Genomic DNA, 259,156 nt, shown 5'->3' with positions numbered 1-259,156 from the left:
TCTGTGGACCTAATGTGCTTCCAGGACAAATTTCCCTGCCGCAAACTGGCATATGCTTCAGGCAATACAGAGACATTGTGGAATTAAACAAATGCTTGTCCCGATTAAACAAGTGATCGGGACAGTGAAACGACACAAAAGCAACGCAGGATATTCCAAGCCAGAAAGAGCTGAGTTGTGGACGATCCACTGTTGGGTAAGTAGCGTGATCATTCCATTGCTATAGAACTCATTCGAGACCCCCCGTCCCCGCCACTTCTTGCCTCCAGGGTGCCCATCATGGGAGAAACAGACACATCTCACTTCTAACCAGGACACACCCTCCGGGTCCCAAGGAGGGCGGTCCTGCCTGCCCCTCTGCCAAGAATGTTACTGAAGACAGCTGGGAGCAGGGTTATTAAGCAAAGAGATGGGAGGAGAACAAACATAAATTCTCTCCCCTTGGGCTTTCAGATTAAGAATGATGCATAGCCTCCCATTGGTAGAAAAAACTAAGCCTCAATAAGTCCTTGGAAATTACTTGTGAAAGTTCATAGGCTTGGCCTCAGGTGGAGCTGGAGGATGTTGCTGGAAGAATTTTAAACTTCCAAGGAGAAGGCTCTTTAGAATGCCGAGGCTCACGTCACTGACTTCCCCAAGTCCAACCAGCACACACGTGACCTGACAGTGACTCGAATCCCACCCACTCCCAGTTTTGGGAGCAACTTGAAGTAGTCATTTCTTCCACCCTTTCGCCATCTGGTCTCCTCCTGCACAAAGGGACTCAGTGAGGAGCGCGGCCCCCCCCCAACCCGCCCCCAGATTCCATTAATTCTGACCCCTCCCAGCTTCTTTCTACCACCCCCAGAATTACACGCCTAGCGCTTTTCATGCTTAATTCTAAGCAGTCGTGAAACATCAGACTTCCCAGCCCCCAAAGTACAAAGCCAGGACAACACGAAAATCAGAGAAGCTAGAAGACAAATTTGACATTTGTTTTCTTTCTTTGAAGGGACAACCCAGCACTCAGACAAGATGTCACATTTTTCAATAGGTCATGGGGCTGCGGTTTTCTTCCATGTCGTGTGTAGCCCACGGAGACCAACTTTGGAGTGAGCTAATAAATGTATAATCTAACCAAGGACCAATTGTTGCCTGCCCGCTCTGTGTTCCTCAGTGTAAGAGGTGCCACAGTGCGCGTATGCAGTTGAGAGGTACGTGCACACACGGGGTATCAGCTCATCACAGCACAGAAGCAAGTCTGTGCAGGGGTCTGTCGGTGATTGAGAGGGTACACAAGCTTTCAGAAAGGCAGGGGAGGTGGCGTGGCATTTTCCCAAGTCTTTATAACTTTCTAGAAGGCCACTTTCACAGCCAGTTGAACCAGTGTGACAAAGACTGAGTGGGTATCCATTGAGCTCAGGGAGACGACCACAAATCAGCCAAGCTCTGGTCAGGGATAAAGCTGGAAATGCTGTCTAAAAAGTGCTCCCTTCATAGGGAGTAAAATTAAAAATAGATTCGTCTCTCTTAGTGCAAATCTTATCACAAAGAAGGACCAGACTGACGTAGGGGGAGAGCAGGGTGCAACGCACGCCTCGTGCTGTGGTGGACAGAGCTGAACTCGTGGGCTCCCCGCCGAGATGGCAGGGGGCTTTCTGATGATGACGACCCTGCAGTGCCTCGGTGGTCATTTCTGCACTGTGGCTTTGGGAGAAGTTCCTGGAGTTTCTTCAGTGTCAGCTCAGCCTAGAACTTCTTCAATTTCTTCAGTCCCACTGAGGATGCTGGGAGTCATGTAACCTAGGTGATAAATCCTCTGCTTAAACTCACCAGAGCAGACTTTGCTCTTTGCCAGGGAACCCCGTCCGATGTGGAAACTCTCCAAACCCCTGTTGTTAATGGGACGCTGGAGTCTCAGGGATCCCACAGAGAACTTTCTGTGAAGACCCACAGTAAGAGGGAAAAGAAGCTCTGAGCAAAGAGCAAGCTGACCCCAGTGTCTCTTTCTCTGTTGCAGGGACTAAACCCTCCTTGAGCTGGATTTCTTCTGTTTCTTATTGTGTTCTCCAAACGTCAGTAGGAATAATCCTGACATCCCACTAGCCAGAGCACTAATTTCACTCTAGCCCCTATGAGTTGCATTCCCACAGTGGCCCCTAAGACAAAATTTACTGGGTAATTAAGCAAAGAGGAAAGGAAAGGAAACAGGAGAAGCTAAAGCCCACTCTGTGGGTGCTGACCATCATGAAAGGCCCATATGTGGGAAACACAGCTTTGCTTTCACTGGCCTAAAAAAAAAATCCAAGGTTTTATATCCACGGCCAGTTCTGCTATGGCAATCCCATTTTATTGAAATGATCCTGTTTTTTCCCACAGTTCTTTGGCTAAAAAACTCAAACACCACCCTTTCCAGGCGACAGAAGCTTGGTCTCTGCCCTTGTGGACGATTCTTTGCTGGACATTTTTCTTCCCTGATGAGGTGTGAGCTCCACCAACAGGAATCAGGGCGGGCATTGCAGCTTGTTCTATGGCAACCCACTCCAGTACTCTTGCCTAGAGAATCCGTGGACAGAGGAGCCTGGTGCAGGCTACTGTCCATGGGGTCGCAAAGAGTCGGACACGACTGAGCGACTTCACTTTCTTTCTTTCTTTTCTTTTCCCAGGACCCGGCGCAGTGCCTGCACGTGGTAGAGACTAGGCAGAGATGTGTCGAAATAACAAGCGAATGAATGAATGCACTTAAAAAGAGAGAGGGCCAAGCCAGTGATACGCTTAGGGACAAACAGAAAAGGAGGGGAGCCTGCGTCCAACACGGCAGGAGATCCAGCTGTCTGTGTTTCTCAGAAATCCGTCAGCCAAGGGCAGAGACTAAAGAACATCTGTTCGGCTCCGGCCCCAGCACAGGGTCTTGTGGGCAGTGATAGACACCAGGCAGTGATCAGTCCAATCAAGGGCTGCTGTGCTACCCTGTCTCATTTCTGACAACCACCGTCTCTCCAACAGTTTTCAAAGAAACTGACCAACCCACTGTCATAGATCAGAGGCAAAATGCGATGCAGCCTATCCAGTAAAAATGAACTAAACTGTTTTCCCAAAGACGTGCTCATTGAATATGAAATGCGATCAGTAGAAGAAACAAGGATGGAAGAAAAGGAGATGCTCATCACCATGACATCAGGTTTTCCTGCTGAAAAAGTGCCCTGATTGGCTCAGAAAGACTGAATGTCCATCCTAGAGTCACTCAGCATGGCTCATTGCCAACCAGAGCCCATTTTCAGGTGTGCAGCAATTTGTGATGATTACATGTGTTATGCATATTTATTTGTAGACAAAATTCAGTTAATTATGGTTGCAAAGACAATGGCACATTTTAGAGCACCCTGTATGGGCACAGAGATTAGGGTCTTGTTCTACAAGATGTCACAGGGAGATGTTGGTAAGGTACACGAAAAAGGCTCCTATTATTTGTTTTCATGTTTCACAGAACAGAGGCACAGGTTTCTTTGTGTGTTACCATTTATTGTATGATTATAGTCTACTCTGTACTGTTTCTCTGTACTTTGCAAATGTATTTGCTTCTACACTATTCACGTGGGTGAATTTTAGAAATGAATGAGATGGACATGAAATACAAATATTTACAGTTCTTTATACATTATAATGTTTGCCCCAATTACTTCAATGAAAGAATTAAGTGACAGCATTAATATTTTATTTATGTTTACAATAACTCTGACCATAAGTCATCCACTTGATTTTTGCATAAGGAGGAAATTATGGAGACTTTAAGAAACATCCTCAGACTAATCAATTGGATAAACAAGAAATCCAGAAAACATCCGTATACCCAAACCCATGGCGTTTTCGAAATAAGCTGAAGTTAAAGAAAGTCAAATGTATTTCTGAAGTAATTTTATGCTTTTTGGGTAAATGTTTAGGTTTATCTCATTTGACTCTCATGTGTGGTAGGTAAAAGGAATAACAACATTTTGTGCAGGAGGCTATTATATAAACTGAGAAAAAATACCCCCAAATGGGTCCTGTTTGGAATATCCAGGAGAAAAAAGCAGCATGATGACAAGTTAACACTAGGGAAAACTCTCTGGGCACTGGGAGCTTCCATGTTCTTTAGATCGACATTAAAAGTGGTCAGATCAGACCAGAATCTCCAAGTGTCTTTCATCCTTTGGTTCCTTAAAGTGTTCCACTAGAAGTGAAGGCAGAAGAAAAATCAGAATTCCACCACAATATTTTCAGATTCACTGAGATGGGAAAAGTTGTAAACAAGGATATAAAAAAGAGAGACCTGAGCCTACCCTATAACTGTGTGAAGTCTTTTTTCTTATTGCTATCAATCACGAGACCTAAACCTTTGAAGCCATCTCCACATCTCCCCCGAGGGGCATTTGCATAAACCTCCCCAGGCACTGAGGGTCCCCCTGGGGCCTGATCAGTTTCAGCAAAAATATTTGAAGCATGTGGCATTGTAATCAAGCGAGCCCATTGTATGTACAGCGGTCCATAAAACAACAAAGCTGTTGTTTGGCGGAATCTTTTTTAAAAGCAGAAGCACTAGATGGACCTGGTCTTAATTAATCATTCTCATTTTTAAAGTGGCTTCTTCAGGGCACTTAGGCAGACTTGAGGCTTGCATAAATCACTGACTATATATCTAAGACCTCTAGAGAAGACAAGGGCATTTTCTACTGTGACCTCAAGTTGAATATTTTAATTTCTGGATGGAATGGCCAAAACAGTATCAGTTATGCCCTCCCATCAAAGTTGCCTGTCTTCCTCCAAGAGTTCACCCTGCAGAGCATGCTTGGGTCAGAGAACAGTACTCACAGGACCACACCAGCTCCGCACCCTGAGGAAGTGCCCTTACAGTGGGGACACGCACTGCACCCCAAGGAAGTGCCCCAAGACCTCGGCCATTTCCAGGCAGGATAAGCGCTGTGTTTATTCTTGTGCTTCTGAATTCTTACTCGGCTTTGTTGCTGCAGAGAAAGGCCCTCCTGCTCCCCCAAAGCTGCCTACCTTCTCTGTGGACAGAGCTCACAGCTGTCCCAACTCTGACGTGTTCTTGTAGTATCCAGCCAGGGCATGCCAAACCAGAGGAGGATCCAAACATCTCACTTCACCAAAAATATGCAAATAGGATTTCTCTATGATGTCAATTAAAAAATTACTTGTGCCTTTCCTTTGGATTACCTTTGTAATAAGGTAAAGTAAACTGAAGTATAAAATCTGTCTAACCGTCTTCCCGGAGAAGGCAATGGTACTCCACTCTAGTACTCTTGCTTGGAAAATCCCATGGACGGAGGAGCCTGGTAGGCTGCAGTCCATGGGGTCGCTATGACTCGGACACGACTGAGCGACTTCCTTTTCACTTTTCACTTTCATGCATTGGAGAAGGAAATGGCAACCCGCTCCAGTGTTCTTGCCTGGAGAATCCCAGGGATGGGGGAGCCTGGTGGGCTGCCATCGATGGGGTCGCAGAGTCGGACATGACTGAGGCAACTTAGCAGCTTAGCAGCAGCAACCATCTTCCGCTTATCTATCCACCCACCAGTCGTATCTATCATCTCTCTACTGATCTCTGTGTCCCTAGCCCGTCCGTCCATCCATCCATCTAATCTGCTGTGTGTGTGTGCTCACTTCTTTCCTACTCTTTTACAACCCTGTGGATTGTAGCCCCTCAGGCTCTCCTGTCCGTGGGATTGTCCAGGCAAGAATACTGCAGTGGGGTGCCATGCCCTCCTCCAGGGAGCCTCCCTGATCTATTAATATCAATCATCCCTCTCTCTCCCTGTCTCTTTTTCACCTCTTTGGTTAAATAAAATGGACACTGTCAACTCTTCCACTGATGCCACAGAGGGTAGAAATCTCATCCCCACCTCCCCACACCCTTCCTCCTCCTTCAACTTCAAAAATAAAATCAGTTTTGGAAAGCACCCTGGATGAGTGCGTTTAGACAGCTTGGACCAAGTCTGCCCAAAAATAACAAATAACAAATACGGTAAAGGCACCTCGGATGGAGGAAGGCGGGGAGCAGAGAAGGGAGCCCCAGGCAGCGGACTAACACTGTGAGTCTGAACGGGACGAGGGCAGCAGCCTGTTTGTCCGAATTCTTCCCCAAACGTGTCCCAGGCGCCTTTCTGAGAAGCTAAGAGGTGACGGGTCGCAATGTTGATGTTAATGCAAGTGGACGCACACGGGGTGGTCTGGGCAGGGCTGTCGCCCCGCATCTCATCAGCCCGGTGGTCCAGTAGCAGGGAGCCCCCCTCCCCACCTCGGGGACCCCCGCCCCCACCTCCAGGTGGAGAGGTGGTCCTGAGCTCGGAGGCAATCACAGCCTGCCAAGGACAAGTCTGGTTCTTTGTGAATCTGGAATAATCAGATCATTATTTTAATAATAAACTTTTAGGCAGAAATCAAACCAACATAGTAAAGCAATTATCCTTCAATTAAAAATAAATTTAAAAAAAACTGTGAGATGAAACTTTGAAAAGAAAAAAAAGAGAAATTAAGTAGCAGACTGTTCTGGTCGGCGGTCACAGAAAAACCAGAGCCTAATTAGAGAAGGGGACAGAAGGAAGCAGAAGAGACTCGAGGCAAGAGCCGGCCAGCCAAGGTCGAGGCGGGGACCGGACAGAAGGCCCAGCTCAGCCTGCTGTTGGAGCTGCCAAGACACCGCCGCGTGGAAATGTCTGTTCCACATGCCAACGTGCCCTTGGAGCTCAAACCCAGCGAAAGACCTGGAAACGTGAGCGCCGTTCACAGGCGAGACATAAAATGTGTCTCAACGTGGTGTGATGACCTCCAGATGAGGACAGGCTCGCAGGAGGAGTCACTGCCCTCACCCAGCGTGGGAGCCCAAGCCTCCAGGCCCCGTCGGCAGTCAGGGGAAGTCAACACTAGGCCGCGCTTTCCAGGCAACTGCAATATGTATTGAAAATGAGAGAGAGTGTCCCATGTCCCATGCACTTTCCCCTCCTTGGTGCCTTCTGTCCATTTGCATTGTCTGGGCTTTGTTACAAAATCCCCTCACATCAGTTACTTAGCACATTGAGCCTTGCAGCTAGGAGATTGGGACCTTCATAGGCACTTTATAGTCAAAGTGATCTTCATTTAATTTACTTTTTAATGAATACGGTGTTTCTAAGGAAATCTTGCCCTCTAGCTTTCTAGTCTCAAAACTGGATTCAACCCCTGGAAGGGCTGCAGGCTGTTGGATAAACAGACGGATGGGGCCATCTAGTGGATGATTGTCATGAGGCTCCCTGACTCCAAGGAAAAATGTAGTATAAGAGGAGGAAGTAGCGACAGACTATTTTCTTCAGCTCCAAGATCACTGCTGATGGTGACCGCAGCCATGAAATTAAAAGATGCTTGCTCCTTAGAAGAAAGTTTATGACAAACCTAGACAGCGTATTAAAAAGCAGAGACATCACTTTGCCAACAAAGGTCCATATAGTCAAAGCTACGGTTTTTCCAGCAGTCGTGTACGGATATGTGAGTTGGATCATAAAGAAGGTTGAGCACCGAAGAACTGATACTTTTGAACTGTGGTGTTGGAGAAGATTCTTGAGAGTTCCTTGGACTGCAAGGAGATCAAACCAGTCAATCCAAAAATAAATCAACCCTGAATATTTATTGGAAGGAATGATGCTGAAGTTGAAGCTGTACTCCTTTAGCCACCTGATGCAAAGAGCCAACTCATTGGAAAGGACCCTGATGCTGGGAAAGATTGAAGGCAGGAGAAGAGGGGGATGACAGAGGACAAGATGGTTGGATGGCATCACTGACTCAATGGATATGAATTTGAGCAGGCTCTGGGAGATGGTGAAGGACAGGGAAGCCTGGAGTGCTGCAGTCCATGGGTTTGCAACAAGTCGGACATGGCTTATCGACTGAACTACAACAACAAAGACAAAGAAAGGATGATGTATTTTCTCTCGTGGCAGAAGATGATGCTCATGGCTGTATTTTTTTCACTGTGAATACATTTCCCATTTCATTTCTCTGAGGTACAGTTATATTCTTCAGATCATTTATAGGTACAACTTCTCTCCATAAAAGACGAGGACTCACAGTACAGCCCGTTGTCTCAGTAAGGTGACGTGAATAGCTCCAGTAGACTTTAATCCACTTGTTGCAAAACTAGGAAGCAGCCAATTCTTACCTTCTCCATTATTACCACAGGGGACGTGGGAGGCTGGAGAGCAGAGAAAGGGTCCACACTCCTGACACAGGCCCTGTGGTCTCTCCTTGGGGCTAAGAAAGGATTTTTGAGGGTAACAGTGCATTGGTCTTTCCAGACTTGGAAGCACAGAAGCAGAGTTCATCATGTTTTTATTGACATTATAAACTGGTCAAATTCCTAAGACCATAACTTGGAAAATACCTGTGACCAATGACTTGATTTTGTGTCTTCCCGAAAATAAGAGAAATCCATGTGCCCGGATGAAAATCGACCTTCTATTCAAGGTGTGTGCCTGAGATTCATTTCCAAATCACGTAAATAACCCTGACAAGATGGAAAGTCTTGCCTGAGATGTTGCCTCTGAAGTTCATTTATAGAAGCAGACTCAGAATGAGCTCCAAAGAGAATAAATAAACAGAACCCCAAGGCCCACTCTTTCACCCCCAGATGATTTGACAGTGATAACAGTGGAAGCTTGATCTGGGACTGAAAGGCAACCTAAAGAAGTAGATTTCGATAGCACCTCGACTCTATGAATTTATGCCCTGACTCATTTCAAAAGTAGACTGAAGGGAGCTATCTTACTTTTTTCTTCCAGGCTGATGTGGCTTGGCAACATATGTACCAATGAACTCATGTAGTTTTGGAGACAACCCACAGCAGTTTGTTGTTTGGGATAAGGAATTAGAGAGGTTAAAGGGTTTGCCTGAAGCCACCCGGCACCAGCTCAGCAAGACTTCTCCCTGTTACTTTCAGGGGCTCTTCTTTTTTTTTGGCCACGCCTCAGAGCTAGTGGGATCTTAGTTCCTAGTCCAGGCACTGAGCTCCCCACCCTCAGCAGTGAGAGCACAGAATCCTAACCACTTGACTGCCAGGGAATACCCTTCGGAGGCTTTTGAGATAAAATATTATACTTCCTGGGAGCACAGCATGATAAAGTTTAACGTGTTAGTCACTCAGTCATGTCCGACTCTTTTCGATCCAATGGACTATAGCCCGCCAGGCTCCTCTGTCCATGAAACTTTCCAGGCAAGAACACTGGAGTGGGTTTCCATTTCCTTCTCCAATGCATGAAAGTGAAAAGTGAAAGGGAAGTCTCGCAGTCGTGTCCGACTCTTCGCAACCCTATAGACTGCAGCCTACCAGGCTCCTCCGTCCATGGGATTTTCCAGGCAAGAATACTGGAGTGGGTAGCCAATCCCTTCTCCAGGGGATCTTCCCAACCTAGGGATTGAACCTGGGTCTCCTGCACTGCAGGCAGATTCTTTACTGTCTGAGCCACCAGGGAAGCCCAGGACCTCCCCTAAAGATCTTATTGTCTGGTTAGTGGAAAAAGGATTTGTCTGAGAGGTTCCCTCAACCTGGTTTGTGGGTGGGATAAAATACAGGATTGTAAGTGGTCCTGGAAGGCGATTAAGCACCAGTGCTGAGTGATCTGCCAATGGCAAGTGGCCGGTTAGCACCTGACTGGTGATGCAGTGAAGGAGGGCACAGCATGACACAGAAGGTAATGACGCATTGCCTTGTGAAGCAGAGCTGGCCACACCTCATTAGATTAAAAAGAGTTATCAAGACACAGTAATTATCAGAGACCGTAAAACTGCTGTATTAAGATGAAAAAGCCAGTATCAAAGGGAAATAATTAACTGCTTCCCAGGGCATCTGATAAGCTACTTGGTCCAGGAATCAGACCCCGAGAGACTGCATGGGGGCGGGGGGGCCCTTCTGCTCGGTGGGGCTTCAGGCAACATTAGTCATTTTTGGCCAGACCTTTTTTTTTCTTTCAGTTGTGTTTTATGGTGGTAAAATGCACATAACGGGAAATTTGCCATCTTAACCGTTTTTGAGCGTACACTTCAGCGGCAATAAGGACATTCATCATGTTACACAGTCATCACTGCCATCCTTCTCAAGAAGGCTATCACCTTGCAAAACTGAAACTGTTCCCCGTTGAAACACAACTCATCCTCCTCCCCAGCCCCTGGCCACCACCATGGTACTTTCGGTCTCTGAAGCTGACTCTGCTGTTGTTGTTTTCAATCACCAAGTCATGTCTGACTCTTTGTGACCCCATGGACTGCAGCAGATCAGGCTTCCCTGTCCTTCACTATCTCCCAGAGTTTGCCAAGTTCATGGCCATCGAATTGGTGATGCACTAGGAACTGCATGTGAATGGAAGCATGCAGCATTTGTTTTTGTCTTTTTGTCACTGTTTTATTTCACTTATTTCAAGATTCACCTGTGTTGTAAGAGGTATCAGATCTTCTTTCCTTTCTAAGACTGAATCATATTCCATGGTATGGATGGACCACGTTTTGTCCACCCATTTATCTGTTGATGGACATCTGGGTTGCTTCCATCTATTGCCTGGATAATGTGTACAAACATCTGTTCAAGACTGTGTGTTCATACTCAATATCCTGTGATAAGCCTTATCAAAAAGAATATTAAAAAGAATATATATTCATAAATGAATATATAAATTCATAAATGAAAATATATTCATAAATGAATTACTTTGCTGTACAGCAGAAATGAACACAACATTGTACATCAGCTCTACTTCAATCAAAAAAAATTAGCAAGAGAATCAGGAAAAAGAAGACATTGCTTTCAATTCTTTTGGCTTTATATCTGGATATAGGTTTGCAGGGTCACATAGTAGTTCTATTTTTGATATTTTGAGGAACCACCAAACTGTAGGATTGGCCAAAATGTTCCCCCAGTATTGGTCATTCAGGAGGTGACCAGTAAATACATTAATTAAACAGGATTGAAGTTTCTACCACTACAAGAAGACCTTGATTTTTTTTATGTGGATTTGCTACTTTAGATTGCCGTGTGCCGCTGGAGTCCATTTAATTGGGTAAGATTCAGTGCCTATAGTAATGTGATTCATTTTGCAGATGGGGGAGACAAAAGCAAACTTTTCAGCATATACTATAATTTGCCTTATTTTCTACAGGTCAGATGTACTCAATCTCTGTATTTATTCAATTTCTGCCAGTATTTTTCCTGGAGACATTTTATACACTTAATCTCAGTCAAGATTCAAAACTGGTGAACAGAAAGGGAAAAAGGAGGAAAAGGGGAGGAAAAGGCAGTATAAAGTGGCACCAGGGCCACCTGATTTGGTAGCTTAACTGTAGAGCAAAAAAGAGGGTTTATAACATCTTTTGTTTGCTCGGTAAAGAGAGAAAAAAAGAGACCTATAATCACCTTCCCCAAAGAGAAGCAATTTTTAAAAGATTGCAGGCCCCAGGATATTCATGATTATGTGTAAATTCATTTCACAAAAGGATTTTCTTAGGACCAATAAATGTAGCATGTTAACTCTGTACCGAAGGAGTCACAAAGAGATGTTCAGGAGGAGAGCAGGTAGGTAGATGTCTCCATCTCCCCAGACTGGTAGAAAATTTTTTTTAAACTTTTTATTTTATACTGGGGTATAGCCAAATAACAAAAAATGTGATAGTTTCAGGTGGACAGCAAAGGGACTCAGCTGTTCATATACACGTATCCATTCTCCCCCAAACTCCCCTCCCATCCAGCCTGCCACATAACATTGAGCAGAGTCCCCTGTGCTATACAGTAGGTGATTGTCCATTTAAAATATAGCAGTGTGTACATCAGACTGGTAGAGGTTTTGATCTACAAAGATGACAGTTCAGAAATTTGAGTATTTTAAAAACCTAGGTGCTCACTATTTCAAATGAAGGCCTTAGTTTAATTCAAGTCATCTAGCTACTATCAGCTAAGAAAGTGGAAAAACAAACAAACTCTTATATTGTCAACAAGTCAAATCTTTTAAATTAATATTTAGCACAGTGACTCTTATCCTTTTGGAATTCTGGCTTCCTTTTAATAATGAGATGAAAACTCTGATATTTTCCCACAGGTTAACAAAAGTTACAAGTATAGACAGACATGGCTCAGACAGTAAAGAATCTGCCTGCAATGCAGGAGACCTGGATTCGATTCCTGGGTTGGGAAGATCCCCTGGAGAAGGGAAAGACTGCCCACTCCGGTATTCTCGCCTGGAGAATTCCATAGATAGAAGAGCCTGGGGGATACAGTCCATGAGGTCACAAAGAGTGATTAACACTTTCACTTTTTCAGTTTCATAGACAGACACACGGAGTCTTTTTAACACTATTCAGAGGATTTAGAACCATTTTATACTATTCTGAAGGGAAAGCTCCTTAAGTGGAGTCCATTCTCTCCAGGTTACAAAATGCTCATCTAGAAATATCCAGAAAGAAGACAGCAAAGGAATTCATATTTCATTCTGTTGTTTAAAATATATCAGGAGTTGATTACAAATAAAGAGAGGTAAGGTTTCATGCAAAGCAAAATGCATTTAATGCAATATATTTATTCTAGGACTTGTGTGCAAAATTTTCATCTTTGGGTGGATAAAATAATTTGATGTTTGTAGCAGAACAAATGAATGGAGTATATATCTCATAAACATTGACGAGAAAACCAAGCAGCTTTGAATTTAACACTTTATGCTCAATGTTTTAGAAAAATCAGCTTGAAAATTTGGAACCACTATTGCTTAAAAAAAAAAATGGAACTTCAGAAAATGACCCTCTTCATCCCTTATATGAGACAAATCAAGGGGTAACACTCCCCACGTAGGAAAGGCATGAAATATAAAGTTTGAAGAGCTACAGTTTACTCCCACGCAGTTTTCCTTACAAATCTCCTCAGCCTATATATTTTCCCCTGTTACAAATTACAATGTAGCTTCAGCCATCTCCGACTCTTTGTGAGCCTACGGATGGTACAGAGGAATACTGCTCAGCTATAAAAAAAGAATGAAATAATGCCATTTGCAGCAACATGGATCCACCCAGAGATGGTCAGATTAAGTAAGTCAGAAACAGAAAGGCGAACAACATATGATATAACATATATGTGGAATCGAAAATATGATGCAAATAACTTACTAAACAGAAATAGACTCACAGACATAGAAAACAAACTTACAGTTACCAAAGGGGAAAAGATGGGGGGAGGGACAAATTAGGAGTTTGGGATTAATAGATACAGACTACTATATTTAAAATAGATAACCAAAATGGTCCTACTGTGTAGCACAGGGAACTATACTCAATAGCTTGTAATAACGTGTTATATAATGGAAAAGAAACTATACTTCAATAAAAGTTGAAAAAACCCTTGATTGCTTTGTGCCTCAGCTCAGTTCAGTAGCTCAGTTGTGTCCAACTCTTTGTGACTGCATGGACTGTAGGCTTCCCTGCCCATCACCAACTTCCAGGGCTTACTCAAACTCATGTCTATAGAGTCGGTGATGCCATCCAACCATCTTATTCTCTGTCGTCCCCTTCTCCTCCTGCCTTCAATCTTTACCAGCATTAGGGTCTTTTCCAATGAGTCAGTTCTTCCCATCAGGTGGCCAAAGTATTGGAATTTCAACTTCAGCATCAGTCCTTCCAATGAATATTCAGGACTGATTTCCTCTAGGATTGACAGGTTGGATCTCCTTGCAGTCTAAGGGACTCTCAAGAGTCTTCTCCAACACCACAGCTCAAAAGCATCATTTCTTTGGCGCTCAGCTTTCTTTATGGTCCAACTCTCATATCCATACCTGACTACTGGAAAAACCATAGCTTTGACTTAAACGGACCTTTGTTGGCAAAGTAATGTCTCTGCTTTTAAATATGCTTTCTACGTTGGTCATAGCTTTTCTTCCTAGGACCAAGCGTCTTTTAATTTCATGGCTACTGTCACCATCTACAGGAATTTTGGAGCCCCTCAAAATTAAGCCTCTCACTGTTTCCATTGTTTCCCCATTTATTTGCCATGAAGTGATGGGACCAGATGCCATGATCTTAGTTTTCTGAATGTTGAGTTTTAAGCCAACTTTTTCACTCTCCTCCTTCACTTTCATCAAGAGGCTCTTTAGTTCTTCTTCGCTTTCTGCCATAAGGGTGGTGTCATCTGTATATCTGAGGTTATTGATATTTCTCCTGGCAATCTTGATTCCAGCTTGTGCTTTACCCAGCCCAGTGTTTCTCATGATGTACTCTGGATATAAATTAAATAAGCACAGTGACAATATACAGCCTTGATGTACTCCTTTCCCATTTTGGAACTAGTCGAGTTCTAACTGTTGCTTCTTGACCTGCATACAGGTCTCTCAAGAGGCAGGTCAGGTGGTCTGGTATTCCCATCTCTTGAAGAATGTTGTGTCTGTTGTGATCCACACAGTCAAAGGCTTTGACGTAGTCAATAAAGCAGAAGTAGATGTTTTCCTGGAACTCTCTTGCTTTTTCAATGATCCAGTGGATGTTGGCAATTTGATCTCTGGTTCCTCTCCCTTTTCCAAATCCAGCTTGAACATACTTTACCCATAGACAAAATGAGAGCCCAGACAAGTACCACAGTTACAGCATGAGGTGAAGGCATACAAAATACTCTGATGCTTCTTGGCGAGCAATTTTTCACGTTTTAGATGAGGAATTATTGACCAGTTCTCTTGGGTACCATGGTCACAGTTGATGTGAAAGTTCAGTTTGGAAGGAGAAATGGCCCCACAAATGTGGCTCCTTTGAGGCAGAATTAAGCTTAAAAGCCCGAGGCTCTGAAGATAATTATTCTGTGTAGAATCTCATTTTCTTAATCATAACAGGCACCTCCAAATCTTGTCTTTGAGGGTGTTAACCATTTGAAAGGAACCATAAAAGCACTCAGGAGGGAGGAGAAGAATGTATAGAACAGTGTTTTGGACTCTGTGGGAGAGGGAGAGGGAGATGGTGGGATGATTTGGGAGAATGGCATTGAAATATGTATAATATCATATATGAAATGAGTCGCCAGTCCAGGTTCGATGCACGATACTGGATGCTTGGGGCTGGTGCACTGGGATAACCCAGAGGGATGGTATGGGGAGGGAGGAGGGAGGAGGGTTCAGGATGGGGAACACATGTATACCTGTGGCAGATTCATTTTGATATATGGCAAAACCAATACAATATTGTAAAGTTAAATAAAATAAAATTACAAAAAAATAGAAACTAAAAAAAAAAAAAGAAACAAAGAGGGAAGGACTTTCCTGGTGGCCCAGAGGCTAAGATTCCTCGCTCCCAATGCAGACGGCCTGGGTTCAATCCCTGATCAGGGAACTAGATCTCACATGCCTCAACTAAGGTTCAGCACAGCCAAATAAATAAACACTTTGAGAAAAGAAAGGAGAGGAGAGGTGCCCCCACAGTGTTCTAAACTCCCTACAGCCTGAGAAAACAGGACTGTGGGCAGGAGGTGACTTTCTTCCCTCCTGTTGGGTAAGGCAGCACAGTCGTGCCCGAGCTCTGAAATGAGCCGCTTAGAGGTCAGTGATGTGCACAGCGCCTCCGCTGAGCCGTGTGGCCGCGCTGCCCTATTGCGAAACAGAGTCCGGAATCTTGATCTTTAGAGGGACTCAAGGTGAAAGGCGTGGCCACCATAGCTAAGACTCCACAGTCTTAGCAAAGGAAACGAAAAGGATAGAAATTAGGCTGCGCTCTCATTTGCTTGAGAATCACTTTAAAAATTACCAGCACAGTTCAGTATCCATCGTCCTGTCTGGCTTTTTATTAGGATGATGGAAAAATGGGTGGAGTGAACAGATAGCATCTCTGCCTCCCAGGAGACAACAATATTGACTAAGACTAAGAAAGCAAATAGTATCAGATAACCTACTAAAATAAAGCAGGGAAAGTCATTATGCTTTTACTTTATTGATCTGGGCCCTGGCTAGTGGGGGAAAAAAACAAGTTACATTGTTGACGCTGGAGATCTCTAAGGTTCTAACAACATGATATTTAAAAAGAGGTGTATTTATCAGCAGTAAGAAACAAGACATTGTATTGAACAGTCTGGGGACATGCTGAACACCCAGCCAACAATGGAGAGGAGGGAAAACCATTTGCTTTTAATTGTTGGACATAGTGTCTGAAGAGATAACCATTTCAAATACGTTTTTATATTAGTAGCATCCTTTAAGCAGGTTTTGAGAATGGAGTCCAGGTCAGTCTTGTTCACTATTCTCTACCAAACTTATTAAAAATTCATAAATAAATGAATGGCATCTAATAAGAGAAAACTTAAATGTTAACATACTATGATAATTGTGCTAATTTATGTCATTACTGCAGAATAGAAAAACATGAAGAATTGCAAGAGTTAATTTCCTGGTATATACACACATACACATATATATACATATGTAAATATACACACAAGGCTTCCCTGATGGCTCAGCAGGTAAAGAATCTGCCTGTAATGCAGGAGACGCAGGAGATACGGCTTGATTCCTGGGTCGGGAAGATTCTCTGGAGGAGGAAATGACCACCCACTCCAGTATTCTTGCCTTGAGAATCCCCATGGACAGAGGAGCCTGGTGGGCTACAGCCCAGTGGGTCATAAAATGTCGGACACAACTAAGTGACTTAGCACAAAATTGCTTTAAATTCACTCAGTATGGTAAATTTCAGTGTATGTTTTTATTTTTGTTTCAAGCTATTTTTGTACTTATATTTTCTGTTTTGCAGCTCAGACAAACTTCTCTCATTGCCAGATTTTACTGGTTGATCTTCTCTGAGATCCTTACACCACCACGAAATCCAAGGCTATAACAAACAAACACGAAAGGAAGACACAGATCTTCAGCACCCAAAGGCTACCAACAGGAGGCCTGGGGTGTTGCTAGTGGGGCTTCAGATGCCCACTTTATATAGGAAGCAACACTCCAATTGTTCAGTTGCTAAGTTGCGTCTGACTGCAACCCCATGGACTGCAGTACGCCAGGCTTCCCTGTCCTTCATTATCTCCCAGAGTTTGCTCAGATTCATGTCCACTGAGTTGGTGATGCTATCCAACCGTCTCATCCTCTGTTGCTCTCTTATCCTGCGGCCGGTCCAAAGCTCAGCTCTTCTAGGTAGGACCGAACCTCCAGGGTGGGGGCAAGTGGCCTGGAGAAGGAAGATGGGGATCTCATCACTCCTCGGGGTCCCTCTACTGCCTCACTCCTGTCTTTGGCACCCTGCGGACTCCAAGGACCCTGACCTGCCCCACAGGCCCCGAGACTCTGCTCAGGAGATGTGGACTTCTTATTTCCACACAGCCTCGGGCTCATGAGTACAGGTGTTAGGGTTCCTCCACCTGCGCCTTACAGAGAGATGGACACGGGCTTCACAGTCTGACCCTCTGCACCCTGGGCCTGGGATACTGGGCAGGTACAGGTGGATCCAGCACTGCCCATCTTCCATCCTCTCTTCCCTGGTGGAGAGCAGGGAATGCCTCGTGCCCCACAGAAGATCCGATTCCACATTTAGTGGGATGTGAGCACAGCGAGCCTTGCCAGCTGCCCTGGAGCCTTACAACAGGAGAAGACGTGACTTGTGCCCTCAGAGAATGTATCATCTAGTGAGACTTTTACAAACAATGTGATTGGACGATGAAGGAGCATCTTCTGCCCTGAGCCAGAAGCCTGATGCTCAGTGCAGGGAAGAGGAGGTCTAGCCCTCAGAGACTTGACAATATAATGAACCAAGGATAAATTATAGGGGACTTCCCTGGTAGTCCAGGGGTTAAAACATTGCCTTACAAAGCAGGTGAGGTGGGTTTGATCCCTGGTCAGAGAGCTAAGTAAGATCCCACATGCTTTATGGCCAGAACACCAAAACATAAAACAGAAGAAACATTGTAACAAATTCAGTAAGACTTTAAAAATGGTCCACATCAAAAAAACTCTTAAAAAAGAATAAGTCATAGCACAACATTGTTATGGAAACTAACACAATATTGTTCATCAGCTATGCTTCAATGTAAAATAAAAACAAACAAAAAAGGTCAATGGGTAACGTCTCAGTCAAAGGAAATACTGACTTGAGACAAACAGAAACCCAAGTCTTGGTCTAACATGAGCAAAACTGGTATCACACTTTGGAACTGAATTACTTCACTGAATAAAGGGCTCAGAACTAAAGGGCCATTCTCACCCACAGGGCAGAGCTGCTTAACGATACCCCGGGGACGGTCCCAAGGCAACAGGCAACAGGAAATTCCTATGGGCGCAAACCAGCTGTGCACCGGCCCCCAGGCAGGTCTACAGCCCAACTGCTCTCTCGATTTTCTGCTTTGCAATCTAGTGCCACTGGGATGATGACCCGGGGAGGGGGAGGGGAAATTGAGGGGTGGTGCTTTGACATCTTTCAAGATGGATAAAACAATTCCTTATAATACAAATCAATCACTTAGGGGAGAGAGAATCTCATGCCTCGGGGAACCTTTCTTTTCTCCCCCCTTTTCTTTTCCAACTTTCCTTCGCTGTCACAACTTTCCATCTATATTTCAAGACTTTAATAACGTCTTTAGAGTAACAAGCAGGTCAAAGACTTGAGGAAACATATGCCAATCCTACTTAGCACATTTCCCTCCCCACCATCCCCGTCCAACCCAACCATCTGCTGCTCTGTCAGCCCAAGTATTTATAGCCTCTTGCTTTTGCCTCATTACTGGGGCCCCGGAGTCTAGCTTTCTCTCCCCCACCCTGAAGAAATAACAGGAGAGAGTTAACTTCTAATCATTGGACCATTTCCTTCCATTTCAGGCCTTAAGACCAAGTTAATCTTGCAAAGTCGTGTCTGAGATCTGGTCAATAATTTGCCATGTATTCAGCCTGCAAAGAACAAAAATCACTTCCGACTTTTCTCATTCTCTCAGATGGAACTCAATAGCCATAATTCAGTAGAATAGGGTATATTAAGCCATAGGCATTCAATCCCATTTTTTAAAAGCTGGCTTTTATTCACAGTTTGGGATGTCATATTATTGACCTAGAAAATCACAGGACTAAGAACAAGAGACGTGAACACTTGCAACAACAAGTGTAATCAGATCTATTCATCCTGGTTGAACTGGAAAGCTCTCCTCTCTCAAGAGGAAATGATGAACTGACCCAGAGATTTTGAGTCTGCGGTTTTTTGTAGTAAACTTTCCAAGCATCCGTTTCTTCATTCACATCACAAAGCAACTGATGGATTCAGAATGCTTGATGAGGGGAGGCTTTTGGTTTAACCCCTTCTTTTGATGGAATCCTGCAAGTCCAAGCATTTTCTCACCATCCACAGGTTCTTTATCCTTTGAACCAAGGGAAACTTGCGAAATAGCACCCCAACACTGCCCATCCTGATGTCATGCAACTGTCTCCCTAATCCTAAAGCAAATCTGACCAAGAGCTCCTACAACTTGGGAACATGGTTGCCAACAGCCAAGTCTGAGTTGGGACTCAGAATAAACTCACAGACCGATTTTCTGAATTTGGGTTTAAAGTACCAGGCCTCCCAAGGAAGATAAACCAGAACCCTGCATTTACATGTCAAGGTTGCTGGAGGTGCCTACAGACAGGAGGACCTGTAAGGGGACCCCAGATGGTCCCAAAGCACCTCACTGTTGCAGCTGCAGGGTGGGGTCAGAGCGAAGGCTACGAGGAGAGGGGAGTAGCCGGGAGGAGGGTCCTCAGGGCTGGCTGTTTTGCAAAACGCCCCTTCTACCATCCACCTGCGTGGAGAGGGAGTCACTCAGACCCCAGGGCACAGGCATACCTTCTGGATGGGAGAGTGAGCGTTAGGGATCTAAGACTCCGGAAAGGAGTGTGTAGTAACACTAACGCTGCAAGGAAGTGTTTTCTTGTGCCCACAGATCAAGGTCCTTACAGCCAAAATGCTACTTCAGAAGGGCCTTTCTTGGACTTCTCTGGCGGTCCACTGGTTAAGATTTTGCCTTCCAATGCAGGGGGTGCTGTTTCAATGGTTGGGGAGCTTAGATCCCACATGCCTTGTGGCCCAAAAAACCAAAACATAAAACAGAAGCACTACTGTAACAAATAAAGACTTGTTTTTATAGCCTTTTCTATTTACCACCTTGTGCAAGATTGCGTGGAAGGCCATGGTCTTCAGAAAACGTTTCTGTGTTGGATGTCTCTCTCAGACTTGTCACCACCCCATCCCTACCTCACCCACCTGATAAAACCCGGGATGCGTGGAGGGCTTGTCCTGAGCAGATGCAGAGTCAGTTGTCCAGTCCTGTGGATTCACAGGGGATCCCTCTGTTACAAAGCCCCCCACAAAGAAAGAGAGAACTTGGCAAAGTGGATGGAACTCAGAACTAGAATTTCGGAATTTGAGTTCTAACACCAGAAAGTCACCTGCATCTTTATGCCCAGGTCTCAATAAATGAGGAAATGGGGGCCAATCATCTTTTGGGTCCTTTCCGGCTCCAAGATCCTGGACATCTTGGCCTTCTGTTTCCCTCCTTTGTCTCCAGGTTAAAAGCACATGGCAGTAAGAGGGTGGCCTCATAATGTATTTTTCAGTAGCTTACATTTCACTGTGACTTATTTTTAGAATTGTGATGAAATAAAGCTGTGAAATCTTCATTCCTGGCTTATCACTGATAATGCAGATAACTTGGCAAAGGACAGCTGATTTTTTTTCATCTTCTGCAAAGTGAGGGCTCTCCTTCAAAGGCCTGCTCACATGGTTGGCAGAAGACTGCAGCCTTTGCTGTAGAAACACAGAAGGATAATGACCAGGTCTTCTGTAGGCTCTCTGATCTTGGTCTCCATTCATGTGAGGCTGATTTCAAAGCAAACCTGTGAAGACAAGTCTCTTCCACTGAGCCTCAGTTAGGAAATGGCCAAAGAAATAGCTGTTTTGCTGAGTTTTTTTAGTGTCATAAGTTGCTACACACTACACTTTTTAAATGGGAAATCCCCGCATTTGGGCGTTTGTGTTTTCTGTGGTATCTGGAAACTTCGCTTGAGAAAGAACCCTCTGACTCTTTCTGTAGTCCTCTCAAGTTCCAAAATAGTGATATGTAGAAGGTATTCTGCAGGGCTTCCATCAGTCAAGGGCGCAGAGTTCTGCAAATCTAGCGCCAGGAGGGCAGATAGAACCATTGGCTGCTTGCCAATAGATTTGTGCTATTTTCCTCTGTAACTCACAGGCCTGGAAATTCTGACAGTGTCAGCAGCTCAGTGGTTTTCTAAGTAGCTGCCCCCTCGCCTGTTTGAAATGCTTCTCGCTGGCTGCTGAAGCTTTAGAACCTGGCAATTTCTTGCTTCCCTGGTTTGTAATAATTAAGACATTCCTGCTGAGTTTAAATCAGCTCGAGGAACAAAAACATATACTCCCAGGAAGAGGAGGGCCGAACAGCGTGCCTTACGTCTCTTGCAGCATGATATAAGGAAATAAGTACTTGACTTGGGAAGTAAATTTAAATGTCTTTGGGAGAATCACCTCACCTCTTTGAGCCTCAGTTTTGTCATTTCTAAGATGATGCAAATATCAATCTTGCTGTTTTGTTGGGAAGTTTAAGATCTAAAGTGCAAAAATATAACATCTTGTAAGTTGTCCCTCCAACATTGGATATTTTATTGTTGGGGTGATTTCATTTTTGTAAGTAATATTTAGACCAAACTATCTCATAGCTGATAGAGTCTTCAGCCCAAAGATGGCAGGGTCCACCTTGCATTACCTCAAGGGGGAAAATGCAATTAAGTGCTTAACATTTTTCCACTTCAAATATAAAATGAAAGAGGTCTTTATTAATCCAATTTTCATTTATTAATCTTTGCATCAGTAAATACTTGTTGTGTAGTTTTTTATGAGTTCTGTGTGGATCAGACTCTTTTTTCCTTCTTTCTGTCTTTAAAAATTTTTTCCTAAGCACTGTTTATCCATATTTTATTTTTGAATGTGAAAATAAAATAGAGGAAATAAAACCCAAAGATAGCAGGGTCACCTTGGATCTTGTGGGCCTTTTGGACCTAGAACTTCACGTTCTTGGTAACCAGCAGGGTCTCTTCCCTTTGGTTATGGGTGCAAGCATGTGGGAGCAAGAATGGTTACCTTATTAGGGGTCAAAGCCAATCGCATGGAAGGCTTAAGTCCACAGTCATTATGTGTAACAAGGAATCATCCTACTGTGGTCTCTGTTTGATGGCTAGAGTCGATTATATAAAGACCTTTATCCTGATGTCCTCCGTCATGGAACTGGGACATTACATGACCAGCAATAATATTCTACCACTTGCTATCTCATATTTGTAAATGTGGCTTTCTTTTTTTCTTTTTTGGCCATGCCTCACAGCGTGTGGGATTTCAGTTCCCTGACCAGGGATCAAACCCATACCTCCTGCATTGGAAGCACGGAATCTTAACCACTGGACAAGGGAAGTCCCTTGTCTCTGTCTTTTCATTGATCTCCCTGTCCTGCTTTGTTGTATGCCTTGCTTGGTCAACCTTTTCTCCTTCTATCTGTGTGTTTTTCCATATCTAGCTTGTCTCCACACGTACTTGTTTCTAACTCCTTTTGTTCTATTACTGATCCAAAATATACAATTAAAATCCTTTTTTAAAATTATTTTTTCTAGTTAAAGATAGCAGGTGAATCTCATGGACGTATCTCTGCTGCTGCTGCTGCTGCTGCTAAATCGCTTCAGTCGTGTCCAACTCTGTGTGACCCCAGAGGCGGCAGCCCACCAGGCTCCCCTGTCCCTGGGATTCTCCAGGCAAGAACACTGGAGTGGGTTGCCATTTCCTTCTCCAATGCATGAAAGTGAAAAGTGAAAGTGAAGTCATTCAGTCGTGTCCGACTCCTAGCGACCCCATGGACTGTAGCCCACCAGGCTCCTCCGGCCATGGGATTTTCCAGGCAAGAGTAGTGGAGTGGGGTGCCATTGCCTTCTCCGGCACACATCTCTAGTCTCTCCTAAAACTTCAAGCAACTCAAAGAAGGTTATGAAAAAGCAAAAGATCATCATAAAATATAAATCCACACGGATAAGGAGAACAGAAGGAGACAATGGAGGGGGAATTTGCAAGCTGGAAGTAGAAGGTATCTCTTCGGTAGAAAGAAGTACAGATCTAAAAAAGATTCTAAGCCAGCATTTAGAGAAGCCAAGAAGCAAAATGCTCACACTGCTGCTTCATGATTTTTCTGGAAATGCGAAATTAATTCTAAGAGAACAGTTGAAAGTCATTGTTTCTGTGGAGCAGGAGACTCTTCAAATTATTTACATGCATAACTTTAATAAAAATAAAAATGAAAGGGGAAAAGCACCAGGGGAGAAATATTAATCGTAATACTTCTCAAGCAAAGATTGTTTTTAAAAAATGAAAACTCTTTCTTAAATTAAGTTACACTTTCCTTATGTGACATGAATATCCTTCCCCTGTAGAAGAGTCTCAATAGAAAAAGATATTCCTAGTGCAAAAATAACATAACTAAATCTAAGCTTAATAACTATGCTAATAGATATGGTGTCTTTGTTGAGGTAATACATACATGCAATAAAAAACACCCACTTAAACTTCATTTGATTTGTATCTGTGCAACTTCTAGTGCGATCAAGATAACAGGGCATTTCCATCACACCTAATGGGCTCCGTCTCAGACAACTCCTACCTGAAGCTCCAGGTAACCACTGCCCACTTTCTGTCACGTTGAGTTTGTCTCCTCCAGAGTTTCATAGACACAAAGTGACATACACACAGTATATACTGTTGTGTCTGGCCTCCTTCTGATGCATTTAATGAGTGTTGCTGCTTCATGCATCAATAGCCCGTTCCTTTTATTACTGAAGAGTGTCCCACAGTAGGAGGGCTTCCCAGGTGGCACTAATGGTAAAGAACCCGCCTGCCAAAGCAGGAGATGTAAGAGACATGGGTTTGATCTCTGGGTTGGGAGGATCTCCTGGAGGAGGGCATGGCTACCCACTGCAGTATTCTTGCCTGGAGAATCCCATGGACAGAGGCGCCTGGGGCGCTAAGGTCCATGGGGTCACAAAGAGTTAGACACGACTGACGCAACTTAGCATGTACATGCACACGCATCCCACGGCATGAATACACTGTAATTTATCTAAGATTGAAGCTCTTTTTTGTAAAACTTGAGACAGTTAATTTTTTCAGTTTCTCAAGCCTCTAGATGACAAGCTCTTTCTTTCCACCAGCACACTCTCTCCTTGGTCAATTGTCAAAAACGGAAAACAGGTCTGACAGCGCCGAGTGAGGTTCTTCTAGGTAACCCAGCTCTGTTGCTTAGCAACAGCAGAATAACTGTATTAGTTTAGTGGATTCTGAACAAAAAGATAATTATCTTTTATCCCAAGATAGATAAAAGATGATGTGATTTTAAGTAACGTGGGGGGAAAAAAATAAAAAACATGCAAATGGAAAAGAAAACACATCTAGAAAATAACGGCATCCTGCTGACGCCTAAACTCACACCACTGAGCCCCAACATCTGTGCTATAGGAAACCAAGGGATCCTCCCTTATATTAAATATCATGGTATAGGCACTGATGTGGGCAAAATCTTCTACAAGGCAGAAACAAATGATGCCAGAAATAATTATAATTGATAACCAAAACAAAGAGAAACACATTAACCTTAATTAGCATTAATCCAAAAAATCCACATGAAGTAAATGAGGAATTTTGTCCTGTATATCTGCCTCTTCCGAGAAGGAAACAATTCCATCACAGGCTATTCTGCACCCCTTCGTGAGGAACTGCATTCCATAGGAAAGGTGCTGACTGGTATTTGTTCACCTGGTTCCTTAACATCAAAAAGAATGGCATTCATTTTGTGGGTGATGTTACTGACAGAAGTTTTTTTCAAACTTCCCCTGGAGTTTTGCCAGCTCTACACCACTACTTCCTCCTCATTATCTGTCGCTCCCTCCCCGCACACCACCACCCCCAAAATGATAAAATCTGGCAGAAATAGCTCTGCTGAAAATCATGGATTTAATGAGCAGAATATCCCCCAGCTATTTAATGCAAAGTGTTTAATAATCAATCAGAGATCAGTTTCACTTAGTTCTACAGGGTTGAGAGGGAGACAGAAATGCTTCGCCACCATTTCTGAGCTGTCCCTGGAGCAGGTCCCCACTTGCCTCCCAACAACAGATTTCTTGGTTTAAATCACGCCCCAAGGGGATGGCCATGAAACTCTGGTCGTGCAGTTCTCTGTCAGTGCCTGGACATCTGGTGAAGGACAGCTTTGCGGTTTCATTTATTTGAGGGGTGGAGTTGACCACCAAATAGTTGGGTTCACATCCCCCCTTTTCTTGGGTGGTGAGGCTGAGTTTTCCTGTCAGCGTGCTACATCGAAGCCTTCAGAGGAAAGGGGCTAGGGAAATACACCTTCCAGAGCTGCTATGCTCTTTATTTTCAGCCTAATTAAAATATTCTGGTCATGTCTGGTTTTGTGTTTGTTATTTTAGTTTTTAATCAGATGATAATTGCGTCCATCCCTGCTGTACAATGAAGTGAATCAGCTACAAGTATAGACACATCCCCCGCGCCTTCCAGAGCCTTCATCCCTGCCCCAGCCAGCCCACCGTTCTAGGCCGTCACAGCGCCGAGCTGAGCTCCCTGTGCTGCACGGCAGCGCCCCACTGGCCATCTACTCTGCACAGGGCAGTGTAAGTATGTCAATGCCACTCTCTCAATTCGTTATCCTCTCTTCTTCCCCCACTGTAATGGACGAGACGTCCACTTGTGGTTGGAATCATGTGTTCTAGGAGAGCCCACCGAGGCAGATAAACAGGAAGGCAGGCCCTGCCAAAGAGCTTGTAAAACACATCCTGGGGCCCCATACGATTCATGAAAATCTTACCGACACGCAAAGCGAGCAGAGGCGCTGCTGCCGTGGGGCTGAGACACCGTCACTTCTGAGTCACAAGGAGCCTACAGTGTTTCACTCCCCGTTGTGATGCTTTGTGGCTCTGGTGTCTGCTCAGGGGAGATTTATCAGTTCAAACAGACTGGATGGAAAAGTCCAGCTTTGCCCATTAACAGATTCTGGTCCACAACTGCCCCTGTTTACAGACACTTACTGAAATGGATTCTCCTTGCAGATAAAAGACTCTGAAAGAATGTGTCCGTATCTCTATATTTCAAAATATATAAAACAAGAGCCAGATTTCAGATTGTTCCTCTCTTAAAGCGAAGTATAGTTGGTTTACAGTGTTGTGTTAGTTTCTAATGTACAGCAAATTGACTCCATTATGTATACACACACACACTTTTTTAATGTTCCTTCCCATTACGGCTTACCCCAGGACATTGAATATAGTTCCCTGGCCTATACAGTAAGATAGCTTCATTTTTAACTTAGTGCTCTCAAGGGATATATAATGGTGAGAGGAAAATATCAGAACAGTGTCCTCTGAAATTCAGATTTGGGGTCAGCAGTGGCTGAGTTCCATCTCATCTACTCATCTTCATCTTTCTGAGTTTTGTTTTCTTTTTAAAAAAAAAAATTGTACAGACAAATAGTTGATTTACAATGTTGTGTTAGTTTTAGGTGTACAGCAAAGTGAATCAGTTATGCATACGCATACATCCACTCTTTTTTAGATTCTTTTCCCATATAGGTCATTACAGAATATTGAATAGAGTTCCCTGTGCTATACAACAGGTCTTTATTAGTTATCTATTTTATATATGAGAAAGTGTTAGTCGCTCAGTCGTGTCCAACTCTTTGTGACCCCATGGACTGTAGCCCGCCAGGCTCCTCTGTCCATGGAATTCTCCAGGCAAGAATACTGGAGTGGGTTGCCATGCCCTCCTCCAGGGGATCTTCCCAAGCCAGAGATTGAACCCAGGTCTCCTGCCTTGCAGGCAGATTCCTTACTATCTGAGCCACCAGGGAAGCCCTATGTTATATAGAGTAGTATGTATATGTCAATCCGTTTTCCAGTTTATCCCTCCTCCCATTTTCCCCTTGGTAACCATCTGCAAAACTAAGGACCTCGTTTCCCCTTTTCCAAGAAGACGACAGCTAATGCCGCTTTGATCCAGCAAGTGGCTCCAGTGGCCCCAGTGGCCGGAACTAACTGTGTTTGCAGAAGCGATTAGCTGTGAATTAAGGGCGCATCTGATCTTCCGGAAGGTGTAGCTCATGGGTTCCTATCTGTGAACCTTGATCTGTTTTGCACACTTGCGGGTAATTTATAAACCAACCCTACCAGTCCTGCCAAGAGAAAGTCTATAACAAAAGAGATGTGCTCAGTCCACCTGGAAATGCTTTTATTTGGGAGAAAAGCAAAGCATACACTTCAAATAGAAATAAGCTGAGGCTGCAGAGAGCATCTTCCTGCAGCTCTATGACATCAGGAAGGATGCACAGCCTTTCTGAAAAGCACATATTATTGAGAAGCCACATCTCTCAGTTTTCAATAGGGGCCTGGGTCTCATGCAATAACCAGGGCATGGAATTGCAACACATCTGTAGGAATTCTTACATAAAATCAGTTAGCCAGCACTTCTGACTCTGATGCAAAAGGCCTGGTTACCCATCTAGTGAAAGCACCTTTGTAAGGAGAATATGAACATACTAACTGAAGGCACTCTTACTAAGATGTGTATTTTTATGCTTGAATTGAAAGCATTCAGTGCTCAGTTTTAAACTTGGCTGGGCTGGATGCTGCCCATGATGACTGATGTGAGATCCACAGGCCATCTGTCAATTTAAAAGTTGTACCGCATACCCACCTGAGGCTAGATTTGACCCTTCTTGATGTTTTCACTTGTTCCTGTTATTCCAACATCCTAGCTTCTTCACTTATTGGCTGTGTGACCACATCAAGTAGCTAGGCCTCTCTGAGCTTCTGTTTCCTCATCTATAAATTGAGGTTATAATCTCTATTTCCAACACAGAACACCTCGCAAGAGCTAGTTTGAAACACACCGTTGACAGTGGGTTTCAGCCTCCTCTCTTCCCCTCCTGCCCCTCACCGCACTCTCTCCTATATCTTGTTACTGAACAGCTCCTCTGACTTCTGATGCATTTTACTTCTCTCTCTAGCACAAAACCAAAAAAAAAAAAAAGAGAGAGATAAGAATAATCATGTGAATTACGGGCTGCAGACTTCTGTGGCTGACAATTTGACTCTCCAGGGACATTTCTGAACAGAAGCCAGGTCGATGATGAAGTCTGGAGTCCACTAGATGACAACATTTCACATTCAAATGAGAATTATTCTTACTACGTGAAGGATGGGTGATAGAGTGATTTTTCTCATCATTGCCTCTGCTAAGTTTTATCTACAGGTATTAGTGGAATAGATAAAAGTCTTTGCCACCTGAGTTACTCAATATTTTCTTGTCTTACTTTAGCCCTAGTAATTTTTAAGGGCTTAAAATAATATGGGTGAATGTAACCAGGAGGGAAATTTTTAAAAATAAATTTAATCTGAGATAAAACTCCTGCTTTGTTTTCCTATGGAAAGAATTTTTTGATTGGTAACTTTTGGTCTGCCTAAACAGTTGGAAAAGAGTTTAGTAATGGATTTTGTCTTTCATATGTGTATATATATATATATATATATTTATATTGCTTTGTGTCTCCGTTTTATGTCATCTAGGTATTTGATTTCTAAATGCTAGGTGTTTCATAATTTTTTTTCCAATGTGCCCACTTAAAAATGAAAGTATGTAAATATACGAATCCTAAGTAGGTGAACTACTTTCTAGTTCTGACATTGAAAGAATAAACCATAAGGGGAAAATATTACCACACAAATATTGTATAGACCATATAAATTTGTACAGATCACATTAATATATATTAATGTGTGTCAACATATCTTCTATATAAGATTAGAAGGCAAATAATGAATGAGGAGAAGGTAATCTTAAAGTATGTAAGAATCATAAATTTAATATTCTTAATTTTAAATAGAGAGAACACTCACAAATCAAGAAGGTAAATAAATAGAATAAAGTGAGTAAAAGACAAGGAAGAGTATTTCACAATGGAAGAAGAGTGATTGAGCAATAAATATAGGGAAGTATGTGCAACTACAACAACCAAAGAAATATAAATTAATATTGGGAGACAGCATTTTTAACTAATTTAAGTGGCAGAATGGTTTCTTTTTTTCAGTTGTCAACTTTATATTGGTAAAGTTGAAAAAAAAAAAACAGCAATTTTCATACATATTGCTACTAGGGATAATATTCATATCCTTTAACCCATCCGTCCTCATCTAATAATGTACCTAATGAATTATTTGCAAAGATCTGGCTGCAATGATATTTACTTTAGTGTTCTTTAGAATAGTTAAGGAAAGGAAACTAAAAAATTATAACCAATAAGGAACTAATTGAATTATGATTTTTTTATACAAGAGAAAATTATTCAGCTATTAGAAGGACACTATAGATAGCCAATGCTTTTCAGTTGAAATTCCCTTAAATAAGTAAAGTAAAAAGGTAAAATATTGAAAGGTCAAAATAAACCACTGAACATCTAAGGGAGAAATATCAATAACCTCAAATATGCAGATGACATCACCTTTGTGGCAGAAAGTGAAGAGGAACTGAAGAGACTCTTGGTGAAAATGAAAGAGGAGAGTGAAAAAGCTGGCTTAAAACTCGATATTCAAAAAACCAAGATCATAGCATCTGGTCCCATCACTTCACAGCAAATAGATGGGGAAACAATGAGAGACTTAATTTTCTTGGGTCCCAAAATCACTGCAGGTGGTGACTGCAGCCATGAAAATAAAAGATGCTTACTCCTTGGAAGAAAAGCTATGACCAACCTAGACAGGATATTCAAAAGCAGAGACATTACTTTGCCAACAAAGGTCCATCTAGTCAAAGCTATGGTTTTTCCAGTGGTTGTGTATGGATGTGAGAGTTGGACCATAAAGAAAGCTGAGTGCCAAAGAATTGATGCTTTTGAACTGTGGTATTGGAGAAGACTCTTGAGAGTCCCTTGGACTGCAAGGAGATCCATCCTGTCAATCCCAAAGGAAATCAGTCCTGAATATTCATAGGAAGGACTGATGCTGAAGCTGAAACTCCAATACTTTGGCCACCTGATGCAAAGAACTGAGTCATTGGAAAAGACCCTGATGCTGGGAAAGATTGAAGGCAGGAGGAGAAGGGGGTGACAGAGGATGAGATGATTGGATGGCATTACCGAGTTGACAGACATGAGTTTGAGCAAGCTCCAGGAGTTGGTGATGGACAGGGAAGTCTGACATGCTGCAGTCCATGGGGTTGCAAAGAGTTGGACACGACTGAGTGATTGAACTGAACTGAAGTGAAGGAAACAAACTCAACCAGGACAAATAGAAGCAGAAGTGGAAATCAGGTGTCAAGACTACAGTACCCACCTCTTCACCCACAGACACCTGTGGTCTCCCATTCCTGCCTCTCCACAAGTCACTCTGCTCCCTTGCTTCTACTTGTAGACCAGCTCACTTGCGCTACTCAAGATCTCTCTGCATAACTTCTGTTTGCAGGTAGCTTTTCTCTTGACTTCACTAGTTTCAGCCAACGCATAGGACTGTTTAAAGAGCTTCATTGTCATCTTAATGACCAGACTTTGACAGCCCAATTCCAAATTACTAGAAAAGAGAATCCAATTGGCCCCATCAGGGGAGTGTATGTGTGAATGTGTTTAAGGTGGGGTAGGGGGACACTGGCTATAGGATGAGTGAAGAGGTGTTATGAACTCTGATCACATGATCCCTAAGGTCACCTTTTCCAGTCCTAAAATGGGGGGAGAGTTAGGGTCTCTACAGATGAACTTGGCGTATCTATTACACAGAAGAGTATTTAGTGATGTAAAAAGACATTCAAGCTCCACCAAGTGTAAAAAAGATTGTATTAAGTATAGTATAATCCTGATTTTTAAAAATAAATACGCATAGAAAAAAATAGTAGAAGAGCCCCTGGTATTGGAATAATGGAAGACTTTTATTTTTTATTTTCTTTTTTAATATTTCTGTTTTCTGTATTTTCTGTAATAAAGTAGTATAAGTTAAGAAAAAAATACATTTTTAATAAAGAAAATAAAATAGCAAGTGCTACAAATTTTAAATGTACAAAGAGATTAGGATCCTAAAGTAACTTTTAAGAAAAGATAATTACCCTCATTAATGGGTGATTACTTATAACCCAGCAGATAACAATATTATAGGGGGGAATATCTGAGTATCTCAAGGTAAGGAGCCCTTTTACCCTAAAATTCACTATGTTTCTACTTGGTGGATGTGGGCAGTGAACAGTTAAGAATATGCTTAATCTATAGGATTTATAAATATCAATAGTAGGATTACAATATAATATGATTATATTATTATATTATTGGATTATATCAACAAAAGGATTATATTATTAATTTAATAGTAGATATTCATTGATTGGAATCAATACTGGGAAGTTGTTTTAAGACCTTGCTTCACTTTTTAAACTTTTTATTATAGAAATTTTCAAACAGAGGCAACAGTAGAAGGAATAGTACTGTGAACGCTCACGTTTCCGCCACTGTTTTCCGTGATTACTCAGTTCATTTACCTCTTCACTCCTACTCCTCCCCTGCTCCTTACCCCATCCTCAGATTACCCTGAAGGACATCTGGCTGAGAATTGATTCCCCGGCTTCCTGAAGGACAGCCACACCCAAGCAGCCTCAGATGGTCTCCAGCTTCGCTGGAATCTGGCAGGCAGCTGCAGAGCGGGGCAGCCAGAGGCCCTTGGGCACCTCATTTGCTGACTGTCGAGCGACTGTTAAGTAACACTTACTACACACACTGCAATGTGTGCAAAAGCCCAAACACTGCTCTACTGTGTCCAGAGCTTTCCAAGTCTCATCACCCACCCTTGGTCCTGGCATCTCTCGTGGGTTTCAAAAGATTCATGCCTGCTAAAGAATCACTCTTAAAAACATAAGCTCAAGAATATAGGCTTAAATACTCCTCATTAAAATCAACGCAGGGTGGGACAGAATAAGGTAAGAAATAAGGTATCAGTGTTAGTTATAGGTAGCAGAACCATTTCAGAATAATTAAAACAGGCAAACCACTTAACCAGTCTTTGAAGAATAACAGAAACTTAACCCTCACCTTTGGTTTATCATGCTAGAGTGACTGAGATAGTCCCTGTTACCTGGGTTGAGAGGTATTTTTATGGTTGTAAATCTGAGAAGTTCAGGTCCTCCCCCAGGGTACCAGGGGGCATCTAGGGGAGTTCTAGATTCACAGCAAAACTGAAAGGAAGATACAGAGATTTTCCATCTCCCTCTGCATCCCCCCACACACTCTAGCCTCCTCATTATCAGCATCCCCACCAGACGGGACATTTGCTACAACTGATGAACCTACGTTGACATGTCCTCATCACCCAACGTCCATAATTTGCATTGACTCCAAGGGTCCCCTTCCTGTTGTATCACATTGGGTAGTTTTACTGCCCTAAAATTCTCTGTGGCCCACTTACTTCTCCCTCCACCATCACCTCACCTGCAACCACTGATGTTTTTACTGTCTCCACCATTTCCCCTTTTCTAGGACATCAACATATGTTTGGAATCATATGGTGCATACGCAGCCTCTTCACATTGGCTTCCTCCATCCAATATGCATTTAAGTTTCCTCCATGTGTTTTCATGGCTTGATAATTCACTTTTATTTTTTGGCTCAGAATATTATCTCATTGTCTGATGCACCAGTTTATTTATCCATTCACCTACTAAATGACATCTTCCAAGTTTTGGCAATTATGAATAAAACTGTTACAGACATCCCTGTGCAGAGTTTCGTGGACATCGTTTGGCTAAATACCAGGGAGTGTAATTGCTGGATGGTGGCTCAGTGGTAAAGAATCTGACTGTCAATGCAGGAGAAGCAAGAGTCGCTGGTTCGATCCCTGGGTCGGGATGAACCCCTGGAGTAGGAAACGGCATCCTGGAGAATCCCATGGGCAGAGGAGCCTGGTGGGGTCACAAAAAGTCAGACTCAACTGAGCAGGCACGTATGATAGGAATATGTTTAGCTTTATAAGAAGCTGCAGCATCCAACAGTGTGTGTGCCATTTTGCATTTCCATCATGGTAAGTTTTCTAAACATTTATATGTATCTGTTGCAGTTAGTGATCTAAAAAGCAGCAAGGAATGTATTACTTTAGAGAAGCACCTATTAAATGCTCTAGCAGTTAGGACAAGACCCTTTCTCTTACAAACTATATTATTGTTTAAAAACGCACTTTTCTCTCCAACTCCCTCACTTGTCTGTTGGCTCCCAAGCCTATAATTGCTCATATACCCTGAAGATCAGCTTGATAACAGCCTCTATATTTCTCCCATCATACACCTCACAGTTTGCCAGCAAGAGAGACCTGACTTTATAGGAATGTTTACCTCAAAGTGAATTCTTAAGAGATGCCAAAGTTCCCCACGTCCACTCCATTCTTCCTGGAAAATAAATATCCATTAAAGATTCACTTCTTTGGGTGAAAGTAGAGACAAGAAGCCAGGATTTAAGATGCAAAAGGCCCTTGGAAGGGAATGCATTTAACCGTGAACACTTTAGCGTGGATACTTTTATCAAGATATGCTGTCCTGTCCCCTTCCACGGCCCTGAGAAAAAGAGGGAGACTGATAGCCTTTTAAAGAAAAGAATCGAAGATTTGAGTGGTTGCCAGGCGGCCTCTAGGAAGAAACAGCTGGGATCAGCAGGCAGGCACTAGACACTTGGCAGGCATCTACCCTGGGCAGGAGACTGGGGAGTCGAGGTTCAAAGGCAAAATTGCAAAGTGTTGATTTAACTCTGGGTTTTTCCCAAGAGGTGCCCCTTGTCGTTACAGTTAATCTCTGGAGTTTTTGATCATTCCCTTTACACAAATCCAGATCCTTGGGTGACCCCGGAGCTTTGTCCTCACAGTAGGGTAGGTTGGGGTGCAGGGTCACCAAGGGGTCCAGTGGCTGTCACTACGGTGTCCCCGGGCATAGGGCCAGTTGTTCCTGCCAAGAGTCATAAATCACCAGTCTTAACCTGTTGCTATGAAGGTATCGTCCACAGTTATTTTTCTTGTAGTGTTTTAGCACCCAGCTGAGCTCATGGCTAATTAGACTCAGAGGAGCCAGGGGACGACTTGCTCATGATTGTGTTGGCTGGAATGCATCCCTAGGACGCACTGCTCTGAATTGGCTGCAACAGAGTTTTGGAGTTTTAGAATTTTGCTGCCTAGTTGAAGTCTACAGTATTTAAAAGGTATTCCAGCTCACTTAACCTGTATTTGCAATGAGTACATTGCAGAGCACGTTAGGGGTACAGAGCACGCCAAGATGCTTGCTTTCAAGCATCTCTCTATCCATTGTTGTTGTTGTTTAGTCGCTAAGTTGTGTCTGACTCTTTGCGACCCCAGGGACTGTAGCCCACCAGGCTCCTCTGTCCATGGGATTCTTCAGGCAAGAATACTGGAATGAGTTGCCATTTCTTTCTTCAGGGGATCTTCCCGACCCAGGGCTCAAACCCACATCTCCTGCATTGGCAGGCAGATTCTTTACCTCTGAGAAACCAGGGAGTGCTTAAACACATGCAGAATTAATTCATGAGTGTGAGATAGTTTATAAAAATAGTAAGAGGGTTACCGATTTCCATGGAAGTGGCAGAGAGTGGGTGCAGGGTGTTTAGGAAGACAAAGGATTATCTAGTGGACCCGATGCAATTCCCTTGATCCTTGTAAGGGGAAGGCGGGATGCACAAGGTGAAGGGAGATGTGACAACAAGAGCAAAAACTGAAACGAGTGATGCAGTTTAAAGTTGCAGGAAGGGGCCACAAGCCTGAGAATGCAGGCAGCCTTCAGAAGCTGTAAAATGTTAGGAAAGAAACTCTCTCCTGGAGCCCCCAGAAGGGGTGCAGCTGTGACATCAATGTAATCTGACCCCGAAGACCTATGTCTGACTTCTGACCTCCCAAACTGTAAGGCAATAAACTGGTGGTGTTTTAAACCACAAAATACACGATCATTTGTGATAGCAGCCTCAGAAAACAAATACACCTGGGAATGGACAGTTTTATTTTTGCAGTTTCATTTGGGCTGTTTGGCAAAAGAGAAGGATGGTTAAACACCCAGACTTTGGGAGTCAGATGGCCAGAGCCCAAACCCTAGAAAGCAGCTCTGTGAATTGGGTACATTGCGTAACTTCTATGGGTCTCAGTTTACATTTTTAGTAAAATAGATCCATCTCATAAGGTGGCTGTAAGGATTACGTGAGTTAATACACGTAACTCTTGTATTAACTTGGAATTAACTCTTTTGTTCCAAGACGATATTCTTGGAGGAGCATCATCTAATACACAGCAAGCACTCAACACATTTTAGTTGGTTCATATAATATTGTGTCGCATATTTCAGCAAATACTGGAGCTAGGATTGTGTGGAGAGCTGTCTATTGCTGCTTTCGGACAGCTCCTGCTGCAACCACACTTGCTGTTTAAAAATCTAGAAGATGGGCTTTCTCAGCACTCACCCCAACAGATGCTGGCTGCGCTGCTGTGATGTGTTTGCCTTTCAGGAAATCCTCCCCCCTCCCCCTCCCCCTCCTCCCTCCCCCCTCCCCTTTCCCCTCACCCCACCAGCACACGCACTCCCTTGGGAAGGATTCTCTCTTTTTAATTCCGTTTTCAGAGTCTCTGAACTTTCATACCATCTGGTCTTGGTGGTTCTGTGGTTCTTGAAACACAGTTTCATTTCTGTTTGTGAAGGTAGAAAATCCTCCAGGCTATATTTAAACCAGTTTCAAGACCCTCCTGACTATACCCATCTGGGCTCACCCTGGGAAATGGCTCTTCCTGGTGACAAGCTGCTTCCCCTCCCAAACTGAACCGTGTACAGGATTTTGTTTTCTTCTAGGAGCCCAAACTTGGAATAGACTGATCCGGGTTTTGTGAGTGGCAATGAACACTATTTACGTGTGTGCACCATCCAAGCAGGCGTGCAAACATTCAGCTACCCCAATAGCTGCATTTGCAAGCTGGCATCTGGAGCTCTAAACTAACAAGAGTAAGGATGCGCTGACTACCAAACAGATCTTCAGAGCCTATGAAGCAGGAGCTTTTAAGGTCAACCACAGTGTTTCGGGAATGGGGTGTTGGGGGGGGGGGGGTGGAAAGAAACCATTGCCTCATCCCAGGCAAACATCAGGAAGATGTTTACTTATGTATCCTTCTAAGACCTTTATAGTGTTAGCCGTTACACTTAGGTACTTGATCGCTTTTGAATTAATGTTTACCTGTGGTGGGAGGCTGAGGCACAAATTCATCCTTTTGCAGATGGATGGCCCGTTGTTATAGGACCATTTGCTGAAAAGGCTACTCTTTTCCCATTGAATTGTCTTGGCACACTTACTGAAAATCAATTGCCCCTTAATGCAAGGGTTTATTTTTGGACTCACTGACATGGATGGCAGATCAGACCCTCTTAATCACAGTAGCTTTGTAGCAAGTTGTGAAATTGTGGCATGTGAGGCTCCTCCCACTTCCTTCTTCTCTCAGGATTGTTTTGGTTATTTGGAGCCCTTTGTATTAGGATCAGTTTGTCGATTTCTGCAAAAGAAAGTTGGCTTAGATTTGGTAGGGATTAAGCTGAATCTGAAGATCGACTTGGAGAATGTGTGCGCTCTCACGCTCAGTTGCTTTGGTCATGTCTGACTCTTCGTGACCCTATGGACTGTAACCCACCAAGCTCTCTGTCCATGGGGTTCTGCAGGCAAGAATACTGGAGTGGGTTGCCATGCCCTCCTCCAGGGGATCCTCCCAACCGCAGGGTCAAACCTGAGTCTCCTGCACTTCAGGCAGATTCTTTACCCATTGAGCCACCTGGGAAGCCCTACTGCCATCTAAACAGTCTTCTAGTTCACAGACACATCCTTGAATCCTTTGACAGCCTTGAATTCTGAAGACATGTCTCCAACGTGAACCTGTCTACCTAGCAATGGTCAGGCAGGGTGACTCTGATATGTCTAGGCAGAGTACTGGGCAGTGAATTAGTTGGGTGTGGGGCCATTAATGTACACACACTTTTCTGGGCTGCTTACATCTGTAGGATGGAGCATGACCCCCAAAAGTCCAGATAACTTCTCCAGTTCAATGACCACAGACTTTTTCTCCAGTCTCAGTCAAGTATCATTCAGATTCTTGAAGCTGGTATGAAGAAGTACTAGGAGATTATTTATCATCTTTGGGGTAATGTGTCTCCCACATGGGAATGAAGTCATGTGCCATTCTTTTGGGATGTAATCTACTCCACATGAGCTTAAGATGCTCGGGTGGCCTCCTGCATCCTGTCTACTCATCTACCTAAGAGTTTACTCCAGTCATTCTGAAAGAGATGGGAATACCAGACCACCTGATCTGCCTCTTGAGAAATTTGTACGCAGGTCAGGAAACAACAGGTAGAACTGGACATGGAACAACAGACTGGTTCCAAATAGGAAAAGGAGTATGTCAAGGCTGTATATTGTCACCCTGCTTATTTAACTTCTATGCAGAGTACATCATGAGAAACGCTGGGCTGGAAGAAGCACAAGCTGGAATCAAGACTGCTAGGAGAAATATCAATAACCTCAGATATGCAGATGACACCACCCTTAAGGGAGAAAATGAAGAGGAACTAAAAAGCCTCTTGATGAAAGTGAAAGAGGAGAGTGAAAAAGTTGGCTTAAAGCTCAACATTCAGAAAACTAAGATCATGGCATCTGGTCCCATCACTTCATGGGAAATAGATGGGGAAACAGTGTCAGACTTTATTTTTCTGGGCTCCAAAATCACTGCAGATTGTGATTTCAGCCATGAAATTAAAAGATGCTTACTCCTTGGAAGGAAAGTTATGACCAACCTAGATAGCATATTCAAAAGCAGAGACATTACTTTGTCAACAAAGCTCTGTCTAGTCAAGGCTATGGTTTTTCCAGTGGTCATGTATGGATGTGAAAGTTGGACTGTGAAGAAAGCTGAGCACCGAAGAATTGATGCTTTTGAACTGTGGTGTTGGAGAAGACTCTTGAGAGTCCCTTGGACTGCAAGGAGATCCAACCAGTCCATTCTGAAGGAGATCAGTCCTGGGTGTTCTTAGGAAGGACTGATGCTGAGGATGAAACTCCAATACTTTGGCCACCTCATGCAAAGAGTTGACTCATTGGAAAAGACTCTGATGCTGGGAGGGGTTGGGGGCAGGAAGAGAAGGGGAGGACAGAGGATAAGATGGCTGGATGGCATCACCGACTCGATGGACATGAGTTTGGGTGAACTCTGGGAGTTGGTGATGGACAGGGAGGCCTGGCGTGCTGCCATTCATGGGGTCGCAAAGAGTCGGACACGACTGAGCGACTGAACTGAACTGAGAGCTTGAGAGGGGTCTCCTTGAAGGAAGAGCCGTGTGGTTCAGAGGAAGTTTCAGTACTGCATGTACCCTGAGCATCAAGGAATTAGGAGGACTTGGCAGCTTTTGGGGTCATTTTAATGGAGTCAGGAGCTGATAGACCCACAATTTCAAGCTGTGGGATTTGAACCATCCATGGGGCTCTGAAATCAGTGCAGTGGTTCACAAGCAGAATTCTGGAAAAATGAAATAACAAATAGAACAAGTTCATCGGGAATGGTAACAGTAAGGTTTGCTTCTGGGAACTGTCAATGCAACATAAAAAATTTTTGAGGTTTCGGTGCTTTTGTAGCTGCTCTGTGTTTGTTATTTCAGCTGGCTTTGTCTCTTTCTCTACAGCGATGAACAGAAGAGGCTTGAAACAATAAGGCTGGAGAGTTTAGCTCCAAGCTCTTTAAAAGGAACGAAGCACAAGGGGATTTAAGCTGGACAGTGACTCCATCAGCGCTGGGTATTCTGGGAAGAAAAGGGCTGATCCTTTGGAAATAAATAAATCTCGTTCATGGGAAACATGTCTAGGACTGAGAAATGGCCACGGGATTTAACCAGCAAGAAGCCCAAAATATTCTTATTCCTTTGGCCACAAGAAAACAGACCCAGACAGAACAGATTTAACTATTTCTGTTTAATTAACTAATTAATTAACTAAACTGAATTTAACTATGACTGAATTTAACTATCACATTTCATGAAATGTGAAATTGATAACATAGGCACTTATACTAGACAGACATTTTTTTTTGCCACGTGGAATCATGATAAGGACGATTCATATGTATGAAGTTCCTTTGCAGGAGATCAAGGATAAGAACTTGATTCTCAGGAAATAATGTGCTTTAAATCCCTACCATTTGCCTCTTCCTTAGGTACCAAGTCAAGAGCTTCAGGCAAGGAAAGTCCTTCAGAATAAAAATCGGGAAATCATACAGGGCATCTGAGTGTGTACATTCAGGAGTTTAAAGTGTTTTTTTTTTAACTCACTTACTGAGACTTAACACCTTGCCGGAACATGTTTCCAGCAGGTCAAGGGTAAGTTAGGACAAGAAGCGTTTAACTTCCATTGAGAAGGAGGCGGGCTCTGATAAAACCTTCAGAATGTGGTCTGAGGAAGCAGGGGTAATCGCCCCCTCCCACTGGCCTCCTGAGACCTCAGGGGAAATAGAAACACACATCTATATACATGGGAACAAGTGAAGGATGATGTGCCTTCCCATGGGGGAAGCCAAGAGAAACCATAAGATTTTCAGTTGATAAATCCTAATGATCAACATGTACACATCCTATAAAAGCCCCCCAAGTCCAAGCATAAAAATGCCATCTGGTGCAACTCAGCACTCTGGAAATACAGATTTCGCCAGCCCAGGGGTGAGAGTCCAGGAGACGTGTGTCCGCCACGTTCTTATCTGGACTCCCTCTGTGGCACTCCTAGCCACATCACGGCTCTATTTCTTTCCTTTAAAAAAAAAAAATAATTCCCCACACGTACCTTTCATCCTCTTGACTCGTTTATTTTGTAACTGGAATTTTTTGCCTCTTCATCTCCCTCACCTGTTTCTCTCCTCCCCGAACCCGCTTCCTTCCAGTAACTACCTGTTTGTTCTCTGTATCTGTAGCTCTGTTTCTGTTAGGTTGTATGTGTTCATTTCATTTTTAGATTCCACATATAAGTGAAATCATATGGCATTTGTCTTTGTCTGTCTGACGTTTCTCTCAGCATAATACCCTTTGGTGTCATCCCATATGGCAAGATCTCATCGTTTTTAATGGCTGAGTAGTATTCCATTCTCTACGTACACCACATCTTCTTTATTCATTCTTCTGTGGATGACCACGAACCCCATCCCAGGCACTCATATCCACACCTCTGTTCTATTTTTAGGCCAAAAAAACCCCTGTTCTATTTTTAGGCCAAAAAAACCCCTTATTTAAAAACCACGAAGCCCACAGTATTTTAGCCAAAATTTTCAGTATTAATATTTTGGTCTTCCAGCCACAGTCCTAATCTCCTTTCCCAAATTGCCCTTTTGACTCAATTCTCCTTTACACACTTCCAGTTTTGCCATCGGTCCTCTCTATTCCTGATTTCTATGTGTCCGACTCTTTTTCTTGGGCTGCCCCTACTTCTGAAACCTGTGAAAAGTCTTGCGATGGGGAAGGGAGAAGAGAAATGTAAAAATGAAATGAGACGCTGAGGAATAATTCCAAGAAATGGCACAAATCCACTTCCCTCCCCCAACCTCAAGCCCCACAATAGTTTCAGCTTTGGTTGGTTTTCGTCCTTTCTGCTGTCTCTTCGATACATTTCCCAGATTTTTTTTTCAAGTCAAGGTTGTGTCTTCCAAAAATTGACATATTCAGCAAACCACCCAAGATAACCCACCAGATAACATTTTCTAATTTGTATCAGAATGTCCTGGAATTTGTATAAGGCTTTTTCCCCCCAGAGTCACTTTACCAGCTTTTTTTTTGGCTGATTATTTGGCAAGATGCCCCCATCTATAAAGCTAAACAACGTTTTAAAAATGTAATTTCCTTATATAAACAACACGTCCTACACTCTGATAAATAACTTCAGATTTGTTTGTTGTTTTAGGTAGGTCCTAAATCCCCAGTCCCTCCCATGACGTCTTCCCTTAAAGCAATTCTAATTTTAATTTTTAAAGTAAACACTGCAAACGATCATATGTTGAGTGAGAGAGAGCAAAACCATTCCCATGAATTATTCAAAGAAAGGGCCTGAGGAATATCTGCTAGAATTTTCTATAAATTTGCACCTAAAACTGATCATTTGGGATCATTTCCTTGGCGGTCTGCTGGTTAAGGCTGCCTTCCCACTGCAGGGGCCTGGGTTTGATCCCTGGTCAGGGAGGTAAGAACCCACATGCTGCATGGCCAAAAAAAAAAAAAAAAAAAAAACAACAAATAAAAGTGATCCAAATAAATGAAAGTGATCCAAATAAATAAAAGTTGGATTTGTCGAACTCATTTTACAGACGAGAAAACTGAGGCCTGGAGGTGTGGTAAAACTGTCCCAGAGCTCGCCGGGGGTGGGGAGCGGGGCGGCGGCGGTGGTCCTGCCTGTCTTCCGGCTTCTGCGTTTATAGTCCTCTCCACCTGGAAACTAACACGAACATTTGGCCCCACCCTCACCCCCACCCTCCTTTGTCCCTCTCAGCATGATGGTCACTTCCCATGGGATAACGTCTGTGACAATCCCCCGAACTCATAAGCTCGCAGAGCAGCCTGCACTTACTCTCTCCCACTTCACACCGCGCGGTGCCCCTTGGTGCTACTTGCGGTCTCAGCCTCTGAACTGTGGACTCTTTTCTCTAGTTCTCTGAAACGTGCAGCTTCCTATAGTCCCTGGTGTGTAGTAGATGCTGAATAAATATTTGTTGGGGGATTTTTCCAGGTCTCTTGCTCGCCCAGTGCGTGCTCTTGCTTTTATACCAGGATCTGAAAACCTTATCGAGTATCCTTTTCTTTGGCCACACCCTGCGGCCTGTGGGATCTGTGACAGCTACGTGGAAACACGGTGTGGGTGTGATGGGGATGATGTTGCTGACAAGGCCACGGATGTATTTTCCTTCTAAATGACCCCCCCTGCCATTCTCTAGGGATTACACCATTTTATGCCAGGAAGCTATCTTTTTTTTTTTTTTCCTACCGAAGGAAATGGCACATACCACCTAAAATGAGATAGCACCTTGCAGTAATAAGAAGGCTTACCTGGGACCTGAGCCAGTCTGTGTCTCCTTCAGCCTGGAGGGGCACTGAGGGTTTGAAAGGCACACAGAGGGCCAAATCCAATCGCTAAGGGGTGTCAGATGCTTGGTTTACTCATTTCTTTATTCAGCAGGTATTTTATACCTGTGTGGAATACAGCATCTGAGGGCCAGTGTGTAAATACGATGAAAGTATCATTCGGAGTAGGATTGTTCAGCCAGGTGGTGGCTCAGCCAGGTGACACCTGAAATCCCTAATAGCTGGAATGGTGTCAGTTGCATGAAACTGGTCCTGGAGATGGTCTCCAAGGCTATGCCATACTTCTCAAAAGTCTATAAGCTGAATGTTAAAAGGAATGTTAGTGTAAATCGTGCAGATCTTATCTGGCTCAAGGGAGAAAACTAAGAGCCTGCCCAAGGTTCTGTTTTCAGGCTTCTGATGATTTCAGGATATTAAATGTCAGCGACACTACACGCATAGGCCACATCACTGATTGGCAACCGAGATAAAATCTAGGTTATGGATCGTAAAATGCTCTCAAGCTTCTTCTCGACAAATGCAGCCTGGTGTGAATGATTTGCTAGGGTGTGATACTGTAGAAAAGGGGTAACTTCTCGAAGTAGGAACGATGAGCCCCTCTCGCCCACCAGTGGGAAACCTCACTCCTACTCTGGGGTTTTAGGTTGTTCTAGAAAAGCAGGTGTTGATATGAGGGGAGTCTGACACAGGAATAAAGGGATAAAGCAGATCAAATGCAATATACAGTTATCCCAGAAACCAGCGGCTCAAGACACTGGTTATTAACACAGAGTTTTGCTTCCTAACTGACTACACAGAGGGCCGAATCCAATCGCTAAGGGGGTGTCAGATGCTTGGTTTACTCATTTCTTTATTCAGCAGGTATTTTATTGAAACTGTATTGTGCCAAGCCTTGTTCTAGACCCCAGAGATAGCAACACGGAAACAATAAAATCTCTAACCTCATGGAGTGTGCTAAGCAAATTTGAATTCTTCCTGATCTTCGGACATTTTCACTTGAGAATATCAAGTGGGCCTGGGAGAGACTACAATACAACACTGGCACAGTTTGAATCTACAGACTGATGGAGTTAATCCACTTCCTAAAATATACCTGCAGTTCCGTGGAAGGTTGCATATCTGGTTTTCAGTACATGAGAAAATCACGTTATGATGCTGTTTCTACAAGGGGATCCCATTTTGTTCCAATATATCTGCATAGAGAAAAAGTACCAAAAGGCTATGCACTGAAATTTCATTTTATTTTGTTTGTTTTTAATTAATCTTTATTGGAGTACAGTTGATTGACAATGTTGTGTCAGTTTCTGATGTACAGCAAAGTGAATTGGTTCTACTTAAGTATATCCACTTGTTTTTAGATTCTTTTCCCATAGGGCTATTAAAGTACTGAGTAGGGTTCCCGTGGTATACAGTAGGTCCTTATTAGTTATCTGTTTTGTATATAATGGTGTGTATACGACAGTCCCAATCCCCCAATTTATCCCTCCCATCCTTACCCCCTAGTAACCATAATTTTGTTTTCGACATCTGTGACTCCATTTCTGTTTTGTATATAAGTTCATTTGTGCTATTTTTTTTTAGATTCTACATATAAGCGGTATCATATGATATTTATCTTTGTACACCTAAATTTTAAAAGCAACCATGGAATGATGGAGGCATTTCATTTTTCTCGCAAGGCTTAAACGACTTGAAAATCTCAGTGCTTCAACACCATATGCCTTTCCTTTTTGCTCACCAGCATCCCTTCCCTGGTGCAGTTCCCCCCTCCTCAGAGTCCCCTGCTCCCCGGAAGGGGCAAGGTCGTGCATGGCAAGGCTGTCTGGAGGCCCCACCTGGCAGGGAGGGAGCCGCTTTTGTGTGTGATCCATTTTACCAAACTCAGCTGCTTGGCCCCCTCCGAACTGCACAGGAGGCTCAGAAGCATCTGCTTCCCGCAGCCAGTGAGCATCCAGCAAGGCTTGGATGCGAGTCTCAGATCCTTGCTGAACCCGTGAGAGTTCTCTGAGTATCTGGTACTTACTGGATGCTCTACGCTTTCTGAAAACGAGCCTGGGAACTTTATATATGTTATTTCAGATGCAAGCAATTCAATTTCATAGTTAGAACTGAGAGGCACAGAAGAGAAACTATGGGTCTAGTGTGGCCAGTGCCTTAGACCAGAAGACAGAACAGGAGCTCATTGTGGACCTGCTTTGGACAAGGCATGTGATTTTGGACATATGAGCAGCCTCTTGATCGGAAAAAGAATAACATCACTTATATTTGTAATATTCTATGATTGCTTAAGCTAAGTAGCTGTTTATATGTATATATTTAAAGAATCTACAGTTTTACATTCACACACACACATATATATACACACATTTTATATATATATATCAGTTCAGTTCAGTCACTCAGTCGTGTCCGACTCTTTGCAACCCCATGAATCGCAGCACGCCAGGCCTCCCTGTCCATCACAAACTCCCGGAGTTCACTCAGACTCACATCAATTGAGTCAGTGATGCCATCCAGCCATCTCATCCTCTGTCATCCCCTTCTCCTCCTGCCCTCAATCCCTCCCAGCATCAGAGTCTTTTCTAATGAGTCAGCTCTTTGCATGAGGTGGCCAAAGTACTGGACTTTCAGCTTCAGCATCATTCCTTCCAAAGAAATCCCAGGGCTGATCTCCTTCAGAATGGACTGGTTGGATCTCCTTGCAGTCCAAGGGATTCTCAAGAGTCTTCTCCAACACCACAGTTCAAAAGCATCAATTCTTTGGTGCTCAGCCTTCTTCAGAGTCCAACTCTCACATCCATACATGACCACTAGAAAAACCACAGCCTTGACTAGACGGACCTTTGTTGGTAAAGTAATGACTCTGCTTTTGAATATGCTATCTAAGTCGGTCATAACTTTCCTTCCAAGGAGTAAGCGTCTTTTAATTTCATGGCTGCAGTCACCATCTACAGTGATTTTGGAGCCCCCCAAAATAAAGTCTGACACTGTTTCCACTGTTTTCCCATCTATTTGCCATGAAGTGATGGGACCAAATGCCATGATCTTCGTTTTCTGAATGTTGAGCTTTAAGCCAACTTTTTCACTCTCTTCTTTCACTTTCATCAAGAGGCTTTTTAGTTCCTCTTCACTTTCTGCCATAAGGGTGGTGTCATCTGCATATCTGAGGTTATTGATATTTCTCCTGGCAATCTTGATTCCAGCTTGCGTTTCTTCCAGTCCAGCGCTTCTCATGATGTACTCTGCATATAAGTTAAATAAGCAGGGTGACAATATACAGCCTTCACGTACTCCTTTTCCTATTTGGAACCAGTCTGTGGTTTCATGTCCAGTTCTAACTGTTGCTTCCTGACCTGCATATAGGTTTCTCAAGACACTTTCTCATGACACTTTCGGTCTATGCCATCTCTTTATTGTCTTCCTCTTCCCTCAGAGAGGAACTTCCCAGTGGCTCAGGGGTAAAGAATCCACCTGCCAAGCAGAAGATTGGGGTTTGATCCCTGGGTCAGGAAGATCCCCTGGAAAAAGAAATGGCAATCCACTCTGTTATTCTTGCCTGGGGAATCCTACGGACATGTGAGCCTGGTGGGCTACAGTCCATGGGGTCACAAAAGAGTTGGATATGACTTAGCAGCTAAACAACAACAACAACTCCCCCCAGAGAAGAGGCGTGTTCATCCCGTGGGGCCCTGGCCAGCCAGGCAGGTGTGTGTCGTCAGAGGGGAGGGTATACTGATGGCAGCTGGGGGTTCCGTCCCCAGTCCGAGCGCTCTGCTGGTAGAAACAACACAGGAGCTATTGAGAAACCCAAGGAGAGCGCAGCCCTGCAGTCAGTCTGGCAAAGCCATGTGCCTTTCTCAGTGCTAAGGGGGAGGGGGCTCGGGCTATTTATTACACACCAGAGACCAGTAAACCACATATTGATGAAAAGGCGACATTTTCTAGCTAACAAAACAGTTTGCGGTGCCAAGGGACAGGGAAGTCTTTTTTTTCAGCGAGGTTTACACAGTCCAAGCAGTCGGGGGAAGGACTGTAATTCCAGGAAACTCAGCTACAAGAATTTGACATTTTAACAGGAACCAGCTAGCATTGCAACCTTGAGAGGCGACAGCCTGCTACAGAGAAGAGGAAGAAGAACCAAGACAGATGCAAAGAAAGGATGCTGCTACCACGCTGACTTCTGATTAGGTGGGAAAACACACGTCCTTATCATTTAAACAGTTTGAGTCAGATCACTATGTATATGCATTTTTAAGTAATTCAGAGATAAGGTTTTTTGGTTTTGTTTTTGGTTGCGGCAGGTCTTCCCAGGCTTTCTCTGGTTGCAGCGAGCGGAGCTCCTTTTGGTTGCAACATGCGGGTTTCTCACTGTGGTGGCTTCTTTTGCTGTGGAGCAGGGTTCTAGAGCGCACGGGTTTCCATAGCTGTGGCTCCCAGGCTCCAGAGCTCAGGCTCGGTAGTAGCACAGGCTTAGTTGCTCCGCAGCATGTGGGATCTTCCCAGATCAAACCCTAATCCCTGCATTGGCAGCCAGATTCCTATCCACTGTACCACCAGGGAAATCCCCAGATTACTATATTGGTCATAAAAAACCTTCCTGGTACAAGGACGCACCTAGAGGGACCACATACTGATAACCAAACCCCGCTCAGGGAGCTGTGCTTTAACAAGCCCCCAGGGAGCAGCCAGGGTTTTTAGAATTCTGAACGATAATCTTTGATTAACTCTAGAAATTGCTGATGGGAGTTTGTGAATGTCAAATGTCATTAATCCTCTTGCCTTCCTTAAGGAGACCTTTCAAGTATATGTAAAATGGAGGTTTTAGAATCAAAGGAAGGATGTCCATTTTTGGATCAGCTCTTGGCAGAGGATACATGGAATCCAAACAATTTAAAAAACAACACTGCCCTAAAAATAACTGGTGACGTCCCACCGGAGTGGAGGAACTAGTGGCTAATGTTTCCTGGAGGAAGTATTCCCAGTAGTACTAAGCTGCTATTTGTTGCATAGAAACTGTAGATAAAACACACTGCTAAGTGGTAACTACCGGGGGACCATTTATTATAATTATGGTAATTTAGAAAAGACTCCCATAAACTCATTTTGACTTAGAATGCACAAATCAGTGAAAATATTCTTTACTGTTCCTCTCCTGATAGTTCTATGCGGACTTTTCCCCAGATACTTGTTTACAATCTTCATTAAAAATTTGGACAGATTCATCAAAGCCAGCAATCTGTTCTCTTTGATTTTTTTTTTAAACCAATGGGTGGTATTTCATTCTCTTTGCATTCTCTCTGAAGAGAGTTTTGTGAAAATTTGCATAATTTTAATTGAAAGATATTTAGTCCTTGTGTGTGACAAGGAAACACTGGACTAGAGAGAGTCTGGGACCCGAGGAGGCAGTCTTGTGCATTTTCCTCTGGCTGGCTGGCTTCTTCCCTGTGAATTCATATAAAATGTTTGTGAAATGTATTGAAAATATAGATGAGAAACCATTTTGTCTCAAGGAATTGTATTAATTTTCCTCTTTCAGTTTGCAAGGAGTAGAAACTGTCTCTTACTTCACAGGACAGACTTGTTAAATAGGAATGAAACAGAGGAATCAGGAAAATACATCTATGACTGGATAGCCACTATGCAAAGAGATCAAAGGCTTTTTATCCATTAGGACCCAGCAACAGCAACAGTGGGCAAGAACTCTGGGGACCAGAGAGCTTTTGTGTCCTCAGAACTGAACAGCTGTTGCCCCCAACTTAGGATTGCTATTGGGACTTCGTATCTTCCGAATCTTGTTTGCCCATCTTTTGTCTTTAAAAGATAGTTTCACTCTATAGAATTCCAGACTTGCATAGTGTTGTTGCTGTTTGGTTTGTTTTTTTTTTTTTGGTTCGTTTTTCTTTTTTTTTTTTAGCACTTTAATGTTATCATTTCATTGCATTCTGACTTGCATTGTTTCTAATGAGAAGTTAGTCATCATTCTTATTATCGACACTGCATTAAAAAAAATCTTTTCAATTTCTGACTTAACTGGATAATTTCTATCTAGTGTTCAAGTTCACTAATGTTTTCTCTTGAAGATTCAAACTGCTGTTAATGTCATCTAGTGAGTATCTATCTAATTTCAGGCATGCGTTTTAGAGTCTTTGAATTTCCATTTTGGTCGTTTTTCAGAACTCCCTTTGCTCTCATGAAATACTCCTTTCTCTTAACCATTATATTCATCTTTTTCTGTCAATTCTCTTTTTTTTAATTGTTTTGATTTAGAACACTTTAAAAGTCTTTATTGAATTTGCTACAATATTGCTTCTGTTTTATGTTTTGGTCTTTTGGGAGATCTTAGCTCACTGACCAGGAACTGAGTCTGCACCCCCTGCATTGGACGGCAATGTCTTAACAGCTGGACTGCCAGGGAAGTCTCTCTATAAATTCTTAAAAATGCTTAAAATAATATTTAAAAATTTTTAATGCTAATTCCAATAACTGGGTTAACTGTAGGTCTGCATTAAAGATGTAGGTCTTTACAGACCTACTGTAAGATGTAAGTGAAGTGAAGTGGCTCAGTCGTGTCCGACTCTTTGCGACCCCGTGGACTGTAGCCTACCATGCTTCTCTGTCCATTGGAATCTCCAGGCAAGAGTACTGGAGTGGGTTGCCATTTCCTTCTCCAGGGGATCCTCCCAACCCAGGGATCGAACCCAGGTCTCCCGCATTGTAGGCAGATGCTTTAACCTCTGAGCCACCAGGGAAGTCTACTGTAAGATGTAGGTCTACATCTATTAACCATGTTTTCTCTCAGTTACTGGTCAGTGTCTCCTACTTATTTGCATGCCTCATAATTTTTTACTGGATCTAAGATATGTACATTCAAAGACAATGAAAACTGAAGTATCATAATATTTTGATTTTATTTCTCAGAGCATGCAGGCTCTTTTCTTCTGTTGACAGGGCAAAACACTGAGTATTTATTTTCCTTCTGGAGTCTAATTGGCGTGGGTCTGTGCTGAAGTTTTACTTAGGTTGAGATGACCTATGCTTAGACCAGCCCTCAGCTCCCACACAGCTTCTATCTTTCTGAAATCTTCAAATCTTTTTGAAATCTTTGAAATCTTGTATTTGAGCTGCTGGGCTTCCCTTTAAAATAGTTATCGTTTACTTTGGATTCAATTCAGAATCCCTGGAATCCAAGCACGGGGTGAATGCAGGGGTCTTTGTGATTTTGCTCTGCATTTTAGCCCTTTCTTCACTGATTAGTTTTGTCAAAGTGTGAGGGTGAGGGTGGGGATGTGAGAGTCATTGGGCCAATTTGGTTTTGCACTTGGGACACCTCCGTATTCCGGTTCCCGTCTCTGGGCACCACAACCGTCTGAATCTCAGCTCATTTCTTCTCCCTGCAAAACCTCTCTAGGCCAGCCCTGCCATATCTACACTAGAAGTTCCTGCCTATGAGTGTATGCTGTTCAAACTTCCCCTTTGCCAGTGAAGGGTTCATTTCTCTGAAATTCAGGTTATTAAGCTTTCCCCTGTCCCCAGTCTTTGTCAGCCCCTTGGGAAAGTATGGTTTTTATATGTCTGGGCCTTTTTTGGTGTTGCCATGAGAACAAAGGTCTTTCATGTCCTTCTAACCTGAAGTGAAAGTCAGGGTCAAATGTTTGAATTTTTTAAAGTGAAACCCTAAAATCACTAAAAGAAAATTTAGACTAATGTATTTTAAATTTTGGAGTGAGAAAGTCCTTCCCAAGCAAGACCCAACCCTCAGGATCTCACAAGTCATAAGGAAAATGATTTACTTTCTCTCTCACACATATGAGATACATATATATCAAGAGCTACGTATAAACATGTTTCTATAACTCTCTTCAACTTCAGTGTAGTATTAGTGAAATATACCAAAGGTTGAAATGACAAACTCAGAAAGAAATATTTGCATCACATAAGACAAAAATGACTTCAAAAACTATTAAGGGATTTTTAAAGAAGTAAATATTTTCAAAAAGAAAATGAAAAAGGCAGGTATTTAACATAAAATCATCATAAATAGAGTATCCGATGAAAAGATGCTCACACTCACTGAAAATTAATAACTAAAAATTGAACTGAGACATTATATTTGCCCATCACCTTGACAAGATTAGGTGCTACCAAGGGTCTGCGGAAACCAGCAATCACAGTGTGAATGGGGTGGAAATTAACACAACATTCTTAGGTTTGCTTCTTGTTATCCTCAAGTGCTTTTTGGTGACATCTAACAAAATTAGAAAATTAATCCACCATTTGACCCAGCAACTTCAATTCTGGGAATTAATTCTGTGCTAAGTGTGTGCTCAGTCGCTCAGTTGTGTCTGATTCTTTCTGACTCCATGGACTGTAAGCCACCAGGCTCCTCTGCCCATGGAATTTTCCAGGCAAGAGTACTGAAGTGGGTAACCATTTCCTCCTCCAGGGCATCTTCACAACCCAGAGATCTAACCCAGGTCTCCTGCATTGCAGGCAGATTCTTTACCACTAGCACCACCTGGGATGCCCAATTTATTCTGCAGATACACTGAAAATACACATAAGAATTATGCAAAAGTGGGACCATTGCTGTATTGTTTACAAGAGGGAAAACCAAAAATAGCTTTACTATTCATACCAGAGGCCTGATTCATAATATATAGTACATTATCTTAATGGAATATTTCATAACTAGAAGGAAATTAATAGAGCTGTGTGTGCTAATATAGAAAGATGGCCAAGGTATATTGTCAAGGGTAAAAATCAAGTTATAGGATAATATGATTCCTATGTCCTCATTAGTATATATAAATAAGAAGGTCTGTGGATATGTGTGTACAGGACAATATATCCAGAAGGTACACAAGGAATCGTTGATGAGTGGGTCTAAGAGTCTGAAGGATTTATTTTTAATTTTAAACAATATTATTACTTGGATTTTTTTCAAACTCAAGGATCATGGTTATTTTTATAAAATAAAGGAAGGAAGCTATCACTATGCTATGAAATAGTATATTTAGCAACTGACCTATATGGTTTATTGTGTTACAGACCACATCATACTCACGAATATTCTGAGTCCATTGCAGAGTCTTGCACACAAGAAAAGCAACGTGAATGAATGAAAAACGAAGCTATGACTTTTTGGACGGTATGTGGGAAACAGGCCAAGTTCGCAGAGTCTGCTGATAACATTAAAATGCTGATAGATTTAGCAAATCTCCTTCAGTTCACCAGGTAGTGGCTTATTTTGCTGACCTGAATTCAGAGTTGTTTGTCATAAAGGCTTTGGAAAAAGAAAAAATAAACTTCTGCTTTTGGGTGGGACTGAGCTGTCGTTCCAGAAGAAACAAGGACCTGTTGTCTTGCTTGAATTGTAGCAGCATTTTGGAAATCAAGGGCCACTGGTCCCAGAATCAGGAGTCTGGCGTCTGTTGTCTTTACTTTGCCGCTAACTGGCCTGTAACTGAAGGCAGTTTCTAAGGAGATGCTGCCAGTGCTCACATGCAGCCCCATCCCGCCCTTCTCAGATTTGTCTCTGCCTAATTGAACTCCCTTTGGCTCTGATCCAGGACAGCCCTGTTTCACCTGCTGATAAATAGTCTCTCGCTTTCCAGCTTCAGAGCTAAACGAAGCCCTGGAAGGAACCACCGTTCCTCTTAACTATGTACCCAGTGCAGAGACCAGCAGATTGGGCGATCAATGTGGTTTTGCAGCAAATTGGCAGAGTCAGCAGTTATTTGCTGGAACATCAAAAACCCAGGTACTGAAGGGCTTTTCCCCAGAGTTACCGGGGACCCTCGTTTGAAGGTATGAAAAAAAGAACTTATGCTTTGTTTCAGCTTCTTGCTAAAGTTTGGAAGTTCTAAATAATGGCCTGAGTGAACTCATCAGGGAAATACTGAATTCTCCCTTGGGTTAGGCAGGGGAAATGAAGGATGAACTATGAAGTCGTGAGATGTGCCTACCATGTGGATGGCACCCCCAGCAGGCATGGCTGTCTACACGGCATGAGTTTAGCTGATTGGCAGAGCACAGAAGCCCCAAGGACTTTTGCTTGTGCGTCAAGGCACCAACTCCTCTCTACTCTGATGCACTCCGTTTTGACTTGCTGCATTTCCTGCAACAAGTGGTGACTCTCAGACTCCCCATCACTCAGTTCTCGCATCTGTTACCTCCTCACTCCCTACAGCCCTTCTGTGGTCACCTCCTCGGTCCAGGCGCAGCCCAGGTCTCCAAGAGGATTAAGTCATTCAAGGAAAGCCCATTGGGAAGGATGTCTAACAAGGAGGCCGAACACACGTGTACAAAACCAAAGCTAGGTTTCTTCCAGAGAAGCTGATGAATGGAGCTATTGTCAGCTCTGGGCATGGAGACCATGAGCAGCATTGGATGAGAAGCACAATCACAAAAGTCACCGTGGCCAGGTGCTGGTCAAGCAGCGAGAATGGGGGGCGGCCCCGGACACGTGGCACTGACCACACCCACAAGGTGCAGTGAGATGTCCCTGGGCTCTCTTTCTGACAGGTGGGGGCCAGGTCAGGCGTTTGGGTTTTATGCTGCTGTTTCCTTGTTCCCACTATAATTTTTCTGGATCAAGTCCTTGCAGGCTTACAGTTTGGGTAAAGTGGACTATTTGATTGTCTCTACAGGTGGTCGCATTTCCTGTCTAGTTTATGGCATATTCACATTTAACACATTACAGGGATTCCTAAACCAAGCGCCTTTTTCAGAACACAAGAAAGTCACATTCAGCCCGGAGGAAATAACTGAGTGACTTCTGCATCTTTTGGGTTCTAACACACCCAGGTGCTCAGAGGTCTAGATTTTTTTTCTGTTGAGTAGGATGGCTGACTCATTGGAAAAGACCCTGATGCTGGGAAAGATTGAGGGCAGGAAGAGAAGGGGACAACAGAGGATTAGATGGTTGGATGGCATCACCCACTCAATGGACTTGAGTTTGAGCAAACTCCGGGAGATAGTGAAGGACAGGAGATCCTGGTGTGCTGCAGTCCATGGGGTCAAAGAGAGTTGGATATGACTTAGTAACTGAACAACAGCAACAAGGAACTTTCTAAAAATACAGTTTTAAAGGCTATTTTCCATTTATAGTTATTACAAAACATTGGCCAGTGAGGATTTTTTTGGTCTTATTTTGATTTTTGCTTAGAAGTGAGAATCCATTTTTTTAAAAACTACTCATTTTACCTAAGTATTACTTGCTTCTTCAGTCCCAGAAACCATGCAAACCTGGAACAGAATGGGTTTCCTGGGTAGCTCAGGCAGTAAAGAATCTGCCTGCAATGCAGGAGACCCTGGTTTGGTCCCTGTATCTGGAAGATCCCCTGGAGAAGAGAATGCCAACCCATTCTGTATTCTTGCCTGGAGAATTCCATGGACAGACAATGGAGTCGCAAATAGTTGGACACAACTGAGCGTCTAACAGTTTCACTTTGAATAGATCACCGGAGAGCAATCTTGTGTCTCCTTGCAGTTGCTAAGTGTTCCCAGAAGCCCAAGTGATCCTAGGAGATGGTTTATGTAATCGTAAGGCGAGAGCAACACAGGACTGGTAAGAGCGTCATTTTTCTTCCATGCCATCACCTCCATTTCCCTGTGACAAAGACCAATGGAGAGGAGCGGCTTGCCTCCGTGGCCTGAAAGCTTTGTAAATTACACTGGTAAACCCCTGATGGTTCGCTTCACGGCAAGGAGTCGAGGAGGAGGGGGCCCCTACGTTTTCCCTTTCCCAGTCTCTGTTCTAATTTCATCTTTGTCCCATCTCACATATCACTCCCCATCTTCCTCATCACACTTTTTCTATAATTTAGGAGGATACTTTCCAGGGCAAAAGCAAACCAGGGAGCTGGCTTAAGAAAAGAGCGCCAAGGAAGAGATTTGAGAGCTCTGTGTGCGTGTGTGTGTGCACATGCGCTCTGCTGCTGGCATAGCTGCACAACACACGCCTGGAGGTGTTCTCTATGGTCATTGTGGTTTCTCGTTCAGTGGCTGCCCTGCGTTATCCTCCCTTGGGCGGCACCCAGTCTGAGAGGCAGTGCAGTGCAGTAGAAAGAATGTCGGCCTCCGGAGTTCATCCAACTCAGCACTGAATTCCTGGCTCTGTTACTTATTATCAGACACACTCTCTGAGCCATATTTCTAATCCCTAAGAGAAGGATACAAATCCCCGCTCGCTTGGCTGCTGCTGTTAGGTCTGTGTTCGGGGTGTGAGGGGCATACATTCTCTGGAAATGAGTGATTTCGTGTTTCAGACTGTTACACTGTGGTGGGTAAGAAAAAATCAGATTTATTTATATATATTTTTTTAGGGAGAGTACGCTGAGAACTGATCCACTTTTTTTTTGTTGTTGTTTTTTTAATGATTTCAGGGTCTAGATAAGGCTATAGCTTGAGTATTTGAATCACAAATCTCTGTGTTAGCAAGGTCCTTGGTACCTCATGTGGCATGTGTTTTATGAAGGTCATCTTTCCTGATGCTCCTGTGTTTGCTAATGGAGAAACAAAGGTCTACAACCTGACAAATTAACACATAAACTCTTTAGCTACTGCTAAAGTCCTTGCCAATGTTTCAAGCCACAGAAAGGAAAAAAACCCACACATATACCTTGCCAGGCCTTATAAAAACTGCACAGTCGTTGCAGAAAGTTTCCAAGCAAGGAATTTCTCTGTAACCTAAGTTATTTGTGAGGTTTTTTTTTTTAAAATATAGAAAATATGTTCCTTGCTTGAACCAATTCCCATGTTAAACGTCTGCCTTCATCACTCATTTTTATTACCAGTCTAAACACAGACTGTTTCAATGGAGCCCATTTACAGAGGATAATAAAAAGGATTCATTACTCATTTTCTTCTTATTATCTTTCAATTGCTCGAGCTCAAGATGGTACTTAAAGTGGACATTAGGCCTCAGTAGCCAGGACATTACAGGAATGCAATTTACAATACTACTTAACACCCTCCAACACTTAAAGAAGAGAAACGCTCTTTCTCTAATTCCTTAGCTCAGGCTGCCTTTCCTCATGTATATTCCACTTTTACCTCATTAAACTTCACATTTTTATAGGAAGTTTTCCCTCTTTTCTTCATCAGGATGTTTCCCTCTTGGTCTGCAATTGTCTCAGGTCCCATTCCATGAGCTTGAACATTCTCTTCTTCAAAAAATACACATGAAACACCTGCCTTATCACTTTCATCATTAAGCATAATTTCTCTGCAAACAAGCTGTCATCCACCACTAAAAATTTAGCTAGAAATTGAATTCCAGTGCTGCATGCAAATAATAGCTGTTTTTGTATGATGGTCAATGGTTATCTCATAATGTGAATAGATTATAGCCCCAAATTATATCTTCCCATGGACTAGTACCTTCTCTCCATCTCAACCATCCCCTGGATTGATCCCACTATACTCAGCATTATTTTGATACTTAAATAGCATGTACTGAAATTGGAATTAACTTAGCACAGTAAAACAGGTGCTGAAAAATCCCATTGGCTTTTTCCCCTCACTTTTAAATTGGAGTATAGCTGATTTACAATATTGAGCTAGTTTCAGGTATACAGTAAAGTGATTCAATCATACATATATATGTATGTATACACATATATATTTCAATTCTTTTCCATATAGGCTATTAAAATATATTGAATATATTTTATTTAATATATGAATATATTCATATATTGTGCTGTGCTATTCAGTAAATCCTTGTTTTTAATCTGTTTTATATATAGTAGTGTGTATATGGTAATCCTCCCTCTCCCTCTTTTCCCTTTGGTAATTGTAAATTTGTTCCCTATGTCTGTGAGTCTATTTCTGTTTTGTAGATACATTTATACCCACTGACTTTTATAATTCAAGTTAATGTCACTTTGCTTCTTTATTTAAGCAACAATACTCTTTTATTAATAAGAATCATATAGAAACTTTCTCTATGAAGCTCTAAATCATTTACAAATCTCATGGTTGCCTGGGGGGTTAACTCCTGATGTATTTAATTAAAAAGGAGCAGGCTTATACAAACAGGAAGTGGCCTTCTCCACCTGCCACTTGCCGTGTATGGAACCCTGAATAAGTCAGGTAAATGCTCCATACTTTCATCTCCTTGTCAGTAAAATGAGTATAATAACAAATGAATATAATACTTAGTTCTTAGGGCTGTTGAGAGGAACAAAAAGAATAATGCCCATAAAGTACTTACTGCCTTGCCTGGAGTATATTAAATGCTTCATAAATATTAGCTATTATGTCTGCACTCACTACTTATTAGGTGACTATTGTGTGATGAAGGCTTTTATGTGTTGTCTTAATTAATCCCCCTGAAAATGAGAGGCACCATGGTGGCGTTGGTGCTGTCAGTAAATACTAGATAATAGTCTGAATAGAGACTGGAGGGGGTGGCTTGATGGGGGAGCAGAGCTCAACAGACTGATTGACTCCACCCACTGTGGGGCTCAGGGGACATCCAAGCTCCTCTCCTGCTCCTTCTCCCCCAGGGATCTAGAAAGGGAGTGTTGGACACAACACTGCACAAGAAATACCCTCGGCTTTGTCATCAAGGCCACTGCTTTTCATCAGCTGGTGGCCTGGAGTGAACTACTAACCCTCACTCCGTCTTGGTTTCTTCCACTGTAAGTGAGCAGATCATAACCCCCTCACATGGTTTGGGGGAAAATTCAAGAAAAGAATGCTTGTAAAACTCCTAGCTTTCACAAAGAAGAAGAGAACATAGTAGATTGAAAAAAATTTTTAATTGGATTATAATTGCTTTACAGTCTTTACAATGTTGTGTTGGTTTCTGCTGTACAGCAACGTGAATCAGCTATAGGTATACATATGTCTCCTCCCACTTAAGCCTCCTCGCCACCGCCCAGTCCTGCTCACTCCAGTCCCAGCCCTCCACAGAGCACTGAGCTGAGCCCCCTGTGCTATAGGGCAGCTTCTCACTAGCTATCTGTTTTAAACATGGTAGTGTATATATGCCAATTACAACCTCCCAATTCATCCCCCACTCCCACGTCTGCACATCCATTCTCTATGTCTTCGTCTCTGTTCTTGTCCTGGAGGTTCATCTGCACCATTTTTCTAGATTCCATATATATATACACACACACACACATTAATACGTGACATTGATACAGTAGATTTTTAACACTACCTTCTTTCTCTTAACATCCACTATAGCAGAAAAAACAAACACTTCCTAACCCCAAAATGAAAACACATGCACAGAAAATTATAGAGTCACCTTAGATCATACAGCTATAATCATGATACCATGCAGTGGCTAGCCTGTGTTTTCTAAAAATAAATTTGATGCCTAACTCAGCACAGGAGCCTTGGAGACTGGATCAATTTCTCTTTCTGACACCTCTACTCAAAGAGTCCATGGAAAAGAGGTTCACAGATTTAGCCAGAAAGTAGAACACACAACTGGACTGTAATGAAGCAAGATGAAAACTGAAACCAGCGAGGTTCCTGCTGAATTCAGGACTGTACACTTTATCAAGCAAACCACTTTCTTAATTGCACCCATCGTCAGACACTGGCTTATTTTCCCTTTTTAAATACGGTGCCTGTGAGGTGGCAACACTGGACCCCTGTGTGTGCGTTTTCACCCAATCTGTTGGCGACGTCAACAAGGAAAGCATTTGCTCTGTTCTTTTCAAATACAAATATCATGGTCTCTTTTCCTTTGCTTCCCTCCTGGAGTCCTGGGCGCCCCCCTTCCGGGTCTCCCTTTGTTTATGCTAATGTAATAAACCGTCCCCAGGGAGTTCTGGCTAAACATAGTATGAAACAGTCAGCAACATAATCAATTATTTTACTAGCAAGGATGGCTTTGTTTATTTAATCTCTCTTTTAAAAAACAATCATTTCTAAAAGGCATTTCATATTTCACTTATTTTGACAGCATCAGGAAACTCCATTGTTAATCAGAAACATGTTATATTACACAGACATACATACAGGCAACAGCCAAGATCTGTCAGCTGGATTGACTTTTACAGCATAAAGCTGTAAAAACACTTTATAGGAGGAAAACCCTAGAGCAGCAGGGTACGCACAGACTGAGTGACAAAGCTCAACCCAGATGAATCCACGACGGAATCGGGCATTAAATACCCAATTTCATTTTAATACACCATTTTTATAGGACGGGCGTACTTGGATATGAAACGCTAATGATAGGAAAGAGTATTAAGGATTAATGAATATATAGGAAAGATAAAGATCATGGTTTCTGAATCACTAAGTGTATTGGTTGATTTATTTTGACAGGTGCAGTTTAGTTTTAATGATTTCAAATAACACTTCGTAGTAGGGTACTAAAAATCATGCTGGGTGTATGTATGCTCATGGTAATAAAATCTTGGTAATATGAGTTCCACTGTAAGCCTTAGCAGTTAAATCTTCATTAAGAGTAAGCTCCTCTGCAGGTTTGTATGTCAGTGAAGTGAAATTATGCAGATCTCTTCTACTTTATGATGTGATATTTTTGATCATTATTATTTATGTTTAGTTCAGAATATGATTCCTTTTTGAAGTTAAGAGTGAGGATTTATCTCCTGGATAATCATTCAAGTCAAGTCTTTACATGATTTCAATACATCACTTCATTTTCTGCCTCAGTTTCCCAAGGATGCAAAATAGGTAACTTCCTGATGAGAGAATTAATTAATATCTCGTAAAGAATTTTAAAGTTTTTGTATGAAAGAACCCTTCATGAGGAAAAATATGAAGCTGTATGACATAAAAGAGCAAAGACCATAGATTTCAAACACTGTGGAAGTTACTGAAGAATAAAAAAAATACCAGAGGGATATAATTATCTTCAGAAAGACATCTATCATCAGGCAGACTATAATACAGTGATGAAAGATATATTAAGAAGGAGTCTGATGAAGCCTTCGGGGAATTAAGCACCATGTCATTGGCAAGACTGCTAAGACTCACATTATACAAATACTAAATCAAATATCATCCAGAAGGCTGAATAAAATGAGAGTGGTCAAATTATAGCCTAAATGTAAGGCTTCTAGTAATCCCAACAAATCTATCAATGACGCAGTTTTCCCTTGTGTTGACATACCATGATTGATGCCTCATTATTGACTCAGAAAAGCCTTTCCATCCTTGCTTATAGACCTGAAGAGCAGGATAATGGAGGGCTGTAGGTTGAATTTCTCTTACCATCACTCTTTCGTCCCTGGTCTCCCTGCCTTGAGTTTCAAGGGATAAGAGAAGAAGAGATAAGAAAGACTTCCTCAGTGATCAATGCAAAGAAATAGAGGAAAACAACAGAATGGGAAAGACTAGAGATCTCTTCAAGAAAATTAGATATACCAAGGGAACATTTCACGCAAAGATGGGCTCGATAAAGGACAGAAATGGTATGGACCTAACAGAAGCAGAAGATATTAAGAAGAGGTGGCAAGAATACACAGAAGAACTGTACAAAAAAGAGCTTAATGACCAAGATAATCATGATGGTGTGATCACTCAACTAGAGCCAGACATCCTGGAATGTGAAGTCAAGTGGGCCTTAGAAAGCATCACTACGAACAAAGCTAGTGGAGGTGATGAAATTCCAGTTGAGCTATTTCAAATCCTGAAAGATGATGCTGTGAAAGTGCTGCACTCAATATACCAGCAAATTTGGAAAACTTAGCAGTGGCCACAGGACTGGAAAAGGTCGGTTTTCATTCCAATCCCAAAGAAAGGCAATGCCAAAGAATGCTCAAACCACTGCACAATTGCACTCATCTCACACGCTAGTAAAGTAATGCTCAAAATTCTCTAAGCCAGGCTTTAGCAGTACATGAACCGTGAACTTCCAGATTCAAGCTGGTTTTAGAAAAGGCAGAGGAATCAGGGATCAAATTGCCAACATCCGCTGGATCATGGTAAAAGCAAGAGAGTTCCAGAAAAACATCTACTTCTGCTTTATTGACTATGCCAAAGCCTTTGACTGTGTAGACCACAATAAACTATGGAAAATTCTGAAAGAGATGGGAATACCAGACCACCTGATCTGCCTCTTGAGAAACCTATATGCAGGTTAGGAAGCAACAGTTAGAACTGGACATGGAACAACAGACTGGTTCCAAATAGGAAAAGGAATATGTCAACGCTGTATATTGTCACCCTGCTTATTTAACTTATATGCAGAGTACATCATTGGAAACGCTGGGCTGGAAGAAGCACAAGCTGGAATCAAGATTGCCAGGAGAAATATCAATAACCTCAGATATGCAGATGACACCACCCTTATGGCAGAAAGTGAAGAGGAACTAAAAAGCCTCTTGATGAAAGTGAAAGAGGAGAGTGAAAAAGTTGGCTTAAAGCTCAACATTCAGAAAACGAAGATCATAATATTTGGTTCCATCACTTCATGGGAAATAGATGGGGAAACAGTGGAAACAGTGTCAGACTTTATTTTGGGGGGCTCCAAAATCACTGCAGATGGTGACTGCAGCCATGAAATTAAAAGACGCTTACTCCTTGGGAGAAAAGTTATGACCAACCTAGACAGCATATTCAAAAGCAGAGACATTACTTTGCCAACAAAGGTCCATCTAGTCAAGGCTATGGTTTTTCCAGTGGTCATGTATGGATGTGAGAGTTGGACTGTGAAGAAGCCTGAGCACCAAAGAATTGATGCTTTTGAACTGTGGTGTTGGAGAAGACTCTTGAGAGTCCCTTGGACTGCAAGGAGATCCAGCCAGTCCATCCTAAAGGAAATAAGTCCTGGGTGTTCTTTGGAAGGAATGATGCTAAAGCTGAAACTCCAGTACTTTGGCCACCTCATGCGAAGAGTTGACTCATTGGAAAAGACTCTGATGCTGGGAGGGATTGGGGGCAGGAGGAGAAGGGGAGGACAGAGGATGAGATGGCTGGATGGCATCACCGACTCGATGGACGTGAGTCTGAGTGAACTCCAGGAGTTGGTGATGGACAGGGAGGCCTGGCGTGCTGTGATTCATGGAGTCGCAGAGTCGGACACGACTGAGCGACTGAACTGAACTGATTCCATGTACGGTTGTCTCTGTAAGGTGAAGGTGAAAGTGTTCAGTCACTCAGTTCTATCTGACTCTTTGTGACCCCATGGATTGTAGCCCACCAGGTCATATGTCCATGGAATTCTCCAGGCAAGAATACTGGAGTGAGTATCATTCTCTTCTCCAGGGCATCTTCCCAACCCAGGGATCAAACCCGGGTCTCCTGCACTGCAGGTGGATTCTTTACCATCTGAGCCACCAGGGAAGTCCTATGGTTGTTTCCATAACTTCAGTTTAAATAGAACTTCTGTCTCATCACTTTGTACTTGATAACTCTCCCTCAAAAAACTGCTTGACTTTTTTTTCAATATACAGTCCATTTTGTGCAGACAGCATCCAACATTTGCAAAGTATTGGGAAATACAATGCTTTATTTTGTCAGGGACAAATAACAGACGCCCAAAGAGTCTTTCTGAAGAAAAACTTGAGAGTTTGGCTCCAGAATGATTCCAGCTCTGATGGTAATTTCCTACACGACATCCACCATCCTCTGCAAAAAGACATGCATGGTAAACCACTTGGAGATGGCAGACTGATGGGACCATGGGTTCCTGGAAGTGTCTCTGGTCTTGAATTTTTTTCCAGTAGTGCTGATCCTTTTCTAAAATCCAGAGGCCATCAGGAATTTCCAAATAATAAGTTATTTGATGGAGGGAAAAAAGTTTCTTTGGAATAAATCCCAGAAAAGGATCATCATTTTCAGAAGCTTGAAACTCTGACTTCCCTGGTGGTCCAGTGGTTAAGAATCTGCCTTCCAGTGCAGGGAACAAGGGTTCCCTCCCTGGTCCAGAAGATCCCACACGCCTCAGGTCTACTAAGCCCACGTGCCACAACAAAGACTCAGCAGAGCCAAAATAAAAAATGATAATAATAATGAATAAAATAAATAAAAATAACTAACAGTTCTTTGCTTTTTTTTTTTTAAAGAAACTTGAAACTCATGGTTGATTTAAGAATTAAAGATGGATTGAACAGTCAGCACGACCATGTACACAGAGCACTCACTACTGGGTTCACTGCTGCTGCTGGTGTTTAGTCACTAAGATGTGTCCAAGTCTTTGGGACCCCATGGACTGTAGTCTGCCAGGCTCCCCTGTCCATGGGATTCTCCAGACAAGAATACTGGACTGGGTTGCCATTCCTTCTCCAGGGGATCTTCCTTCTCCAGGGATCACAGTAAGAGCCAAAAATATTCCACAGGAATCTTTCCTACAGAATGAAATGTGGTGAGAAAAGAGATGAGTAAAAACATATTATGCGATATAATAATCCAAACAAACTCTCTTACACAGTCTGGATGTGAATTCAGGCGACTAGAGCTGGGTGTTGTTACAAATGGATTGTTTGTGTCTCCCCCAAGTCCACAGGTTGAAAGTCTCCCCAAAGGGGGTGGGGCCTTTGGGAAGTGAGTAGGTTGTGAGGGTGGAGTTTCACTGGGTTTAGCTCAAGCTCACTCTGGGCCGAGTGAGGACTCAGAGACAGTGGCTGTCATTGACAAGACACAAATTTGGCCCTCATCAGACCCTCATCTTGGACTTGGAGGCTCCAGAAATCATTGTCCAGAAATGCATGCTTAAGCTGCCCAATTTGTGGTATTTTTGTTTTAACAGCCTGAACAAAGACAGATGTCGACCATTGTTCTTCTGTTCAGCTTTGTGAAAAACTAACAAGTGCCACATTTTTCAGATGAACTGTTGTACCTAATTACTTATGTCTAAGTGTTCAGGGAGCTACTTCAGTTTTCAGTCTGCTTCTAAATTCTAATTAATAATGAACCCCTCCCAAGAAGTTAGAATTGGGACCAACCATGTTTAAATAACCTATAATTACTTTGTCTCTCCCGTGGATGAAAACACAAATGGTTCTTTCTTCCAAAAGGAAAAAAGAGAATGAAATTCTAATAAATACCTAGCTGATATGATACTGCTTGGGAAATCAATTGGGTAAGGGAAATGATGGATAATCATAGAGTACAGCTAAGACACTGAATTTCACATTTATATTTTTAGAAGGTGGTTACATTTAAAATATGACAGTAATTATCATATCATGGAAAAGACAGTCTAAAATTTTTTATTTTATTTTTACAGTTGTACCTGAAGACTGAGGGGAAAAAAAATTGATGTTAGGAAAACTGCCCTCACGAAGGAAATATATTTAACCCAAGACATTTTATTCCATTTGTACAGATGAGGATGGCCAGCAGTATATTGATTATTGAGTTCAACTGGTTATGGAAGAGTTGAGGTTACTTCCTATTTCAACATCACCTCTAATTCCCACTTATAACCACAGAAAAATTAGTATACAGAGTGGTCAGTTTAGAACTCAATGAGTAAAACATTTTTTTCTAAGTCCCTTTATTTATTTTTTTAAGCATTTATTTATTTATTTAGCTGTGCCAGATCTTTGACCTTAGTTGCAGCATGTGGGATCTAACCCGGGCCCCCTGCACTGGGAGCAAGGAGTCTAAGCCACTGGACCACCAGGGATGTCCTCATAAGTGCCTTTATATTTTTCCATTTGCATTTTAATCTTGTTTATGTTAAGCATGAGCCATGTGAGCTTGGCTCCTTCATTGCATTCAGTGTTTTCATCTGTCAAATAATGGAATTAAACTAAATCAGTGTACCTCAGGCTTTATTGGTGCATTTGAACCACCTTGGAGTCTTGATAAAATGCAGATTTGAATTCAGCACGTTTCTGGGTTGGGATCTTGAGCATCTACAGCTACAAAGTCATGCCAGGGATGCTGGTCCAGGGACGTGTTTTGAGTAAAGATGGTCATTCATGCCTCTCCTTTCATCTTAGTTTTTTATTAGATAACCCAAGGATTCCTGTTCTCATCATCAGGTTGCTTGAGTTGTCTACTGAGTTTAGGATGCTCAGTAACTTGATCACTCTCAGAATCCTGAAATAAAAGGTCCAGCTTAGGTTTTACTGTTGATTATTTACAGTGTCTTTTTTCATTTTCCATCAAATACTGGATGTGATCAAGTTTTAAGAAAAATCACAAGTTTGCATAAGACTAAATTCAGCTCCCCTGAGATTAAGACCACAGAGCCTAGCACTGATACAAGGCCCTCACTCTCCAATCACTTTCCCTTTGATTCCTTTCAATGTTCTTCGAAAACTCAGTGACCACCTCTTTAAATGGCACACATTCATCACCTTTCCTTTCAGTTTCTCCGACTGTGATCTGTTGCCTGTAAAAGAGGCATCTCTTACTCTTATAGGTGAGGGAGCGTGGTCTAGCTAGAGCAAGTGAAAGAGATTCAGGGCTCCCAGCTCCATCATGATGTGAAGATATTTATTTTAGGCATAACAACAAACCACAACCTTAAGTGCCTTATTGAAGCACCAGTTTGTTTCTATTTGTCTGCAATAAAATACTTTATGAGGCTTAGGTGAAGAGTACTGGCTTACGAACAGAAGCGACACCTCCCCAGAGCCTCTGGGACCATCTTGGGTGAGTTATTTATTCTTTCCATCCCTTGTTTTCCTTATCTGTAAAATAGGCTAAAGTTTTCCTGGGATTGTTAAGAAGATGAAGTGAGTTAATACCTGTTAAGTGCTTAGAACGATACTTGGCATATTGTGAGTCCCATGGAAGCATTTGTCAGTGCTGCTGCTCAAATCTTGTTTCAGACCATATGCATTCATTTATTTATTGAAGGTAGCCTGAAGCATGCTGCACACCTAGTGGCTGTGAGACTGCTGTATGTTCGCTAAAACAAAGCTGAGACCTACTAGATAAAATAAGGAAGTACCAGAAGTGGAGACTCAACTTTGGTTGTCAGCACTGTCACCGGCAGTTTACAACTATAAAGATGGGTTTTTAAAAATCCATCTATCTTTCAGTTCAGTTCAATTGCTCAGTTGTGTCCAACTCTTTGCAACCCCATGGACTGCAGCACACCAAGCCTCCCTGTCCATCACCAACTCCCAGAGCCTGCTCAAACTCACGTCCATCGTATCGGTGATGCCATCCAATGATCTCATCCTCTGTCATCCCCTTCCCTTCCCGCCTTCAATTTTTCCCAACATCAGGGTCGTTTCCAATGAGTCAGTTCTTCACATTAGGTGGCCAAAGTATTGGAGTTTCAGCTTCAGCATCAGTCCTTCCAATGAACATCCAGGGCTGATTTCCTTTAGGATTGACAGCCTGGATCTCCTTGCAGTCCAAGGGACTCTCAAGAGTCCTCTCCAACACCACAGTTCAAAAGCATCAATTCTTCAGTGCTCAGCTTTCTTTACTGTCCAGCTCTCACATCCATACATGACTACTGGAAAAACCATAGCTTTGACTAGATGGACCTTTGTTGGCAGAGTAATGACTCTGCTTTTCAATATGCTATCTAGGTTGGTCGTAGCTTTTCTTCCAAGGAGCAAGAGTCTTTTAATTTCATGGCTGCAGTCACCATCTACAGGAATTTTGGAGTCCCCCAAAACAAAGTGTGTCACTGTTTCCATTGTTTCCCCATCTATTTGCCATGAAGTGATGGGACCAGATGCCATGATCTTGGTTTTCTGAATGTTGAGTTTTAAGTCAACTTTTTTACTCTCTCACTTTCAACAAGAAGCTGTTTAGTTCTTCTTCACTTTCTGCCATAAGGGTGGTGTCGTCTTCATATCTGAGGTTATTGATATTTCTCCTGGCAATCTTGATTCCAGCTTGTGCTTCATCAAGCCCAGCATTTCTCATGATGTACTCTACGTATATCTTTAGGGATTAATAATAATGTGCTATGATAAAAGACTGAAAAAACATCAGAGCAGCAAACTGGAATCAGGGGGCTTCCCTGGTGGTCCAGTGGCTGAGATGCCGAGCTCTTAATGCAGGGGGCCCAGGTTTGAGGCTTGGTCAGGGAACTAGAACCCATGTGCTGCAACTTAACACCTGGTGCAGCCAAATAAGCAAATATATTTTTTAAAAAAAGAATGTCTAAGACTCACTATACTTATATATAAAAAGAGAACACTGGAATCAAATGGGCCATACACCATACCCAGGGGTTCCTATCCTACACGGCCCCAAAAGAGTATAAGTCAGTACCTGGCTAAGGATCAGCCAGTTGTGGCAATGTCTCTGGGCCGGTGTCATTGATGCTGAGATGTATCAGGGCCAGTCTAAGGCTGTCCCTTGCAGAATTTCCCCCATTCCTGGTGGGGGGTGGTGGTGGCAGCCTCTGCTCTGTTAAGGCTGCCAACTGATCAGAGGAGGCCTATTCACATGATGAGGATAACATGCATTACTCCAAATCCACCGATTCATATGTTCATCCGATCCAAGAAAACACCTTCACAAAAACATCCAGAATAATGTTTCTTCGAATATCTGGGCACTGTGGCCTAGCCAAGAAGACACACGACGTTAACTGTCATACTGCCGACCCCCAACTGCAATATACTCACACTTTTGCAAGAGGGAACACAGGAGAGGCGAGCAGTGATTGTAATGCCCGTGCTCTCTGTTTACTCCTTGATGGTCCCCTCAAGCCGGTGGTCTCAGGCTCTACCGTTTTTCATAACGGCATCTGCAAATGAATGTGTGTACTTTTCTGGTGATGATCAATAAAGTTCACCAGTCCCCTCCCCTGCCTCATTCGAATCCAAAACTGCATAGTACCTTTTTACCATTAAAATTCGTGGCCTAAGGCCATGACATTGAGTGCCAGGTGAATGTTAAAACAGCCACCATAAAAACATGGACCATGGAAAGTTTACCTCTCATTGCCCTCTCTAGGGAAAACAAAAGCAGACTTCTTGTATTTTTGTGCAGAGCAAGGCTCCTTCTCTCAACTATCCCTCTTGCTAAGATGTCTGTCGAGGTCATTCACTTTTCACTGTGGTGCGGGTTTCTGGCCGTGCTGCACAGCTTGCGGGCCCTTAGTTCCCCGACTAGGGATTGAACCCAGGTCCTTGGCAGTGACAGCACAGAGTCCCCACCACTGGGAATTTCCCTCAGCTTACTTTTCAAAACCATACAATCAGGGTTGTGTCGAGATGAAGTTGCCAGTATGCCAGCAAGTACTCTCAAAAGAGCCCACAGTGACACTCAATAGAATAAGACCAATATTCATAATGGTTCAAATTTGCATTATCCTTTGAAGCTGGCAAACGTGCCACTGCAGCGTCGATGATGAGAAAGATTTTAAGGTCTTTACACCTCTCAGGTTCCCCAGTTTGAGAGTAATGTATCCTTAGCTTTTCACTTTTCACTTCCATGCATTGGAGAAGGAAATGGCAACCCACTCCAGTGTTCTTGTTTGGAGGATCCCAGGGACGGAGGAGCCTGGTGGGCTGCCGTCTATGGGGTCGCACAGAGTCAGACACGACTGAAGCGACTTAGCAGCAGCAGCAGCAGCTTTTTAAGAGTAAACAGACCACACGGCAGGGCTCAGCATCCCACATTCTTTTGTCACTAAAATTCAGTTTATAAAAATAATTTTCTTATTAAAAGCATCAGCGGCCTGTTGCTGGGGCCTCTCCGCAGCAGGATATCTCCTCTTGTTCCAGGACAACAAAACCGAAAGTAAATAGACCCAATGGTGCAAACAATGGGCCTCTCCGAAGCTATGCAAACAATCTTTGCTTGCAAAAAAGCAGAATCTTGATCATCCCTTTTCTTCCAAGAAGCTAAAAAGGTGACAAAACTGTAATGACTTTCATATAATCTTTCCCAAGGCATGTGCATGATAACATCACACTCCTTTTCCAGAAGGGGAAAGGGAGGTGCCTCCCTCCATGGTTTACATTCAGGTCAAGGCCAAAGCCCTGACCAAATCCCACAAACATATGCACTGAGCCTTTTCTGTGGACAAATGACCACGGTAAACGTCAGATTCAGGTCGAGATCTTCAGACAAGTATTTTTTCACTACTAAAATTTTAACTAGAAAACATTGGCTCTTACAATGTGATTTATGCTACTTTGAGTCAAGAGAAGGAAGATGGAGGTATTTCTGTCTCAAAGAACTCCTGGTTTCACAGATTCTCTTTCTTTCTTTTGCTCTTTTTAGCAGCTGAAGGCACACCAACAAAAGACTCTTAAGAAATAAGAGCCATATGTTCCATTCTGTAGAACTGTTCCTTCTAAGAGTCCAAAGTAGTTTGACGCTAGTACAAATATGAAAGCAAATAGCATGTATCACAATACCTGGAATATAACAGACAATAACTTACAATGACTTGGATTATAGCACTGCCTTACAGCACAGCTTTTTCTGATTTCTTTGACTCATGATTTGAGCTGGACTTTAAAGAGTTGGTTTATTATTAAACAGAAAAGGAGGATGAAAGGAAGTGTGTTTTTATTTCTTTGCACCTAAGTCAAAGTTCTATATCACTGAGTATATTCAGTTCAGTTCAGTTCAGTTGCTCAGTATTACATCGCCTTAAATTCTCTCAATCCTGTGAGGTAAGACGCTATTAAGAAGAGGTGGCAAGAATACACAGAAAACTACGCAAAAAAAGATCTTCATGACCCAGATAACCATGATGGTGTGATCACTCACCTAGAGCCAGACATCCTGGAATGCAAAGCCAAGTGGGCCTTAGGAAGCATCACCACGAACAAAGCCAGTGGACAGAAAGAGAAAGATAAATATTGTATTCTGACGCACATAAACAGAACATAGAAAAATGGTTCTGAAGAATTTATTTACAGGGCACCAGTGGAGAAAGAGACATAGAGAATAGACTTACGGACATGGAGAGAGGGGAGGAGAGGGTGAGATGTATGGAAAGAGTAACATGGAAACTTACATTACCATATGTAAAATAGATAGCCAACGGGAATTTGCTGTATGGCTCAGGAAGCTCAAACAGGGGCTCTGTATCAACCTAGAGGGGTGGGATGGGGAAGGAGATGGGAGGGAGGTTCAAAAGGGAAGGGATATATGTATACCTATGGCTGATTCATGTTGAAGTTTGGTGTTCAAGCTCGATTAAGAAAAGACGGAGGAACCAGAGATCAAATTGCCAACATCCTCTGGGTCATTGAAAAGGCAAGAGAATTCCAGAAAAAATCTATTTCTGCTTTATTGACTATGCCAAAGACTTTGACTGTGTGGATCACAACAAACTGTAGAAAATTCTGAAAGAGATGGGAATACCAGACCACCTGATCTGCCTCTTGAGAAATCTGTATGCAGGTCAGGAAGCAACAGTTAGAACTGGACATGGAACAACAGACTGGTTCCAAATAGGAAAAGGAGTACGTCAAGGCTGTATATTGTCACCCTGCTTATTTAACTTATATGCAGAGTGCATCATGAGAAACCCTGGGCTGGATGAAGCACAGACTGGAATCAAGATTGCTGGGAGAAATATTGATAATCTCAGACATGCAGATGACACCACCCTTATGGCAGAAAGTGAAGAAGAACTAAAGGGCCTCTTGATGAAAGTGAAAGAGGAGAGTGAAAAAGTTGGTTTAAAGCTCAACATTCAGAAAACTAAGATCATGGCATCTGGTCCCATCACTTCATGGCAAATAGGTGGGGAAACAGTGGAAACAGTGAGAGATTTTATTTTTGGGGGGCTCCAAAATCACTGCAGATGGTGACTGCAGCCATGAAATTAAAAGATGCTTACTCCTTGGAAGAAAAGTTATGAGCACCTTAGACAGTATATTAAGGAGCAGAGACATTACTTTGCCAACAAAGGTCAGTCTAGTCAAGGCTATGGTTTTTCCAGTGGTCATGTATAGATGGGAGAATTGGACTATAAAGAAAGCTGAGTGCTGAAGAACTGACGCTTTTGAACTGTGGTGTTGTAGAAGACTTTTGAGAGTTCCTTGGACTGCAGGGAGATCCAACCAGTCCATCCTAAAGGAGATCAGTCCTGAGTGTTCATTGGAAGGACTGATGTTGAAGTGGAAACTCCAATACTTTGGCCACCTGATGTGAAGAACTGACTCATTGGAAAAGATCCTGATGCTGGGAAAGATTGAAGGTGGGAGGAGAAGGGGATGACAGAAGATGAGATGGTTGGATGGCATCATCGACTCAATGGACATGAGTTTGGGTAAACTCCGGGAGTTGGTGATGGGTGGGGAGGCCTGGTGTGCTGCAGTCCATGGGGTCGCAAAGAGTTGGACACAACTGAGCGACTGAACTGAACTGAACTGATGGCTGATTCATGTCGCGGTTTGACAGAAAACAACAAAACTCTGTAAAGCAATTATCCTTCAATAGAAAAAAAAAGCTAGTGGAGGTGATGGAATTCCAGTTGAGCTATTTCAAATCCTAAAGGATGATGCTGTGAAAGTACTGCACTCAATATGCCAATAAATCTGGAAAACTCAGCAGTGGCCATAGGACTGGAAAAGGTCAGTTTTCATTCCAATCCCACAGAAAGGCAATGCCAAAGATTGTTCAAACTACCGCACAATTACACTCATTTCACATGCTAGCAAAGTAATGCTCAAAATTCTCCAAGCCAGGCTTCAACAGTACATGTACCGAGAACTTCCAGATGTTCAAGTTGGATTTAGAAAAGGCAGAGGAACCAGAGATCAAAGTGCCAACATCCGCTGGATCATCGAAAAAGCAAAAAAGAGTTCCAGAAAAACATCTACTCTTGCTTTATTGACTATGCCAAAGCTTTTGACTGTGTGGATCACAACAAACTGTGGAAAATTCTTCAAGAGATGGGAATACTAGACCACCTGACCTGCTTTCTAAGAAATCTGTATGCAGGTTAAGAAGCAACAGTTAGAACTGGACATGGAACCACAGACTGGTTCCAAATTGGGAAAGGAGTACATCAAGGCTGAATATTGTCACCCTGCTTATTTAACTTATATGGAGAATACATCATGAGAAATGCTGGACTGGATGAAGCACAAGCTGGAATCAAGATTGCCAGGAGAAATATCAATAACCTCAGATACCCAGAGGACATCACCCTTATGGCAGAAAGCCAAGAAGAATTAAAGAGCCTCTAGATGAAAGTGAAAAAGCTGGCTTAAAACTCAACAATCAGAAAACTAAGGTCACAGCATCTAGTCTCATTACTTCATGGAAAATAGATGGGGAAGCAATGGAAACAGTGACAGACTTTATTCTGGGGGGCTCCAAAATCACTGCAGATGGTAACTGTAGCCATGAAATTAAAAGACGCTTACTCTTTGGAAGAAAAGCTACGACCAACCTAGACTGCATATTAAAAAGCAGAGACATTACTTTGCCGACAAAGGTTCATCTAGTCAAACCTATGGTTTTCCAGTAGTCATGTATGGATGTGAGAGTTTACTATAAAGAAAGCTGAGCACCGAAGAACTGATGCTTATGAACTTCGGTATTGGAGAAGACTCTTGAGAGTCCTTTGAACTGCAAGGAGATCCAACCTATCAATCCTAAAGGAAATCAGCCCTGAATGTTCGTTGGAAGGACTGATGCTGAAGCTGAGACTCCAATACTCTGGCCACCTGATATGAAGAACTGACTCATTGGAAAAGACCCTGATGCTGGGAAAGATTGAAGGTGGGAGGAGAAGGGGATGACAGATGATGAGAGATGGATGGATGGCATCACCAATGTGATGGACATGAGTTTGAGTAGGCTCCAGGAGTTGGTGATGGACAGGGAAGCCTGGCATGATGTAGTCCATGGGGTCGCAAAGAGTTGGACATGACTGAGCCACTGAACTGACTGAAGATGCTATTATGCCCACTTCACAGTTGGTACATCTGAGGCTCAGAGAAATTCATTGACTTATGAAGAACCTACTAGGGAACACCATTGGGAGTTGAATGCAAGTGTCTTCATTCCTTATACTTGTTTCCCCCCACTATTTTGGTCTGAAGTATTATTCTATGTCCCATTGCATGTGAAATTTAAAACAATTTGTCTAGAAGCAGGATATTGGTGTTGTCTGCTTTTCAAACTGGGCATTAAAATTTGTTAAGTCCTTTAGAGATGGGAAAAGTTTCACAGGGTTGTGCAGCCTTGGTATCTATGAAGACTTTGTCTCCAATACGAATCTAACTTACAGCCTCAACCCTGAATATTCATTGGAAGGACTGATGCTGAAGCTGAAGCTCCATTCCTTTGGACACCTGATGTGAAGAGCTGACTCACTGGAAAAGACCTTGATGCTGGGAAAGACTGAGGGCAGGAGGAGAATGGGGCAACAGAGGATGAGACGGTTGGATGGCATCACTGAATCAATGGACATGAGTTTGAGCAAACTCCAGAAGACAGTGAAGGAAAAGGAAAGCCTGTTGTGCTGCAGTCCATGGGGTTGCAAAAGGTCAGACAACTTAACGACTGAACAACAACAATATATGAATCATTTGCTAGCCCCCTTCTTGTGATGGAATGTTTTGTGTTTTCAGGAGAGGAAGCCACTGAAAAGTGGGGTAAAGATAAAGATAATAGAAGATGGTCAATGAAGAAGAGACTGAAATGATGACGTAGGATGCAAGAATGTGGTAAGCAAAAAACAGATTTGGGATATGATTTGACGCAGTCATCCAACCTGCGGTTATTAAACACAAATTTTGAAATATTGCAAGACTGTACTAGAAGTTTATGAACAATGTGTACTTTTGAGCAAGTGGAAGATAGGAGGAGATGGACCTGGAGCAGGTAGTATCTCTTAAGTTTCTCTTATGTACCAGTCCATTCCCCTGAAAGAGAAATTTAATCTATTTTTACATTGATACCGGTAGAGTGAGAGGAAGGAGAGAGAGACAGAGACCGAAAGGGAAACCAATCATGGCAGAGCTGGTATTTAACTACTACTCCTTTTGGCTTCTAGTCCAAGTTCTTTCCAATCTAACATACTGCCTCTCTTTTTTCTTAATCAAGCATATTTTCTTTCTTTCTTTTTGTCCCCACTGCACAGCTTGCAGGATCTTAATTCCACGACCAAGGGTATTGAACTCACGTCCCCGCAGCGAAAGTTCAGAGTCTTAACCACTGGACCGCAGGGGAAGTCCCACCAGGGAGTTTTCTGAAGGCCTCTGCTGAGTTTGGCAACAAGATGCCCTTTAGCTTAGAGTAATATCTAGTGCGACCCCATTTTCGGCAAAAACCATTTTGCCTCTTAACTCAAATATAAGCAACGATCAATAAATATTTGAGGTTAATTTTTGGTTTATAGGAGCTAATTATCTCCTATGTCTAATTTTTAATACATTTACCTCCTTGAGAAACTGGCTTGGAAAGCCCTGAAAAACCCTCATGTTCCTCCCCTATGCTGCTGCTGCTGCTGCTAAGTCGCTTCAGCCGTGTCTGACTCTGTGCGACCCCATAGATGGCAGCTCACCAGGCTCCCCTGTCCCTGGGATTCTCCAGGCAAGAACACGGAGTGGGTTGCCATTTCCTTCTCCAATGCATGAAAGTGAAAAGAGAAAGTGAAGTCGCTCAGTCGTGTCCGACTCTTCGCGACCCCATAGACGGCAGCCTACCAGGCTCCTCTGTCCATGGGATTTTCCAGGCAAGAGTACTGGAGTGGGGTGCTATTGCCTTCTCCATAGGGTATAAAATTAAAAGGAAAACCTCTAAGAAGTCATCAACTTTATTCCAGAGGCACTTACAAGTGTAAAAATTAATCTTTACAGGGATAAGAAAGAAATCATAGCACTCTACTAAGAAGTTAGTTGTAATGACCCTTTTTTAAAAAAAATGGAAGTGGTCTTACTTTCCAAAGAAACATGTTAAGGACTCTTTATGTTATTCAAAAACTGAATGGTTTCATATGAATATATCTCAGTTTACTTAAAAGTAGATTCGTTTGATTATAGATAACAACTTGTCCAACCTGTTATCTCTAATTAAATATGTGTGAGTGTTAGTCGTTCAGTCATATCCCACTCTTTGGGGCCCTATGGACTGTTGCGACCTTGTGGACTATAGCCCGACAGGCTCCTTTGTCCATAGAATTCTCCAGGCAAGAATACTGGAGTGGGTTGCCAATCCCTTCTTCAGGGCATCTTCCTGACCCAGGGATCGAACCCGTGTTTACTGTTTTGGCAGGCAAACTCTTTATCGGCTGAGCCACCAGGAAATCTTTCTTTACCCCAGAAATCACAATTCTCTATTAAAAAGCAACAAAAAACTCTATTAAAAAAAATCTGAAAGCAAGTCAATATTTGTTTCCAGTAGATGGCACTGCAAATCAAGTCTTTATGGGTCTATTGCCTATTATTTCTTTGACCAGGATAATTATTTTCTATAGTGAGGTCCACTAAAGCAACTTATACAGTGAAATTTTCAATTTCACTAGTTGAGCAGATGGGGTTGAGGTTACAATAAAGCTGCATTGTCCAGCGTCCAAACACTGATATTTCTTCTCTGTTTAGCAGAGTTGGGACTTATTAAAGTGGTAAATGCATAGAATAAAATCTGTCTACTTGCTTTTACACGAAACCTACTTTTTGATGTGGGATTTTTGTTGCCCACTTTAATTTGTTTAGTCTATGTTATGTTATGAGTCCAAGGGGACATTTTACACTTCTGCACAGTGTCTGATTCAATCTCACTAAGGCTAGTTAACTTGCAGAGGCGAAACTGAGCAGGACCATAAACCACATCCCTGACTTGTGCTGGTTTGGGGGTGTGTGTGTGTGTGTGTGTGTGTGTGTGTGTACGGGGCAATAAATACCTTCAGTTATAGAGAATGCAGATAATTCCAGACAACTCCAGCTCTGCCAGAAAAAGTGACACATGGAAACGTTCTAGTGACCGTGGATCAGAGTCTAGTTTTGTATGTAAAAGAATATATGTTTAAAACGTATTTAAAAGCCATTTATAAGAGACACTACACATAATAGAGACTAGAACACAGTACATACTATCACATATGTAAAGACTCCAGAAGAGTGACTGGTGTAAAATAGATGCTAAATAAGTCCTCCCCTGGCTTTCTCCTTTAATGGAGCAGAAGAGAGAAAGGTCAGGCCCTGCTCTGCAGCTCTGGGTGAGATCTCTGTCATTTTACCTCCTTGGACTCTGACTTCCCCACCTCTCAAAAGGACTAGGAGCCAGGCTGCAAGATCTAGAATATTCTGTCTCATGCAAAACAAGACTTACAAGTGGAGTACATAATACTAGGCAGCCCATACAAGTAGCCTCAGAAGTTGGATGTGACTTTCATCATGGTGTTTGTCTTCCTCAGTGAGAAAGAAGCCATCAGTCAAAACGAGCACTTTGGCAGTGAAACCAGCTCTGTTCTTTAAATCAATGTCCTAGGGGAGTTTAGACATCGCTAATTTTTTTTTAATACACCCTCTGTGTTCGCTGTTATTTTTTCTCTTGTCAAGGAAGCCTGAAACTTCTTCAAATTATACAGGAAGCAACGGTGGGTTTCTGGAATTTTTAGAAATGGATGAGTAAGTGCTCTGATAGGTGATACCTTTGTGGAGATATCCTCAGATAGGTGCTATCTTTGTGGAATAGCCTATTCATCACTATGCTCACTTCCCCATTTAAACAATGAGCTCCATCACCCAGACTTGACTCTCAGCCCAGACACTTATGGGGGGGTGGGGGGGAACCCATACAGTAATTATAAAGACAAGATAATGATCTAAACAAGGCAGAAATATGACTCAAACAACACTTTACTGCTGGCTGGGAGGGCAAAAAAGGCCATTCCCCTGCAGATCTGTTCATTACTTTTTTCCTCTTTGTGACCTCAATATTTACACCTTGGCTATTTCTAGTCTGTAGAGATGGTGTTAGGATATTACAGAAGGCAAATTGTGGCTTTGGGTGGGGTAGATGGATAAGCACTTTTTAGAGTTTGAAAGGACCTTACAGAACATCTAGTCCAATCCCCTCCCTTTACCCTCGAGAAAAGATGGCTCAGAGAGGTCATTAGAACTTACATAGGTCACAGAGAAAACTAGTGATGAAGCACTGATAAGGTCATTTGATTCTCATCCCAGGAGCTAGGCGCTGGAACAGGGATAGAGGTAAAGGGTGAAAAATAAGGGAGGAAGTGTCTTCAAATTTAACTCTCAGTGACCTTAAGAGAGTGATGGAAGAACACAGTCTCACCCCAGCCAAGAGACGTGTTTAGATCTCAAGCCTCCGGTAAAAAGAAGATTGCATACATTCTTCAAATATTTATTTTATTTTTTAATTGAAGTATAATTGCTTTACAGACTTTTGTTGTTTTCTATCAAACCTCAACATGAATCACAAATATTTATTTTGAGAGGCTTTTGGGGGACACTTTTCCACCCTTCTACTTTTATGTTAAGCTAAGTTGTCTAATATCTCAGAGATTCTCTTTGTTAAGGAAGCAAAATAGTTCATTTTCTTTAGGGCATTTCCTTATACAATGATGTCAACATGGAGTAACTATGAGCCAACTGACCAATATTTTTCTTGGTGTGAAGATTAGTGAGACAAGGTTTAAGTAATCATATGCCTTTAGAATAAATAATTAATATGCATATAATTTTTGACTCATCTGAAATATTTTTTTGTGAAGTCATACTTAGAAATGCCCAACATGAGAAACTTTTCTGTTGTTTTTAATCCTATTTTCCAATTAGCAAATATAATTTTAATCTTTTATATATTATAGACTCATTTGTAGGAAAGAATGTCAAAGTCCCTTAGAAGGCATAACTTAGATGTGTAAGTGCATTTTGAAAGTGATATAATTCATGGTTTAACCATTGTTTAGACATGAAATAAGTTATAATCAGCTGGTGTGAGCAAAAACTTATTTTTGCCAAGATTTTTAGAAAATGTTAACAATTTATAGAGAGACCTCATGGTGTTTATCATGAGATTTACTTGGTTGAATTTCCTGACTTGGAATGTATTAATATTATGTCTTCTTTACTTTGAAACAGTCCTAGGCTTTATCTTTGGCTGACTCTGCTGGTCCCACTCCCACTTCATCTTTAATAGATTTAGGGTGGATTCTACCCCTGGATACTCACATCCCTAAAGTATCTTGCTTCTGAAATAAAAATGAAAGTGGGAAGGTATTGGAATGGGATGAAGGGACCCTTTAATAACGGCAGGGAATCTTGGAACCAATTTCTTTTGTCTCATAGGTGTCCTTGGACAGAGGAGAATGGAGGCAGGATACAGAATAAAAAGCCAAGGAACGTTCAAGAAGTCACGTGGGAAAAGCAATATGAAAGCCAAAGTTGGAGAAATTTTACCTTGTACAACGTTGAGAAGATTCTTGGAGGTAACAATGTGAAGACCATTGTATACACAATGTGGCTTTATGATTTTATGTCTTAATCGCGGTGAGTACAAAAAATCAAACTCCTCCACACTGCTCTCCAGACCCACTGACAAAGTTATGCAAGAGTGTGAGTTCCAAAAATATAAAAGGACTCTATTACTTTGGAGGAACTGTAGAATAATGTAGAGACAGCTCATCTAGTTGGGGATTAGGTGGGGTTTTTTGGTTTTGTTTTTTTTTTTTGCAATTGTTTTTTATTTTGATGAAATAACGTTCCATGCATAATAATGACTTAAAACTGGTAAACAAACCCAGAGCCGGCGCAATGGCTGCTGCAGCTCACGTCGCCTCTGCTCTTGGAGAGGAAAAGTGCATCCTCTTTGTAAACTGGAGTCGCCCGGAAGTGCTGGGGGGGGGGGGGGGCCAGGCGAGAGCAGCAATCCTCTGCCCCCTTCCCAGCCCGGGCCCCACCGCTAGGTTTGAGACCCTCGAGGAAGGGGCGCTGCCGGTCACCGTGGAGGGCGCAGCACTAGGCGGGGGGAGCCGGACGGGCTGGAGGAGGGGAGCCGGCCTCAGATCTCTCTGCGGCGGATGTTCTGCGCTTCCGCGGCGCGGGAGCAGGTGATCCCAGCGAGGGAACGGTGGATCTCCCCTAGCTTAAGTCCACTTGGGACAGGACCTTCCCCCTACCCCGCCCCTTCTGGGCCAAACTGTGTGTTGAAGGCTCAAGCAGTCGAGACCCCGGGGTAAAGCCAAGGAGGCCGTCTGGAGTCCTCCTTCAGGATTCCTCGGAACCTCTGTGCATCCACGGTCTCATTTAGGAGCCATCTCGGGGCACCGAGGGAGGCGGTTTTGGGGTGCAGGCGGCCAGGTGTGGTTGGAGATGCTCCGCTTTCGGTGACCTTCAGGTGAAAGAGGTCGGATGTCCCAAAGAGGTGGGGACAGGGAAGCTGGTCTGGGAAGGAGACTCTGGCTGGACTATGACTTGTGAGTCGCTTGCCCTTCCTTTTTTGAGCCTCAGGGGCACTCAAAAGGCGTGACAAGACGAAGGGCTTCCTCCAAGAGCTCTCGTAGAGCGCTCACCAAGACGTGAGGAGACACCACTTGCCCAGGCTGCAAGCGCGAGGGCTCTCATCGCCGCGGAAGTCCCCCAGGATCTCCGAGTTCCACCCACCATTTCGGTGCAGGGGCACTCGCGACCGCAGGGCTTGGCCGGAGCAGTTTCCGGGCACATCCCTCCAGTGGCTCTTCTACACCAGCTCGGGTCCCGCCGTCGCGGAGAGGACCCAGCGGGCAAGACCCCTGCCTGTCCCGCGCGCGCCTAAACTCTTGACTTCCGCTCTGCATCCCTGGTCCCTGCCCTGTCCCTCGCCCTTGGGAGCATCCACTTATCCTTCGGGGACCTCACGTGCCTGAGCACAGGGGTCCTCGAGGACTAGCCGGGGTGACCGGGCGTGGGAGGGCGGGCGGAGCTGGGAACGCGCAGCAGTGTCCGGGGTGAGAGAGCCTCCCGACCCCTGGGCCAGGGGAGGGACACGGAAAGAAAGTCCGTAGGAAGGAGATGGACACATAATTGGGAGACTCTGGGGGTGGGGATTTACCCCTTGTGGTAAGAGAGCAAAAACCCTGCCAAAAGTGCTGGTTCTCCATTTCCCATGAAAATAAATTCTAGCCTCCAGCAAGATCTCCTCGCTCCTCAGTACAGCAAAGCCCACCTTCGGAAGTTCTCGGTCTGACCCACTCGGGCGTCGCCAGCATTTCCGCATTGGGACATTCCTTTCAGTCTCTGCCCAGCCACCGCTCCGGCCAGAAAGATCCTCTTTGTCGTCCGCCCCCCGCCCCCTCGCCCCAGGCAAAGTGCCCGCGAACCCGCACACGCCGCACGGAAACCCTGCCCCGCGCAGGTCTGCTATGCCTCTTGGTCACTCCCTCGGTCGCCGAGGGCCACGTTTTCCTCGGGCAGGATTCTTTACCCGCCCTCCAAGAGCCAGCCTAGGTCAGGTGCCCTTCGCTGTCCCCCAGACCTGGACATCCGGAGACGCCGTGGCTACCCTCGTTACCTGCGTCTTGCCGATCTCAGCGGCAAAGCTGGTCCAAACAGCCCTGATTGAACTTCCGACTCCTCTGGGCACGTTTCCCAGGAAAAACCTTTCTCCGGCCCCCTCCCTCCACCCCTAAGGCCTCAGAAAATATTTGAATCTCCATAGAAAAGGCACAATTTAAGAGCCGGGTGGGGCGCAGTGGGCGGGTCCCGGGTCTCGGAGCGGATTAAATTTCTTTCCGCTGGCTACCAGCCTTCCGCGGATAAAGCGCAAGTTTTTGCATTTAGTCCACGAGGGGATTGTAAACCGACTGAACCGAAAGTGTCCAGTGAGTTGCGGAGTTTGCCCAGATTTCCCTGCAGATGGATTTGCGAAAGCGCCTGTGATGGGAACTTTCTGCAGATCGTGTATGGAGGGAGCTAAAGGAAAAAAGCGAGGGGAGTGGGACGAGGAGGGGGCAGTGGGAACGTGGAGTGTGTGAGTGTGTGTGTATGGGGGGTGGGGATGTGCCCAGGAGCGGGGGCGTCCCAGCGTGGGTAGGGGAAGGGGTGCAACGTCCCGCCGGCTAATTGGCTTAAGACGTGCCGCAAGCGCCTGGAAAAGGTCGTTGAAGGAGTTCGCTGCGCACACACACAAAATAATAATCTTAAAAAAGAGTGCCGGGCATGCGCACAGAGAGGATGCCATATTGGAATGAGGCTGTAGTGGGAGTCCGAGCCGCGGAGCGGGCGCGCAAGGGAGGCGGCGGGCGGGGAGCGAGCGAGGCGCAGCGAGCGGGTGAGGCCGGCGTCCCCCGCCTCGGCGGCGTCCCGGCCTCTGTTCACGCCACGGGGAGGACGAACTTCACCAGGTAGGACCCCGCGCCGGCCGCTGTCCCCGCGCCCAGCCCGCCCCGCGAGGGGACCTCCGGCCCGCAGGTTGAGTGCGCCGGTCAGCTTCTCTTTTTCCAGCTCCGAGAAAAAGGGAAGCTGGATTGGGCTCGGGGTGGGGGGGCCGAAGGAGGGGGTGCAGTGGGAGAGAAGCGAAAGGGCAGGGCTGGAGGAGAAGGCGACAGCTCTGGAGCAGAGCCCCGAACTCCGCGCTGTGCTCCGGGTTGTCATTTTTGCTCCCCCCCGTCCCCTTTCTCCAGGTCCCTCGGCTTCGCAAAGCCCGGCCTCACGGGAGTCTGTCCGTAGTTGGAAAGCGTACTCCTCCGGGTGCACAGTGTCCCCTCCCGCCGCCCACCTTCCTCATTTGTGCGCTCATTTTGGCGACGCAGCCGCCCTTGCTACCCCGCGTTGGGGTCTCTTTCTTCCTTTTTTTTTTTTTTTTTTTAGATGGTGTGTGTGTGTTCGGGGTGGTGGGGGTGGTGGTGGTTGGGGGAGATGGTGGGGTGAGGACTGGAGACCAGCCATCAAAGGGATTAAATATCGTGAACATATTTGGAATCGCCCCCCCCCCCCCCCGAAACATTTGCTTGTGTAGCTGAAATGAAATTGTCAGTAGTAGTTTCGGAGCGTGCTCCGGCATGGATGATCTTTTTGTTCTTTTTTTCTTTCTTTTTTCTTTAGCGTTAAAGTCACATCCTGTCCCTTGGGGCTTTCCTGTTGTCTACTCTCATATAACCTCCTTTCACAATTACTAATCTGATCTGGCTTTGGAGTTCATTATTTAAAAAAAAAATGTGTGTTAGCAAAATCCGCAAAAACAACAACAACCAAAAAACTGCTGTAGGAACTGCTAGATGTATTTGTGGTTTTTTAATCTGGAGCGGCGGGAGACGATTAGCCAGAGAAGGGGAGCCTTAGCCGAGGGAAGTGGTTGATTTGCGGTGGCCAGACGCGCGCCCAGAGCCCGCTCCGTTCTGGTGTTTTCTTGGAAGCCGCGGCGGAGGAGTATTTAGAAGCCTTGCCAGTTTCAATATGGCGGGCTAAGGTGGCTTTTAAAAACTGAAAATAAAGATTTTGAGGTGGGAAAAAACCCAACCGGAGTTGCCATCTCTTAGTTTCAGCTCTCTTTGGCTACTCTAGTAGCTGCTTTAGCGAATTAAAGGGGAAAAAAGAGAAGGAATGAGCTGCCCTAGTTTTTTCCGTGGTTAGAATCTGCGTGTGTCCAGTCCATTGCTAGAGGGTAAAGGGGTACCGCTGGCCCGGACCGTGGCATCGGAGCAGGACTGCTCTGCGTGCCTTTGCATCACTGGGCATACCTGTGTGTGCAGTTGGGTGGGAGTGCCCAAGAGATGCGCCCCAGATTCGTGTGTGCGTCTCCGAACCAGACCCTGCCCTGATTTGACGTGACAAACTGCTGACACGTGGTGCAAAATGCATGAGGGCAGAGGGAATGATTTATTTCAGCTTTCTAGGAGACCAGTTCTCTTTCTGTCTCTGTACGCAGGATCCTGTGTGGGTAAAGCTGGGTAGGTGCAGCGGTGTGCCGCTTACTTAAAGGACTCAGTATCCAGGGTTTCGGGGGCAATCAGGCTGCAGACGCTGGTGGGGTTGTGTGCGTGTGTGTGTGTGCAGGGGGCGCGCTGTACTTGGTGGAGGGCACCGTGTAGTTTGCGCCGCGGCGGGGTAGAAAGTGGGAGTGGGGGCCGGCGGTGTCCGGGGCGTGGTGGGTGGGGTGGAGTGGTGGGGGGTGTGAAAGTACATTGGCGGAAGGGCGGGGGCGCACGGCCCTAGCTGCAGAGCGTGGGGTGGAGCGGCGGAGTTGCTTTTGGAGTTGAGCTCTAGGGAAGGTGGGGGATGGGGAGAGCGTTCGCGGAAGAAAGTGCTCCTCGCCCTTGTTGGATCGGCGAGCCGTCCAGGCGATCGAGCGGGGATGTCGCCTTGGGGTTGAGGAGGGCTGCGAGGAGGCCGACTTCGGGGTCCTCAGAGGGTCTGAGTTTGAGGGCACAGTCGGAGCTTAAGTGGAGCCCGAGGGTAAGCGAGCAAACGGAGTTTCCTTAGCTGGAAGGGGTCCCCGACAGGGGTCGCCAGTGGCCAGGATGCCGCCGCGGAGCGATGGTCGCGCAGCGCAGCCTGCAGGCTGGACCCGGGGGATGGGGGCCACACGGCAGCCGCTCGCCGTCCCCGGGGTCAGGTTAGGGCAGATTCGGGGGACATTACCTGGGCCCAAGAACCTGATGGCGCGTCTGCCTAGTGCGCCAGGAAGATTTTAAGTCTCAGGATTAAAAAGCGCTGGCCGGTCTGCAGTTACCACACGGACGTGGACTCTGGGCATTCTCAGGGGCTTCAAGGAAGGCTCGAGAGGGTCAACTGTCCTACTTGGACGGTCGCCGAGCCATCGGACAGTCTGCCCCCTGCGGCGTCCCTAAGGTAGGGCCTGGGGGCAAGCATTCCCCAAATTGGGGACCCCGCGGCAGATTTCTCCTCCTACTGGGCAATGAAGCTGACCCTCAGGCCCAGAGGCGTTTTGCACCCGCGACCCCCGAGCTGAGCGCGCAGCGCGGCGCGTCCCCGGCGTTCCGGTCCTAGGCGTCCCCTCGGCGACTGCTTCCTCGTGGGTTTCGTTCAAGGGGAAACCAGCCTAAAATGGCCCAGTGCTTGTAAACTGCAATTTCAGCCGGGAACCCCTCCCCTCGTCCTCCTGACGTCGCTGCTGACAAGCGCACAATCCACTCCAACGCCCCGAAACCTGCGATTTTGCACCGAGCTGTGCGGTGGAAGCCAACATACAACCGATTACAAAGAACGTTCCCCAGGATTCTCGCAGGGCCCAAGTTTCCCTTCTTGTGGGGAGGAGCGGGCGGAGGGCGGAATGGAGACGAGGTAGGAGCACCGCCGACCCCTGTCCTGGAACCTGGACTGGGGACTGTTGCGCGTGAAAAACCCGGGAGGTGCACGGGAGCAGTGGAGGGCGACCTTGCGGAGCGATGACCACTCACTGGGGCGCTCATCTTTGACTGCGTCCGTGGTGTCCGGACGCCAGGAGCCTGGGAGGCCGTTTCCAAACTTCTGGAGACCTGATTGCAGTTTCGCTTTCGGAATTTTCGGGATCTTCGTGTTTACAGAGCTGGGTGGGATTCCGGGAAGGGCTGGGCGCCCGGGGCTGGCCGCACGGGTCTTCGTTCCTTTTGGCGCTAGAGTGAGGTTGCTCACCCACCTTGGTGTCCCCTGTGTTGCCTCCTTGGATCCCGAGCTCCGGCTCCTCCAGGGTCCGGGACTTCGGGCCCTGCGCTCGCCCCTTGGCTCCAGAGAGTCCCGTCCCCGCGCCGCGTTTTGTCCGCTCTAGCGGCGCATTCGCGGCAGATCCGAGCCCACGGGTGGGAAACTGTCTCGGATGCCCGCAGACCGTGTCCGAATCCAGACCCATCGCCGCCGCCTTCTAACTTCCCTCATCCCTCCACCCTCGCGCCCTTGCCAAGGGACCCGGGGGACTGATTGGCGTGTCTGCACCAAGCAAATGGACCCAGGTTTCACCAGATGAGAGAGAAAGTGAAAGCCGGCACGAATTCGGCCCTGTTTCCTGGGGAGGCGGTTGAGGGTGGGAGCGGGTAAAGGAGGGGAGGGGAGAGGCCTCGGTAGGCACAAGGAATTGCTGGCTAGGCGCTCCTTGGAGCTAGGAGGTTTGCTACTTTGTTCCTGCAAAGCGTTACATTTGCACACTCGGCTTCCTCCTTTCGATGAATAAGTACTGTTTCAGATGTTTGTCTTAGCTCATTGCTGGGACCCAGCCGCTGCCTGGAAGGTGGGGGGCAGGGACAATACACTCATAGGCACCAGAAACTCTCCAGTCCCCTACTCAAGCGCAGGAGACACTCCCCTGGCCAGTGGAAACCGCAGCCCACTGGCAGGGCTATTCAGCAACCCTTAGGCTAGACAACTCCACCAGTCCCTCTGTTTTGATGTGTGTTCTAGAAGTGCTGGCAGAGACCTGCAGGGGTGACGAGTATTTCCCCTTTCCCATTGGATTACCCACACCCTAAACCTCAAACAGGCCATACTGATGGTACCCTGAATTTCTCTCATGATGGGAGTGATTGATCAGAGAGGGCTTTTCCTCTTAATGTTTTCCTGCAGAGATTATGGACTGACTATGAAGTTATGTCAGCAAGGCTGACCACTCATCAGATTCCTATTTGTGCACTCTGACTGAGGTGGCAGTTTCCACCTTTCTCCCAGCTGCTGCTGTTAAGTCGCTGCTGCTGCTAAGTCGCTTCAGTCATGTCCGACTCTGTGTGACCCCATAGACGGCAGCCCACCAGGCTCCCCCGTCCCTGGGATTTCTCCCAGAGGACTTGCCAAATCTGAGCAGAAATGCTGGGTGATGGAAACATTGCTCAGAGCAGTAAGTGAATGTCGTGTCCCTGGAATTGATACAGGGTGCTTTGGGGATACAAGAAGCACAGGCAGTGAAAATACAGAGAACTTCAAAGTTAAAAGAGATTTCTTTCTTTCTTTCTTTTTTTTTTTTTTAAAGTGATTTGAACAAAAATAGTCAATGTGGAATTTGAATCATCTCCAGTTCTAGTATTAGATACCATTTCTCTTTTAGTATTTCACTTTCTGGGGAGCTTTTGGAGTTCTTGTAACAGTGTGGAGGCCACAAAGAAGAACTTGTTAGACTCCCCTGGTGGTCCAGTGGTTCAGACTGTGCTTCCAAATGCAGGGGGAATGGATTCAGTCCCTGATTGGTGACCTAAGATCCCACACACCATGGGGCACAGCCAAAAATAAAATTAAAAATAATAAAGAACTTGTAAAAAGTTCTTGCTCCCAAAAGAAATTAGGATCCATAGTTTAAGACATATTTAGTATTTTTTTCTGACTGTTCTTAAATCGACATTTCCCTGGTGGCAGCTTGCCGTTCCCATTCTACAGGGAAGCAAAACTGGTTAGGGAAATTATCTCTGTGATGGCAAACCAATCTGTGCGTTTGCAGTGGTGACTCGTGACCTGACAGCTCTGTTTTGTGAGGAGGATTCCTGACAGAGGAGGCCAGGGCAGAATCCAGAGGAGGCCTGGTTTCAGTGATGCTTTTGTCTCGCCTTGTGACTGTGGACCAGTTACTGGTCGTCATCTTTCTGAGAATCAGCTTCCATATCTAAGATTAAGTACTTTAAACTAGAAACTCACTCAAACATCTCCATGGTTCTATTTGGGAAAAAAAAAATTGGTGGTTCAGCACATCTGTGCAGACCTGCCCATGTGATTCATCTTTAAGACTCTGGTCTGGGAGGTGGAGTGGACAAGTGACTGGCCATCATCACAGAGGATGTCTTGTGAGTGCAGATCCCTGTCCGGAAGTAACATTGTTGTTGCTAAGTGATACAGGTGCACATGGGGTCCTGGTTTCACTTGGGCTCTGGAAAAGGAGAGATGTAGAGAAAAATGGGGCTTCCCTGGTGGCTCAGAGGTTAAAGCGTCTGCCTGCAGTGTGGGAGACCTGGGTTCGATCCCTGAGTTGGGAAGATCCCCTGGAGAAGGAAATGGCAACCCACTCCAGTATGCTTGCCTGGAGAATCCCATGGATGGAGGAGCCGGGTGGGCTACAGTCCACGGGGTCACAAAGAGTCGGACACGACTGAGTGACTTTAAACAAACAGGGAAAAACTGAGGCATACCACTCTAGCTTTCACATATAACCCAGTAATGGCAGGACCTGGGCCAGGTCAGCCTGCCTTTGAATACAGGCCATAGAGGAAAATTTGATTTGAGTTTGCTCTAATAATTCCTAGACTAGAAGGGACCATTCCAAATAGCCCTCTGTACCCTGCCCTCCCACACAAGGTGACTGCTTAGACTTTATCTGATTATATTCATGATATGTGTCTTTGTATTTGGCGAGGGGAAGCGGGGATAACTGCAGCCTCCACATAAGTCAGCCAGTGAAGGAATCAGACCTGACCCTCTGTTTTCCACACCTACCCTTCAGGTTGGGCCACTAGGCCAGTCCTTCTTCTCTTTGTAAGACTGAGAATGTCCTGGGATAGTTCACAGGAAACTTGATCTTGTTGGCTAAGCCAAGTGTTCTCTGTTTGGAGGTCAGTGTAAACAAGATGTTTATAGACAGGACAGTGTATTGTAAGAGGAGATACTCAATTTGGAGCTTGCAGTCCAACAGGGAATGAACAGTGCTGTGCTTAGTCACTCAGTTGTGTCTGACTCTTTGCGACCCCATGGACTGTAGCCCACCAAGCTCCTTTGTCCATAGGGATTCTCCAGGCAAGAATACTGGAGTGGGCTGCCGTGCCTTCCTCCAGGGGGGATCTTCCTGACCCAGGGATTGAGCCTAGGTCTCTCGCATTGCAGGTGGATTCTTTACTGTCTGGACCACTAGGGAAGCATTACCAAATAAAATTCTTAGGGTTTGGTTTTGAATGATCAGCCCAGTGGTGTTCTGATTGAAAGGTACCACCCTTCACTCCCTATCTTGTTAGCCCATAGAGAATTTTAGTTATCATTTTGGCTGTGCCGCATGGCATTCAGGATCTTAGTGCCCCTACCAGGACTTGAACCCCCACCCCCTGAAGTGGAATCTCAGAGTGTGAACCACTGGATTATCAGGGAAGTCCCTTGTAGAGAATTTTAAAACATGCTAATACTTGGCATGCTAATACATCAGCAGTCAGGGTCCTTCCTGTTACCTATGATACTCACTATTCAAAAAGTTTTACTCTCTCGTCCTGTAGGTTTCTATTCTTGTGATAAGATGGATGTCTTAGACGTTGATTTAAAGAAAGAATTGATTGTGCTTTCGGTTTCATTCTTTTTGATTTTCTTAAAAAACCAGAGTGATGCATTTTGGTTGATGCCTTATATTTGGTGAACTCTAGTGTTGGGCAAATAGTGCCAATGGCTGTGATTATAAAGAGGGGTTTAGAGCCACAGAGGTAGGGGACAGTGGGAAAACTTTTATCCTGGTTTTTTTTTTTCCCTTGCAGTTTTATTGGCCCAAGGAAAGATGGTTTTTAAGTGTACTTTCTCCTCAACTGGGCAAGCTGTGTTTTTTTTTTTTCCATTTTAGTAAAAAGTGATAGGAACTTCATTATTTTAAAGTACAGTATGAGCGTTTGGGAGAAGGCAATGGCACCCCACTCCGGTACTCTTGCCTGGAAACTCCCATGAACAGAGCCTAGTGCGCTGTAGTCCATGGGGTTGCGAAGAGTCGGACACGACTGAATGACTTCCCTTTCACTTTTCACTTTCATGCATTGGAGAAGGAAATGGCAACCCACTCCAGTGTTCTTGCCTGGAGAATCCCAGGGACGGGGGAGCCTGGTGGGCTGCCGTCTATGGGGTCGCGCAGAGTTGGACACGACTGAAGCGACTTAGCAGCAGCAGCAGCATGAGCGTTTGAAATGCCAAGTGCAAGTTCCTACAAAGCCTCAGGTGAAAGGTCATTTAAATAGATGCTATTTACTTGGCTGTGCTAAGTCTTAGTTGCGCCTTGCAGGCTCTAGTGCCCTGCTGCTGCTGAGTCAGTCGTGTCCGACTCTGTGTGACCCCATAGACGGCAGCCCACCAGGCTCCTCTGTCCCTGGGATTCTCCAGGTAAAAACACTGGAGTGGGTTGCCATTTCCTTCTCCAGTGCATGAAAGTGGAAAGTGAAAGGGAAGTCGCTCAGTCGTGTCCGACTCCTAGCGACCCCATGGACTGCAGCCCACCAGGCTCCTCCATCCATGGGAGTTTCCAGGCAAGAGTACTGGAGTGGGGTGCCATTGCCTTCTCAAACCTGGACTCCCTGCATTGAGAGCAAGGAGTCTTAGCCACTGGACCACCAGGGAAGTCCCTGCCATCATTTTAATAAAGGCTGATGGTTCTGGAGCATCTCGTTTTTCTCTCTTCCCCTCTCCCTTGTCCCTAATAGTCCATAGTGCTGTTACTAAGAAACAGCCAACTCTGGGATCAAACCTACCAGCTCTGGTTTTCTGGTAGGTTTGATGTTCTGCTTGGAGGCAGGAGAAAGGCTCTAAGTGCAGTAACAGAATGTTTGGAGCCTTGAGTCTTGGTCCTTACCATTTATTGTCTTTACAACTTTAGCTTAAATATGCTTTCTTCTTCCCAGCCAGGTGCAGAATTCAGATGCCTTCTTCCTTTTTCCTCCCTGTGCTGTGAACTAGGGTGGCTCTGGGCAGTATAGCAGATTGTCCACTCTGAGTAGCCAGCTGGGCACTTGGGACCAGCCCCATCTCTTGAAAGCTTTTGAATGAAAGCTTTTGGGATCCAGCGTAGACCATGGTGACTGCTTCCTTTTTTGAGTCTCTGTTCCATTTGAGAGGATTGTATATTATTCTTTCTCACCACATCCACTCTCGACCAGGAAGGTTCAGGAAAATCCATCTGAAATGTTTGAGCGGGCTGAGAGACTTTTGGAGACCTCTAGAACAGTCCCTGTGTTTTACAGATGAAAACTTGCTTGTTGTGGTTAAAAAGGCCCAGAGTACATTGTGCTAAGTGATGGTCACACTGTAGGGTTAAACCAGCTCTTCACAGGATTGGTTACATGTCCCAAGTTCTTTATAACTAAAGTAAATTAGGGTGTTTTTATTGACTTGGCAGTTGGATGGGGCCCAACTTATTATTGTCTTATTATTTATTCTCTTATTCCTCTGGAGCTTCCCTGGTGACTGAAATGGTAAAGAATCTGCCTGCAGTGAAGGAGACCCAGGTTTGATCCCTGAAATGGGAAGACTTGTTTCTAGTAAATTTCCTTTCTGCATTTAGATCATACCTCTCCTGCCATTTGATTGGTGCCTAATTTTATAGATACATATCTGTGGCTTAAAGTCAAAACCTGAAATGCTCTCCAAGTGGATCCCCAGAGCTCAGCAGCCTGGGGTCACATCCTTCAGGGATGGGCTCGCAGAATCCAAATCAGTTGAAGTACTACTGCTGTGCATCTGTCCTCCTTGAAGTCATTCATTCAGAAAACCCCCTCAGAAAATTAGGTACTGATGATTAGACGCTTACAGAGGGCCTCCCAGGTGGTGCTAGTGATTAAGAATTCTCTTGCCAATGCTGGAGACTTAAGAGACGTGGCTGCAATCCCTGGGTCAGGAAGATCCCCTGGAAGAGGGCGTGGCAACCCACTCCAGTGTTCTTGCCTGGAGGATCCCATGGACAGAGGAGCCCGGTGGGCTACGGTCCATGGGGTCACAAAGAGTCAGGCATGACTGAAGTGACTGCACGCATGCGTGCTCACTGAAGGGGACCCTGTCGGGTGTCCTCCTTGAGTTCTAATGACTGTACGTACAATGCACAGGCTCATTTCCCTAACTGACTCCTGTGCACAGGTGTGTGATGTGGGATACACGTCTCCTGTAGAATGTGAGGTTACTTAGCTTTGTTACGGGGGCTTCCCAGGTGGCTCAGTGATAAAGAATCCACCTGCTAATGCAGGAGACTTAAGAGACACGGGTTTGATCTCTGGATTGGTAAGACCCCTGGAGGAGGAAATGGCAGGCCTTTCCTCAGGGATTTCTTGCCTGGGAAAAATCCCTGGACAGAGGAGCCTGGTGGGCTGTGGTCCATGGGGTTGCACAGAGACTGAGCAGGAGCATGGTAACTTTGTTGCAGCCTCGGGATGGTGCTCTAATTCATCGCTCTTAATATTTGCAGATGACAGGGAAATCCTATATTTGCAGTTTGTCCAAGATACTAGCACGGAATGTCTGTTAATTCTGAACGTCATGCTTTGATAAGGCCTTACAGCCAAGCTCTTCTATGTCAAGTATTTCTTGTCCGTTGTATGCTGACATAAGGATGGTGTTCACCTTTGTGGCTTGGAAGTCCGTTTCTGGTGTGACAAGCCCTGGATAGCTACCCTGATGCAAAGACCACTTGTAAAGTCGATTTAATTGCGTCTTTCAAGGCCTCGTCTATCTTGATAGGAAATAAGTAGAGAATTCATTGTACATAAATAATTATAAGGGAAATAGTTAACAAATAAATGAACTTCCAGGATGGTGGCCCAGCTAGTCTGCGATTTGATTGGGTTTTCTTTTCTCTCGAGCAAGTAACGTGGAGGGCTGTTACCTTTCTCATTTTGCCCACGCTCTCGCTCTTGAGTGACTGATTTAGTTCTATCTGGAGTAATACGCTTGCTGTTTGATTGGGATGGGAGATTAAGAGGTGACAGTTAAGACTGAATCAGGAGACACAATTGGCTACGCTCTGTGTGACAGACTCTAGGTTAGAGTGATGTAAGAGGAAAACAAATATTGTGTATTAACACATGTATGAGGAATCTGGAAAAACAGTACTGATGAAGCTATTTGTAAGGCAAGAATAGAGGTGCAGACATAGAGAATGGATCTGGAAGGTGGGGGGAAGAAGAAGGTGGGATGAATTCAGAGAACAGCATTGACGTACATATGTTCCTGTGTGTAGAATAGCCGGCTAGTGGGAAGCCACTATAAAGCACAGGGAGCTCGTTTGGTGCTCCGGGATGACCTAGAGGGGTGGGACGGCGGGAGACGGGACAGACGCTCCAGAAGGAGGGGGGGATAGCTGATTCACTTTCTTGTACAGCAGAAACTAACGCTACTTGTAAAACAGCTATCCCCCAGCTTAAAAACTTCTTTAAAAAAAAAGACGACGCAGTTTGCTGTCGTGGGGATCATTGGCTGCCACTGGCCTTGCTGTGTACTCTTTGACCACCTCTTACCCTCTGCAGATCTAATTTCTTGGGACAGAGGTATGAATTGGGATGTGAGAAGTTAGCATTTCTTATGCTGGGGCAGCCATTTGTGTCAGATTTAGAGTGAACTGGATGCAAACTGGTTGCAAAATGGCCAGGAGATTGACGTCCTAATCAAGGTGTAAACCAAGCTCTGGAGCACATCGCCGATGGCAACGTTTCATGAGATCTTCTGTCCCAAGGAATCCGTTCATCTCCCGGGATGACGGAATCGGAAGGCCTGCCTCTTCTTGGAGAAACAGAGTGTTGGCTGGTGAGCATGGCGGAGATGGGCTTAGTCACGCATGGTTAGTAGAGGGATCTGGGTGACAGGATGGGTGTAAACAGAAGCGAGCCTTCCTTGGTAAGTGCCGGGATACTTAACACCTCTTTTCATCTTCAGAGCCATTTATAAATGTGGTTCTTGCAGATAGTGCCCGTGATCCCAGGCTCGTATTTGCACGTTGCTTCTTAGGAAGGTGGACGCAGTGATTGTTTCAGAGATGAGGTTTGGGTCACAACTTTGTGCCTCCTTCAGAATGCTCTGAGATTTTCCATTTTGATGGAAATGTTTGGAAAGGTCTTGGCTCAGATGAGGTGTCCTGTGCTCATTAGGAAATTCCTGGAGTGTGAAATGAGGCCGTTTTCTCTGATTTAGATATGCTAGACTTCCACGGGCAGCCAGAGCCTGTCTGGAATTTCATAAGCTGTCCGTTTAGGCCTTCGCCTTTAATTTTCAACCTGGAAAAGAGTCTCTCTTTGGAGTCACATAAAAAACAGCTGCCAACCATTTCCCTGTTTCAGAATGATGAGCTTGAAATGGTAAGCATGTTAATAGGTAGTAAAATTGCCCGTTTCTTGAACTACTTTAAGCGGATCCCTTTGAAAGGGCTAGATAATTGGGTAACTTTAAAAGAGATGCAACATTTCTTTTATTGCTGTTATAATAACGCTCACCGGAGTGAGGCCTTCGGAGTGGTATGTTTCTGAACTTTGCCTTTTGATGAATACAGGTAAGAATGATTTTTAATACTAAGTCGCTCAATCATGTCCGACAACTTGGGACTTCATGGACTGTAACCCACCAGGCTCCTCTGTCCATGGGATTTCCCAGGCAAGAATACTGGAGTGGATTGCCATTTCCTTCTCATCGTCTTGACCCAGAGATTGAACCTGTGTCTCCTGCATTGGCAGGTGGATTCTTTATCCACTGAACCATTGGGAAAGCTTCATTTGGGCTTCCTTGATTGCTCAGTGGTAAAGAATCTGCCTGCCAGTGCAGGAGACAAAGGTTTGATCCTTGGGTTGGGAAGATCCTCAGGAGTAGGCAATGGCAACCCACTCTAGTATTTTTGCCTCGGAAATTCCATGGACAGAGGAAGAAGCCTGGAGGGCTATAGTCCAAGGGATTAGAGTCAGATACAACTTAGCGACTGAATAGTAACAACAAACCAAACTGTGATTTTTTTTTTTGGCTGTGGGAGCAGGGGTGAGGGTGGAGAAAGCAGAGACAGCATTTGACTTTTTTTTTTTTTTTTTAAGAAATTTATTTATTTAGTTATTTTTGACTGTGCTGGGTCTTCACAGCTGCGCGCGGGCTTTTTCTCTGTGAGGGGGCTACTCTTTAGCTGTGGTGCTCGGGCTTGTCTCGGTGCAGAGCACAGACTTCAGTATTTTGAGCACACGGGCTCGGTAGCTGCGGCTCCTGGGCTCTGAGCACAGGCTCAGTAGTTCTGGCGCACGGACTTAGTTGCTCCGAAGCATGTGGTATCTTCTCGGATCAGGGATCAAACCTGTGTCTCCTGCATTGGCAGGTAGATGTTTTACCAGAGTCACTAGGGAAGCCCCTGCCTATCCCCCAGTCCCCCATTTTGGGCCTTATTGATAGGCTTTGAGATAAACACAGCGCACACGCTGAATTCTAGAGGACCACCCAGTCATCTTCATTACCAGCGTGTCACTAAGGAGCACTGTCCTTTTCGGGGGTATTTATTGGGATTGGCTGTGTATCAGAACCCTCAGGTGGAGGGGTGGAAACCACGCAGCTGGTTTCCCTCTGAAGTAGTCATCTGTAGCTGACAGCAGAACCAGAAGGTCACAGCCTTGGGTGGAGAAGGCGGGCTGAGCTCATTCACTCGGCAAACTTCTCACTGGCCAGAATGACCACATCCAACTTTTAGGATGGTCCATGAATGTTTATTTTGGGTAACCAGTTCCTCCTCCCTGCAGACAAAGCAGAAAATGAAGATTTGGTGGGGGAGGGGGTCTCTGGTGCACAGTCATTTCTCCCTGTGTGCAGGTTCTGGCACTTGCTGTCCACAGAGTCGCTTGTGATGATCAGGTCACGAGTCTGGGTTCCCAGGCGTGCAGCGCCATTGGCACCCCTATATAAATCTGCCTTAGTGGCCCCAAGTTCAGTGATCGCTGAACTAAGTGGAGGAAGTGTGAGTAGGAGTCATAGTTCCTATTTTGCTGACTCATAATTAAAGGAAAGTTGGTGCACGGAACCATAGCCTTGTATGTGTAAGAATTTAATAGATGGTAAAGACAGGTTGTTATTAACTGCAGGGGGTGGTTAGTTCAGAGCTACACTTCACAAAATATTTGAACATAAACCTATGGGGAAATATGTTAAAAAAGAAACTTGAAACCCAGGAAAGTTAGGCTTCTGGTATCTTACAGCTGGGGAGGACATTTTATGAATATAATTTTTAGAAGACATAAAGTGAATCGGTGGATCAGACTAAGTTGAAAAAGACAGCATGTTCCATACATGTGTCAGAAGGTATCGCTAAGGGGAGAATTAAGGGAAAATGTCTGCAAGGGTTTTGTGGAATAAGATACGCAGGGCTCTTAAAAATCCAGTAAAAATACCAACAAAGTTCAAATGTGGGAAAGAGCTGAGGTGTCATGGGAGAATTGCAAATTACGATGCCCATAATAATGAAAAATAAAAAAATCAAAATAATGGCCAGCAGTAGGAGAAGGATAGCAAATAAATAACCTATTCATATTGTAATACAAATCATACAATCGTTTTAAGTCATGTTTTCAGAGAAGTTTAATGATGTGGGGGAAATGCTTTCTAGGTGATATTAAATGGAAATGAATTAAAATTCTAAATTCTATATGCAAAAAAAAACCCACAGAGAAGTATCAGGAGGAGACACTATAAATACAAAAGAGATTGTCCCTGGGTGTTGTTAGAATTTTAATTTGTCCGTTTTTAATTTTATTTTGCAAGACTTCTGCAGAAAGTGGAAAGGTTACCTTTTATGGAAAGGAAAAAAGTAAACATTGCATTGCGAACAAGCAAATGGTGACATGTCATTTCCAAAATAAATAAATCTTGCAGCTGCCTGAGTAGACAAAGACTTGTTACTTGTCCTTACAGAACAGTATGGCTTTTTGGTATAAATGTTGTTGCTCTTGACTTCTATTTAAAATGATGGGTCTGGTTCATTAAAATTGAACTTATTTTACAGTCGCTGATTACCTTTTTACAGCATGTAGTTAGACACAGACAGAGTTGAATCAATAGGAATCTTAAAAACTTGAGCAGACTTTTTCCTCCTTTGATAAGGGCATAGAAGCTACTGATATTTGAGTAATTTACTAGTAGTTAGGTTCATAGACTTTTCTTTGCAGAAAAACTGTGCCTGATTACAGTTCTGAGGTGGAATGATTTTCTTTTAATTTGTAGATGAATGAAGGAAGCTGTAATCTTAGTGGCATAACTTAGCTGCGAAGATTGCTTCTCTTTTGGAATTGTTTTGGTATAAAAACAGCACATTCACTAAAAACCTACTACTTAAAGAAGATTGCAATGAAAGATTTTGGAATATTATGGAGAAACTGTTCAGTCTGCTTTTGAAGTTCTTTAGGTTTTAGGATTCCTATGTTCTTGTAACTAGCTTGCTGTATATTAAAACTACTAAGAGAGGCAAGAATTGGTGCTGATTTAGGGCATATTCCAAACTCAAATATCGTAAACTTCTGCTTACCTAGGCAGTGGTCTGGGCGTTCAGTATGGCAGCTGCTAATCACATACGGCTTTTAAACAGATACGCGTGCTCAGTTGCTAAGTCACGTCCGACTCTTCGTAACCCCAAGCCTGCCAGGCTCCTCTGTCTGTGAGATTCTCCAGGCAAGGATACTGGAGTGGGTTGCCATTTTCTTCTCCAGATTTAAATAGGTATAAAAGGAATATTACTCAGCCATGAAAAAGAATGAAAAATTTGCCATTTGAGCAACATGGATACACCTGGAAGGTATTATGCTTAGGGAAATATGTCAGACAGAGGAAGACAAATACTGTATGTTATTACATATATGGAATCTAAAAAATATAACAAAGGCATGTAATAAAATAGAAGCAGACTCAGATATAGAGAACAAACTAGTGGTTATCAGTGGGGAGAGGGGGTGGGGGAGGGGCAAGTTAGGGGTAGGCCTTAAGAGGTACAAAATACTAGGAAGTAATTTCTCCGTTTTTTTCTATATCAGATGATGCCCTGTCACTCAGCATGTTCTTGTTTTCTGTCTGTTTCCATTCAGTCTCTCCCTGTCTGTCCATCTATCTGGCATGCAGCTGCCCTAATGATTTTTCTGTAACAAACCTGATCATTTCGCTTCCTAGAAGGAAGCCCTGTAGTACCCCCTCTTGCCTGCAGAGTGAAGTGCAAGGATCGGGTCCCTATTTTGGCAAACCAGCCCTGACTGGCTGACTCTTCGTAATGATAGCATCTGGGTATTTCACTGGCTGTGAAGTACACAAACCAGATTGTAGGATTCTGTGAGAATCGGCTGTAATTTTGCCTGTTTTCCCACCAATTCTATCAGAATGCAAGTGTGGAATCGCCATCTTATTACAGGAAAAGTGCAGTTGGTCAGAAAGCACGTTATTGGCATGCCGTGATGCTTTATCTGGTTTTGGTTAGCAAATCACTTGTGAGACACCAGTTACCTTCCCTGTGTGTGGGGATGCTGAGGCCGGGGCAGGGGATGGGAGGTGGGTGCAGTTCCTCCTGAGAAGGAAGGAGAAGGTGGATCGCGGAGTGTCTTACTAATGCTGCCAAGGTAGATTTGGGGGTTGAAATGGCAATTTTGTTGATTGAATGCAATTCTGTTGATTGATGAAAAATGTGTCCATCTTACTGGTGGTGATGACCTGGAGAAATGGGTGCTTTTGCTGTGCAGTGACCTTGCTGTTTGACCTGGTGTGGGTATGGGCTCTTTAGTCTTCAGTCCTGGTATTTTTTGTTGCTAACATGACGTCACACCCTGCGTGTTGTAATGAAATGGTGGAGCTTTGATGGGGTAGCATTAGTTTTGGCGAGTTCAGAAATTCGTGGTTACGATTACAGTGCTCTGACTTTGCTGTTGCTGGTTTCCCTTAGGTAACTCTTCCTGCAGGATGAATTAAGAGAAGACCTTGATCTCAGCCGTTAAGAATGGAGGGCAGTATGTCAGTTTCCAGTATGCAGGACCCTTCATCCTCACCCTTGGAAAAACATCAGAGCTCCGCAGATCGTAATGGAGATCTTGATTCAGGTGGGAGTTTGTTTCCTAAACGAGTTTGGCCCTTTGAGGTCTTGACCGGTATTTTCCCGAGAATGTTTAGAAAACATTGGGGCAGTATTCTGAGGGTTTACATACTGCTTGTTCTGAGATCTGCAGGGATATTTATAAGCATATGGCAGCTTGAAAGTTAATGCAAAATCGGGTTCAAAATACTAGACAGAGCAGGCTAGGTTATAATAAGGTGACTGCTGCTGCTGCTAAGTCGCGTCGTGTCCGACTCTGTGCGACCCCATAGACGGCAGCCCACCAGGCTCCCCGTCCCTGGGATTCTCCAGGCAAGAACACTGGAGTGGGTTGCCATTTCCTCCTCCAGTGCATGGAAGTGAAAAGTGAAAGTGAAGTCACCCAGTCATGTCCGACTCTTAGTGACCCCACGGACTGCAGCCTACCAGGCTCCTCCGTCCATGGGATTTTCCAGGCAAGAGTACTGGAGTGGGGTGCCATTGCCTTCTCCACTGCAAATCTCAGTGGCTCTGTGATCCAGCAGTCCCCATCCTGGGCATATATCTGGACAAAACTGTAGATAAATGCACCTCACTGTTGGTGCAGCACTGTTGACAGTAGTGAGGATTTGGGAGCAGCCTAAGTGTCCACCGACGGAGGAATAGATGAAGATGTGGTACCTAGATGCAAATGGACTCTTAGCCGCAAAAAGAATAAAATACTGCCATTTGCAGCAACATGTATGAATCTAGAGACTGGTTATTATACTAAGTGAAGGCAGTCAGAGAAAGACGAATATCATATGATATCACTTATATATGGAATTAAAAAATAGTACAAATTGAACTTATTTACAAAACAAAGGCACTCAAAGACATAGAAAACAAGCTTAAGTTTACTAATGAAGAAAGAGGGAGAGGGATAAAATAGGAGGCTGGGATTAACATATACACACTACTATGTATATAATGGATACAACAACATCCTGTTGTATATAGCTCAGGGTACTCTACTCAATATCCTGTAATAAACCATAATGGAAAAGAATCTGATAAAGTATATATATGTGTGTGTGTGGGGGGGTGTGTGTGTGTGTGTGTGTATGTATGTGTAACTGGGTCACTTTGCTGTACACCTGAAATGAACACAACATTGCAAACCAACTGTGCTCCAATAGAAAATAAAACCTCAGTAGCTTAACACAGTAAGTGCTTATAAATTGGCCATATCGTTTGAGCAGGACCAGTGGAGGCTCTGTCCGATGAGTCCTCCCACACCCTCTTTAGGGTTGTCATCTTTCCACAGTGCTCCGAGGTCTGTCCTCACAGGGGTGAGCTGGGGTGGAGGGACTTGAATCAGCGCTTAAATACTTGAGTCCCATGGTGCTCCGAGGTCTATCCTCACAGGGGTGAGCCCGGTTGGAGGGGCTTGAATCAGCGTTTAAATACTCAAGCCCAGAGGAGACCTTTGCTCCCAATCTCTTGACTAGAACTAGTCGAGGGTTTTGGCCCCTGCAAGGGAGGCGACCGAGTAAAATTGTCTCCCATGTGCCCAGAAAGAGAGGGCCAGGGCGATCTGCCCAGTTGTCGGATGCCCCTTCCCAAGACCCTTTCTTTCCTTCTTTTTTTTTTTTTTTGGCTGTACCTCGAGGCTTGAGGGATCCTAGTTCCCCTATTAGGGCCTGAACCTGGAGCACAGCAGTAAAAGCACCAAGTTCCTAAAGAGCATAATGTGAAAGATATTTAGGTTCTGTGAATTTGTGCTAAAATATTTCTCCTTTTAAGAAATCCCAAACAAAGCAATGGATATCTCTGATTGAATTTTCTATTTAACCAGTGAATTTATACATGCATCTTTTTTTAACTACTGACGTAAAAAAGAGTTTATTTAAAAAAGATAATTTTTTAAAAATAAAGGTTTGTGATATTTACATAACAGCAACTTTTATAAGGACAGCTCGGCTCTGAATCATAAACATTGCTCTGGAGATTTCATTAAAAAATGACCATTAACTTCTGGGAGATTTGACCTCCATCTGAAAAGTTACAAGATGTGTCTTTGCATTTAAATGAGACCATGAGTCTTAACATGATTGCTCCTGGGTGTTTGTGTAGTTGGGGGTCCCCCACCCTTGCTCCCAGTTGCTGCAGTTTCCTGCTTAATGATCCACTTTTTGCTATGAAAACTTCAGCTTCACACAGAGGACTCTGTGTCTCATAAACAGCTTTCTTATTTTTCATTTTGCCTTATTTTAAGGAAGGCTCAAGTAGTAGTTGGGGCCCATGACACTCGAGTCCCCTCAATGAAATTATTGTTCAGTCGCTAAGTCGTGTCTGACTCTTTGTGGCCCCGTGGACTGCAGCATGCCAGGCTCCTCTGTCTTCACTATCTCCTGGAGTTTGCTCAAATTCATGTCCATTGAGTTGGTGGAATCAGTGACGTTATCCAACCATCTCATCCTCTGCCATCCCATTCTTCTTTTGCCTTCTGTTTTTTTCCAGCATCAGGGTCTTTTCTAATGAGTCAGCTCTTTGAATCAGGTAGCCGAAGTATTGGAGCTTCAGCTTCAGCAACGGTGCTTCCAAAGAATATTCAGGGTTACCATGTAAAATTCCTCCTCCTCCCAGGGGCCCTGAGGCCACCCCCAGGATAAGCCCCATGGATGCTCCGAGGCCTCCTCAGCAGACAGCCTGGGCAGCTCTGGTACGGGGCTCAGAGGAGGAAGTTGGGTCGGGATCGGATTCCTGGAACTCTCCATTTCTTCAGTTGCAGTGATGAAAGCAGGCAAAACAGTGTGTTGGTGGAGATTCCTTGACGTTCTTTTTTCAGACCAGCTCAATGTAACTTGCTGATGAAGCCTGCAGATAGAGTGGCATTGCAATTCAGACAGGGCAAGCCACTGAGGGAAAGAGTTATGCTGGAAATGTGGGCTTGATAGATATATTTTTTGTATTAGGGGTGTACCAATGTGAATAGTTGGATGCGACTTTGCGACTGAACCAGAGTTCCATGGGTTCTGCTATTTGGGAAGGAAAGGAATCAACATTCTTTGTAGAAAATTCCAGATCTCTTACTCTTCCTGCTGGGGACTAGTTCAGTGTGACTCAATAATATTCTCCCTCCTCCCCTTTTAAAGTCTCTTTGAACAGTTGTTGCCTCCCTAACTAGGAGAATGGGGTGTTTTCTTTTTTTTTTTTTCTGGAAAGTCTCTCTGGCCTTCTTGGGGTCTGGAAAGCTGAGACAGCCTTGAGGGCCCTGTGTTTTGTCCTCCCTGCCACCCAGGTGTGGTCCTGCAGCTGTGAACTCAGACCTAGGATGGACGTTGGCTAGTCCTTGCTGAGTGTCATCCATACCGTGTGTCTGTTCAGGGTACTTACAGTGTGGTGGCTAAGTCGTGTGTGGCTCTCTGTGACCCCAGGGACTGCAGCACGTCAGGCTTCCCTGTCCTTCACCATCTCTTGGAGTTTTGCTCAAACTCATGCCCATTGGGTCGGTGAGGCCATCCAACCATCTCATCCTCTGTCACCCCTTTCTCCTTTTGCCTTCAATCTTTCCCAGCATCAGGGTCTTTTCCAATGAGTCGGCTCATTGCAACAGTAGAACGGTTTTCTAAACCTTCTGATCCTAGGGACTGTCAGCAGTTAGAATGATAAAGATTGAGTGTCTTCTTCCTTTCTCTTTCCACTTAAATATCTAGCACACAAGAAGGCGCCCTGTAAGATTTCATTTACTCTAAACCTGCTGGTTTTCTGTTCCTTGACTGGGTACTGGAAATAGGTTTAATATTTTGCTTGCAAAGGGCTTCATTGGCAGCCTAGTTAAGACTCCATTTAGGGGGCACAGGTTCAGTTCCTGGTTGGGCAACTAATATTCAACATGTTTCATGGCCAAAAAAAAAAATTTTTTTTTCCTTGCAAAGTTAGTCTTATTTCAGATGGTAATAGTCTACAACCCAGGATCTGTTCCCTTAAAAAAAGATGGGTGAGTCCTGTGTTGATTCCATCTTTCACTGTAAAGTCTGCACGTCCACTTTTCAGCAAAGTGTTCAGCATTCTTTTTCCAGTTAATAGGAATGATTCTGGTCACATACCCAGCCTTCTGTATTCTAGAAATGGATCACCACTAATAAACCCTCCTTTCTTTTAAATCGTGACATTTCCGTAGTAGCTCTTCATAGTCTGTTTGCATTACATCACATCATAAGAAATGCCTCCCCCCGGTTCTTGTGCAGAGAAGAGAGATTGTCGAGAGTTTCCTTGATAAAATGTGGATGGGTTTAAGAGGTTTATGAATCAGCTGTAAATATTTGCTGTGGGTTTATGAGACCTCCGTTCATAAACATTGGGTGTTTATCTGTTGCTTTTTGAAATGTCTTTAGAGAATCAGCTACTCAGGGCATAGGTGGCTGAGGAAGCCTCACTGCTACAGTTTCCAAGAGGGTGTCTTGTGGGTAATCTTCAACTTTGTGCATGATTTTATTGTTAAACAGCATTCTTGTTCAGTCACTTAGTTGTGTCCAACTCTTTGTGACCCCATGAAGACCTACAAGATCTTCTAAAACAGCATACTTAAGAGTTAGCAGCACTGAAGTCTGGCCCCAAGGCATGTGGGATCTTAGCTTCTCGACCAGGGACCAAACCCGCACCCTCTGTATTGGAAGGGCGGTTTCTTAACTCCTGGACCTCCAGGGGAGTCCCTCAGAAATTTGTTTAGATGATAGAGAGCACCTGTGCTTTCCCGAGCACTGATCTCACTGATCAGGAGGGCCCTGATAATACCTTGTCCTTTCTTGATTGACGGGTGTGAATGCCTGGGTGAGCGCCAGAGCTGCTGTGGCCTGTTTTAGTGGGAGAGGAGAGTGGAAATGTAGCTTGTAATGAATTCACATTGGGCAGAAGCAGCCTTTTTGGTGACAGTTTAGGTGAGAATCTTGTGGAGGATCAGGAGTTCTGGGGAGTGGGTTCAGAGTTGAACTTGAGATTAAGCCCTGCCTGTGGTCTCCCCGCTGCTTCCCGGGGCCGGAGCCATCAGGTCTCCTCTGGTCCTGACGCGGGCTCATTAGGGTCAGGTCTGGACAGCACCAAAAGTGTCTGCATGGTAATCCCAACCTCCTGATTTGTGCCACCTTCCCCTTCTGTGGCCACATGTCCATTTTTTGTGTCTCTGTCCCTGCCCTGCAAAGAAGTTCATCAGTACCATTTTTCTAGATTCCACATATGTGTTAATAGACGATATTTGTTTCTCTCTTTCTGACTTATTTCACTCTATGACAGATTCTAGGTCTATCTGCATCTCTACAAATAACCCCATTTCTCCCCTTCTGTGGTTGAGTAATATTCGATTGTATCACATCTTCATCCATTGGTCTACTGATGGACATTTGGGTGGCTCAGTGGTAAAGAGCCCGACTGCCGCTGCAGGAGCTGCGGGAGACCGTTTGGTCCCTGGGTAGGGAGGATCCTCTGGAGGAGCAGATGGCAGCCCTCTCCAGGATCTTGCTGGGAGATCCCATGGACAAAGGAGCCTGGCAGGCTGCAGTCCACAGGGTTGCAAAGAGTGGGGCATGACTGAGCATACATAGACACACTCCTAGGTTGCCTCTATGTCTCTTTCCAGTCTTCTGTTTCTAAAACCAGCAAATGAGAACTTTGAAAAAGAATTCAGCAGTACCCATCTACACGTTGAATTTGTTCCTCTCTTGCACCAAAGAGTTTCTGATTTTCGTGGAAGACCAGTGCCTTTCCATTCTTCTTGCTAGTATTGATTTTCTGTTTGTTTGTTTGTTTTTTGGTTTGGTTTTTGTTTTGGGTGTTTCTTTTAAACGTTAAAAATTTTTAATTTTTTTTGGTCTTTCCACAGAAGAAGGCTCTGGTTTGGAGGAGACCGGCTTTAACTGGGGGGAGTACTTGGAAGAGACGGGAACCACTGCAGCCCCACATACATCCTTCAAACATGTAAGTCATGGTGATGTCCCTTCTTCTGGTTTGTGTTTGGGGTGTGGGAGATGCCAAACCTGTTATGCGAAAGGGAATGAAAAGGAAAGATAAATTTGGCCCAGATTTATCCCCTGGAGAAAGGAATGGCTGCCCACTCCAGTATTCTTGCCTGGAGAATTCCATGGACAGAGGAGTCCATGGGTTTGCAGAGAATAGGACACACCTGAGCGACTAACAGTTTCTTAGAAATACGGAGGAGATGAGGAGGTGAGCAGGGGGTGAGCCTTGCTCTGATCCTGCCCAGGGCAAGTGCTCACGGGTTTCAGCCTTGTTTTGTGCCTCAAAAAGCCAGAGCAGAAGGCTGTGTTCCTGTCCATCTGGGGGACAGAGACAGGTAAGGTTGATGTGAGCAAATAAAAGCAAACTAGGCAAGTAGGTGTTATAAGTCATGTCTTTTTAGGAGGCTTAATGACTGTATATTTTAATTTTGCGTTGATATTTTTACTTTGAAAGGACACCTAAAAAGCCATCTAGCCATTTGTGGACAGATGAGCCTAATTATAGGAAACGCCAGAAGTATTCAGGAAACATTTGGAGCAAACCAAAAAATCACCCTCATCAATACTTTTTTTGAACAATGCAAATAGTGTGCCAAGCAGAGGGCCAGTCCCAGGAAAAAAAAAAAAAAGTTTTCATCCAGTGGTTGCTTATATAGGAGATTTTGGTGCTACATCATTAGCAAGAAAAAGAGTAACTTTCTAGGACCCAAGTTCCTGGGTTTTACTCTTTGCTTTACTGGAAATAAAAATTTAATAATGAGAGACATTCCTCCCCCTCCCCCTCCCCATACCAGGCTTCTCAAGGCAGAGATTTAGCCGTCATAAGCAAATTAGGGGACTTTCTCTACCTGGTCTTCCCTCTGGCTCTTTTGCTGAATTAGGAAAACACTTTATTTTAATGCAACATTTTATTCTTTTTGGAGGGGAAGTGTTCTTTTGAAAAAGAATTTAAGACCTTATTAAACTTGCATGACCTCGTTAAAGGTGGATTGCATTCCTGATTGCTTTTTAACACTGACACTTAGATTGTTATAATTACTGGTTTATTATGAATGGGATTGTGGCCATTTAGTGAAACCAGCAGCCAAATATTAAAACATAACAAAACTAAAACTCGTCTGGCATACAAAGTGGTTTCCGTTTTGCCAAAGCCATTGTAACGCGAGCCTTTTCTGGTGCCAGGAGGACTTGGTGGATTTCTCCAGGCACTTTAAGAATGAGGTAGGTCTTCCTAGAAGCTCAGTGGTAAAACAAACTACCTGCCAATGCAGAGATGCGGGTTCTATCCCTGGGTTGAAAAGATCCTCTGGAGAAGGAAATGGCAACCCACTCCAGGATTCTTGCTGAGGAATCCCATGGACAGAGGAGCCTGGCGGGCTCCAGTCCATGGGATCACCAAGAGTTGGACATGACTTAGCAACTAAATAACAATTGACCGAAAACTTTTCCCTTCCTTTCTGTACTGGGAAGTTACCAATATCTCTGTATGAATACCAATATCTCTGTTCCCTTTAATCCAGTCTGTTCCCCTCCCTCCCTTTCAGTCATGGTATAGTGTCCTGTACTGCAGAGGACCCATGGGTGAACAGTTTATAATCCCATCATCTCTTTGCACAGCAGATACTCAGGGACATCTGATGTGCCTGCTCTAGAATATTGTAGCTTGCAAGGCTGGAAAGCTTTCTTCTGTGGGGAGGGCTGGCAAAGTCATAGACATGTATGTGTGCGTGCTAAGTTGCTTCAGTTGTGTCCAACTTGGTGTGACCCAATGGACTGCAGCCTGCCAGGCCCTTCTGTCCATGGAATTCTCCAGGCAAGAATACTGGAGTGGGCTGCCATCTAGAGGATCTTCCCGACCCAGGGATTGAACCCTTGTCTCTTAAGTCTCCTGCATTGGCAGGTGGGTTCCTTACCACTAGCACCATCTGGGAAGCCCCTTCATAGATGATAACCCTTAATTAAAAAAAAAAGAAAATCGATTTTCTGAGGCTGCACCGTTCACATGCTATCTAGCACTTGGAAAGTGTGTTGTCCAAATTGAGAATGAAAGTGAGCAGGACACTACAGGACCTTCCTGGGGACAAATATCCATGTTCCTAATTCCAACGCTTTAGCCTCCTAAGGTCTTCTCTGAGTTTTAAAGAGCAGATTTAATCAGAGAAGTAAGAAAAATGAACAAGGGAAAAGACAAAATAATAATTGTTGTTGTTTAGTTGCCAAGTCATGTCTGACTCTTGGGACCTCATGGACTGTAGCCTGCCAGACTCCTCTGTCCATGGGATTTCCCAGGCAGGAATCCTGGCATGGGTAGCCATTTCCTCCTCCAGAGGAGCTTCCCAACCCAAGGATCCAACCCGTGTCGTCTGCGTTTGCAGGTAGATTCTTTACCAGTGAGCCACCAGGGAAGCCCCAAATAATAATAGTTTAGCCATAAAACAAAGTCAAGGACCCTTAATTCCTCCTCATGGGCTACAGATAATATCCTGAGCATGATCCTTGAGTAGTTTTGCAGATACCAAAACCCCCACCAGCTAGAAGAGGTTAACTGCATGGCAGCCAACAGCATGTGGACCCCAGACACGTCAGAACCAGAAGGTTGATGATTGAGTTTCTGAACACATCACCCTGTTACCTCAGCACCAACCAGTCAAAGAATTGTGCATTAGCTGATTGCATACTTTGTGGCCCACATCCCTAACCTTGCCTTAAAAACCCAGGGAGTTTGGGTCTTTTGAGCATGAGCTGCCCATTCTCCTTGCTTGGCCCTGCAGTAAACGCTGTACGTTCCTGCACCACAGCCCAATCTGTCGATTGACTTTACTGGACATCTGACTAACAGACCCAAGTTCTGTTTCGTAACAGGACGTGCTGTTAAGTGTAGAATGCACACCAGATTTCAGAGGCTTCCTTGGAAAATAAGAATGTAAACTTTCTCATTACTATTTTTGTATGTTGCTTACATCTTGAAATGATGCTACTTGGGATCCTTGGGTTAAATAAAATACATTACTATAATTAATTTCATCTGTTTTATCTGTTTTTGAAGTGGCTACTAGGAAATTTAATGACTCACCAGTGGCTCACATTATATTTCTCTTAGGCGGTGCCGGTCTCAGGAAACAAATATTAAGTGTTAACGTTTTTAATCGTTCTTGTTATTTTCTGGATGTTATGTGTCTAGTGTGTGATGGATTTCTTGTGTTTTTGGTTCTTTAAGGTTGAGATCAGCATTCAGAGCAACTTCCAGCCGGGGATGAAGCTGGAGGTGGCCAACAAGAAGAACCCAGACACGTACTGGGTGGCCACGGTCATCACCACCTGTGGGCAGCTGCTGCTGCTGCGTTACTGTGGTTACGGGGAGGACCGCCGGGCTGACTTCTGGTGCGATGTGGTGATCGCAGACCTGCACCCCGTGGGCTGGTGCACGCAGAACAACAAGACCCTCATGCCCCCGGACGGTGAGCATGGGCTGGCCCAGCTCTCGGGCATCACTTGTGATGCTCAGAGACAAACCTCGTAGTGATTTGATAACTGTGATTTCCTAGGAAGATCCACCATTTTCATGATCTCTTCTTGAGTGGCTTCAGCCTGAGGGTGCTGGAGTAAGGGAGAGCTGGATGGGTTTTCAAGAGTTGGAGCTGAACCTGATGGCTGAACCCACCATGGCCCTTTATAACCTTTGAGCTTAATCAATCCTTGTGTGGGGTTTTGGAGATAGAGAAAGGAAGGCTGAAGTGATGCTGACAGTGGAGGTCTTGTTCTCTATTTCCTGCTGATGGGTTATCTTGCCTTGTTTCTGGGTGAAATCCTGCCTTTTGCCGTTCTTGCTTATCTCAAGCCTTACTCTTAAATTTTGACACTTTTAAAACACTTGGAGAAGATGTAAGTGGGCTTCTTCACTTTATAATACATCCTCTAGTGGGTCGTTTTAGAGAGAAGTTCCAGGGTACAGAATTTTAATATTCTTAAGAGCTGATGGGTTCGTTTAGTTTAAAAAAAAAAAAATACATGTTGTAGCTTTAGAAAAGAGGGCAGAGTTGATGAATCAATTCTCTTTCTCGCTTGGGTGAAAAATGTGGCAGCCGCCCTAGTTTTAGAAACACCATCAAATTTGTATCCTCTTGACTTCGTGCTCTTAGGCAAGACCCAGGCACACTTAAAATGACAAATTGCAAGTGAAAAATGGGGAAACCCCGTGAGAAAGAGACACCATTAATGTGACTGAAAGATCTGAAGTCTGTTCAGACCATCCCAAGTGATGCTAATTGAAGAATGTCTTTATTGCTCGTTTTAGAGAACTTTTAACAAAATTGAGTAGGTGATCGATACACGGCTTGGAAATCTTGCGTACAGAGAACAAAGTCAGGAAGTCGCAGGTTCACGGGGCAAGAGGTTTATTGATTGCTGTAGTGCAGGATAATCATTGCTTTGTAGCCAGAGATAGCAGTTTGTTCCAGAGGGAATCGTGGGATGTGTTTTTGCACAAGGATTCTTGGTGGTGTGGTTTTCTGTCTTGCAGAGCTCATCGCATGGTATATCCCACAGCTGTACCTGCTTGATCTTTGTCATGGTTAAACTTGAAAGGCCTCCCAGACTATTTAACACAAGTGAAAGTGGTCCATGACACCTCATATATTTGTTTGAGATGCTGCATGGTGAAAGATTTTCTTACTGATCCCAGGAATCACAGGGTGGGAAAAGCAGGAACATGGAGGTGGAGCCAGACATGGGGGTTCTTGTCCGCCATTTCCTGTAGTGACCTGGGTAAGACCTCTCCATCTTCTCCTCTTTGAAATGAGAGGTGCTAGTGTATAATCTCTAAAGAGCTTTCCAATGTGACCTGCCTTGGTTTGTGATCCTCGGGAAGGAGAGGAGGAGGAGGGCACGGGTTTTGCTGTTGGGTACACGAAGAGTGGAGTTTGCTTTGGGATTAGATTCGGTGGAATTCCAGCCCGGGAGTCTGTGCAAAGCACAGAAGTCAGGTTTCTTTGTGACTGTTGGGGCCAGTGATGTTTCTGTGGATCAGGGAGCAAACTCGGTGGGGAAATCATGATGAGCATTTGAGTCCTTTGTTGCCTGCCATGGATAGAATTTCACTCGATACAGAATTGTAGACTCTGCTTCCTCTTTGGAACTCTGAGATCTGGGAGCCCTCAGTTTCTGAGAGACTAGTCAGGACGTGGATGTCAGTTTCAGCATACCGCTGGATTGAGCAAGAGGACGGGAGTTTTGGGTGATTTTATTAATGGGGAAGGGAGAGGACTGCCTTCTCTGGTCACATGTAGGGTGCAGAGCCCCAGTCTTTCAGGTCATTTTGGGATTCTTCAAGTAGCTTTCTGTCTTCTAAAGTCACCTCCCTGAAAAAGGGTCATTTTTAAAATTTTAGAGGATCTTTTACCAAGCATGTGGCATCTTTTGCAGTCCTGTATGTTCCTGCCTTGCTCTTTTTGTTTGTTTGCATTTATTTTGGCTGCCTTGGGTCTTAGTTGTGGCATGTGACATCTTTGTTGAGTCATATGGGATGTTGAGTCATACGGGAACTTCATCAAGGTGCACAGACTCTCTAGTTGTGGTGTATGGGCTTAGTAGGTGGAAATCTTGTGTACAGAGAACCAAGTACATCCCACAACTATACCTGGTTGATCACGCAGGCTTAGTTGCTCTGTGGCATATGGGATCTTAGTTCCCTGACCAGGGATTGAGCCAGCGTCCCATGCATTGCAAGGCAGATTCTGAACCACTGGTCTGCCAGGGAAGTCCCTGCCTTGCCCTTGTAAGTGAAATTAATCTTTGAATCAGTGCAGGCCATCATCACACCGTTGATATTAGGAGGAAGGAAGCAGCATGGCAGCAGCCCTGTGGTAGTTTGTTAAGAGAGATCCTTTAATAAAGACAGGTTCAGAGAGACTTGGATTTAGTGACCCACTGGCCATTCCAAGAGCAGTGTTCCTGCTCCAGAGCTAATAGTCACTAATCTTTCTTATTAAAAGTATTAAGGAGCACCGTACATTAAAGCCTCACTAAGTGCAGTGGAGGATGATAGCTCTTAATACCGGAGCAAAATGTAAAGCCATTTCAGCTTGCTGAATCAATACAGCTCGATTCATTCATAAGCACGTTCACGCTTGCAAAGGGCAGCTGCCAAATAATTATTGTTTATGGTGATAATGTAAGGAAATCATTTAACCCAGTGACTGTTTCACTGTTATTTGTTCAGAAGTAACAACATTGCCTCTTAACGTCTGGGCTTGGGGAGCGTTGGCATTCTGGCAGGTACCCACAGAATCCCGGAAAGGAATGCTCCTGTGAGATTGCACGTAAACACATTCGAGGATGCCCGTCCAAGTAATGCCTACCCTCCCAGCCCCTGGCTTATACATTGAGAGGTATCATATTTATGTGCGCTTTCTACTGTTGCAAGGAAATATTGGAATTCTGGTGCCTTAGGATTCATGCCACTAATTTTTATTTTCCCCATTATTAAAATTTCCATAATTTGAATTGCAAACTCTGCAGTCTTGCCAGAATGACTCTATTTGCCATTCGAGGTTGAATCAGAATGACTGGAGTTAGTTAATAGGTAACTTATTTGAATACAGGGATGTTTATTCATGAAGTGTTGGGAGAAAGTGTGACTGTGCCTTCCGTTAGGTTGTGGGACTGGATCCTGCCTGTTTGTGAAGCTGGTGCTGGACTATTTGGGGGAATTGTTGTTTTGGCTATAGTTGATTGTGAAATAAGAGATGTGGCCGTTGGTACACGAGACCCTATAATGTGAGTGGGTGACAGAACTTACCAGTCTGTAAGAGTTGGACACGACTGAGCGACTTCACTTTCACTTTTCACTTTCATGCATTGCAGAAGGAAATGGTAATCCACTCCAGTATTCTTGCCTGGAGAATCCCAGGGACAGGAGAGCCTGGTGGGCTGCTGTCTATGGGGTCGCACAGAGTCGGACACGACTGAAGCGACTTAGCAGCAGCAGCAGCAGCAGCCCTTGTTTAACTGTGGACTCAAACTAGACTTTGTGTTACATGAGACAATCAACATTTAAAATTCCTATTTTTAAAAAAAATTTAATGACATTTTACTAATACTAGCAAAACCTAAACAATCACATTGTTTTCATTGGCTGTCTAATATTGTAACTGGAATTTGGTTTGTACACTAATAAGAAAATTAAATATATATACTATAGAGTCAAAGAGAAAGGGTAAATCTAAGTGGACTCTTGGAGTTGACTAAATGTTAGATGGTTTAATGTGAAGAATCGAGAAAATTATTATTAAGAAAAGTGGTGGGTTTGGCTTTTTGAGATTTTTAAGACGAGGATAGAAAACTTCCGTCCAGACTGTTTTCCATTTTGTCATTTTTTGGAGGCAAATAAATGAAGAGATCTGTTCTGGAGTTTCCTTGCCAAATGGTAATCGTGAGATTATGTAAAGTTATGTAAATTGTATCAGATGCTATTTGGGTTTTTCTGCACCATGGGAAAATCGTAAGCACAGAGCGGGACTATGAGATTTTCCTTTTTGGTGTTAGTCATAAATGTGTTTATTTTCTTTTGCTTCCTAACCCTGCAGCATATGTACTTTAAATCAGGCTAGTGTTTAATTCTGTGTGGAAGTGAGGGTGAGTTAGTCCTGTGGGTTTCCTTGCCCTGTGGTCTGGTCCCTATTCCACATGGTTAATGCTGTCGGAGTCCCAAGCCTACCCGTCAGCTCTCTTCCTTGCTCCCCTACTTCCCACCTAGGGATCTTGGCCTCCGGCTGCTCCCGACTGGGCTTTGGTCCTGGTGGTCCCTTGTGGGGGGCTCTCAGCTCTCATTGGACCCTGTTCCTGCTGTGGGCAGACCCTTTACTACTGTGACCCTAGTGTAGAGCCTGCAAGAGAAGCCTCCACTCACCTTCAGACAGGCTCATCCCCCTTGGAACAGTGAGTCCTTGGGGACTGCCGTTTTCCCCAGTTTAGACGTTGACAGGTGAACCTCCCTGCTCTCTGACCCTGAGCCAGGAGCTGTCAGTGCCGTCTGTCCAGGAGCCTCAGTGTCCTCTGTCCTGGGGCCCCCAGTGTCCTCTGTCCAGGAGCCCTTAGTGTCCTCTGTCCAGGAGCCCTTAGTGTCCTCTCTCCAGGAGCCTCAGTGTCCTCTGTCAAGGGGCCCTCAGTGTCCTCTCTCCAGGGGCCCTCAGTGTCCTCTGTCCAGGGGCCCTCAGTGTCCTCTGTCCAGGGGCCCCCAGTGTCCTCTGTCCAGGAGCCCTTAGTGTCCTCTCTCCAGGAGCCTCAGTGTCCTCTGTCAAGGGGCACTCAGTGTCCTCTCTCCAGGGGCCCTCAGTGTCCTCTGTCCAGGGGCCCCCAGTGTCCTCTGTCCAGGGGCCCCCAGTGTCCTCTGTCCAGGGGCCCCCAGTGTCCTCTGTCCAGGGGCCCCCAGTGTCCTCTCTCTAGGAGCCTCAGTGTCCTCTCTCCAGGGGCCCTCAGTGTCCTCTCTCCAGGAGCCTCAGTGTCCTCTCTCCAGGAGCCCCCAGTGTCCTCTGTCCAGGGGCCCCCAGTGTCCTCTCTCCAGGGGCCCCCAGTGTCCTCTGTCCAGGGGCCCTCAGTGTCCTCTGTCCAGGGGCCCTCAGTGTCCTCTCTCCAGGGGCCCTCAGTGTCCTCTGTCCAGGGGCCCTCAGTGTCCTCTCTCCAGGGGCCCTCAGTGTCCTCTCTCCAGGAGCCTCAGTGTCCTCTCTCCAGAAGCCTCAGTGTCCTCTGTCCAGGGGCCCCCAGTGTCCTCTGTCCAGGAGCCCTCAGTGTCCTCTCTCCAGGGGCCCTCAGTGTCCTCTCTCCAGGAGCCTCAGTGTCCTCTCTCCAGGGGCCCCCAGTGTCCTCTCTCCAGGGCCCCTCAGTGTCCTCTGTCCAGGGTCCTCAGTGTCCTCTGTCCAGGGGCCCTCAATGTCCTCTCTCCAGGGGCCCTCAGTGTCCTCTCTCCAGGGGCCCTCAGTATCATCTGTCCAGGGGCCTCAGTGTCCTCTCTCCAGGAGCCTCAGTGTCCTCTCTCCAGGGCCCCTCAGTGTCCTCTCTCCAGGGCCCCTCAGTGTCCTCTGTCCAGGGGCCTCAGTGTCCTCTGTCCAGGAGCCCTCAGTGTCCTCTGTCCAGGGGCCCTCAGTGTCCTCTCTCCAGGAGCCTCAGTGTCCTCTGTCCAGGGGCCCTCAGTGTCCTCTCTCCAGGGCCCCTCAGTGTCCTCTCTCCAGGGGCCCTCAGTGTCCTCCGTCCAGGGGCCCTCAGTGTCCTCTGTCTAGGAGCCTCAGTGTCCTCTCTCCAGGAGCCCTCAGTATCATCTGTCCAGGGGCCCTCAGTGTCCTCTGTCCAGGGGCCCTCAGTGTCCTCTCTCCAGGGCGTCTGTCCAGTGTCGTCTGTCTAGGAAACCTCAGTGCCATCTTTCTGGTCTCCATCACGCTTCTACCTCCTTCTAGCCTTTTGGAGAGGTGCACTTCAATTTCTCTTCTTCCTCTGAGTTCCTAAACAAGCCTCTTGACCTCACACTGCTTCTTATGAAGGCTCTTATCATGGCTCCACGTTCCTGGGCCTTGCTGCCCTTCCAGGGTTGTGCCCTCCTTCCGTGACCGTGCCTCTGTTCCAGGCTCATTTCTCCAGTTTGCGTCCTTCTGTTTGGTCTCTGGGACAGTCTGCCTTGTTGGACTCCAGTTCTCTGCAAGTGACTGATGTGTGCATGGATTGTGTCCTGAGCCTAGAGCTTTGTGAAAGCTGGGCAAATACAGCTTGTATGCAAAATCCTGGGGGCTTAGACAGTGGGATTTCAGAGTAGAGTTTGGTGTTGTGTTGATCAGGGTTTTCCAGAGAATCAGAACGAATAGAAGCGTGCACATACACACACCCCACCCAACGTACCCAGATTTATTTTAACACACTGGCTCACCCTGCTGTGGAGGTTTGGCAAGTCCGCAGTCTGATGGGGGAGGCCAGCAGGCTGCAGACCCAGGGCAGAGTTACCATTCTAGTCCCGTGACCGTTTCCTGGAAAGACAGAAGACCTGTGGTTGCTGAGGAAGTCCAGAGCTTCCTGCTGGAGATTTCCCTCTTTCTGGGAGAAGTCAACCCTTCACACAGATTCTTCTCTGAAGACACAGCAGTTTAAAATTTTTATTTTTGCACGTTAGTTTTTTTGATGAAAATATTATAATTGTATCAGTTCAGTTCAGTTCAGTCGCTCGGTTGTGTCTGACTCTTTGCAACCCCATGAATCGCAGCATGCCAGGCCTCCCTGTCCATCACCAACTCCCGGAGTTCACTCAGACTCACATCAATTGAGTCAGTGATGCCATCCAGCCATCTCATCCTCTGTTGTCCCCTTCTCCTCCTGCCCCCAATCCCTCCCAGCATCAGAGTCTTTTCCAATGAGTCAACTCTTCGCATGAGGTGGCCAAAGTACTGGAGTTTCAGCTTCAGCATCATTCCCTCCAAAGAAATCCCAGGGCTGATCTCCTTCAGAATGGACTGGTTGGATCTCCTTGCAGTCCAAGGGATTCTCAAGAGTCTTCTCCAACACCACAGTTCAAAAGCATCAATTCTTCGGCGCTCAGCTTTCTTCACAATCCAACTCTCACATCCATACGTGACCACAGGAAAAACCATAGCCTTGACTAGACGGACCTTTGTTAACAAAGTAATGTCTCTGCTTTTGAATATGCTATCTAGGTTGGTCATAACTTTCCTTCCAAGGAGTAAGCGTTTTTTAATTTCATGGCTGCAGTCACCATCTGCAGTGATTTTGGAGCCCAAAAAAATAAAGTTTGACACTGTTTCCCCATCTATTTGCCATGAAGTGATGGGACCAGATGCCATGATCTTTGTTTTCTGAATGTTGAGCTTTAAGCCAACTTTTTCATTCTCCTCTTTCACTTTCATCAAGAGGCTTTTTAGTTCCTCTTCACTTTCTGCCATAAAGGTGGTGTCATCTGCATATCTGAGGTTATTGATATTTCTCCTGGCAATCTTGATTCCAGCTTGTGCTTCTTCCAAGCCAGAGCTTCTCATGATGTACTCTGCATATAAGTTAAATAAGCAGGGTGACAATATACAGCCTTGACGTACTCCTTTTCCTATTTGAAACCAGTCTGTGGTTCCATGTCCAGTTCTAACTGTTGCTTCCTAACCTGCATATAGGTTTCTCAAGAGGCAGATCAGGTGGTCTGGTATTCCCATCTCTTTCAGAATTTTCTACAGTTTATTGTGATCCACACAATCAAAGGCTTTGGCATAGTCAATAAAGCAGAAATAGATGTTTTTCTGGAACTCTCTTGCTTTTTCGATGATCCAGCGGATGTTGGCAATTTGATCTCTGGTTCCTCTGCCTTTTCTAAAACCAGCTTGAACATCTGGAAGTTCATGGTTCACATGTTGCTGAAGCCTGGCTTGGAGAATTTTGAGCATTACTTTACTAGCATGTGAGATGAGTGCAATTGTGTGGTAGTTTGAGCATTCTTTGGCATTGCCTTTCTTTGGGATTGGAATGAAAACTGACCTTTTCCAATCCTGTGGCTACTGCAGAGTTTTCCAAATTTGCTGGCATATTGAGTGCAGCACTTTCACAGCATCATCTTTCAAGATTTGAAATAGCTCAACTGGAATTCCATCACCTCCACTAGCTTTGTTGGTAGTGATGCTTTCTAAGACCCACATGATTGCACATAAATGAAAGAAAGTGTAAGTCACTCAGTTGTGTCTGAGTCTTTGCAACACCATTGACCATACAGTCCATGGAATTCTCCAGGCCAGAATACTGGAGTGGGTAGCCTTTCCCATCTCCAGGGGATCTTCCCAACCCAGGGATCAAACCCAGGTCTTCAGTATTGCAGGCAGATTCTTTACCTGCTGAGCCATAGGGAAGCCCTCACATAAGTATATTTGTATGATTTAATCTCAGATGATTTCTGTGAATAGTAGACAAATTATGTGTCTGGAGTTTTCTCTTTTATTTTTTTAAGTAGACATGATTTTGCTGAACTGAAGGCAGAAACAAATTTTATGGACTCTCTCTCTCCACACACACACATACATGCACACATATATTCACACATATAAAACAGTTTACTGATTTATTTTATTACTCATCCAAACATTGCTAGCCCATCAGCAGAACATCCAGACAAGTGATCATAATTAAATTTAGTAATCTTTGGCATTTTGCCAGCCTGCAGTCATATATAAGCCACAGATTTTTACATCCTTTTTGATTCTGTCCACTGAAGATGTATTTGTCAGTGTCGGCAGATAGAACGTAATTCACAGTCAGTTTGCTTTGATTAATAAGTTAAAAGTATTTCCATGTGGAAATGGTCCATGTCTGTGGACCTGAACGTGCGCTCTTGCCCTGGGCTCCAGACCTGTTACCAGCAGTGGTTTCCAGCGGCATTTCCCAAGTCGTTTGTGCACTGACATCTTTCCCAGGGTTGCTGTGCACGGGTCGACTGGGGGAATCAGCTTCCATCTGCCTGGAGTGTCCCCATCGCTGTTCCTCCCCTGCCTCAGCCATCCTTTATCCACTTTGGAGAAGGATGCGTCCCTAGGGTGTATGCTTTGTGATACTAAACACAGACTCTCTGTTTGCAGCGATTCCTCCTTTTCTCAAGGCCTCACCCTGACTCTCCACCCTTAACAGTAACATATGACAATTACCTTTTTATGCGTAATCATCAGATATTTGTAATGTTATAGATTGTTTTTTGCTCGGGACTAAAAACAGCTGGCAGTGGCCTAAGCTGAAAGGAAATTCTTATTCTGTGATCAGAGAAATCTTGAGAAGTTTAATTATGTTTTACAGTTTTTGTCACGTATGGATTTTTGTGGTTGTTGCAGAGAAGAAAAGTCAGAGGAACCATAAAAGACTTTGGGGAGGGACTTCCTTTGTGGTTCAGTGGCTGAGACTCCCTGCTCCCAATGCAGGGGGCCCGGGTTCGATCCTTGGTCCAGAAACCAGATCTCACATGCCACAACTAAGATTCTGCATGCAGCAACTAAGACCCAGCACAGACTTTGGGGAGGTGGCTCAGATGGTAGACAATTTGCCTGCAATGCCAGAGACCTGGGTTCAATCCCTGGGTTGGGAAGATCCCCTGGAGGAGGGCATGGCAACCCACTCCAGTATTCTTGCCTGGAGAATCCCCATGGACAGAGGAGCCTGGCAGGCTGCAGTCTATGGGGTCGCAAAGAGCTGGACACGACTGAGCGACTAAGCACATGTTAGGCTAAGAGTCTGAGGATCTGTGACTTCAAGGAGAAAAAGGAACGCTACACAAATTAACCGGTAAGGAGCTTATTTATGTCTGTTTGAAAATGTATGATGGGAGCAGTTATTCCGTTGAATATATTTTATGGGAGTGATAGAGCAATTTTATTCAAAATGTCATGTCAGCAGTACGTAGGAAATGACATCCTTTGCAACTGTTTAAAGCAGTGAGAAATTTTAGAATGCCAAATTGAGAACACTTGAAGCGGAACCATCAGATCTTCAAAAGTAGAGCCTCGGAGGTTTCCATTCGTCCTGAGTAGCTGTGCTCGGGGCCTTGTGGGTCTCTGAACGTTTTGTACTCCCCTCACCCTCCCACCCCTGCCCCTTTGTATCCATCCTGGATACAGGGTGAGATCTGACGGCCCTCAAACCACCTCTGACCTCTCTTTCTCCCTGACTCTCCTGTGCTCTCTCTCATCTTGTCCGCTCATTATGACAGTTTTTCTTGTGATTTAGATGATTATAAGTCCTCAGGGCTTCAAAAGTGCTTACCATCATAGGACTTTGGTGGGTTTATATGTATGTCGTTGAATTTCTTTGGTCGTGGTAAAGGACACATCTCGAAGCTCTTCCCTGATGGGGCAAGGACCTGGCAGAGGAAGGTCTTGGGTTGATGGGCAAGGACCCTGTCCGGGGTGCCAGCAGCCACTTCGGTCCACAGAGGATGCCACTGTCCTAGAATGGAGCGATTTTTATATCCATCTATGAAAGGTTATTTATGGAGGCTCTACTATGTGCCTGATTTTTTTTTTTTTGTTTGAATATACAGTATGGTTAATATTAAGCATTTTGTATGAAGCACGTTTGTAATGCAGTCAGCTTTTTGGTGGACGGCATGGACTCATCATGATGAACTTATTTTTGGAAAGGATGTTTCGTGCAGGGCTGATGTCATGATTTATTTGTCAGTCCTTTCTGCTTGGCCTTTCATTCCTGAGGCTCTCACTTGTCTGGCTCAGAGGTATGAGAAGTTGATTTGAAATTCAGGAAACATGGGTATCGTCTCTCTCCTTGTTTGGGTGGGAGATTTTTTGAGCGCTACTTCTTTTCCAGTTTTAAAATTTATCTTTTTTTGTTATAAGTATGTAACGAATTACTTACTATTTATATCTGTTTGGTTGCTCTGATTCTTCCTTGCTCTCTGGTTCTTCCTTGCTATGTGGGCTCCCTCTGGTTTTGGAGAGTAGGGGGCCACTCCCCAGTTGCGGTGCAAGGGGTTCTCACTGAGGTGGCATCTCTTGTTGTGGACCACACTCTCTAGGGCTCTAGAGCACAGGCTCAGTAGTTGTGGTTAGTTGACCCTCAGCCTGTTGAATCTTCCGGATCAGGGATTGGACCTGTGTTCCATGCATTGGCAGGTGGGTTCTTAGCCACCAGACCACCAGGGAAGTTCTGTTCTAGGCATTTTTAAAGGGTGGCTAGCCTGCAGTGGAAATTGATGAGAGTTGGACATTGACTTGCTTGATAATGGGACTCTGACCCTTGACTTCTGGGGTGATCTACTAATAGCTAAATGGAGGGGCTCCTGGACTGGATTCTGCTGGTGTTTCAGTAAAATAAGTTGGTGTTTCTGTGGCTGACTTCTGTGCAGTAAGAGTGCTCCTTAGGTCTGAATGGAGGCGTGCATTGGCCTGGTGAGTGGCTCAGCTGTGCCTCTTGCTGAAAGTAGGACCCTTGGAAAAAAGTCACTTAACCTCTTGGCGTCACACTCCCTGTATCTTTAAAATGGCTAATTAATACCTGACCTTGGTGATGGTGTCAGCAGCAGCTTGCATGGCAGATGCAAAACCTCTCTGTAGCTGTGAAGTCGGAAGGGCACTTAGCCTCACGTTTTTGTTTTTGTTTTTTTCTTCTATCTTAAGTGGGAGAAGCTCTGATGGTCCACCCTAAATAGGTGGGGACAGAGGGAGCTATCAGAGGGAGGATGTGTCTGTATCTAGCATGAAGAATCTGGAAAAACAGCTCCAAAGGCGCAGACACCCCTCACTTAGCTGGAAGCTCCCCCCCCACCCCCGCCCACCTGTGCTCAGGCCCCAGGACACTGAGAAGGAATGGCCTTTCCCTCCCTGTGATCTCGGAGAACTTTGGTCACATTTCTTTTCAAACCGTTATCTTTGCCTGTGTTGTAGTTGTTTATGGATCTGTGATGGCACCCATTTGATGACAAAAGTAAGACTTTGTGAACATTGTGTAACTTAGAAATGCATCTTTTGGATCCTGATATTACTGCCTAACTGTGTGAACTTGCACTGGGTACATCCTTTCTAAACTTTGTGACCTTCAGTGTGCTCATTTGCAACTTGGGGATCATGATAGCTGTCTTATCATGGATTGTGTAGTGTATCAAATGGGCTTTGTGTGACTGCGTCAGAGCCGTGCTGAGAATGTGGGAGGAGGTGGAGATATGCTGGTTTTTCTTTCCTTCATCCTTATAGTTAAGGGTGGTATCTTCTCTGTCTTTTACAAGTTATTTATTTCTTGCTGTAGAGCAGTTTATTGTTTTCGAGCAGTTTTAGGTTCACAGCCAGAGGAAGAGAAGGTACAGAGGTTTCCCATCTCCTGTGTGACCACCTCCACCGCATCCCCACCATCAACATCCCCGCCAGGTGGTACTTCTGGTGCAGTTGATGAACCTGCACTGACACTCGTCGTCACCCAGAGCCCACAGTTGACAGTAGGGGTCACTGTTGCTATTGTGGGACTTCCCTGGTGGCTCAGATGGTAAAGAATCCACCTACAATGCAGGAGAACCAGGTTCAATCCCTGGGTCGGGAAGATACCTTGGAGAAGGGAATGGCAACCTTCTCCAGTACTCTTGCCTGGAGGATTCCATGGACGGAGGAACCTGGTGGGCTGTGGTCCATGGGGTCGCAGAGAGTCGGACATGTCTGAGTGACCAGCACTTCTTCAACACTTCTTGGTGCTGTGTGTTCTGTGGGTTTGGACAAAAGTATAATGATGTGTGTCCTCTATGACGGTGCCGTACAGAGCAGTTCTATGGCCCTAAAAATCTTCTGTGCTTTACCTTTGCATCCCTCCCCACCCCAGCCTTCAGCAGACACTGATCTCCTGTCTCCATAGTTTTGCATTTTCTGTGTTGACGTATAGCTGGAATCACACAGCCTCTTGTTTTTATGCCTCGCACAGACTTAAAGCTCTGTCCTTGCTACGTGGGTAAAGAGCAAAGCCTCTGAGCTACCACCACGACGACAGCAGGGTCTAATTGGTAGGAGTGCATGCATGTTGTTTTTTGAAGAGCCTTTAAATACAGTCATGCTCACACACTCCAGTTACACTGCTTGATCTTGATACTTTGCATGTCAGTTTTTTGGTGGTGAGAGGCGGGGAGGAGAGCTGTGAGTCACTCAACCTCACAGATAAGTGACCGACAGCCCATCTGCAAGGGAGGAGAGAGAGACATGGGGAAACATGGATGCCAGCCCAAGGGCAGTGTCATGCCATGGACTGGTGAGCAAACAGCCCAGTGGTAGGTCTGGAGGATCTGGGGTTATTACACAGTGCCTTGGGTGCGTGTTCAGTCATGGCTGACTCTTTGCGACCCCATGGACTGTAGCGGACCAGGCTCCTCTGTCCCTGGAATTTTGTAGGAAATAATACTGCAATGGGTTCCCATTTCCTATTCCTCGCACAGACTTAAATCAGATGCTGTTGATTTTTGTGTTTCGAGATGTCATGAGCTGTGTTGGTCAACCAGAGGGATAGGCATGGAACCTGGACTGGGGGGACACCTGCTGAGCTGAGACTCAGGCTAACCTGGAGCACGGCTGGCTGGGTCCACAATTAAGGCAAAGGATGTGACCATTCAGCTGTCGATTGAGATTGATTTTCTAAGATGACACAGGCAGATTCTCTCTGGTGGATGGTGCATCCATATGAGAGGTCCAGGTGATACTCCAAGCCTAAGAACAAAGCAAGACCCTGATCCATGGGATGGGCTCCTTGGAAGAAAAATCTAGAACCTACAGCAGTGTTAAGCACTGGACTGGGAAGCTTTTAGGTAGGGTCAGAGCATGACCTGACCTCATAAATGGGTTAGCAGAGGTGGGAAGAAGGAGCTAAAATGGGGCTGTTCACTACTTCCTGGGGCCCTGAACAGATTCCTAGGATAAAGCAGGGTTGGCAGGGCCATGTGTATGCACCCTGGGAGTGAAAAATGGATAGGGAGATTCATAAATACCATAGGTTCCTGAGACCTCAGAGTTGGTGGGAACACTCTGATCTGGAGAATGGGGGAGTGAGCCCCCCAGACAAGGATCTTGAGTGTTTTGTCATTATCTCTTATCAACTGACAGAGCATTAAGCATATTTGGTTAAATAATACAAATTAAAAAAAAACAAACATATTTATACAGCGATGACAACCAGCCTCCAGAAGCCCATCGTGGATTGTACAAACAAGTTATAGCCATTAAAATAATCTGTAATTATTTTTTCGACTAGACAGTATGTCGAATCATTAGCATCTGTTCAGCTTATTTCTCAGAAAATTATGTGTTGGGTATCTTTTGAGTCTGTCATAAAGCAAAATAATCACACCAGCTTCCCTCATCACCTTCAATCATAAGCAAAACAAAACTGTTTGAAAGTCTCCAAAGAAAATCACGGTTATTTAAAACTTACTTTCGGGTTCAAATGTTTTCTTGCCCTGTAAAGGTCATGGGATGAGGCATATGCCTTGTGTGTTATGTCGAGCAATAGGTAATCACAGCTTTGTTTTGTGAAATCTGAAAAGCAACCCTGTCTTAAGATTCTTCATTTGTACATCCAAGGTGTGTAATTTTTTTAGCATCAAAATTAATTTTCAGTCCCTAATGTACATGGAGCTTTAGAGCTGTAAGTTCTGCTAATGGTTCTTTCAGTGTATGTATTTATGTGTCTTTTCTTGGGTGGATTTCTTCGAAGCATTTCTGAAGGCAGAATGTTCACATAAATAACCAAGCAGCAAATAAATGTCAATTAAAAATTCTGTTAACGTAACTGGCAGGAGTCCTTTAACAAATATTTAAGTACAGTATATTTAGATTAAATTTAATTCAGGGGGAGATGCTTGCCTGCTTAGCTTCCCAAAGTAGCTCATCTTTCTTCTATAGCAGAAGAATATTTTATTTTACATTTCAGAAGTAAAGGTCTAAACTGCATATATCTGAATTGTTTTTTGTTGTTGTTTAGTTGCCAAGTCGTGTCTGATTCTTTGCAATCCCATGGACTGTAGCCTGCCAGGCTCCTTTGTCCATGGGATTCTCCAGGCAAGAATACTGGAGTGGGTTGCCATTTCCTTCTCCAGGGGATCTTCCCCACCCAGGGATCAAACTGTGTTGGCAGGCACATTCTTTACCACTGCACCATGGGGGAAACCCCCATACATCTGAATATTGCATGTTAAAGTGTTACAAAGATTTTAAAGTGGTTTTTAGAAGCAAAGAAATTTGGTCATTTTCAAGTTTTCAACTCACTTTCATGGTTACCTTTCTTTTTTCTTCCTGGACACTCTATTTTTCGTTTTAAAAATTTCTCTTTCCTGAGGGTTTTTTTTTTTTTTGTTCGTTGCTTACAGCTCATCTGAGGGCCTTGATCACATGGTTGATGTATTAGGGTGCAACCTCGGTGGCTGTGATGGAAACATTGAAATACCAAGGCTCACATAGACTTACATGGTTACTGCTCTTTACTTCAACAGGCCAGGGTGAGCATTTTGGGATAGTGGTGTCTCTTTTCCACTGGATCTGTCAGGCACTGGGTTCTCTCCAGGTTGTTTTAGAGTAGAGTTCCCTGTGCTACATAGTAGGTCCCTGTTGGTTATTTATCAAGTTCCCACCACAAAGATTCGGAAAACGCCCACTGGTGCAGAGCAAACTGGAGAGAAGAGAATCTGAAAAAGAATGAATGTATGTATATGTATAGCTGATCACTTTGCTGTGCCCCTGAAACTAACCCAGCTATGCTCCAATAAAATGTATTAAAAATTAGCCTCTGCAATCACAAAGAAGGAAGGGAGCATTCAGAGTCTTTGGCTCACTTCCCCATCAGCCAGAACTTAGCACTTGGCTATACGTACGTCATCGTAAGGGATGATGGAAATGTCCCCAAGTAGCCACAGTTTGGTTCAACTTTGTAGCCAAAACTCTCAGGTAGGAGGCTTCCTTTAAGAAAAAATTGTTTATTTGTTTGGCTGCATGCAGGATCTAGCTGCCTGACAAGGGATGGAACCTGAGCCCCCTGCATTGGGAGCTCAGAGTGTTAGCCACTGGACCAGCAGGGAAGTCCCGAGGGTTCTTTACCTAGAAGAATCAAGGGGACAAAGAGGTCCAGGGACACAGCAGTGTCTACCATAATTCATGTAGCTCACAGAATTTTTTTTAGGATGACTATTTTAGCCTTACCGAACATGTCAGGGAAATGTCCAAATGTTAAAAAGATAGAACCAAACAACTTTTTTCTTCCTTTGGGACTCAAAATGTATTTTCTGTAGTTGATACAGTACCTTTCAATTTCTAACTGGCAGTATCTACTGTTCATTTAATAGGACTTGTGCTTTCCCTGGTATTAACTTTTAAGGAGATTAATGGCCCACGATATCATTGCCTTTCTAATAGTTGGGCTCATCAGCCACACTTTTCACTGTGCTTTTAAACTGCAGTCCATTTGGAACAGTCCTTAAAATCATTTACCACTTTGGCTGGGTTCCTGTTTATGTACTAAAACATAATATTTTGGGCCTAGATTAATTTTCTCATTTTTAGATTCTGTTTTTTAAGCTAGAGTTTATATTCATTCAATGAATGAATGAATGTTAGTTGCTCAGTCGTTTCCAACTCTTTGTGACCCCATTGACTGTAGCCCACCAGGCTTCTCTGTCCATGGGGTTTTCCAGGCAAGAATACTGGAGTGGGTTGCCATTCCCTTCTCCAGGGGATCTTCCTGACCCAGGAATCGAACCTGGGTCTCATGCATTGCAGGCAAATTCTTTACTTACTGAGCCACCAGGAGGGAAGCCCTGTCAGTTAATATATCCACAATATTTTAGAGACAAATGGTTCTAAAACTCTTTTGAAAAAAATTAGCAGTGTCTTACATCCTGCAGAATGCTCTTTCTCAAGGTGCTTTCAGCTGTTTAAGATAAGTACTCAGTATAAGACCCTCCACCATGATATAGCATTAACAAGTTATTTATTTTTTAAGGAATTTTTTGTGATGTGAATCATTTTTAAAGTCTTCATTGAATTTACTGCACACTATCTCTGTTTTATGTTTTGGCTTTTTGGCCATGAGACATGTGGTATCTCAGCTCCCTGTCCAGGGATTGAACTGGCAGCTCCTGCATTGGAAGGTATAGTCTAAAGCACTGGACTACTAGGGAGTCCACAGCATCATACAGTTTTAGAATACAGAAGTCAGAAAGATCCTACAAGTGTCTCAGTTCAGTTCAGTTGCTCAGTCGTGTCCGACTCTTGGCGACCCCATGAATCGCAGCACGCCAGGCCTCCCTGTCCATCACCAACTCCTGGAGTTCACCTAGACTCAACGTCCATCGAGTCGGTGATGCCATCCAGCCATCTAGAAAGAAAAAAAAGAAAAACGGATTATATACAGACTGTTGATTGAAATATTGTGAATCAGTTACTTTGCACAAAGATAAAAAGGGGAGGTTGTCAGGTGTGTATGTTCTTTGGTGTGGGCAGTCAAATGTTAGACTCCAAGTTAAGCCAGCAGCTCCTGCCATTTTGGACTTTGGTCTTGAATTAAGTATCAGTGAGGAAATTTGGGAGGTGAAGACCACAGAGTTCAAGTGTTCAGGGCCTTACTTTTGCCTTAAACATGGTAGGAATTTATAGTGCTTTTATTATATTTTATTTATTTATTTTAAATTCTTTTTTATTGAAGGATAATTGCTTTACAGAATTTTGTTGTTTCCTCTCAAACCTCAACATGAATCAGCCATAGGTACACATATATCCCCTCCCCCTTGAACCTCCCTCCCACCTTCCTCCCCATCCCACCCTCTAGGTTGATATAGCACCCCTGTTTGAGTTTCCTGAGCCATACAGAAAATTCCCGTTGGCTATCTATTTTACATATGGTAATGTAACTTTCCATGTTACTCTCAACATACATCTCACCCTCTGCTCCCCTCTCCCCATGTCCATAAGTCTATTCACTATGTCTGATACTCCATTGCTGTCCTGCAGATGAACTCTTCAGTACCATTTTTCTACATTCCTTATATGCACATTAGAACACAATATTTATCTTTCTCTTTCTGACTCACTTCACTCTGTATAATAGGTTCTAGGTTCATCCACCTCATCAGAACTGACTCAAATGCATTCCTTTTTATGGCTGAGTGCTTTTGAACTGTGGTGTTGGAGAAGACTCTTGAGAGACCCTTGGACTGCAAGGAGATCCAACCAGTCCATTCTGAAGGAGATCAGCCCTGGGATTTCTTTGGAAGGAATGATGCTAAAGCTGAAACTCCAGTACTTTGGCCACCTCATGCAAAGAGTTGACTCATTGGAAAAGACTCTGATGCTGGGAGGGATTGGGGGCAGGAGGAGAAGGGGACGACAGAGGATGAGATGGCTGGATGGCATCACTGACTCAATTGATGTGAGTCTGAGTGAACTCCGGGAGTTTGTGATGGACAGGGAGGCCTGGCGTGCTGCGATTCATGGGGTTGCAAAGAGTCGGACATGACTGAGTGACTGAACTGACTGAATATTTCATTGTGTATATGTACCACAACTTCTTGATCCATTCATCTGTCAGTGGACATCTAGGTTGCTTCCATGTTCTAGCTACTGTAAATAGTGCTGCAGTGAACAGTGGGATACATACGTCTTTTTCAGTTTAGCTTTCCTCAGGTTATATGCCTAGGAGTGGGATTGCTGGGTCATATGGTGGTTTTATTCCTAGTTTTTAAAGGAATCTTCATACCATCTTCCATAATGGCTGTATCAATTTACATTCCCACCGACAATGATGGGAAGTTGCATCTTTTCTTCCTTTGGTTGACCCAGAAGAAACACTGGGTTTAAATGAAGTAGGTTTGCATTGAGCTGTCGGGGTGAACGTGGCTTTGTGGCACTGCTCAGCTGTGGAGTTTCCATGTTTTGCTTTTTCAAACTCCTCATCAGATGAACACTAATCCATAGTGGATGTAATAAGAGCACCTTAGCTCTGATCCTGGAGTGAGCTTTGGTGGCGGTGAGCCCTGGGGGTGAACTTCCACATCCCAGAGTAAATGAATGACAGGTGCTTGTAGTGGCATTACTATTTGTAGACTAATTTTATTTTTGTTTTGGCTGTGCTGGGCTTTTGTTGCTGGGAAGGCTTTTCTCTGGTTGCGGCGAGCAGGGGCTGTTCTCAGCTGTGCACGGGCTTTGGACTCTGCTGTAGCTCCAGTCGTGGAGCACGGGCTCTAGGGCTCTCGCCTTCAGTACTTGTGGCCCCTGGGCTCAGCAGTCGCAGCTCCCTGGCTCGAGAGCACAGACTCAGCGGTTGTGGTGCACAGGCTTAGTTGCTTTGAGTCGTGTAGGATATTCTCCCCCCAGGGATTGAACCTGTGTCTCCTGCTTTGGTAGGTGGATTCTTTACCCCTGAGTGATCCAGGAAGCCTTGGCATTACTGTTTCTAATGTATTTTTAAAGAGGAAATGTTGAGAGTGTAAAGCATGGAGCTGCCCTATGGTATTGAGAAGTTATCTCTGCAGAAAAGATGAGCTTATTCTATCATGGAGGTTTTGAAAGTGGCTTGTGGTCATGTGTGGGGCTCTCACTCAGCTGTACCTGTTTCCTCTTCTTATTTTAACCGTTGTTAAAGAATCTCGAGGTTCTGTCCCAGTGACATTGTTAGGAGGATTGTTGTTGCTAGTTGTCACTGATGGTTGGAAGTGGAACTGCCAGGAGCCCGCTGTGCCTTCACCTGTGACTGCTGAGGAAAGGTTGTCACCTGCAGGACCCGACAAGGGTCATTGTCCATGTTCATTTGAGTGACAAGAGCCCTGGCCACCAGCCCATCTGTGACTGGCCTTTCTGAGTCAGTGTTCAGCATCTGCATGACGAGATCCCACTCTGGGAAAAGGGGGCACAAACCCAGATGTTACAAATGGGGGCAGCCTGAGAACACTGAGACTTCTCAAAGGTTTATTCTTGGCTGTCAACAGCCACGGAGCTTGTTCTCTTCATAGGAGGTGGAGATTTATTTAGCGTTTTCCTGCTCATAGATTATGCAGATCCCACGGTACACAATTCCTGAGCCTACTTCCCTTCCTAGAAAATCTGTTGTGTGATGACTTTAAAGGACTTAGGCTAATTTGTGGGACATGGGAGAGTGTTAATAAACTTAACTTGAAATTAAAGTTGCTTTGTAAAAAATTAAAAATTTCAGTTTTTATTGGAGCATAGTTGATTTACAATGTTGTGGTAGTGTTAGGTGTACAGCAGTGTGATTCAGTTACATACATACATATGTGCTTTATTTTTCAGATTCTTTTCCCATGTAGATTATTACAGAATATTGAATAAACTTCCCTACACTGTATAGGAGGTCTTTGTTGATTATCTGTTTTACATAGTAATATATATATGCTTTTGAACTGTGGTGTTGAGAAGACTCTTGAGAGTCCCTTGAACTGCAAGGAGATCCAACCAGTCCATCCTAAAGGGGATCAGTCCTGGGTGTTCATTGGAAAGACTGATGCTGAAGCTCAAACTCCAATACTTTGGCCACCTCATTGTGAAGAGTTGACTCATTGGGAAAGACCCTGACGCTCGGAGGGAATGGGGGCAGGAGGAGAAGGGGACAACAGAGGATGAGATGGCTGGATGGCGTCACCGACTCAATGGACTTGAGTTTGAGTGAACTCTGGGAGTTGGTGATGGACAGGGAGGCCTGGCATGCTGCGATTCATGGGGTCGCCAAGAGTTGGACATGACTGAGCGACTGAACTGAATATATATATATATGAATCCCAAACTCTTAATTTATCTGGTGCTCCCCCCAACCTTTTAGAGCTTTAGAGAGAATCCTATTCTTCCTGCCTATCAAATAAAATTTTGGTTGGAAGAAATTTTATCCCAAACTCCAATTGGAGTTGTCTTCAACTAGGAGAAACGAAGGGTCTTAGAACTGAAGAGCATCTCCATTTCTCAATTTCCCCCAAAGAGAACCAACAAAGGATGACACGCCTTGTCCTGAAGTTAATTTGAGCATGAAGCAAAAAGTCAGTTTGGTCTTTACATAAAATTTAAAATTAGGCAAATGTCCCTAAACCTGAACTGCTGCTGCTGCTGCTAAGTCGCTTCAGTCGTGTCCGACTCTGTGCAACCCCGTAGACAGCAGCCCACCAGGCTCCCCTGTCCCTTGGATTCTCCAGGCAAGAACACTGGAGTGGGTTGCCATTTCCTTCTCCAGTGCATGAAAGTGAAAAGTGAAAGTGAAGTCTCTCAGTTGTGTCTGACTCTTAGAGACCCCATGGACTACAGCCTACCAGGCTCCTCTGTCCATGGGATTTTCCAGGCAAGAGTACTGGAGTAGGGTGCCATTGCCTTCTCCACTAAACCTGAACAGTCTATGTCAAACATGAGAATCCTCTTGAATTATTGTTGAGGGGCAAGATAACAAGTGAAGAATGGGGAGCAGAGTGAAGTTCGGAGAGTGATTGGCTGGAGAATCAGAAACAGAGCAGAAAGTTAGGTGTTAATGTCTGAAAAATAAGCAGTTCTGGTGAAGTGCATGCGAACCTTGATAAAAAATAATTGTGAAGTAATTCTTAGGGGAGAAATGTCATCTTTGTGAGACAAATGCCTTTTCCCACCTGGTAGGGTTCTTTACTGGTTAGCCCTGGGTAGGATAAGCTGTGTTTTTAAAATGTTAATGAATTAATTATTATTATATTGATTGCTATTAGCTCTTGTCATTGCTGGACTGTGGGAGACAGTTGGAGAAAGTAGGTTGATTTAGTACTACGTGTGTGTCCTGGATGTGGAAACCTGAAAGTGTTGAAAAGTATTAGTGGAAAATCTTTGAGCCCAGTACAGTGAAATGGGGTTGACTGTGGTCTCACACCTGTGAGATGAGGAATCTTTTTGTTTGAGAGGTCCGGATTGACAAGGATTTGCATTCTATTTACATTTTTTTCCCTGAGAGGCATGTAGGATCTCAGTTCCCCGGGGATTGGATCCTCCTGCATTGGAAGGGTGAGTCTTAACTGCTGGACTGCCAGGGATGTTCCAAGGATTTGTAGTCTAGAAAGCGTTTCAGGATGGACCCCGAAATGAGCTGGATAACATGAGTGATTGTCACCCTCGTTGTCAAAGACTGAAAGCTGCCGTCTTGGTCCTGGGCGTTCTCAGGATGGGTAGGTGCCAGGGACCCAAGATGCGGCCGTAGCGGGCAGAGGGGCCCTGACGGCCTTGAAGGTCCTTGAAGGACCTTCCAGTCGAAGAAAACAACATCCTGGGGAAGGTGCGTTGTCTCGTGAAGGGCAGCAGCTCACTTTTCATACCTTTGGCCTAACAGCAGCAGTTTTGAACGATACCAGTACAGTATCGTTCAGGAAGTAAGATCGTCAGTAACGATACAGTAAGTAGGATCCTTGATTCACATCCCTTGCATGTTTACAAGCTTTCCTTAAAACTGTCATTTCAAGGAGAAGTGGAGACACTCCATCTCTAAATCAGGGTGCATGCCCAGTCCATGGTCATAAGTTATGGTACATGTGTCAATGAAAAGAACTGTTTTATCTTTCACGGGGTTCAGTCTAATTGGATAGAGAAAGTACCCTGGACATCGACACTGTAAACAGTGGCATTTAAGACCCTGTTGTCTGTGTCGAGTCCTTGTTTTTTTCTCTTCTGACATCCTCTGTCTCCATTTCCTTTTTCTCCATCTGCTTTCTCCTTGATGCTCAATTTTCTGTCCATTGTTATGCTAAAATTACATTTTCAGGGCACCTGCAACTCTTACGGCCAAACTCAGTGGTCTTTTTCTATGAAAATTGTCATAAGTGGATTGCATTAGCATTATTCTTCCCTCATTTTCCCAACTGTTTTTTAAAAAATGTTTTGTTTCCCTGGTTTTTTGTTTCTCTCGATAGTATTTTTGCATACAATTCTCAGGTTTTCTGTCTAATGGCACCACATTTAAATTTGCTGACATCACAGAGGATAAAATAAAACATCATCCAACTCTTTGTGACCCTGTGGACTGTAGCCCACCAGGCTTCTCTGTCCATGGTGATGCTCCAGGCAAGAATACTGTAGTGGGTTGCCATGCCCTCCTCCAGGGGATCTTCCCAACTGAGGATCGAACCCAGGTCTCCCCCATTATAGGCAGGTTCTTTACCATCTGAGCCACCAGGGAAGCCCCCAAATAAAACATCACATTCCCCTAAAGTACTTTGGATGGGGCGGGGTTCCAGCTGTGCCATTATGACCCCCGAGGGTTTATCCTTCCTTCCTTGGCAGGCTGGTCATGGCTTGTGTTCAGCTCCATTTTACGATCTGTAAAATTTGTCATGAGTCAAGACTTGCTGTTGTAGTCCGAGTTCTAGCTAATTGTGCTCCTGATCAGTCGCTCAATTCTGGCTGACACTTTGCAGCCTGTGGACTATACCCTGCCAGGCTTCTTTGTCTATGGGGTTTCCCAGGCGAGAATGCTGGAGTGGGTTGTCACTTCCTACTCCAGGGGGGCTTCCCAACCTACGGATCCAACCCGCGTTTCTTGCATTGGCAGGCAGGTTCTTTACTACAGCGCCACCTGGGAAGCCCTAGCTAATTCTACTGTGAAGAAATTGGTGAGAAGAAAAGTGAACCATAATTTTGCAGGAAAACAGTCTTTTATGACTCCTTGAGCATATTTTACACTGTTTTATTTCAAGGCAGTTTTTCATTTACAGATGATTAAGGATTTTAGAAACTGTTGGAACGGAGTGAGTTCAGATGGATTGAATTATTACCTGTTCGGTTTTTATGTGTGTCTGTTTGATATTCTACACTAGCAGGTGAAATACTCATTAAAGAAGTGTTTGTCCTCTCATGGAGGGTTTTTATTTCCTTTTTAGTGACTGAGGATGTATTGCAGGAGCGTTGGTTATGCCTCGTTCCATAAGGCATTATAGTCCCAAATGTTTTAGGTAGAAATTTGTGTTGTTTAGTTGCAAAGTTGTGTCTGACTCTTTGCAACTCCATGGACTATACGCAGCCCATGGAATTCTCCAGGCCAGAATACTGGAGTAGGTAGCATTTTCCTTCTCCAGAGGACCTTCCCAACCCAGGGATCGAACCCAAGTCTCCTGCATTGCAAGTGGATTCTTTACCAGCTGAGCCACAAGGGAACCCCAAGAATACTGGAGTGGGTAGCCTATCCCTTCACCAGAGGGTCTTCCCAATCCAGGAATCGAACTGGGGTCTCCTGCATTGCAGGCGGATTCTTTACCAACTGAGCTACCAGGGAAGCCCAAGGCGAAGGGGAAGACCATTCAATTCAGGAGCCGCGTTGGATACGTACGTTTAAAGGTTGTTTATTGACATTATTGTAATACAATATTCACCCAGTTTTCCTTTCCACATGGATCATGGGAATTCTTTTCTTACTGAAAAATGCCATGTTTATAGATGCACGGTTAGACAGCATGTCAATACGTGCTACAGAGTGATGGAAGGAAGAGGGTAGGCTTAGCATAGGGGCAGGGTATTAGCCAGAGCTCACAACATAATTTTTACTTCTGTATGGTAGCTTAGTTTGTAATGAAGGCTGGATTGGCTGGAGTATTCCTGTCAGAATATTGAGCACAAGTGAAGGCCCAGGGGAGTATCCACCGAGGTTTTCAAGGAAAAAACAAAACCCAAAAAACCCTCCACCCTGGACTGTGCCCAGATTTGGTGAGGGAGGGACTGAGGTTTTTTGCTCCGTGTGAGCAAAACTCCATGTACCGGGGTTGGGCTGGGACGATGTCGTGAAAACCATGTCTGCGTTCTGACAGTCACCTGTCAGCCAGCGCCCTTTGTTGGAAGGAGGCAGGTAGCGAAAAAGGCATCAGAAGTCATTGTTCCCGTGTTCTTGCAGCAAAAAAGGTGTTTCAGTCAGAAAGTGGTTTAGTGGCAGCGACACAGATTTAAAATGCACATCTGACTAGGAAAGGGGCTGGTGAAGGAAGAGAGGGATGGGGGAGGAGAGGGGAGGCGGGGGGAGGTACTTAGCCAGTCTGGCTTGGCTTGATGGAGTGTGTCTTGATTAGGTAATTATGGTGATTATCAGTTAACGGGTTGTTCTTACAGGGTGACACACCTCCTGGGATGACCTGTGCTCACTCACAGGACTAGATGGGGAGAAGGGCTGTGTCCCTAAGGCCACTGGGTACCAAGGTGCTCAGCTTATGTACCTGCTTCCTCCTGGCATTTGGGACAGGGGGTGGATGTTTGACTTTTGGAAGTTGGGTGATGGAATTCAAGATTAATCACGAGGTTTCCCTGAAGAGAGGGGGCCTCACAGAGGCAGTTTTATAGGGAGTCATGAAAAAGCCTTGGAACTGGCTGGACCAGTTATTTTTTTAAAGATAATGAGAAGTGTTATAAAGTTAGCAGAAGGGACTGACTTATCTTTCAGGTTGTTGAGAAGCAGAGTCTTCAGGACTAGGTTTGCTCCATGGTCATAAGGGGAGTAACAGAGCTACCCTCGTTAGAAAGCCTTCATGTACCGTTTTTGGGGGGCAGAATAAGAGGTTTCTGGATGCTGCAGAGCTTGGTAAGGAATCTCCATCACCTCTGGAGACCTTTTTAAAATCAGACTCTAGGTTTCTTTGCCCTCCTTTCCGTTGAGGGAGGGGTCTGTTCCAGGGGTCTCCTGGAACCTGGGCAGATGTGTAGCCGTTTGGACCTATAGAGTGCAGCCCAGATGACCACACGTGACTCCCAAGGCCCAGGATGAAAGGTGATGCGGCCAGCACGGTACTGGCTAGAGCACGAGCCCCCAGGACTCGGGGCCACCACGGAGCATGTGGGACTCCGTGGCTGAGAGGACACCAGGCCGTACGGAAAGGTCTCAAAAGGTTACGTACTGTTTGATTCCACGTGTGCTGTTGTTCATCGCTAGGTCGTGTCCGACTCTTTGTGACCCCATAGACTGTAGCCCGCCAGACTCCTCTGTCCATGGGATTCTCCAGGCCAGAATATTGAAGTGTGTCGCCATTTCCTTCTCCAGGGGATTTTCCTGACCTAGGGATTGAACCTGCCTCTCCTGCATTGTCATTTGGGTTCTTTACTTCTGAGTCACCTAGGAAGCCTGTTGCTTATATGGAATCTTTAAAAGGCAGAACTGCAGTGATGGAGAGCATCACTCTGGGCGGGGCTGTGGGGTCAAGGGAGGTTACAGAGGGACCCAGAAAGGGATCTTTGTGTGTATGTGTGTGTGTAGGGGGAATGGAATCTTGTCTCGTATCTTGATTGTGGATATGATAGCGTGAATCTATACCTGTGTTAAAATCCATACAGGTGTATACCCTGTTGCCTTGAAAAAAATGCACAACGCCAGAGTTGTGGGTTAAGTTTCATTTGGGACAAAAGTTCTACCTGGTGCAGCCTGGGAGACCGCACCTCAGATAGCTCTGAGAAGCTGCTCCATAGAGGCAGCGGGGAGATCAGTGTATATGTGATTTTGGTGAAGGCAGAGTGCATGCAGTCAAGCACATACTTTTCTAGAAGGTTTCTGCTAGTCTGCTGAAGCTTTCCGCTAGTCACGAGGAATGGTCATCACCATGCAGGGTTTGAATGCTTTTCTAAATATGAGACTTAGGCTCATTTTTTTGAAGAGTACTTTAGATACTCTGAAAGTGTCTAACTATCTGAAGACCTGTCCTGCCAGTTTCCCCCGAGCACTGAGTGCCTCATTCCTGCTCTCCACCCTGAACTCCTTTCAGAGGGTGTTGAGAATCACCAGCTGCAACGGCACATGATTTAATCCTTATAGAGGTAGATGTCAAGTGCCAATTTTTATCTGACAACCTCCAAAGGTCAGATTTATCTCACAAGGGAAAAAAACGACAGAAACAATCCTTGTAACTCCTTTGGTCGGTGAAGAGCGGTGTGAGGAGGGCTACTGCTTACAAGAAGACCTGGTTTCTTGCTGGCAGCTAGTGGTCCACACTGAAGCCTTGCACAGGAGCACCGGTTGCTGGAGGGTCACAGGAAGGTGATGCTTCCTTTCACTGTGATATTCCCCAGGTTGTCGTAAGTGTTAACTTCCTTAACTATTGGCCTCAGAAATGCATGGAGCAGGTGACTCGGTAAAGAATGCCCCTGCCAGTGCGGGAGACACAAGACTTGGATTCAATCCCTGGGTTGGGAAAATACCCTGAAGGAGGGCATGGCAACCCACTCCAGTATTCTTGGCTGGAGAATCCTATGGACAGAGGAGCCTGGCAGGCTATAGTCCATGGGGCTGCAGAGTCAGACACGACTGAGTGCGCGTGCACACACACACACACACACACACACTTGCATACACATACACAAGTGTTAACTTTGTAAAATATTACCCAAAGAAATACATGGAGAATCCAGAAATCTCCCTCTCCAAAAAAAGGGGGATGTCTGCTTTTGTTTTAAGAGTATATTTAAAAGAGAAAGAGAGATTCCTTTGGCACCAGGAAACGGCACTTGACTTGATGTTTATGGAGAGAGGGAAATTTAAAATTTTCCTGTTTAGTGCACGTGGTAGAGATATAACTTTGCGATTCAAAATCACAGCTAATCAGTGTCATACAATTAAATTACCATGCACTGCTCAGAAAATTAAAGGGTGAACTCCTCAGTCTGTGAGATTGGAAGACAGATTTGTTTCAAGACAATGCAAATGGTGATCTTTGGTGTTCAGACTAATACCAATATTTACCTGGTATGTCACAAGGGTTCTGGGTCTTCTCAGCTGTAGCTGCCTAAGCTGATTTCAGATAGGAGTTGAGAGCTGACGCCTTTGAACAGGCAAGATCAGTGATTTCTTGGGTGCCCTGTGGAGCTTGGGGGGATTTGAGAATTTGCGGGGGAGGCTTGGTGGGGAAGGGCAACTGGCATTTTGGGAGCAGGGGCTACAGATGCCGAGTGTCCTGTGGCACATAGGACCTACATGTGCAGTGGAGAATTGTCCCATGATCTTGGAATGTCCAGGTGGACGTGAAGGTGAAACACGTGTGTAATTACTGGACCCTGGACCCTAGTCATTTTTTTAGAGTTTGTATGGTTTTAAAACAGTGTCAGTTTTTCAGGAATGTGGCTTCCTGGTAAATTGAGGGAAGATTGTGCTTATTTGGAAACTTAACAAGAGTTGTTTGTTCTCACATCATCTTTGCACTGGTGGTATTCAAACACATAAGTATGCCTCTGCACCTGTGACAATGTATACTTGTATTTATATATAAATATACTTTGTATAATATACTTATATATATCATATATAAATATACTTTTTTCTAAAAAGAAATAAGGGCAGATATACATGTGATGAGGGGCTTCCCTGATAGGTCAGTTGGTAAAGAATCCGCCTGCAATGCAGGAGACCCCGGTTCTATTTCTGGGTTGGGAAGATCCCCTGGAGAAGGGAAAAGCTACCCACTCCAGTATTCTGGCCTGGAGAATTCCATGGACTGTATAGTCCATGTGGTCACAAAGAGGCGGGCATGACTGAGTGGCTTTCTCTTTCACTTTCTTTCATATATGTGATAGGGCTTCCGCGGTGGTTCAGATGGTAAAGAATCTGCCTGCAATGCGGGAGACCTGGGTTTGATCGCTGGGTGGGGATGATGCTCTGGAGGAGGTCATGGCAACCCACTGCAGTATTCTTGCCTGGAGAATCCCCATGGACAGAGGAGCCTGGAGAAGTACAGTCCATGGGGTCTCAAACTGAGCGACTAAGTGCATAGCACATACATGTGACAACAAATACGAATATACTTGTGCTTCTTTCAAAATGTCACGTAGAAAAGAGTGTCAGAAACGTGCAGTTTAATACTATCTGCTTTTAAATTCCAGCTGACTTGTGAATAGGTAGAAGTTTTGACTCCCACCATCTAACCTCTGGTAGAATTTTACCCGAGCATTTATTAATACATTCTGAAACTCACCTTAATTTGGTAAAAATTGCTGTCCACTTGGTTTTCTTTTTTTTGTTATGATTGGGGCATTTTATTGATTTTTTTTTTTCTTTAAAGAAAAGCTTACGTGTAATGGTGGGCTTTGTTGGGTTCCCATAGTGGCTCAGTGCCAATGCAGGAGATGCGGGTTCTACCCTTGGGGGTGGAAGACTCCATGGAAGAGGGGATGGGCCTGGTGGGCTGTAGTCCATGGGGTCGCCAAAGAACCAGACGTGCCTTAGTGACTACACAAGAACGAAAGGGCTCGTCACCTCTGTTGCTTGGGTATGTGAAGAGAGGTTACACGTGACAGAGAACACCACCGTCACTCCAGACGGCTGTCCATGAATGCACGGGCCACACACCCACACCCCAGTTTACACAGACTGACAGTTTTACACTTGCGGGTGCTGCCGTAGCTGCTGTCTGGTCAACTACTTTGTAGTTGTTGTCCCTGCATGTCCTTAGCAGTAATAGGGATGAGTGTATAACATTTAAAATACCATGTGGAATTCCATTGTATGCATTTACTATGGTGGATATAATTAGTCTCTACCCCATGGACTTCTAGAATATACATGCAAGTATCTCCAAATATTTACATATAAATGTTTTTTTTTTCTAAAAAGAAATAACGTTCCTATGCAAAGTTCTTGGGACATGTCTCTCAGTATCTCTGTTTCAAGGAACTGTTTGGTCAATCTATATTTTCTTTTTACAAAAAACGTTTTGGGGACTATGCCGCATGTTCAGGAAAAGTGCAGAGATTAAGGGATCAAGCCCTCCCCTCTGCGTTAGAGGCATGGAGTCTTAACCATTGGACACTCAGGAAAGTCCTGCACTTTTCTTTTTTTAAGTAAGACCTTTCCTTCTCTTCCCTCCCAGGATGTACTCTTGCCTGGAAAATCCCATGGACGGAGGAGCCTGGTAGGCTGCAGTCCATGGGGTCGCTAGGAGTCTCTTCCCTCCCAGGAAGATTGTTAATCTGTTTTATATACGAGTGATCCTGTAATAAAACTTGTCATATTATTAATTAAAAAGAACCCACACTGGATCCTGAGGGAAATCAGATGAAAGAAGAGTGTTCAGTGAGATTTTTGAAGAGTGTTTTTTAGGTGATTTATTTCATTCTCTTTACTGGCAGAACCGGTCGAGGCACTGGTGCTAGGCAGGGCTCCTGTGCTGGCAAATGGGAATCGCCGGCTCTAATAACAGGGCCGTTTGCATTGACCAATCAGTGATGTTAATTTAATTTCCCAATGAAGTGTGGCATTTGGAATTAGCATGACGTAGTGAAAAAAAAAAAGTGGACTTTGGTGGCTTCCCTGGTGGCTTAGACGGTAAAGAAACCATCTGCAACGCGGGAGACCCGGGCTTGATCCCTCGTTGGGAGGATCCCCTGGAGAAGGGAATGGCAACCCATTCCAGTATCCTTGCCCGGAAAATCCCCATGGATAGATGAGCCTGGTGGGCTACAGTCCATGGGGCTGCAAAGAGTTTGACACGACTGAGTAACTGACACTTCAGGGTCAGAAAGACCCCAACATGGAATCCCTGGTTCAACTCCCCCTCCCCAAACCAAGTGGACCCCAAATTAGACTCTCTAAGCTTCATTTTCTTTATCTGAAAAATGCAGATGATATTTTAGGGTGGTGTCATGGAGAAAAAGAAATTCCATATACTGTAATGGACCAGGCTCTCAGCAGATATGACTCCTGCTTCTCCTGCGATTGTTTATCTTTCTTCCTGTAGTTAAATAGTTTCTTGAGGAGTCTGGGGAAAAAAAAAATTCTGACGAAAGAAGGTTTCCATCATTGAGAAGCAGCATTTCTGCCTTGGTTCTCTCTTGATTTGTTTTCTGAACGGAGACGAGTGGCTGCAGCTCTGGGGGAATCCTCAATTTGTTTCATTTAAACCACAGGGCAGGGTGTTTGAGAATACTACAAAAGTGATTTCACATCCTTTGAGGAAGAACTGAAAAAAAGGGCACCATTAATTAATTTTAAAGAGTCAGCAGCTGCACACTTAGCCATCTAGTTTGATAAGAAAGGAAAACAAGTTCAGTGAATTTAAATTGCCTTCCGTGTATGACAGCATATTAGAGTAATGAGGGCAATTCATCTTCCCAACAAGGAGTTGTCAAGCTGTGCTTTCTCTCTCTCTCCTTCTCTCTGGTAACACCTAGTTTAATTCCTGCAGTTTATGTATTACAGAAAGATACAGCAACAATACACAAATAACCAAAACTAGATACTTGTGACTCTTGGGGTTTCTTAAGATACCTAGAAACAAAATTACCTTCCTGGAGAATGTTATATTTTTCCCAAGTTCAAGGTCAAATGAAGAACAGACTTGCTTCCTGTACAATTTGAGTTCTCTCTGGGACCTGTGGGCAGCATTGTGACGGTGTTCAATTTTATACTTTGGATTTCTCTCACCTGAATGAGCACAAAGAATGCATTTGCAGATGCAGAGGAAGTAATTGCTGCTAGATTTTGAAAGACAGCTTGAACAGTTCCTAGCTCTGTAATCTTACGCTAGGATGACTGAGCTGGATGATTTTGGTGTAGTAAGTTCTTTAAAGGGCTTCCCTAGCAGCTCAGATGGTAAAGCATCTGTCTGCAATGCAGGATACGTGGGTTCAATCTTTCCTGGGTCGGGAAGATTCCCCTGGAGAAAGAAATGGCAACCCTCTCCAGTATTCTTGCTTAGAGATTTCATGGACAGAGCCTGGTGGGCTACATACAGTCCATGGGGTCGCAAAGAATTGGACATGGCTGAGCAACTAATACACTCAAGTTCTTTAAAAGCAAGACTTAATATGTATTTCATTTACATATTGATAACTTTGCCTCAAAACTGAGGCACATGGTTTTGAGGATGGTTCAACATATGGAAATAAGTGAGATATGCCAAATTGATAGAATGGATGATAATATGATCATCTTAGTAGATACAGAAAGGGCATTTGAGAAAATGCAACATCCTTTTATGATAGTGCTCAACAAATTGGGTATCGAAAGAATATAACTTCCTGAAAGCCATATGTGACAAACCCACAGCCAACATCATACCCAGTGGTGATAGACTGAAAGCTTTTCCTTGAAGATTAGGATGCCCACCGTCATTACCACCTCATTCAATATTGGACTGGAAATCCTAGCCAAAGCAATCAGACAGGAAAAAGAAAGAAAAGGCATCCAGCTAGGAAGGGAAGAAGTAAAATTGTTTGCAGATGAAATGATCTTACATACAGATCTTACATACAGAAAATCCTAAAAACTCCATCAAAAAACTGCTAAAACTAATCAACAAATACAGTAAAGTTGCGATATACAAAGTCAACATAGAGAAAGCAGTTGTGTTTCTGTACGCCAACAAGAAAACATCTGAAAAAGAAATAAAAGGAATAGTCCTGATTGCAAGAGCATCCAGAACAGTAAAATTCTTAGAAATAAATCTAAGCAAGGAGATGACAGATCTGTATGCTGCAAGCTACAAGACCTGGATGAGAGGAACTGAGGAAGATGGATTGGAGGGTCCTGTGCTCCTGGATTAGAAGAATTAACATTGTTAAAATTAACGAGTACAGAGCGTAGGGTTCTCTACCTCCCACCTCCGCTCTGATTTTGTCTCCTGCAGTTCATTCTTTCTGATTCTCCTTTTTTCCCATCATCCCACAGACATGCCAAGTTCATTGACACCTGAACCTGGCCTTTGCATTTACCTTCTGCCTGGAACCCCAGATAATCGCACGACTTAACTCTCGCTCCTTTTAAGTATCTGCTAAAATGTCACCTTTTCAAAGGAACCCTCCCTCCTTGTGTAATAATCTGGCCGTGCTGGCAGATTTACTTCTTTTTCTTTACTCTTTTTCCTTGTCTGACATGCAGCATGTTTGCCAGCTGACTGCCTCCCCCAGCCCAGAACGTCAGGGTAGAGACCAGAATTTCTTGGTGTTGCTCCCTGCAGTTCCCATAGCCTTGAGGCTCTGTGTTTACAGAACGAAAGGTTGATTAGATAGCCTTGCATTAATAAGTCATATTATGGCTCAAGACGTATTTAGCAGAGTCAGTGTTTAAACTTCTACTAATGAAAAGTAAACATTACTGAGCTCATTCAAGTCATAAAATTCATGACTGAGCCAGTGGTCCTGCTTAGAGTCCAAGAACTTAGCCATGGGTGTCCTGGGGAGTCAGACATTTCTAAGGGGGTGAAAAAAAATCATATTTATAAAATGTGTAAAGAGTAGATGCACAAATAATATGTGAAGAGATATATACTTTACCTGTGGTTTTATTTTTATTTTTAATTTTTTTTGACGTGAACTAATTTTCAAGTCTTTATTGAATTTGTTGCAGCATTGCTTCTGTTTCATGTTCTGATATTTTGGCCATGAGGCATCTGGGATCTCAGCTGTCTGACCAGGGATCGAACCCACACCCCTACATTAAAATGCCAAGTCTTAAGGGCTGGACCTCCAGGGCAGTCCCTCCTTGTGGTTTTAAAATGCCATGAGGGTATGATTTCGAAAAAAAACATCTGAAAGGGCTTCTTAGGGGGGATATTGGGGAAAAAGAAGGGTGAAAAACCCTGGTTTCTAGGCTGAGAAGATCAGTAAAAACAAGCAAAAACTTCCCAACGGATGCCCCCTGCACCCTCATGAATGTGCTCATCGTGTGTCTCATTGTGGGTATGTCTTCCTGGTGTAAGTCAGACCTGCCTGTAACAGGACCCATTTTAAAATCCATTTTCTTAACTCTGTATAAGACAGCAGCCTCTCCTCCTTGCAGGGTAGCGATGTGAATGGTTGGTTGATAAGGGGGGTACGTCTTCCAGTCATCCTGACCTCAGGTTGTGCTTGGGAACAGAAGTCATTGTTTTACTTAGGGAAGTTCTCCAAAGGCAGGCAGAGGGCTTTGCATGCTCCCATCAGCTCTTTGACCGGGCCAAGCTCAGGGATCCCCCGGATTCCAGTAGTCTGTGCCCTTTGCACTCTGACCGTAATAATGCTGTCATCATCTGAAGTTAGGTTCTGCAGTACGTTTACCTGACCAGTCATTAGAACCTCCGTTTCAGAGCTTTATAATTAACCCCAAGGAAGAAAAACAACCCCAGCCTAACTTTCTACTCTGTAGGGTTCGGGAAATATCATTTTGATATGCTCCCAGCCCCTGATGGAGACAGACACAAGCTGTAACCTCAACAGGCCATTCAGCTGAGAATAGAGGCACCAAAGCGGTTCTAGTCGGCTGATTTGCTGATTATTGACAGGTGTTTTAAGTCTTGTAACCAGAGCTCCTGAAACCTGCGGCTGCTGTGCAGTGTGCAGGATGGAAGGGGATACTGTCTGTGGTCCCATCTTCTTCTTTTCTTTCTTTCATCCATTTGGCTTTGGGCTTCAGCACTGCCGGTCATCCTGAACACGCCGCTGCAGCGTCCTTCGTATCACAGGAAGTGTGGATCCTGTCTCTCGGCTTTCCCAAGTCCTCCTGCTCTTGTCCATGAGAAGGCTGGCTGCTTTGAAAAGTGCCTGTGGCTTCTTCAGATCCCCAGAGACCCTTTAGTAGATAATATTTACTACTTCTGTGACCTGAACGAACCTGGTGTGCTTGGCTTATGGTTGATGCCTTATGGATAGTACTATTTTTGTGAGTGGTTTCAGTACACAAATTCTGGGCCAAGAAAATAAATGTCTAGCAATCCCACTCCTGGGCTTATATCCAGGGAAAACTATAATCTGAAAAGGTATATGTACCCAGTGCTCATTGCAGCATTTCATAATAGCCAAGACATGGAAGCAACCTAAATGTCCATTGAAAGAGGAATGGATAAAGAAGATGTGGTATTTATATATATAGCGGTCTATTACTCAGACATTGAAAAAGAACGAAATAGTGCCATTTGCAGCAACATGGAGATGCAGGAAAGGCCAGTTTGATCCTTGGGTCAGGAAGATCCCCTAGAGGAGGAAATAGCAACCCATTTTCTTGCCTGGAAATGTCCATGGACAGAGGAGCCTGGTGGACTGCAGTTCGTGGGGCTTCAGAGAGTCAGACAGGGCCTAGCATGCCTGCATGCAATGCAGTAACATGGATTGGACCTAAAGGTTATCATACTGAGTGAAGTAAGTCAGAGAAAGACAAATATCATATAATACCATTATATGTGAGTTCTAATAAAAAATGATACAAATGAACGTATTTGCAGTACAGAAACAGACTCACAAATCTTGAAATCAAACTTATGGTTACCAAAGGGGAGTTTTGGGGAGGAATTGATGAATTAGGAGATTGAGATTGACGTATACACACTACTATATATAAAATAGATAACCACCAAGGGCGTACTATATAGCACAGGGAACTCTACTCAACACTCTGTAATAACCTTTGTGGGAAAAGAAGCAGAAAGTGGAGATACACACACACGCATATATCTGATTCACTCTGCTGAATACCTGCAACTCACACAACATTGTAAATCAACTCCAATAAAGTTTTAGAAAAAGAAAATGAAACGACTTCAGCTAATGATTTCTACAGCGAAGAGAAGTACGTTTTGAGTTACAGATAAGCTTTTCAAAAGTGGTGGTACTAGCCTTTCTTCAGCTGTCCCGTGCCTCCAGCACTTAACATAAATCCTTTTTTAGAGGCATTAAAAAGGGCTGTGACAAGCATCATTATAGCAGATAAATTTAGGTCATGTATTTTATCTGCATAATCTGATAGTAATTTATATATTGCCAGCCTAGATAAAGCACAGCCGTTTCTTCTTAGTAAATTTTTCTTGTTGTCAACAAGATGTGATATGATGTGAGTTGGATATTGACTTTCCTTGAAGGGCGGTGATTCATCACAGCCCTGTTGGGGGAGGTGCGGGAGAGATGATTTTATTGCTGGCAGAACTGAGTGACCGCTGGTTAAAGCTGTGAGTCAATCAAGATTAAACCCAGGCGAGTTAGTGCCTCTTGGATGACAGTGGATGATGTGATGGATATATTAGTGAAATTCTCTTTTAAAAAGCACTTGATATTCTTAGCAGGTGGATTTGCAAATAGGAAAATGAAGAGTCTCCCTCAGTGGAAGAATCTGCCAGTTTGCAGAGCAGAGTGTGGCCAACTGAGTGTCACAATGAAAGATAAACCACTGAGAAATAGCCACTGGCAGCGTCTAGCTCGAGATAACTTCTTATTAAGTGCAAAGAAGGCAGCTACATTCCTAGTGAATCAGTCGTTGGGTAGACTAGGAAGAAGACCTTTGTCTTGGGTACAGTGACAGAGATGGTGTCATGGGATTTTATTTTTTAAGATTAGAGCAAAATACTACTTCCCCCGGCTCAGAGAAAGCTTTGTAACGGAGGCTGACATCCGTCTTCTGTCAAGTGTGTGTGGGATCTCTTATTTTCCTCCCCAGAGTTGGTGTGAAGTTGGGAAATGCAACTTAGTATTAATCTAAAATAAAAGAAATTTTTAAGGAAGAAGCATGTTGGAAAAATCAGACAAGTGCTGCTGAAGTTCAGAGTCGGCGATTGTTGGATTGTCCACCCTTTGATCATTTGTGTCACTGGTTTTCTTCATTTGAACCCTTGGAGTGAGGGCTACCTAACTAAAATGTTTTGCGTAGAAGGTAGTAGGTTAGTCAATTTCCTTCTAATTTCTGGGTGATTAGTTTATAAGATCGGGGGCTTCCCAGGTTGTGCTAATGGTAAAGAACCCGCCTGCCAATGCAGGAGACGCAAGAGATGTGGATTCAATCCCTGGGTCAGGATGATCCCCTGGAGGGAGGGCAAGGCAACCCACTCCAGTATTCTTGCCTGGAGAATCCCATGGACAGAGGATCCTGGGGAGCTTCAGTCCATAGGGTCTCAAAGAGTCGGACACAACTGAAGTGACTTAGCACAGTTTATATGGTCAGCGTTCACTAAAATTTATTCATAGATTTACCACTTTATTTTCTTGTAATTCCTTGTTAGATCTTACATCCTCCTTCTGGGGTCACTTTCCTTTTGTGTATGAAGTATGGTGTTCTGGAATTTCCTATCCAGTGTCCAGGGGCTATTGATAAATGCAATTTTTTTTTTTTTTTTTTTGGTCTCAGAATGCTTTCCCTTCTCTCATACTGTTGAAGAGTGTTTGCTGTGTAAATACTGCTGGATAGACAGGTATTTTGTATTTTATTTTTTGCTCTGCACCGTGTGGCTTGTGGGATCTTAATTCTCCAGCCAGAGACTGAACGCTCGCCCCCTGCGTTGAAAGTGTACAGTCTTAACCACTGGACCACCAGGGAAGTTCTTGGAAATGAAGTGTTCTTAACGATGGATGGCACCTACACGATATTTAGACGTTGTTCCGATTCCATCGGTATATTTTGTATGTGTAGACTCCTACGGGTTGGCCTGGCAGACCATTTGGTAACTTCGTAATTGCTCAAAATGTATTAGGGAGTTCTGGAACAGATTATTAATGGGCCCTTGAAGCAAAACCTGTTTGTAGGCTGGGGACTCCCTGTAACGGTCATAAGAAAAGCGATTCTTTAATGACTTGTTCCAGCTCTTTCTGCCCTTGAACTCCCTACAGTGGAAAAACCTTTTCTGTGGTCCCCACTCATTTATGAAAAGAAGATACCTGTAATTATGATCCATCCTCGTTTCTCCCAGCACTTCCTGATGGGCCAGGCAGGACCCTCATTCACAGGAAAGAGGACCTTCTCTCACAGGAAGTGAGAGAAGAGTGTAAACATTGTGGTTTTCTGCTGCTGCATAATTGCCTTCCTCCTGTGGTCAGATGAGAGAGGTTCCCATCCAGCTCCTCTCTGGGGCCATGTTAATATAACTGATCAAGCAGTTATATTAAGCAGAGGGATGATGGCACTACAAGTATTCCTTTCCCCTTCTTTTCTTGCTGAAAGAGTCTAAAAAATAACAGTTGTAACCAGGAATGTTTACTTGAAAGAGGTACGTTTCCAGATTGGGGCTGGGTTTTAAAATCTCAGCAGTTTATTGTGTTGGGGTTATCAAAATTCTGGATAAAATGACAAAAACTACCAAGAACTTGTGATTTTCTTTTTTTTCCTTAAAAAATTTTTTTATTAGAGTATAGTCGATTTACAGTGTTATGTTAGTTTTAGGTGTACAGCAACAAATCAGTTATACATATAGCCAATCTCTCTTTTTTTTAATTTTTTTAGTTCTTTGAGTTTGTGATTTTTTTGACAAGTCAGTTCCAGGTTGAGGTGAGAGTCACTGTCTATATAGAAGGCCTGTTTCACTATACTCTCCCTTCTTATAAAATCTCAGATTGCCTTCTCTTCCTTCTGTGGAAGGAATCATGGTTCCAAAATGAACCGGAAATTTATTCCTCTCCACTCTGGCATGGATTGTCTGCCCCACAAAAGTTGATGAATTGCTACTTCCAGAGCTGACCCAAAGTTTTTGTTTTGTTAAATAGCTATAAATCTCATCTAAATACGGTTTTAGTGGTAACAGGAAGAAAACCATAAATTAGTATCTGTTAGGTTTTATTGCTTAAAAATAATTGTTACTTAGTAAAGCTTCATTTCTACAAATATCGTTTGACCTTGTGTGATTGATAGAAGAAAAATCAGGAGAATTTGTCCAGGCTCTGTTGACAGCTGACTGTTTCAAGAATTGCCACATACAATACTACAAATGAATTGTTTATGTAATAGAGCGGGTCAGATTTATGGCAAGCACACAGAATGAATTACTGCCCAACTGCTGGGACAGACTCTTCCTTCATGAATTCTGACCCCTTTGCAAACTTTTATTGAAATATTTTGTGATATACTATGGGAGCATTTTTGGTTGGTTTTAAGAATCACAGAGGACAAAATCCTAAGGGATTAAATTTTTTGAAATTTCCTATTCAGTTATTGAGGATCATGAGAGAGAGAGAGAGATACATACACTAAAATACACCTCCTTCTATACTATCGGTGCCCACCCACCAAATTTATAGTTTTTGTTTGAGGCACCATGACTGCCCCATTGTTCTTCACTGGGAGGAAACAGCATGTAGTAATTTGGGTTCTTTCTGAACAGTCTGTCTTTAATAACAAACTGGTTTATGGTTTTAAGTCATGATTCCCACACTTTGGAATGTTCTTTTTAATCAGTCACTCTTATTCTCCTTTCTTATAACAGGAATTGAGCTAATTGCCTAGGTATCTCTGTTTTTGGAATAGGCATTGAATTATGTTTGTGCTGTTCAGGAACTTCGGGGGAACACTAAGGGTCAAGGTTCAATGTTATGGTCGGTTGGGGCTGATTTAACAAAGTACCATAAACTGGGTGGCTTATAAGCAGCATATTTATTTCTCACGGTTCTGGAGACTTTGAGATTAGGGGGCCAGCGTGGTTGGGTTCTGGGCTGCAGACTACCCTCTTCTCACATGGAGGAAGGGGCTCAGAAGCTCTCTGGGCTCTTACAAGGGCACTGATCTCATTCGTGGAGGTGCCATCCTTTTGACGTCATCACTTCCTAAAGGCCTCACTTCCTAACACCATCCACCTTGGGGGTTTGGATTTCAACATAAGTATTTTTTGGGAGGCTGGACCAAAGCATTCAGAATGTAACACTAAATGAAGAATGTTTCAAAAAGGAGAGTGTGATCTTACTTACCCAATGCTCTTGATTATGTCAAGTACATATATGATTGGGAATTGGCCATTGGGTTCAGCAATATGGAAGACATTGTCTTTGTTTTTTTTTAATTTTGGGAGGATGCTTTGCGCAGCATGAAGGATCTTCTTCCCTGACCACGGATTGAACCCACACCCCTGCATTGGAAGCGCAGAGTGCAACCACTGGACTACCAGAGAAGTCCCAGTCTTAACCTCCTATCTGTTAATACTTAATCTTTTCACTCTGCTTTGTGTCCTGCAAGTCTGGCCCCACCTGCTTCCTGACACTTGCTTAACCTCTTTCCAAATAGTTCTGTTCTGCATGCCCGTGCTAAGTCAATTCAGTCATGTCTGACTCTCTGTGACTGTATGGACTGTAGCCTGCCAGGCTCCTCTGTCCATGGGATTTCCGAGGCAAGAATACTGGAGTGGCTTGCTGTGCCCTCCTCCTGAGACTCTTCCCTACCCGGGGATCAAAGCTTCATCTCTTATGTCTCCTGTATTGGCAAACCGGTTCTTTCCCACTAGTGCCACCTGGAAAGCCCAGTTATGTCCTGGCATCAGACAGTTGTCTTCTGTTGCAACGTTTGCCCTTGGCCTTCACAGAAAGAAGTTGATATTTGAACCTTGCTACATAGAGTTTTTCAGAGCAGAAAGATTTTTAAGGGAAAAAATATGTGAAAAGAGTGAGATTATATGTTGAGGTTGTTCTCCATTTTGCAGACCCGTAATTTAGATACCATTCCACCTCTGTAATTTTGAGTTGTCAGTGACTCTTTTCATTTCACACAAGATGTGTTTTAAAAAAAAGTTAAAATTCAGTAACAGATTTTGCTACATAATGAGAAAATTTACAGGTCAGTAATAATGTCAGATATGCAGATGACACCACCCTTATGGCAGAAAGTGAAGAAGAGCTAAAGAGCCTCTTGATGAAAGTGAAAGAGAAGAGTGAAAAAGTTGGCTTAAAGCTCAGCATTCAGAAAACTAAGATCATGGCATCCGGTCCCATCACTTCATGGGAAATAGGTGGGGAAACACTGGAAACAGTGGCTGACTTTATTTTTCTGGGCTCCAAAATCACTGCAGATGGTGATTGCAGCCATGAAATTAAAAGATGCTTACTCCTTGGAAGGAAAGTTATGACCCACCTAGACAGCATATTAAAAAGCAGAGACATTACTTTGTCAACAAAGGTCTGTCTAGTCAAAGCTCCGGTTTTTCCAGTGGTCATGTATGGATGTGAGAGTTGGACTATAAAAAAGCTGAGCACCGAAGAATTTATGCTTTTGAACTGCAGTTCTGGAGAAGACTCTTGAGAGTCCCTTGGACTTCGAGGAGATCCAACCAGTCCATCCTAAAGGAGATGAGTCCTGGATGTTCATTGGAAGGACTGATGTTGAAGCTGAAACTCCAATACTTTGGCCACCTGATATGAAGAACTGACACATTTGAAAAGACCCTGATTCTGGGAAAGATTGAGGGCAGGAGGCGAAGGGGACAACAGAGGATGAGATGGTTGGATGGCATCACCGACTCAATGGACATGAGTCTGGGTGAACTCCGGGAGTTGGTGATGGACAGGGAGGCCTGGCGTGCTGCGATTCACGGGGTTGCAAAGAGTCAGACACGACTGAGCCACTGAACTGAACTGAAGAATGTCCTTGTAGAATGTAGGGATGGAAAGGACTTAAACTACAATAGCTAGATAATAAATGTATTTTCAGGAATGTGTTTTCCAGGGTCTCCATTTTGCCAGCAAATTCTATTTTCTTGGAGAAGGAAATAGCAACCCACTCCTGTATTCTTGGCCTGGAAAAATCCCATGGATGGAGGAGCCTGGCGGGCTGCAGTCCGTGGGGTCACAAAGAGTCGGATGCGACTGAGAGACTAACACTTCTGTTTTCTAGTACTTGAGAGAGAGAATCTCAGTGTTTTTATAGGACGCTTTGGTAGAAGACAGTTTGTATTTTACTCGTCTTCTCACACATGGCAGGTTTAGAGAGTTTAAGCAGCTCTGGGGCCATGTTTTATATTCAGGCATGACTCTCAGGTCACTGAGTTTGTCCATTACTTGTAGAATGCCTGCAAGCCCTTGGCACTCACAGTTGGACCTGACTCATTATGTATGAATCACACTCTTCTCTTGAAGAACATGTTCTGAATCTTCTTGAACTTTACTTTAATAAGGGGAATTTCATTGCATATCATAAATATGTCAGATCTCACATTGAATACTTACATTGCATTCATTGCATCTCTTTTCTTGTGTTTTGCTCATCCTAGGTAGAAACACACTTCAGTGAGATGTATTTAAAGATGATACCTTTTTTAATGATTATAATTAGCATGTCATCAAATTTGACTCTCTTAAGAAAAGCAGTACTCAGTTAAGACTTTCCACAAAGTATTACTCTTAAAAAATTCCATTCTAAGGGAAATAATATTTCATGAGGTGTCATTGCTGGCAGTTTTCCAATTATTTATTTAAAATTTGTTTACCTAGTGATACAAATCTTTTAAAGAATACAAAAAGTAGTTTTGAGAAGTCTGATCAGGATCTAAAGGTTTTTTGAGTAGTTGTGTTTCATGTTCTTAAGTTCTGAAATAATGTGTGTTTCACATTTGTTTTATTTCCTTAATTATATATGTGTTTGGAGGGGTTACTGTTCTAAAAATGGAACTTTTATGCATATTATGTGAGTTAATGGAAATCTGTTATAAATGCACTCTTTGAATATATTTGCCACCAACTGTGATACAGGTCTGCTTAGTCTATTTGAATCTTTTTTGTGTGTGTGTGTGGAATGTGGTTGAAAATAACTAGTTCATTGGAGTTTTGGAAGCACTCAGTTGATATATGAGAAAGTACTTGGTACATAAGGAACACTCACTATGTGTCTGTAATCAGAACGGTAGTGTCTTAAACCTGTTGAGTTGGAGAAAGATGATGAAAGCTGCTTCACTTTGGACAGCTATGTGGGGTTCTTCGTGCTGGGCAGCAGGATCAACAAAGATGGTAAGAGCGAGCCTCAAGGAACTCAGTCTAGTGACTTACATCGTAGCTGCATTTTAACACAGTATTGTCTCTGTTCTTTTTTTCCATTTAATTTTTACTTTATATTGGAGTATAGTTGATTTACAATGTTTTGTTAGTTTCAGGTGTACAGCAGTTGATTCAGTTATTTTTAGATTCTCTTCCCACATAAGTCGTTACAGAATGTTGAGTAGAGTTCCCTGTGCTATACAGTTCGTTGCTTATCATTTTTATATATGGTAAGTACAGTGTGTGTGTTAATCCCAAACTCCTAATTTATCCTCCCCCATTTCCTCTTTGGTAACCAAACATTTGATTTTGAAGCCTGTAATTGTTCTTAGTCTTGCTGGGGTCACATAGCCCTTTGAGAATCTGATGAACTCAACGAAAGTTCTTGGAAGAGGCCTTCAACACATGGGCACAGGTACACACGCATGCATAATTTTGTATTCAATTTTATGAGCTTTCAGTTTGGTGAAATTCACTGACAGTTTCACTGTACTCAGTTTCATGAATGCCATGAAGGCAGTCACACACTGTATATTAAGAATCTTTGGAGATATAATGAACAGTCAGTCTGAGACTTTAGTGATGACTGGGTCTGGGAGGAGAGACCTGACTTGGCTGCCGGGCTTTTGTTTGAGGGACAGTCCCAGCAGTCCAAACAAATATGGCAACCCAAGAAATGGAAAAGTCAGCACTAGCTGGACCAGAGTCATACGTGGTGTGTGGGTTTGCGTCTCTGGCAGGGCTTTCAGGGCTGCTCCAAAAAGGTGAATGCAGACATGGTGGTCTGGCTTTGGAGCAAGGCTCTGAGGAGAAGCTCAAAGCACAGAGCATGTTAATCGTCTGGCTCCTATAAAACCTCCTGATTAGAATGGCTGGAGGATGTCACTGAGAGGCTGGGTCTCTCCAGGTTGCCTGGAGTCCTAATTCTATTCTTTTCTTTTTAAAAATACTTACTTGGCTGTGTCCTGGAGTTAATTGCAGCATGTGGGATCTTTAGTTGCTGCATGTGAACTCTCAGTTTCGACATGTGGAATCTAGTTTTCTGACCAGGGATTGAACCTAGGCCCCCTGCATTGGGAGCATGGAGTCTTAGCCACTGGACCACCAGGGAAGTCCCATAATTATTTTATGAAGCAAAACTCATGCACTTCCTTGTGGTTAAAGACAAATTATGGATTATTGTGAGTGAGGCCTCTGGATGTAGGGTGTGTGACCCAACACAGACCTCCCAGTTAACCTCATTTAGGATGGATTCAGCTGCCCGGCCAAAGGGAACATGTTCTGTATTGGGAATACCAGTGTGTACAGCCCAGAGAGTAGATTACAGCTGTGTGTGTGGGGTGGGGTGCAGCATGTGGAGAAACTTGTTGCAAACACCGCCCTCCTATATCTGTCCCCCAGAGTCTCGCACTCTCCTTAGTTGATCTTGTAGTCATCAAGCACTGGGCATGCATGCTAAATTGCTTCAGTTCAGTCATGTCCAGCTCTTTGTGACTAAATTGACCATAGCCCTCCATGAGGACAGGCTCCTCTGTCCTGGCATTCTCCAGGAAAGAAGACTGGAGTGGCTTCCATGCACTCCTCCTGGGGGTCTTCCCATCCCAGTGATCAAACCCACATCTCTTACATCTCATGCATTGGCTGGTAGGTTCTTTACCACTCGAGTCACCTGGGAAGCCCCATCAAGCACACAGGAAGACTCTCAAATAATTATAACTGATTTAAAATTTGATTCAGTTTTCTGTGTCTGCAGTAAGCAATTATGTGATCTTTGATGATGGTTTAGTTTCAGTTTTGAAATGTAAAAAGGTAGCTTCCAAATGAAAATGATTCATTTTGAAAATTGGATTATTTTCTCATCACAGTGCATCAGATGGGGTGTGGTCATGTTACCACCACTCCTTTTGGTCCATAGGACCCTGTCCCTTCCCCTCCCCCACTTCAACTCCCCTGCTCCCCTTTCTGCCCCATTTCTGTTAGTTAGTAACAATTAGCCTCTGCCAAGAACTTCATGTGGGTGATCTTACTTACCATTCACAAGACCCTCCCACTTTGCTCTCCTTCAGTATTGTATTGGCTGTTGGGGTTTTTGCCTCTCTCTGTGTAAACTTTAGAGTCAGTTTTTCAGTATCCACAAAATAATTTGCTGAGGTTTTGATATGGATTGCATTGAATCTGTCAGATTGGGCAAACTGACATCTTGATAAAATTGAGTCTTCCTATCCATGAGCAAGAATATTTGTGTGTTTATTTAGTTCTCTTTTGATTTCTCCATAATTCCTACTTGCTCAGGGGAGCCTTCAAGTGATCAGATGAGGCCCACCACATTAAGGAGGGCAATCTGCTTTTCTCAGAAAGTAGCGAAAGTGAAAGTGTCAGTCGCCCAGTCATGTTCAACTCCTTTGCGATCCCATGGACTATAGCCCACCGGGCTCCTCTGTCCATGGGATTCTCCAGGCAAGAATACTGTAGTAGATTGCCATTCCCTTCTCCAGGGGATCTTCCTGACCCAGGGATTGAACCCAGGTATCCTGCATTGCAGGTGGATTCTTCACCATCCAAGCCACCAGGGAATCCATTTTACTCAAAAATCCACCAATTTAAATGTATATCTTCTCCAAAGATATCCTCTTGGAGACAGGATAGTGTTGGACCAAATATCTGGGTACCATGGTCCAGCTAGGTGGACACATAAAATTAACCATTACACATAGTAATGTGAAAGCTGTTGAAAGTTAGACTGAATCATGTGCTCAGATACATATGAGGGGCAGGTGAATTTAAATTTTTTACAAGCTTATTTCTTTTTAAAATGTACTCTCAAGGGGAGTGCTGACTGTTTAGCTAAGAAAGTAACTATAGAAAGAAACAAATGGTGTGAGGGAGAGAGAGAGAATATGAGAGTAAAATCTTTAATAAACAAAGTGTCTTATTCCATTGAACTTAGAGGCCTGGACCCTTGTGGATATATCAGTTCAGTCTTGACACTTTCTCTGCAGTGATAGCCAATAAAAGAGCTGCAGGAAATTTTTCCTAGTAGAGAGGAAAAAAAAATCGCTGGAAGGGTGTTGTTTAAAAGCAAGGAAACGTTTAAAGCAAGAGCAGAAATGTCTATAAATGGGATATGACGGCTAGAGAAGAAGAAAATGTACAATATTGAGTGAAATTCCATATTTTATTGGATAAAAATCTCTAACTAATGAACAATGATAAGGTTTTAAATTTCTTCTAATAGTTTTAGAGGCTGTTTATCTTCTAGGCTCTTAAAGATATGATGCAGAGTAATATGAGTTATACCTTGAGAATGTTATAAATAGGTCTTATCTTTATGGCTTTTGTTGTGTAAATTATGGCTGTTTCTAGGGCTCAGACGTCCTAGGGTACTTCAGAGAAAGCAGCTGGTCCCTTGGGGATTAAGCTATGAATATACAGTATCTTGAGTTTCTTTAATCTCTGGGTGATGCCCTTGTCTAAAATGAATGGTATCAGTGTTGCCTAATGGCGTAGCATGTACTCACCCAAAAGGAGAACTCGAGAAATATTAAATTTCTGTACTCTCTCATAAGGTGTTTAATGCCCACTCAATTAAATGAATGACCTCTGGCTTTCTGGGCTTCCCTGGTGGCTCAGATGGTAAAGAATCTACCTACTATGCAGGAGACCTGGGTTTGAGCCCTGGGTTGGGAAGATCCCCTGGAGAAGGGAATGGCAACCCACTCTAGTGTTCTTGCCTAGAGGATTCCACCGACAGAGGAGCTTGGTGGCCTACAGTCTATGGGGTTGAAAAGAGTTGGACACGATTGAGCGACTAACACTTTGCTGCTTTCTGGGTGATGTGTGCTGAAACTAAAATCTTATTTGATAACTTAACATCATATGTAAGCAATTACAAGCCAGGCAAACACAAGAAGAAGCAAAATGCAGTGTCAGTTTGTGAATGTTGGACATGACTTAACGACTGAACAGCAACAATGATAACGTGTACTGCGGTGCTGAATCATATTTTTTACTGAAAGGTCTGTGTAACATCCATGGTAGCAGGGGTTCCTTATCTGAATTCAGCAAGTTCTTTTGCATCCCAAGATTAATTAAAAAAACAGAAACAATTTGGACTTACCTGGTAGTCCAGTGATTAAGACTCTGTGCTTCCCCCATTGGTGTTTGATCCCTGGTCAGGGAACTAAGATCTGATATGCTGTGCTGCTGCTGCTGCTGCTAAGTCGCTTCAGCAGCAGCAGTAATAAATATTGGATAAGAATGTGTAATAATTTAATATACACTTGTAACAGAACTATGCTATGCTATGCTAAGTCACTTCAGTCGTGTCCGACTCTGTGCGACCCCATAGATGGTAGCCTACCAGGCTCCCCTGTCCCTGGGATTCTCCAGGCAAGAACACTGGAGTGGGTTGTCATTTCCTTCTCCAATGCATGAAAGTGAAAAGTGAAAGTGAAGTCGCTTAGTCGTGTCTGACTCTTAGCGACCCCATGGACTGCAGCCTACCAGGCTCCTCCGTCCATGGGATTTTCCAGTCAAGAGTACTGGAGTGGGGTGCCATTGCCTTCTCCGGTAACAGAACTAGAGAGGCTGTTAATTGCATAAATGTGCCAGATACGGTTATATTTTACCAGGAGGTGTATCTCCTTTAATCCTTATAGCATCACACAGGCAACATGTTGTAGCATCAGAGGAAAGAATACAAGAGAAATTGGATGGATTGAAGTCATGTAGCCAGTGATGGCAGAGCCCAGCTCAGAGCCCAGGTCTTCCCTACACCATGAACTTTCCCACCACTCATATGGCCTGGTTTCCTTTGGTAATAACTCTGTTCCTTTAGGTTTCAGCTGAATAGTTGCATCTTGCTTTGAAAGAACCTAGTGTGGAGTGGAAGTTGCTCAACCATGTCCAACTCTGCAACCCCATGGACTGTAGCCTCCCAGGCTTCTCTGTCCATGGGATTCTCCAGGCAAGAATACTGGAGTGGGTTGCCATGCTGTCCTCCAGGGGATCTTCCTGACCCAGGGATCAAACCTGGGTCTCCTGCATTGCAGGCAGATTCTTGACCACCTGAGCTATCCTGGAAGCCCATCTTTTTGGAAAGGTGTCTTAAATGCAGTGCTTTTTGTGCTCTTTGGGACCCTGTCACATTTGCACTAAGAACAGCAGCCTCTACCTTGACTTCTCTGCCATTGGCTTCCTTTGTTTCCCTTCAAGCCTTTATGCTGCTTTCAGATTGATTTTATGCAGAGGTTTCCTGGTTTAAAAACTTTTTTATTGGCATGTAGTTGATGCTGAAGCTGAAGCTTCAATACTTGGGTTACCTGATATGAAGAACTGACTCAATGGAAAAGACCCTGATGTTGGGGAAGATTGAAGGCAGAAGGAGAAAGGGGCAGTAGAGGATGAGATGGTTGGATGGCGTCACCGACTCAGTGGACATGAATTTGAGAAACTCTGGGAGATTGTGAAGGGCAGGGAAGAAGCCTGGCATGCTTCAGTCCATGAGGTCATAAAGAGTTGGACGTGACTTAGCCACTGAACAACAAAATAGTTGATTTACAATGGCGTGTTAGTTTCAGATGTTCAGCAAAGTTACTCAGTTATATGTATACATATATCCATTCTTTTTCAGATTCTTTTCTCATATATGTTATTACAGAATATTGAGTAGAGTTCCCTGTGCTATATAGTAGTTCCTTGTTGGTTTATATATATTGATAGTAGTGTGTATATGTTTCATCTCAAAGTCTTAATTTATACCCCCTGCCACGTTTCCCCTTCGGTAACTCAGTTTTGGAAATTGGTGAGCGTCTTCCCGTTTTGTAAATAAGTTCCTTTATATCATTTTTTAAATTTAGATTTCACATAGACATTTCCTGTTCATTAAACATGGGTGCTGGCTTTTTGGGCTGTCCGCAGCTTTGTTCCTGCCACTTAGCATTACATTCTGTGCTCCAGCCAGACCGTGTGCCGCTGAGGGACATTTCTTTCTCCATCTCCTCCCTCCCTTCATTGCTCTCATTAGCAGATGCCGTTCCTCTCAGCCTGAAAATCCCTCCTTTCTCTTCTCTGCGTGAGTAATATGTCTTATTATAATTAAGAGCCTGGCTTTATTTTCCACCTGGAAAACTTTCTCCGATTCTTCCGTTCCCTCTTTCTTCTTGGAGCCTCCTAGATTCTGTGCTTTGAAATATCTCCTTGGTTGTTTATAGAAGTCTCTATAAACAGACGATCAGACTTCAGGGTCTCATGTTCTTTCACCTTTCTGATGCCCAGCAAAACCTAGGCATGTGTTCGATGAGACCATTACCCATTGCCCGCAGGTCCGTTGTTGCCATTTTAGTTTTCCCTTTAAGCACGGTATCTAAAATGAAGAAACGTCATGAAAGAACTCATATATACACAAAGGTGCTAGGATGCTCCATTGCTTTGTTAAAGTGTGTGTTTTTTCTCCTTTGTCTCACCAGCTATCAAAGAGAAGTATACGGACTGGACAGAATTTCTCATTCGGGATTTGACAGGTTCCCGGACGGCCCCTGCCAGCCTTCTGGAAGGTGTATGTATTGTTATCCAGCTATTCTCTGTCATCTGAAGCTGCACAGTTAACACGAGCTCACAGCTAAGAGCACCTTTGCATATATCCTTCTATGGGTGCACGAGTCCACACGGACATCAGTGTGCAAAGTAACATCATGTCTTTGCCCGAATCACTTAGAGGACTGATTCTAATGGGACCGAAGTGTCTTCACCTGTGGTCCAGTCCATAAGTGGAAAATTTACTTTTATGAATAACATGGTAGGATGGTTACCTACTATCCTGTATATTTAAGAGTCCATCTTATGTTCGTGAATGCATATAAAATCCTGTAGAATAACTATTTTGTTGAAGTGACAACTAAGCATTCATATGCTGGGGTGTAGCCTCAAAGTGTGTTGATAAATGATTAGCTGTTTTATTTATGCATAGCCCCAGTTTTTAAACACACGTGTTAAATCGTATTTGAATTAGTCCCCCTTGTAAAACAAGAAGGGAAATGACTAACCATATTTAAATGTGGTTAAGGTCATTTTAAGGTACTGAAGAAAAAATGGGTTATTTGAAAATAATTTTATTCTGATACATTTTAATATTTATGTACTAGAACAGTATATAAGAGGACTTCACTGTCATAAATCATTATTGAGTTACCAAATCTGTTTTTGAAGAATGCCCCTGAGAAGGGGGAAAACACAATGAATGACCAAGAATATGATACAGAGTTTGACAGTCTCATTATTCTCTTAACATTAACCATAAATTTCCTGCCCTTCATAAATGATACTGAAATTTTGGAACACCACAGACTCATACAGGGTTGTCTTTGTTTTGTGATGATTTTGCCTAATGTAGTTTTGTGTGGCTACTAATTGAATTGTTTGGTTGACAAATCAAAGTAATGGTTGCTCACCCTTTCAAAAGGACAGATTGTCCTACTTTGTTAATTTTTTAAGCATACTTGCCTACAGGGCTGGCTGAACAAACACCCTTTTCGTATGCAAACATGTGCTAAGAAGGTTGCTTAGAAGGGGCAGACATTATATACATTCTCCAAACCAACGGTGGGGTGAAGTGTACAAATTACCCAGTAGTCTAATTTAGCTGATTATTAGTGTGTATTAGGCATTCATCAAGAATGTCCTCCACACGTATTAACGCTTTATGGTATGAGAGGGTGTTGATTATGAGAGCAGGGCCATCGTAAAACAGACCTCTGCTGAGTCAAGGTAGAAATTGATGGCCCCATATCAGATGGATCCATCGCTTGGAAAGTAGACGTTTTGTTCCCACTTGTTTTCCAGTTTGAGGCAAATTTGGTGGAATGCTTCTTCAAAGCACCCTCACAAACGTAGTTGTGTCTGGGAAGGGTGATTTGTTTGGTGAGAACTTAGCACAAACTGTTATTTTGTATTTGCTTGTGGTTTTGTTGCTGGATACCCAGTTGGGAAAGATGGATGTGGGGCTGGAGGGGTGGGGGATGGGGGGTGGGAGGGGAGGGTGGGGGTGGAGGGGAAACACCAGACTGTTTGCCAATAGCTTGGATGATGGTGTGGAAAAAAAAATTACTTCTGCTGTCATCTGTTTCCATGAGAACCTGAAAATAAAGTTTAAAATAAGGAGTTTTGCTTCTGTTTAAACAGCCTCTGCGAGGGAAAGGCCCTATAGACCTCATTACAGTTGATTCCTTAATAGAGCTGCAGGACTCTCAGAACCCTTTTCAGTACTGGATAGTTAGTGTGCTTGAGAATGCTGGAGGAAGATTACGCCTTCGCTATGTGGGATTGGAGGACACTGAATCCTATGACCAGTGGTTGTTTTACTTGGATTACAGACTTCGACCAGTTGGTTGGTGTCAAGAGAATAAATACAGAATGGACCCACCTTCAGGTAAGGGGCGGGAGCTTCAGCCGCTCTCAAGTGTTGTCGGAAGAGATGTGATTATTTTCCTGGATGTCTCTCTGGAACATGTGTTAGCTCTGTGGTGTCTTTCCCATTTGTACTTGTGCACAGGAAGTGTTTTAACTTCAAACACTCTCTGTTGTGAATGGAACCCAAGACCTCAATGAATAGTGTTCTGAAATGAGAAAGCAGAGCAGGAGGCTGTGGAAAAGCTGATCTGGTTCCTTTGGAATCACTGGTTTGGAAATAAAAGATGCAGTGCATGGGGACTTGATGATATTCTCTGTTTTTCTTTAGGAATTTGATAGTCTTGCAAGTAGGTTCTGAAATATTTGCCCTTCTACCCACAGCCGTCTATCCATTTGTCCATTCATTCATCCATCCATCTACCCACTCACCCGCTCATCCATCCATCAATTCACTCCCCCATACAACCTTCAATCCATAGATTCATCTACCCACCCATTCATCCATCTGTAGATTCAAGTAAAATGCAGATTCAAATAAAATGCTTATTGTTACATTATCTGTCCTGACCTGGAAATAGCAAAAAAGAAAACCATCATGCTTTTTTCCGCTGGTGCATCATAGATTTTCAAATAGCTTCAAGTACCTTGACGAATGCCTTTCCACAGATTTAACTGGGTAGAAGACGACATCATGCTTCCTGACATACCCAACTGGGCAAAAACCTCAGAGTTTACAAAAATAACAATTCTTGAATGTTTTCTACCTGCCAGGTGATTTTACATCTGTTAGGTTGTTTATTTTGATTTCAAAAAAGTGATACATGTTTCGTGTGAATATTTCCTCTTATGGCAGAGAAAATTTGAGACTGAATTTAAGCTACCTGTCTTAAGATTGCACGGTTTTTTGGAGGAATGTGCTGAAATTCAGATTCCCAGGTCCCCTTCTTCTTCCACACAATTTCCCCTGCTGCCTCTTACTGGGCTTATCAACCTTTTTTGATAGATAGCTGTAGAACAAAAATGTTGGATTCTCATGGAATTAAAGATGCCAAGGAAGGAATACATCTTCCCAAATTTGCTGATTTTCATTCTGGTCAATTTCACAGGTTTACTGGAAGCCAAGAGTTGGCTGTTTCCTTCATTAAAATTGCCAGAGCCTTTCCCCTCCCATCTTAATTGCCAGAGTTCGTCTTGAGGAGTGAAGCAGAGGAGTCATATTTCCCTTTTCTGTCAGTCAAGGGCTTTAATTGAAAAGTGTCTTGGTTCTCCATCTCATGTGTTTCCATTTGTGTTGGACTTGACAGGCGTATAAACCTGTAACGTGGTGTTTATTAGTATTGTTGTTGTCAACGTTATGAGAAGCAGGCAAGAAATCCACTTATACCCTGAGTAGTCTGGGGATATGATTACAAATGAAAGGCCTGTCGGTTTTGTGAAGAGAGGCCTTAGCTCTCAAGGTTTGCCTTGGGATTCATGACCTAACAGGAGAAATTTACTTCGTGCAGAAAGTTAGGCATATAAATCTTAGTTCAGTATCTAATTGCTGTAAAATTTTAAGAGCAATATATAATTGCCAGTGTAAATTTATAGCAAAGCAAAGGATGACTAATAGCTCTTAGACTCTGTGTAATGTCCGTCTCCTGTGCTCATACTCAATGGCCAGAATGGAAAGTGTCCCTCTAGAAACTAGGGAAATACTTGAATAAAGGAAGAGACCTCTCTCTCTCTTTAAGATAATTTGATGTTTTTATAAGACAAGAATAGACCGTATTTACTCATAGTAATTTTCTGACCATGAATTGTTCATTTCACTGAAGAGTTAAAGCCTTTGGGAAAGGCATTCCTCATCAAGAACTTATATTTTCAACATGTAAATTGTCAACAGGAAAGGCTGTGGATGGAAAGAAGAAATTAAAAGGTGAAAGGTCACCCCAAGTATGATTTTGAGTTCTTCAGATGCAATAGTTACAAGATGAACTCTTGACTTCTACCTCATTCAGCAGACCAACACCTGGGAATAGAATCCAGTCCTTTGGGTTTCTATAAATTAGTTTCAGGACCCGATGTGACTTGTTAAACTAAGATGGCAGTGCTCTTTCCTTGACTGAAGTCTCGGTGGGAGTCAGCTTTCAGACTGGCACAGAAAGCACTAGACTGTTTGTCTTATTCCCAAACACACTTAAGTGAATGACAGTGTTCATCACCGACAGGTGGTAAGAAGCTGAGATGGGAGGGTGGGCAAGGAGGGCAGATAAGGGGCACTTTGGGTAGAGAGTCATCCCTTGGTATCCACAGGGGATTGGTCCCAGGAACCCCACGGATGCCAGAATCCAGTGATGCTCAAGTCCCTGATATAAAATAACGCAGTACAGTTGACCTTCTGCATTTGCAGGTTTGATGTTCTGCGTCCGCCATCTTCCCATCCACAGGTTCCGTATTCTCAGGCTTCTCTATCCGCAGTCTCTGCCATCCTCGGGGGTCCTTCTGCCAAGGGTGGACTATTCAGGAACGGCAGGCCTGGAGGGCTGCCTGGACTTTGAGAGTGAGGCTGCGCCAGGTCACCCTATCCTCTTTGCTGTGCTGACAACTCCTTTCTTTCCCTGATACTTTCTGTTTCTTAAAGGACACAGTATTTCTCAGCTGTTCAGTACAGGTAGAGGTATAGAAGTAGGTGGTAGATAGTACCTGGCGAGTAGGTCTGCAAACCCTGGAGGAGAAGGTGCTGGCTGTTAAGCTGTCTGCCAGCGAGAAGCCTGCATCCCATTCATTTCTGGATGGAATCCGAGAACACAGGATGGTGGTTGGGCGATTAGAGAGAGGGTGCGGCCACCCCACTGCACCCGCCATCAGGGGTGCAGGTGCTGAGGGGTAGGAGAGTCCAGATTGAGCGAAGACCAGACAAGGGAGCGGAAGATGGAGAAACGCCAGCGATCATGGGAGGGCAGTGGCTTCCTGCGTCCTTGGTGATGCAGGCGTTACCAGGGCGGGGCGGGGAATCCAGAGGTGCCCTTGCTTCAGTGCTGAATGGAGGGCAGAACACGATTTGACAGACCTGGAGCTCTTTTTCCAGCCCCGCATCCCTGACGCCTCCCCTCATATGCTTATTTTCTGGCATGTGGCCTCCTCTGTGGTCCCCAACTTTTCTGTGTGTGTCTCCTCTTTTGGAACACTGCTTTCTCATGCCCTCACTTCATCCAGAACTTGGATGCTGAACTCAAAGTGCATGGCCCAGTCTCTGCTGTGCCCCCTGGCACCCTGTCTTGCACATAGTAGGTGCTCAGTAACTATGTGTCAAGTGAGTTGACTGAATAAAAATTCAAATGTGTCTAGAAGACAGAAGGAAGGAACTAGCCAAGTCCACCTTCCAGGAGCCAAATCATTGATGGGAGTTTGGAAGCCAGTTTGGAGGGGAGAGCCTGGTGGAGATACCCCTAGACTGTGCTGTTCACTTTGCTCTGAAGTGTTAGTGGAGCTTCTGAGCAAGTAGAGATGCCAATCTCTAACACCTCGGACAGCTCCAGGATATGAGGTCTGTGGCGTTCAGGATGGGAATTTCTTCCTTTAAAAAGGTCCCCATGTGACTAGAGTTTGAGAAACCTGACAGAGGGGAAGGAACCTGGGCTTGGAGTCAGGGTCCAAGTGGGCCTCTCCTTCCACTTTGTCACGGCCGCAGAGCCTCTGGGTGAGTTCCTCTACTTTGAACCTCAGTTTTCACATCTGTAAAATGGGAGTCTCCCCATGTTTGCTTTGCTGCTGTTACTCAGGTGATTGGTGTTTTCTAAATATTCAATCTGTGATTAGAGTATTAAGATTGTATTTGATTTTCTAAGAAATTTAAGTAGGCTTACTTAAATGTCCAGGGGTCATTGAGAGGCCCCACCTGTTTTTAATTTTTAAATTTATTTTAATTGGAATATAATTACTTTACAATATTGTGATGGTTTATGCCATATATCAACATGCATAGGCCACAGGTATACATGTATACGGGAGAAGGCAATGGCACCCCACTCCAGTACTGTTGCCCGGAAAATCCCATGGATGGAGGAGCCTGGTAGGCTGCAGTCCATGGGGTCGCACAGAGTCGGACACGACTGACGTGACTTGGCAGCAGCAGCAGCAGCATACATGTATACCCCCATCCTGAACCCCCCTCTCACCTCCCTCCCCTCCCCTCCCCCCATCACCTGCTTTTGTGTTCTTGGAGGTTTAGAAAGCAGATAGAATCTGACATGTTTTTGCAGAAACTAAAGAGATGAAACTTCTGAAGTTTAAGAAAAATCCTTAAATCCTTATCTCTATATCCTTTTGTATATCTTTTCCCTTCAAAATCTTTATGTCAACCATCCCCCCCACCTTCTTTTTATTTTAGATAGTGCCTGTAGCTAGATGTTTCTGAATCTAATTCAGATGCTTCCTACATGAACTGTTTCTTATTCCAAAAACAATCATTATTTTTTATCTTAGCTTGGGCTGCCTTAACAAAATACCATTGACTGAGGGGTTGAGCCTTGAAAAACACAAATCCCCAGTTCTGGAGGATGGGAGTTCAGGGTTAGAGCATCAGCAGTGTTGAGTGCTGGTGAGGATTCTCTTCCTGATTTGTAGATGGCTGCCTTCTTGCTGGGTCCTCACCTGGCTGCCTCTTCTTCTTTTTTAATCTTCTGGCCGTGCTGCATGACATGTGGGATCTTATTTCTCCACCAAGGATCAAACTCACATCCCCTGCACTGGAAGCATGAAGCGTTAACCACTGGACCGCCAGAGAAGTCCCCTGGCCTCTTCTCCATGTGTGCATGGAGATGTATATATATGCATATCTCTATCTGTATGTTGAGAGAGAGCGAGCATGTACTTGAAAGAGAGCTCTTTGGTGTCTCCTTTTGCCAGGGCACTAATTCCATCACGGGGGCCCCACCCTCCTGACCCCATCTAAACCTAATTACTTCCCAAAGCTCCATGACCTCAAGGGGTTAGGGCTTCAACATACAAATTTTGGGAGGACACAAGCATTCAATCCACAGTACTTCCCAGCATCTATGAAGAAGCACAGGCGAGCCTTTCCTCACTGGTCCGAGGCTGGTGGAGAAGGAGGAGTGGGGGGATGTGGGGTGCATAAATAAAGAGGATTGCCCCTCCAAGCCTGTGCTTACCTCGGCCTGTGAGATGAGTATTTCACTCGTCCCTCTTCCTGCGCTTTCCATGAGATGGATGGCCAGTCTGCAGAGGTGGACACCTCGTTTTCACTTAGGTTTCTAGTTCAAGATGAGTCAGGACGGGTTTTAATTGCCTCTTAACTTCTTACCAACAGAAATGGACATGATACACTCTTTAATTATCAGCAACACGATCACTTTAAAAACATGTTTTATGTTCTTTTAATGGTGCTATTTATTGCCCATAAACTTGCTGGCATAACCAAGCACCGCTCCATTTAATGAAACACACAAACAGACTATTGTTCTCTGCTTGTTGAAACTAGGAGGTGTTTAACTTCTGCAGGTGGCCGAGGGTACTGACAAAACTGCAGCTAATTTTTCACCTTTTAAGACAGTGTGCCCTGCCGTGGGATTAAATTCTGTATTAGAATTTAATATCCTTAGCATGAAGGCAAAGCATCTTGAGATTGTAGGACAGAGATGAAAGTCTGGCGGGATCTCCTAGGTATCTTCCTTCATTCCAGCTGCTGTAACAGATAGGAAAGAGGGGCTTATAAACAAGAGACATTGATTTCTCCCAGCTCTGGAGGTTGGATGTCCAAGATCTGGGCACCAGCAGATTCAGTGTCTGATGAGGACCTACTTCCTGGTTTGTAGACGTGTCTGCTCACTGTGTTCTCACCTGGAGGAAAGGGTAGGGATCTTTCTGGGGTCTCTCTTATAAAAGGACACTGATTCCATCTTGGGAGGTCCACTCTCATGATCTCGTCACCTCCCAGTGGCCCCAGCTCCTAAGGCCATCACCTTGAGTATTTCAACATGAATTTTAGGGGGACCTATATTCAGATCAAAGTACTAGGCTATATGACACTTCTCTCTGGTTTGCTGGAACAGACATGGCATCAGGTGGACGCAGCTCCCTGGGGTGACACGACTGGTCCAGTCCTGTTCTGCCAGCTGTCAGGAGGGGCTGTGAGCATTTCTCTGAGCCCCAGAGAAATCGCTGCCCATCTCCTTGCTCAGATCTGAGTTTGGATCTTGACCATGTTGGGTTTTCGTTGCTCTGGTCCTGAATAATTTTTTTTTTTAATTTTCTGGTTAATTATGGTTTCTCTTTACCTTTCTTTGGTTAAGTATGGTTTCTCTTACCTTTCTCTTTAGAGGTAAAGATTACATTAACTTATGTAATAATTTGTCAGACCATAATCCCACTTGTTCAATTTCAGCATATTATTTGGTGATACTCAGCAGCCCTTTTATCTTAGTATTTAAAAAAATTTTTTTTGTTGTTGGAGTCTAGTTACTCAGCCTTGGGTAATTTTTAACCACTCTTTTTTTACCCTCCTGTCTGTCTCAGGGGCTCCTCCTGCCTCAAGAGTCCTCAGTTACAGGCCTTGGGAGTTCAGGGAGTGGTACTTTCTCTTCTTTTTTCTTTCCCTGTATGTCTGCAGACCTTCCTTTAACCTTGTCTTTAGAAGTCACTCTCCTTTTGTATGATTTGGTTCTCCTTTTATTACAACATTGAGCTCCCCATTGACCTGCTTCCAGAACCCTAGAAAAGTGGGTTTGTTTTATTTTACTTAGGAAGTCCAGGATCTTGTTTGTTGTTCCCTCCTGCCCCCCTCTCTTGGGGCTTCCCTGGTGCCTCAGCTGGTAAAGAATTCGCCTGCAACGTGGGAGACGTGGGTTCGATCCCTGGGTTGGGAAGATCCCCTGGAGGAGGGCATGGCGACCCACTGCAGTATTCTTGCCTGGAGAATCCCCATAGACAGAGGAGCCTGGTGGGCTACAGTCCACGGGGTCACAAAGGGACGGACAGGACTGAGCGACTGAGCACGTTTGGCGCATCTTTCCCCCTCTTGAGCTGCCGCGCTTGGTGTCCTCTGGGCTGTGCTTCCAGAAACCTGAACTGCCTTCCTCTTTCCCGAGGTTTTGATGCAGCACCCTGAGCTGGAGCACCAGTGCATCCCAGGGAATCCCCCTCACCCTCCCGGGACACTTCATAAGGCTCCGTGAATTGGTCCCTCTTCTTTCTTTGTGGGACCTTGTGATAAGTACTTTCTCCCTCTGGCTCCCCGCCTTCTCACCTGTGGAGGTTGGAGGGACCATTCTCTGCAAAGGTGTTTATTGGGGGAGTGGCTTACTATATTCCCCTGAATGTGTCTACCAAAAAGAATCTCATTCTATTTTTGCTCTGATACCGAAATACCAAATTTGGGGAAAGAATTCTGCAGAGGTGTAAGAGCATAAATAAAAGGCTAGGAGGGAATATAGACAATTTATACAAGTAGAGTCTGTCCTGTCATTAAGTATCCTTTATGGGACTTGACATAGCTGACACGAGTGACGGTAGGCAGGGCATTGATAACCTGGCCCCTCTGGCAGCACTGCCTGCCCACCATAATTGTGATAGTCGGCAAAGACCGAATAAACTGCTAAAACACAGGCGGTTCAAGCTCAAGGTGAGTTCAGACACTATGAGCATCAAAATATATGGCTGCCTGCTAAAAAGCAGACATGCAAGAAATTAAAAATACAGCCCCAAAGGCTTAATGTTGCCTTTTAACTGTGCTTAAATTGATATTCATATCCTAGCTATCTGTCTGAAGTAGCCTGAGTTGATATAGCGAAGGTATAAACATATCTCCTGCAAGTGAGTGCTTCTGCAAATCCTATTTTGATAAGGTCTTAAATCTGTTGAGATCAGATCATAAAATTCCCCTGCAGTTTCAGCAACTGGTAAAAACAGCGCTCACCAATTTTGTTCTTCTAATTTTGCATTCAGACAGTGTAACCTCCCTTCGTAAATCCCTTCTCCCCACCGTGGGCAGAAACCTGGGCTCCATGTGATGTGTTAGCAACATGTCAAGTGCAAATATTAAACTTGGTTGGTAAATTTTAATCTACCTTTTTATAATTTCCTGGCTTATGTGGACTATTTTTAGCATATGAGAGCTTAGAGATTTAGTGAGTAATAGGCTGTAATAACCGAAAATGCAAGACAAGAGTCTTTTCTTATTTAGAAACTTACCAGATAATAAGTTCTTCATCATTGGATATGACTTCCCTGGTGATGTGTGGAATTTGGGACTGAGGATGGATGAAGGTGTGATGAACGTGCCGTATTCCATCAAATTACATACAGAATGCATGCAGGTAGTCCCTGAAGAAGAGCCCTGTTAAGTTGATTCTTTATTTCGGATCGCGGAGTCCCAAGTTGCTATTTAACTTAAGGAAATCTCTTTAGCAGGTGGCTTTTTATGGCGGGCAGAGTGTGAATGCTTACGGCCGCTGAGCCTGCCAAGTTATTATGAAACCCTGAGAAGATAAAATTGAGCAAAGAACCACCCGGTAGAACGTTTCAGCCCTTAAACTCTTATGTGATTTGCTGTTGATACAGAAATCTATCCTTTGAAGACGGACTCAGAGTGGAAACGTGCTCTGGAGAAATCTCTTATTGACGCTGCTAAGTTTCCTCTTCCAATGGAAGTGTTTAAGGTAAGATGTTGATTCCTAGCAATTTATCTACTCTTTTCGAGAATAAACCCTGTTTTAAGGAGTTGCCTGCCTCCCAGTACTTCCCGCTATTTAAAAAGGTACCTTCTTGACTGGTGTTCATTTTAACTGTTTAAAACGCTGTCTGTTCCATTTCGCTCGGTTTTATAATCTTCCCAAATACCCACGTTCCAAGATAATGCTTAAAACCTTTTTATTAAATAATTAATAAGGATATTATGAGATAATCCGAATCTGACTAAATTTTTTTTTTCAAGATTTACAGGTTTTTTTTTCCATCATATAAGATTATAGAAATCGCATTTTCACCCTCTCACTCCTTACCAAAGAAACCAAAAAAAATAGAGCAATCTAATTTTGTTATTTGTTTGATAAAAAAATGTTTCCCACGATGGCTCAGACAACTGCTGGTTCTGGGTAACCAGATCCCTGACTTTGGTGTTAACCATGTCCTTGCCTGTCTGTTCCTGTTACTACCTACCTATGTTTTCCTTAACATTACACGACTTACTCTTGACCGTGTACATGAGGAGCAAGACCAGCCCTGATTGTTGGAGGAGACGGCATTTTCTTGCTCTCTGGAGTGGAGATAGCCGGACATGGCCTGGGTGCTAAACGGGCCTCACCTTCCACTGAGTTTTCAGGGAAGTTAGGTAGGCACAGTCCTGAGCTAACCTTGGGGAGTTAGTTGGGTCATCAGCCAGACTGCGTCCTGAACTGCAGGTGCTGGACATCCCTTAGTAACGCAGACTGCAGTCCGTCGGTTTACAGTCTCTGCTTATCCACCTCCGGTTCTCAGAACACACCCAGCACCGCGTTTCTGTGCAATGACTTGAACCTTCCCATCTGCTCTGGGCAGCGGGGCCTCAAGGGGGCCCTGGGACCTTCTTCAGAGCGTGGTCAGGACGAGTCAGGTGTCGTTAACAATCTGGAGCTGGCTTACTCTGCCGTTTTGTCCTCAGGTTACGAAGATGATAAAATACAGCCCAGCCTCTCTTACTGGCTGCCTGCCCTGCCCTCATCCTGAGGGACTGAAAGAGTTGTGATTCTGTCTCCGTACGTCTCTGATAGCTTGGGTCTAGAATTCTAGGTCGGCTGTCCCTTTTGTCGAGAATCCGGAGTTACTCATTCTTCCTTTCCTCCTCTGGCACCGTATATTCTCTTTTTCTCCACTGTTCTGAAATTTCACGACGGTTGACCTTTATAGGTGTCTGTGTCCATCCAGAGTGCAGGGTACGTTGGGTGACCGCCGCTCATGCCTTTTAATTTTGGAGGTGTTTCTTCTCAAGTCCTGTCTTCCGTCTCTCTTATTTTCTTCACCTGTGACTATGTGGATGTGGGGCTCTCAGCCTGGCACTGTAACTTTTTTCCCTTCATTTCAGTTTTTCGTGTTCTGCTCCGTCTGCTCTGCTGTCAGACGTGTTCTCCACTCACGTGTGCTGTTGTGTTTCCACGAGCACTTGTTTGGCAATTTTTTCTGTGACTGCTCCTGTTTATGGCCTCCTGTTCTTTCAGCCTGGAATCATGAGTGTTTCTTGTTGGAATTATTGACTTTGTCAAGTTTTTTTTTCTCCCGAAATAGTTTGCTTTCTCCGCGTTGCTTTTGGTTTGTGCCATTCTCGCTCGAGGCTGTCCTTGGGTGTCTGAGAATCCTTCACCATGCTCTGGAGTAAGAGGGAGATGTGGATGCTGAGGGCGGGGCTGGGCCGTGTAGCAGGACCTCCTTTGTACGGGAGCCTCTTCTTTGTATGATGATTTTTTCTCTTAAGCGGATTTCTAAGGAGGAGAATTTCAGCTTCCCACCAGGGGTTCAGGTCCAGCTGCCTGCATTCTAGAAGCTGGGTGGCAGGAAGAGGGCTCGGGGTTTCCACCTTGAGTTTGTATGTACCTGCACCCGCAGACTAGGGGCCACCTGCTTCATCCTCTTCACAGGAGACTTGGGGACCCCTGGTCTGTAGAGTTGGGGAGGGAAGGATACCTGGGATCTGACTGCCTCTCAGACAGCCCCGCACGCTTCTTGCTTTATCACCTGCCATTCACCCGCAGTTTCAGACATACCTGCTGTTACTGGTTTCTGAGCCTTCTGAAGGTTCTGCCCTGTTCATAGGACTGGGTCTCAGCTCTCCTGCAGGAGGCTTGAGATTTGGCTCTGTTGAGTAAGTTTAGTTATTTCTTGTTCATGTGTGTTTTAGCTTCTCTTTTTTTTTTTTTCTTTTGGCTGCACCAAGCAGCATGTGGGATCTTCGTTCCCCGATCAGGGATTGAACCCACTTCCCCTGCAATGGAGTCTTAACCACATTCTGTCTTACTGGCCTGCCAGGGAGGTCCTTAGCTTCGTTTCTTTAGTTGCTGATTGAGTGGCTTTGTGTCTTTAAAAAACTTTACTGTAATTTTGGTTAGCATCTAGGAAGAGGTGAAATTAATGTGGGTTTTTAATCTGCCATCTTCATCCGGGACTCCCTTTTTTTTTAAGTCTTGTAGCTCGGACTGTAGGGTAAAGTTCTCACATCATTCATTCAGTGAAACGTAACTCCTTGGCTATAATCATACTCAGTAAATATTTCTCAAATATGGAATGAATTTTTGAATGGACAAATTCATTTTACTCATTGATTTGAAATATTTCGAGTTAATAATATATGAATAGTCACAGAGTCATTGGATATGCAGATTTATTATTTAGAATTATGAATACCAAGATTCAAAATATATAAACATTAATAATTCTTATATATTTGTAGGGGATTCCCAGGTGGTGCTAGTGGTAAATAACCTGCCTGTCAATGTAGGAGATGTGAAAGACATGGGTTCTAACCCTGGATCGGGAAAATCCCCTGGAGGAGGGTGTGGCAACCCACTCCAGTATTCTTGCCTGGGAAATCCCATGAATAGAGGAGCCTGGTGGGCTGCAATCCTTGGGGTTGTAAAGAGTCAGACATGACCAAAGCAACACAGCACACATGTATATTTTTAACTAATAATTAACTAACTTGTTAGCTGTTTATTGAGTAGCTACTCTGCATAGTGCTCTTGACCCTGTTCCAGGGTTTCATAATTGTTTATATTTTTCTCAAAAATAACAGTTACCTCCTTCTGTCCCTTTAATGTTTTCTATTAGAAACCATGTTATTTTCATGGAGTACCTGAGAATTGTCCTCATCCTCAGTATTTTGTTTATAATGAACAGTTGCTTTTTAAAAAATATTCTACTTTGGAGTATAGTTGATTAACCATGTTATGTTAGTCTCAGGTGTACAGCAAAATGATTCAGTTACACATACACATGTGTCTATTCTTTTTAAAATTCTTTTCCCACTTAAAGTATTACAGAATATTGAGCAGAGTTCCCTGTGCTGTACAGTCGCTGCTTTAAAAGAGTAGGTACTGAATATTTTCTGTTTTTCAGAAGGCCTAAGGGCGTATGGAGTGGGCACTTAATAAATAAAAATTGGCTGAATTGAAAAAATTCTGTGTTCTTAAAGCTTATGAAACACTTTTATAAATGTTACCTTTTATTTCAGTTTGGTGGAAAAGAAAGGGGAAATTTTCTGAACCAGACTTTGTATGCAGTGAATGTTTGTGCAGTTAATTTTGAAATCCTGAGAACGACCACCGTGTTAGTCGCCTGACCGTTGTAATAACGTGCCACAAGCTGTGGAGCTGAAAACAACGGACATGCACTTTGTCGCGGTCGTGGAGGCTGCAGTGAATACCCAGGGGTCGGCAGCGCGCGCCCCCCAGAAGGCTTTGAGGGAGAATGGTCCCTGGAGTCTGTCCTCGCTTCTGGGGGCTGCCCACGGTCCTTGCTGTTGCTTGGATGTGACTGCCGCAGAAGCCCAGTCTCTGCCTCCCTCTCCGTGTGGCCTTCTCCCTGCGTGTCTGTCCAGATTTCCCCTGTGGGGTCACCGATCATTCAGTGTGGGCCCGTGCTGACGCCTTGTGACCTCCGCTTCACTTGAGAGAAGCAGCAGGGACCCTTTTTCCGAACCAGGTCAGATTCACAGGTTCTTGGTGGATGTGCATTTTTTTGTAAAGAGATGCGGTTCTACCCAGGACAACCATATTTCATGTATGTACAGTAATTTCAGAAACCACAGAGTAGTATTTTCTACTGAGTAATTCCACATGCATGGAGGTAAATTATTCAGATATGTTACATGGGGGCATGGGATGAGATTCAAACTCTCTTAGCAGTTGAATTAAAACAAGAGACAATTTATTGCCCTTGATTTGAGAGAGGACATTAAATGATTTTCAGATGCCATATTTTACTGAGAATTCTGACTTCCCTATTTGAAAAGTGCAGATAAATTTCAAAATGTATCTTCAGAAGAAACGTAAGTAGTTAATGAAATGGGTGCCAAAAATGGGGAAGGGATTAAAAAAATATTTTTTGTTATTGGAAAATAAATAGTGAACTTTTGTTCTTGAAAACCAGTCTCGTCATTTAGAGACCCAATAGATTTGATAAAGACTAATCCCCAAAACAATACTAATTGATTTGAGAGAAAATATTAGGTATATATTTCTGTGCTACAAATCAGCAAGGCCTCTCACTGGCTTTTTTTTTTTTTTAACATTTTATGTTACCTTTGTAAGCCATCATATACTTAACTTAGGATACATCCCACTGTCAAATAAAGTGAAATGCCCCAGTTTCAATGAAAACTTTTTACTTTTGTCTTCACAAAGGACTACCAGGGTAGGTTTCTCTTAAGAGTTTTTTTGTCATGAAAAATGAAGGACAAGGCTAAATCAGTTTTTGGCCAGTGGTTTCTTACCTGCTTCAGTTCTAATTCAGGAAGTATGTATTAAAATATAAAGAGTGGATTTGAGGGAATTTAGTTAAATTTTAAAAATAGGACCAAGGGAGACTAGACCATAAGAATCTAATGATAATCAATGTAGTGTTTCATATACGAGACACTCATAAGCCTTTTATAATTACTGCTGCTTTTCATTTTCTGCATTTCTTATAAATAAATTGTAATCTGCCATGGTGACCCCTCTTGTTTGCAAATGTTAAATTACAGAGGTTTCACGGACAACTCCCATATACATCAAAAAGACCTGCAAATGAGAAACAGCAGTTCCTAATTTGCCAGGTGATTGAAATACAGGCCTTTTTTCCTTAGAGGAATACAGATGCTCAGCCCAGGAACAGTAGGAGCTCTTCAGAGCACCTCATTCGTGACCACACCTCGTAATTGCAAGGGAAGAACGTTCTTTGAAATGTCACTAAGGTCCATTCTTCATTTTTACCTCTTAAAGAAGCGAAATTGTTTGAATACTTTTTTCCATTCGTTAGCAGCAACAAAAAAAGCTTAAATCCTCAATGTGAAATGCGGAAGAAGCTATTTAGAGACATACGGGAGAGTCAAGGGAGCTCTAAGTGAAGAACTGAGGTGGGGGCCGGAAACCCCAGTATGCTTCCCAGGTCAGGGGCCTCGGATCTGCCCCCTACCCCCTCCTCGGTTTGGTAATTCACCAGGACTCAAGGTTGCTGTAATCACGGCTGTAGTTTATTACAGAGAGGGATCCAGCAGGCAAGGGGCTTCCCTGGTGGCTTGGTGATAAAGAATCTGCCTGCCAACCCTGGAGCCATGGGTTCCATCCCTGATCCACGAAGATCACAGATGCCAGGAGTAACTAAGCCCGTGCACCACGACTATTGAGCCTGTGCTCTAGAGCCCAGGAGCTGCAGCTGCTGAAGCCAGTGAACCCTACCTAGAGCCTGTGCTCTGCAGCAAGAGAAACCACTGCTGTGAGAAGCCGTGCACCTCAGCTAGAGATCAGCTCCGAGCCCCCACAGCTAGAGAAAGCCCACGCAACAAAAAAGACCCAGCACAGCCAAAAACAAGTAAAATTACAGAAGAAAAAAAAGTTTCCTTAAAAAGAATAAAAGATAGCTGGCAAAATCAGCAAAGGCAGTGAATGCTGGAAACCCCCCCACACACACGCTTATTTACCTGGAGTCCTCTTCCAGAGAAAGTGCACAGGATGGTCTTAATTCCTCCCGCAGCACGTTGGCCCACCACGTCCTGGGGATGCTCGGGAGAGACTCGGAGTGTCCGGGGCGGTCGTGGGGGGCAGACAGTTGTAGGTGCCCTTTGCCCAGCAGGCACCCATCTTCTGGTCGCCTGGAGGGAAACTAGGGGTGTTGGTATAAACTGTATGGTTGGTACAAACTGTGTGGACGCAGCGGGCCACTCTCACATTTAGGGAAGATTTCACGTCCTTGTTGGGTCCTGTTAACCTGCCTCCTGACCCTGGAGGCAGGCCTGTCTCAGGCCTGCTGCCTGTGCCGGTTCTTGTCTGCACGCCTCCATTCCGCTCGTCTAGGAGCCTCTTGGCTCTGCTGGCAGAATCCAGAATCCTGAGTCCACTCACCCTTCACTGTGTCCGCCACCTGCACCCTAGTCCAAGCTACTATCCTCCCTGGACTCTTACATCCATCTCAGAATTTGTTTCCGGGCTTGTTCACTCACGGCCCCTCTGCAGTCTGTTTTGAGAGCAGCCAGACGGATTGTTCTGAAACAGGATTCAGATCATGTCACTCCTCTGCTGTGTGGTTCCTGATCAGATTCCTGTGTGATGCTGGGGTCCCCACGTGCTCTCTGAGCGCCTCTGCTGCTCACAGGCCTCATCAGCTCTGCTCTGCCACCAGCCTCTGCCATCCATCCAGGGCACAGAGATGCCCGTTCACAGGCCTTTGCGATGATGCTCTACCTGGAGTGTGATTTTCCCTACTCACCCCCCTCACTGTCTTCAAGTCTCTGCTTAAAGTCAGAAAAAGCATCCTACGCCGTCTATCCAGCCTCGCAGCCTGCTTGGCATTTATCCCCTGACGCTGTCTGCATCAGGTTGCTTTCTCTGGGTCTGCTCCATTTCTTCTCCCTGGAATGTACGTTCCACGAGAGCAGATTGCTTCTATTTTCATGAGCTGGCGCCTTGAACACTTCAGCCATAGGAAGCACTCAGTACGTCTTCTTGAGTAGGTTAGTGAAGACATAAGTACAAGTCTCTACTTGGATAAAAGTTCCCATCCATCGTGGCTGCCTTGACCAGCTTCCCATCAATACATGTGGCTGTGGTGGAGGTTAAAGGGGTTCAGGGTCGTGAGAGTTGAGGCTTTGACTTTGTCAGGACTCACAGCAGGTGAAAGGTGTGCCTGGTGCAGTACTTGGATAAGACTCCCAGTCTCCTGGTGACCCCCTCACATCTTAGCTTCTGTCGTCTCTGACTTGGGTAGCGGTTGAATGGATCCAGAATTATGTATCTATAACTGACAATGCATTATAGATGTTAAGTGCCCTTGACATCTGTAAATAAGGGGCTTCTACTAAGGACAAAGTGGTAAGTTAAGCCTAGTTTGGTTTCATCTTAGGTGATGCCTGTCTCACTTTTCATTGCTCCTTGTTTTCCCGTAAGTTTATGTTTGATAAACAGAGAGAAGGGACCACTGAGAAAAGGCTAATTGAGAAAAAAAGATGCTCTGTGTGGCCATTGTGATTTTTTTCCCCACAGACACATAAAGACAGACATTCCGTGCACGTATTTCTTCACTGCTCAGAGTGTACAGGCTGTGCTCATAACACATGGAACAATCCACGTCTGTTATTTCTTTAGCTCTTTCCAACTTTGAATTATGTACCTGTTGGTGTGTTTGTCAACTTAACCCTTAGTTAAGACGAGAAACCCTCGTCTGTTTTCTCATCTGAGACCAAGGTCACAGGCCAGAGAGAGAAGGTCAAGAGTAGCCAAGAGAGCTTTCCTTTCTCATTCTGTCTGGTGTGGCCGAAGGGGTAAGAGACAGTGTGAACCGCTGTTACCACAGGTTGTCAGGTTACGGTTTCTATGGCGACCGACTTCTTCCCTTCTTGGGCAGCTAAATACAGCAACACCATAAGACTCGTAGCTGAACTTGGCCTTCAGGTGGGACCCTTGGATTCTTCCAGAATTTGCTTGAGGCCCCCTCTGTAGGGCCTGAACTTAATTTATTGAGCATGACAGTCCCTGTTCCACCCAGCAGCATGTCTGATACCAAATAATGAAGCAGTACTTTGGCCACCTGATGTGAAGAGCCAACTCGTTGGAAAAGACCCTGATGCTGGGAAAGATTGAGGGCAAAAGGAGAAGGGGGCGGCAGAGGATGAGATGGTTAGATAGCATCACTGACTCAATGGACATCAATTTGAGCAAACTCCGAGAGACAGTGAAGCAAAGAGGAGCAATTCATGGGTCACAAAGAGTCAGATGCGACTTAGCGACTGAACAAAATGTTTGTGTGACACATGGTGACTCTTTCTTTCTCGTCAACTAAAACCCAATGGTTCTTTGAAAGAGAGCCTGTCTTAGACAGCAGATCATGTTCTCACTGGCCTGGGGGCTGGAGCCCTGTGATACTGCTGGTGTTGCTGACTTGACCTCAGAGTTGCTGCCCAGTGGTGGGCCCTGGGCTGCCCTAACGTGGACTCTGGTCCCGCACACCCAGGCCTGGGAGCTGAGTCTCTGCAATTCCCCCACTTTCTTTGTCTTTCTTATCTCTTTAAAGACTCAGGCAGGACAGCCTCTCTGGGATGGTGAATCACATCAGTTTATGTAATGCCCGCCCTTTGCCACTTAGAGAAACCAGAGGAGGGGCTTGTGTGTGTTATTTTTCACATGCTCTGGGTTCTTGAACTGTAGCCTGTGCTTTACAGAACTCAGAAAGCACAGTGGGGACAACCTGTTTTTACATGTGTTGGAAAAAATCTTGTGAGACCTGCTAAAGAGGGCAGCTTGGTCCAACAGGAAAGGTAATGGTGAAAATCTCAAAGCCCAGTTGTGTCGAGAGTTCAGAACAAACATCATAAACACATATGTAACAAATCTAAAAAAAACGGTAATGATGAAGGTATCTGCAGGGAGGGAGTAGAGACACAGAGAGTGGACATGTAGACGCAGTTGGGGAAGGAGAGGGTGGGGCGAGTTGGGAGAGTGGCATTGACATAGGTAACACGGCCTTGTGCAAGACAGCTCACTAGTGGGAAGCTGCTGTCTAGCACAGGGAACTCAGCTCGTCGTTCTGTGATGACCCAGCGGGTGGAACGGGAGGTTCAAGAGGGAGGGGATCTATATACTTAGGGCTGACTCACTTCATTGTACAGCAGAAACCAACACAGTGTTTTAAAGAAACTATCAGTTCAGTTCAGTCACTCAGTCGTGTCTGACTCTTTGTGACCCCATGAACCGCAGCATGCCAGGCCTACCTGTCCATCACCAACTCCCAGAGCCTACTCAAACTCATGTCCATCCAGTCGGTGATGCCATCCAACCATCTCATCGTCGGTCGTCCCCTTCTCCTGCTTTCAATCTTTCCCAACATCAGGGTCTTTTCAACTGAGTCAGCTCGTCGCATCAGGTGGCCAAAGTATGGGAATTTCCGCTTCAGCATCAGTCCTTCCAATGAATATTGAGAACTGATTTCCTTTAGGATGGACTGGTTGGATCTCCTTGCAGTCCAAGGGACTCTCAAGAGTCTTCTCCAACACCACAGTTCGAAAGCATCAATTCTTTGGCACTCAGCTTCTTTATAGTCCAACTCTCACATCCATGTGACTACTGGAAAACCATAGCCTTGACTAGATGGACCTTTGCTGGCAAAGTAAAGAAACTATAATTTAAAAAAAAATAGTGAAGTCTGGATTGTGGGGCTCCTGTGCTGCTGCCTGCAGGCTGCTAGGTAGAGTCTTGATTTTAATTCTAAACACTTGAGAATTTAAAAATACAGTCCATCTTGGTTATCTTTGCTGTGATTTGTCTGCTCAGGGGACTAGGATCCCAGTTGCCACACTTCGTTGTTGGTTAGTTGCTAAGTCATCTCCAAGTCTCGTGGCCCCGTGGACTGTAGCCCGCCAGGCTCCTCTGTTCATGGAATTCTCCAGGCAAGAATACTGGAGTGGGTTGCCATTCCCTGCAGGGGATCTTCTTGACCCAGGGATCCAACCCATATCTCCTGCATGACAGGCGGATTCTTTGCTACTGAACTTCTATGGAAGCCCGTAATCACTCCCGGAATCACTGTTTACCTATGTGTTTGTTTTCCTGTTTTTTTTTTTTTTCCTTATAGTGGTGCTTTAAGTAAGGTTGAATTTCTAGCCACTTACAGTGCTTTTGTGGTGTTCTAAGTATTAATCAATGAAAGGCATTCTCCTTGCCCCTGTTGTTTTAAAACAACCAGTGTATCAGTTTGGGAACTTAACTTTGGAAATCGTCCTGCTACAATCACCTGTTACAAATTTTTGTGGTTGGGGTTGAAGTATGTAGTACTAGGTTTTCTCATGACTGCTTTTTAACTTGATTGAATGCAGGACTAGTTGATAAAAATTGGTATTTACAGCTGTAAGTAAAAAATGGAAATACTTATTAGTGTTCAGCTTATAGTTGGGTGAGTTTAATTAAGTGCAATGGAATTGAAATATAATAATGCTATTGATTTAATTAATGCTGGCATCTTAATGTCCATTTTTAGATGAAACTATTGTAAAGAGGGTAATTATCTAATGACCATATGAGAACTAGGTCTTTGGTAAGACAAAAGAGGAACCGTATGATAAATTGCATTGGATTTTTTTTTTAGCATAACAGAACATGCTGATGTGAATGAAGGAATTAAGGCCTAGGGCATTGTGTATTGATAATATATATGTGTAAGACTAATTAAAACCCTCCTTTGACTTTTCTGAAGCCTATTCTTAGAAATTATGCAAATTAAATGAAGCCTTTGAAAAGATGCTTATGCAATGTTTGAGGTCCCTGAAGACCAAAAAAAAAACTGACATGTTGCAACTGAAAAAATTATACTGGGAAATGTTCTTTTTTTTATTAATTAATTTAATTGGAGGCTAATTATTTACAGTATTGTAGTGATTTTTGCCATACACTGACTTGAATCAGCCATGGGTGTACATGTGCTCCCCATCCTGAACCCCCCTCCTCCCTCCCTCCCCATCCCCTCCCTCTGGGTTGTCCCAGTGCACCGGCTTTGAGTGTCCTGTTTCATGCATCGATTTGGACTGGTGATGTATTTCACATATGGTAATATACATGTTTCAATGCTGTTTTCTGAAATCATCACACCCTCACCTTCTCCCACAGAGTCCAAAAGTCTGTTGTTTACATCTGTGTCTCTTTTGCTGTCTTGCATACAGGGTTATCTTACCGTCTTTCTAAATCCCATATATATGCGTTAATATACTGTATTGGTGTTTTTCTTTCTGACTTACCTCACTCTGTATAATAGGCTCCAGTTTCATCCACCTCATTAGAACTGATTCAAATGAGTTCTTTTTAATAGCTGAGTAATATTCCATGGTGTATGTGTACCACAACTTCCTTATCCATTTGTCTGCCAGTGGACATCTAGGTTGCTTCAGTGTCCTAACTGTTGTAAACAGTGCTGCAATGAACACGGGGGTACACGTGACTCTTTTAATTCTGGTTTCCTGGTGTGTATGCCCAGCTGTGGGATTTCTGGGTCGTATGGCAGTGTTTTTGTGTATGATGTGCTAAAAGATTTTGATACTTATGTGCAAGGGGACTGAATTGCATATTGTTTTTTGTGCATTTTTTATATCCTCATGAGCAAAACTAGAACCAGAAGATTAAAGATTGAGGCCCAAATGGCCACTGCTGAAGGAAATCCTGGAGTATTTAATCGTGAGACTGGGGCTGTAAAAGTTTGGTTTCTGGACAGGGAGTGAGGCACTGCTTTTCTTACATGAAAATCTTCACCGAGTATATTTTAATTGTGTCATGTTATTTAGTTTAAACTCCCTCTCCCCCATGCCACAGTCTTCCTATTTTTGTATCATGTGGAGTGTATTTATCTAATGAAGCAGGGCTGGCAAGAAGCTTTGGCTGTTTGAAGAACCTGTGATCCACATGTAAGCGCTGCCAGCTCCTAAAGTGAATGGAGAACAATCAGTGGGTTAAGATCAAGGAGGCATTTGGGAGATGAGGTGACCCTAAAATGTTCTTTCTTTTCCCTGTCTTCTGCCTCTCAGTTAGTACTCTTCACCTCCTTCTGTAGGCTGATACTCTGGCACTTGTCACTGTCATAGAGAACCTCAGAATTCACCCTGAAGCTTTGCTGCTCCGCCAGTGACCAATATTCAGGCAGCTCTGTGAAGTGTGTGCTCAGTCATGTCTGACTTTTTGTAGCCCATGAGGCTCCTCTGTCCAAGGGATTCCCCAGGCAAGAATACTGGGGTAGGTTGCCAATTCCTCCTCCAGGGGATCTTCCCGACCCAGGAATTGAAGCTGCATCTCTTATGTCTCCTGCATCAGCAGGTGGATTCTTTATCACTGCGCCACCTGGGAAGCCCGCTCTGGGCAGCAGTGTTTCTTAAATGGTGATATTTGATTCTTTCAGGTCATGCTTTTTTCCCCAGGCATAAGGGTCCCTTTAAAGATAAAGATGCCCTTTAAAGGCATCTCGGGGACCAGCATGTACCTAGGGATGCTCTGAGGTGGTCTGATGTCCTCTGCCTCACAGGTGAAATAAAGGAAGACATCGGGCAGAAGGCCAAATCTATTGCATTTTGTGCACACTTTTTTTCCAGCCTTCTTTATTACATCTCGTTCACATCTCATTCATTTTCTAACTAAATTCCAAGATTCTCAGTATTGGGAACCACATGTTTTTTACTTCATTCTGTACCCAGGTTAGCACTTAATACAGGGTATTGAAAATACCACCAGCAGGTTGGGACTCCTGTGGACTTGGCAGCTGGGCACATTTCCTGGATGAACTCCATTTATCAGATGAACCCGTCTGGGTTAGCACTGATATCATTATGACAGATAGGTGTCGATGACTGATAACTTGTAGAGCATTGTAAGCATTTGCTGTATGCATTTCTTCAATCTCCATGCCTTAAAGAACATGAAAGCAATTAGTAAAAAATACTGGTTCATTGTTGATGAAAACTGATTGTATACAACCATTGGGAGGTAATTCTAGTGTCAGAATTTTATCTTGACAGTTTTTTCTTAAGCCGTCGACAAGTGCTGTGAATTGACAGCAGTAATTGGAGGTTTGCAGTAAGTGGTCAGTATTAATAGCTATCACTTTTTAACTTGGCAATATCTGTCTTTGAAATAGCATCTTAGGAGCATATAGGTTGTAAATAAGGGTTTTATTTATTGTTATTATTTTTTTGCTTGCTTAACTATTAGCAGTTGAAAAATGAAAAGAGCCATTTTGGTCTTTGCTTCTCAATCTGTTCCATGGCTAATCACAGACGACTACGTAATCTGATGGCTAGGTCATGTTCTTAGCGTCAGAGCGTCAGACTATGTAGATTTGAATCCTGGCTTCCCAGGTGGCGCTAGAGGTAAAGAACCTGTCTGCCAGTGCAGGTGACATAGAAGATGCAGGTTTGATCCCTAAGTCTGGAAGAGCCTCTGCAGAAGGAAATGGCATCCCACTCCAGTATTCATGCATGGAGAATCCCATGGACAGAGGAGCCTGGCGGACTATAGACCATGGCGTTGCAGAGTTAGCAGGCACACATGCATTCTCTTGTCAGCTATGTGTCCTTGTTTAGGTAACTTAACCTCTATATGTCTTAGTTTCCTGTCTGTAAGATGGATCCTACCCTGTAGTCTGCTGTGAGGGGAAAATAATAATACGAGGAAAGTGCTCACAAGTGTTTACAATATGTTCATTGCTGTTACTGTTTCTCCCTGCTTGAATATTTTAATCCAAACCAAGCTAGTGTCAGTGCAGAGTCTCTGACTCTTCGGTTCAGTTGTTGCTCAGTCGTGTCCAACTCTTTGCGACCCCATGGACTGCAGCATGCCAGGCTTCCCTGTCCATCACCAACTCCTAGAGCTTGCTCAAACTCTTGTGCAGCCAGTCAATGATGCCATCCCGCCATCTCATCCTCTTTCGTCCCCTTCTCCTCCTGCCCTCAATCTTTCCCAGCATCAGGGTCTTTTCCAATGTGTCAGTTCTTCTCATCAGGTGGCCAAAGTATTGGAGTTTCGGCTTCAGCATCAGTCCTGCCAGTGAATATTCAGGACTGATTTCCTGAGAGAGTGAAAGCTCTGTGGGTTTAGGAAAAATAAAGCTGATGAAGTTTGCATGGGTTATGGAAGTTGATGTGTATAGTAATCTCTTTTACGTTGTCATTCGACTGAAAATAAGATTCCCTGAAGAGCGATTGTTAAGGTAGGCTGGTAAGACAGCCCTTCAGTAAAATGAATGGTGTTTTACTTCTAATCAATATAAAACTACTTCAGGGCAAAAATAAAATGTATAGGCATTAATGAAAATGGGAATGACATTGCCAGCCTGTCTTAAAAGAAAGGGGATTTTCCGTAAGCAGTTTAACTGGACTCTGGTTCGTTTGAATAAACAGTATTGCGTGAATGTGACAGGCACATCTGTAAATGTCCTGAGGATTTACTACTTGCTCCTCATTTCAGGAACAGCGTCATTCTTGATCCAGTAATTGAGAGGTGTGAAGGATTCTTCGGAGCTTTGCAAAAGCCAGGATGTATCTTTCAACCCTCAGTGAATTTCCCATTATCTCTCAGCAGAGCATCGGTTTTCTGAATCATTTCCAGGGTCAGCAACACTTCCCCTCAGTCTCTCCTTAGAATCAAAAATGATTAGCTGGTGTCTGTAAATGAACGAGTGTTCTCTGACTATTAATAGCCCAAGTAAATGGGCTCGAACTAAATTTGTTTTCCAGTGAGAATATCTTTGCCTTTTCTCATACATTCATATGTATGTGCATTTATTTGCACACACACTGAGCTCAGAAGGTCTGTATATTGGCTTATTTGGAAATGCACTGGCATTGAATTTTTTTTATCATAAAAATCTCTGTATTTATTAGGAGTGCTGAATGACTCCTTTTGCTTCTTGGATCATACCTAAAAACCTCAGTGCAGTATTTTAAGACCCAGCCTCTCTAACTGAATTTACTGTTCCACCTTCCCAGAATCATTTCATTGTCATCCGAAGTATCATGATTTTTATATTCAAAATTAAGTTTCACACTTTTAAATCCCTGGACTGCCAGTGTCTTGGTGGTTATGCTTTTTGAGGCTACAAGTAAAAACAGTATTTGTTCTGAATTTTCCTTCTAAGCCTGCGTCTTCCATCGCTGTTCTCTGCGTGTCTCTTCCTTCTGCCTTTTACAAGCGCAGTTTTCACTGTGTGTATTCTGTGCACCATCGAGTGGCCTGGTCTGTGGTGAAAGCGAAGTGAGAGTGCTAGTCGTTCAGTCACGTCTGACCCTTTTCCACCCCATGGACTGTAGATCGCCAGGCTTAGGCTCCTCTGTCCATGGAATTCTCCAGGCAATCAAACTGGAGTGGGTAGCCATTCCCTTCTCCAGGGGCTCTTCCCTATGCAGGGACTGAATCCGGGTCTCCTGCATTGCAGGCAGATTCTTTACCACTGAGCCTCCAGGGAAACTCACTGTTTGGTGCCCCAGTGGTTTTCAGTGGATGGTGATCAAATGAATGGATGATGGCAGAACACAGAATTGGAATGGATATCAAGAAATCATGTAGTTTTTGATGTTTCTCTGACTGAATTCTCTTGCGGTGTTGGAAGAGGGTGTTTGCTATACCAGTGTGTTCTCTGGGCAAAATTCCATTAGCCTTTGCCCTGCTTCATTCTGTACTCCAAGGCCAAATTCGCCTGTTACTCCAGGTATCTCTTGACTTCCTACTTTTGCATTCTAGTCCCCTATAATGAAAACAACATCTTTTTGGGGGTGTTAGGTCATAGCAAACACCCTCTTCCAACAATGCAAGAGAAGACTCTACACATGGACATCACCAGATGATCTATACTGAAATCAGATTGATTATATTCTTTGCAGCCAAAGATGGAGAAGCTCTACAAAGTCAGCAAAAACAAGACCGGGAGCTGACTATGGCTCAGATCATGAGCTCCTTATTGCCAAATTCAGACAAATTGAACAAAGTAGGGAAAACCACTAGACCGTTCAGGTATGACCTAAATCAAATACCTTATGATTATACAGTAGAAGTGACAAATAGATTCAAGGGATTATATCAGATAAGAGTTCCTGAAGAACTATGGATGGAGGTTCATGACACTGTACAGGAGGCAATGATCAAGACCATCCCCAAGAAAAAGAAATACAAAAAAGGCAAAATGGTTGTCTGAGAAGGCCTTACCAACAGCTGTAGAAAGAAGAGAAGTAAAAAGCAAAGGACAAAAGGAAAGATATACCCATTGAATGCAGAGTTCCAAAGAATAGGAAGGCGAGATAAGAAAGCCTTTCTCACTGATCAGTGCAAAGAAACAGAGGAAACCAATAGAATGGTAAAGACTAGAGATCTCTTCAAGAAAATTGGAGATAGCAAGGAAACATTTCATGCAAAGATGGGCACAATAAAGGGCAAAAATGGTATGGACGTAACAGAGGCAGAAGATATTAATAAGAAGTGGCAAGAATACGTAGAAGAACTATACAGAAAAGAACTTCATGACCCAGATAATCACAATGGTGTGATCACTCACCTAGAGCCAGACATCCTGGCATACAAAGTCAAGTGGGCCTTAGGAAGCATCACTACAAACAAAGCTAGTGGAGGTGATGGAATTCCAGTTGAGAAATTTAAAATTCTAAAACATGATGCTGTGAAAATGCTGGAAAAGGTCAGTTTTCATTCCAGTCCCAAAGAAAGGCAATGCCAAAGAATGCTCAAACTACCGCACAATTGCACTCATCTCACACGCTAGCAAGTAATGTTCAAAATTCTCCAAGTCAGGCTTCAACTATACATGAACCGTGAACTTCCATATGTTCAAGCTGGATTTAGAAAAGGCAGAGGAACCGGAGATCAAATTGCCAACATCCATTGGCTCATCAAAAAAGCAAGAGAGTTCCAGAAAAACATCTGTTTTATTGACTATGCCAAAGCCTTTGACTGTGTGGATCACAACAAACTGTGGAAAATTCTGAAAGAGATGGGAATACCAGATCACTTGACCTGCCTCCTGAGAAATCTGTAGGCAGGTCAAGAAGCAACAGTTAGAACAGGACATGGAATAATAGACTGATACCAAATACGGAAAGGAGTATATCAAGGCTATATACTGTCACTCTGCTTATTTAACTTAAATGCAAAGTACATCATGAGAAACGCTGGGATGGATGAAGCACAAGCTGGAGTCAAGACTGCTGGGAGAAATATCAGTAACCTCAGATATGCAGACGACACCACCTTTATGGCAGAAAGCAAAGAAGAACTAAAGAGTCTTGATGAAAGAGGAGAGTGAAAAAGTTGGCTTAAAGCTCAACATTCAGAAAACTAAGATCATGGCATCTGGTGCCATCACTTCATGGCAAATAGATGGGGAAACAGTGACAGACTTTATTTTCTTGGGCTCTAAAATCACTGCAGAAGGTGACTGCAGCCATGAAATTAAAAGACGCTTGCTCCTTGGAAGAAAAGTTATGACCAACCTAGACAGCGTATTAAAAATCAGAGACATTACTTTGCCAACAAAGGTCCGTCTGGTCAAAGCTATGGTTTTTCCAGGAGTCATGTATGGATGTGAGAGTTGGACTATAAAGAAAGCTGAGAGTCGAAGAATTGATGCTTTTGAACTGTGGTGTAGCCTCTGCTCGCTGTAACTAAAGAAAAGCCCACACAGCAATGAAAATCTAGCACAGCCAAAAATAAATAAGTAAATAAAAAGTTTTTTGTAAGATTTCATTAAAAAAAAAAAAATGACCTAAAGAAAGTGAAAGTTAGGTCTGAGCAGAAAAGGATATATTTTAAAATTTCCAAGTTCCTTTTTGAAATTTGGAGCTCATGTTTATTAATAAGGCATAATCAATAGTTCAGTTCAGTTCAGTCGCTCAGTCATGTCTGACTCTTTGCAACTCCATTGACTGCAGCACGCCAGGCCTCCCTGTCCATCACTAACTCCCGGAGTTAACTCAAACTCTTGTCCATTGAGTAGGTGATGCCATCCAACGATCTCATCCTCTATTGTCCCCTTCTCCTCCCGCCTTTAGTCTTTCCCAGTATCAGGGTCTTTTCCAGTGAGTCAGTTCTTCCCATCATGTGGCCAAAGTATTGGAGTTTCAGCTTCAGCATCAGTCCTTCCAATGAATATTCAGGACTGGTTTCCTTTAGGATGGACTGGTTGGATCTCCTTGCAGTCCAAGGGATTCTCAAGAGTCTTCTCCAACACTACAGTTCAAAAGCATCAATTTTTTGACTCTCAGCTTTCTTTATAGTGCAACTCTCACATCCATACATGACTACTGGAAAAACCATAGCTTTGACTAGAAGGACCTTTGTTGGCAAGGTAATGTCTGCTTTTTAATATGCTGTCTAGGTTGGTCATAACTTCTTCCAAGGAGTAAGCGTCTTTTCATTTCATGGCTTTAATTTCAGTCACCATCTGCAGTGATTTTGGAGCCCAAGAAAATAAAGTTTCTCATTGTTTCCATTGTTTCCCCATCTGTTTGCCATGAAGTGACGGTACCGGAAGCCATGATCTTAGTTTTCTAAATGTTGAGTTTTAAGCCAACTTTTTCACTCACCTCTTCACTTTCATCAAGAGGCTCTTTAGTTCTTCTTTACTTTCTGCCATAAGGGTGGTGTCATCTGCCTATCTGAGGTTGTTGATATATCTCCCAGCAGTCTTGACTCCAGCTTGTGCTTCATCCAGCCCAGCATTTCTCATGATGTACTCTGCATATAAGTTAAATAAGCAGGGTGACAATATACAGCCTCTCCATACTCCTTTCCCTATTTGGAACCAGTCTCTTGTTCCATGTCCACTTCTAACTCCTGATTTCTCAGGAGGCAGCTTAGGTGATCTGGTATTCCCATCTCTTTCAGAATTTTCCACAGTTTATTGTGATCCACACAATCAAAGTCTTTGGCATAGTCAATAAAGCAGAAATAGATGTTCTTCTACAACTCCCTTGCTTTTTCGATGATCCAGTGGATGTTGGCAATTTGATCTAAGGTTCCTCAGCCTTTCTAAATCCAGCTTGAACATCTGGAAGTTCACGGTTCGTGTATTGTTGAAGCCTGACTTGGAGAATTTTGAACATTACTTGCGTGTGAGATGAGTGCAATTGTGCAGTAGTTTGAACATTCTTTGGCATTGCCTTTCTTTGGGACTGGAATGAAAACTGACCTTTTCCAGTTCTGTGGCCACTGCTGAGTTTTCCAAATTGGCTGGCATATTAAGTGCAGCACTTTAACAGCATCATCTTTTAGGTTTTGAAATAGCTCAAGTGGAATTCCTTCACCTCCACTAGCTTTGTTCATAGTGATGCTTCCTAAAGCACAGTTGACTTCACATTCCAGGATGTCTGGCTCTAGGTCAGTGATCACACCATCGTGATTATCTGGGTCATGAAGATCTTTCTGTATAATTCTTTCCACCTCTTCTTAATCTCATCTGCATCTGTTAGGTTCAAACAATTTCTGTCCTTTATTGTGCCCATCTTTGCATGAAATGTTCCCTTGGTATCTCTCATTTTCTTGAAGAGATCTCTAGTCATTCCCGTTCTATTGTTTTCTTCTATTTCTCTGCACTGATTATAAGGAAGGCTTTCGTATCTCTCCTTGCTATTCTTGGAACTCCATTCAAATGGGTTGATCTTTCCTTTTCTCCTTTGCTTTTTGCCTCTCTTCTTTTCACAGCTATTTGTAAGGCCTCCTGAGACAGCCATTTTTTGCTTTTTCACATTTTTTTTCCTTGGGGATGGTTTAGATCCCTTTCTCCTGTACAGTGTCCCGAGCATCCGTCCATAGTTCTTCAGGCACTCTTATCAGATCTAATCCCTTGAATCTATTTCTCACTTCCACTGCATAATTGTAAGAAATTTGATTTAGTTCATGCCTGAAAGATCTGGTGGTTTTCTTTATATTCTTCAATTTAAGTCTGAATTTGGCAATAAGGAACTCATGATCTGAGCCACAGTCAGCTCCTGGTCTTGTTTTTGCTCACTTTGTAGAGCTTCTCCGTCTTTGGCTGCAAAGAATATAATCAATCTGATTTCGATATTGACCATCTGGTGATGTCCATGTGTAGACTTTTCTCTTGTATTGTTGGAAGTGGGTGTTTGCTGTGACCAATTGACATGGATATTTGAGACCAGAATATAAATGACCTGCTTATGGTTGCAAATAACCCCTCAAAATATTCAGTTTCGTTCTTTTTTTTTTTTTTGCAGTATTTTAAAGAAGAAAGCTCAAGAGTTTTCACATAGGTTGGAACAAAACCAGATAGATTTCCACGAGTAAGAAATTTGTGTGCTTGCAACTCAATCCTAGTAGAAAAAATTGAAGTGTAGGAAACCTAAGTTGTGATTCACAAAGGAAAACTTGTTTCTCAACCTTTGTTCACTAAACTTTATTTTAAAATATTTTATTGTCATCAAGACAAAGTGTTGCTAACAGTATTTTAATTGTTTAAAAATGTTCATGTCATTAATATTTTATTTTCATCCCACATGTGACTACCTATGGTTTTGATGTGATATTTCTTAAGTATGAACAGAGGGGAAGATGTTCAGAGGTTCACAGAGGCGCGCAGGGACTCTAGAAAGATGAGAGGGTGGTATGTACACAGAGTGATCCCCTCTTTACCTAGATGCACAGTTTAATTCAGGAGGCACTGAAATCATTAACAATAAGGATTTATTATAGAGTCCACAGCCTTGGAGAGAGAAGGTTGTCTGTGGACCACATTTCTGTCCGAGACTTAATGCTTTATTTCTAAGGAGCAGCAGGTCCCTCTAGACACCTATGAGTAAAATAGGGCAGCAGGTTGTTGCGGTTGTTCCGATGCCAAGTCATGTCCAACTCTTAGCAATCTCATGGACTGCAGCATGCCAGCCTTCCCTGTTCTTAATCTCTCCCAGAGTTTGCTTAAACTCATGTCCACTGAGTCCGTAATGCTATCTAACTATCTCATCCTCTGCTACCCCCTTCTCCTCCTGTCCTCAATCTTTCCCAGCATCAGGGTCTTTTCCAAAGAGTCAGGTCTTCATATCAAGTGGCCAAACTATTGGAGCAGGTAAGGGACAGTTATTAGTGTAGGGTTCCTGTGCATTAAAGGGTTTCCACCCCAGCATTGGGAGTTGTGATTGAGCAACCTTCTGGTGGGGCTTGGAGCCGAGACAGGGATGGATGTGAAATTGGCTGAAGACTTCAGGTCAGTGGTCAAGGTCACACGGAGAGTCTGGGACAAATTAGACATTTGGGATTAAAATATACACACTACTGTATATAAACTAGATAGATAACAAGGACCTACTATATAGCACCAGGAACAATATTCATTTTCTTGTAATAATCTGTAATGGAAAAGAATCTGAAAAAGAATTCACATATATTTGTATGTGTAACTGAATCACTTTGCTGTACACCTGAGACTAACACAGCATTGTAAATCAACTATACTTCAATAAAAATTTTTTAAAATCCACTTTTCATTGGCAGATCAAAGGAAGTCATAGATCCCCAGCTGCGTTTGTACTTCTCACACCCAATTGATGTATTTAGAAACAGCAGGATTTACTTGCAGCTCTTATTTCCTCAGGGACACGCTGCAAAGACATTTATTTATCCACTGCTGTTTATAAAGACCGTGAGTTACGAGATGACCTCCATCTCGGCAAGATAAATCCTGATGGCCAGAGTCCCACCAGCCTCATCTGTTGCTGGGTAGCTGAAGCAGTTACTGAAAATGTGTTTTCTTGAGAAGACAGGAAGCCTCTGCTCACACACACAAGGCTTTGGTGAATTGTCTATAAAACTGCCAGGCACCTATTAAGTGGGGGATGTAGCTCATCTTTATAGAGCAGGAGGCAGGTTCTGATTGGGTGCTGGGCTGTTTCGGGATGTGTTGTCTCCACATGTCCAAGGACCAGTATCAGTACCCATCGCTGATACCCTGAATGCAGAGAAGACAAGCTGTATCCCCCCACCTGATCCTCCCCAAAGCCTTCGAAGTAACTCCGGTAGCAAGAGGCCACCTTTTCCGAGGCTGCCCCTGCTGTGTTTTAGATGACTGGTTGCTTCCATTACTGAGCTGCACGTCTGTCCATGATAGGAAAATCAAAGCCATGTGGTGTGTTTTTTTTTTTTTTATTGTGTAGTACAAATTTGAGCATGGCCACCAAGGCTTGTTTCTCCCTTGGAAAAGCAATTAAGACTGCAGAAAATAATTAAATACACAATGAAGTGAAGCTAAAGTCTCAGTCGCGTCCGACTCTTTGCAACCGCATGGACTGTCGCCCTCCAGGCTCCTCTGTCCGTGGAGTTCTCCAGGCAAGAATACTGGAGTGGGTTGCCACTCCCTTCTCCAGGGGATCTTCCCAACTCAGGGATCAAACGCAGGTCTCACACATTACAGGCGGATTCTTTACCATCTGAGCCCCCAGGGAAGCCCTAAACACATGATATCTTGCCATAATTAGAGGCTGAAGAGGGTTAATTATTTCAGTCTGTTGTAGGTCACCCACTAAAACATTCAAAGGAAGCATCCGGACAGTTACTGAGTTAATTTACAATACAAGGTCTTTGTAACAGTTTCAGTCTTTTCCTTGCAGGACCATGCAGATTTGAGAAGCCATTTCTTCACAGTTGGGATGAAGCTAGAGACCGTGAACATGAGTCACATTTGCCCTGCATCCGTGACCAAGGTGAGCATCCCTCCCCTGCTCCTGACCTCCACCTCTGGAGTGGATCACATCCTAAGTCTTTCTATTCCAAGCCAACCCGAGGGAATAGGCTCGATGCCAAGTAAACCCAGGAAAGAGGGCTTCCTCTGCAGCCCAGCCCTGTCTTAAGCTCCCGTCTTGGTCACTTACATAATGGAGTGAGTTTGATCAGGTGCCTCCTCTTGTAACGGGTGGGTGAACATCACTTGTCCTCTGATAGTGCAGAATGCAGACGCTTGTGTCCTACAGTGACTTGGAGGAGATGCCGACGAGAAACTGAGTTTATAGCAGTGAACTCAGCCACTGAATATGTGCCACCTTCTCTTATTAACCACATGACACTGAGCCTACCATTTGTCTGTGCTCATGAAAAGAACTGCTGATAAGTTTGCATACATAGTCTTTGTACTAATAATTGGGCTCCTCCTGCTACACTGATTATAGCCCATGTGATCTATTTTGAAAATACTTGAAAATGGTGATAAGCAAAGTCCTGTTTCTGGAATGAGGGGGCAGAGAACACTTGGCTTCCTTTCTCTCTTCTGCTTTCACTGATTAAAGGAAAAGTCATACATCTACAATTCACAGATTTAAAATGAAAGTACCATTTCATGTAAAGACATTTTTATTAATGAACTGATAGTCTTTTAAGATTATAACTTCCCTTCCCCATCAAAGAAGTCTCAGTGAACTCACCTATCGTAACATCTAAAGTATGTGTTTCTACTTTAAATACACACACACACGTGTACATACATATATATACACACACACACATACTATTTATTGGAGGAAGAAATGTCAACCCACTCCAGTGTTCTTGCCCGGGAAATTCCACGGACAGAGAAGCCTGGCAGGCTGCAATCGATGATGTCACAAAAGAGTCAGACATGACTGAGGGACTGAGCTTATCCACTATTTATATCATTTTATAAATGGTGGAAGAATCCAGCACATTTAGATTCTAGCCAGTGTGTGTTTTAGTTCCATTAGTATGACTGAAATGATCAACTTAAACTTTTTCACGATTGGACCACTTTAAGAATATATACTGAAGCGGCAGTTATTGCTGCGACCATTGGGATGAAGTACATTTACTTAATTTGAAAGCTGTGCCAGTCTTCCTTTGGAGCATTATTTGTTCATCTCAAGGAATTAACCCTGGGCGCTGTTGTCTTTTCTTTCAGGTTTTTAACAATCATTTTTTTCAAGTGACTATTGATGACCTCAGACCAGAGCCTAGTAAACTCTCGATGTTGTGCCATGCGGACTCTTTGGGGATTTTACCAGTACAGTGGTGCCTTAAAAACGGAGTCAATCTCACCCCTCCCAAAGGTTTGTGTTTTGTGAAAATTGACAGCGTTTGGGTGGTTCAGGAGGACTCGTATTGTCACCAAAGTGATGCCTTTGTTGATGTGGAGACGTTTATGCCATAAACATTTCGGATGCAGTGGGAAAACAGTGTGTTTCTTGGTTAGCTTGACGTAGGGTCTGTTACAGCTCCTTGGGGCTCCCCAGGTAGTGCTAGCGGTAAGGAACCCACCTGCCAATGCAGGACACAGAAGAGATGCAGGTTTGATACCCGGGTCAGGAAGATGCCCTGGAGGAGTACGTGGCAACCCACTCCAGTACTCTTTCTTGGAGAATCCCGTGGACAGAGGAGCCTGGCAGGCTACAATCAATGGGGTCGCACAGAGTTGGACACAGCTGAAGTGACTTAGCACACACATGTGTACACACACACAGCTCCATCCCCTGGGGAGGTATGTGACCCTGGGCTCCTCTGTGAAACATTGCTACCCTTCTGTTACTGTATGATTGGCAGCTGTGTTTCTGCTGTGTGTTGAGAGGGTACAGAATTGCCAAGTGATTGGGATTAAAAACTTGAACGTGTCTGAGCTGTGGCTTTAAAAAGGCAGCAACCTGCTAACGAAACATTTCTTTAAAACGGTATTTCCAATAAGTTGACTTTCCCCCAGAGCCCAGTTGCTCTCAGATTTTCAGCACTTTGTTTCCATAAGACATGACAGTAATTAAGTTGGGAACCAGCTTGCGTTCCAGTCCTCTTAAATTGAGATCCATAAACCATAGTATCGGTGAGGACCGTGCTGTACTTCACAGATGTGATTTCTTGTCCTTGTAGTTCTCAGGCTTATCCAGGGAAGATGCAGAGAGATGAAAGGTGAGAAGATGGATAGGAAAAGAAAGGGAATGAAGGAAGAGAAAAAAACAAGAATAGAGAACTAAAGTTCCAGGGAGGTTTTGACAGATAATCTCAGATAAAGCAGGGCCTTTGTGCTCATCTCTGCAGATCTCCGGAGATTGGGTTATATGGACATCAGTTGTGTTGCACTGGACTTACTGTGAAATGACTGTACTTTGCTGGGCTTTTATCCTAACTCGTCCTCCAGTGTCAGCCCCACGGAAGAGATACTTTTGAATTGTTTCCATCTCGGCCCTTGCTTCTTCTCATTAAAGTTCTGCAGTAATGGAATTCAGCCTGATCATAATGTTTCTCCAAAACACTGCTTCCCCTGTTTCCAGTGCCAAATTCATTGAGTCCTCAAAATGAGGATTTCCCTACAAGGAGACTTAGTTCCAGGGAGTTTATGTAACCTGCCCAGGACCCCACGCTTAGTAACAGGACAGGCGGCTGGGCTCCTGATTCTTTGCTTAGTTATGGGTGGTGAAGATGAGGATCACGTGGCCTCTGTTTTTGTGTCCATTTGGGTGCCTGTGGATGACTCTACAAATCACTGTGCCTCAGTTTTCAAGACTGGTAAATGGGGGCACCCCTGGTACTCCACAGATATTCTATAGCAGGTATCCCTGACCACCGGGATCTGATGCCTGATGATCTGAGGTGGAGCTGATGTAATGATAATAGAAATAAAGTGCACAATAAATGTAATTCACTTGAATCACCCAGAAACCATTCCCCCAGCCCTGGTTCATGGAAAAATTGTCTTCCATGAAACCAGCCCCTGGTGCCAAAAAGGTTGGGAACCTCTGCTATATAGAATCAAAGACGTGATACAAACCCAGTGTTCTTATAATTCTTGACTTGACAGTACAAGTTCTATGCTGTGTGTGGGCATGCTAAGTTGCTTCAGTCGTGTCTGACTTTGCTACCCTATGGACTGCAGCCCACCACCATGGGGATTTTCTAGGCAAGGATACTGGAGTGGGTTGCCATGTCTTCCTCCAGGAGATCTTCCTGACTCAGGGATCGAACCTGCATCTCTTACATCTTCTGCATTGGCAGGCGGGTTCTTTACCACTATTACTACCTGGGAAGCCCAAGTTCTATGTTATGAACCATCTGCTGGTTCAGGCAAGAGAAGTCTTTTCCTTCTGTGGAATGTCAGCAGCTGGCCAATTGTAGAGTTGGAAAGCCCTCTGGCCATCTTTGTTTCTTCCCAACTTCTAATCAAAGTGTGTGTGCAGATGAGTCTCTTGTCATTGAAGAAAAATGTCACAGTTATCTAAAATGTTGCTTGGTTGGACTTGACAAATTCTGAGTTTGTTCCCAGAAAAATAGGATCTATTTAAGAATTTAAAAAAAAATGAGTTGGGTATTTCCTCACATAGTTTAAAAAAATAGGAAAAACATTTATATCTGCATTTTGGATGTTTGATTAATGGATGGTAGAGGTTTAACATTTACCAGGGTCTTGAGAATTTTTAAATATGTTTCCAAAAAGAGGTTATTCACATAGCTTGGAGCTTTACTAGTAAAATGGATGTGCCTATTTTGATAATTGCATTTTATGTTATTAAGAAAATTGTTTTATATTAATATGGTTGAACTCTTAAATGTGCAGTGAAATGATGGTACAAATTTTTTCATAATATTAAATGCTTTTTATATCTTAAGCTTTTTATACCTACAGTTCAGCCATTATTATCACTTCTCTGTCACCTACGTATTTGTGATATTTGGTAAAATGAAATTGTCTTAATGTTGTCTTCCAGACAGTTCTTTCCACTGTTGAAATTGAAGCATATCTTTTCTAGGAGGAATGTTGGTATTATGTATCATTTGTAAAATATACTGAGTAATGGTGATTAGTATCTTCCAATAAGAAAGTCTCAGTGATAATCATTTTTTAAACCCTTAAAGCAAGAAGTGATCCTTCAGTAATCTTTCAGTTTAGTTCAGTCTTGTCCAACTCTTTGCGACCCCATGAATCACAGCACACCAGGCCTCCCTGTCCATCACCAACTCCCGGAGTTCACTCAGACTCACGTCCATCGAATCAGTGATGCCATCCAGCCATCTCATCCTCTGTCGTCCCTTTCTCCTCCTGCCCCCAATCCCTCCCAGCATCAGGGTCTTTTCCAATGAGTCAACTCTTCGCATGAGGTGGCCAAAGTATTGGAGTTTCAGCTTTAGCATCAGTCCCTCCAATGAACACCCAGGACTAAATGAACACCCAGGACTGATTTCCTTTAGGATGGACTGGTTGGATTTCCTTGCTGTCCAAGGGACTCTCAAGAGTCTTCTCCAACACCACAGGTCAAAAGCATCGATTCTTTGGCACTCAGCTTTCTTCACAGTTCAACTCTCACATCCATACATGACCACTGGAAAAACCATAGCCTTGACTAGACAAACCTTTGTTGGCAACGTAATGTCTCTGCTTTTGAATATGCTATCTAGGTTGGTCATAACTTTCCTTCCAAGGAGTAAGCGTCTTTTAATTTCATGGCTGCAGTCACCATCTGCAGTGATTTTGGAGCCCAAGAAAATAAAGTCTGACACTGTTTCCACTGTTTCCCCATCTATTTGCCGTGAAGTGATGGGACCAGCTGCCATGATCTTGGTTTTCTAAATGTTGAGCTTTAAGCCAACTTTTTCACTCTGCTCTTTCACTTTCATCAAGAGGCTTTTTAGTTCCTCTTCACTTTCTGCCATAAGGGTGGTGTCATCTGCATATCTGAGGTAATCTTTAGGTGTTGTCTTTTGGCTGTAGGTCTTGAGATGGTAGAGCTTTTACATATAATCCAGTAAGAAGAAAAGCAAAAACTTACATAGGTTTATAAATACGAGTAGATACTTCATGATACTAGAATCATGCCTTTTATGTGAAGTCATCATAAGAAGAGAAATGCCCAGTAAAGTCATACTGAGATGGCACGGATTTCTCAGAGGAGGTGGATAGCCAAAAGAGAAAGGAAGAAGTGGGTCTGTTTTGATGGAGTATAGAGGGACAGGTTCTCTCAGACTTGCTGGCAGCAATGCAGGTAGGTGCCAACTGTATGCAAGATTACAGATGCATTTATTTAGCTGTTGACTTAGCACTTCCACTTCTGGGAATTTCTGTTAAACTTATAATGTACTGATAATATGCATAAAAGTTTGGTTATTTTTGCAGCATGATGTGTAATAGCAAAAGACTTGGGAAAATCCAAGTGTCTCCCTGGGTGGGGTTGGTTAACTCGATTTTAGATGTTTATATAGTGAAAACTGCGCAGCTGTTGAAAAGAATGAGGCAGATCTCTTCGTATTGACATGAGATGCTCTACAGGGTGTGCTGTGAGTGGGCCGATCAATGGGTTATAGTACCACACCTTTTTTGCTAGAAAAGAGGCTAGTAAGGGTGTATATTTTAATGTTTCTTTATGTATTGCTGCGTTGGGTCTTGTTTGCAGTGAGCAGGTTTTCCTCTGGTTGTGTAGCATGGGTCTAGTTGCTCTGTGGCATGCAAGATCATAGTTGAGTCCACATTCGCCTGCATTAGAAGGTGGATTCTTAACCACTGGATCACCAGGGAAGTCCCAGGATGTGTATTTATGTTTGCACATATTCTTGTAAAGAGAGTCTGGAAGATTACATAAGAAATTAATGAAAATGATGACTTGTATTTGGGAGCGTAGGGTATGGAGGTGGCGACCAGGGCAGCTAGGAACTAGACTTTTAACAGAATGGTTTTTAAGTCTTTTTATTTTTTTGTTTTCTATTTGCTCTACATGAATGTTTTATTTATTAAAAAATGATCATGTATTATTATAAAAGGGTTTTTATAACTGAAAGTGGTATTAGAGATTATCTGATCACCTCCAATCATTATATATGTGGGGAAATTGAAGTTTAGTTGTGTTAAATGGTTTTTTAAGGTTTTTTTTAAGTCCTGGGGCCGAACTTGGCATAAAACCCCCCATTCTTAAGATCCCAAGTTGATGGTGTTTTCTGTATAACCACCCTTTATTGCTGTTTTCTCTCCCTGATACTTTGTAAAAATCTGCCCTTCTCAGTAATTTGAGGGCATTTTGGTGGCCTTCTGCAGGGCTGAGCGATGTCAGTGGACCATGACTTTCCCCTGACTGGAATGGTCTTTTGTGTCAAAGCATTTGGAGAATTTCAGCTCTAGGGAATAAAGTTCCAAATGTTTGCAGTTATAACAAAGATACAGCTTTAATTATTGAACTCTCTTACCACTTGGGGCTTCCATGGACAGAGGAGCCTGGCAGGCTACAGTCCTTGGGGTCGCAAAGAGTTGGACATGACTGAGTGACTAACACTTAACACCACTTGGGGACACCATATTGACTATGTATTTACATGTGTCATATATGTAGTAAATATAGTAAAAAATAGTAAAGTATTTTTATTTTTTTAATTAAAGTGAATTAAAATTGAGAGATGCTGGTGGTCTCGGTAGTGGTGATTTTATGGTTGCTTGAGATGACTTGTTACGTGCCTTATACATCAGCACCTGATCTGGCAATCATGCTGTCGGATGCTTTCCAGCACCCTTATTTGCTTTAATAATGTATGAAAGTTTGTTGTTTTTAACTTGAATTCTGAGAGTGTGTGGGATTTATTATTTTTGTTGTCGTGTTTAGTCGCTCTTTTGCAACCCCATGGGCTGTAGCAGCCCACCAGGCTCCTCTGTCTGCGGGATTTCCCGGGCAAGAATAGTGGAGTGGGTTGCCGTTTGCTTCTCCAGGGGATCTTCCTGACCCAGGGATCGAACTCCCATCTCCTGCATTGGCAGGCAGATTCTTTACCGCTGATTCTTTACCATGGAAGCCCAAGATTTATAATACACATTGAAAACGAGTTCATATGTTTTCTTGTAGGTATGTTTTCCATGAAAGCATTACATTGTTTAGATTTCTGTTAGAACCATAAACACTGCATTGAATTACAACAGGTCTGAATCCCAAAAGAGAGTAATGTACTCATTCCCCAGTGTGAAACAGCTGATGAAACAAGACACCTGGTGACACAGGAGATGTGCAGACAACATACGTCCCTACTCACATTATTTTGACTCCATTCCTATTTAAAAAAATCTGTCGCCAGATTCCAGATATAAATAGTCTAAGCTAGAATGGATCGAAATTTTTTAGTGTTGTCTCCATTTGAGCAGGTGCTTTCTTGGTAGGCAAAGGACAGAATCTTGGCAATTTTACTGCATTCCTTGCAGCCCAACAAACAGATTCATTGTCATAGGCACTTTGAAAGGGGATCAAACAAATAAATAAATCAAGAAGGCAAAAATGCATATAGGTTATCAACCGTGACTTGCTGTGTTTAAATCATTTCATTAACCTCCTTGGTACATAACATCCAAGGTTAGGCACAGAATCACACCCCCCAGGGGATCTTTGCAGAGCATGTGAAGCCTGTATATTTCTGCTGTAAAATGTGCAAGCAAAAGCTAAAGTAAATCAATTATCTTTGCACTTCGTCTCTCCTATTTGGCCATCTTAGTAGACACAGAAAACAGTTTAAGAAATAGAGGTATTTTTCAATGATTGTTAAGATACACAGTGATGAACCCCAGTTGGTATTCTCTTTTCCTCAGACATTGACTGTCGTCTCCGATTTCAGACATTCCAATGGGGGCAGACAATAATAAACACACTCATGGACCTCCCACTTTGATTGAAAAGAGGGCTACCATTTTTCCATATTTGATTCTGCTTTTTAAACAATTAAATAGAGCAGTGTAGATATTTTTGGAGACCCAGTCGACCTTGACTCTTCTGTTTCACACCCCCATGTGATCTGTCGTGAATCCAGTCCATATTCTCAAGATCTGACTAGATACTATCATGACCGTGCTCATCCCGGTTGCCATCAGGTCTCCCCATTCTTTGGGTGGATTTTTAACATCTGAAAACATTCCTGATTGTTGCAAGCTAAGCATCCCTCTTGCTCACTTATCCCTGAATTTACTTTGTTCTTTAAGATTCTTAAGCTAGTTTCGCCTTTGACAGTTGACGTTTATACGATATCAGACTCCATCCTGGGGACATATCTATATCTCCTAACATTGTTTATGAATCAGAATAACACTTTGAGCCTGACTCCCGACTTAGGAGTGTGCATGTCACACTGTGACCTTCCATGCATTAAATACTTCTCAACATTTATTCTAAAAGATAAGGACTTTGGATAAGGCTGGTGTTTATACTAACTGGACTTACTTGTTTCCCTCCCCCATCTTTCCTTGTTTTTCTTTTTTCTTTTTCTGTGCTATTCCATGAATGTAAAAACAGATTAATTCAATTGGAAATGAATGTGTAAATTTTCAAGATTGGCAGCTTGAAAGGTTGTGAAAATGAATGTCAACTAAAAATATGGAGGGAGGTGGTGGATTTCAAAGGCAGGGATTGCTCTTTTTTAAAAACACAGAATAGGAGCTTTTACCACTGTGGTCCCTTTTAAAAATTTTTTTTGAGAGAGAGAAATATTTTTTTAAAGCCTTGCCCTTCCCCCCCATCCCAAGTCACTGGCAAGGGACAGAAGACGCCATGATTGCCTCAGGGTTGTCACGGTTCACTTCCCGCGGTGGTGAGAGAGGTAACTTTCTCTTGTAATTGGATACAGTCCAGATTCTGTTAGTAAAGGAGAAGTGGAAGGCTGACACATTGTATTACTGAATTGGTTGGTGCTTTGATTATCTTTTAAAATAGAGCAAAGATGCTGTGCCTTCAACATGTTTTTATTATTGAAATAATTCATGAACATGAGTGAAAATTTAGAAAACGCAAAGAGGTAAAAGAAAAAGTATCCAGAAGTCCTACCACTCAGATAATGATTTTGATGTTTCCTAGTAAGTTTTTCTTACATTTCCTCTAGTCCTTTTCTTTGCATATTTTAATGTCAGTGTGATAATTCTGTATATAATTACAGCAGTCTTTTCATCTAAACTCACAATAATCATTTTTTCATGATTTTTTTGTTTTAAATAAACTAGATTCAGTTTTCATGCCTGCATGAATTTCCACGGACTCAGCTAAGTTTCATATCATTTTCTATTTTTGGATATAAAAGTATTTTTTTTATCCTCAGAATTATCACTAATAATGCCACTGCATCTTCATGAATCACATTTTATAAGTTTGAGGGGGTTTGTTTTTATGGGCTACATTCCCAGAAATGAAATTGTTGTGTCAACGTTCATGGACGTTTTTACTGCTAAGTTCTATTTCAGAAGAATTGTCCACTTGCACAGCCAGTAGTAAATGTTAGCAAGTGGAGCTGTTTTATGTCAATTAATTTGTATCATAAGGAAATGGGTCATCGACCCGTTTCCTTCTGGACCTGTAACAGTTGGAACTTCATACAGAATAAACACTAATTAAAGCTTAAATAACCCTAGTGGTGGAGGTTCAACAGTCTCTGATGGGAGCTTATTGCAAAATTTAATAGCCCAGGGGGTTTTGATTTCCTTTTATTTTCTTTTCCTCTCTGCTATTTTCCTCCCTCCTGGGTTTAAAACATGCTTTCCTGGCTGCGGTTAAGCCTTAGTACTTCTTGTTCTGTCTTTGTTGATTAATGAGTATAATTGACCCCTGTTGTCTCTATTATAAGAGCCACAGCAGTTTGTTTTTTAATGTAGCAGTTATTTTCTGAGCTGTCACAAAAATGCCTTACAAAGCGAGCTCATTATCAGTCCAAAGGAGAAGAATTTCAAGTGAGACAGTGAATGAAGGTCTCTTAAGAGAAGGAGGAGAAGTTGAAGCTGTTCAAATGTTCAAGGAAAGGAGTTCTGGGGGCAGGATAACGGCTTATTGCTCGGGTACCCAGCAAAACTTGGATATATCCTGAAATTAGTAGGATAAAAATCGCTCCCCACAGAGTCTTGGCAACTGGGTATAGAAGGACTGATTGCAGGTCCAAGAAACCTTGAGTCCAGCGTTTATGGAGAGGATTGAAATCCATTAGAAGTTGGTGGTTATGAATGTGATAAAACACCCAGGTAAAAGTGCCTGTACGAGGAGTAGAGGTGATCTGTTAAGTTGGAAAGTTTTATCTGAACAAGATGCTAACCAAACAGAATACCTAAATTTGATGTTATTTCAGAAAATGGTTTGCTATTCATTTATAATAGCTTTTCCCCCCCCATTTCTCCCTTCTCCCTTTATCCCACGATCTTGATGAGATTTTCCTTTGCTCACAAACTAAGCCAGAGTGCAGCAGAAGTCCAGGGAAGAGAAATGGAACGAAAGGAGATCTTGATTTTAACACAGCCAGTCCGCCCTGGCCCTGAACAAGCAGGGCCCTTCTGTGGCAGGGCTCAGCTTGTCTCCAGCTGTTCAGCTGCGAGCTCTTCTGGGGAATGTCTTGCTGTGTAACCTCTCTTCAACCCGTTGCACTCTTCTCTAGGAGAAGAGATGGAAATTCACCACAGAGGGAGAGGAGAGTGTCCTAAGTGGCAGTCATAAGTAGTAATAGTGACTCCGAGGCAGGTAATGCTACAGCTAGAGAAGACTTAGGGTTCTCTGGTGGCTCAGTCAGTAAAGAATCCACCCGCAGTGCAGAAGGTACGGGCTCAGTCCCTGGGTTCAGAAGATCCCCTGGAGAAAGAAATGGCAACCCACTCCAGCATTCTTGGGAAAATCCAGTGGGTGCGGTGACTGGCGGGCTGCAGTCCATGGGGTCGCAAGAGTTGGACTCGACTTAACCACTAAACCACCACCCGAGGAGACTTTGACGATCGTTTCTTCCTTTTGTGGGTTAGCAGGTAGGGAAAGTCAGGTATAGAAGACTTAATTTACTCTGACCTTGGTTCATTCCAGTCCCGTTAGAACTGGGTCTTAATCTAGTTCTCCTTCCTGGTTCAGTACTTTTTGTTCAGTGAGGGGATGTCTCACCAGCTTTTAGTGACTTCTCACCAGTTTTTAGGCGTCTTTTAGTAAATTCTTTCATTCTTATATATTCATGCAAGGATTTGATCCAAAACAGTCCCAGAGAAAATACTCGAAGTGGAAGATTGCCTTGATGGTAAAGAAACTCGGCAGTACCTTACTTAAGACACATTTCATTTTGTTTATGAATAGTCAGAAGAAAGTTGATTTGGATGCTTCCAGAAACCTCTAGTGCCAGAGCCCTCTGGCTGGAGGGGCAGCTCTGGGGGAAGGGCACGTGGAAGAACGTGCAGAGCGTCTTCATAACTAGCTGCAGAGTTCCCAGCATCTTAGGACTCTGAGACGTCTCATCTTCTTGCTTGAGGAACTGTCACTCATTGTAGGGACGTCTCAGGAGCAAGGTGGGCGGGGAGAGGCTCTGCCATGGACCGTGGGCAGGGGAGGGTCAAGGGTCAGTCCCCAGACCAGGAGGATGGCTGCCTTCTTGGTTAACCCTCACCCTCATCTTTAAAACAGTTGAGTAACTGGAGCTTACTTATGAAAAGTATACTATTTTGTACACATGTAAGTTGGAAGCAAACAGTATCTTGAGTTTCTTCAATGTGGGAATTTCTGTAGTCTCTGCAGCTGTGGGATTTAGTAACAGAATTCCCCACGTTAAGTGAATTTGCAGGTGCAGAATTTATGATGATACAGGGCAAAGAAATCAGGGGGCTTGGGTTAAGAATATACTTAAGAAATCCCTTATAGATTTATTTTATATATACTTGGACCATGAAGAGAGAACTGAAAATGATGGTTATAGGGACATTTGTACACTTTCAGTTAATCCTGATTGGTGCTGTGTTTTTTTTTTTCTAGTTGTCTTCCTGTGTTTATAGGAAATGCAGATGACACTCACATTAAGAGATATTTTCCTCCCTACATTCAGTCATACACTCAACATTTTTTGTTATACGTTTTAAACTTCTCACAGGTCTTGTCCTGGTGGTCATGATGGGTCTATATATATATATATATATATATATATATATATAGTATAATTATGTAGCTCTCCCCACCCCCAGATGAAATGAATAAAGAAACACATTAAATTTAGTACATATGAATAGTTGGTTCTCAAACTCCTCAGCATCTCAGATGTGCCCACAAAACTTCCCCCAGAGAGGCCCACCTTCTCGGGTCCTCATTTTCCTTCCTTTTTCATCAATTCAAAGGCAATTGATGAATATTCCTCCCCCTGTCCAGATCTGTGGAGGCTTTCTTGCTACAATCTCAACTTAATCTTTTGCTGTTTGTCTTACCTTCTGCTGCTCCTTAAAGATTATTCCTCTCTAGCGGTGTTTTCTGATAGAATCTTGTGGTTTCCCTGAAGATGTCGCGATGTGAGCTCACGGGAGTTCAGAGCTGATATGGAGGCACGTTCCTGTATTCTTGCACAGCGTCCCGTGCACATGTGTTTCGTGTGACACTCTCATCTGTTCTCCCCAAAGCAGATCTTCCTCTCGGCCTGTGATGATGTGGGCAGATACCCCCCTTCATCTGATTTCAGGCCCTGAATTATGGTGATGTGGTGTACCTTACCTGTATTTGGAGCTTTACACTTTCTACAGTGTTTCATTCAACCCTCATAAGATACGATGTGTTGTCACACTTGAGAAAGAGCCTCACCTTTTGAGCGGAGCTAAAGTTGCCCCCCTTCATACCTTAACCCTAACGCCCTGCAGCGCTCTTCTTTGGTCTGAGACGGGGCGCAGTTGACAGGTTGGATCTGTGTTTTGTCACGCAGGTTACTCCGGCCAGGACTTCGACTGGGCAGACTATCACAAACAGCACGGGACCGAGGAGGCACCTCCCTTCTGCTTCAGAAACGTAAGATGCCTACTGCATGCTGCTCGTTTTCTCATGTATGTTACCCACCTTGAGTTGCACACGCTGTGTAAGTTGCTTCCTGTTTATTGACCGTGGTGGGCTTAGAGTGTCACCCTGCACCGCAGGATCCTAAACTTCATGTTGGTTTTTTTCCGCCCTTGTATCGGTTGGGGCGATGCTGGGCTGTTGTAGCAGACTGGAGATGAAACATGTCGTTAAGTTTCTCTCTCCCCGGTGGATGGTCCAGGTTGTTACCAATCAGCAGGTGGTTCTCCTTGTGCTGAGCTTTGGGCTAGGCTTGTGCTTGGCTTGGCCAGCTGAGTCTAGTGAGCAGACAGGAAAGGGAGAGCCAGGAGAGGAGAACCTTGGTTCCAGATGCTGAGTTTGATACTGACGCATGTTACGTATTACTTCTGTCACCTTCCATTGTGGAGAACTAGTCACTCGGTGGCATGATGCCACGAGAGTGGGAAGTGTGCCCTGGTCGGGCGACTGCTCCCCCACCTTGAGCCTGGACGCTGGCAGGAGGGGGACAGATTTTGGTGCACAGCCAGCCACCAGGGCCCCAGTTAACTGTGGCTTCCCTTATGGCTCAGTGGTAAAGCATCTACTTGCCAATGCTGGAGATGCGGCTTCAGTCCCTAAGTTGGGATGATCCCCTGGAGAAGGAACTGGCAACCCATTCCAGTATTCCTGCCTGGGAAATCCCATGGACGGAGGAGCCTGGCAGACTACAGTCCATGTGGTTGCAAAGGAGTCAGCCACAACTGAGCACCTAACCAACAACAGAGTGTGGCATGTGGGATTGTAGTTCCCAGCTCAGGAATCGAACCTGTGCCCCCTGCATTGGGAGTGTGGTGTCTTAACCACTGGACTGCCAGGGAAGTCCATGGAGTATAATATTGATAAGTTCATGGAGTAGCAGATTCTCTGCTCCTGAGACATAATGTTAAATTATGTTCTTAAATTTCTTTATTGGATTAAAGTAATGAGGTACTAAATCCAACACTTTTCTGCTGTGCTTACTTTAAGCTACCTATTCAGATAGAGCTTTTTGGCACAGTGACACATGAAGTAACTGTGTGTGTGTTCAAACATGTGTACTTGCTTAGTTATAGGAGTTTCTTGTACAAAATAGTTTATAAACTATTCATTGAAACATAGAAACTGAAAAGGGATGTGAATCATCTCCACCTTGAGAATGAGACACAAAGGTTTAGCCTCATAAGTTGAACATGCATTTAGTTACGAAAGTTCATTGTTTATGCTAAGAATGAAGACCTGGCCCTCCCGCTGGGGAGTGTGCCTACTGCAGAGTGTCACGCTCCCACACCGAAGCCGTGTTTTCCAGCACGTGCTCCTAGAGCTGCTGATTCATTGCTGCCTCAGGATAATTCATTCTCCAGGGACTCGGTTGGCAGCCCTTTCTGTTGGGAAGAGCTGGCTTAATAGAGAGAGGCTCAATACTGAGCATAAATCAGAATCAGATTTGGGGAAATTAAGTAGGTTGATGACGAGGTCAGCTTGTGCTAATAAATACCGAAACACATCTGTGGCAGGGCTAGAAATCAGGGCTCCGTACGTGATCCGGTGAACTCCTACCGGGTGACGTTGCCTTTCACGGCATTGACAGAGCTGTACGGTGTGTGTGTATGTGTGTGTGTGGGGGTGGGTATGGAGACAGCTGTGTGACTAGCCAGCAGAGGACAGCAGCTGGTCAGCCTTGAAGGCGTGTTAAGTCCATTGGAGTCTTACTGGACTCTGTGCTGTGTTGATACCACTAGTCATGGAATCTACTGGTCTCATTGCCTTTCATTTAATTGTGGAAACTCTTCATCACATCCTCTGACCCTTCTGAGGCCATGCTTTCTTCCAGACGGGAGATCGTCCTTCCCCAACTTTGTAGCCATGGAAAGAAAACCTTCACGTCCCCGTCTCGTTCTGGATTCGGCAAGTTATTTCTTCCAGGACAACATGCTTCCCCCAAGGCATCTTTTTATCTGCCCTCTGCCAGCCGTTGTTCAAATGGATCTTTATGGGGAGTTAGGAGCTGTGTCCCCAGGTGGCCTCTGAGGTTTCAGGATTCAGCATACCAAGATGAGATCTGTATTAATGAAAACACTGGTGTTTTAATTAGGAATGCACTTGTTATCAAGGTGCCCCCCCCCAACTTTGTGTCTGGTTGTCTGTTTATTTAATCGACAACGTGGGTATCTGCCTGGTGGCTTGTGCGTTGCATTATTGGGACCTTGCTGGACGATGTTAGCAGGCTGCACATGCTCTTGAATGGCATGCTTATTGTGAATTCATTTTTTAATCGCACATCTTGTGTGTACTAGAGGAGGGGTAATGCGGAAGTGGGTGCGTGGAAGATATTGCCCTGGGGATGTTTGAAAATCCGAGATGGTTCTGAGATGGATCGACACAGCCAAATACTTAGTAGAATAAAGTCACAGGTAACAGTTTTGCTATTGGTCCTTTATAAATTACCCTCCTGCAGTGAGCTAAAATGAAAGTAGGTTATATGGTTGTAGCTTTCCCTTATTAAGTAGGATAAAATGCATTTTAACTGACTTAGAGACTTTTCAGGCAGACTATCAGGTCATGTCATCAAAAAGAAGCTTAATACCTAATATTCATGAACCTGGCAGGATGACTTGCAGAAAAACAGCCAACCCAGAATTTCCTTATTTCCAGAGAAACATAAAGGAAAGGAGCAAATGGGTTTCTTAACACACACATTGGATAATTTAGTTCTGGTAACATAAAGCTTTAATTGCATTTTCAACTTAACGTCCATTTAAAAAAAAAAACATGGAAATATGAATTACCTTGTTTTCCTTCTACAAGTCACATCAAGATGTAATCTCTCTTACTTATAGGAACCTGTTTATCTCAGTTTATGTATTTCAAATTAGATATATTTATTCAATATTGTAACTTCAGATAAAAAACTTGTAAGTAGTGGGTAATTTGGGGAAAGTTTCATATTTATTTTGAAATATTAGGAGGGAGTGTTGCTTCTAGTATTGGCTGAGTAAGCTCGTACTGACTTGATCCTCCTGCAGACAGCAACTGTAAATCCTGGACGGAATACCAAAACAGGCACCTGAGAGATGTGGAGAATGAACATAAGCAGGCAGATTCTGGAGGGAGGCAGGTGCCTGGAAGAAAGGCGCACAGGAGTGCTCATCCCCCCTTTTTTTTTTTTTATAGACTTTTGCATTTATCTTATGGCCCTGCAATCCTTCTTTCCCTAGAGACATGAGACCTTAGTGTTAGAGACTGAATTTTGTCCCCCCAGAATTCATGTGTTACAGTCCTAATTCTCAACTCCTAATTTGAAATGTTGACTACTTGGAGTTAGAGTATTTAGGGAAGTAACTAGGTAAAGTGAGGTCTTGTGGATGGGCCTTTATCCACCATGACGTGTGTCCTTATAAGAAAAGGAGATGAGGACACAGACCCCATGCATGGCAGGAAGACAGAGTGAAGACGTGGAGAAGATGGCGAGGCCTCAGAAGAAATTCACCTTGCTGACGACTTAATCTTGGATTTCTAGCTGCTAGAACCACGAGTCAGTATTTCTCTTGTTTGAGTTTCCCAGCCTGTGGTATTTGCTGTGGCAGCCTGAGCATATTAGTGAACTTACGTTCACACAAAAGCTTGTCCTTGAACGTTCGTCATGGCTTTGTTCACAACTACCAAAACCTGGAGACCACTCAGCTGCCCTCCAGCTGGTAGATGGATAGACAAACCGTGGTTCTTCTGTGGATACCAGTCAGCATGAAGTAGAATGAGGTGCCAGTCCTGTGGCAGCATGACTGATTCTCAAATAACACTTTGCTTAGTGAAAAAGGCCAGACTCGCAAGGCTCCCGAGCACAGCAGTCTCCTTAGATAGTGTTAGAGGAAAACTGGAATTACAGTAACAGAAAATAGATCCAGTGGTCCAGGAGTTGGGGGTCCTGGAGGGATTGATTGCCAGGGTCCCAGTGCCAGGCCTCTTTGCAGGTGACGGCCCTGTTCTATGTCTAGACCGTGATTATGGCTGCATGATTGCATGCGTTCATCTGACAGTCCTGCCTTCCTAGGACATCACACTGAAAAGAATGGATTTCCCTCTATGTGTATTTTTAAAAGTGAATTTCAAAAGTAAATAAAAATAAACAAAAGGATCAAAGGGAAAATAAGGACCATTTCAGATAAAAGGAAACTGGGAGGTCAGCACCAGCCCACCTGCAGTTAGAGGGATGGGATGGGGAGGCAGGTGGGAGGGGGGTTCAGGATGGGGAACACGTGTACACTCATGGCGGATTCAAGTCAACATATGGCGAAACCAATACAATATTGCAAAGTAAATAATTAGTTAAAAAATAAAAACAACAACAAAAACAAACTGGAGGACAGACGTCGTGCTGAAGGAGGTGATGCCAGGTGGAGATTGCGGCCTCCTTTCACCCTGAAATGTACCCGGTGTGATATGAGTGAGGAGCACAGGGAAGAGAAGTGATTGGTGTCACAGTGATCCTGGGGTCGGAGGGATGCACACAGAGCTGGGAAATGAGAACGGACTCATCCTCTCACTTATTCGGGTATTATTAGGCACCTGCTGTGAGCCAAGCAGAGATATCTTTTCTGGGACACAAATGAAGAATGTGTGGTTCTTTCCTCATGGGTGATGGGGAAATAAGTGTGTGAACTCACCTCTCTTAGTACTATCTGTGCACTTGCATGCATGTGCACATATATGTGTGTGCATTTGCTTGCGTGTGCATGTGTGTGCATTTCTGCTGCGCCAGCTGGCTCCGCTTTCACTGAGCGTTTTCTCGTTGTGGCATCTGTTGGCTCAGTGTCCGTTCTCTTTCTCTTCCAGACATCGTTCAGTCGGGGATTCACGAAGAACATGAAGCTTGAAGCCGTGAACCCCAGGAACCCGGGCGAGCTCTGTGTGGCCTCCGTCATAGCTGTGAAGGGGAGGCTGATGTGGCTCCGCCTGGAAGGTACTCGCAGTCCTGATGGTTCTGAATCCGGGGTCCCCCGGGAGCGGGCAGGGGCCAACGGCTGCAGCACTGCCCAGTGTGCCTGCTTCACTTTCCTCGTGTTTCAGCTGTCTTAATTATTCAGCATTCTTAAATAAGTGAAACGAATCAAATGTAAATTCATTCAGAGGCTCTCGTCTTGACTAATAGTTTCATGAAATGAGATGCTGGTGCGAAATTATGTTTGGAACACAGTGGTCTTTTTACATCTCTGATTATACAAGCTAATGTCACAATTAAATTAATATGAGTCACTAAAACTGGTATTTGAGGTCTTGGTTGTTAACAGGACAGAATTACATATTTGCGTTTTAATGTGAATCATACCCTTTACTTTGGTTTCTTTCACAGATGTTTAGGTTTTCCTTAAAATAGTAATTGGACATGACTATCTCCTCAAATATATAATAAACAGAATGTAAACCTGTTGGAGAAGGCAATGGCACCCCACTCCAGTACTCTTACCTGGAAAATCCCATGGACAGAGGAGCCTGGTAGGCTGCAGACCATGGGGTCGCGAAGAGTCAGACACGACTCAGCGACTTCCCTTTCACTTTTCACTTTCGTGCATTGGAGAAGGAAGTGGCAACCCACTCCAGTGTTCTTGCCTGGAGAATCCCAGGGATGGGGTAGCCTGGTGGGCCGCCGTCTATGGGGTCACACAGAGTCGGACACGACTGAAGCGACTTAGCAGCATCAGCAGCAGACCTGTTTGTTTAGTGGTGTTTAAACCAGCAGTCCCCAGTCTTTTTGGCACAAGGGACCGGTTTCATGGAGGACGGTTTTTCCATGGACTGGGGGAGTAATGGTTGCAGGATGATGCAGGTGCCTTACATTTATTGTGCACTTTATTTCTACTACTGTATTGGCTTGACTTGCAGATCATCCCAGGGGTTAGGGGCCCCTGGTTTAAACTGTTCTTCATAGCTTCATTTTATTTATAATCATCCAGATAATTCACAGAACAATACACTTCATAAGCAGAAGTTTGATTAGCTTGTGGACTTAAAAAACTATATTTTTCAGATATTATATTTTCAGTGAGGAGGAATTAAAATGCATTTGATCGTTAAGGTTTTGTCATCTTCCTGTGATTTAAAATTCTTTGGGTCTTTTGTTTGTTTTTCAGTTTCCTAGCACTTGGCAGTTATTTCAGATGTATATGGGAAAAAAGGTGTTAGAGATGAGTCATACAATCATGTTAGCTTTCCTGGTTTAGATTTTAAATTTTATGACATGGTCAACCACCATAGGCCTAGAAAGTTTGGAAGGTTATAGAATTGGTGCCAGTATCTTTATCCTCTTTCCTCATTAAACAAGTCTTAAAAAAACACTGTGTTCTTTGATAGGTCTATCATCTAATAAATATTATAGTCCAAGAGATTGGAAGGGGCAGAGAACAGTGATTCTAGCTAAAAATCCTAATTCCCAGAAAATAGTTTAAAACATAAGCATGGTTTGGGATTTCAAAGTCAATCTAAAATAAAAGGAAATTCTGAAAAAAGTGGTTGCTTAGTAGATTTACACTTCTACTAGAATTTTGGGTAGAATGGCCTCTAGTTGGAATTAGCCAAAATGTGGACACAGGTGTCATGGTGGTATTTCAGCAGTTACTGAAGTAGGATGTAAACTTATTTTCATTACTGCCTATAAAGTTGAATCAACAGCTGTTGGAAAAACAAGATCCCTTCAGTGATTTTTTTGAATCCCTAGAGCTTGTTACCTAACACCATACTAAGCCTAATACTATGAGAGATTAGAGTCTTGTTTGCGCAGTTAATTTGGGGGAAAAAAAAAAAAAAGTGGTGAAGTTCAAAGTCCGTGTTTCCTCATCATTATTTAGCACATTATGGTTAGAATTCTTCGGCAGTCATAATTTATTTAGCAGTCTGCACTTCCAGAGTGCTTTACAGCTAACAGACAGCAGTTAAGAGTGTCCTGATTTTTATAGATGGAGAAACTAGCTGAGGCATTAAGATGTACCTGTGGTTTGGTTTCGTCCCTCTTAACATCTTTATTGCTTAATCCAACAGACCCTACAATGTCCCAATTCTTAAAAAGAATGATGAGCAGCGTCTAGTGTGTATTTAACGTTTTGACAGTCTTTCCTCATTATTGATCTTTTTCTTTGGATATCCACTTCTGGTTTTATAGCAGAGAAATGTAAATCAGCTCATGGCAGCTCTTGTTCTTACTTTCCTGAGTGCTTTCATTGGGATTAATGAAAATTAGTTAGCGTTAGGAAGCACGTCGGAAAATTGATTGTCCATTTTTCCAGACCTTACATATTACAAAAAAAAAAATCTGTTGAATATTGTTTACCTGGTGTTATTGGTCAAAATTCATTCCGTCTCTTGATCTTTCTTGAATTTTGGGGTTTTTTAATTTTTTGGTTTTGTTTTGATTTTTTATCCCTCTCTGGATATTGACTTTTGAAAGTGACAGCAATCTTAATGGCACTTTATTTCTCATTATCTCAGATTTTTCTGTGTGTATTGTTTTCTTTCCTCAGTCCTGGAGACAAAATGTTAGAGATTCACTCTTTTCACTTTAGTACAGTTAAATTATTGTTAGGATTATGGTGATTCTTATTATAGACAGTTTATGTGACAATTTATTGTGTACTTCATACCAGTTTATCATTTTTATGTATTAAATTGATTTGAAATATTTTCAACACATAGCTAATTGACTAAGTTCAGGTAATTGAAATGATCATTTTAGTTTAGTGTTTGACTTCCCTTAAAGTCAGGTAGTTCTTTAAATGCCTCTACAGGAGCTAATGTTGAAGAGGAAAAGAAGAGTCAAACACATGAGATGAGTGTAATATTATTTGGGGTTCATATTTGGGAAGAATGTCAAGTTTTCAAAACCTGCTGTCAGTGAACCAGGGCAGTTGCTGATGATGGGGTTTTGAGTTTGGGAGAGGATGTTGTGACGCTTTCTCGTGTGTTAATATCTGCTGTCAGTTAGCATCTCTAGCATTAGCAGCAGTTATTCATGTTCTGGGCTTCCCTGGTGGCTCAGTAGTAAAGAATCCACCTACCAGTGCAGGAGACTCAGGTTCCATCCCTGGGTTGGGAAGATCCCCTGGAGGAGAAAGTGGCAATCCAGTCCAGTATTCTTGCCTGAAGAATTCCACTGGCGGGCTGCAGTCCACGGGGTCGCAAAAGAGTGGGACACAACTTAGCAACTAAACAACCGTGGTTCATGTTCTGTGCATTTACATTCACTTATAATGTCTCGTGTCGTGGCCCCACACACTAGCTCACAAGTGGTTACATCTGCATCTCACTGTCCAAGTCACATTGTATTTATTGGCCATCATTTTCTCATGGGACATGTAGGGTGTGGGTGTTCTCAGAGTGTGTTAATTTTCTCGAAGAAGGTTGACACCTTTGGATTGCCTTTCTTGGTCTTTCTTATTCCCATTATTACACTGTTTTCCTCCCGTTTCAAAGAGGTGTGGTATTCCACATATTTTTGGTTGTCGGGTGAAAGTTAGGTGTTTCAGCCTTTTAGCTTAGGTAGAAAATACCTTTTATGTTACAAAAGTACCACGACCTGCAGGCTTCATTTCCACTGGGTTATTTAGCTCTTTCATTGTTACCACTACAGGAATTTTTGTGGAGAGCTTTAGAACATGAGCAACAAAACCTGGTTTTGAAATTGGGAGCCCTGTTAGAAGTGAAAGAAAGTTCTGGGTTAACATTTCTGCACTTTGAACATGGGGAGGGAATGGTGGCCCACCCAGTATTTGTCACCTGGGGGTTTCCCTTCAGGTTTGTTAAAAACAAGCGTACAGAGAACAAAAAGAAACAAGGATGATCCAGAGGTCATCAGGTCTGTGGAGAAGTACCAGATTGCTTAATTCGAACCATCAACTTAGGTTCTTACTACAAGCATCTCCTGGACTTTTCTCTTTGCTGCCCTCTGAAACAAAATCTGGAGAGAATAAAACTTTTCCACAGTCAGTACTAGCAAAACATACTGCAAACATTTCAGCCTCAGTTTGCTCTGTGTAACACTTTGGATGGGAGCTTTTTGAAAAGCCGCATCCTTTACCATGAACCTCACACCCTCACTGACCAGCGCTGAGCACGCGGGGCCTGGCCCGGACGTGGTCCTGGTTCCACAGGTGACGTCCAATGCAAGCAAAACCTGTCTTTGCCAATTTTCACAGAGCACAATACTTGTATGAGAGTTCACACACACTTTGCTTGCTCAAGTCTTGTCGAATGGATACGAGGAATAAAAGCTGTGTCCCTCAGCAAGAAAGCGATTGAAGATATGAGCAACCCCTTAAGCACTGCTTTTTGCTAATCGCGTGTTGAGGTAGTGAGATATTTTCTACTCATCAGCTGAAATTCAAAGTCTCCTTGGTTGGTTTTTGCCATGTGCCTGGCTCAGTTCTGGTAAACCGCCTTCCCTCATAATCCGCAGGAGTCCTAGGCAAGTGCCAGTTCCCGGGGCTGCTCCACTCACCCCTTCTGACCCTGGGAGCAGGGTCTGGGAATCTGCATTTCATCTCACCCTCCCCAGATGATTCCTCTGGATGGGGAGTTTGTCAGGGCCTCTCGGACCGCAAATGTGCCAAGAAACTCAGACTAGATTAACCTCTTCTGTCTAGAAGAGGTGAAGAAAACTGCCCTTTTAGGCTTTCTCTATTATGATCAAGTCAGGTGGTTGATAAGTATTTTGCAGAGACTTGCAAAAAAGAGACGAGGGAAAGTGCAAATGTGAAGATAATTATGTTTCCCACCAGTGTGGGTGGATTTTAAATCTTTGAAAAGGGATATGGGCTGCTGGAGCCATTTTGGGGAGAGGCTGCTTTAGCAGATGGTTGGGTATGTGTGTATATATATGTCTGTGTGTGTGTATATATATGTGTGTATATAGGTATATGTATATATACATATATATATGGCTGTGTGTATATATATATGTATATAAGGGTGTGTATATATATGTATATGGGTGTGTATTTAAGTATATATATGGGTGTGTATGTATAGGTATGTGTGTATATATATCAGTTCAGTTCAGTCCCTCAGTCATGTCCGACTCTTTGTGACCCCATGGACTGGAGCACGCCAGCTTCCCTGTCCATCACCAACTCCTGGAGCTTGGGCAAACTCAAGTTCGTCATGTCAGTGATGCCATCCAACCACCTCATCCTCTGTCATCCCCTTCTCATCCTGCCTTCAGTCTTTCCCAGCATCAGGGTCTTTTCCAGTGAGTCACTTCTTCATATCAGGTGGCCAAATTTCAGCATCAGGCCTTCCAAAGAATATTCAGGATTGATTTCCTTTAGGATTAACTGGTTAGATCTCCTTGCAGTCCAAGGGACTTTCAAGAGTCTTCTCCAACACCACAGTTCAAAGCATCAATTCTTTGGCGCTCAGATTTCTTTACAGTCCAACTCTCACATCCATACATGACTACTAGAAAAATCATAGCTTTGACTAGGTGGACCTTTGTTTGCAAAGTAAAGTCTCTGCTTTTTAACATGCTGCTAGGTTGGTCATAACTTTCCTTCCAAGGAGTAAGCATCCTTTAATTTCATGGTTGCAGTCACCATCTGCAGTGATTTTGGAGCCCCCCAAAATAAAGTCAGCCATTGTTTCCACTGTTTCCCCATCTATTTGCCATGAAGTTATGGGACTGGATGCCATGATCTTTGTTTTTTGAATGTTGAGTTTTAAGCCACTTTTTCACTCCTCTTTTACTTTCATCAAGAGACTTTTAAGTTCTTCACTTTCTGCCATAAAGGTGGTGTCATCTGCATATCTGAGGTTATTGATATTTCTCCTGACAGTCTTGATTCCAGCTTGTACTTCATCGAGCCCAGGATTTCACCTGATGTACTCTGCATATAAGTTAAAAAAACGGAGTGACAATATACAGCCTTGACAAACTCCTTTCCCAATTTGGAACCAGTCTGTTGTTCCACACCCTGTTCTAACTGTTGCTTCTTGACCTGTATACAGATTTCTCAGGAGGCAGGTCAAGTGGTCTGGTATTCCCATCTCTTTCAGAATTTTCCACAGTTTGGAAAATTCTGTGTGGAATCGATCCACACAGTCAAACGCTTCGGCATAATCAATAAAGCAGAAATAGATGTTTTTCTGGAACTCTCTTGCTTTTTCTATGATCCAGCGGATGTTGGCAATTTGATCTCTGGTTCCTTAGCATTGTCTAAATCCAGGTTGAACATCTGGAAGTTCATGGTTCATATACTGTTGAAGCCTGACTTGGAGAAGTTTGAGCATTACTTTGCTTGTGTGTGAGATGAATGCAAGTGTGCAGTAGTTTGAACATTCTTTGGCATTGCCCTTCTTTGGGATTGGAATGAAAACTGACCTTTTCCAGTCCTGTGGCCACTGCTGAGTTTTCCAAATTTGCTGGCATATTGAGTGCAGCACTTCCACAGCATCATCTTTCAGGATTTGAAATTTCTCAACTGGAATTCCATCACTTCCACTAGCTTTGTTCATAGCAATGCTTCCTAAGGCCCACGTGACTCTCATTTCAGGATGTCTGACTCTAGGTGAGTGAGCACACCATCGTGGTTATCTCAGTCATGAAGATCTTTTTTGTATAGTTCTTCTGTGTATTCTTGCCACCTCTTCTTAATATCTTCTGCTTCTGTTAGGTCCATACCATTTCTGTCCTTTATTGTACCCATATTTGCATGAAATGTTCCCTTGGTATCTCTAATTTTCTTGAAGAGATCTCTAGTCTTTCCCATTCTGTTGTTTTCCTCTATTTCTTTGCATTGATCACTGAGGAAGGCTTTCTTATCTCTCCTTGCTATTCTTTGGAACTCTGCATTCAAATGGGTATATCTTTTCTTTTCTCCTTCACCTTTAGCTTCTCTTCTTTCCTCAGCTGTTTGCAAGGCTTCCTCAGATAACCATTTTGCTTGTTTGCATTTCTTTTTCTTGGGGATGGTCTTGATCCCTGTCTCCTGTACAGTGTCACGAACCTCATTCCATAGTTCCTCAGGCACTCTGTCTATCAGATCTAATCCCTTGAATCTATTTGTCACTTCCACTGTATAATCATAAGGGATTTGATTTAGGTCATGCCTGAATGGTCTAGTGGTTTTCCCTACTTTCTTCAATTTAAGTCTGAATTTGGCAATAAGGAGTTCATGATCTGAGCCATAGTCAGTTCCTGGTCTTGTTTTTGCTGACTGTATAGAGCTTCTCCATCTTTGGCTGCAAATAATATAATCAGTCTGATTTCACTGTTGACCATCTGGTGATGTCCATGGGTAAGAGTCTTCTCTTGCATTGTTGGAAGAGGGTGTTTGCTATGACCAGTGTGTTCTCTTGGCAAAACTCTGTTAGCCTTTGCCCTGCTTCATTCTGTACTCCAAGGCCAAATTTGCCTGTTACTTCAGGTATCTCTTGACCTCCTACTTTTGCATTCCAGTCCCCTATAATGAAAAGGACATCTTTTTTGGTTGTTAGTTCCATATGTATATATGTATATAGGTGTGTATATATGTGTATATATGGATATATATATATATATTTATATGGTGTGTAAATATATGTATGTGTATGTATGTGTATATATATGCATGTATATTATGGGTCTGTATATATATGTATGTGTATATATGGCTGTGTGTATATATATGTATGTATATATATATGGGTGTGTATATGTATAAGACTTCCCCAGTGGCTCAGTGGTAAAGAATTCATCTGTAATACAAGAGACACAGGAGTCACAGGTTCAATCCCTGGGTCAGGAAGATCCCCTGGAGGAGGAAGTGGCAACCCACTCCAGTATTTTTGCCTGGAAAATCCTATGGACAAAGTAACCTGGTGGTCTACAGTCCCTAGTGTTATAGAGAGTTGGCCATGACTGAGCATGCAGGTCCACACAATATATATGTTTGTGTGTGTGTATTTATATAGGGTATGTGTGTGTGCATATATATATAAATAATGTATTTGTATATATATATGGGGTGTGTGTGTGTATATATATATATATATGTATATATATGGGTGTATGTATGTATACATATATAGGTGTGTATATACGTGTATGTATATATAGGTGTGTATATGTATATATATGGGGTGTATATATAGGTATGTGTAGATGGGTGTGTATATATGTATGTGCATAGATAGGTGTGTGTATATATGTACATATGTATACATATGAGTGTATATGTATGTGTATATATGTATGTGTGCGTATATAAATAGGTGTGTATATATATCAGTGGGTATATATATGTATGTAGATATGGGTGTATGTGTATATGTACATGGGTATATACATGACTGTATATGTATGTATATATGTGAGTATATATATGTATGTATATATGGGTATATTTGTGTATGTATATATGGATGTATATATGTATATACATGGGGTATATATCCACATATATATGTATATATGGGACAGGACCTATGTTCTTGCACAGCTGAGGAAGGTGGCCCAGGAGGTGGGGGGCACTGTCTGTGAACAGGCTTTGGAGACCACCAGTCAGCTACACAGGTTCTGGGTGGGCAGCAACAGCCCTGGCTCTGGTTTTCTTAAGCAATATGGGGATGTTGGGGGAAGAATTTGGTGGAGGCTGAGGAGGGAAATCTCCTCCCTAGAAGGCTTTGCACTAGGAACCAAAGGCGAGTTTGGGTTTTCAAGCTGCTGTTGTGCTCGGTGTGACTTCTGACTGACCGTGTTGTCATGAACCTCCCTCAAATGCCTTCCTAGGCTCCGGAGCAAGATTGCTTGAGTTTGAGCCCTAGATCCCCCTCTTACCAGCCGTTTGATGTTTTCCTGACCCTCAGTTTGTTGTTGCTGTTCAGTCACTAAGCCATGTCCAGCTCTTTGTGACCCCGTGGACTGCAGCTCATCAGGCCTCCCTGTCCCTCACTGTCTGTCCGAGTTTGCCCGAGTTCATGTACACTGAATCGGTGATGCCGTCCAACCATCTCATCCTCTGCTGTCCTCCTCTCCCGCTCTCAGTCTGTCTCAGCATCACGGTCTTTTCCAATAAGCTGGCTCTTTGCATCAGGTGTGAACATTGGAGCTTCAGCTTAGTTTACTCATCTGTAAAATGGGAGTGAAACCATCTGATCTCTTAGGGCTGTGAGGATAAAACTCTTTGAAAAGTACCTGCACGAGAGTAAGTTTCCTAAGAGTTCACCATCCATGGCTCTCTCCCTCCACTTACACGTTTAATCCCATTTCTGTTGTTTTCTTTCTGATGGTTTCCTATCCTATGTTGCTCTTGTCAGCTAGTTTTGCTGTGTGTTGATTCCTTAGGAGTTCAGCTCCAGGGCTGAGATGAGTGAGGGCTTCTCTGAGATCTTGCTCTGTGGGCAGCGTCTGCAGGTGGACGGTGCAGAGTGGGTGCTGGGCGGGGCTTCCAGGATGCAGGTCCTGCTTTCTGTCTTTCAGTGCTCTACCTTCTCACTGCACACTTGAGCCCATCTGACATTGGTGTCAACACTAGACGAGGTTAGGGGCTTCCCGGGTGGCGCAGTGGTCAAGAATCCACCGGCCAGTGTGCAGGGGATCCTTCCCCTGCAGAAGGAAATGGTAATCCACTCAGGTACCTCTTGCCTGGGAAATCCCATGGACAGAGGAGCGGTGGCCCAGTGGTTAAGGATCCACCCTCCATTGCAGGTGATGTGGGTTGATCTCTGATTCGGGAAGACCCCACGTCACGTGCCTTTTGTTGGGCAGTTAAGTTTGTGGCCCGCAACTACAGAAGCCCAGACACTGGAACTAGAGAGTAGGCTCTCCTAGCTGCAACTGGAGAAAGCCCATATGCAGCAGTGAAGACCTAGCACAGCCAAAAATAAAATTAAAAGCAAAATGATTCTTAGGAAAAGAAATACATGAATGTTTATATTGTTACAGAAGCACACTAATATGATGTGATGTCTGAGCTAGCAGAGCATTTGGGAAGAAGTAATCTATAAAGTTCACGTTATACTCCCTCCTGAAGTACGCCTTTGACCTTGAAAATCTGATTTGTACCTAAACACATCTCCTATTTGTATGTAGTAGATGAATTCAGCCTGTTAGCAAAATGGCTGAGTAGCTAAAAAATAGGCTCTATCTTTGTATTTTTCTGAGCCTGAAGATGAGGGAGTGCCCTGTGTAACAGGAAACAGCTCAGTGACTCTTTTCATTGGCCCGTCTGCTGAATCCAGTGCCCTTCTCGACAAGAAAAGATCAGTTTTGTATTTGAAGCTAGTTGGGGAGTTTCTTTAGCTTTTGTCTGTTTTGGCAGTTTTGTTTGTTTGATGATTTCTTTAGCAGATTAGTTAAATGTTGGTTGAGTCATTGAATGCAGGGCGGAAATGCTTTCTATTCATTCAACTCTGTTGAAACCTAAGCCCTATAAACCTGCTTGCATTCTTGTAGGTTATATATCTTTCAAATTATTGGAGAATTCAGTGAAAAGGAAGTTAGGATTGATAACCATAGTAATGACTTTCTCTGAGAACACATCAGAAGTTCAGTGTGATGACCGGAGGTGATAACATATGTGTATAAGCATCTGCTGTCAGTGTTCCAGGCACTTTGTGTACACCAAAGTTAGGTTTTAGTGCTAAATCTGGTACCTGGGTTTGTCATATAATGTACTCTGGGAGCCAGTGTCGCTGAAATAGTGAGGAGATTTTATGTTTACTGGTATTGAGCTTCCAGAAGCTAAGTTTTGGAGGGAAAGTGCGATTCGGAATTCATCAGATGATGTGTGATAGCTTGGTGTGTGGTGGAGTTTCTAAGAGTGTTAACTTTTGTTTTGATTCCCAGTGAAGAAACCAAAAGCACAGCCAGATTAAGTGGTCAGGGCCAGGGGGTCACTCCATTAATAGAGCTCTTTCTTATATTTTGATTCTTGGTTCAACAGTGTCTTTCCTCAAAAGGTGTTTTTAGAGAACTGTTGATTTGGTATAGAATTTCCTTCTCTTCACTAGTTTGCAGGCTTCTAAATTTATCCTCTCAGGAACCAGAGTTCCTTGGAACCTCTGCTCATATTGTATCCAGATCTTTTCTCTCAGAGTCTCTCAGCTGCTATGCCAACTTAACACAAGGCATCATTTTGATTATAATATGAAGGCAGATCCCCACCAAAGAGACACTCCTGCCTAATGACCTCGTGTCACACGGCAAGAGTCTGAGTTCAGAAGAAATGACGTGGTCACAGGACAAAGGAGCATGTCCCCTAGAGAATTGTGCTTTGATGCTCACTGCTTATTACCAGCGTCACTGAACCCTCCCAGTTCCTTTTAACCAGAACCTTTAACTTATGTTGGTTGAAGGTTGACCTCTGCTTGGTGTTGGGTGAAGAATGTCTTGGCCCCCACCCCACAGGCTGGACTACTTACTTAGCTTCAAAGCCATTTTTAGGAAAGAAGGATGCTTGTCCTTCACTGGGGACAAGGATGTGGTTGTCCCCAATCATCCTTCCTCTTCCTCTGGTTTTCAGGGGAAAGTATCTCTTTTCCAAGCCCCCCTTCTTGTGGATCCCGTGAACTTTTGCTACTGGACCTATCTGGTGCTTGTATCTGTCATAAAACACTGTTGGCTTTGGGTTCAGCTTTCAGAACAGTGTCTCCCCGCTCCCCGCTCAGAGCCGCTCTGATTCCCCCTCCTTCTGTGTCTTTGTTGTTAACACCTGTCCACACCTGTTGTCTCGACTCCCCGCAGGCCTGCAGAGCCCGGCTCCAGAGTTCATCGTGGACGTTGAATCTATGGACATCTTCCCTGTGGGTTGGTGTGAGGCCAACTCCTACCCTCTGACTACACCACACAAGACAGCCTGTGAGTATTGCTCCACTCGGAGTCTAGGTGGGCATATCTGGGACTTAGGTGAAAAAATAGGCAATTTGGTAAAGAGAGCAGAGCCAAACTGTAAAAATGAAAAAATGTTCTCAGTTTTGCACAGAAGAGCAGGACTTTTGTCTCATTCATCCTGTAAGCGTCTGCGTGAGATGAATGTCTGCAGGCATTTCCCAGCTTGCAAAACCAAGTCACAGTGACAAGGTGGAGATGAGTGTCTGGGATCTTTACTCCCCGTTTGTATGCAATTCATGAAAAAGTTTACGCTAAGTACTATACATTTGTATGATTGTATCTGAGAAAGTACTTATTCTCCTAAGGTTTACCCCAAAGGTTTATCCCCAAACCAATCATAATTGGTTCCAATAATTCACTGACATAGATATAAATACTTAACTATTCCTGGCAATGAAGAGATAAGGCCAAAGTGAAAACAGTGCCCAGTTGTGGATATAACTGGTGATGGAAGTAAAGTCTGATGCTGTAAGAAACAATATTGCATAGAAACCTGGAATGTTAGGTCCATGAATCAAGATAAATTAGAAGTGGTCAAACAGGAGATGGCAAGAGTGAACATTGACATTTTAGGAATCAGTGAACTAAATGGACTGGAGTGGGTGAATTTAACTCAGATGACCATTATATCTACTACTGGGGGCAGGAATCCCTTGGAACAACTGGAGTAGCCCTCAGAGTCAACAGAAGAGTCTGATATGCAGTGCTTGGGTGCAATCTCCAAAACAACAGAATGATCTCTGTTCATTTCCAAGGCAAACCATTCAATACATAGTAATCCAAGTCTGTGCCCCAACCAGTTATGATGAAGAAGCTGAACTTGAATGGTTATATGAAGATCTACAAGACCTTCTGGAACTGATACCCCAAAAAGATGTCCTTTTCATCATAGGGGACTGGAATGTGAAAGTAGGAAGTCAAGAGATACCTGGAGTAACAGGCAAGTTTGGCCTTGGAGTACAAAATGAAGCAGAGCAAAAGCTAACAGAGTTTGGCCAAGAGAATGCACTGGTCATAGCTAACACCCTCTTCCAACAACGCAAGAGAAGATTCTACACATAGACATCACCAGGTGGTCAATAGTGAAATCAGATTGCTTCTATTCTTTGCAGCCGAAGATGGAGAAGCTCTATACAGTCAGCAGAAACAAGACCGGGAGCTGACTGTGGCTCAGATCATGAACTCCTTATTGCCAAATTCAGACTTAAATTGAAGTAGGGAAAACCACTAGACCATTCAGGTATGACCTAAATCAAACCCCTTACGATTATACAGTGGCAGTGACAAATAGATTCAAGGGATTATATCTGATAGATAGAGTGCCTGAAGAACTGTGGACAGACGTTTGTGACATTGTACAGGAGGCAGTGATCAACACCATCCCCAAGAGAAAGAAATGCAAAAAGGCAAAATGGTTGTCTGAGGAGGCCTTACAAATAGCTGAGGAAAAGAGAAGCTAAAGGTAAAGAAGAAAAGGAAAGATATATCCATTTGAATGCAGAGTTCCAAAGAATAGCAAGGAGAGATAAGAAAGCCTTCCTCAGTGATCAATGCAAAGAAACAGAGGAAAACAACAAAATGGGAAAGACTAGAGATCTCTTCAAGAAAATTAGAGATACCAAGGGAACATTTCATGCAAAGATGGGCACAATAAAGGACAGAAATGGTATAGACCTAACAGAAGCAGAAGATATTAAGAAGAAGTGGCAAGTATACACAAAAGAAATATATAAAGAAGATCTTCATGACCCATTTAACCATGATGGTGTGATCACCCACCTAGAGCCAGACATCCTGGAATGAGAAATCAAGCGGGCCTTAGGAAGCATCACTGCGAACAAAGCTAGTGGAGGTGATGGAATTCCAGTAGAGAAATTTCAAATCCTAAAGGATGATGCTGTGGAAGTGCTGCACTCAATATGCCAGCAAATTTGGAAAACTCAGCAGTGGCCACAGGACTGGAAAAGGTCAGTTTTCATTCCAATCCCAAAGAAAGGCAATGCCAAAGAATGCTCAAACTACCATACAGTTGTACTCATCTTACATGCTAGCAAAGTAATGCTCACTGTTCTCCAAGCCAGGCTTAACAGTACATGAACTGTGAACTTCCAGATGTTTAAGCTGGATTTAGAAAAGGCTGAAGAACCAGAGATCAAATTGCCAGCATCCATTGGATCATAGAAAAAGCAAGAGAGTTCCAGAAAAACATCTATTTCTGCTTTATTGACTATGCCAAAGCCTTTGACTGTGTGGATGACAACAAATATGGAAAATTCTTCAAGAGACTGGAATACCAGGCCACCTGACCTACCTCCTAAGAAATCTGTATGAATGTCAAGAACCAACAGTTAGAACCAGACATGGAACAAAAGACTGGTTCCAAATTGAGGAAGGAGTACGTCAAGGCTGTATGTAGGTTGTCACCCTATTTATTTAAGTTATATGCAGAGTATATCATGCAAAATGCCAGGCTGGATGAAGCACAAGCTGGAATCAAGATTGCTGGGAGAAATATCCATAACCTCAGATATGCAGAGGACACCACCCTTATGGCCGAAAGCAAAGAAGAACTTAAGATCCTCTTGATAAAAGTGAAAGAGGAGAGTGAAAACGCTGGTTTAAAACTCAACATTTAGAAAACTGAGATCATGGCATCCGGTCCCATCACTTCATGGCAAATAGATGGGGAAAAAATGGCAACAGTCAGAGACTTTATTTTCTTGGGACCCAAAATCCCTGCAGATGGTGACTGCAGCAATGAAATTAAAGGATGCTTGCTCCTTGGAGGAAAAGTTATGACCAACCTAGACAGCATATTTAAAAGCAGAGACATTACTTTGCCAACAAAGGTCCATGTAGTCAAAGCCATGGTTTTTCTAGTAGTCATGTATGTATGTGAGAGTTGGACTATCAAGAAAGCTGAGTGCCAAAGAATTGATGCTTTTGAACTGTGGAGTTGGAGAAGACTCTTGAGAGTCCCTTGGACTGCAAGGAGATCAAACCAGTTAATCCTAAAGAAAATCAATCCTGAATATTCATTGGAGGGCCTGATGCTGAAGTTGAAACCTCAGTATTTTGGCCACCTGATGCGAAGAACTGACTTACTAGAAAAGACCTTGATGCTTGGAAAGATTGAAGGAGGGAGAAGGGGACAACAGAAGTTGAGATGGTTGGATGGCATCACTGACTCAATGGACATGAGTTTGAGCAAGCTCTAGGAGTTGGTGATGGATAGGGAAGCCTGGCATGCTGCAGTCCATGGGGTCGCAAAGAGTTGGACATGACTGAGAGACTGACCTGAACTGATTCTTGGCATTAAATTACCAGTGAGATTTCAACTGGACTTTGAAGGGGGCATTACTTTACATCCTTCTGATCACAAAAGTGCCAAATCAAACCAATATTAGTAGTCAGAATAACCCAGCATCCCATACACACACACATGTACTCACAAACACACCACTTAAATATATACAAGTGTGTGTTTTAATGTAAATTGTTGTAGGTCATTATCCTGAAATGGTAACCATTTAAAAAAATATTCATTTAGAGATATGATAATTCATTCATTAATAAATCTTAGCATTTATAATTCCACCCTAATGTGTCAACAGTAGTATTTAAAATTGTGTGTCCTTAAAGATAAGGCTTTTAATTTTTTGTGAAGTAGGTTAGATATTTCTAATGTTTTCTTTATTACTTTGTATTCTGGCTAACTTCTTTTTAGCACCCTCCCGTAAGGTTCATTTACCCAGATGCTCAGAACATTGCTGTAAACAGAGTTCCCTGCCATCACTGGCCTTCTGCTTCCTGAGGTTGAGAAATTTTGAAGGACACAAGAGACTTACCAGTACTCACCAAGAGTCAGATGGGGTTATTCATGTGAATAAAGTAGGGGCCCAGGCTATAGACAGAGGTGGATTCTGAGCAGTTCTTTTGCCCTGTACCCAGTCCTGCATACTGAATCTCATCTGGTGACAGTTATGTCTTGCCCTCAATTTAAAATACTTCTAAAATTATAGCTTAGAATCATGATTTCAGTGTTGAGGGCCGCCTTTGTCTTTTATTCTCACTTAAAATGTCTTGGGTCCTTGGCTCTCAGCCCCCACAGCCCTGGGCAGGTCACCGCCGCCCCCCCCGCGCCAGGCTCTGCAGGTTTATATCCAGGCCCCTGTGCCTGCTTGTGCCTCAGACAGACATTCGTGTCCTGACCCTCTCCCTTCCTCCTTCCCTGGCTTTGGGAAGGGAGGAGCGTTTTGAGTTTTTCTGGGTGAAAGACCACACAGATTAAGGTGAACACAGCGACGCTTCGTCTCTGTTCCCCAGCCTGTTGTGTTTGGCTTCTCATCAAGACATCACACAATTTGAGGATCTCACCCTAATGAACAAAGACCGACTTAGGCAACGTAGTCTACACACTCATCTTTCCCTTTAGAGATCACAGAGTTTATACTTTATCATAGTAATTATAGGCAGACTTTGCTATCACAGGTACTGCGTTTTTTACACATTGAAAGTTTCAGGCAACCCTGCATCAGGCACGCCTGTGATACCACTTTTCTGACAGTATTTTTTGCTTCGTGTCTTTGTGTCACATTTTGGTAATTCGTGCAGCATTTCTAACTTGTTCATCATTGTTGAGTTTGTTGTGATTATCTGTGATCAGTGAGCTTGTCATGTCACTGCTATAACTCAGTGACGCTCAGATGGCAGCATTTTTTAACAATCAGGTATTTTTGATTAATGTATATACACTGGTTTTTAGACAGGCTATTATTATGATACACACTTGATAGACTACAGATTTATAGTAGACTTATAAAACGTAACTTTTATATGCACTGGAAAACCAAAAAATTCCCATGCCTCCTCTATTGTGATGGTCACTCTGTTGGGGTGGTCTGGAACCAAACCCACAATATCTCTGAGGTCTGCCTGTCCTGGAATTGGATACTAAATAAAATGAAGAATAGATGAAATTTTGAGTCACTGTTTCTCTTATTTATTCGTGTTCTCCTGTTGTTTCTCATACACGCCTTTTGCTTTGAAGAGGCAAAGTCTAATTAAACCTGCCAAACTCTGACAGCTTTAGAAATTCTCTGAGAATTAATTTTTCCTAATGTTGGAAGATGCAGGATTATCTATGCCTGAGTTAGTAGATGCCAAAAGCTCTGGCCTGTCTTTGTGAAGGTGATTCCAACCAGTTATAAATGTAACCTGGAAATTTTCTTAACCTCAGGTTATTGTTGCCTGGTTTCTGTCACTGTTTGACAGACGTATGTATTTGCTAGGTACCAATCCACTTTTTAATGATAAAATGTTGTAGTTTATAAACATGCCTCTAATCCTAATTTGGGAGCATGCTGCGATGGTAAAATAATTTGTCTTATCACACTTTCTGTGGGGAAAAGTCATCTGGATAATCAATGCTTGTACCAGTCCATTTAACCAGCTGTGTTCCTGGGAGGTCTGATATGTGTGTTCTTTTTATTAGAAGCACATTTTAGAATAAAGTAGCCCATGTAGTGATAAGGTAAAATGTACTAAATTCTCTTTAGATTTCATTTCTGAAAAGTCAAAATCTGTTTTGTGCTGGAAGAGATGAAGATAAAATTTTGGCCCCGGAATGAAGTAACTTTTCAGTTTTCAAATTGTTACTTTAAAAACAGACACAGTTCTATACCTATGGAGCCATTAAAAAAAAAAAAAAATGCTTATTCCCAACTCGCTGTTAAAGCCACTTTTCTTTTTTCCCCCTTTTGCCTGTTTTACAGCACAAAAGAAGAGAAAGATCGCAGTTGTGCAGCCAGAAAAACAGTAAGTGTTTTTTCACAAAAACTCCATGATAAGCTATGAAGTATCTTTAAAGAGGATGGAAATAGGGCTGTTTTTGTTAGAGAGCTGATCACGACCTAGCACAGGAGTCAAGGCGACAGGAAAACGTACTGAGCATCTGTTATGTTCAGGACATGCAGGGCCTGCTTCTTAAGGAATTTCTTTTCCAGACTGTAACTTCTCAGTTTGATCCCAGCGTAGCTGACCTGAAGGATGCCCACGGTCCCACATTCTGGTCAGGGTGCTCTGTGACAGTTCTCGGGGTCCTTAATGCCCCAGGGCTCCCCAGAGCTGCCTGTCCAGGTCTCAGCTCTGCCCCCTTGCAGCCTGGTGAGCTGGAGCAGGTTGTTTTATTACGCCGCACCTCAACACTCTCCTTTCTAAAATACCTATTTCTCAGGGAGTTTTAGAAAGATCAAATTAGAGTCGACATGAAGATGTGTGGGCCCTCCATTGCCAAATAAATGTAGGTCACTCCACGTTTCGATTGTAAGTTTATGAGGAAGCGGATGTTCTGTAGTGTGTGGACCTACTGGCTGTATATTTCTGGAAAATTGTCACTGTTAGTACCATGTTTATATGTTTAAAAATGTCTGGAATACACCATGATAAACATCCCTTACTGAGTGAATCTGTTTTCTTAATACACTGATGGAAAGGGAGTTGAAAGCAGCTTTTTTTTTTCATGTACTGAAGCTGAAACTTAAAATCGAATAATAGCTTCATTGTTATTTGATGTGAATAACATTTTCTTGGGTATTCTGAGTATGTTTCTAACAGTGTATCAGTATGTTTCTAATCATCTGACTCCAGTTTTGTGTGGATAACATTGAAATAGAGAGGTAAAAGCTAAATAACAGTCCCCCTCATTGAATCTCAGTTTGAATTCATGACTGCTAAATTTACAGCCTGTGGATCAGCAGTTTTCACCTTTACTTGCATCTGTCACTAGACAGGTCATTAAAACACAGATATCCAGGCCCCATCTGCAGAATTTCTGATTCAGGATGTCTGTGATGGGGCCTGAGCTTCTCCACGTGTAACGGGCTCCCAGGTGATGCTGATCTGACAGCTTGGGGGCCCCACTTTGAGACCCAGCACCATAGATGGTCCCACTAAGAGCCCTCATTACTGTTTACTTGGAGTTTACGTAACTGTTCATCTGTGCAGTTTCTATGAAGTTAACCTATACATCTCCTGGAAACCCAATTTGCCTTTTTCCCCTAGAGCGATAGTTTTTATATTTGTTCAGCAACTTGTTACTGAACAGCAGCACAGACTTCTGTCCTAGACTAATAAGCCTACTTGAATTGTCAATTCTAAGATTTTTCTTTAAGGATCTACTTTTCAGTGTGGCCTCAACCCATACACTCATGGACCCCAGAAATCAAAAGTCAGCAGAAGAAAGTCATTGATAAGGGGAAGTCTGACTTTAATGAAAGTCAGTGCAAACTGACGTTTCTGCATGTCCTAAATATGATTGAGGACATTTCTATAATTCTTTAACAAGTGACATGCCCATGAAGTGACCTAGAGGAGCCTCAGAGATCAGTGATGACCCCCTCGAGGGGCAGATGACCTACAGGCTTCTTGGAATTATTGTAAGAATTGCCCCCCGATGATCTTACTGTTCTTATCCATGCACGCATTGTGTCTTACATATTCATAGCTTAGATTCCTGTAAGTTATGAAAAGACTTTTGAAGGTGCTGGTCTCTTCTATAGCTTGGGACCCACGGGCGTTTCTCCTTTATCCACAGATCACCATCCACAGTGCCTGTTGAGAAAATACCTCATGACCTTTGTCTGTTCCCTCACCTGGATGCCACAGGTAAATCAGCTGCTTAGGATGCCCTGGGAGAAGGAAATGGCAACCCACTCCAGTGTTCTTGCCTGGAGAATCCCAGGGACGGCGGACCCTGGTGGGCTGCCATCTATGGGGTCGCACAGAGTCAGACACAACTGATGCGACTTAGCAGCAGCAGCAGGATGCCCTGGCCCTTCTCAGTGCATTGCTGTGAGTGGAGACATGGGTATATTTTTAGGTCAGTATGGTAATACTCAACTTTGATGTATTTTTAGGTCAGTATGAAAATACTCAACTTTGAGCCAACTATCATTTTTTACAGATACCTACTCCTTTAAAAATTTTTTCTAAGGTATATTCTTGGTATCTTTCCTTTTTTGCTTCTTGGTCAGTAGCTAGAGACGCTTCGCTTGGTATGAGTAACTTGGAAATTACATGTCCAGTTAGAACTGTGTATCAGGAATAATCATGTTGGAAAAGAGTTGGAAATATTGTTAGGCATTTCTTTTTGGACATTTCATGCCATTTATGCCAGTGACCGTTGCATTTTTACACTAGTGGTTAACCCTTAAGTCCCCGTGGGCTTTTGACTTGTGTCCTAAAACCTTGTTTGAGTGGCTGGTTGGGAATAATATGTTTTTTTTTTAAATGTATAAAAAATCCTGTGTCTTACAGTAACTTTTAAAAACATAAATGTGAATTACCTTTGGATTACAAATCTGATTATAGACATGTTTGTACATTAAGTAATATACTTCATTAAGTATTCTATTTTCCAGCCAAAAGGAAGTCTGCTCTGAACCCAAGATTAAAGCTTGTGTACCATGGAAGAATCCTATTAGTCAAAGTTTTCTTTGCAGTAAAGAGAGCAGTTTTATGAGTAGACTTACTAAGATTGTTTTTTCTAAAGAGCTGGACAGAGTAATCCTACCCTCGAATTTCCATGTAAATGCAGCTGTGAACTTTTTTTTTTTGCCTTTTTTATAAAATTCAAATGTCAGAATGGTTTTAAAAAAACCATGTCATCTTTCAGAGTCAGTAATTGTTATTTTACTCCTTCTGTCTTATACTTGGAAAAATAACATATCTCCCCCCTCACTTATTGGTTCTCAGGTAAAGTCCTATGAGAACAAAGCTTCCTGGACTATCAAATCACCATCCCAAATGAATAACAAGGTTTTTAAAATTTATTTTTTAATGAGGCTATAATTGCTTTACAGTGTAATTAGTTTCTGCTATACAGTGAAATGAATCCGCTATATGGATACATACATCCCCTGCCTCCCTCCTGCTCCTCCCCTCAATCCCACCTCTCTAGGTGTTCCCAGAGCACTGAGCAGAGCTCCCTGAGCACTGAGCAGAACTCCCTGAGCTGTACAGCAGCTTTCTGCTAGCTCTCTGTTTTACACATGGTAGTGTGTATATGGGGGAAGGCGATGGCACCCCACTCCAATACTCTTGCCTGGAAAATCCCATAGATGGAGGAGCCTGGTGGGCTGCAGTCCATGGGGTCGCTGAGAGTCGGACACGACTGAATGACTTCACTTTCACTTTCCACTTTCATGCATTGGAGAAGGAAATGGTAACCCACTCCAGTGTTCTTGCCTGGAGAATCCCAGGGACAGGGGAGCCTGGTGGGCTGCCATCTCTGGGGTCAAACAGAGTCGGACACAACTGAAGCGACTTAGCAACAGCAGTGTGTATATGTTAATTTGTTGTTTTTCAGTTGCTAAGTCATGTCCAGCTTTTTGTAACCCCATGGACTGCAGCACATCAGGCTCGCCTGTCCTTCACTATCTCTCAGAGTTTGCACAGATTCATGCCCACTAAGTCAATGATGCTATCTAACTGTCTCATCCTCTGCCACCCCCTTCTCCTTTTGCCGTCAATTTTTCCGAGCATCAGAGTCTTTTCCAATGAGTCAACTCTGCATCAGGTGGCCAAAGTATTGGAGCTTCAGCATCAGTCCTTCCAATGAATATTCAGGGTTGATTTCCTTGAGGACTGATTTGTTTAATCTCCTTGCAGTCCATGGGACCCTCAAGAGTCTTCTCTAGCACTGTGTTTTGAAAGGATTAGTTCTTTGGCACTCAGCCTTCTTTATATATATGTGTCAGTCCTACTCTCTCAATAACAAGGTTTTACACACAAAGACCACTGTTAGTGCAGCTTGGCTCGGAGCAGCTGTGGCAGAGGGTGCATCTCAGCTGCTCCTGTGACCACATCCCGTGTGTGTAGATGTCCGATGGGTTCCACTGATACCTTACCATTCAGTTGTTCTGCTTTTCCCTGTGGCACCTTGAGACACAACTAAATCCACACCTGCCTGTTCGCTTTCTAAGCTGAAAGAGCGATGAGGGAAATGCATAGTTAAGTCCCTGGGAGGCCCATTTCATGTCCCTGGGACTGGCAAAATGAGGAAGCCCTTCCGTGTCTGGTGTCGGCCTGGGTGTGGGGCAGAGGTGAACATATACACTATAATATGTAAAGTACCTAACTGACAAACTGTAGAGCATGAGGAACTATAAATAACTTCCAAGGAAAAGACTCTGAAAAAGAACATATATATATATATGATTTTCCTGGTGGCTCAGTGGTAAAGAATCTACCTGCCAATGCAGGAGACGCGGCTTTGATCCCTGGGTCGGGAAAATCCCCTGGAGAAGAAAATGGCAACACACTCCAGTATTCTTGCTTGGAAAATCTCATGGACAGAGGCGTCTGGCAGGCTATAGTCCATGGGGCTGCAAAGAGTCAGACACGAGTTAGTGACTAATCAATGTCAGCTATATATATGTAGATAGCTGAGCCATTGTGCTGTGCACCTGGAACTCAGAGCATGGTGGATGTAAAGCATTCTGATAGGGGGTCTCAAGGCCCCTCTGGGTAACTTGGCTGGTGCGGTGGGTTAAGCCGTGGGTCCTGGAGCCTCGACCATGTTTCTCTTCCGCGCAGGAACGGTGAACGGGAAGTACTGCTGTCCTCAGCTTTTCATCAACCACCGGTGTTTCTCGGGCCCCTACCTCAACAAGGGCAGGATCGCCGAGCTGCCGCAGTCGGTGGGGCCAGGCAAATGTGTGCTGGTCCTTAAGGAGGTAAAGCTCGTCCACAGCCACGGACGATGGGGGGCTGGAGGGGTGGGCCACGGTCCCTGAGGGAGTCATAGGAGTTTGGGTCCATTCATGTGCCAAGCACCCCCTTCCTCTCCATCCTGCAGACTGAAGGCAGTCATACACAGATGGGAACAGTGTTCCAGCCCGGGAAGACTCCCTTCTATTGGAGGGGGTGGACCCCTCCCTCCCCAAGTATTCAGAAACGCTCACTACATTTGAGTAAAATCTTTGGTGAATCACCACTTTTTTGTTTAAAAAAGTGACCTATCTTGAACCTTCGTGTAGTCACGTTCCTGTTTTTGTGACAAAAAAGCATGCCCGGAACATCACCTGCACCATGATGAGTGTGTTGTAATTCCTTGGGCACAAGGGGTCTGTTTATCCATCTGTTTAGCCACTGAACAAACTTATGTGAGCTGGGCTTTGTATCAAGAACAGGGCCTGGGGTCGGGGAAGGGGGCAGCCCGCTCTAGGGATCGGAACAGCCATCTGAGCAGCCTGGAGCATCGGTGGGATTATGGGAAAGAAAGCTTGAAGCACCTTGAACGTGCAGACCACAGGGCTGGGCCTGGAAAGTGGAGAATTCTGAGTCCTGGGGCCTGGACCCCGTCCCCGGCTCTTGGCCTGTGTTCTTACTTAGGCCGGCTTTTCTTTACCCATCACCTTCATATTTTACATCCCCAAATTACTGGAGGCCTGGCCCAGCCTGAGTGGCGAGTGGACCCCATTGAAGAGAAATTGATAGTGAAAGGGAGATGGTGGCGGGGGGAGGGCAGCCCCTCTCAAGGGCCTTAGGGAGATCGGGGTGGGAGGTGAGCTCCAGCTGTGTAAGCTGACCCAGACTGTAGACCCTGCAGATGTTAGACTTGGTCAGAGAGGAAACCAAGCCCAGCTTGCACACGGGAATTCCTGTCACAGTGTAAAATAAGGCCCCTAGACCAGGAATGGGCTCCCAAGTCCCCCAGCAGTTTCAGCCCACGAGGTCATCCTTGCCACAGCCTTGTCCCCTGCCTGTATTTGTGCCTGATTTGGTTGCCAACGATCAGAACGGAACGGGGGACTGACACAAAGCTGGTAGTTGTTTAAAGCCCCTGTGAGACCGTGTCACACCCACGTGATTGTGAGGTCCGTGGCCACCTGGGGGCCCTGTTAACAAACACGGTGACCACAGGGCCAGTCTCTCCCTGAGGCTTGACTAGTGTACTTTGCTGCATACTTGGTCAACAGTAGTTAGGCCCTGATCGATTCTCTGAGAGCAGCTAAGTTTAAAAGCCAGGCCGGAGCAGTTTTTTGATGACAGAACTAGTTTTTTGCTGATGTTCAGAAAAGGCATGAGGCAGGAAAGAGAGAAAAAAAAGACAAGCAAGCGCTTTAGTTCTACGAGTGCAAGAGAAGTGTGAGTCTGCCAAGCCAGTCTTTATGCTGATAGTCCTGCCCGGGACCTGTGTTTGGTTTCAGGTTGCGTTTCCCTTTCGGAGAATGAGATCATTGGAGCAAAGCCAGAGCATGTTTGCTTTATCGGGCCATCAGGGGTGTTCATAGTTAAGGTTTCTCTGGCTTTGGAAAATGTAGACTGATGGCTGTTTTCCCCCTCCTTCTTCTAGAGGTAGATGAGGTCTGTGCATGTGGACACCACCCTGGCATTTGTTGAGGGGGCGTGTGGTCTTGAGCTCTGAGAGGGCGGTGGACCAGAGACTTTGATCTCCCTCAGTCCGCATCTGTGGGCTTAGTAGCTCTCTAGCCTCGGGAAGTGCAGAAGTCGGTGTGGGGACTGAACGGCCCATGTATATTTCTTTTTGCCCGTCTACAGCTTCCAAGGCTTTTTTGATCAGTTATTGCACACTTAGCAGCTACTGTCATGTCAGACAGTCTCCTAGCTGTGGGAACCAAGGAGAGAATGAAACATCATACCTCCATCCATCTGTCCATTGAGACAGGTCCAAAGCAATTCAGGAGTCATAAGCTTATGCTGGTGGGCACTGTGCTGGAAACTAAGGGTGGGGGTCAAGGTAAGCAGGAGCTCTGCCCATCGGGTGAGTTGATCCCCCCCTGCCCACAGCCTCAGAGCAAGGACTTAGGCATTTCAGGTTATACTGGAAAGAGGAAAAGTCTTGCCTACATGGCACCCAGTTAAGTCAGTCAACAAAGTCAGAGATGCAGACATGCCTCTGGACAATATTCTCTGGATTTTATACTGAACGTTGACCACTGAGAACTGTGTACCAAGCGTGTGGATGGTGGAAACTATAGCACATATGTAATGTGTGACGCGGGAATTAAGTAGACAGTGTCCGGGAAGGTCGGGAAAAATGTAATTTTTTTCTTGTTAAGGTTTTTTATAAAGAAGATAAGATACCTTTGTTGAATTTTCTCATTGTACCATAGGGTAGGATTTTGTAGGAAAGAAAATCAGTGGCAAGTTTCTACCTCCTGAGCTTCCCTCTATTGACATAGATTTTATGGTACCAAACAAGTTTTTGGCATGAATCAATCGTGCATTAATTTTCAGGTGTGCAGAATAATTTAATTTCAGTGCCCATCTTGAAATTCATTGAAGAAATCCCCCAAATTGTTTATTGAGCACTTCCTGTTGCCAGGCATGGTTCTAGCTATGAAGAATAAAGCAACGGACAAAACGAAGCCCCTGATTTTATTGAAAATCCCGATTTCTCGAGGATTAGGTTCTAGAGACAGTGAAATAAATCAACATGTTTTGGATACATGGAGGGTTTCCTAGTGACCTGGATATGGACTGTGAGAGTAACAGAATTCACAGAGGCCTTATCGCCAAGGAGAGGGAGCTGTGGGACAGGGTAAATGATTTGGCAAGTGAAGGTTTGCCTGTTGTGCAGCCAGTTGGAGATGGGTGTGAGAGTCCAGTACACATTTAGTGACCGTGGGTTTGCTAGTGTGTGGACAGTGTTTGCAGCCAGGTGCACTGTGGGGTAAGTATAGGTGGAAGAGGACAGTCCAGTGGTTGCACCCTGAGGTCATTGTCATTTGGGGGTGGGGCACAGAAGGATCAGGAGAGCCTGGGGTCCTGAGGGTAAGGGTAGGAAGCGTCTGCAAAGGAGGCAGTTCCACCAGCTGCTGACGGGGTGGAACAGGACAAGGCCGAGAAGGACTCCTTCTTGGCAAAGTCAGCATCTCAGGCAATCTTGATAAGACCTGTTTCCGGGAAGCCCCATTGCATTCTGTCCCTGAGGAGCTGAAGGAGAGAGAGAGGAGTCCATGGCTGTAGGCGGTTCTTGAGGGTTTTACCTTCAGTGGAGACAGGAGTGAGGTGAGGGACTGAAGATGAGAGATGGAGAGAGAAAGTAGTTTTCCTTCTTTAAGAGGGAAGCTAAAGCCTATTGCACACACAGAGGGTGACAGTCCAGGGGAGAGGAAGGGGAGGATGAGGTGGGAGGGGATGGTGTCCAGTGGACTCGGGCCGCTGTCACAGGGCACCATGGGCTGGACCAGGCAGCTCTGGACTCAGACATGGATGCTCACGGGTCTGGGGCTCCAGGTCCTCCATCAGGGGCCAGCCCGGCAGGTGGGTGAGGACTCACTTCCTGGTTTGCACACAGCCACCGTCTTGCTGTGTCCCCATATGCCTAACCCTAACCCTAACCCCATCCCAGCTCTGTCCAGCTGTATAAAGGCTATTGCTTCTCTGTGATAATAAATACACACCTCACGAACCCTAAGAAAGCCAGTGAGACGTTGCTGTAGTGCCAGTTTCCTCCTGGAGTTACTCAGACCAGTCTCAACGCCAGTTTATTGGGAATAGTGTCCATCGGCTTCACAGTGAACACCCTGTCGGTTCTTTGGGGACAAGTTGTGTGCTCCCTTTTGTGGTCAAGAGCACAGTGGCGTGAATTCTGATGCTTTGCAAGGTCCAGTAATTCAGTCTAACTTGGGTCATCATAAAAGCTGTCAACTTCACTATTGTCATGGAGAGAACTCGAATGCACCACAGTGTCAGGCACACACAAATTATTCCTCACAATTCCAAGGTTTTGTGGAGAGCTTGTTGAATTTAGAGACATATGATGTGACATCGGGAGAAGCCATAGGAAAAATTTTTCAATATTGCATGTGGTTTACGATTTAATTGCAGGCCGTTTCCACTCTGAATTGAAGTCTGGAAGGCATTTGCTTTTCACAGTCACAAAATGCATTTCGATGTACAAATAAGACGTAGCTCTGGGGTTTTTCTCAGTGAAACACAGTGACAAGACTGGAGTGAAATTTTATTGTCTGTTGATAAACACTTGGTGTGTGATTTCAGCCAGTGCCAATTGGATTTATTTTTAAACTCAGTTTCTGTAAATTGTACTGACAATAAATAATAAAACGAGATGATTATTCTAATAGAGAAAACATAAACATACCAGAACTGCTTGTATTGCTGTGTTCTGGCTGTTAAGTGCTTGGCGGAGCTGTGTTCCCTTGGTGAGGCTTTACAGGCACCTTGGAACACAGCAAAATGCTGCCCAGATGAGAAAAAGACACTCGCCAGGCTAACTGCTGAGAGTAAAGGATATTTTAAGATCAAATCCTCAGTGATGAGAAAGCTTTGTTTTTCAGAATTAAAGCAGGGTGCAGACCATGCCAGTTACATCCTGGAACACGCCAGGCACATGAAAACTGAAACTTGAAAATTTCTGCAACATACCTTTCCCCCAGGGGCTTCCACAGTGACTCAGTGGTAAAGAATCCGCCTTCATTGCAGGAGACTCAGGTTCAATTCCTGGGTTGGGAAGATCCCTTGGAGAAAGGCATGGCGACCCACTCCAGTATTCCTGCCTGGAGAATCCCATGGATGGAGGAGCCTGGTCGGGTGGGCTACAGTCCATAGGGTCAAAAAGAGTCAGACATGACTGAAGTGACTGAGCACGCACGCACGCACCCGCCTTCTGTTCCCTTCTCGTGGATAGTGTGCTGACCTCCTCCACAGAATTGTAGGTGCTTCAGCAGTACGGCCAGTGTCCTCCCAACTCAGTGAGAGATTTTTCTCACTCCTGTAGTGGGTTTTTGCTCGAAACACAGCACATGAATGCAGAGCCTGGCTCATTCCTCGTCTGGTTGGGGAGGGATTTCGGGAACAGTGGCTCCGTGTCCTGTGTCTGCGCTCTGGGGCCTGGCACATCGCAGGTCTTCAGTGAGTGGGCATTTCATGGAACAAAGCCCCCGAGATCTCAGGGCTCCTTTATGTGCTGCGTTACACCCTCACTTTTTTTTTGTTCTCTGTATCCTAATAGCGATGGCTCACGAGCGTGCCTGGAGAAGGAAATGGCAACCCACTCCAGTGTTCTTGCCTGAAGAATCCCAGGGACGGCGGAGCCTGGTGGGCTGCTGTCTCTGGGGTCGTACAGAGTCGGACACGACTGAAGCGACTTAGCAGCAGCAGCAGCTGGTCCTTGGGCGTATTGCAGGGGTTCTGGCCATATGCTTATTTTCTTGCACTTGGGACTTGGGAGCGAAGGGGTAGTTTGAGGAAGCTGTCAGATGACATTAGATACTCAGACTTCCTTTCAAAACACTCCCATCTCTGAGAATTGTCCTAATGTTAAATATGCATAAGTTGGGTCAGCATTAGGTGAGTTTCAAATAATTTGTTAACCCTACATACAGATATTTGCTGCTGCTGCTGCTGAGTCACTTCAGTCGTGTCCAACTCAATGCAACCCCATAGACGGCAGCCCATCAGACTCCAAAAGTGTGGGCACAAATCTGTCATCTCTGTCTTAGTGATTCCTTTCGAAATATATTTTTAAGAATAAGATGGAATTCTTAGTAACCGGTCGTACTGAAGGGGAATCTAGTTGAAGGGTGATCAATGGGCCTTTGGAGAAAACAGTCCAGTTTTTCTGCAATCTGGAAGGTTAGCAAGAGCTGACCACCCCACCCCTCTTGCCCCCCAGCGACTCATACTCTCCCAGGCAGAGGCCTTGGATTTCATTGCCTTCCTATCCCATTGATGGAGACATCGTTGGTGCCAGTCTGCAGAATATCATCTCTGACTCCATCCAGCATATCACTGAATAGAGGTTCAGGGCAGACACCCCAGAAGTGTCAGCGGGGTGCTTTCTCTTTTTAGCAGAAATGGATGCAGTTGAAGTTCATGGCCAGTTCTTGTTTTTCACAACAGGTTCTTAGCATGCTCATCAACGCAGCTTACAAGCCTGGGAGGGTGTTACGGGAATTACAGCTGGTGGAAGACCCACACTGGAACTTTCAGGAGGAGACGCTGAAGGCCAAGTAAGTGTCTTCAATTCTGGAAGATGAGGGTTCTCAGCTTTCTTTATCTGCCCCTTTGAAACTGGTCCTTCCTGTTTTTGGCATGGCCCAGAGAAGTGGAATCAACAGAAGGACTGTTGTTCTGCAGTTCTGGGTGCCCCACACAGATGTGCTGGCTACACGGAGTTTATTGTGTTAAACGTTCAGAATAAAAAACGTGCTGATGGATTATTCAATCCAAAGGGAAACATTTATATAAAGAGAGGAGTTCTCTTAACATTATTATACATTTTTCATCAACAGACCTTAATATCTGATACTGTAAAGTCCATGGCAGGTACAGATGTTCCTTATCCTTAGAGTTGAGAATTTTAAAAAACAGGAAGAACCAGTGCCTCTGTTTGATTTTGGTTAAAACTCAGTGGGTGAACATATAGTTGGTTACTAACTTTATTTGGAAACAGGCTAATTGGAAAGGTGCTAATTTGCTTTGCTTTAAGTTTCTGGAACTCAAACTGAGCACACTTGCTGGCTTCCTGTGTCAGAACTCAGTTCCTGAGGAGATGGATGGAAAAAGACCCATTTCTCAAAAATAGCTTGATGTTTAATAATTGCTTTGATGGTTTCAGAGGGCTTGTAATATTCATTTAATTCTTTTCCAATGGAATACATTTTCACCGGTCCACTTAGGATATCACAGTATCCTAAGACTGCATTTTGCTGTAACATTTGGAAAATAATGCTGTTTTAAACAGTTAACTACTTTTCAATGGCTACAGCATACCTAAGTCCTCTTTTAGAGAAAGTAGTGAAAATTGAAGAATTCTGAATAATTTCTATGACCAACAGTGTTTTCTTCTGGAGTTAATGTACACGAGGACTGAGTGCAGGTGTGGTGAAATTTGAAGTTATTTTGCATTCAAATTGCTTTGATGGTTTCAGAGGGCTTGTAATATTCATTTAATTCTTTTCCAATGGAATACATTTTCACCGGTCCACTTAGGATATCACAGTATCCTAAGACTGCATTTTGCTGTAACATTTGGAAAATAATGCTGTTTTAAACAGTTAACTACTTTTCAATGGCTACAGCATACCTAAGTCCTCTTTTAGAGAAAGTAGTGAAAATTGAAGAATTCTGAATAATTTCTATGACCAACAGTGTTTTCTTCTGGAGTTAATGTACACGAGGACTGAGTGCAGGTGTGGTGAAATTTGAAGTTATTTTGCATTCATTGTGAGTTATCCACTCAACCTTTCCGTGTGTCTTTTTTGAGCATCTCTATAATTTTAGATACAATAAAAGTCATCTAAGGTTCAATGATACTCTGCAAAATCACAGAAGTTAAAGGGAGCATATAATACATGTAAATAGGGAGAGTGTTCAGCTGTTGGAAGCATCATGTCGATAAAGGGTGACACCATATTCATCCTTCCTTTCTTTTCCAAGGAATATTTAAGTGAGCTTCACCTACAGCCCCCCAAAACAAAACATGTTTTTTTTTCGAATCTGATCATCTTTATTTTTCTACTATATGTAAGTTGGTGGTCCTTAGCATTGGAGAAGGAAATGGCAACCCACTCCAGTGTTCTTGCCTGGAGAATCCCAGGGATGGGGGAGCCTGGTGGGCTGCCGTCTCTGGGGTCGCACAAGAGTTGGACACGACCTAAGCAACTTAGCAGCAGCCACAGTAAAACGTTTTCTTCCAAGGTCAGTTCCTACTGGTAGTGGTGGCAGGAAACCCGGGCAAGTATTTACACAGAAAACCCTTCTTATTTCTAGTTTTAAAATTTTTCTGTAAAATTCAATACGTCTAAAATATACATAAGGATACTGAAATAGTAAAAGTACAGCAATCTTAAATTCCTTTAAGATCTCCCCGCCTCCGTAAGCAAGGCAGAAACTCGCTCCAAATTCCCAAAATGACAGGGCAAGTTTATTTTGCACTGTTGGCACTCATTGTCATGTTCCCAAGTCGATCAGAGCTTTTATGAAACCAGCCTGACACAATCAAACAGACACAGTGTGACCCAGCCTTGCTGCCTGGTAAAGGCAGCGTATCACCGGTGATACCAAACAGGACAGCATGTGCCTTAGCAGAATCTTACATAGCAGCTTGTAATGAGAAAATGTGCGTCTGAAGTGGGTTTCAAGTGTCTGAATCAGAGTAGCATCTCAAAGCAGCTGCTAATGATGACAGATTTATAGTCAGCAGGAACACCCCTTATAATATTATGTGTTGATTCACCCCTTTCCTTCTGATGTGAAACGACAACTTTTTTAGATCTTGATAACATTGATGTTTTCATCAGTGCAAAGGGGAGGAAAGTTGACTTCTTCCCATTTTGCTGAAAGGCTGAAATGCTTTCTGTCATGAATAAATTAACTCAGCGAGGGGGAGAGCTGCTTTAAAGCATTTACTTGTCTTGGCTGTGGTCCTCAAATTATAACATCACAGAGAGCGTTCTCAGGAAGAAATAATATGAGCTCTTCATCTGTAGGTTTTTGCACATGTTGGCACTTAACATCTGGGGGTTCTGATTGGTTTTTTCCTCTCTGTAAAGACCTGTTAAGAAGGTGGGGGTGGCATTGACAAGGGGGTTGTTGTTCAGTCCCAAGTCATGTCCGACTCTTTGTGACCCCGTGGACTGCAGCACGCCTGGCTCCCCTGCCCTTCACTATCTCCCAGAGTTTGCTCAGATTCATGTTTGTTGAAACAGTGATGCAGTCTTTAACCTCTTCCACCGTCTTCTCCTTCTAGTGTGAGTCTTTCCTAGCATTATGGTCTTTTCCAGTGAGTCGTTAATATCAAGTGGCCAAAGTATTGGAGCTTCAGCATCAGTCCTTCCAATGAATATTCAGGGTTATTTCCTTTGGGATGGACCGGTTGGATCTCCTTGCAGTCCAAGGGACTCTCAAGAGTCTTCTCCAGCACCACAGTTCGAAAGCGTCAATTCTTTGGCACTCAGCCTTTTTTATGGTCCAGCTCTCATATCTGTACATGACTGCTGAGAACCCCATGGACAGTATTGACAAGATTTGACCCATAAATAGAAGAAAAATAAACACTGTCATCTGTTATTTTCCCCCAGCAGTTTTTGCCTATTTATCCAACAACTGGTGGGCTGCAGTCCACCGGGTCACAAAAGGTCCGACACAACTGAAGCGACTTAGCATGCCTGCATATCTTTTATACCAGAACAGATTATTGAAGAGTGTATGAGTCTATCATATAATGAGTCTACAACGTGGATTGAAAGGCGAAACCAGGAATAGCTCTGTGGAAAAGGGAAAAAGGGGATACTAGTGTAGCTCACTTCAGTTCTAGATGAGAAAGCTGCTTGTTTCTGATGGATTGACATTACTAAATCAACCTACAGTATTTTGAATATTAGGATAAAGAATTTAGGCTATGCTTGACTATGCCTTAGGAGGATTTGAAAGAATTCCTATCCTCTGCATTTAGAAACATTTACATATGTTTTCCGAAGTGTGTATAGAATCTTCCTGAGGGGGAAAAAAGCCAGCTAGCTCTGTGTGAATGACTTTTGTGACAATCTTTATAAAAGCTGGGTGGAGTTTTAATAGGTTGTCCCAGTCTTCTGTTACAGTTATGCAGAATACTTAAAGAGGAAATATCCTGATGGAATTTTTGAGTGAATTGTATTTCTTAATCACTTAGGCAGAAACAAGGGGATAAAATCAGATAAAAGCCAAATCTTTACCCTTAGGTGAGTCATGTTCAGCTCTATGGCAGTGATGTTTTGGTTCATTTTTTCACAAGCAGTGACTAATTTTGCATGTGTTCTCATTGATTTTGCTTTTTTAGGGGCATTTATTCACGCCCATACTTTCTGAATGGTAAGATGTAATACTTGGCTATCAAGGAGAATTATTTGAAAAAGGATTCTCTGAGAGACTTTTCACTGAAAAAGATTTTGTCTGTTCATGTTCATTTTTGCTTTGCTCAGATTTGAGAAATCTGCTCTCCTGAGAATGTATGCTGTAAACATTATGATAAGCAGGTGAGCCAGTTTCTAAAGAGAAGACAGAATTTTTGGTGTGTCATAAATTCATCACGATTGGGCACAACATTTCTGGGTCACATAGACCAGTTGAGGGTGTTCTGAATCAGAATTGTCTTTTGTAAAATAAATACACACCCCGTTTATCACACAGAGTTCCCATAACTTGAAATACAGGAATCAAGACAGAAGACAGACATTTCTGAGGAGTTGAGTATCTTAAGACTGAAAGCCAGCGTTGCACTTTCCAGACCTGAGTTCTAGAGTAAGAAGACATGACCCAGCAAGTACAAGCTTTGTTTTGAAAGAAACTGGGGCCATCCCTTACCATTTACTTATAATGAGAAGAGTGGTTTTCTCATCGCTTGCCAGGCATCCTCATTTTCTTCAGTCATCATCTTGTTTTCCCTTTTAATTTCTTCCTTAAATATTTCAGAATGTAAATTCAGCTTGACAGACTGGATCCTTATTCTCTGTTGTCATATTTCTGTCACAAGTTAAATCTTGCATCACACATTTTTTTTTTTTTTTTAAAAAGGTCCCAGTATGGGTCATTTTGTAGATGAATGATAGTTATACCACATTGAAGTCATTCTGCTTGAACTAGCTTTGGTGTTTTCATTCTGTATTTCTTTGTGGCTCAAGGCCCATTTTGATTTTCTCAACTCTTAACTGAAAGAGAAGAGACTGTTTTCCCCAAAACTCTTGTTCCTCTTTGTGTGTCTTTCTCCGACTCGCCACATGCACTCACAGATGAGTTCAGTCGCTCAGTCATGTCTGACTCTTTGAGACCCAACGGACTGCAACACGCCAGGCCTCCCTGTCCATCACCAACTCCCAGAGCTAACTCAAACTCATGTCCATTGAGTCGGTGATGCCATCTGACCATCTCATCCTCTGTCGTCCCCTTCTCCTCCCGCCTTGAGTTTTTCCCAGAATCAGGGTCTTTTCAAATGAGTCAGTTCTTCACATCAGGTGGTTAAAGTATTGGAGCTTCAGCTTCAGCATCAGGACTGATTTCCTTTAGGATGGACTGGTTAGATCTCCTGCAGTCCAAGGGACTCTCAAGAGTCTTCTCCAACACCACAGTTCAAAAGCATCAATTCTTCGGTGCTCAGCTTTCTTTATAGTCCAAGTCTCACACCCATACGTGACTACTGGAAAAGCCATAGCTTTGACTAGACAGATCTTTGTCAGCAAAGTTATATCTCTGCTTTTTAATATGCTGTCTAGGTTAGTCATAGCTCTTCTTCCAAGGAGCAAGCATCTTTTAATTTCATGGCTGCAATCACCATTTGCAGTGATTTTGGAGCACAAGAAAATAAAGTCTGTCACTGTTTCTACTGTTTCCCCATCTATTTGCCATGAAATGATGGGACTGGATGCCATGATATTTATTTTTTGAATGTTGAGTTTTAAGCCAGCTTTTTTACTCTCCTCTTTCACTTTCATTAAGAGGATCTTTGGTTCTTCTTCGCTTTCTGCCGTAACAGTGGTGTCATCTGCATATCTGAGGTTATTGATATTTCTCCCGGCAATCTTGATTCCAGCTTATGCTTCATTCAGCCCGGCGTTTTGCATGGTGTACTCTGCTGCTGCTAAGTCACCTCAGTCGTGTCTGACTCTGTGTGACCCCCATAGACGGCAGCCCACCAGGCTCCCCCATCCCTAGGATTTTCTAGGCAAGAACACTGGAGTGGGTTACCATTTCCTTCTCCAGTGCGTGAGTGAAAAGTCAAAGTGAAGTCGCTCAGTCGTGTCCGACTCTTAGCGACCCCATGGACTGCAGCCCACTAGGTTCCTCCGTCCATGGGATTTTCCAGGCAAGAGTACTGGAGTGGGGTGCCATTGCCTTCTCTGATGGTGTACTCTGCATATAAGTTAAATAAGCAGGGTGACAATATACAGTCTTAATGTACTCCTTTTCCAATTTGGAACCAGTCTGTTGTTCCGTGCCCAGTTCTAACTGTTGTTACTTCACCTGCATACAGATTTCTCAGGAGGCAGGTCAGGTGGTCTGGTATTCCCATTTCTTGAAGAATTTTCCACAGTTTGTTGTGATCCACGTAGTCAAAGGCTTTGGTGTAGTCAATAAAGCAGAAGTAGATGTTTTTCTGGAATTCTTTTGCTTTTTTGATGATCCAGTGGATGTTGGCAATTTGATCTCTGGTTCCTCTGCCTTTTCTAAATCCAGCTTGAACATCTGGAAGTTCTTGGTTCATGTACTGTTGAAGCCTGGCTTGGAGAATTTTGAGCATTATTTTGCACTCTCATGGATGTAAATCTTTAGTTGGTGGGAAGTTATTGGAAGGGTACACACTTCCCTATTGATGTTGGGCGGGTAGAAACCTCTTCATTTGCTCTCTTAGGTTCAGTGCCTGGGAGCCTGTAATCTAAACTAACAGAAGATAGCAAAATAGAAAAACCACTTCTATGCTGGTAGGATGCGTGCACACGCAAGGGTGCTCTCTGCTGACGTTTGAAGCTTACACCTGAGTCAGACATGACCTAGTAGGGGGAACGGAATGGGAAGAAAAGGCCCCTAGGGAAAGAACAGATAGGTTTCTTTGGTAAATACAAATGGGTTTTTAAGGGAAAACCTGGGAGATAAGAAAGTTCAGGATAGTTTATGCAGGCAGGAGTGGTCTTTCTTCTTCAAGGCCATGGAACTTCTCCAGGAGGAGATTTATAGTAGGTTTACCCCTGGGATTTATGCCCCAAAGAGGGGATTTATGATGATCCTTGTTTCTCAGAAGTTTCTGCTTTGAGTTCGATAACGGAATCTCCAAGAAAGCTTCTTTCTGCATCTGTTGAATGGTGAGCCGTCTTCCTCCTCAGATAGCCTCTGTGCACTGTGGGGTCTGCATGGGTCCCCACGCGGCTGTCAAGGAGCTGGTCCCTCCGAGGTCCTCTTCCTTCCTGTCCTGTTTCACAGGGTGCGTCTGACTCCCATGTCAGCGGCCTGACTCCCATGTCAGCTCAGCACCCACCCCCCTCAGTGGATTCCTTTCTCACGCTGGATTTCTCTAGAACCATGGTAATGCAGCTGCGCTGTGGGAGGAAGAGGAAGAAGTCTTGAGAAAGCAGAAATGTCGCCAGCACTCCTCTCTGAGGACCATCTGACCCGAGGGTCTGCTCTCCCCGCAGTGTCCTCCTGCGGCTCCCTCCTCCCCCATCTGTTTCATTATCCTTGGACCTCATCACTTCCCCTCTGTGACCTTTTCCTCGTTCCCTTCTTCCTTCCAGAAGTGTTATTGTGTCTGCTGCGGCCTGGCTGACGGTCTCATTCAACATTTCCCCATTTTTCTTCAGAGAACTTGTCGTATGTGCTTCAGAAACCTTATCTTCAGGTTTGCAGCAGCCTTGCTGGGCACTGAATAAACTCCCAAGGCGAAGTGTTGTCCTCTGGACTCACACTGTGGGATAAAGTGAGAGGCTTTTGAGCTGCGGCCACATGCCCTTCCTAAAGAAGAATGTCACTGGCACACAGTTGTTGAGCCTTCAGAAGGACAGGAAGGAAAAAACAAGTTGACATAAACTCAAAAGCAGCTTATCTATCCCATTTCTTAGTGAACCAGATCTAGGTTTTGAACATGAGATATCTAATTCACAAATTGCAGCAGTGACGATTTCATGTTATACTTTCTTTTGTACAAATTGCCCGTGGTCCCTGCCGTGTTGTGAGGCTGACTGTTGGAGACACCTCCCCACCTACCCCCAACTGAAGACGGTTCAACTTGATTTTTCAGCTTTACGATGTTATGAAAGTGACACGCGTTCAGCTGAAACCATACTTGGACATGAGACTGTTGATCTTCCCCCGGCTTCTGTGCTGCCCTGCCCTCCGGGGTGGTGGGCGGAGGCCATGGCCCCCCGTCAGCCACGAGACCACGAGGGTGAACAACCCAAACTCTTCCAACTGTCCTGGACACAGACAGCCCTTCTATTTTTCACTTCTGTTGTCAGTTAATTACACAAGATATTCAACACTTTATCATGAAATAGGCCTTATGTCAGATGGTCTTACCCAACCATAGGCTAATGTAAGTTTCCTGAGCACATTTATGATGGGCAGGTGAAGCTGTGAGGTTTGGTACATTAGATGTATTATTACTGCATTGCATTTTCAAGGTAGGATATTTTCAGCATAAAATGGGTTTATTGGGATATCACCTCCTATCAGAGGCTTCCCAGGTAGCCTGAGTGGTACAAAGAATCTACTTGCACTGCAGGAGTTCTTGGTTTGATCCCTGGGTTGGAAAGATCCCCTGGAGAAGGGAATGACTCCCCACTCCAGTATTCTTGCCTGGAGAAGTCCCATGGGCAGAGGAGCCTGGTGGGCTACAGTCCATGAGGTTGTAAAGAGTCAGACACGACTCAGCTACTAATACTACCGGTAAAGAATCCACCTGCCAGTGCAGGAGACTGAAGAGACCCGGGTTTGATCCCTGAATTGGGAAGATCCCCTGGAGAAGGAAATGGCAACCCACTCCAGTATTTTGCCTGGGGAATCCCATGGACAGAAGAGCCTGGCAGGCTACAGTCCATGGAATCACAGAGAGTCGGACACGACCTAGGGGCTGCACACAGTCCCCATCGTAAGTCAAGGAAGATCTGTACACAAGTGTGTAAAAGAGCAGTTGGGCCCTGCTAATGTGGAAACTGACAAGGCCGGCCTTCCCTGGTGGTTCTTTCTCTCTCGAGCAGTTTTTCCTAAAACTAACACAAGTGTTCTCAGCCACTTACCACCGTGCATCTTTCTTGGAAAATCAATTATTCTTCAGGATTTCCTCTTAACAATTAGGGGGCATCAAATTCATCCCCATCAAGGGCAGAGTTTAATAGGCCCAGTTGTTTTGATGGCTCCTCATTTCAGTGGACTCTGAAGTTTACTGAGATGTGAATTAAATGAAGACCTGGGATCTGTTGCCAACTGAGAAATTTATAATCATTTTGTACCAATGATAGTTTTAAAAACTATTGAAAGGTGACTCAAAGCTCTTTCCAAGAACTTACCTTTTCAGCCAGGGTGATTTACAGCATGGTTAATCCTAAGCATTTGAATGAGGGCTGCAGGACCTATTTTTAAGACAGGAAGCCAGCCAACCTGCTTTTCAGAAGATCGGGGTCTAGTTTTGCATTGGTGATTTCATGCGGTTTTTCTTGGGCAGGAGAAATTTTTTTCTCAAGAGTCTTAAGCCATGAATGACACTGTTTGGATTCCAGAAGCATTCTGGAGGAGTGTTCAGTTACGTATACCCTGGTGAGAGTGGGCTTCCCTCGTGGTTCAGACTGTAAAGAATCTGCCTGCAGTGCAGGAGACCTGGGTTCGATCCCTGGGTCAGGAAGATCTGGAGAAGGGACTGGCTCCCCACTGCAGGATTCTTGGCCTGGAGAATCCCATGGACAGAGGAGCCTGGTGGGCTGCAGAGTCAGACATGACTGAGTGACTTTAACTTCACTCACTAGTGAGAATGCACCGAGTGGAAGCCTTTTTTTCGGGACCCCGGGTTCTCTCTGGGTGTCAGTGACCATGCGTGTGGTCACCACGAACGTTGCCTACGGCACTAGGCATTTCTTTTTTTTTTTTTTTTCCAAATTTTTTATTTTTTAATTTTATTTTATTTTTAAACTTTACAATATTGTATTGGTTCTGCCATATATCGAGATGAATCCGCCACAGGCGTACGTGTGTTCCCCATCCTGAACCCTCCTCCCTCCTCCCTCCCCATACCATCCCTCTGGGTCGTCCCAGTGCACCAGCCCTGAGCATCCAGTATCGTGCATCGAACCTGGACTGGCGACTCGTTTCATATATGATATTATACATGTTTCAATGCCATTCTCCTGAATCATCCCACCCTCTCCCTCTCCCAGAGTCCAAAAGACTGTTTTATACATCAGTGTCTCTTTTGCTGTCTCATATACAGGGTTATTGTTATCATCTTTCTAAATTCCATATATATGCGTTAGTATACTGTATTGGTGTTTTTCTTTCTGGCTTACTTCACTCTGTATAATAGGCTCCAGTTTCATCTACCTCATTAGAACTGATTCAAATGTATTCTTTTTAATGACTTGAGTAATACTCCATTGTATATATGTACCACAGCTTTCTTATCCATTCATCTGCTGATGGACATCTAGGTTGCTTCCATGTCCTGGCTATTATAAACAGTGCTGCGATGAACATTGGGGTACACGTGTCTCTTTCCCTTCTGGTTTCCTCAGTGTGTATGCCCAGCAGTGGGATTGCTGGATCATAAGGCAGTTCTATTTCCAGTTTTTTAAGGAATCTCCACACTGTTCTCCATAGTGGCTGTACTAGTTTGCATTCCCACCAACAGTGTAAGAGGGTTCCCTTTTCTCCACACCCTCTCCAGCATTTATTACTTGTAGACTTTTGGATCGCGGCCATTATGACTGGCGTGAAATGGTACCTCATGGTGGTTTTGATTTGCATTTCTCTGATAATGAGTGATGTTGAGCATCTTTTCATGTGTTTGTTAGCCATCTGTATGTCTTCTTTGGAGAAATGTCTATTTAGTTCTTTGGCCCATTTTTTGATTGGGTCGTTTATTTTTCTGGAATTGAGCTGTAGGAGTTGCTTGTATATTTTTGAGATTAGTTGTTTGTCAGTTGCTTCATTTGCTATTATTTTCTCCCATTCTGAAGGCTGTCTTTTCACCTTGCTTATAGTTTCCTTTGTTGTGCAGAAGCTTTTAAGTTGAATTAGGTTCCATTTGTTTATTTTTGCTTTTATTTCCAATATTCTGGGAGGTGGGTCATAGAGGATCCTGCTGTGATGTATGTCGGAAAGTGTTTTGCCTGTGTTCTCCTCTAGGAGCTTTATAGTTTCTGGTCTTACGTTTCGATCTGTAAAAGAATGAAACTAGAACACTTTCTAACACCATACACAAAAATAAACTCAAAATGGGCATTTCTTAAAAATGGTTCTGTGAGCTCATAAGGAACAATGAAAGCAGATGGAAGAGAAACCACACACAACCCACCCTGTTGTTAGAGAGCAAATGCGCTCCTTAGGAGTCCACTGTGTGGAAGAGGTCTGAGCAAGCCCGTGGTCTCTTCATCACCTTTCCTTCTCTGTTTCCAGGTACAGAGGCAAAACGTACCGGGCTGTGGCCAAGATCGTCCGCACCTCCGACCAAGTAGCGGACTTCTGCCGCCGGGTGTGCGCCAAGCTCGAGTGCTGTCCAAATTTGTTCAGTCCTGTGCTGGTTTCTGAAAACTGCCCGGAGAACTGCTCTATTCACACCAAAACCAAATACAGTAAGTGGCAAGCGAAAGGGACAGCGACCTAGGTCTGCATTGTAGGGTGATGTAGTTGGTGGGCTGTGTTTCTTTTTTTTCCAGACCTTTCAAATAGCTTTTCATAGGAATAGTTGGGGGAGAATTCTTTAAGGTTTGTTTGGTAGATACTCGTGCGTTTCTCTCCTGGTGTAAGGAATGGGAGGGGGTGTCTCTGGTTCTTCGGGGACCACAGTCCTGGACGAGCTGCACCATGGTTCTCTTTGGGTATCAGACACTAATGTATAAGTGTTTGTTCACTTACCCCAGGGGGTTTCTCGACAGTTTTTATAAATACCATCTTCATGGACCTATTGGGAGGTACTGGAAATAGACAGTTTTGGTTGGTCATTTTGCATCCGAGGAAATTGCAGTCTGGAGGCTGGTGACTTTCCTCTGCAGTACAGCAGCGTGGAGATGTGTGGACCCCCGTCTGTCACCTGCGTGCGTTTGTTGTTTTCTTTCTGATGCCTCCAGCCGTTAGATAAAGCTTCCTTTGGTGCATTGGGTTCTTTTATGAGAGCTCCATACGGAACAGTTGAAGCTTCAGTTAATTGAGGAAGCATTCTGGATGGTGATCATAATTGGAAACTGGATTGCAGTTGGTTTTAATTAGTTGATTAAACATTCAACTTATAAAATACATCAATATTATCAAAATTTGGTGAGAAATTTTCTAAGTAGCGCACTAAGGTGGTAACACAGACATACAGCTCTGCTGTTGAATTCAGAAGTAAGGAAGAGTATCCACTGAATGAGTAAAGAATAACAGATAAGGAATACTGTTTGAAAAGGAAAAAGATGCCCCATTAATTTGGCCTGTGTGTTCACCACCAGTTCTGAGAGGGTCCACTTCTGCCTTTGATACCTGTTACCACAAGGGCATTGAGACAGGATTCCCCCCTGTGAGCCGTTTTGTCAGAATTGCTCCCCGAGATGCGAATGGGATGTGAAGCTTTGTCTCAAATGTTTCTCTCTCTCTCTCACTTCCCCCTCCCTCTCCTTTCATTTTCCATCTCCCCTCCCTGCCTCTTCCTCCACATATGCCCCGGATGTAACCTTTTAACAACGATTTTAACCATCTCTCTCCCTGTAGCTTATTACTACGGGAAGAGAAGGAAGATCAGCAAGCCCCCGATTGGGGAAAGCCGCGTTGAGAGTGGACACCCTAAACCGGCCAGACGCAGGAAGCGACGAAAATCCATGTTTGTGCAGAAGAAGCGGAGGTCGTCTGCTGTGGACTTGGCCGCAGGCTCTGGAGAGGTACGTCTGGCTCGGACGCTGCTGACCGTCGATGGGGAAGCAGGGCCACAGCTTCACTGCTGATGCCAAGGCCGTGGTTTGATGCTGAGTGGTGGGGATCGTGAGCCAGTACCCTGTCTTACTTGTAGAACAGACTTAACACTGCAGCGTCTCTGGCAGACAGAGGTGATACTGGGGCCCTGGGTGGGACCCCAGGGTCTGTCTCCTGGGCCTTCTTGGATAAACCTCACCAGGAGGGCAGCACAGGTGCCAGGCAGGAGAGGGTCCGGGGGGAGTTGCAGGCCCCCTCCTGCCTTCTCTGCCGACTCAGCTCACCTCCCATCCCCCTAGGAGAGTGAAGAGGAGGATGCAGACGCCATGGACGATGACTCTGGGAGTGAGGAAACCGGCTCTGAGATCCGTGATGACCAGACAGACACGTCCTCGGCTGAGGTGCCCTCCACTCGGCCCCGGAGGGCCGTGACCCTGCGGAGCAACGTGGAGGCCGAGCGCCGGGCCCCCGTGGAGAGGACGCGCAGGGCCCGGAGGGCACCGGCCGCCCCCCAGGCTGAAGGAGCCCCCCGGAGCCCGGCTGCCAGCCAGGAGGCAGCAGAGGTGAAGCGTGGGTCGCATGGACTGGCTTGTCTGATGTCCCCAGTGGGGACAGCTCAGGGCGCACTTGGGCCCCTAGTTTAAGATAAATCTCTAGCAGCTGCTCCCACTGAGTTCCTGAATCAGGCCCAGAAATCCTGGTGACTCCGCATCCAATGAAGGGGGCAGTGAGCCTCAGGATGGGGTTCTGGGGAAGACTTGAAAGCCACAGGGACTCTTGTCAGGGGAACAGAGAGCAAGTCCTCACGGTTCCATTAAACCCTGGGCTTTCCCCCCTTAGGAGACCTTATGATGCTACAAAATGTGTAATCGGGGCATCAGATCTCCCCTGAACCCATGTGTTACAGTCAGCTGGCAGGTCGCCGGCACCAGCATCACACACATCCTCGGGGGCAGAGCAGCCTCTCGGACCATCACCGGCTCTGCCGCTTCTTTTCCATCAGGGATGGAGCCAGTGACGAGCTGGCCCCAGACCTCCTGGGCATGGGGGTCACTGTCACCATCGCCATGCCTTTTCTTTTTTTAATACCTCTAAAGTGAACTCTGGGAGTTGGTGATGGACAGGGAGGCCTGGCGTGCTGCGATTCATGGGGTCGCAAAGAGTCGGACGCGACTGAACTGAAAGACGCACAAGTCTTAGGAGCAAAGTCACAGCCCAGACGAGTTGCTTAGCGCCTCCCTGGACACTGGCTGTATCTGTGTCTGCCCGGGTGCCCACTGAGGAGGCCGCCTGCGGTCCAGGAAGTCTGGATGCAGCCCGCTGGGTTCAGAGAGTGTCCCACCATCTGGGAAGCAATGAAAAGACCTCTCGCTTCCCTTCTGTCTGCAGGATGTGAAGCAGGAGGAGGAGGAGGAAAGGTTGGTTCTGGAGAGCAACCCACTGGAGTGGTCAGTGACGGATGTGGTGAGGTTCATCAAGCTGACGGACTGCGCACCCCTGGCCAAAATATTTCAGGAGCAGGTACAGGCTTCTGTCCTGGGTCTTCTGTGTCAGCTGGTTTGGAGTCAGCCACTCCAGGGGGAAGGGCATCACTGGGAGCAGGAGAGCAGGAAGCTAGGGCTCCACACGTGGTCCCACCAGCACCCATGTGGGGACTCTGACATCTGATGGAGATGACATCTCGGGTTTCCCCTGGGCGTTCTCGGAGACCCTTGGGTGGGGGAGAGGGGGCGCTGGGGGGGTGGTCTTAGACGGCCTGGTCAGGCTGGTGGTCAGTGCTCCCGGCTTTGCCTTTGCTGGCGGGTCGGGGACGCTTTGTCCCCCAGTCAAGCAGTTGTCATCTGAGAGGCTTCTGTCTTCCCAGCTCCACCTTCCAGGAAAGAGAGCAGAGGCTTTGGTTGGGTCGCTTCATTGGTGCCCATTGGCACTTCTGGGCTGCCCGCTTGTTGAGTAGTAAAGTCATAGGACACGAGTTTGAGCAAACTCCAGGAGATGGTGGAGGACAGGGAAGCCTGCCGTGCTGCAGTCCACGGGGTCGCAGAGAGTTGGACACGACCGAGTGACTGAACAGCAACGATGATAAAGTCACAGGAGGGCAGCAGACAAACAGAAGCCTGAAGCTCTGGCCACCGTGTTACATCTGGGGTCCCACATCCCTGGCTGGTCTTCCTCTCTCTGCCCTCCGGAGTCTTCCTGTGTTTGTCTTATTTGTCACCCCCAGGGCTTTCAGGAAAAATAGAGAAAAGTCTACTTGATCTTCCCAGAGGCAGAAGCCCTCAGGCCACTGCGTTTTACTGAATACTGCTTTCCTCAGTGTTCTTCAGCAGTGTTGATTGTTTTCTTAAATATCTGGTAATAAGCAAGGAAGTGAAAGCTGATTTGAGGAAAAGGCTAAAATACTGCTTATCCAGAGTCATCCTTCATTAGAATTCAATCCCTGTTTATAGTAAAATGTCAGAAAGTTTCGTGCCTTCCCAAGTTAAGACGTCTAAAACATTCCTGACCCTTGGCCACTCTTAGGATCAACAAGGCGCATCTTCGAACGTCACTGAGAGACTCGGCCCTGTGTCCCTATTTATTTCTCTTATAGAGAGAAAAATAGGTAGAATTCAGTTGATTGCAGCCTTACTTCTATTTAACTTCAACGTTCGGCCATTTCCTCTGTCACAGTGGAAGGCTGTTGTTCGTGGGGCTGCCTGAAGTCTGTGGGCACTTACGGGTGTTTTGTTCAGTCAGACCTTCAATTACAATTAATTTGTTCTTTCACCTTTGAGCCCAAATGCCACAGCTCTGATTTGATGAGGCCTCCAGGGGGTCACTTCAGGTGTCGGAACAGGGAGGAGCTGGGGCTTTAGCCTCTGAGAATTCACAGCACATGGAATCACAGCCACACGCCTTCCCTCCCTTGATTCTGAGTGGTAAATTCAAAGACTGTCATCATCACCAGGAGCTTTTACAAAAATTACAAGTTTCCTGTTACCAAAATATATGCTTTTTAATTCTGAAATGTTACAGCAGCTGCTTAAAAAACCTACGCTATAATTTCATGCTGCAAACATGTACATTATATAGGAAACTGCCACACATCTATAAAGACACAAAACTCGTAAAATTTTGCCAGTCACTCACCTTTTCTGAATCAGAGCCATGCAGTAAGCAAAGTGCCCAAATTCCTTCTCCATTTCTGCTCACCCTCCAGATTCTTTCTTTCTCATTTGCTTTCCCCATCTTGGGGCTTTCATGTTCACTACGGCCAGTTCTGCCCATTCGTTCTCTTGGCGCGTGTTCAGTGAGCCCGTTACGTGCCAGCGGGCACTGCTCTGGGTGCTGAGGGTAGAGCAGGGGCAGCAAGGACCCCGCGCCCTGCTTGGCTCGCTGCTTTGACAGACAGTTCAGCACGAGGCAGTCCCTGGCCCCCCAGCATCTCCGGCTCTGGGGACCTTTGTCATCTGTGCCCTGGGTGGCTCCTTGCACAGGTGTGTCTGTTCCCAGGCTGCAGGAGAAAGCCCGTCTCACTCGTTTTGTGTTTCCTGCAACTTCTCTGGGGGCCGACATACAACTAGTTCTATATATATTTTGTCCGAGTCTTAGCCACCTCATGGACTGTAGACCACGAGGCTCCTCTGTCCATGGCGGTTCTCCAGGCAAGAATACTGGAGTGAGCTGCCATGCCCTCCTCCAGGGGATCTTCCCGACCCAGGGATCGAACCCAGGTCTCCTGCATTGCAGGAGGATTCTTTTACCAGCTGAGCTACCAGGGAAGCCGAGAGGCTTATAGCCCCTCCCCCAAAATTCATTTATGAATGTATGGTATTTTTTTTTGCTTTAGAGGTTTACAGAACAGCTAAATAAGCCATCAGTTTAAGAACAAACGCTGCCTCTGTGAAACTCCCTGACCCCTGCTGAGGTGCCTGCCTGCGTCAGTGCTGGGGCTCCTGGCAGCCCCGGGGCGCCTGCTTCTCCAGCTGGCAGGAGCCCAGGGTGTCTGCTCCTGCCCACCACAACCTCTGTCGTTACCTCGGGCCTGCAGGCTCTCGGACCCTCACCCGTTTCCTCCGAATGTGAAGGCTGGGTGCCCTGGAAGGGGTTGCAGTGACAGTAACCCAAACAACATCCAGATAAATAAACGCAGTCCTTACAGGAAGCAAGCTGGTCAAGAGGCAGAGCTGCCCGATGGGGGTAGCCCTAAAGCCTCAGGCTGAGCCTCCTTGCTCTTCTTTCTACAGCGACTGCGCTTCACCCATCATTGAGTGAATCTCTCCGTTGTGGGGCCCTGTGTATGGATGCAGAAAGCTAAATAAGACAGGCCTCAGGCCTCATTCTGGGTGACGCAGGTTACAGATGTGAGGGTGTGTGTGCACACACGTGTCCAAGTGCGTGTGTTCTCCTGCGGAGGATCGCGTTGTGTGGTTAAAGTCGTCTCTCCCTGCCTGGTGGGAACTGTCAGGGCTGGTCTCCTGTTGGTGGAGACCCCTTTCCAAGGCTCCGAGAGTCACAGCAGAGCAGCGGGGGGACACCACAGCCCAGGAAAGGCTGGACCTGGGTCGGGGGGGCTTGCCCACCACAGCCCCAAGGGCTGGACCCTGGGACAGCCCAGTCCAGCCCTCCGTCCCTTCCAGTCCAGGATGGTGAATCTCACCAGTGTTCTCTTAGCAGAAAGGTTTTCTCAACAAGGGGTTAGGCAGCCATCAAGCCAAATCACCATCTTGGCCAGTGCTCACTAGGTTCGGAGGGGACGAGAGCCACCTGTCCTGCCCTGGGCTGGGAATGAAGCCTGCCGTGGCCCAGGCACCCCATTGAGTCCTGTCCCGTCTGTCTCGGCTCTAACCCGCGCTCTCTCCCTGCAGGACATCGACGGGCAGGCGCTGCTGCTGCTGACACTCCCCACGGTGCAGGAGTGCATGGAGCTGAAGCTGGGTCCCGCCATCAAGCTCTGCCACCAGATTGAGCGGGTCAAGGTGGCCTTCTACGCCCAGTATGCCAACTGACCCTGCCCGCTCCCAGGCTGCCCGCCGGGCCGGCGAATGCCGCATCTTGGGTCTCAGGAGGTTTCCCGGACTGGAACTTCCGTTTTCAAACCCAGACGTGTGTGATGGTGCATCCAACAGGTGTCCACACGAGGGCCTCCTCCGCCCACCAGCCTGCTCGACATTTCCGTGTTTGCAGAGCACCCGAGCCCACAGCAGTGGCCCTGTAGGGTGTGAGTTACTGCTCACACTCCACGGGTGTGGACCTGCATCTCTGTAGACCACACCCCGTCTTTCTCCCGCCCCAAACCAGGCAGCTTCCCAAGCCAAGGCCCATGCTTCAGAAACCCAGGCGCAGGTGATGTCTTTTCCGTCGTGACCCGGGAGGAGGTCTTCCGGTGACTTCACTGTCATTGTATCCCAAGTGCCTCCATAGGTGCTGCTTTCAGGTCGATATGCGTGGCTGTCACCGCCGTTTGGTCTGGTGGCGGCTCATTTCTCACACACGGCTCTGGGCGATGTTCTGGATGACAGCGGAAAAGGGACTCCGCCTGTTGGGCAGTGAAGGAAGAAGGAGCATGTCACGGTGGGGCAGCGGGCGTCCAGGGAGCCTTCGGGGAGGAGGCATGCTTGCCATCCTGTGTGGAACCTTCGAGGTCCCCCACGTTCTGAATAACTGCGACCAGATGGGAGAGGGGCATCTTGCCTTGTGCATTGAAGGCAGAGCTTCGTTCCGGAGAGCAAGGCCGGGGGAGACTGGGGCAAGCTGCTGACACACCAGCTCCTCCCCTGAGAGGGGTCACTGCCCTCGGTCTCCCGGGGAGGTCCCCTCTGAGCCCCAGCTTGGTCACCCCCACAGAGGCATGCGTGCCCCTGGGTCAGCCAGGGACTGACCCCGTCATCTGGGCTGACGTTGAATCACCCTGGACCTCCTTCCGGTAAAGTGACAGGTGTGAACTCTCATGATATGGCGGGGACATGGGTCCCCTTGTCCCCAGCCCGCTCCTGCTGTCAGATGAGAGTCTGGATTGGCCAGAATGAGACAAAGAGAGTGACTGTGTAATGCCTGCAGCCCACCTGCCTCTGGTTTACTTAGGATGTCCCTTGGCAGTTTTCATTAAGTGGGTCTCGTCATTTATAGAAAGATCCATGACTCCAGGAGCCAGCTGGTCTCTGGAACCAGGCACTAGTCCATGTGCACCCTGCAAGGAGCTGTTATATTTTTTTCAGTCCCAAATGGACCATTGTCTTCTGTGCTGGTTGTTGCTCAAATGCCTTTTTAAACTTGTGTGCGGAAGCTCAGCCTCCACGTTGCCCAGGAGAAGCGGGGGTGCACAGCCTTCTCTTCCTTTATTACCTTGACCTTTTCTTTTTGATGAGAGTGTCAACAGTTCCAGGAATAACGTCCTGGGTGGGCTGATGAGCTGCTTGCATTTCTGCAACATCACGAAGGCCCAGCGTCCTGTCAGATCTTGAGAGGCTCAGTCACGGAGGCTAAACTTTTGTTGCAGTCTGTCACCGTTACTGATGAAAAGGGGAAACACGCATTTAGTGGTTGAGGCTGTCGTCTCCCCTGTGACTGAGCCTAAGGCAGGTTTAAACATTTGGCGGTGGACTTGCCTGGGCTCCTCAGCCGGGAGCCCCATCTTCTCGGCCCACGAACACGGGCACTTCCATGGGGAGTCAGGCCTGGCCTGTCGTTTGATTTCTCTTCTCCGAGCTCAAGTTTCCACCCCTTCTCTGTTCTTCACCACTTGTCTCCTCAGCTGTGGGGCTTTTGTCCAGCTCTGTCAGCCGCTTGAGAAGGGCCTTCTTGTAAGGTCTTGGGTGTTTTCCTGCCTCGGACACGCTTGTGATCATCACTGTGGCCTTTTCTAGCTGAGCTCTTCCCATTGCACATGGGGTGCAAATGAAGGAGGGGACACTCTTTCAAATGAGTGTCACCTCGTGCCCTCCCTGAACGGCACTGGGCGGGTTGCTCTGGAGTAAGGTGCTCTCTGGTGCCCATGGCAGGGGTAAGCCCTGGAGCCCACCCAGAGGAGCTGGAGGCCTCCCACCTGGCAGCCGAGGAAGACACCCCGCTGGCACTGGGGATGCGGCCTCTTCCCGAGGGACCAGGTGTGCAGAGCCCCCCTCGTCCTCAGTCTCTTTGAGGGTTCAGCGCTGTCAACCCGCGTGCCTGGTGAGGTGCTGGCCGTACTGGGCCAGGGCAGGTCCAGCTGCAGCTTGGGGCCATCGGGGCGCTCTCAGCCCGCCCTGCTAGGAGCCGGGAGACTCTTCAGGGTCAAGAAGATGTTTTTCTTGGTTCTGAGTGCTGCCCATGCCCCCTCCGGCTCGATTCTCTGGGAAGTCCCTGCTGGCTCTGTGCCCCTTCAAGTCAGCAGGACCTGAGCTGCAGAGTGTCAGGTGGCGTTCACGTCTCTGTAGGGTTCACCGCTCACCAGCTTCCGTCTCAGAGAAACGGCCAGTTTTCGAGGGACGTTTGCCTGTTGTGACTGTGTCGTTACTGTGTTTTTGTCCCTCGTGGCGGGAAGAGTTCATCTCACATCTGTAGCCGCCAGCGCACCACGGCCCATAGGATAAACGCTTGTCGGTTGAAGCGCTCCACAGCGATGCCCCCGTCCCTCCTCATCCCCAGATGCTGCCATCTCCCCGCGGTCTCCCAGAAGACACGTTGGGACCGGAGTCCTCCCCTGTGTGCACCGCACCGCTTGGTCCCATCAGGAACCGCCTGAGATGAGACGCTTCAGTCCGAGCAGTGTACCACCTCATCTCGAAGGCTGAGAGGCCATCACTCAGTCCCACCCTAAAGCTAAGGACGCTTCCGTCAACCTCGGACCTCTTGACTGTTTGTGTCCTGTGTTAGGAAAATCTCTTATCCACAAAAATGTAAACCTAGAAAGAGTAAGGAAGGTATGACCCCCATTTACAGAAGAACTCATTTTTTGCTTACCAAAAAAAAAGCGCAAAAACCCAGTTTCCTTCACCACAAAGTTGCATAGGATGGAGAAATCCGTCACTTATAAAATTAGGTTCATTTGATCAAAGTTTGACTCACAGTTTGCGCTGTACAGCTGTTAGGTTGCTTTGCTTTATTTGATCATATTTGAACCATGATTGCCTGTGTTTGATCTGTTTCTCAATGAATTAGAATGACTCAGACCTTTCACACTGGCCCCTCTGGCCCACACAACAGTCTCTGGAAGGTTGGTTTTGATCAGCCTTTGAAGGTTGGTCTCAGTTTCTTTAATTTGTGTCAGAGAATCTGGAGTGTTGTTATCAGGCGAGTTCTGAGACTTGCTTTTTATCTCAAACCAAATGTCCCTCTCTAAGGGCATCTCTGCCTTCGTTTGGGGAGCATTAGAAGTTTCATACTTCTTTTGTCAAACACCCATTTGTGTTTGTTTCTGTAGATAAAACTGTAGAAACAGTTGGCGTTAAATAGAGTCTTTGTGGCTTGAGGACTACTGTTGGTCTTTTGGTGAATCTGGGCTCCAAGTCCTGCTCTATTCTTTGTCTTTAGAAAACTGAGACCAAAGGTACAGTTTTTTGAAGGGAAAAATAGTAAATTTTCAGGTATGTGTGGTTTTTAAGGAAAAAACAGTTGTTAGGGAGACATACATACGGTTTATGAAATAACTAAGTAACAAGGGAAGCTCCGTTGGCAATTATTACAGTGTCGTGATTCTCTTTCTTCCCCTACTTGTTCTTTTCCGTTTAGGAGTTCTCTGGAAATTGCTTTACTCCTTTCAGCTGGGTTGAGTTTTCACATTGGGCATTTATGTTGGGCAGTTCTCATAGCTTTTATCACTAGGGTTGATTTGAGGTTCCTGAACCCAAGGCAACAGTATCCATCTGTGCTATTTTTGACCCACTGAATTCACCTAAAAATTCTAAGTGCTGACATGGTGCTGCCTTGGGTTTTGGTTAAGAAAAGCGTCTCTGATTTAGAGGGTCGGTAATAACACAGTACCTTGAGCGGCAGACTTTCTGTCTTACTGGTTTTATTTTAAAAATGGCTAGGATTGGGTACCAGTGAGGACCAGTAGGTCAATAGCTGCATCGCCAGACAGATCGGGTGCTTCATGTGAACCCGATGTGTTGAAGAAAAAGTTCTAATCAGCATTTGCTGAAAATCACTTTACAGTGGGAGATTGAAAACAAAAAATGTTTTAAATGACAGAAAAAAAAAGATCATCTCATTTGTTGTTCAGAATGGGAGCCTGCATGAGATCTAGAAGCATAAACTACCCCTAGTCGTGACCGTCGAAAGCTGATTTACTGCTCTGCATTCCGGTTTGAATAGTTTGTATTGGAACTTGATTCATATCTTGTGTCTGTTTTGGTGCATAGAAGAGAAAAGTTGGTGGTGTTTTTACTTTTGAAATTTGCAGGACAAAAGGGCATGTCATTGATTTACTGTAAGATTATATTCTGTATATATGTTTTCATGTAAATAAATGAAAATCTATATCAGAGTTATATTTTAATTTTTATTCTAAATGAAAAAAAAAACCCTTTTTACTTGAAAAAATTGTAAGCCACATTGTTAATAAAGTAAGAATAAATTCTATGGTTTTGTTTGTGTCTTTATGTGGAAAGTTATTAAATATTATTTTTAAGGTTTGAGTTAAGATTATCTCATGTTTTATTTCCCACCATGCACTGAAGCAGATGTTTATAGGGTTTTAGTAACCGTGGCTCTCAAAATCCTACTTTTCAAGGTCACCTGCTTGTTCTGGATATTTTTACTCAGGAACTTGTGTTTATTCTTTTTATTAAAACATTATATCCTCACACGCTCGTCTCCAGCCTTCCCATTTTCCACTGTTTCGGTTATTTTATGATCACCTCGTGCGTTAGTAGGAACGCTGCTTTATGACCATGAGAGTGATAAGTAAGCAGCTAGGTTTAAATTTTTCACGGCCCTTCAGTGACACAAATAGGTACAAGCATCCAGATTGGAAGGAGAAGAGATTTTTGCACAGATCCTGGGGTCTCTGTCTCCAGGTTAGAATGTCCCTTCTCCTCCCCTACCACTGCCTGGGTAGCATCACTGAGGGACACATAAGGTGAGGGGACGAGAGACCTTTAGGGAACGGAGATGGGGGAGTGCTGAGCAATTTCTGCTTCCAACCACAAACCGTCTCCAGCATCTTGTTGTTTAGTTGCTTAGTCATGTCCGACTCTTTGCAACCCCACGAACTGCAGCACGCGAGGCTTCCCTGTCCTTCGTTATCTCCCAGAGTTTGTTCAGACTCATGTCTTTGATGTACTCCTTTCCCAATTTTGAACCAGTCCATTGTTCCATGTCCAGTTCCAACTGTTCAGCATCTTACTCTGCTTTACATGTATTCTTTGACCCTGCTGGCAATCAAATTCTGCATATAGAATTTTTTTATTTTGCTTTTAATTATGGGAGCTTTTGCTCTTAGTAAAGATTTAATAGCATATGGTTCATTTTCCCAAAATACTCTAGCAGCATCTAGGTCAGGATTATATGGCTGAGTACATACAATTGCATTTCTATTTGTGATTTAGATGTTTGATGACAAGCTTACAGATCAAATATATAATAAGGGAAGCCAAACACTTTTCCAGATGTCTAAACTGAATGAATTAATGCAAAAAAAAAAAAATGTGCTTTTTCTCCATTTTGCCACCAAAAGCCTATTTCTAATTCATCACCATGTCACACTGCTATTCACAACTCCCAGTCTGCTAGAAGCTGTTTCCCCTTTGAACTGGTTTTTGGTGCTGCTACTATTTAATTCCAAGTCCTAGTGGTAAAGAACTCGCCTGCCAATGCAGGCGGTGTTAAGAGACTGAGATCCCTGGGTTGAGAATATCCTCTGGAGTAGGAAATAGTAACTCACCCCAGTATTGTGGCCTGGAGAATCCCTTGGACAGTCCATAGGATCGCGCAGAGTCGGACATGACTCAAGCAACTCAGCATACATGCCCGTGGGACAGTATCCTGCCTGAGGAGGATGCAAAGACTACATTAAAAATACTGTTTATATGGACTTGACCTTGAGTGACTGCAGGATGAAGACTGGATGTTTAATGGCAGGTGGAAAAAATACAGCATCAAGATAACGCCCCTCCTCAGGTTCGGTTCCTCCGCTTCTCCCAGGCTTGCT

General features: G+C 44.1%; 1 protein-coding gene across 5 annotated transcripts; it reads left to right on the top strand.

Annotated features, from left to right (window-relative positions):
- The first annotated feature begins 76,334 nt into the window (after positions 1-76,334).
- Positions 76,335-257,601, top strand: SFMBT2 (Scm like with four mbt domains 2). 5 transcript variants are annotated; one of them, XM_055543500.1, is made up of 21 exons: positions 76,335-77,525; positions 96,508-96,661; positions 102,494-102,588; positions 105,847-106,087; positions 155,209-155,297; positions 156,920-157,166; positions 165,707-165,804; positions 188,451-188,543; positions 189,749-189,896; positions 201,460-201,542; positions 206,418-206,544; positions 218,290-218,403; positions 224,211-224,253; positions 226,031-226,101; positions 229,033-229,172; positions 235,330-235,439; positions 246,559-246,734; positions 247,849-248,015; positions 248,346-248,609; positions 249,436-249,567; positions 252,894-257,601. In XM_055543500.1, the coding sequence occupies exons 2-21, from the start codon at positions 96,562-96,564 to the stop codon at positions 253,032-253,034; spliced, it is 2,679 nt and encodes an 892-aa protein (XP_055399475.1). In that variant the 5' UTR covers positions 76,335-77,525; positions 96,508-96,561; the 3' UTR covers positions 253,035-257,601. The 5 variants fall into 5 exon arrangements, with proteins under 5 accessions (XP_055399475.1, XP_055399473.1, XP_055399472.1 ...); XM_055543498.1 differs by lacking the exon at positions 76,335-77,525 and adding an exon at positions 79,792-79,913; XM_055543497.1 differs by lacking the exon at positions 76,335-77,525 and adding an exon at positions 80,224-80,356.
- Positions 257,602-259,156: the final 1,555 nt, after the last annotated feature.

The sequence above is a fragment of the Bubalus kerabau genome, chromosome 13, assembly GCF_029407905.1.
Source record: "Bubalus kerabau isolate K-KA32 ecotype Philippines breed swamp buffalo chromosome 13, PCC_UOA_SB_1v2, whole genome shotgun sequence".
NCBI classification, from domain to species: Eukaryota; Metazoa; Chordata; class Mammalia; order Artiodactyla; family Bovidae; genus Bubalus; species Bubalus kerabau.
The sequence above is the reverse complement of the archived record's forward strand: the minus strand, read 5'-3'. Positions and strand labels throughout refer to the sequence as shown.

Coding starts and splice junctions, on each gene's coding strand:
- SFMBT2 (XM_055543500.1), top strand. CDS start 96,562: ATGGAGGGCAGTATGTCAGTTTCCAGTATGCAGGACCCTTCATCCTCA. Junction 201,543..206,417: donor CTCCCTTCTGCTTCAGAAAC/GTAAGATGCCTA, acceptor TTTCTCTTCCAG/ACATCGTTCAGTCGGGGATT. Junction 226,102..229,032: donor CCCTCACCTGGATGCCACAG/GTAAATCAGCTG, acceptor TCTTCCGCGCAG/GAACGGTGAACGGGAAGTAC.